Source organism: Staurois parvus, unplaced genomic scaffold (genome assembly GCF_062004578.1).
Source record: "Staurois parvus isolate SC_StPar_1 unplaced genomic scaffold, SC_StPar_1.0 ptg000486l, whole genome shotgun sequence".
In the NCBI taxonomy this organism is placed as follows: domain Eukaryota; kingdom Metazoa; phylum Chordata; class Amphibia; order Anura; family Ranidae; genus Staurois; species Staurois parvus.
The window spans coordinates 1,493,769-1,782,126 of NW_028318282.1; the positions used below are offsets into that span (position 1 = coordinate 1,493,769).

General features: G+C 43.5%; 2 protein-coding genes across 5 annotated transcripts; both read left to right on the top strand.

Moving 5' to 3' along the window:
* Positions 1–77,237: 77,237 nt before the first annotated feature.
* On the top strand, positions 77,238–201,034 carry LOC149452257 (NACHT, LRR and PYD domains-containing protein 3-like). Of its 3 annotated transcripts, XM_089689579.1 has the most exons (15): positions 77,238–77,325; positions 90,885–91,047; positions 96,102–96,262; positions 98,136–98,307; positions 108,630–108,695; positions 117,048–118,743; positions 121,011–121,175; positions 132,375–132,539; positions 149,094–149,258; positions 152,775–152,939; positions 163,451–163,615; positions 165,829–165,993; positions 169,317–169,481; positions 179,322–179,486; positions 198,767–201,034. In XM_089689579.1, the coding sequence occupies exons 2-15, from the start codon at positions 91,014–91,016 to the stop codon at positions 198,897–198,899; spliced, it is 3,582 nt and encodes a 1,193-aa protein (XP_089545705.1). In that variant the 5' UTR covers positions 77,238–77,325; positions 90,885–91,013; the 3' UTR covers positions 198,900–201,034. The 3 variants fall into 3 exon arrangements, with proteins under 3 accessions (XP_089545705.1, XP_089545706.1, XP_089545707.1); XM_089689580.1 differs by lacking the exon at positions 198,767–201,034 and having other exon boundaries at positions 179,322–179,490; XM_089689581.1 differs by lacking the exons at positions 169,317–169,481; positions 179,322–179,486.
* A 17,718-nt stretch (positions 201,035–218,752) lies between these two features.
* Positions 218,753–276,871, top strand: LOC149452258 (NACHT, LRR and PYD domains-containing protein 3-like). Of its 2 annotated transcripts, XM_089689582.1 has the most exons (13): positions 218,753–218,915; positions 220,451–220,516; positions 222,198–223,908; positions 226,250–226,414; positions 230,621–230,785; positions 231,751–231,915; positions 239,890–240,054; positions 241,020–241,184; positions 241,784–241,948; positions 254,457–254,621; positions 259,727–259,891; positions 262,955–263,119; positions 275,195–276,871. In XM_089689582.1, the coding sequence occupies exons 1-13, from the start codon at positions 218,759–218,761 to the stop codon at positions 275,283–275,285; spliced, it is 3,510 nt and encodes a 1,169-aa protein (XP_089545708.1). In that variant the 5' UTR covers positions 218,753–218,758; the 3' UTR covers positions 275,286–276,871. The 2 variants fall into 2 exon arrangements, with proteins under 2 accessions (XP_089545708.1, XP_089545709.1); XM_089689583.1 differs by lacking the exon at positions 254,457–254,621.
* The last annotated feature ends 11,487 nt before the right edge of the window (positions 276,872–288,358 follow it).

Below are 288,358 nucleotides of genomic sequence, written 5' to 3' on the forward strand. Positions count from 1 at the left end.
TTTTGTTTTTTTTTGGGCTTTGTTTTTTTTTTTAACCAATTCAATACCGGGCACTTTTACACCTTCCTGCCCAGGCCAGTTTTCAGGTTTCAGCGCTTTCACACTTTGAATGACAATTGCGCGCTCATACAACATTGTATCCAAACTAAAATTTTATCATATTCTTCACACAACTAGAGCTTTCTTTTGGTGGTATTTAATCACCGCTGGGGTTTTTATTTTTTGAAAAATAAACAAAAAAAGACTAACAATTTTGAAAAAAACACGTTTTTCTTTGTTTCTGTTATAAAAGTTTGCAAATAAATAATTGTTCTTCATAAATTTAGGCCAAGATGTATTCTGCTACATGTCATTGGTGAAAATAACCCAAATTAGTATTTATTATTTAGTCTGTAGGAAAGTTATAGAGTTCACAAACTGTGGTATAGATCTGAATATTGATCAATCCTGAAGTACTGACAGCCAATCTAATTTCTTGAGGTCCAAGAATGTCAGAACAGTACAGATATCTCCCAAATTACCCCTTTTTGTAAAGTAGACAGTCCGACGTACTTCATAAGAGGCATGGCGAGTTTTCTGAAGTGGTATTTTTTTTGTTATAATTTTTCGGAAAATGAAAAAATTAGTTTCACTATTTATTTATTTTTTACATACTGTCACCAGTGCAGTACAGCGTCATCATATAACTGGCATGGCGGTGATCAGGGACACTGATTGGTGACAGAATGAGAAAAAAAAAATATATTTTTTTTTTATTTTTTATTACTTTTTTTTTAAGATTTTTTTTTTCATAATGACAATGATTCATTCAGGGTTTTTTTTTTTTTTTTGTGCTTAGCTGTGATTTGGCCACAGCTAATCACATGACGTGCATGTGATTAGCTGTGACCATTCACAGCTAGACACTAGTATACAATGGATGGCATGAATGAAGCCATCCATTGTATACAACTGTCATGTGACCTGCTGTGATTGGTCACAGCAGGTCATATGGTACCAGCAACGGGGTCGATACTCAGATCTGTCATCGGCTGTGTCTGTTTTATCATTTTTTTTGTGACAGACAGAGCTTTGTTTTGGTGGTATTTAATCACCTCTGGGCTTTTTATTTTTTCCTAAACAAAGAAAAAACCACTGAAAATTTAGAAAAAAAAAGTTTTTTTTTACTATGGTAACATTATACTACTTTGGTCATAGTGAAATATGAAAAAAAATCTTACAAAAAAGAGAAAACCATTTAATAAAAAATTAAAAAAAATTAAAAAAAAATTATCAATTTTTTTTTCGTACTGTCACCAGTCAGTGTCCCTGATCACCGCCATGCCAGTTATACGATGACGCTGTACTGCACTGGTGACAGTATGTAAAAAAAAAAAAATAGTAAAAATCATTTTTTTAATTTCTTCATTTTCCGAAAAATTATGACAAAAAAATTACAACTTCATAAAACTCGCCATGCCTGTTATGAAATACATCGGACGGTCTACTTTGTATTAAGGGGTCATTTGGGGGATATCTGTACTGTCCTGACATTCTTGGACCTCAAAAAATGAGATTGGCTGTCAGTATTTCAGGATTGATTAATTTTCAGATCTATACCACAGTTTGTGAACTCTATAACTTTCCTACAGACTAAATAATAAATACTAATTTGGGTTATTTTCACCAAAGAAATGTAGCAGAATACATCTTGGCCTAAATTTATGAAGAACAAATATTTATTTGCAGACTTTTATAAAAAGAAACAAAGAAAAACATGTTTTTTTTCAACATTTTCAGTCTTTTTTTGTTAATTTAGCAAAAAATAAAAACCCCAGCAGTGACTAAATACCACTAAATGAAAGCTCTAGTTGTGTGAAGAAAATGACAAAATTTTAGTTTGGGTACAGTGTTGCATGACCGTGCAATTGTCATTCAAAGTGTGAGAGCGCTGAAACCTGAAAATTGGCCTGGGCAGGAAGGTGTAAAAGTGCCCGTTATTGAAGTGGTTAAGCAAGTATTTTACTGAATGAAATTGAGTTTGGTTGTGATTAGCTCTGATTGATCCTGTGTGTACCATGTGATCACTGTGACCAATCACAGTTCACAACACAATTGTACACAGTGAATGGGCCGCTATGGCTGTTTTTACTCCAAAAGGAGAGTCGCGTGGTTATTTCAGGTGGGAGAAGGTTGAGGGGGTGGTTGTTTTATTGGTTAGGTGGAAAGTATTAGCCTCAATATTCTGCATGTCCCCCAGTCATGTACTTTCTGCCTCTGAGTCTCTCCCTGTGGACTACAGAACATCCCGCTCATGCCCATCCTAAGCTGACAACGCTGCTCCTCCATGGATACAGTCCAAACGATTTTAGTACTTACCGTATTTTTCGTTCCATAAGACGCACTTTTTTCCCCCCAAAAAAGGGGGGGAAATGTCAGTGCGTCTTATGGAGCGAATGTAAAGCGGCCAGTCTGAAATTTCTGCCGCCACCATGTCAGAATATCGGGCCGGCCGCTCAGCTTTTCTCTCCTGCAGGACCTTACCTGTTCCGCGCTCCAGCGCTGCAGATTTCCCACTGCGGCTTCTGTGACAGCCGGGTGCCCACAGCGCATGTGCGAGAAGCGTTGCGCTTTGTGAATGGTCTGGTGTCTTCTGGGACACATGACAGGTCCCAGAAGGCTCCGGGCCATTCACAAAGCATAAAGCTTCTCGCGCATGCGCAGTGGGCACCCGGCTGTCACAGAAGCCGCCGCGGGAAGAAGGAAGGACAACTCCGCTAAAGTGGGAGCGGGTACCTGTCAAATTCAGGTACCCGTTCCCCCTCCCTTCCCAAAGGTCCGCAGTCTCTGGTAATCTCCTTTACTGTCTGCAGTCTCTCGTCATCCCCTTCACTGTCTGCAGTCTCTGGTCATCTGTACTATGTCTGCAGTCTCTGGTCATCTGTACTATGTCTGCAGTCTTTGGTCATCTCCTGTACTATATCTGCAGTCTTTGGTCATCTCCTGTACTATGTCTGCAGTCTCTGGTCATTCCCTGTACTATGTTTGCAGTCTCTGGTCATCTGTACTATGTCCGCAGTCTCTGGTCATTCCCTGTACTATGTCAGCAGTCTCTGGTCATCTCCTGTACTGTGTCCGCAGTCTCTGGTCATCTCCTGTACTGTGTCCGCAGTCTAGTCTCTGGTCATCTCCTGTACTGTGTCCGCAGTCTCTGGTCATCTCCTGTACTGTGTCCGCAGTCTCTGGTCATCTCCTGTACTGTGTCCGCAGTCTCTGGTCATCTCCTGTACTGTGTCCGCAGTCTCTGGTCATCTCCTGTACTATGTCCGCAGTCTCTGGTCATCTCCTGTACTATGTCCGCAGTCTCTGGTCATTCCCTGTACTGTGTCCGCAGTCTCTGGTCATCTCCTGTACTGTGTCCGCAGTCTCTGGTCATCTCCTGTACTGTGTCCGCAGTCTCTGGTCATCTCCTGTACTGTGTCCGCAGTCTCTGGTCATCCCTGTACTGTGTCCGCAGTCTCTGGTCATCTCCTGTACTGTGTCCGCAGTCTCTGGTCATTCCCTGTACTGTGTCTGCAGTCTCTGGTCATCTCCTGTACTGTGTCCGCAGTCTCTGGTCATTCCCTGTACTGTGTCCGCAGTCTCTGGTCATCTCCTGTACTATGTCCGCAGTCTCTGGTCATCTCCTGTACTGTGTCCGCAGTCTCTGGTCATCTCCTGTACTGTGTCCGCAGTCTTTGGTCATCTCCTGTACTGTGTCAGCAGTCTCTGGTCATTCCCTGTACTGTGTCCGCAGTCTCTGGTCATTTCCTGTACTGTGTCCGCAGTCTCTGACCATCTCCTGTACTGTGTCCGCAGTCTCTGGTAATCTCCTGTACTGTGTCCACAGTCTCTGGTCATCTCATGTACTGTGTCCGCAGTGTCTGGTCATCTCCTGTACTGTGTCCGCAGTCTCTGGTCATCTCCTGTACTGTGTCCGCAGTCTCTGGTCATCTCCTGTACTGTGTCCGCAGTCTCTGGTCATCTCCTGTACGGTGTCCGCAGTCTCTGGTCATCCCCTGTACTGTGTCTGCAGTCCATTGGTTCAGAATATTTTTTTTCTCCTCTAAAACCTAGGCGAGTCTTATGGAGCGAAAAATACTGTAATTACTTCCCACCCAGGACAATTCTGGCATTTCTCTTCTACATGTAAAAATCATAATTTATTTGCTAGAAAATTACTGAGAACCCCCAAACATTCAGGGAGCGCGCACAAGCAGGGAGCGGGGAGGACATTTATAAACGACCACCCGTTCCCGCACTGCTCCCGTCCGGACGTTTATATACATGGGCCGGATGGGAAGTGGTTGAGCTATAAGCAATCAGAATGTGCAAAAAAAAAATCCTGACTTCTCTAGAGTAGTATAATGTTACTATGGTAACATATTGCTCTGGTCACAGTGTGGTAAACAAAATGATAAAAAAAAACCCCAAAAATTGTGAATATTTGTTTTTTAATTTCTTAATTAAAAAAAAAAAAGAAGTCACTATGCCTCTTACTAAATACCTTGGACTGTCTCCTTTCCAAAAAGCGGTCATTTGGGGGATATTTATACTTTCTTGGCATTTTTGGGCCTCAAGAAATGAGACTGGCTGTCAGTATATCAAGACTGATCGATTTTCATATATGTGCGCTGTGCCGATTAACCTCCCTACCCACATCCTATTCACCCAGCTGCCTGGGCCCCCCTGCTGGCCTGGGCCCCATACAGGAGGACTGGTGGTACCCCCTTATCCACAGCCCTGGGTACAGTGTAGCATGACCGCGAAATTGCCAGTTAAAGTAAGGCATTGGCAAACAGCACAAAATGGCCTGGTCTTGAAGGGGGTAGAATCTTCCGGTGGGCAAGTGGTTAATATGGATGGCGACTTAGGCTTGGTTCACACTAGTGCGGCCCGCGTCTCCGCAGACACGGCGGCCCATTTATTTGAATGGGTTGCTGTGCCAGCGTTTCATGCAAGAAAAAGGTGCATGCAAAAACGCATCTGCAGGGAAACTGCACGGTCTTTTTGATCTTGTGGTTTCCCTGCGGTTCCCACACCTGCGATCGTGTTGTGGGCTGAGATGCACGGGGGTGCCATTCGGAAAGAATGGCATCCCTGTGTGTCTTGTAAGAGCAGAGAGATTCGGCTGTGGGTGGTTGTGGGTACAGGAGCTGATGCGATTACCGAACCCACAACCAGAACACACAGGGCGGGCTAGTGTGAACCTAGCCTTACAGGGGAGGGGGACATAGCAAGGAGGGTGGAGGGGGGAGGTAACAATAGTGTACACTTAGAGGAGTGATTATGGGGGGGCAGGGGTAAGAGGATATGCGTTGGGGGGGTGCTTTGAGAGGGGATAGGACTTGTGCTAGAAGGTGGGGTGGGGGGATTTCAAATTCCAACCCCCCTCATTCTAGCACAAGTCCTCTCCCTTCATTTCTTCTTGATCCACGCACTGAGCACAAGTGTTTGTGATTGCTCTGCAAAGTGATTGCAGTTAGAAGAGATTTCTTTGATTAATTTGCGTTTATCACCAGTTAAATCAGCGAGACGAATATCAAATCGATTTCTTTGATTTCTGTTTGTCAACTATAATATCTGCGAGACAAAGATGGGAATGCTGCTGAGAGCAGAAGCGGACTGACCATTTGGAAACTCGGGCACTGCCCGAGGGCCAGGGGTCAGTAGGGGGCCCCATGAGATGCCCCTGGTACCTTTTTCATAGGCTTTTTTGAGTTTGGCCAAGGACACAGGGGCCCCATGATCCCCTATTGCCCGGGGGCCCCATGAGTTGTCAGTCCACCCCTGGCTGAGAGCATTGATCTTTGTTATTGTTCTGCATCTGGCAACAGGTACGTATTTATCTTACATTTTTACATATATATATATAATTTTTTTTTTTAAATGCACACAGACAGTGAGCTGCACCGGGATGGCAGTAAGACCCTGACAAGAGTTCTATTCCTATTCCCTTCTATTTCCAAAACTAAAAGGTTATTGGCTTACTTTAACCACTTCTCTCCTGGCCAACAGCCGAATGGCGGCTGGGAAAACGCTCTAGATCGCAGCAGCGCGATCTGCCGATGACAGATCTGAGTACCGACCCCCATTGCGGGTACCATGTAACCTGCTGTGACCAATCACAGCAGGTCACATGACAGTTGTATACAATGGATGGCTTCATTCATGCCATCCATTGTATACTAGTGTCTAGGTGTGAATGGTCACAGCGATCACATGCACATGTCATGTGATTAGCTGTGGCCAAATCACAGCTAAGCACAAATAAAAAAAAACCCTGAATGAATCGATGTCATTCAGGTAAATGCTTGCTTATAGCAAAGTAATTCTTTGCTATAAGCAAATTGTGTAAAAAAAAAAAAAAAAAAATAAAAAATACCGATCACTTCCCCAAAGTAGTACAATGTTACTATGGTAGCATTGTAGTATTTTGGACATAGTGAAATATGAAAAAAAAAATCTTAAAAAAAAGTAATAAAAAATTAAAAATAATAAAAAAAATTAAAAAAACATTTAAGAAATATATATATATTTTTTTTTTCATACTGTCACCAGTCAGTGTCCCTGATCGCCGCCATGCCAGTAATATGATGACGCTGTACTGCACTGGTGACAGTATGTAAAAACAAAATTGAGAAAATGATTTTTTGCATTTTTTCATTTTCCGAAAAATTAAGGCAAAAAAAATACATCTTCAAATAACTCTCCATGCCTCTTATGAAATACGTCCGACTGTTTACTCTGCAAAATGGGGTCATTTGGGGGATATCTGTACTGTTCTGACATTCTGGGACCTCAAGAAATTAGATTGGCTGTCAGTACTTCAGGATTGATCAATTTTCAGATCTATCCCATAGTTTGCGAACTCTATAACTTTCCTACAAACTAAAAAATACATCCTAATTTGGGTTATTTTAACCAAAGACATGTAGCAGAATACATCTTGGCCTAAATTTATGAAAAACAATTATTTATTTGCAAACTTTTATAACAGAAACAAAGAAAAACATGGGTTTTTTTTCCAAATTTTTGGTCTTTTTTTAATTAATTTAGCAAACAATAAAAACCCCAGCGGTGATTAAATACCACCAAAAGAAAGCTCTAGTTGTGTGAAAAAAATGATAAAATTTTAGTTTGGTTACAATGTTGTATGAGCGCGCAATTGTCATTCAAAGTGCACTATAGCTACTTGACATTGGGCAGGTGACAGTTGGCAGTTTTTGAAAACAAGGGTCAGTTTGACCGGGCCTATACCAGGTAACAACCGCAGCACAGTGGTTAGCGTGCCAGTCTAAGGAGTGCATGGTCATAGGTTCGAGGCTGACCTCTGCCCTGGACATGAGATAAACGGTTGTTACTTTTGGTTTTTTTTGGGCTTTGTTTTTTTTTTTAACCAATTCAATAACGGGCACTTTTACACCTTCCTGCCCAGGCCAGTTTTCAGGTTTCAGCGCTTTCACACCTTGAATGACAATTGCGCGCTCATACAACATTGTACCCAAACTAAAATTTTATCATTTTCTTCACACAACTAGAGCTTTCTTTTGGTGGTATTTAATCACCGCTGGGGTTTTTATTTTTTGAAAAATAAACAAAAAAAGACCAACAATTTTGAAAAAAACACGTTTTTCTTTGTTTCTGTTATAAAAGTTTGCAAATAAATAATTGTTCTTCATAAATTTTGGCCGAGATGTATTCTGCTACATGTCTTTGGTGAAAATAACCCAAATTAGGATGTATTATTTAGTTTGTAGGAAAGTTATAGAGTTCACAAACTATGGGATATATCTGATTATTGATCAATCCTGAAGTACTGACAGCCAATCTAATTTCTTGAGGTCCCAGAATGTCAGAACAGTACAGATATCCCCCAAATTACCCCTTTTTGTAAAGTAGACAGTCCGACGTACTTCATAAGAGGCATGGCGAGTTTTTTGAAGTTGTATTTTTTTTGTCATAATTTTTCGGAAAATTAAAAAATTAAAAAAATTAGTTTCACTATTTATTTATTTTTTTACATACTGTCACCATTGCAGTACAGCATCATCATATAACTGGCATGGCGGTGATCAGGGACACTGATTGGTGACAGTATGAAAAAAAATATATATATTTTTTTTATTTTTTATTACTTTTTTTTCATATTTCACTATGACTAAAGTAGTACAATGCTACCATAATGACATCGATTCATTCAGGGTTTTTTTTTTTTTGTGCTTAGCTGTGATTTGGCCACAGCTAATCACATGACGTGCATGTGATTAGCTGTGACCATTCACAGCTAGACACTAGTATACAATGGATGGCATGAATGAAGCCATCCATTGTATACAACTGTCATGTGACCTGCTGTGATTGGTCACAGCAGGTCATATGGTACCAGCAACGGGGCCGATACTCAGATCTGTCATCGGCCGTGTCTGAGGAACACGGCCGGTGACAGATCGCGCCACTGCGTGGCTCTGCAGAAGCGCAATCTGCACATGTGCGGGAGGATGCCATATGGCATCCACCCGGACACTGATGACGTTTGCCGGCCGCCATTCGGCCATAGGGCGGGCGGCAAATGGTTAACATCCATTTTCTCTCATTTTATCTATTTGGAAAGACTTTCATGGTCCCAGTACATTGTTCTGGGAATATGGTGACAAGCCTTATCTTCCCTTACACAGTGAGGGTGTTTTCTTATTAACACTTTACTCTTTAAATAAAAAAAAAAGTGATTTTTTTTTTTTAAATTTATTAATTTTCGAAAAATAAAACCTTCAAAGAACTCTTACTAAATACCTTGGACTGTTTGCTTTCCAAAAAGGCGGTCATCTGGGGGGTATTCGCACTGTCCTGGTGTTTTGGGGCCTCAAGAAACGAGATAGGCCAACAAGTACATTGAGAATGATCGATTTTTATATATATATATACAGTATGTGAATCAGCACTCAACCCTAAAGGTGAATTTTTCTCATTTGCTCTTGTTTGGTCTGATAAACATAAATCATTGCAAAAGTTTTGTTTTTACTGTTTAACCGTCTCCTGCTCGCCATATAGTCCACGAGGTGGTTCTCTCATTCTGAGAGGACGTCACGTTGACAGCTCGTGAGGAGAGGAGAGCCGGTAATCGGCTTTCCGCGGAGGGGACATGTACACTGATCATCAGGGCACTGATGATCAGTGTGCCTTGATGATCAGTGTAGCCCCAGCAGTACCACCTGTCAGTGTCCATCAGTGCTCATCCATGTCACCTGCCATTGCCCATCAGTGCCACATCAGTGCCACATATCAGTGCCCATCTGAGCTGCCTTTCAGTGTCACCCATCGGTGCCAGTCAGTGCCGCCTATCAGTGCCCGTTAGTGCTGCCTAACAGTGCCAGTCAGTGCCGCCTATCATTTCTGCCTTTCAGTGCCCATCAGTGAAGCCTGTCAATGCCCATCAGTGCCACCTACCAGTGCCTCCTCATCAGTGCCCATTAGTGCCACCTATCAGTGTCCATCACTGCCGCTTCATTAGCGTACATCAGTGAAGGAGAAAAATCACTTATTTACAAAATTTTATAACAAAAACTAAGAAAAAACTTTTTTTTTCTAAATTTTCAGTGGTTTTTTGTTTGTTTAGGAAAAAATAAAAAGCCCAGAGGTGATTAAATACCACCAAAACAAAGCTCTGTCTGTCACAAAAAAATGATAAAAATTTAATATGCGTACAGTATTGCATGACCGCGCAATTGTCATTCAAAGTGTGACAGCGCCGGAAGCTGGAAATTGGCCTGAGCAGGAAGGGGGTATAAGTGTCCAGTAGGCTAGTGGTTAATAAAAGCAAAAAAAAAACCCCCATTGATCCTGCCAGAAATCTTATCAGCTCATAAGTCATGTCCTGGACTGAGCGGAGCTAAGGGGAGGGCCAGCATGACTGGGGCTTGACGACGAGGTGGAGATTAGATTTGGTGGGAGGATATTCAGTAGGTAGGGGCGGTTACCTGATTGGAGTATTCGAGTTTGAGGGTGGTCTTTCCAGGATGAGGAGAGGGGTTGGGACTTGCTGGGTGTCAGTCGGAGCTTGTGCCAGCACGGGTGAGGTTTCTCCCGCCCTCCCTCCCTTCCTGGACCTATTTTGTTGTTTTGTTTTGCTGTTTTGTTTTTGTTACTGGTCTTGTCCTTTGTGTTTGTCATGTTGTTTGGTTTTTTTTGGGTTCCTTGATTTTATTTTCTTTCCTTGATCGTCATTTTGTGTGCTGGGGTGTTTGTCTGTTTGTTTTGTCGTGGCAGCCGGCAGGGGTCGCTGGGTCTTTGAAGGCGGTGCTGGAGTGACCATTTGGTGGATTATGCGTTGGGCCCATCGTAGGTATGGGTGTTCCTTCCCAATTATAAGGTCATGTTGGTAAGGTTGGAGTTCATTGGCTGTATCTGGGACTACGTAGCTGTTGTGTTGTCCCTGAGGCGGTGTAGTAGCGGCTGGGGGCCTTTTCATTGGGTGTCGGATACAGCCGAGTTATGGATGTGAGTAACTGTGCCTTCGAAGACCTTGGACCCGGTTGGGATCATTACTGTCAGTTATTATTTGTACTGTATGAAGTGTTATGTAAGAGTTATGTTAATCCATTGCTCGGCCCTCCGGGTGGACGCCATATGGCGTCCTTTCCAGAGCACGCATTGCACACACCTACAGGGCTGCGCTGCGGCATGATCTGTCACTGGCCGTGTACGTCGGACACGGCCGATGACAGATCTGTGTACCGGCCCCGTTGCCAGTACCATGTGACCTGTTGCGAGCAATCACAGCAGGTCACATGACAGTTGTATACAATGGATGGCTTCCTTTCATGCCATCCATTGTATACAAGTGTGTCTAGCTGTGAATGGTCACAGCGATCGCATGCACAAACTGGGCCAATCACAGCAAAGCTGTGTCATGTGATTAGCCGTGGCCAAATCACAAAAAAAAAACCCAGAATGAATCGATTTCATTCAGGTAAATGCTTGCTTATAGCAAAGTAATTCTTTGCTATAAGCAAACTGTGTAAAAAAAAAAAATACTGATCACTCCCCCAAAGTAGTACAATGTCACTATGGTAACATTATACTACTTTGGTCATAGTGAAATATGAAAAAAAATCTTACAAAAAAGAGAAAACAATTTAATAAAAAATTAAAAATAATAAAAAAAAAATTATCAATTTGTTTTTCGTACTGTCACCAGTCAGTGTCCCTGATCACCGCCATGCCAGTTATATGATGACGCTGTACTGCACTGGTGACAGTATGTAAAAAAAAAAAAAAATAGTGAAAATCATTTTTTTAATTTCTTCATTTCCGAAAAATTATGACAAAAAAATTACAACTTCATAAAACTCGCCATGCCTGTTATGAAATACATTGGATGGTCTACTTTGCAATAAGGGGTCATTTGGGGGATATCTTTACTGTCCTGACATTCTTGGACCTCAAATGAGATTGGCTGTCAGTACTTTAAGGATCGATCAATTTTCAGATCTATACCACAGTTTGTGAACTCTATAACTTTCCTACAGACTAAATAATAAATACTAATTTGGGTTATTTTCACCAAAGAAATGTAGCAGAATACATCTTGGACTAAATTTATGAAGAACAAATATTTATTTGCAGACTTTTATAAAAAGAAACAAAGAAAAACATGTTTTTTTTCAACATTTTCAGTCTTTTTTTGTTAATTTAGCAAAAAATAAAAACCCCAGAAGTGACTAAATACTCACTTAGATGGCTGCAGCACTGATCCCAGCTGCAGTAGTGCCCAACCAGCTCCACCCTGAGAACTGAGTGATCACTGCTGATCGCTCAATTTTCCCTCTCTACTCTGAGCAGAGAGCGGTGATATCAGTTTCTGGATCTCTGCTCTGCCCTTCCAGCGCTCACTGGAGTGCTGGGCTGTGAAGGAGGCAGGAAGGGCTGGTTCAGGCTCTCAGTGGCAAGCTGAGAGGCTGAGACAGCTGCCAGACCAGGCATCTAGGTGGATCTTGAATGTAAAGTCAGGATCAGGGGCGGACTGATAACTCATGAGGACCCCGGGCAATAGGGGATCATGGGGCCCGTGTCCTCGCCCACACTCAAACCACACCCAAAAAAGCCTATGAAAGATACCAGGGGCATCTCATCGGGCCCCCTACTGACCCAGGGCCCTCAGGCAGTGCCCGAGTACCCAAATGGTCAGTCCGACCCTGGTCGGGATCTTTCCCAAGCCTGGACAGGCTGAGTGATGTCAGTTGACAGTGGTCTTTACCCCACTGTCAGCTGAAAACTGGTCAAAGGTTTGCAGAATGAACTGCATCCCTGTGATTCACAGAAGTATGTCCAAAATAAATTTGACTATAGTTCTTCTTTAATTCATTTATATACCTGAGACCAAAACTGAGCCCTCTTCATTATTGAATATCCTAAAAATGATATTAAATTGATATACAAATCACCAGTTTGGTTCCTCCAGCACTTCTCCACGTAACACCAAGAAATAATACTTGTAACATTAATTAGAGCATGTATCTACCTATTTTCTCTTACACCTCTGCAAGGTGGGAGAAAAACTATTATACCTTTATATATATTTTTTAGCAAGCTAGTTACATGTCATTTATTCAATTAAAGTATCTCACAGAAGTGAGTCCAAGAGTTAAGATCAAACCGCGCAAATCCCCAATCGGCTGAAGTCACTGAGCTGCAAGTATATAAGAGGGTAACATCTCTTAAAAGGTTAATGCAAATGGATACTGCACTAGGTGAACCCTTAAAACTTTGTGAGCACTATAGAGACTTTCACACCTCTGAAAAGCGATCACAAATTGAAAATAAAGCACTGTAATAGTTAAACCAAATAAGTGTATACATATGCCCTATGAAGGACCCTCACACCTCTGAAGGGCGATCAAAATAAAAAAAAATTTAATAAATTGAGTGAGTACAATAATCATAAATACATATAAGAAACCGTGATATGTGGTCAAATTAACCTAAAATTTCATGCATTATATCTATGAGCCCTATGAAGACCCTTACACTTCTGAAAAGTGATCAAGCTTGAGGATAGGTCAAATCTCAATGTGCAAAATTCACCTCAAATATACATAAAAGTTAGTAGAAAATTTTCAACAAAAAAAAACAATATTAAAACATCCATATAGACATAAACCATAGTCCATAAATCTGAGAAGAAAAGTCCACAAGCGATGGTATTATTATAGACAATGCTGTAAATACAAATACATTTGCTTCAACTGGTCACCAGAGTGCACACCACCACCAAAGTAATGAATGGAGGCTTACCAGAAATGGAGACCCCTTAATCACAGGGGGTCCCAACCAGCTTTATAATGTAGAGCACTGGCAGGCTTCCTGTATCACGCCCCAAAACATGGAACTTCCTGGACCCCAACTCCAATGTCAACTCAAAGTGAAGTGCCAGACAAGGTCAGGAAAGAAAAAAACATGCCCCTCATAGTGCAGTACTTATCAAAAACATATTTATTTACGCAAATGGGATCCTACTTACAAAACAAATAAAAGCATTCACATGAACCGTATCCAAGATGGCCAACAGCATGATAACGTCAAAAGGGAGGCTCCGCCCTCTAAGATTCCTTAGAGTAACAGTATTCCTTACAAATGGAAATTTCCTATAGTTATTGTGAAGAATCTTAGTGATTGTGTTTAGATTTTTGGGGGCTGAAAAAGTCGCCTGGGATAGGTCTGCGTACAGGGAGATGCCCGCATAAAGCTCAGGTAGTGAGTTGCGTTGGCGAGCAAAATACATAAGCTGGTCTTTAACGTGGAAAAAGTGAATTTTTGCAATGACATCCCTAGGAACTCTTTCAGGGAGATATGCAGGTTTGGGGAGCCTGTGATCTCTATAAATTACTTATTTGTGGGGTTTATTTGATGGGAGTAATTCTGCTATCATTCTGTAAGTATGGACAGAGATCTACAGCGAGAATGGATTCTGCTATACCCCTCAACTTATTATTCCTGTGGGATCGACCTTCTAAGTCCGCCATTTTAATGTTTTGTATTTCATCTGCCAGATCGTCATGAGCATCCACAATTTCATTGTGTACCTGGGCACAGTAGTGTATTTAGGTTTTGTGCTGCCCTAGGCAACACAAAAATTGCACCCCCCCTCCCCTCGCAGAAAGAGCCTGACATTGACCAAGAACATCCCTGCCCTCCACCCGATTCTTCAACTACCACTTCCCCTCATACACCAGTGAGAGAGAAAAGCACTCAATTGTACAGCTCCAGACATCCACAGGAATGAGAATCAGGCTGTGCATACACTTTCATGAAACCCACAGCATCTCTCGGAACCCACCAGGTCCCCATGCTGCGTGTGTCCCTTCTTCCAAGGGACAGTGCTTCCCCCCCATGAAAAATGCCGCCCTAGGCAAATGTCTTGTTTGCCTTGTGGTAAATACACCCTTGCCTGGGCATAGTCCTCCACCCTATGCTCTATGTGATCTCTTTTGTCCTCAAGAGCTGTTTATTCCAGTTTAGTTTGTTTCATATAAGTAGCTATATCATGTTGCAAAGCTTCCCTGAGGGTAATCAACATTTCTTTTATGTTTGTGCCCATAACTGGTTGACCAGCGGTAGGAAAAGAGTCAAGCTGTTCTCCAAACCCATTAATATCAGACACAGAGTCAGAATCAGCGTGAGCAGCATTTTCATTGTCATCTTCTTCCAATCTCCTCCATTGTTTTACTGGACTGGTTGTTGCTGAGGCACTGTTAGTTGTGCCAAGACTGTTGGAGCCATTAGTTTGTTTGTGAGAGCCTCCTACAGAGACAGCTTCTGCTGCTGATGGTCTGTGTGATGAGGTGCTGGTGACATCTTAGCTCCCTCCAGACTGAAATAATCAGTCTATTTGTGGGGTCCATTATGTTATTTCCTCTTCCCCATCACTCTATTGCAAGTCTTTGGGTTGGAGTGAAAAGAGTAGGATAGATGATTCAGCTCACAGTCGCCGAGTGCCGCTTCGAGGATCCCATTGGTCCGGAGGTCAGTTAGTGAGCGTCCATCTTCTCTGGCTGCCGGCCATGCCCCCCATAAAATAAACAAATATATATATATATATATTTTCAGTCTCCACCTGTATCGCCCACCTACTGAATGACATATCAGACTGGATGTCGCTCCATTTCCTCAAATTGAACCTTTACAAAACCGAGCTCCTAATTTTCCCCCCACCCTCTCCATCACGACCAACAACGCCACCATCAGTCCCACCCCGCAAGCCAAAGTCCTAGGTGTCACTCTAGACTCAAACCTGTCCTTCCATCCCCATGTCCAATCGTTGGCAAACTCATGCAGGCTCCACCTCCGCAACATCTCCAAAATACGTTCGTTCCTAACCCCAGACACTACAAAACAACTTGTTCACTCCCTTATTATCTCACATCTGGACTACTGCAACTCCCTCCTCACCGGTCTACCTCATCCAAGACTATCCCCGCTTCAGTCTATCCTGAACTCAGCAGCCAGACTCATCCACCTTACCAACCGCTCCGCTTCTGCCACCCCTCTCTGCCAATCACTCCACTGGCTCCCGATTGCCCAACGCATTAAATTCAAACTACTAACACTGACATGCAAAGCCATTCATAATGCTGCCCCAAACTACCCCACCGGCCTGATACCCAAATAACACCCTACCCGTAATCTTTGCTCCTCACAAGACCACCTACTTTCTAGCTCCCTGGTCTCCACCTCCCACGCCCGACTACAGGACTTCTCCAGGATTTCCCCCATCCTCTGGAACTCACTAATCCAATCCATCAGACTGTCACCTACCCTCCTCACCTTTAGGCACACCCTGAAAACCCATCTCTTCAGGGAAGACTACCCCACCCTCACCTAACAGCCGATCTCCTCCACTCCTCCTACCACTCCATCCCCCACAGCCACTTCCTCCTGTACCACTATCTCCTCCTTCCTAGATTGTAAGCTTGAAAGAGTAGGGCCCTTGAACCCCTTGTGTTTTGTTTTGTTACTGTATTGTCTCATGTACTGTCCCCCACTATAATGTACAGCGCTGAGCAAACATTTTAGTGCTATATAAATACTGTATAATATATATATATATATATATATATATATATAAATACTAACAATGAATAGGGTCACACTAACAAAAGTAAGCATATCAAACATAAGTATCTGGCTTTTGGTGGCCATGATACCCAGTGGGAGGTAAATGGGGGCCACACTTAGCAAGCTCCCTTTCTCTTCTTTTTCAGCAGCCCAGGCACAGAGCAACTGGGGCTTCTGCTCTATCTCAATGCAATGCAAACCTTGATAAGTTAGGAAACAGTGTATGTTTGGATGTCTTAGTTTAAATTATATCTAATATGTCATCATTTCAGACAGACCTTGGACTCTTATTTTGATTAATCTTGATGAAGTGGGCAATGTTTTGTGAAATATGTAGAATGAATATACAGTATCTCACAGAAGTGAGTACACCCCTCACATTTTTGTAATCTTTTCATGTGACAACATTGACAAAATGACACCTTGCTACAATGTGACGTAGTGAGTGTACAGCTTGTATAACAGGGTACATTTGCTGTCCCCTCAAAATAACTCAACACACAGCCATTAATGTCTAAACAGCTGGCAACAAAAGTGAGTCCACCCCTAAATGAAAATATCCAAATTGGGCCCAAAGTGTCAATATTTTATGTGGACACCATTATTTTCCAGCACTGCCTTAACCCTCTTGGGCACGGAGTTCACCATAGCTTCATAGGTTGCCACTGGAGTCCTCTTCCACTTTTCCATGCCGACATCAGGGAGCTGGTGGACGTTAGAGACCTTGTGCTCCTCCACCTTCCATTTGAGAATGTCCCGCAGATACTCAATAGGGTTTAGGTCTGGAGACATGCTTGGCCAGTCAATCACCTTTACCCTCAGTTTCTTTAGCAAGGCAGTGGTCGTCTTGGAAGTGTAATAACAGAGATCCCCCTGCGCTAATAGGAAACCTGAATAGATAATACTAAGCAGCTGACACCCTATCCTATACTTATATGTGGACAAGAATGTTGGCAACACTCATACGTCTATTTCCCAAAAACAACCTCTGAATATGACGCTGAGCACGTGCACTCAACTTCTTTGGTCGACCATGGTGAGCCCTGTTCTGAGTGGAACCTGTCCTGTTACACCGCTGTATGGTCTAGGCCACTGTGCTGCAGCTCAGTTTCAGGGTCTTGGCAATCTTCTTATAGCCTAGGCCATCTTTATGTAGCGCAACAATTCTTTTTTTCAGATCCTCAGAGAGTTCTTTGCCATGAGGTGCCAAGTTGAACCTCCAGTGACCAGTATGAGAAAGTGAGAGCAATAACACCAAATTTAACACACCTGCTCCCCATTCACACCCGGGAGCTTGTAACACTAACGAGTCACATGACATCAGGGAGGGAAAATTGTTCAGTATTGTCACATGAAAAGATATAATAACATATTTACAAAAATGTGAGTGGTGTACTCACTTCTGGGAGATATTGTATATGTATATACTGGTAATTATTTAGTTAAGATTGTTCTACTCAGATCTTATCAGTTGTTTGACTAACCTGACTGGTTGACTAGCCCTCAACCTGTCACAGCTTTCTCCCATTTGGGGTGATAGGTTGATTCTGGGCATAGATCACCAGCCAGATATTCTTGATAGAGTTCTAGTGTAGTATCCATAATTATATTAGACTATGTTTCATTGTAACATGTACAATATGTTTTTAATTTTTTTTCTTCCTTTTCATGACAAATATCAATAAAATATGTTTTAATAAAAAAATGTTTTTTAAAATTTTTTATTTACTTCCAATATTCGCTAATGTTTCTTTGTCTAACCCTCAGCATAGAGAAAATGTCCGAGTCTCTCCTGTTCATTGGAAGTCATTTTGAAACAAAAAATGTGTTTCCTTTTTTCTTCCATTAAACATTTACAGCCCAAATATTGGCAGCTGTGTGACAGAGTATTTTATTTCCTTGCACAGGTGCAGCAAAAACAGTAAAAATTCATATTCACTAATAATACCCATTTAAAACATACAAAAGTAATCTGTACTGCTCTCATGGTTTCCATAAAAACAAAGATTCTTTGAATTAACTAGCCACGTCTTGGCTGTATTTTTTAAATAATTGGTGATAAGTACAGCCAGAAAAAAAATCTACGAGTTCCTTGATGATGTGTCTACTAAGCCAAGGAAAACTCTTATAAAATATTGTATTGGCCATACAAACAAAATGCCATGTACTTTTTTGTGTATCAAAAACATGAAAATGGTGAATGGCAGAAACAATTGCAAAAAGATATTGAGGACTTTGAGATGAGCAACAATCACATATGAAAAATTCGCAGAGGAACTTTGTTGTAATAAATCCATTACAGTTTCCATTTAAATCAAATTTTATTTTTTTTGTTTATGCATTTAAAACTGTAGATAAATAATTTTTTCTGTTCCAATTTGCAGCACATCCAAAGGAATAAGAACATACTCTAAGGAGGGAAAATTGGGGGGGGGGGAGACTCCTGTAGAATAAAAAAATACCAGATACATATGTATCATTAAGCAACCAAAAAACAAATATTGTAATATTGTTATTGTGTCATTATAATGATAATAGTTATCATAATGATAGGATGTGGTAAATTATGTTTATTATTATAAATTTAGGATTTCTTGCAGGATTTCATCAGTTTTGTCCTTACAAATAATGAACACAAGATTCATCTTAAAGTGGAGCTTTATCCATAGTAACTTGATAAAAAAATAATGTCCTTTAGCAATTAACTTACATTCCAGATTAATAGTTATGCTTCCAAAATTAGTTTATGCTGTAAATTGCCTCCGTCATTGCTCCTGTTTCTTCTAGCTGGAGGCTGCCATTTTGCTGAAGTCCAGGGTCCTAAGCAGCAGCAAACCTTTAGGCTGTCAGCTGATCGACCTCTACAAATTCGGCACAATGCCTAATAGAGAGCAACTGAGCATTTGCAGAGCAGGGTGAGACAGTGTATTACTGGATTATAAACAGTATAGGCACTTATTTATACTGTTTTACATAGCTATACCTGCAAAATGGGCAAGCCTGAAGTGATCTAGCAGGACTCAATTTAAAAAAATTCTGACTAAAGTTCTACTTTAAAAAGGGACAAGAAATAATAACCCATTGCAAAAATGATTAGTATGTATGTTGACAAAATTAAAATAATATATGGTGTAATATAAACTCTAAATGTGTTTATTGCCAATATGTTCCCCAAACAAAATGGCCATTGCTCACATCTATCAGCAAACTCACTGCTAGTTATTTGATAAATCATAGTCACACAAATTCACGGATGTCAGAAGTTCATTACAGTAAAATAGCTTTCATCTAGGACATATGAAAGAACACAACCTAGTGTGTCAATTTCTTACAATAAAGTTCAGAAGAAAAATCCATTTTATGACATTCACATGCTTTCATGAATTTAATTTAAGAACAGGGGTTATTCCAAAAACATATAGTATTGCATCCTTAGAAGCTCAAATTCTCCCACGGGCTCACATATCTACAGACAAAAAAAAGCTACTAAAAAGACTACTAAAAAGTGTGCAGGCTGTTCATGTGAAGTGCTGGGTCCTTCTCTTCAGTGTTCTCCTGGTGGTGGGTGGTCCTCAAGATGCAGAGAACAGTGCTGACATGATGACATGAGAGCTACTATACTGTGAATGAAAGGTGCTGTGGTGACATAGCTTCAGGAAGTAGGCCCATGATGCCCTGCATTCACAGTATTTACATAGGAGTTAAATATTTACATAGTTAGTTGGGCTGAAAAAAGACACAAGTCCATCTAATTCAACCATAAAAGTGTAAAAAAAACATTTTATATCCTATACCCACAGATAATCCCGAAGAAAGCAAACAACTCCAGCAAAGCATGATCCAATTTGATCCTGCAGGGGAAAAAAATCCTTCCTGATCCCTCAAGAGGCAATTGGATATTCCCTGGATTAACTTTACCTATAAATATTAGTAATCAGTTATATTATGTGTATCTAGGAAAGAATCCAGGCCTTTCTTAACCTACTGAGCTGGCCAAAACCAACTCTTGAGGGAGTGTATTCCACATTTTCAGCTCTTACTGTGAAGAAACCTTTCTGTACTTAGAGATGAAATCTCTTTTCTTCCAGACGTAAAGAGCTCCCCCTTGTGCTCTGCGATGACCTCAGGGTGAATAACTCTACACCGAGTTTACTATATGGACCACTGATGTATTTATACATGTTGGTCTTATCCCCCTTAATCTCCTCTTCTCAACACAGAATAAATTCAGTTCCTCTAATATTTCCTCATAGCTGAGCTCCTCCATGCCTCTTATCAGTATGGTTGCCCTCTTCATTCTCCAGTTTCCTGATATCCTTTTTGTGAATTGGTGCCCAAAACTGAACTGCATATTCCAGATGAGGTATTACTAATGATTTGTTCCCCCACTCACCAACTGGGGTTGATCCTTGAGTACTAAGAGTCAAAACGCACTTGAGTAACTTTAGATGTGGGTTCTTCTCTCCATTATTCCTCCAATTCACAGCGGGATTCACAGATAATGATATGCAAAGAGGATCACAGAAATATACATAGCGTAATTCCGTTATTTTATTGAAATTGTTAAAAATCAGGTTATGTTTACAGTAAAAACAATCAGAAAGGCATGTACTGCGAGCTGGGAAGTGCCATTCCGGCATGTGTTTCACCAGCTGGATGTGATATCTAGAGCCTTCTTTGAGCTGGAAGCCTGTAAGATAAACGGGTGACACTCCATGTTCCCCTCCTTGTTGGGTGCCAGGTATGGGTAACATAGGAGGCCTACTCTGAGGTGGGTTCTTCTGGGCTACGCTAGGCTCCTTGAGCAGGGTTCACTGCCTTACACATGGGGCATCTTTGCTTTGAGTTGTATGTTGTGTACACTTGAACTACTAAACTGTTCTCCAGTTAACTCTCTTGTTCCCGTGTCAGTGTACACCTTCACTGTAGCTATTGCATTTAGGAGGGACACACTGAGCTTATGCCCACTCAGCCTGTCTAGTGTATCTCCACTACCTCACTCCCAAAAGCAGAATGGAACCCCGCCTTGCGCGTACTGCGAGCTCCATACATGCACTTAACTCTTACAGTCCAGTATCTCTGTACAGGCTGGGGACCTCTGTTGTGTCAATTAGAGATGAGCGAATCGAACTTGGCGAAGTGGAATTAGTTTCGAATATTAGGAAATCCGAAAATTAGCATACTTCGAATGCGCGAATCGAAATTTTTCCTAAAATGGCGGCGACATGTGTGGCGACCGAGCGGGGATCTCTGGGGAGGCGCGCAGACAAGGCGCACTGACCCATAATGCATTCATTCGTGACATGTGATCACATTAGCCAATCAGCAGCCAGCCAGCCAGCACTATGTAATGGTCGAGCTATAAATTGCGACCATTTTAGAATTCTCCATTAGCCTCCAGTCATTCAAGAGAGGCAGACCTGTCTGTATTGAGGGACAGAGTTAGGGACAGAGAAACGTTACTTAGGGACACAGAACCGTTACTTAGGGACACACAATCGTTACTTAGGGACACAGAACCGTTACTTAGGGACACAGAACCGTTACTTAGGGACACAGAATTGTTACTCAGGGACAGACACAGAATTGTTACTCAGGGACACAGAATTGTTACTGAGGGACACAGAATTGTTACTGAGGGACACAGAATTGTTACTCAGGGACAGACACAGAATTGTTACTCAGGGACAGACACAGAATTGATACTCAGGGACAGACACAGAATTGTTACTCAGGGACAGACACAGAATTGTTACTGAGGGACAGACACAGAATTGTTACTGAGGGACACAGAATTGTTACTGAGGGACACAGAATTGTTACTCAGGGACACAGAATTGTTACTCAGGGACACAGAATTGTTACTCCGGGACAGACACAGAATTGTTACTGAGGGACACAGAATTGTTACTCAGGGACAGACACAGAATTGTTACTGAGGGACACAGAATTGTTACTCAGGGACACAATTGTTACTCAGGGACACAATTGTTACTCAGGGACACAGAATTGTTACTCAGGGACACAGAATTGTTACTCAGGGACACAGAATTGTTAATCAGGGACAGACACAGAATTGTTACTGAGGGACACAGAATTGTTACTCAGGGACACAGAATTGTTACTCAGGGACACAGAATTGTTACTCAGGGACAGACACATAATTGTTACTGAGGGACACAGAATTGTTACTGAGGGACACAGAATTGTTACTCAGGGACACAGAATTGTTACTCAGGGACAGACACAGAATTGTTACTGAGGGACACAGAATTGTTACTGAGGGACACAGAATTGTTACTGAGGGACACAGAATTGTTACTCAGGGACACAGAATTGTTACTGAGGGACAGACACAGAATTGTTACTGAGGGACACAGAATTGTTACTGAGGGACACAGAATTGTTACTCAGGGACACAAAATTGTTACTCAGGGACACAGAACTGTTACTCAGGGACACAGAACTGTTACTCAGGGACACAGAATCGTTACTCAGGGACACAGAATCGTTGAATTAAAGAGTATGTCAGACAACACGCAGAGGAGTGGCAGAGGAGGCAATGTTTCAGGAGCGAGCAGACGTGGCAGCAGAGGAAGGGGTCGAGACAGCACTAGTCGCAGCCAGAGGCCAGTGCTCCCGGTGTCATCCAGCGGTCGTGTCTCCACCAACAACCCTGCCGTCATCGATTGGTTGGCTCGGTCGTCTTCCTCTTCCCAGGTCACCTCTGACACCTACAGCCAACGGCCGGTGTGTACGTCGGACACAACCGTTAGTTGGCATGGCCCGGGAGCAAGCCCACTGAAATCACGTGTCCTCTACCTGCCCCTGTCCTTTGGTGTTCCCTCACCAAGCGAAGTATCGCATGCTGTGGGCTCAGCCCCACTGTACAGTGAGGAAGAGCTAACAGAGGGCGGTCAGGAACGGGGGGAGACATCCGCCTCTTCAGCAGCCAGGCGAAGAAGTACTGGCGAGGAGAGTGGCTAGGTAGCCGGTCTAGAGACAGGTCTGTCTCCTGACCCACACGCAGCCGAGGGGGCTAGTAGTGAGGCGGAGACCCTAATTGATGATGAGGAGGCTGATCGCACTTGGCAGCCTCGTCGTCATCAGGCTATTGCTTCCGCATCATCAGGAGAAGAGGGTGCCAGCTTGGCAGCGAGCAAAACAGTCGGTGGGTTGCCCAGGAGGCAGCAGGGTCGCAGCAGTGTCAGTGGAGGCAAACGGCCATGGAGTAGAGCACCAGCTCCACTGCTGGTGGGTTCCATTTTGTCATAGGGTGCTGGCAGATTACGGGCCTCCCATTGCTGCTGCCAGGCCCCTAATCTGCCATGGGCCCCTGTACCGCCTCCTCATGCTGCTGCCAGGTCCACAGTGTGTCATGGGTCCCTGTACGGCTTCCCATTGCTGCTGTCTCCATCGCCACACTCTGCCATGTGCCACTTTCAGGTCTCCTCACACTGCTGCTGGGTTCCATTTTGTCATAGGGTGCTGGCAGATTACGGGCCTCCCATTGCTGCTGCCAGGCCCCTAATCTGCCATGGGCCCCTTTGCCGCCTCCTCATGCTGCTGCCAGGTCCACAGTGTGTCATGGGTCCCTGTACGGCCTCCCATTGCTGCTGTCTCCATCGCCACACTCTGCCATGTGCCACTTTCAGGTCTCCTCACACTGCTGGTGGGTTCCATTTTGTCATAGGGTGCTGTATGGCCTCCCATTGCTGCTGCCAGGCCCGTAATCTGCCATGGGCCCCCGTACCGACTCCTCATGCTGCTGCCAGGTCCAGAGTGTGTCATGGGTCCCTGTACCGCCTCCCATTGCTGCTGTCTCCATCGCCACACTCTGCCATGTGCCACTTTCAGGTCTCCTCACACTGCTGCTGGGTTCCATTTTGTCATAGGGTGCTGGCAGATTACGGGCCTCCCATTGCTGCTGCCAGGCCCCTAATCTGCCATGGGCCCCCGTACCGCCTCCTCATGCTGCTGCCAGGTCCAGAGTGTCTCATGGGTCCCTGTACGGCCTCCCATTGCTGCTGTCTCCATCGCCACACTCTGCCATGTGCCACTTTCAGGTCTCCTCACACTGCTGCTGGGTTCCATTTTGTCATAGGGTGCTGGCAGATTACGGGCCTCCCATTGCTGCTGCCAGGCCCCTAATCTGCCATGGGCCCCTGTACCGCCTCCTCATGCTGCTGCCAGGTCCAGCGTGTGTCATGGGTCCCTGTACCGCCTCCCATTGCTGCTGTCTCCATCGCCACACTCTGCCATGTGCCACTTTCAGGTCTCCTCACACTGCTGCTGGGTTCCATTTTGTCATAGGGTGCTGGCAGATTACGGGCCTCCCATTGCTGCTGCCAGGCCCCTAATCTGCCATGGGCCCCTGTACCGCCTCCTCATGCTGCTGCCAGGTCCAGAGTGTGTCATGGGTCCCTGTACCGCCTCCCATTGCTGCTGTCTCCATCGCCACACTCTGCCATGTGCCACTTTCAGGTCTCCTCACACTGCTGCTGGGTTCCATTTTGTCATAGGGTGCTGGCAGATTACGGGCCTCCCATTGCTGCTGCCAGGCCCCTAATCTGCCATGGGCCTCTGTACCGCCTCCTCATGCTGCTGCCAGGTCCACAGTGTGTCATGGGTCCCTGTACGGCCTCCCATTGCTGCTTTCTCCATCGCCACACTCTGCCATGTGCCACTTTCAGGTCTCCTCACACTGCTGCTGGGTTCCATTTTGTCATAGGGTGCTGGCAGATTACGGGCCTCCCATTGCTGCTGCCAGGCCCCTAATCTGCCATGGGCCCCTGTACCGCCTCCTCATGCTGCTGCCAGGTCCAGAGTGTGTCATGGGTCCCTGTACGGCCTCCCATTGCTGCTGCCAGGCCCGTAATCTGCCATGGGCCCCCGTACCGACTCCTCATGCTGCTGCCAGGCCCGTAATCTGTCATGGGCCCCTGTACCGCCTCCTCATGCTGCTGCCAGGTCCACAGTGTGTCATGGGTCCCTGTACGGCCTCCCATTGCTGCTGTCTCTATCGCCACACTCTGCCATGTGCCACTTTCAGGTCTCCTCACACTGCTGGTGGGTTCCATTTTGTCATAGGGTGCTGTATGGCCTCCCATTGCTGCTGCCAGGCCCGTAATCTGCCATGGGCCCCCGTACCGACTCTTCATGCTGCTGCCAGGCCTGTAATCTGTCATGGGCCCCTGTACCGCCTCCTCATGCTGCTGCCAGGTCCAGAGTGTGTCATGGGTCCCTGTACGGCCTCCCATTGCTGCTGCCAGGCCCGTAATCTGCCATGGGCCCCCGTACCGACTCCTCACGCTGCTGTCAGGTCCAGAGTGTGTCATGGGTCCCTGTACGGCCTCCCATTGCTGCTGTCTCCATCGCCACACTCTGCCATGTGCCACTTTCAGGTCTCCTCACAATGCTGGTGGGTTCCATTTTGTCATAGGGTGCTGTATGGCCTCCCATTGCTGCTGCCAGGCCCGTAATCTGCCATGGGCCCCCGTACCGACTCCTCATGCTGCTGCCAGGCCCGTAATCTGTCATGGGCCCCTGTACCGCCTCCTCATGCTGCTGCCAGGTCCAGAGTGTGTCATGGGTCCCTGTACGGCCTCCCATTGCTGCTGCCAGGCCCGTAATCTGCCATGGGCCCCCGTACCGACTCCTCATGCTGCTGCCAGGCCCGTAATCTGTCATGGGCCCCTGTACCGCCTCCTCATGCTGCTGCCAGGTCCAGAGTGTGTCATGGGTCCCTGTACGGCCTCCCATTGTTGCTGTCTCCATCGCCACACTCTGCCATGTGCCACTTTCAGGTCTCCTCACACTGCTGCTGGGTTCCATTTTGTCATAGGGTGCTGGCAGATTACGGGCCTCCCATTGCTGCTGCCAGGCCCGTAATCTGCCATGGGCCCCTGTACCGCCTCCTCACGCTGCTGCCAGGTCCAGTGTGTGTCAATGGTCCCTGTACGGCCTCCCATTGCTGCTGTCTCCATCGCCAGACTCTGCCATGTGCCACTTTCAGGTCTCCTCACACTGCTGGTGGGTTCCATTTTGTCATAGGGTGCTGGCAGATTACGGGCCTCCCATTGCTGCTGCCAGGCCCGTAATCTGCCATGGGCCCCTTTACCGCCTCCTCACGCTGCTGCCAGGTCCAGAGTGTGTCATGGGTCCCTGTACGGCCTCCCATTGCTGCTGTCTCCATCGCCACACTCTGCCATGTGCCACTTTCAGGTCTCCTCACACTGCTGGTGGGTTCCATTTTGTCATAGGGTGCTGTATGGCCTCCCATTGCTGCTGCCAGGCCCGTAATCTGCCATGGGCCCCCGTACCGACTCCTCATGCTGCTGCCAGGCCCGTAATCTGTCATGGGCCCCTGTACCGCCTCCTCATGCTGCTGCCAGGTCCAGAGTGTGTCATGGGTCCCTGTACGGCTTCCCATTGCTGCTGCCAGGCCCGTAATCTGCCATGGGCCCCCGTACCGACTTCTCATGCTGCTGCCAGGCCCGTAATCTGTCATGGGCCCCTGTACCGCCTCCTCATGCTGCTGCCAGGTCCAGAGTGTGTCATGGGTCCCTGTACGGCCTCCCATTGTTGCTGTCTCCATCGCCACACTATGCCATGTGCCACTTTCAGGTCTCCTCACACTGCTGCTGGGTTCCATTTTGTCATAGGGTGCTGGCAGATTACGGGCCTCCCATTGCTGCTGCCAGGCCCGTAATCTGCCATGGGCCCCTGTACCGCCTCCTCACGCTGCTGCCAGGTCCAGTGTGTGTCAATGGTCCCTGTACGGCCTCCCATTGCTGCTGTCTCCATCGCCAGACTCTGCCATGTGCCACTTTCAGGTCTCCTCACACTGCTGGTGGGTTCCATTTTGTCATAGGGTGCTGGCAGATTACGGGCCTCCCATTGCTGCTGCCAGGCCCGTAATCTGCCATGGGCCCCTGTACCGCCTCCTCACGCTGCTGCCAGGTCCAGAGTGTGTCATGGGTCCCTGTACGGCCTCCCATTGCTGCTGTCTCCATCGCCACACTCTGCCATGTGCCACTTTCAGGTCTCCTCACACTGCTGGTGGGTTCCATTTTGTCATAGGGTGCTGTATGGCCTCCCATTGCTGCTGCCAGGCCCGTAATCTGCCATGGGCCCCCGTACCGACTCCTCATGCTGCTGCCAGGCCTGTAATCTGTCATGGGCCCCTGTACCGCCTCCTCATGCTGCTGCCAGGTCCAAAGTGTGTCATGGGTCCCTGTACGGCTTCCCATTGCTGCTGCCAGGCCCGTAATCTGCCATGGGCCCCCATATCGACTCCTCATGCTGCTGCCAGGCCCGTAATCTGTCATGGGCCCCTGTACCGCCTCCTCATGCTGCTGCCAGGTCCAGAGTGTGTCATGGGTCCCTGTACGGCCTCCCATTGCTGCTGTCTCCATCGCCACACTCTGCCATGTGCCACTTTCAGGTCTCCTAACACTGCTGCTGGGTTCCATTTTGTCATAGGGTGCTGGCAGATTACGGGCCTCCCATTGCTGCTGCCAGGCCCCTAATCTGCCATGGGCCCCTGTACCGCCTCCTCACACTGCTGCCAGGTCCAGAGTGTGTCATGGGTCCCTGTACGGCCTCCCATTGCTGCTGTCTCCATCGCCACACTCTGCCATGTGCCACTTTCAGGTCTCCTCACACTGCTGGTGGGTTCCATTTTGTCATAGGGTGCTGGCAGATAACGGGCCTCCCATTGCTGCTGCCAGGCCCGTAATCTGCCATGGGCCCCTGTACCGCCTCCTCACGCTGCTGCCAGGTCCAGAGTGTGTCATGGGTCCCTGTACGGCCTCCCATTGCTGCTGTCTCCATCGCCACACTCTGCCATGTGCCACTTTCAGGTCTCCTCACACTGCTGGTGGGTTCCATTTTGTCATAGGGTGCTGTATGGCCTCCCATTGCTGCTGCCCCCACTGCCACACTGTGGCTCCACACTCTGGTTTTGGCCCCGTGACTGCCCAAATGAGTGAAGTGTGCGGTGATTCTAAGATCGACGGCACTCATCTGCATGTCATACTGACTGACAGTATTATTTCTCTTCCCCAGCAGACTCCAAGGGCATTTAAATTAAAGGTACAGTGTTCTGCACTAATATAAAGGCTCTCTGAAGCCTAGAAACACCCTTTTATAAGTTAAATTCGCAGCGAATATATTCGACTCGAATCAAATTTTTTCCACGAATTCGCCGAATCAGTCGAATCGAATTTTTGAATAATTCGCTCATCTCTAGTGTTTTTCTGCTCCCATTTCCATAGGAGAATGACAACTCGAAGAGAGAGTGCCAACAACAACTCCCTCGTTGCAAGAGGTTGTCCCACCTATCACAGGTCCCTTCTTAACGGCAGGCTGCTTGACTTACTGATGGCTTCTGTTACCCTTGGTAACCCCTTTCTGTCTTCATACCCCATAGTGCCTAGTGACCCACCACTGGAGACTATTTGTGATGGTTACTTGGATAAACTCCTTTAGTAACCTCAGGTCAGGCAAAAGGCAATGTTTGAAAGCTTTACTGAAAAGGTTTTGAACATTACAAAGTTCAAAGTACAACACAGTTCTTTCCCTAAGTTTTTAGTCCCTATCTTAGTCTTGCCTGCTGCCCTAGTACCTGGATACGTAGACTCCATTTGTGGCATAGTCAATGGTTGGCAGAATCCAGCAGTTGGTATCTTCAAGACGGGACTACAAATTCCAGCACCCCCCCTACATAGTGGAAGGCTTCAGATGGTAAGCACCTCAGACTGTGGCATTGATGGTGGCTTAAAATATATATATATATATATATATATATATATATATATATATATATATATACACACACACATATACATACACACTCTATATACACATACACCTGCGCTTGAGGAAATTGTTATAGATGATAAAAAAGTGTAAACATATAGCAGCTGAACACTAAAACCCCGATACCAGGCAGTGAACAATAATATACTGTATATAAAGTGCAGTGCTTAATAAAGTGACAAATAATTAAGTGAAAAAAACTGTGAAAAATGTATCATACAGAAAATTGTCCATCAAAAATTATTCAGATAAAAAAAAAGTCCCCAGAGTCCGTGATGAAATAAAGGAAATCCAAGGACAGCTGTTGCGTCACGAATCATTCATATGAAAGACTTACCAGAAAAGCATGACCCCTGTTAATAGTGGTCAGTCATGCGTTTTTGGAAACAACCAAGAAAGCTGAACAGCTGGATCCTCCTCCAGATCACCAAAACAGAAAAATAAAGATCCTCCAAGCAATGGGCCCTAATTTGGATATCTACACCACTCCAGATGGGATTCACACTCGTGGTAAGAAACATGCAAAAAAAAAAAAAGAGTGCTCCACATATTGTAAAATCATTAAGACAACATTTATTTGAAGTATGGTTGCACTCACATTAAAACGGACATCATTGAGCATAAATAGGAAAAATTTTAAACTTTTCCAAACTCCAAAATGGCCGCTGGCTGGCCATGTATGCGCGGTAGCAGAGCCACGCACACACGCTACCACGTGTGTGCGAACGGCTGGAAGCCATTTTCCTGCAGTTTTATGGGGAGCCTTTCTGTTCAGTAAAGCACATTACTACACTACAGAGTTGTACTTGCCTACCGCAAGAACCTACTGGACACAAAGCAAAACATCTCGGGGAGAGCGCCTGTTAAATTTCCCTGGAATGCGCCCTTAATGAGCATGTGACCCCACCTACACTGCCTGGTGTAGCCCAAGAACCCCGTGGGCTTAAGTCATGTATGCAGCAAGCAAGGACCACTTGCTGCCCAGCCTATATATACACAATGATACTTGCACAGTTCAGGCACACTGGTCTGTCCTGGTGGGGACTATATACAGTATGTTCCTTCAAATCTCCAACTCTCATTTGTCAGTCTGGGCCTATGTAGCCTACATATATAGGCCACTGAGCCAGACACCCACACCCCATGTGTCAGGCTTGTATATCCTCCAACAGGAGATCAAAGACTGACTTGAGAATACTCCACCTGTCTCCAGTCAGTTTTATGCCTCCTCAGGGACCTTTTCCTGCTGATTATCCATCCATTCCAATCCACATAATGTTAAAATGTACACACATATCCAGGGGCTGTGGTTCTCAGCAATTAAATAAAAGTTCCCTGTGTTTCATCACTTAAGCAGCAGGGGCTGGGGACAAAGAGGGGACTATTTAGTTATTTTCGGGAGCAGGTGTAGGAATCCTTCTGGCTGTGACCTCTTCTTCTATATCAATCCACCAGAACTTTAATTCAATTGTTGGGAGCCACAGCACATTGTATTTAATTGCCATGAGCCACTACTGGCAGGAATGTGCATGCCCAATAAGGTATTTAAAGGCCCTTCTCTGTATGGGGTGGATTAGCCAGCAGGGCTGACAGAGCAGCAGATTTCCAATGTTGGTCCTGCACATATATACAGGTTTTATTTTCTGAATAAATATTTTGAGGATTCTCATATTACTATGAGCTAGCTAAATACACAGCACAGCAGCAGTTATCACCTGCTAGCATGGCCTTATTTGACCAGGCTGTCTAGTAAAGGATAGGATGCTTCTGTAATACTATAAAATTTCACTTGCGCCACAGGAGAAAAGACTCTCTAATCTAAAACACATGGAGCTGCTGCTATACTAATGCCCACAAAAGGCTAACCAGATTCACAATAGTAGATAATACCAGAACTCCTCCAGTGTGGATAATCAACAGGGGGCTCCCATCACACAAAACTGTTTGCTTCCTCCTGTTTTAAAGAGGTTTTAAATAAACTGAAGATGCTGTGATTGGACGAAACGCGTTGAGGCAGAGTCTCTGTGATATCACTTCTAGATCCAAGCTGGAACACACGCCGACTCTGTAGTGAGCAAGAGGAGTAGCGGCACTCCCTCTAGATGCCTAATGTTACATATTTGGGTATCGAGTGACAGGCACTGTTTATTGTGAGTGTTTTTACTTTGTTTAATGCGGTTTTAAATAAACAGTTTTACATGATAGGAGTCCCCCTATTGGTCTGGTTTTTTTGGGCACTGATGCTGTGGAGGTTTATAATCAAATATCTAGGAAGTGCAAAATGTAAATAAGAGAGGAGTGGAGAGCTGGAGAACTTGGAGGAAGAGAGAAAGCTGTGGGGGACCTGATGTCAGCTGGCACATCCTGTTTTGGACTTTTTTAACTAAAAGGTCCATATCTGAGTGAGTTAATATTATAGTGAGGTGGTGGTCACTGGATCACCAATTTGGTCAACGTTTGCACCCTTATCTGCACTGCAAGCAATAGATGTCCTTTGAAAGGCTGTACTATTGTGCTGATTCTCTTCCATTTTCCCTGATTATCTATTATGGGTGTCTGTTCATGAGATATCATTTTTGTATATGAAACTTTGATTATATATTGTTGCACTTAATTTTTGCATGATTTGCAAATTTGCGGCAATGTGCATGAATATATGCATTTTTTGGCCATTATTTGATAATTTTGCAATTTTGCACATTTGTATCTGCATCTATGCATGTGGTTTTGCACACTATTTGCATAATTTGTGATCTTGCACAATTTTTGCACAGTTATATTTTAATTAATTAGTGGCTATTTTACGTTATTTAAGGGAACACCATTTAGTTGGAAAGAAAAATAGAGACATCAGTGTTAGGTTGTAGTAATATACACTTTATTGAATTTGAATTGCTTCTCTAATGAGCCTTTCAACCCAACTGACTCATTTAGTTTCAGCTATTGATCTCTGTAAACAAACAGGTGTTTTACAACTATGTTCCGTAGAAAAGAAAACATTATTAATTTGCAATATTTCATATTAATAAGATTGACACAAGAAATAAAAATAAATTTCTTTACATTTGTATTTTTAGTCCTATTTATAGTAAATAAGGAATATATGTACAAACTACTACCCATTACCTTTAATATGCATGATTTCATACTGATCTCTAAAAATTAAAAAATACATTTAAAAATGTAATTTATTTTAAGTTTTTAAAAATATTTTTCATATATAATTTTAATAAAAACATATTTCAACATGCAGTACATAATATATACATATATATATACACACATACATATATATATATATATATATATATATAAATATAAAAAATAAAAATAAAATATAATATATATATATATATATATATATAGAGGAGAGAGAGAGAGAGAGAGAGAGAGAGAGAGAGAGAGAGAGAGAGAGAGAGAGATATTGAATAATGGCCAAAATTGTAGTATTTCAAATATATGGCAATATATTTGGGAAGAATATTTTTTAAATATATTTTTCTTCCATGTGGGCAGGTAGGGTGGGAGCACGTTACATTACATGCGCGTACTCAGTGAATCGAATATTATCGATGAATGAAACCTTCCCGAAGATCGGGATTTAGCATCTGTCCATGTACTATCCAAGGGGATGGTAAAGAAGGGATGTGGAAAGGGAGGGAAAGGAAGAGCAAGAAAAGAATAAGAGGGAAGAGAGAGAGAGAAGAAAAAAAATAAAATAAAAATGGAGGGGGGAAAGGGAGGGGGGGAAAGGGAGGGGGAAAATGAATTAACAGAAAATTAAAAGGCGCAACAGCTCTAAGTGAAGTTGTCTTTAGTGTCTTGAACAGCTTTTTCACTTAATAAAATCATAATTTAAAAACTGCGTGTTGCATTTACTTGGGTTATCTTTGTGTAATATTAACATTAATTTGATGATCTGAATGAATTAAGTGCGAAAAAATGAAATAAATATATTAATAAAATCAGGAAGGGGCAAATACTTTTTCATAGCGCTGTGTCAATTTATTCATATGTTTCTAAATCTCATTTTGATCACTCTTCGTAGAGCAAGTTTTACTTCCTTATTTCTCAGGCTGTAAATAATTGGATTAAGTAAAGGGGTGAACATGGCATACACAAGTGCGAACATCTTGTCATAGTCCACAGAGTGTGTACCTTGTGGACTGGCATAGACGGTGAAAGCGGTACTATAAAATAGCATCACCACAGTAATGTGAGAGGAACAGGTGGAGAAGGCCTTGCTTTGTCCAGAGTTTGTCTTCATTTGCACAACTGAATAAATAATATTAATGTACATTACTACAATAAATGCAAAGTTAAACATAGTGGCAAAACCAATAACACAACCATTTACTGTTTGATTCATGGAAGTACTGATACAGGCCAAACTTAGCAAAGGAGCCAAATCACAGAAGTAATGATCTATGTGTAATGGACCACAGAAAGGCACTCTTATGGTAAAGGTGAGTGGTATTGTTGCAGATAAGAACCCATAGGACCAACATAAGAGTGCTAGATACCTACACATTCTCTCATTTATAATGGTGGTGTACCGAAGAGGGTTGCATATAGCCATAAATCGATCAAAGGACATAACCGCCAACAAGGCACACTCTGTCATACCAAGACCATGGAACATGTATAGCTGAGCAAAGTACCATTGGAAGGAGACCCTTTTGTCTTTTGTCAACAGGATGGAGAGCAGTTTGGGTACTGTAGTTGATATGTACCACATCTCCAAAAGAGAAAGGTTAGTTATAAAATAGTACATTGGTGTCTGAAGGTATACGTGAGTTTGCACTACCAAAATGATCAACATGTTACCAAATAAAGTGAGTACATAAATTAGGAGGACAGTAAAGAAGAGGCATATACTGTACTTCTCAATGTTTGCAAACCCCAGCAGTAAAAATCCACTGTAATATGTTCCATTCATTTCAATTATTTGGTTTATATTTTCCAAAGAATAGATTATTACATAGAAATAAAAGCATGCTGGGACTTCAGATAGAAGAAGATCCTTGAATGACCTGTAAAATGAGGAACACCAACAACATAATGCTCATCATATACAAGGATTAGATATCACTATACAATTAAAAATAACTGGAAGGTCTTACAAACTCCCTTTTTTATTTATTATTCTGGTGACTCTAAACTATCATGACCAAAAACAAAAACCATCAAACCACTGTTAATTGGACTGCTACAGGGGATACAATAATTTGCTGTCTGTGGTGAATCCTCCGTGGCAGTTAATTTAGTGGTGGTTTGACATTCTTTGTTTTTGATCTATTGAGATATCACCATATAGAAACAATATTTTTCCATTATTATTTGCACAAAATATATATTAAAAATGGAGAAACATGGGTTATTAAACCACTTACCAAACTATTTTGCATGGAGTGAGTATTAATCGTTCATATTTTTACAGCCACAAGCCATATAATAGCCAAAGCCTAGGAAACCCCAATTCTAAGCTTTTAAGCAGTTATAACATGTTAAATGACATAATGATCAATTAAAAACTCACAACTCTCTTTACTGACACCATGTCAAGTTTCTTCCTATATGGCAACCTGGATCCAATATTCCCAGCCTAGGTGGTGGTCTCTGTGGTGGAATGTTCATGATTATAGACACGTGGAGATTGATGAGTGTCTCTCATTCATATTTTATCTTCAATGAGCAGTCATTTTTTTATTTTTTTATTTTTTTGAGCACCCTGTATGTCTGTAGACAACGTGGAGCAGCGGGTCTGGAGTGGAGCTGTTGGTTTGAGAATATGCCGTATATCACTGACAGATAACCTTTAGGATAGATGTACGTTGGTGCATTTGGTCATGCAGCATAAAGACACTGCCTATTTCTGGTATCTGGTGACCCTTTATAGGAAGCTGTACACAGCTCTTGGACATCCCAGACACCAGAAATATGTAATGTCTTTAAATGACCAAATGTGCCCATGTGAATGTAACCTTACATAGATAACTGAAATTGAGTGTTTTCAAAAGTGTATTACACATTCTCACTGTGGGTTATAAAAAGAAGGCTTCAGCCTTTCAGTCGAGGTTAGGATGAACGCATAGAAGAAAGCACTTCTCATCCACAGATGATATCTTTCCTGTTTAATATAAACCTATTGGAGAATATGCCCTTTATAATAATAAAAGAGGCTTAGTTTCATCATACCAGCAACCAATTTTGCAGTTGTCTCCAATAATGGAAACCTAAAAATACATATACAGTGAAGGAAATAAGTGTTTGATCCCCTATCATTCAGCAGGATTTCTGGCTACCAGGCGTCTTTTATACAGGTAACAAAATGAGATTAGCAGCATTCCCTTTAAGAGACGGCTTCTAATCTCAGCTTGTTCCCTGTATGAAAGACACCTGCTAGCCAGAAATCCTGCTCAGTGATAGGGGATCAAATACTTATTTCCCTCATGAACATGCAAATCAGTGCATCATTTGTTAGACATGCATTTCTTTTGAATTTTTTGTTGCTATTCTGTCTCTCAGTGTTACAATACACCTACCATTCGATTTTAGACTGGTAATTTCTTTGTGAGTGGGCAAACATTCAAAATCAGCAGGGGATCAAATACTTATTTCCTTTACTGTATTAGAAAGAGGTGAAAAATGAAAATTGCCATCAGTCAGCAAGGACAGGAGGCCCACCAACAAACTTATACTAAATTAAAGTGTGACTATGGCCAAAATTAAAAATGACATATATGATAAATTCTGTCATTAGTTTTAACACAGTAGTCTTTGTTTTTCTGAGTCCACCCTGTAACATAATGTATTATCCACTTGACCTCTGGAAGATTTACACTGCATTATTTTAGCTGACAATTGCGCAGCCATATAGCGCTGTACATAAATAAAATGTATGTAATTTTTTTCAGTCACAAATAGAGCTTTCTTTTGGGGGTATTTGATCACCACTGGTTTTTTTGCACTATATAAAAAAAAAAAAACACAGGAAAATTTTGAAAAAAAAAAACCTCTAATATTTTTGATTTTCTGCTATAGGGCAGCACAGTGGCTAAATGGTTAGCACTCCCACCTGGCAGTACTAGGGTTATTGGTTCGAATCCCAACCATGTCACCATCTGCCTGGAGTTTGCATGTTCTCCCTGTGCCTGCATGGGTTTCCTCCCACACTCCAAAGACATGCTGGTAGGTTATCTGGATCCTGTCTAAATTGTCCCTAGTATGTGTATGTATGAATGTGAGTTAGGGACCTTAGATTGTACAACCCTTGAGGGTTAGGGACTGATGTGAATGTACAATATATATGTAAAGTGCTGCGTAAATTGATGGTGCTATATAAGTACCTGAAATAAATAATAGTAAATAAAATATATCCAATAAAAAATTTAAAAAAGCTAATTTCTTCATAAATTTAGGCCAATGTGCATTCTGCTACATATTTTTGGTGAAAAAAATCCCTAAAAGCGTATATTCATTGGATTGCGCAAAAAGTTATAGTGTCGACAAACTAGGGTAAATACTGGAATTTTTATTTTATTTTTATACTAGTAATGGTGGCAATCAGCGGCTTATAATGGGACTGCAATATTGTTGCAGACAGACAATCTGACACTGACACTTTGTGGGAACCAGTGACACTAATACAGTGATATGTGCTAAACATATACATTGTCACCCTAATAATGACACTGACTGGGAATGGGGTTAAACATCTAGGGTGATCAAGGGGTCAACTGTGTGCCTAGCTATGTGTAAAAGGGCAGTACAGTGGCTAAGTGGTTAGCACTTCTGCCTGGCAGTACTAGAGTCATCTGTCTGAATCCCAACTATAGCACTACCTGCCTGGAGCTTGCATGCTCTCCCTGTGCCTGTATGGGTTTCCTCTGGTTACTCCGGTTTCCTTCCACAGTCCAAAGACATACTGGTAGGTTAATTGGATCCTGTCAAAATTGGCCCTAGTATATGTATGTAAGGTAGGGACTTTAGATTGTATGCTTTGAGGGTTAGGGACTGATGTGAATGTACAATATATATGTTAAGCGCTGCGTAAATTGACGGCGCTATATAAGTACCTGTAATAATAAGTAAATGTGTAATGGATACTGTATGTGATGCTTTCACTAGGTAATTGCTGGATTTTCTTTCCCTCCAAAAGCAGGGAGTAGAATCCAGCACTATTGCCACTGATAGGCATAGTTGTGTTCTCTGTCTGTCTGCCAGACGATCGGTGGGTGCCGGCGGTGATCTAATGGCCGACACCCACTGATCAGCTTCTGCTGTGATTTGTCACAGCGGGTAGCAGTGCGCCGGCTACCAGGAAGTTCAGCATTACATGTATACAGTACTTGATTTTGTACAGTGCGGCCGCCCTGTAGCAGTACATCTGCTATGGGGCAGTTGGCAAGTGGTTATCTGGTGATCCTGCCAGTGTGCATGTTGTCTTTCAACTTCCTTTAACAGCCAAAGCTGTCCAGCAAAGATGGCAGATAAAGGGTTGAGATAAACCATTTAACACGGACAAGGTGCTTACATGGTCAACTCCTATTTACTTTGTAAAATATTTATCCCAAAAGAAAAAAAAAAACTATTGCTGTAACTGTTTTAAAAGTGTTAGCTGAAGGTGGCCTTTACTTTGTAAGCCACTAATGTAAAGTCCATCTAAATCTGCATATTCTCTATTTTTATACTAAAAAGAATATTTTAATTGCATGGAAATCTCTTCCACCAACCCCTTTTAGAATGGAAACAACTGATTAATGCTGCCCTTCTATTGTATCAACTCACTTGTACAATGTACTGTAAGGATACACCAAAGGGTATTGAATAAATATGGGGCCTTTGGACCAACTCTGCTTTTCTTACTTGACCCAGCTGAGTTTACTGTAGACCACAATCTCCATTCGTCCACTATATTCCAATAGCTCCGACTGTGTACTTTGTAACTAAGTATATCATGTAATGATTGTATGACATGTACAGTATCTTGCATGCAGAACTCGGACAATTTTTAATGGTTAAAAAGGTGTTTATTATAAGTTTATTTTTGACAACAATAAGTATTAAAAAAAAAAGAAAGGTCATTCAAATCTACTAGCCCATCCAACACTGAGCATGCCTAGGTTGATCCTCCATAAATGAAGTGGAAGAGTGGATGTAGCCACTCTAACCCTAGGTTCACACCTATGCGGCCGTGCGGGCCGCGTTTTGCACAAGCACGAGAGCCCATTCATTTGAATGGATTCCCGTGCCCGTGACATGCAGGAAAAGAAGTCCCTGCAGTACTTTGGAAAACGCAGCCCGCATGGGAACCTTGGTTCCCAGTACAGTTGCGTTTCCCAGTGCGGGAACTAATGGCACCCACCGTTGGTCCGCAATTCTCTGTGCGGGTGGTGCGGCTGTACGGATTTTCATGTGGATCCACAGCGGCACCATCTGCATAGATGTGAACCGGGGGTTAGACAGAATTGGCTGATCACTAGACAAAAATAAAAGGAATGAAAACCTGAAAAAAATTAAAAAGGAGAAGTACAGCCAAAGCTTTTTTGGCTGTATTTCTGTGGATCACAGGAATATAGTTTGTTCTGCACTCCTGTGACCCATTTTCAGCTGACAATGGACTGAAGTCTGATGTCACCATGCCGGTCCAAGCGGGGAAAGATCCTGACTTCAAAGTCGAGATCCACCCCAGAGTCTTGAGCGACACCTGGCTCAGCCTCTCAACAAAGCATTGAGAGCCTGAGCCGGCGGCTCCCTCCCCCTCCACAGCCCAGAGCTCCAGTGAGTGCTGGGTGGGCAGAGCAGACAGGGGTGAGTGAGAATCCCGCTCTGTGCTCAAAGCGGAGAGGAGAATTCAGATATCTGCGGTCATATGATCACCAAGTTGTCACCCTTGGGGCTGGTTCGCGCTATAGAAACGCAGTCCAGATGCGTTCTGGATGCATCTTTTCTTGCACGTTTGACACATTTTGGTGCGTTCCGGTGCATTTTTGATCCGTTCCAGTCCATTTTTCCCCCTCTCTTTTTCTCCAAACAAGGACATGTGCGTTCCAGTACACTTTTGGTGCATTTTGGTGCGTTCCAGTGTGTCTTTGATGCGTTTTACTGCGTTCCAGTACAGTTCTGTGCAGAAAAAAATTCAGCCTCATCTACTTTTTTTCTGCAACCAGAACACACTAGAACTGCAAGCACTGATGTGAACTATGACATTGACAACCATATAGCTTACCTTCTGTGAGTTTTGGATGCATAAAAAACGGAACTGAAATGCATGTAGTGTGAACTGGCCCTTAGAGTCGGCGGGGGACAGATGCAGCATCAGTCTGACCTAGGTTAATATAAATAGGAAAAAAAAGCCCTACTTCTCTTTTAAAGCCAATACAGCTAACATAAATTGTAGCTTACCAAATCTTAAATAATAATTTTATGCTTTTGAGTCTAGTTACGCTTTAAACCTTATACCAAAAATGTTTAAAACAGTTCTTATATACACCCTTTGTGGGCTTATTTAATAAGAACCACCAATTTGAAATTAATCTGACATCTTTTACCGGTGTAGGATGACTGCAAGATGGATCAGTTGTTTGCTGTGTGTCACTCAATGCTTATTTTTTAATAAGTTTGTGTTACTATTATGGGAACTTTTTTTTTCCTTTTTAAAGATGCTAGTCTACTTTTAAAATTTAAAAATGTATTAAAATGACAATTGAAACAAAAGTAACACAACTAAGAACCTAGCTGAGATATAGGAATTCCAAACCTCTTTGAAGCATGTGCATTATTTTTATTTAGATCAGCGATAGTTTTACATCACTGCCAGAATAAATTAATTCTAAAACTTTTAGTTCCCGGAAACAATGTTAGTTGTATTTTAAGTGAAAAATAAATGTCCTACAGAGCATATTTAGAAGAAATTGATGGTTTATGGTTATGGTTGATGGTTTACCTTGGACTCCAGACAATGTTGCATTTAGTAGGCCCCAATTTTGGTTTGAACATTGTTCCTATATGTTAAATTGGCAAATAACTTTTGCAAAGAAATATAGCTTGGAAAAAAAACTTATTTTAATGATAGGATCTGATAAGATTTGTTAAAATGTAATGTTTTAGTGTCTTGGTTTTATTTAAATTCATTATTTAAATGAGACAGTCATGTCCATACATACAAAAAGAGAAGCAGATCGAAGTACTAACAACTAGAGTGTAAATACAAACATATTTGAAATTATGAAGGAATCCAACATGGTTGAAACCAAAACCAACCATTGTGAACTAGGGCAGCTTTACCCTTAGAGAGAAATACACTATATGGGCATAAAATGTCCAAATAATTGTTAGTGTAGCACAAAAGCAAGTAAAAAATTAGATAAATAAGAAAAGGTTAAATAAATGGAAAAAAAAAAAAAGTGTCTTCATGTGTCAAAGCAGCTCCAAACCTAGCTGCCAATATTAAAGGGCTGTGAACATTTTATAGTAAATATTAGTAAATAAGACACACCTATTTTCACATTGAATACCCACTATTATGCAAGGAAAAAGTATGAACCCCCCCCCCCCCCCCCCAAATTCTTGTTCGCACATGACTTCTTGGCTGAAGTGAACATAGCTTCACCTTATTTACTAAGCTTAGGGAAATTTTACTTAAAGTGGACATTCACTCTCCTTGATTAAGTTTCTGCTTCAAATGAACTCCATTTTATTTAAAAGCTAAAAACAGGAGAAAGACAAAATATAACATGTTATTCCAGGTTCTAATACAAATAATGGGGAAAATTTAATTAAAAAGAAAAAAATATTTGCCGACTTGCCAAAATATTAATTACACTTGCATGCCCAAATAAACTGGTCATAATATTTAAAATTGTAACCGGTTTAATTCTTCTGTATCATTACCAGTAACATCCTCTTCTTCAACAGGTGTACAGTATAAATGTTTGAAACCATTACAAAGCTTCTAAAACCTTTTGCTCACCTTCAGTAATTTCTCCTTTTTTGGAATGCAATTTATAATATATTTCCCTTGTATATTTATACAGTTGATAATAATTACCAACATGCAAGTCCTAATAATATAATTGCTCAGACCTTCATTAGATACTCCAACTCTCTTGGGATACTAATATTATTAATAATTCCCTTTAGTAATTAACTTGTTTTGAACATAATTAATTCTTTGAGTCTAGTTAGTAATTGCAGTATGATAATTCAGAAGAAAACAGTAATGTACCTGTTAGTAGTATTATTATAATACAGAATTTATTTAGGGCCAACAGTTTGTGTAGTGATTTACAGAATAAAGGCATAACAGTTCAAATACAATTCAATACAAGAGGATTGAGAGAGCCCTACTTGTGCAGCTACATTGTAAAAGGGAGGGGCAAGTGTTATAAACCATAATGAGGGAAGAGCTGATGGAGAAGGTTGAAGTACAGTTTTTATATGAAGGTGGGGAAGGAGTCCCTGAAGATATACGTTTTCCAGGATCACCTAAGGCTAGTCAAAGTTGGAGATAATCAGACAGATTGGGCTAAGGAGTTCCAGAGAATGGGAGAGGCTCTAGAAAAGTCCTGTAGGCGAGCATAGGATTAGGTAACGAGGGTGATAGATAACAGGAAGTCTTGGGACAAGTAGAGTAGATGATTTGGATGATATAGCCTGAGGGAAAGTTGTGCATGGCTTTGCATGTTGTTGTTAGTATTTTGAGTTCTATACATTGGGCTAGTGGAAGCCAATGGAGGAATTGGCAGAGGGGGCGAAAGTTGCAGATCCACAGATAAGTTAATAAGGTGGATGATTCTAGCAACAGCATACATCATGAGAGATTAAAAGATTATAGCCTGTGTAGAGATGAGAAGGGAATCACAATAGCCAGAACAGGAGATAACCAGAAAGTAGATCAGTTGCTTTGTGGTGTCATTATTGAAGATGAGAGAACTAATAAATGAGGACTGCAGAAATAGTAAGGCGTGACACTACAGCCTGCCATCATTTCAAATGTGCCTTAAATAGAACTGTGGCCAGGCTATAGACATTAAAAAATTTACATAATGTATTCTTAATATGAATTACTTATGTTTTGAAACAAGCTCTCACTGAGCTTTGTAGCTGCAGACGTTGCGGAGTACATACAGTAATCATCAAAATTCAAAAGACATATAGTCCTTCAAGTTTTTTCCCAATAATCAGCTCTATATTCTCTTTCTATGCACCTGCATCATGTTTAATTCAGAGATCAGAAGACTGGAAGGCTCCCAAGCCAGAATAGATAAGGGGGGCAGAATGAACTGCTCTTTTAAAGTCATCTTAGAAGGTAAATTACTTCACAGACACATAAGAAAAAATGCTATATGTACTGTTTATATTGGAACTTACAGTGCTTGGCAGATTTTCAGTAGGTATTGAATGTTGCTGTATTAAATCTCACCCTACGTCTTTTAGTCATTGCCATCCTAATCTTAGTTGTCTTTTCATGCAAAAATTATCCCAGTTGCTCATTTCCGACAGACAAAACATGAAGAGGTGAGTGACTGTTGTATTTGAGACCATAGACATGGCAGGGTAGTTGGACATGCAGGATTGGGCACGTGCCCTATCATGTCTATGCATACAGTGTTTGAGATCATACACAGCTTAATCTTTGCAAATAGTTCAAAAGCTAGATAAAGGATTTGACCAGGCTGGGACTTCATAGAGGGTAGCAGATTGACCCATGTTGAAGTTTTCAAGAGGGTAGAAGAGTAGACTGTGTTTAAATTTCCTAGCGCATACCAGATTAAACCAAGTTGGGGTTTATTAGAAGGCAGTAGAATAGACTCCATTAAAGCCTCCAAGTGAGTAGCAGATAAGACCATGTTAGGGCCTCCTAGAGGGTAGCAGATTAGACCATCTTGGGGCTTCTAGAGGGCAGAAGACTAGACCACGTTGTGGTTTCCTAGAGGGTAGTACCAACAAAACAGAAATGCCCAGCACACTCACCAGTTGTACTGCAAAAAATGGCCCAGTATAACAATTTACAATAAAAACAGAATTTTTATTTGCATACATTTGTAACTATATGTGGAACATAAACTCTCCCGCCAAGGCTCCTCTGTAAAGTGCAATCCTAATTCTATATTTGAGATGTCTTCTTAAAGGTACAGGGACACGTTAGAAGCCCAGCAAGAGCACAATGGCAGCTGAAGGTGTCCAATCTGTCCGCATGTTAAATCCAGTGAGCAAGCTATACAAGAATGGCAACCACCCAGGGCTGGAAGATGACGTAAGAAGGTAAAAGAAGGGAAAGAAGTCCCTTTAGTAGAGAGATATACCTTGCCATTGGTATGCATAGCACAAATGACACAAATCTTACATTTCAATAAAACCACTTTTATTACATACAGAGTTAAAAACAATTTAAAAAGGATCCCAGCATACAAAATATTATGAAACACAAATTCAATAAAAACAAATCAGCTCTATCAGTCTACAAATTTTGTGGAACTACTGCTTCATCAGGACATTAGTTATAGCTGTTCTAATATCACTGAATTAGAGAAGTGATAATCCATCTGGAAAAAATATTAAATATTAACAAATACAATGAAAACGTCTGTGCAATTTTATGTCCATAATGATTGGGGTATTTTGAGAAAAAATGCTCCTATGGCCATTAGATTGATCAGACGATCATAGATAATAAACATATTATACACATTACTGCAATTATTATTTTTTTTATAAAGAAGTACTCCGGTACATAAATAATCGTTGATGCAGAGTAAATTGCTAGGTACAGTATATGTATTTTTAGGTGGGTACATGCTCCACTGTAAACAGACAATCAGCAGTTAAGTGTAGTTTATTGCATACCATGCAATATCAGCTACAACTATGCCTGCTCTTACTTTATGAATAAAAAATATAAAATTGCGGCGCTAATCAAAAGCATATAATCATAAAGTCCAATGAATATTTGCAGATAATGGAACTGGCAATCCTCACCAAGATACATTTCAATCTTCTTCTCAAAAGATCTTTACAGGTCATGAAAGAAGACTCCCATCCAGTATTTAGATAAGGAATAGAAGAAGAAGACCACTCATAGTGTAGTAATTATATAATAAAATCACTGTTTGTATGAGTAACTTGTAATATTGTATTGAATGGTTACCAGCATTTGAACTAAGTTTCCAACCAGGAAACTGGCTGTCCCTCCAAAATATGATGATGTCACACATTTTGGGTGGAGCATCGGTGTGACGTCATCACGTTTTAGGAGGGACGGTGGCCATTTTCCTGGTTGGAAACTTAGTTCAAATGCTGGTAACCATCCAATACAATGTATGAGCAACTTGTAATAGTGTGATTTTATTATATAATTACTACACTATAAGTGGTCTTCTTCTTTTATTCCTTATCTAAAAACTGGATGGGAGTCTTTTTTCAGGACCTGTAAAATCATTTTAGAGGAAGATTGAAATTTATCTTGGTGAGGATTGCCAGTTCCATTATCTGCAAATATTCATCCCCCGTTTGAGTTGCATATATTGACCGGTGTGTTTCAGTCAGAATTTCTAGTAAGAAGCTGAACCATTCGGGTGTTGATGGTGGATCGTTGGAACTTCGCTTGGGACATTTTAATTGAAATTATTTTTTTTTTTTTTATTAATTGTACTGTATAATTATATGCTTTTGATTAGCGCCACAATTTTATATTTTTTTTATGATTTATATTGCCTAATATGCGAGCTGCTTTTCTTTGATTTTTATTTTATGTTCTGTAGTTATATGACCAGTTTATTTACCCAAGTGCAGGTTGTTTTTTTTTTTTCTTACTTTATGAATGAATGGTTGAAGCCAGTAGGGAGCTGGCTATATAACAATAGGAAGCATGTGAACAAACCAGCTCTGATAAAGAGGGTTCACCCTTAGGCAACATGCACACAGGACACTGTGCTAACACTAGTAGCTGTAGAACGCCACATTTTTGCATTAATGTTTTGCTGCGTTAACGTTTGTTAGCAATAAATTATAATATTGATTAAAAAAGCTAGATGCTCAAAAACACGCCTAAATTCTGAATAGCTGCAATTTGCTGCATTCTGACACGTTTAACCATGTTAGAGGGTTTTTAATGCTGAAAAACAACTCTTCAAAAGCGGGGATCGGGGGGAAGTGGGGGCCGGTCTGATCGTAACATGTTACATGTTTCACCCTGTTTATGTTACGAAAGGTGAACTTATCCTTTAAACTGTCAGCACACGTTAACAGTAACTTGACATAATCTAAAAGCTCTGCCAAGACTATCTGCTTACCCATCTTAGAAGTGTACAGGATGATTGATACATATACATTCAAGATCATCACATCCTTAGTGCTTATACCAACAACTGAATGTTTGCCTTTTGATATCAGTTCCCCATTGCTGAAGTCACCAAAAATGGCCAAGATAAGGTGACTTGGGATAACTGGGTCCTAAATTTGGAAAAAAACAAAAAGATGGCAATACAGAGAGGAGATTAAAAAGAACCTGCAGTAAAACTGGACACCAAGAATCAGAGTTGCATGCCTCCAACCCATCAATACATGCCAAATAGGGAACTCTTTTGTTGCACCCCAACAACCAAAGAGCTTAAATGAAAAATAGGGCAGACAGTGCTGTGCTTACTGTCAAACCCAATATGTCTGTCTTTCTCAAGCAAATACATAAAAGTATGAAAACAGGGCCAAGCGTCTGTCCTGCTGTGAGCAATGAGAAAGTTCACCATGTGATGAGGTCACTCATTTGTCCCAAATGTGACAATATGATACATATGAGTTTAGTGAGAAAGAAGCCATGAGAGGATACAAAAGGGGTCACAAACAGTGGCTAAATGGTTAGCACTTCTGCCACTAGGGTCGTTGGTTTGAATCCCAACCACGGCACCACCTGCACCTGCCTGGAAAATGCATGTTCTCCCTGTGCCTGCGTGGGCTTCCTCTGGGTACTCCGGTTTCCTCCCATACTCCAAAGACATGCTGGTAGGTTAATTGGGTCCTGTCTGAATTGGCCCTTGTATGTATGAACTTGAGTTAGGGACTTCAGATTGTATGCCCCTTGAGGGTTAGGGACTGATGTGAATGTACAATATATATGTAAAGCGCTGCGTAAATTAATGTCGCTATATAAGCACCTGTAATAAATAATAATAAATAAATGGAAACAAGGTTCCAAAAACATTTTGGTCAAGGAAGGCCCTCAAGTGAAACTGATGAAATCAGGGAGCATGAACTAATAAGCTGAATTGAGACTTGCAAATGTCAATAGATGCCCCTGGGACATGCTTTGTCTTAAACTATATAGTTAACTGTGTAAATCTAAGTATTGAGAAATGCAATAAAGATACCATTGAGGGAAGCTCGTTGAGAGACATTTTTCATCTGAACAACATTTCTGTTACTTGTCCAGAAGACCACCTATCTATTTTGCAATTTCTCACTCCAGAGCTCAACTGCCACAATAATAGGGACAAATTCCACTGAAGTTAAGATTCAACTGAGCCCCATGAGGCTTGCCAAGTCTCTGCAGACTATTCTCCTTAGAAGAACACTCCAAAGTCACATACGTCTTCCACATTTCTGTGCAACTCAAGTTGTGAGTTCACCACTTCTTCCAGTTACCAATAAGAATGCCCATGTAAAGTCTGCAGAAGGGATACCCAGACCCTGCTCATCAAAATTACTTGGCAATCAAATTCTAGATGACCCAGCAAAGAATGAAGTTGTTTCAGCTGAATTTTTGCCTTTAGGCAATGTCACCAGAGATAATAGCCTAGCCAACTTTTCACTAGGCTACCTGAAGGCCATATCGATGTGATATTTACCAACAATGCCAAGTTACCCGTGGCTCTAATCAAATCAAAAGCTTTGCTAAAAGAGGCGTATTGGACCGTGGATTCCTCTCTATTGATTCCATTGTTAACCAATGAGCCGAATGGATATGAAAGGTGGTGTATATGATGAAATTTACCCTCTGCTTGGGAATACACCAAGCAGGGAAACCCTCAGGTTGTGGTAGGGGAAAGATCCAATGAACTGACCTTGTGCCCCAATTCTAACTTCCTTCACAGCTTATCAGCAACCACACTGGCTTCAAACAGTGAAGCAGACTTCAAATTTGCCAACATAGTAGGCTCATCCAACTGTTTAAAGAAGAACCAGAATCCACAGTCAAATCCACCCCAAAACATCAAAGCTTCCCAATGGATAGGGTAATGGTCCAGTCAATAGAACATCCTTGGGATGTTCACTGGAGTCCTTCAGTTTAGGAAGTTGAATGCTGACAGCTGTCTAAAAGGTGGTCACTCTGTGCGGGCACATGAGTAGTAGCCAGAGGCTACTGCCTGTCAATTGAACTGTAGCTTTGTGAGCCACCATTGTCTGCTGAAATTGCATGTGGCAATTAAACCAGCATTGGCCCCAGTAAACTTTGTAAGCCCCCCATATTAAGCCTACTAATCTAGAAAAACAAGGAAGGAACCAAATCAGAAAATGTTATAAACAGTACACTTGCATATGCACAGAAACCCAGCATCCAGTTCTGAAAAGTACAAGGAAGCTGCTTTGTTTGAATTGTAAATTGGCAACCAGTGGTTCAGGCTCCGTTCACACCAATGTTTTTTTAGTGCTTTTTGCGGAAATGCACTACAGTCCATTTAACATGGTTGCCTATGGAACATATTCACCTTTTTTGAGCTGCTACATTTTTGGAAAGGGTCAGGGACTTTTTTTTAGAAGCAAAAAGCAGTGTTTTGCTACAATAGAGTTTAATGGAGAATCTGCTGAAATACATGGTAGTGCGTTTTTGCCACGTTTTGCATTTTTATTCCACCCAGCAAAAAAATTCTACTTAAAAAAAAAAAAAAGCGCTGAGCAAAAACGTAAATTGTGGCAAAAAACACATGTAGAAAAACGCAAAACGAACTGCGGAAAGCACTGCAAAACGAACAACAAGCAAACTGCATAGTTGTGAACGGAGCCATGTCATGTAATTTCAGCTACTGCTATGCCTGCTGGTAATTTATGAATGAATATTTCAAAACCAAGCACTTTCACCCCCTTCCTGCCCAGACCAATGTTCAACTTTCAACGTTGTCGCAATTTGAATGACAATTGCTCGGTTATGCAACACTGTACCCATATTAAATGTTTTTTTCTTTTTTTGACATAAATAGAGCTTTCTTTTGGTGGTATTTAATCACCACTGAGTTTTTTATTTCTTGCTAAATAAAAAAAAAAAGGACAGAACATTCTGAAAAAAAAAAAACTTTTGGTTTTTGTTAAAATTTTGCAAAAAAATAATCTTCATAAAAAACGTACGCCGAACTATATTCTGCTATATTTATTAGGTAAAAAAAAAAACCCAAATCAGTGTTTATTATTATTATCATTATCATCATCATCATCATTATTTAGTCTGTAGGAAAGTTAGAGGATTCACAAACTATGGTATCAAATCTGATATACTGATGGCTAATCTCATTTCTTGAGGCCCAAAAATTCCAGGACAGTACAAATATCCCCCAAATGACACCTTTCTGGAAAGTAGACAGTCTGAAGTAAGCAGCATGGCAAGTTTTACAAGCTGTCATTATGGGGTTTATTTACTAAAGCTGGAGAGTCCAAAATCAGACTCCCTTCTGCATAGAAACCAATCAGCTTCTAACCTCAGCTTGTTCAATGAAGCTTTGGCAATGAAACCTGGAAGCTGATTGGTTTCTATGCAGAAGGGAGTCTGATTTTGCACTCTCCAGCTTTAGTAAATAAACCCCTATTTGTCACGATTATTTGGAAAATGAAGAAATAGGTTTTTTTCACAATTTTCTTTTCTTTTACATACTGTCACAAGTGCACTACCGCATCATCATATCACTGGTGTGGTACACTGCTGGCAGTATATAACAAACAAAAAAAATAATTTTTTTAAACATTTTTTTCTTTTTTTAACACACTGGCCCTGATTCACTATTGGGCGTGGGCGCATATTTATGGGCTTAAGCCCAATTTTCATGGGCGTCCGTCATTTTTTACCCTGCAACCTAATTCACTATTGAGCAGAGCCCATAAGCAGATGCCCAATCTAATTCACAAAAAGACACACGCCCGAAATCAGACTCACAAAACAGACTTGCTAAGAAGCAAGTCTAAAACCATGAAAAATCACTGCAGAGACATGTTCACTTAGAAATTTGCTTTGCCAAATATCAGGACTTCACTTTAAACAATATCTGCTATTTCCAAAAAAATTAAAAATGTGTTAAAAATCGTTTTTTTCAAGGAAATCGACACAGTAAAAATCTAGAAGCCCGTGCAGTGTCTTTGGCAGATACAACTGAGCATGTGCAGAACACATTTTAGACTTCTGCCATGGGCGTTTGCTTTTTAGCCACTGACTAATAGTGAATCTGATTGTGGATTCCTCTGAGAGCCGGCACTCGGTCGCGACTATTGTGTTTAATAAACAGCACTCGGCATATCTTCATGTAATCTAACTATATTTCCTTAGTTCTAGTGATTCTATTTTTGTTTCTTATCCTTTGAAATAAGTAAAATCATAACAGAAATAATTATAAAGGTCTAGCTAATATTTACTTTGACAGCTGAATGTAAAAATAAAGGTCCACAATAAAAAAAAAAAAAAAAAACAGCGTGGGTCCCCCCTCTCATCCATACCAAGCCCTTCAGGTCTGGTATGGATATTAAGGGGGAACTCCACGCTGAAATTTAAAAAAAAAAACAGCGTGGGTCCCCCTCAATATCCATACCAGACCCTTATCCGAGCATGCAGCCCGGCAGGTCAGGAAAGGGGGGTTACGAGCGAGCGCCCCCCCCCCTCCTGAACCATACCAGGCCACATGCCCTCAACATGGGGGGGTGCTTTGAGGCAGGGGGGCTCCCCCCCCCCAAAGCACCTTGTCCCCATGTTGATGAGGACAAGGGCCTCTTCCCCACAACCCTGGCCGGTGGTTGTGGGGGTCTGCGGGCGGGGGGCTTATCAGAATCTGGAAGCCCCCTTTAACAAGGGGGCCCCCAGATCCCGGCCCCCCCCCTACGTGAACGAGTCTGCGGTAGATGCTCCCGCAGACTCCTTCACAAAAAAAAAAAGTGTGGTGTAAAAAAAACACAGTACAGGGTCTTTGACAAGTCCTTTATTAAAACAATGTCCCCCGAAGTAGATCCAACGTCAATCACGGCGGCGGCGGCAGGGACCCGAAAAAAGAAAAAAAAAAAAAGGTTCCGCTCCCGTCGGAGGCTTCCAGCCTTGTAAAGAAGAGGCTAGCTGACAGATCTTATATAGGTATGGGGCGGGGCCAGCCGGGCACATCATCCCCGCCCCTTACCTATTTGAGAAATGTCACCCTGTCTCTCCGCTGAGGCTAACTAGCTGAATGCAGGAGACAGTCTGACATTTCTTATATAGCTATGGGGCGGGGCCAGCCGGGAACAGCAAGCATGTGACATGGGGCGGGTCACTCGGATGATGTCCCCGGCTGGCCCCACCCCATAGCTATATAAGAAATGTCAGACTGTCTCCTGCATTCAGCTAGTTAGCCTCAGCGGAGAGACAGGGTGACATTTCTCAAATAGGTAAGGGGCGGGGATGATGTGCCCGGCTGGCCCCGCCCCATACCTATATAAGAACTGTCAGCTAGCCTCTTCTTCACAAGGCTGGAAGCCTCCGACGGGAGTGGAACCTTTTTTTTTTTTTCTTTTTTCGGGTCCCTGCCGCCGCCGCCGCGATTGACGTTGGATCTACTTCGGGGGACATTGTTTTAATAAAGGACTTGTCAAAGACCCTGTACTGTGTTTTTTTTACACCACACTTAGTTTTTTTGTGAAGGAGTCTGCGGGACCATGTACCGCAGACTCGTTCACGTAGGGGGGGGGGGGCCGGGATCTGGGGGCCCCCTTGTTAAAGGGGGCTTCCAGATTCTGATAAGCCCCCCGCCCGCAGACCCCCACAACCACCGGCCAGGGTTGTGGGGAAGAGGCCCTTGTCCTCATCAACATGGGGACAAGGTGCTTTGGGGGGGGGAGCCCCCCCTGCCTCAAAGCACCCCCCCATGTTGAGGGCATGTGGCCTGGTATGGTTCAGGAGGGGGGGGGCGCTCGCTCGTCCCCCCCTTTCCTGACCTGCCGGGCTGCATGCTCGGATAAGGGTCTGGTATGGATATTGAGGGGGACCCACGCTGTTTTTTTTTTAAATTTCAGCGTGGAGTTCCCCCTTAATACCCATACCAGACCTGAAGGGCTTGGTATGGATGAGAGGGGGGGACCCACGCTGTTTTTTTTATTATTTATTTAATTCACGGAAATAATTTAAAATTCAGCTGTCAGTGGGAAACCCCGATGACAGCTGAAACATTCCTTCTGTCCCTGCAGAGAGCTCCGCTATTATATTTGACATTAAAAAGTATAGAGACTGCAACATTGTATCCATTTGTATCCATTCCGGATATAGATGTTTTTATTCGGATACAAATAGATACAATGTTGCAACCTTTATACTTTTTAATGTCAAATATAATAGCGCAGCTCTCTGCAGGGACAGAAGTAATTACTTTGCTATTATATTTGCAGGCCGTAGATGGGGCGAAAATCGAACAATTTTTTTACCATTGGTGGTAACGTCGGCCCATTGAACAACCGATTTTTTTTTTTTAAAACGGTCAGTTTTCGCCCCATCTAAGGCCTGCATTTTTCTTTTTCTTATTCTTTTTTTTTATTCTTTTTCTTGCAGGTCATGGCTCATGTGCAGATTATTTATCTGTTAAAAGATCAGCCAATTTGCCGATCATTGCAGCTAAAATCGGCCGATCTGCAAAATCGGCCAATTTTTATCCAAATTTACCAATTAAAAAAAGTTGCAAAATCCCCAAAAATGGCTGACCAATTAACCCACTAACGGGCTGAAAATCAGCCGATTTTTTTTGCGGACGATTTTAGACCCATGTAAAGCAGGCCATAGATGGGTCTAAAATCGGGCGATTTTTCTGCCGAAAAGAAAATCGAACGATTTTCGGGCCGTTAGTGGGTTAATTGGTCAGCTGTTTTTCGGGATTTTGGCACATTTTTTTTATCAGTAAATTTGGAACAAAAAATTTTCAACTTTACTGGTAAACAGAATATGCTAAAATCCCAAAAAATGGCTGACCAATTATCCCAATAACGGAAGAGGCCCTTGTCCCCATTAACATGGGGACAAGGTGCTTTGGGGGGAGCCCCCCTTCCCCAAAGCACCCCCCCATGTTGAGGGCAGGTGGCCTGGTATAGTTCAGGAGGGGGGGCGCTCGCTCGTCCCCCCCCCCTTTCCTGACCTGCCGGGCTGCATGCTCGGATAAGGGTCTGGTATGGATTTTGGGGGGATCCCCAAGCTGTTTTTTTTTATTTCAGCGTGGAGTTCCCCCTTAATATCCATACCAGATCCGAAGGGCTTGGTATGGATGGGAGGGGGGACCCCACGCTTTTTTTTTTTTTTTTACATTCAGCTGTCAGTGGGGAACCCCGCTGACAGCTGAAACATTAACACATGGCTGTCGCTCCTACAATCCCGCATGAGTTATGTTATCAACTCATGCAGCATTTTAGTAGCGAAAACCAATGCAGCGCTCATGTTTCAGCTGTCGGCGGAGTTCCCCACTGACAGTTGATGTAAAAGTATTGCAGGGAATTATAAACAATTTGTAAAAAACCCGGCGTGGGGTCCCCCCTCCCATCCATACTAAGCCCTTTGGGTCTCGTATGGATGTTAAGGGGTAACTCCACGCTGAAATTAAATAAAAAACAGCATGGGGTACCCCCCAAAATCCATAACAGATACTTATCTGAGCATGCAGCCCAGCAGGTCAGGAAAAGGGGGGGGACAAGCGAGCGCCTCCCCCCCCTCCTGAACCATACCAGGCCACATGCCCATACCAAATTATTCAAACATTTGTAAACAGACCAATTAACTGAAATGGTTTGGCATTTGTACCCCAAATATGACGTTCCCTGAGGCATTGGTAAACCGAGGTACGCCTGTATTAGTATTGCAATCCTTTGTATTGGGATACATAGAACCAACATACATGTGAATTGGCAACATAGCACAACATTTGTGTCACATTGGAGATATCTGGTAGTTATACTGACCTTGCCCAGGGACCTAAGATTGATTCACAGCACAGAAATACAGGCTGGATTAGCAATGTAGCTCCGTGGATTAGTGGTTAGCACTACTGCCTCACAACTCTAGGGTTGTCGGTTTGAATCCCAACCACGGCAAGGAAGTAGTATGATCTCCGTGTGTGGCTGTCTTCAAATAGATGTTCTGGCAACATCTTTGCTTTCTGTCTAAGTGATCCCTAAAATGTGAATTAGAATGAGGCCTTGTCTGTTGAAACACCTTCAAAGCTGCACCTTATGTGAATGTCATACAATGGGGTAAGATAAGGGCCTGGAGCACTAATAGATTTGATAATGATGGTTTACACTCAACCCACTTTTGTGAAGGATTTGGCAAGCAAAGAGCTGACAGAGAGAGAGAAGAGCGAGCCAGTGAGATGAAGAAGAGTGAGCGAGAAAAACATACTGAAGAGTGATAAAGAGAGACATACAGAAGAGTGAGCGAGAGAGAAGAGCGAGCCAGTGAGACAAAGAAGAGTGAGCGAGAGAGAAAAGACTTGGTTGGTGAATCCACACATCAAACTTGTCACAAATACTGGTATGGATTTTTCCACCAAATGCAAAGCAGACCGCACGCCTTCAAAGATTTATTTCCTTTGTTGATTTTCCTGCTTCGTTCACACTATATGCAATTGAAAATTACTGTTTAAGTTGCCAATTTTACTGTGTTTTCTAGAGAATTACTAACTAGTTGTGTTTTCAATTGTGTGTAGCATTGCGATTTCTATTTGAGTCTAGATGTTAAATTGCTAATAAATGGCCAAAATCTTCAAATACATTTGAACTCTCACTGCAACAAATGGCGTACGTTAATACACTCACATTCACATTCATTATATCCAATATCAGGTACCATGTCAATTCACAAATTGCACCTGAAATTGCACACCCTGGATGCGACTTGTCATGCGATTGGCATGGCCAGCAACTTGCCCTTTGCATGGCAAATTGCACCCAATGTTACTGGGGGCTAACACCACTGTCACATCTAATCCGATGCGGCAATTGCCCAACTTACAGTGAAGTTGCACGAGTTCACAATCCAATTGGATGTGAACAGAGCCTACAGTGGCCAATAGGGTGCGACTTGGTCTACGATTTGCAAGTCGCCTGTAATGCCAATTCCATGGCAATCGCAAACAATGTTACTGGGGGCTACCCGGTCACATTAAAGCAGATTTCTAAGTGGTGTTATTGACACCACAGTCACATCATGTGACTTGCATAGAAGTTGCATGATTTCAAAGTTAGGGTACATGGTGATTTCAAGTGCAATTTGCAAGACAATCGACACCGATCTCTCAGCAAATTGCATGAAAAGTAGTGTATTCATTACTCTATTATTACTTGCGGCTCCAACCAAGTTTGAACCACAACAATATGAACGCTCCAATAGCGTGCACATTGAGTGGGACTTGGCATGTGATTTGCACAACATGCAAGTTGTAAATCGTCTGCAAAGTCGCACCCTATTGTATGCTATTAGAGTGACCACATGGGTGCGTTTCAAACACTGATTTCTATAGTAGTACATGTACTACTTTAGTGGCAATTTGCATAGAGATCTGTGTCAGATGTCTTGAAAATTGCATTAAAATGGTCAACTTTACTGTAAGTCGCAGGATTTGTAAATCAGCTTTGCCCAGAGTGTAATGTTTGGTGATGTTTGATTTCTGGAGTGTTTTGCCAATTGATGGGAAATTCACCATACTAGTCAAATCGATTTGTCATTTTCAGTATTGCATACAAGATGTGGTCATGTGACTGTCTTAACTCATGCGAGAATCTGGAGGGAATTGTGACCATAGTAGCAATAAAGGTTCCAATTGGGGTTCCCTTTCACATCCCTGCTCAATGTTCTGTTGTATGCTGCACACGTACATTTCACTGTATATATCTTTCTGATTTGTGGGGCCTGTATACCAAGGGTTAATGCAGGTAGGAAGCGGATTCATCAGGTGAAAACACTTTCACTGACCAAATTAAGGTCAGTGGTGTGTGTGGCTTCATTGGGTGTGGGGCCTTGTTTGGTGCTCCAAATACAACCTAGCTTATATAAAGATGTGCAGTAGGGAGTGATTTGGCCTGTTACTAGGCCGGGTGGTTTGTGACTAAGTCCTTGCTTGTAGTGGTTTGGGGGAAGAAGAGATTTTGTGCTGAATTGCCCCAGACACCACTCAGGCTGTGTTTGGAAGTGGGCTGGAAATGTTTGCATATTTTTGGCCTTGTAAAGTGTTTGTGTGTTATTGCACAATGATTGTGTTTTTTCTCTTTGCATTGAAAGCCTCACACGTCAATCGTTTTGTTTAAAATCTGCTCTTGTTTTAATTTTGCTTGCTTATTTAGACTCCAATGCATTTTTCTGACAAACCTGCTGACAAATGTATGTGTAGGGGATTTGTAGAGGTGGGAGGGGATTTGTAGAGGTGAGAGGGGATTTGTAGAGGTGGGAGGGGTTTTTCACATGCTTTGTTTTCTTGATATTTTGATCTGAAGACTTTTTTTTGTGAATGGATCTTCATACTAAGTGATTGTGTAAGTAAATCCTATGTGCATGAAAATGTTACTTGATTCATCTTCCCCTTTGTTTGCTGCTATAACCTGAGCACACACAGTTCATTAGAAGTATCTTTAGATTGTAAGCTCTTATGAGCAGGAGTGTTTTATTTTTGCCACATCAATCCTATTTTTGTGACTCACCAAGATATTGACTGTACCTACTTGTTCCTGCTGACCAAATGAATGACGATATATTTGATCAATAAATGTTTGACCGATGTTTTTGTGTTTATTTTATGTTCAATATATGAACAACCTTAATAGTTACTTTGTATACTTATATAATCTGCTCAAATGTAGCTTGTAAGAGCGTGAATATGCAAGTGGGTGCAAACTGGCTTTTTCAAAACCAAAAGAAAAAACCCACTTGCACCACAATATTATGTACTAATGAATGTCACATTCACTGTGCAGCCAGCTACAGGTTTTCTACAATTCAATTTACAGTAATAAAATAGTCCACACTTTGTTGATTTTTGGCCTTTGGCAACAAATATTAGCCAAGGTTAAAAAAAACAAATCAATAAGAAACACATTTGCGAAAGCTATCATAGCCGCACATAAAAATGCGCGATTGCAAACAAATAAGCACCAAACAGGTGTCCGCATGGAGCATGAACGGCTATCCTGGAAGTCCGTCATCACGTGCGCACGCACCCGGAACTGGTTGTGGGGAGTGTAAGTGGATGAGAAGTGGTTGGAGGTTTTGTGTTGGTTGAAAATTTTGATAACCTTATTGGCATTTGGACATGGCGAGAGCACAGCTCTCAACTGAGGAGATGATCCTTATATGTACAGTAAGTGTGGCCATTGCAAACATGTTTATAACATGTGAGGGACAGGTAATTGCAATTTTGTGGGTGGGGCCTAGCAGAATCTCACTTGGTGCACATGCTACTTATCTGTACATTAGCTCCTGGGTATTGATGGGTCAATGATATTAACCACTTGCCTACTGGGTACTCCTACCCCCTTCCTGTCCTGGCCAATTTTCATCTTTCTGCACTGTTACCCTTTGAATGACAATTGTGCGGTCATGCCACATTGTACCCATCTTAAATTTATATCAGTTTTTTCAGACAAATAGAGCTTTCTTTGGGTGGTATTGACTTGCTGCTGTGTGTTTTACTTTTTGCTCGATAAACCACAAAATAGCTCATAATGAATAAAAGTCTGTTTATATTATAACATTTGGTAAACTGGTAATTTAGCAACACTGATGTGCGTTGATGAGGCAGCACTGGTGGGTGGCACTGCTGGCCACAGGTGGGCGTAACTGTTGGGTGGCACTGGTGGGCACTGATCATCGGGGCCAACCCCTGCTTTGATAACTGCTGGTTCTCGGCAGTACTTTCCACACATTCTGATAGCGTGATGAAAGTGCAGCCAAGACCCGGCAAATGCATTTCCCGGTGATCAGCGTGTCATTGGACATGGCTGATCACATGGTAAAAAGCCGCTGTGATTGGCCTTTACCACATCACGTGATCAGCTGTGTCCTTAGGACACAGCAATCACGGAGAGCGCGTTCTGCCAGGATGTCATATGACACCCTCCCAGAGCTGCCTGGATGCAGTGTAGCGTTATTCGGCTATCTGCGGTCGCCCAATAGGTAACCAGCTAGGCCTTCATGGCTAATCTTTGAATATCTGGACATGTATACTGCGTATAATGCATTACAGTCTACAATGTGTTGGTGTACATGGTATTACAGTGTGCAATGCGTTGCTGGATTCTGAATGACAGTGGACAGTGTATCACAGTGTGCAATGCGTAGCTCCATCCTGCATGACAGTGTACAGTGCATTACAGTCTACAATGTGTGGGTGTACACGGTATCACAGTGTGCAATGCGTTGCTCCATCCTGCATGACAGTGTACAGTGCATTACAGTCTACAATGTGTGGGTGTACACGGTATTACATTGTACAGTGTATTACAGTGTGCACTAAAGCATTTTACACTCATGCACTGTACACACTAAAGCATTTTACACTCATGCACTGTACACACTAACGCATTTGACATTTTTAGTGTGCAATGCGTTAGTGTGCAATGCCTTGGACAGTACAATACATGTGCATACCCTGAAAAAGGGTCCTGCACATTTTTGGCCCAGATGCGGTGCAATTTGAGGTGTGCAAAATGTTTGTCTCTAATTGCAACGCACACAAATTGCATGTGATTTGCCCAGGAGTGCGGTGTTAGACCACAATGCATGTATGTGAAGCCAGAATAAAAGGATGTGGATTTTGTCTACTTTTACTTGCGTATGTTAACATTATGGAAGTGCATTTTTTTTCTGTTTAACATGCTATAGAAATGCAACATGCATTTGGATGGAGTGTTTTTGTATGTGCATTTTGGAAGTATTCTAAACACACATTGACCCTAGGGCCACACCATATCTTATGCAGGCCATAGATGGGTCGAAAATTGGCCGATTTTTCGGCCGAAAATAAAATCGGCCGATTTTCGGATCGTTAGTGGGCTATTTGTTCGGCTGTTTTTTGGTATTTTGGCAGATTTTTTTTTTCGGTAAAGTTGGAAAAAAAAACGGCCGAATTTGCCGATCGGCCGATTTTCGCGGCAATGATGGGCAAATTGGCCGATTTTTTTTTACTGATAAAAAAATCTGCACATGAGCAGTGACCTGCAAGAGGAAGACAAAAAGAAGAAAAAGAAGAAGAGGATGAAGAAGAGGATGATGATGAAGAAGAAGAGGATGATGATGAAGAAGAAGAGGATGATGATGAAGAAGAAGAAGAAGAGGATGATGATGATCAAGATGATGAAGAAGAAGAGGATGAAGATGATGAAGAAGAAGAGGATGAAGAGGATGATGAAGAAGAAGAAGAAGAGGATGATGATGAAGAAGAAGAAGAAGGATGAAAAATGAGAGGAATTCCAGTATGGCAAAAAGTGTCCCTGCAGAGAGCTCCGCTATTTCTTTGACAGTTCCTTGACATTTACAGCGGTTGCAACATTGTATCTATTTGTTTCCGAATAAAAACATCTGTATCCTAAATGGATACAAATAGATACATTGTTGCAACCGCTGTAAATGTCAAGGAACTGTCAAAGAAATAGCGGAGCTCTCTGCAGGGACACTTTTTGCCGGCTGTAGATGGGATGAAAATCGGCCGATTTTTTTTTTTACCATTGCTGGTAACGTCGGCCGCTTGAACAACCAATTTTTCATTTTTTAAAAGAAAAATCGGCCGTTTTTCTCCCCGTCTATGGCCTGCATAAGCATTAGTGTGCCTGGGGGAGGGGGGGGACCTTTGGCCTTTCCAAACACAGTAGATGCTCCAAGAATGTTTCCTTGAACTCTTGAAATGGTTAAAAAGGAAAGACACTCTAGATAGCCTGCACTGAGAATTGACTGTCATGATGACGTGTCAATGATTATTTGCTCTCATTTTTCAGGAGTGGTACTGCTTGCGGTTGAAGCTGGTAGAAATCCACCTTCACGTCCTCCACTCACCTTCACTCGTGGCCAGTGGATATTTTGTGGCCGCAGGCAAGAACTGGCATTGAGGACCTGCATAATGACCCTGGCATGCCAGAGGTGGTTTGGAAGCAGCACAGCAATTTGACCATCCCTTTCCTCTATGTTGGTTTTAGGGTGCAGAACTGCTTCTCGTTTGTGAACGGACTGTCGCCGGATATCAGAGTCCCCATATTTTCAAGATATGTTTTAGCCATGTTGGCTTATTTTTATGTTATTTTCCAAGTGTGTCGCACCTAACCGCACAGTAGTGTGGTGCCATGCGTATTTGTGGCTGTGAATGGGGCTGTTTTTAATAGACGTGTGTAGGTGCAACAACGTTTTCATCATGGTACCTGCGCACATCTACATAGGGCATTGCATTTCTTTGCTGTGCTGGAAAATGTGTGTTCTTGCATGCGTTTCTGCACCACCAATGGTGTGAACAAGTCCTAAGGGCTGGTTCACACTATAGAAACAGTCTAGATGTGTTCCTGATGGGTTTTTTTCATGCCCTTTTGGCATGCATGTTTAGTGTGTTCCAGTACATTTTGAATGCGTTTTGGACATGTTTACATTGCATTTTTATATCCCTTCCACTTATTTTTTTCTATTTTCTTTGTATTCAATGTAGTTAGGGACATGTGCGTTTTAGTACATTCAAGGACGTTTCAATGTGTTCCAGTACAGTTCTGTGCAGAAACAATGCAGCGTGGTCAACTTTGTTTACAGCACCTGCAATGCACTGAAAATGCAAGCGCTGATGTGAACTATGACATTGACAACCATATAACCTTCTTTCTGTGCGTTTGTGATGCCAAAAAAGCAACTGAAACACATGTAGTGTGAACTGGCCCTAAAGTTTATTAGAGGTCAGGGAACGGGACTGACCAGGAATTGTGAATTCAATCAGACTAGTGGTGAGATACAATCAGCAATTGTATAATAATGTGAGATCTGAGCTGTAGCTGATAGAAAATGAGACACATTCACTTGATCAGTAAATAGATAGTTAAAGAGTGGGGCGGTGATCCATAGATTTGCATATGGGACAGGTGATGACGGGGTGGGGGAGGGGGTCAAGTTGTATAAGGAGACAGATTTAAAAGAGAAAAATGTTACAATGAAATATACACGGCATGAAACTTGCACATTTCCTAATTGGCAGAAGAGTACATTCATCCACTTTCTAGTCATTAGGCAAAATCATAATTGTTTGATCAATATTCCTGGCACTGACACAACCCAGAAAATTGATCTCCATTTTTTAGGATGTAGCCATGACTGGGATTAGAACCCATGACCCAAGTGCTGTAAGTTCTGAGCTCTAACCACTAAACCACTGTGGGAGACACAGTGTGAGTTATAATGTAGAATAGTTCCATTGTTTGAAAATGATAGAGCGAGCGCTGGTCAAATGATATAGACTAGTAAAATGGTATTACACAAGATAAATATAACCACGAACAGTAGTGCATGAACTCGTGAAAGGTCATCCACCCCTGTGACAGTGTACTACACTATTGAGCACCTTTCTGGCTCCTGTGGCTGAGCTAATTCCTCCCCAGGACCATTTGGGCACCCACCCTGATGGATGGATGGATGGATGGAGCTGGATGACTAACCCATAACTGCCAGCATACCGCTGCACCCCCAGATGTGTGATGTGTATAACCCATGCACATTAATACTTTTGTTCTGGTGAGTGTAGACCAGTCCCAAGGGTGGTTTACCTTTCACAAGTTCATGCACTACTGTCCGTCACGGAGAGACCACACGTGCCATTCATAGGCACTCTCTGAGTTGGTACTCTCACACGAAGGACATTCCATTATTCAGGAATGATTCTATGAACTTATTTTAGCACCATTTACAATATTACATCATTGTTGCAATTCTTTGCACTTTTTGGTTTTTACATGCGTTCATTATTGATCACATGCATTTATAGCGCTGCACTTGTCTTTACCATAGAATAGTTACGTGATTAAAGAGAATGAAGATATATAATTATATTGGGAAATTAGACGTATATAAATTATTTGAGATATAAGTGTGTAAATGTTTAACATTTGAGTACAGAATGTATGACATTCATTAGTAAATGCATTAGTTTCCTGATCATTTTGGAGACACAGCAAGAAAATAAATAGAAGAAAATAGAAAATTCTAATACAGGTGTACAGGTGTATTTATTACATTCTAAGAATTCTTTTGCCATCATGAAAACGCCAATGTAATAAAGCCCGCGCTTGTGCGCCATCTAGCGAACATATCCGGTATTGCACCTAAAAATGTGCCAGTGATAGCAAAGTAGTCAATAGACGCTCGTCAATGAGCTTGCTAGACGCTGGTCAGACGACTGATTGATTGACCGGAGTCTGCCTGAATGGTCAGTCTCTGCTATTACACTCACATCTTAGTGAATCAGGGCCACTGTGACCAGAAGAATCCAGATTTTTAGGCAACCATTTTCCTGAATAAAATTGATTCATTCTGTATTTAATATTGTGGTTAGCTGTGATTGGCCACAACTAATCACATGATATAAATGGATTGTGATTGGCCCTGTCTGTATCATTGGATCACTGTGACTAGTCACAAAGATCAACACAATAGCACAGAATGGATGGCATGAATGAAAGCCATCCATTGTGTACAATTGTCATGTGATCTGCTGTGATTGGTCACAGCAATCACATGGTATCGGCAGCGGCCGGTACACTGATCAGTCATCTGCTGTGTTTGGTGGACGCAAAGTGCGTTACAGACCATGCTGCAGCATGCCCTGTGGGGTGCGCATTAGGTGCATTCCAGGAGTACATCATATGACATTCAGCGGGAACTGTGAGCCTGGGTTCATATATATATATATATATGCGGTGCGGTATATCGCATGTGATTGGTGTCAAGAAAACTTGTCAGAAGTGATTCATACTGATATAAGAACAAAGCAGTGGACAGAAATAACACTTAGTGTTCTGGATTGAGACAAGTACATACTATGGAGGGATATGCTTTGTTTCTATTTCATGTCCGAGGTTTGCAACCACTTTAACCACTTGCCTACCGGGCACTTATACCCCCTTCCTTACCAGGCCAATTTTCAGCTTTCAGCGCTGCCGCACTTTGATTGACAATTGCGCGGTCATGCAACATTGTACCCATATGAAATTTTGATCATTTTTTTCTCACAAATAGAGCTTTCTTTTGGTGGTATTTAATTGCCACTGGGCGCTTTACTTTTTGCGCTATAAATTAAAAAAGTGCAAAAAATTTGAAAAAAAAAAAAAAGTTTATTTGTTTCTTTTATAAAATTTTTCAAACAGGTATTTTTTCTCCTTCACTGATTTGCATTGATGAGGCGGCACTGATGGGCACTGATAGGCAGCACTAAAGGGCACGGATAGGCGGCACTGATAGACAGCACTAATTAGGGGTCACGGATAGGCGGCACTGATATGCAGCACTGATAGGCGGCACTGATAGGTGACACTGATGATGGGTACTGATAGACGGCACTGACTGGCATCACTTCTGGGCACTGACTGGCGGCACTGACTGGCACAACCCCTGGGCACTGACTGGTGGCACTGACTGGCAGCACTGCTGGGCTGCACTGGTGGGTGGCACTGGTGGGCAGCACTGGTGGGTGGGCACAGGTGGGTGGCACTGGTGGGCACAGGTGGGTGGCACTGGTGGGCACAGGTGGGTGGGCACTGGTGGGCACAGGTGGGTGGGCACAGGTGGGTGGCACTGCTGGGCACATGTAGGTGGCACTTCTGGGCACAGGTAGGTGGCACTGCAGAGTGGCACAGGTGGGGGCACTGCTGGGCACAGGTGGGGGCACTGCTGGGCACGGGTGGGCGGGGCTAGTGGGCGCACTGCTGGGCGGAACTTGCGGGTGTCACTGCTGGGCACCGATCATCAGGGCACTGATCATCAGTGCCCTGATGATCGGTGCCGATCCCCGCTCTGACAACTGCCGGTTCTCGGCAGTACTTTCCTCACGATCTGACAGCGTGAGGAAAGTGCAGCCGAGAACCGGCACTCGCATTTCCCTGTGATCAGCGTGTCATTGGACACCGCTGATCACGTGGTAAAAGGCCGGTGGGATCGGCCTTTCACCACATCACGTGATCAGCTGTGTCCGTAGGACACAGCGATCACGGAGATCGCCGGGTGCGCGCCCCCTGGGGCGCGCAGGAGAGCGCGTTCTGGGAGGACGTCATATGACGTCCACTCAGAACTGGCCGGCCGCGGTGAAGCCGTCATTCGGCTATGCGCGGTCGGCAAGAGGTTAAATAGAGAAATGCCTAGACCAAACCATCTATTTTTGAAAACAAAACTTTTTTTTTTTACATGTTTTAATCAGCTACAAATAAATGTAGTATATTACTTAGAAAAGCATATCAGAGGACTTTAAGTGTACTGACACCTTAACAGTGTTAAAATGTGCATATAAAATGTAATGCATGCATTAAAAAACAACAAAAACATACATAATCCTTATTGTGCATAGAAATGTGTTTATTACATATATTTTTTGAATATGGTAGATAAAAATCCTCCCATCCTTGTCATCTTAAAGTGTTACTAAACCCACAACTGTAAAATCAGTCTGTATATGCAGTCAAGAAGGCTTGTTATACTCACTGTGAAACCTAAGGGGTTAATCCTCTGCATTGTATAAAAAGGCTGTTTGATCCTGACTTCTCTGATCCTCCCGTTCTTTCAGTGTTCCCAATCCATTTGCTGATAGTAGAGAGCTTTAGGGGCCACTCTGCACATGCTCAGTTTAGTGTGTATTGCTAGAGAGTTCTTTTTTCCTTTGGGAGAAGACATGTGATCAGCACAGGGCCAATCATCACTGTCCAGAAAGAGGGTCAGGGGTTATGCAGCCTCATAGGACAATCATAGGAGATTGAAAACGCCTCATACAAGCTTTAACCAGTGCTCAGCTGGACATTGATAGAAGTCACTAGACTGCTATATACTGCTGATGAGAAAAGGTATCTAGCAGTTTATATTTACTAAATTAATTAAATTTCCATGTTGTGTGTACTGTGGGAGACCAGATATAGTGAATGCAGGGTCCGGGGTTTAGTAACACTTTAATGATCCCACAGTACGGGCTGTACAGCAGGTACAGACTGCAGACAGTGTTTGTACTGTATAGTACACTATTACAACTCCTGACCTCCTTAAGGCCCTTTTCACATTGCCCCACTGCATTTTTCCTGCAGTGCGGGTGCAGTAAACTGCAGCCATGATTTTTGTGCGAGTTACCTGCACTTTACCATAGACTTCCATTAGAACAGATGATTTTGGTGCCTTTTCTGAAAGCGCACCAGAGATGTAGCATGCAGGACTTTCAGATTTTGCACCAAACATGTCATATCTAATGGAAGTGTATGGGAAAATGCAGGTAACCAACATGAAAACTGTAGATTTATTTGAAACCTCTGACTCCATTATTATGGTCAATACCTTTCTGCTCTATTATGCTTCTTTTACACACACTATAAGCTCTCTGTCAACAAGAATCTGTGCAGAGTAGATCCTTAACTTATCAATCAGCTGCTGCACCTGCAAGGCTCCAATGAGGAAAGTGGCAGGGTTTGCATCTCTTAAGGCTAGGTTCACACCTATGCAGTTTGTGTTTGATTCATTTCTGCATTGCGTTTTGATGCATTTGTTTTGCGTTTGTTTTTTTTTATTGTTGCAAGGTAGATTTAAAACACAGCAAAAATGCACTACATGCTTTTCTGCCGCATTTCCATTGAAGTCTATAGAACTAGAAACCAGGTGAAAACGTGGAGATGTGAACATGTCCCATATGAAATCATGTTAAATGGACTGTACTTTGTTTCTGCAAAAAGCTTCAGAAAATGCTTCGGTGTGAAGCTAGGGTTAAGAATGATTTCCCTTTGGGAGTATACCACTAAAGATGACATTTGTGTTGCACGGGATGCCCAAAATCTGACTTGTAGGTTAGTCCAGACAACTGGGAAAATCAGAGAGCCAATCACACAAGCTGGAAATTACATTTCTGTGGGGGGTTTCGTACATTGTGTGCAGAACAGCTTCAGGCTGCCATGTTGTATTTTACAGAAAATTACAACACTGCAAATGGATAAGAATAATATTCAATTATAAAAATTCCTTGTTACAATTATATGACCTATTTTTTTTATTTGCCATTTTTACTCCCACAAAAGTGGAGTTACCCTTAAACACCATAGATCTGACAGTAGATACATCATTTTATTACTTGTAAAGTCAAATTGTAGAATTACATTTGCACTTGTGAGTTATAAGCTACCATGTTCCCAGATAGAAGAAATTTTGGTTGTCAGCACAAGTGAAACACCCTCCTCATTCTGCTAATTTTTCAATGGTGGTTATATCTTGGGATTGTCATTTTTGTCCACTCTGCCAACCCCGCCGCTCTATGCATTCATGAACCAGTATGTGGCTGAACCCCCCCCCATGCTCGCTGGAGTGGTGGGCTATGGAGGGTGAGGAGTGGCTGGCTCAGGCTCTCAGTAGCTGAGAGGTTGAGCCAGGTGCAGCTCCAGACTCTGGGGTGGACCCTGACTTTAATGTTGGGATGTTTACCCAGCCTGGACTGGCTGAATGACCATGGCTTCAGCCATCTGTAAGCTGAAAGTGGGTCACAGGAGTGCAGAACAAACTGTACTCCTGTGATCCACAGGAGAAGCACACCAAAAGAGCTTTGGCTGTACTTCTTCTTTAAGAAGAACTTAGTATAGTCTGAAAGGCCGATCCCCATGAGTGCAAGACAGGCATTGGACTGACCCAACTTCCACCGGAAGATGTAGCCCATAGACATTGAAACTGCAATATTTGCTACCAAATGGTCAAGAAGTAAAAAAAAAAAAAAAGTCTGAGCTTCTAGGCAAAAATTGAGGACTTACTATGTGGCAAATCTTGCAAAATACCAAAAGTGCATTTTCATACACACCAATAAAGCCACTGGGATTAAAACCAAACTTGTATTGAGGTTAGAAGTAAACAGAGGCTATTCCCAACAGTATATGAAATGAGTAAACTTCTACTTGGAGATTGTTAATGAACTCATGCTGATAGAATATACCAATGTAACGACGCCCTTCCACACCATATGGCTCTAATAATTGGTCACTATATTTCACTGGTCATCTCCTTGTCCCATCTAGTGGCTTTTAAAGCACAGAGGGAAATCACATACACCATCTAGGTATGGGACTTTGGCTCTTATCTGCGGAGCGCATAGAGTATCTGCAAGGCTTAGCTGCTCCCCAAAGCCAAGCGCTCTACTGACCCAACCATTTGCCCAATATGCACTAGCATTTGCAGTAATTCCCTATGTGACCAAGTAGAGACTCACAGGTTAGGGGAAATGAGTTTGTCCAAATCTCTATTTTAAAAACAATCTTGTGCCCACCAACACCAGAAAATACATGCCAAAGTGTTCAGAAATAAAACAAAAAAAAGCAGGTTTCTCTCCTTAAAACAAAGAGCCTCGTCTGGGGTGCATTAAATGTTTAAAAAAAAAAATAAAAAGTGACATCAAATTCCTGTAATGGTGTCCATTGCCATGCAGCTACTGTCGGCATAACCAACAAAATAGCAAGCCTTCCCCTTTGACTCCTATATATAGCAAAGATGGCCCTGCCCCTTCCTGTGTGGCCGCACATGCTCAGTAGATGCCAGTCATTTCTTTGAAGTGCCATCTTGTGGGGGAAAATAAAAATGCAACATCGATAGTGGTTTACACAGGAATATAATATGGACTACGGGTCCATATCCGATTGCCTCTTGGGGGATCAGTGAAAGGATCTAGATAACCTCCATTTTTGTAGATATACCCCATTTTAAGTATTAAGTTAGCTTTTTGCAGATATATTAGAAGTTTAATGAAACTGTTTTAGTTGTTCAAGGATGTATCAACAGAAGCTAACATGACCCTGACAATGTCTTTGTCTGGTTGTTTCTCAGAAAGCTAGCCAAAACAATTTGTACCAAGAAATGTATATGTCATGTTTCATGTAGTTAGCTCATGATGGAAATTTACAAGTTACAGTTTTTGAAACTCGCTCCTTTATTTTTCTGTATCCTATATAATCTTAGTAATGTCTAATAAACTTTGAACATCTCTGAACATAAGCTGTCGTTATTTCCGTGTTCAAGGGGTGTTCCCAGAATTCTGCTGATAAACCAGGAATCTCTCCACAGACCGGGGGTCTCTGAGGGGATAAAGAAAATCATCCTTTCAGCCAGGAAGGAATTTTTTCCCCTACAGGAGCAAATTGGATCATGCTTTGCTGTTTTTTTTGCCTTCCTCTAGATCAGCGGTTCTCAACCTGGGGGTCGAACGACCATTTCCCAGGGGTTGCCTAAGACCATCGGAAAACACATATTTCCGATGGCCTTAGGAACCGAGACACCGCTCCTCCGTCTCAGGCGATGTGTGGGCGGGATGATACGCTGCTCCTGTCACCTGGCCACACCTCCGGGATCGCTCAGCAGCTCCGCCTCCTCGCCGCTGATTGGCCACCGGAACTGTAGCTCAGGAGAGGCACACAGGCGGCCAATCACCGGCGAGGAGGTGGAGCTTGGAGAGGAGGAGCCGAGCGGCAGCGCGCGTACATCAAAGAAGATCGAGGGAGCTGCCGGAGCGAGTGAAGAGGAGAGCGGCCAGAGAAGGAAGACAGCTGACAGGTAAGTGAGAGAGCGAGCCCAGGCTGGAGCAGGGGTCAGCAAAGTAAGTATCATTGGTGTCAGTGGGAGGAATAGTGCCCCATCATTTGTGTCACTAATACCAACAATGGGGCACTATTCCTCCCCCCACTGACACCAACGATGGGGCACTATTCCTCCCCCCCACTGACACCAACGATGGGGCACTATTCCTCCCCCCACTGACACTAACGATGGGGCACTATTCCTCCCCCCACTGACACCAACGATGGGGCACTATTCCTCCCCCCACTGACACCAACGATGGGGCACTATTCCTCCCCCCACTGACACCAACGATGTGGCACTATTCCTCCCCCCACTGACACCAACGATGGGGCACTATTCCTCCCCCCACAAACACCAACGATGGGGCACTATTTCCCCCCCCCTGACCCCAATGATGGGGCACTATTCTCCCCTCCACCACACTGACATCAATGATGGGGCACTATTCCTCCCACTGACACCAATGATGGGGCACTATTCCTCCCGCTGACACCAATGATGTGGCACTATTCCTCCCACTGACACCAGTGATGGGGCACTACTCCCACTGACACCAGTGATGGGGCACTACTCCCACTGACACCAGTGATGGGGCACTACTCCCACTGACACCAGTGATGGGGCACTACTCCCACTGACACCAGTGATGGGGCACTACTCCCACTGACACCAGTGATGGGGCACTACTCCCACTGACACCAGTGATGGGGCACTATTCCTCCCACTGACACCAATGATGGGGCACTACTCCCCCCACTGACACCAATGATGGGGCACTACTCCCCCCACTGACACCAATGATGGGGCACTACTCCCCCCACTGACACCAATGATGGGGCACTATTCCTCCCACTGACACCAATGATGAGGCACTATTCCTCCCACTGACACCAGTGATGGAGCACTACTCCTCCCACTGACACCAGTGATGGGGCACTACTCCCCCCACTGACACCAGTGATGGAGCACTACTCCTCCCACTGACACCAATGATGGGGCACTACTCCCCCCACTGACACCAACGATGGGGCACTATTCCTCCCCCCACAAACACCAACGATGGGGCACTATTTCCCCCCCCCCTGACCCCAATGATGGGGCACTATTCTCCCCTCCACCACACTGACATCAATGATGGGACACTATTCTCCCCTCCACCACACTGACACCAATGATGGGGCACTATTCCTCCCACTGACACCAATGATGGGGCACTATTCCTCCCACTGACACCAATGATGTGGCACTATTCCTCCCACTGACACCAGTGATGGGGCACTACTCCCACTGACACCAGTGATGGGGCACTACACCCACTGACACCAGTGATGGGGCACTACTCCCACTGACACCAGTGATGGGGCACTACTCCCACTGACACCAGTGATGGGGCACTACTCCCACTGACACCAGTGATGGGGCACTACTCCCACTGACACCAGTGATGGGGCACTACTCCCACTGACACCAGTGATGGGGCACTACTCCCACTGACACCAGTGATGGGGCACTACTCCCCCCACTGACACCAGTGATGGGGCACTATTCCTCCCACTGACACCAATGATGGGGCACTACTCCCCCCACTGACACCAATGATGGGGCACTATTCCTCCCACTGACACCAATGATGTGGCACTATTCCTCCCGCTGACACCAGTGATGGGGCACTACTCCCCCCACTGACACCAGTGATGGGGCACTACTCCCCCCACTGACACCAGTGATGGAGCACTACTCCTCCCACTGACACCAATGATGGGGCACTACTCCCCCCACTGACACCAATGATGGGGCACTACTCCCCCCACTGACACCAACGATGGGGCACTATTCCTCCCACTGACACCATTGATGGGGCACTATTCCTCCCACTGACACCAACGATGGGGCACTATTCCTCCCACTGACACCAACGACGGGGCACTATTCCTCCCACTGACACCAACGACGGGGCACTATTCCTCCCACTGACACCAACGACGGGGCACTATTCCTCCCCCCACTGACACCAACGACGGGGCACTATTCCTCCCCCCACTGACACCAACGACGGGGCACTATTCCTCCCCCTACTGACACCAACGACGGGGCACTATTCCTTCCCCCACTGACACCAACGACGGGGCACTATTCCTCCCCCCACTGACACCAACGACGGGGCACTATTCCTCCCTCCACTGACACCAACGACGGGGCACTATTCCTCCCCCCACTGACACCAACGACGGGGCACTATTCCTCCCCCCACTGACACCAACGACGGGGCACTATTCCTCCCCCCACTGACACCAACGACGGGGCACTATTCCTCCCCCCACTGACACCAACGACGGGGCACTATTCCTCCCCCCACTGACACCAACGACGGGGCACTATTCCTCCCCCCACTGACACCAACGACGGGGCACTATTCCTCCCCCCACTGACACCAACGACGGGGCACTATTCCTCCCCCCACTGACACCAACGACGGGGCACTATTCCTCCCCCCACTGACACCAACGACGGGGCACTATTCCTCCCCCCACTGACACCAACGACGGGGCACTATTCCTCCCCCCACTGACACCAACGACGGGGCACTATTCCTCCCCCCACTGACACCAACGACGGGGCACTATTCCTCCCCCCACTGACACCAACGACGGGGCACTATTCCTCCCCCCACTGACACCAACGACGGGGCACTATTCCTCCCCCCACTGACACCAACGATGGGGCACTATTCCTCCCCCCACTGACACCAACGATGGGGCACTATTTCCCCCCCCCCTGACCCCAACGATGGGGCACTATTCTCCCCTCCACCACACTGACATCAACGATGGGGCACTATTCCTCCCACTGACACCAATGATGGGGCACTATTCCTCCCACTGACACCAACGATGGGACACTATTTCCCCCCCCTGACCCCAATGATAGGGCACTATTCTCCCCTCCACCACACTGACACCAATGATGGGGCACTATTCCTCCCACTGACACCAATGATGGGGCACTATTCCTCCCACTGACACCAATGATGTGGCACTATTCCTCCCACTGACACCAGTGATGGGGCACTACTCCCACTGACACCAGTGATGGGGCACTACTCCCACTGACACCAGTGATGGGGCACTACTCCCACTGACACCAGTGATGGGGCACTACTCCCACTGACACCAGTGATGGGGCACTACTCCCACTGACGCCAGTGATGGGGCACTACTCCCACTGACGCCAGTGATGGGGCACTACTCCCACTGACACCAGTGATGGGGCACTACTCCCCCCACTGACACCAGTGATGGGGCACTATTCCCCCCACTGACACCAATGATGGGGCACTACTCCCCCCACTGACACCAATGATGGGGCACTATTCCCCCCACTGACACCAATGATGTGGCACTATTCCTCCCACTGACACCAATGATGGGGCACTACTCCCCCCACTGACACCAATGATGGGGCACTATTCCCCCCACTGACACCAGTGATGGAGCACTACTCCTCCCACTGACACCAGTGATGGGGCACTACTCCCCCCACTGACACCAGTGATGGAGCACTATTCCTCCCACTGACACCAATGATGGGGCACTACTCCCCCCACTGACACCAATGATGGGGCACTACTCCTCCCACTGACACCAATGATGGGGCACTATTCCTCCCACTGACACCAACGATGGGGCACTATTCCTCCCACTGACTCCAACGATGGGGCACTATTCCTCCCACTGACACCAACGATGGGGCACTATTCCTCCCACTGACACCAACGATGGGGCACTATTCCTCCCACTGACACCAACGATGGGGCACTATTCCTCCCACTGACACCAACGATGGGGCACTATTCATCCCACTGACACCAACGATGGGGCACTATTCCTCCCACTGATACCAATGATGGGGCACTATTCCTCCCACTGACACCAACGATGGGGCACTATTCCCCCCACTGACACCAATGATGGGGCACTATTCATTCCACTGACACCAATGATGGGGCACTATTCCTCCCACTGATACCAATGATGGGGCACTATTCCTCCCACTGACACCAACGATGGGGCACTATTCCTCCCACTGACACCAATGACATGGCACTACTCCTCCCACTGCAAAATTACAGTTATGAAGTAGCAACGAAAATAATTTTATGATTGGGGGTCACCACAACATGAGGAACTGTATTAAGGGGTCGCAGCATTAGAAAGGTTGAGAACCACTGCTCTAGATGAATTGTAGTTATAGGATTATAACTTTTTTTTTTTTGGTTGAACTGGATGGACTTTTGTCTCTTTTCAGCCAGACTAACTGTAACTATGTATCTCCTCAGTAAGATTACAAAGGAAGAAAGTACTAATGCATACTGGGCAAGTGGCTGGGTTTAGGGAGCAGTTAAGCCTTGCAGCCACTCACTGTACCCTGCAGATATGAGCCAAAAGTCTCCTATCTAGATGTTATATGTGATTTCCCTGTCTTCTGTGCTTCATAACCTGCTGGATGGGACACTGAGATGGCAAGTGAAATATAGTAACCAATTGTTTAAGCCACATGGTTTGGAAGGGTGTTATTACATTGGAGTATCCCAACAGGATTAGTTCATTAACAGTCTCCATTTATAAGTTCACACATTTCATATTCTGTTGAGAATAGCCTCTTTTTAATGCAAACCTCAATAAAAGTTAGGTTTTAAACCCAGTGGCTTTTTAGGTGCATGTGGAAAAGTGCTTTTTGGTATTTTGCAAAACGGCCAAAAAAGCTGTGAAAACAGGTCGGGTAGGCAGGTAACTCTTCTTAAACTGAAGTTCCATAAGTCAGTCATATACAGTTCACGTTTCAAACCATGCATGGGCTGGCTAAATGTACCCAAGTTGATCAACTTGGGTACAACCAGGCTGTCGGATTTTACATTTGATCATTACTAGTGGCTATTATAGCTGGTAGCAGTAATCACTGCGTTCTGCTGACAGTAGAACCGTCCATAAACCACTCAAATTTTGGCCGGTTCAGTAGGGACCATCTGAGATTTGAACCATGTATGCGCAGGCTGTATGTAACCAAGTTTATCAATTGATCAAATTGGGTTCCGCTAGTCTGTCAGATTTGACATGCGATTATTGCTATTGGCTATTATAGCCGATAGCAGTAATTACTGTGTTCTCCTGGCAGGGTACAACCAGCCTGTAGGAGCTGACGTGATTATTGCTAGGGACTATTATAGCCGATAGCAGTAATCACTGTGTTCTCCCGGCGGGGAGAACCCAGTTTATGGCAAAATGGCCAATAAAGCTGTGACAACTCTCCTTCAAACAGGTCTGGTAGGCGGGTAACTCTTCTGGAGCTGAAGTTCCTTAAACTGACCATAGACAGTTCAAATCTTGGCTGATTCAGCAGGGACTGGCCAAGATTCAAACCATGTATGTGCAGGCTGAATGTAACCAAGTTGATTGATCAGTCAACTTGGGTACAACTAGCCTGTCGGATTTTACATGTGCTTATTGCTAAAGGGTAATAAGCTGCTAGCAGTACTGAATGTCTTGATGGGGGAATTTAGCAATTTTCCATGGTTGCAGGAAAGAAAATTGCTCCGTTCATGGTCAGCTTTAGGCTGGTCATAATTTGCTCAATGTAAACTTTTAACAGAGTTCAGCCTCCACTCCACCCCATGGCTTGGAGCTACTTTACATTGCTGCCTATGTCCACACACACACTTACTAAGCTATGCTCCCAACAGCCAAGGCTCCCCTTCCTTATGGACTCAAGCGGCCTTCACTCTGTTTGTTCTATAGTGTATCATAGGCTGACCCTACTTAGAGTATCACACTTTACACTCCTCCCCCCTCCCATTCCTAGTCATTTTACCTTTCCAGACCCTGATAGTTCATCATACCTCAACACTGATAAGACACTGACATGCTTTGTATTCTGATGGCGTGTCAATATGCTGGCTATGATGGATTGTCTGCACTCCAACCCAAGGCCATAACCACTGATGCTCTGGATAAACAGCACTGAGCCACATGTCCTCACCAACCACCCACCAACTGGACAATTGAGATGTGATGAAAAATTAGGGAATGGGATGGTCGATAAGAGGCCTGGAATGACTTGGAATGGATGGAGTACAGTGTGACCCTTCAAAATGGTCACAGCCTATCTTCCCTGCTTGTCATAATGTTTGGTAAAAGGCAATTAATTATATCTTTGTATATAGTTGCATAGTTAGTCTGGCTGAAAAAAAGACAAAAGTCCATCCAGTTCAACCATAGAAAAAAATAAGTCCTATACCCACAGTTGATCCAGAAAAAGGCAAAAAAAAAAATTCCTTCCTGATCCCCAGAGAGACAATCATATATTCCCTGGATCAACTTTACCTATAAATGTTAGTATCCAGTTATATGCTGTGTATCTAAGAAAGAATCCAGGCCTTTTTTTAAAGCAATCCACTGAGCTTGCCAGAACCAACTCTTGAGGAAGTCTATTCCACATTTTCACAGCTTTCACTATGAAGAAACCTTTCCATTTGGAGATTAAATTTCTTTTCCTCCAGACGTAAAGAGTGCCCCCTTGTCCTCTGTGATGACCTCAAGGTGAATAGCTTTACGTATTATACATGGAGATCATATCCCCCCTTATGTATTATACATGTTGATCATATCCCCCTTAATCTCCTCTTCTCAAGAGAGAATAAATTCAGTTCCTCTAATCTTTCCTCATAGCTGAGCTCCTCCATGCCTCTTATCAGTTTGGTTGCCCTTCCCTGTACTTTCTCCAGTTCCCCAATGTTCTTTTTGTGAATTGGTGCCCAAAACTGAACTGCATATTCCAGATGAGGTCTTACTAATGATTTCTACCGGGGTAATATGATATCTCTCTCTCTCTGGAGTCTATACCTCTTTTTATACAAGAAAGGGTTTTGCTCGCTCTAGAAACCGCAGCTTGGCATTGCATACCATTATTAACCACTTGCCTACTGGGCACTTATACCCCCTTCTTTACCGGGCCAATTTTCAGCTTTCAGCGCTGTTGCACTTTGAATGACAATTGCACAGTCATGCAAGATTGTACCCATATGAAATTTTTATCATTTTTCTCTCACAAATAGAGCTTTCTTTTGGTGGTATTTAATCACCGCTGGGTGCTTTATTTTTTGTGCTATAAACAAAAAAACTGCAAACAATTTGAAAAAAAAGTTTCTTTTGTTTCTATTATAAAATGTTTCAAATAGGTAATTTTCTCCTTCACTGATGTGCGTTGATGAGGCATCACTGATGGGCACTGATAGGCAGCACTGAAGGGCACTGATAGGTGGCACTGATAGACAGCACTAATGAGGTGGCACGGATAGGTGGCACTGATAGGCAGCACTAATGAGGTGTCACGGATAGGCGGCACTGATGATGGGTACTGATAGACAGCACTGATAGGTTGCACTGACTGGCATCACTGCTAGGCAGTGACTGACACAAGTGCTAGGCACTGACTGGCACAACCGCTGGACACTGACTGTCAGCACTGCTGGGCATTGGTGGGCACAGGTGGGTGGCACTGGTGGGCACAGGTGGGTGGCACTGCTGGGCACAGGCATGTGGCACTGCTGGGCACAGGTGGGCACGCTGCTGGGCACAGGTGGGCGGCACTGCTGGGCACCGATTATCAGTGCCCTGATGATCAATGCTGATCCCTGCTCTGACAACTGCCAGTTCTCTGCAGTACTTTCCTCACGATCTGACAGTGTGAGGAAAGTGCAGCCGAGAACCGGCAATTGCATTTCCCGGTGATCAGCGTGTCATTGGACACAGCTGATCATGTGGTAAAAGGCCGCTGTGATTGGTCTTTTACCACATCACGTGATCAGCTTTGTCCGTAGGACACAGCGATCACGGAGATCGCCGGGTGCGCACCCCCAGGGGCGCACGGGAGAGCACGTTCTGGGAGGACGTCATATGACGCCCACCCAGAACTGGCCAGCCACAGTGTAGCCGTCATTAGGCTATCTGCGGTTGGCAAGTAGTTAAGCTTGTGATCTACCAGAACTCCCAGATCCTTCTCCATCATTGATTCCCCCAGTTGTACCCCCCCCCCAGTATGTATGATGCATGCATATTCTTAGCCCCCAAGTGCAGAACCTTACATTTATCAACATTAAACATCATTTGCCACATGGTTGCCCAATTAAACAGTGCATTGAGGTCGGCTTGTAAGTTGGAGACATCCTGTAAGGACGTTTTTCCACTGCACAGTTTGGTGTCATCTGCAAAGACTGAAATGGGATTTTCAGTCTCAGACCCTATATCATTTATAAATATATTAAAAAGTAACGGTCCCAACATGGTACCAGTGAGAGCACCTTTACTTACATTCTCTCCTGCTGGTTTCTTCCATGTGACCCATCCCCTGAAGCTGTTTCTCTTTGGCAGTCACAGCTCTGAGGTCATCACGTACAATGCCCAACCAGAAGTTATGAATTGTAAGTGAAGAAGCTGAAGACCCATCTACAACCTTCATTGTTGAAACAGAAAGGAAAGAATCAGCTGACAAGATATTTTATACATATGGACTCTACTCAGGTAATTTATTGGTGGGAAATTAAGCCACAACCCCCCACTCTACAAGGCAGGAGTGCCAGCTATGGGATCTATCCCCAGGGAAAGAAATAAGAAGTGTAAGATTGAGAAGATGATTTTGGTGGAGGCAGCATAATTTCTCTGGTGTCTAAAACTGTGATTCATTTGTAAGGAGTTTCACTAAAAGATCTTTAGGACATAGCAACTCCCGATACAGTGCAAAGAACTCAGTAATAGTGTTGGGCTTGATGTTCGACTCAAACGTAAGTTTGACTTGAACATCGACTGTTTGTGTGTTCAGCGAGGCACCACAGGTCAGGTGCAATGCTTTGGCCAATACACAGCACAATGCACATTGTTTTCTCTTTCACCGATTTATGTTCCTCAGGGCAGTACCCGAGTCCCCATACCCCTTGTATGGCCAATACCTTGCATACTGTATAAGCCTTCAAAATGGGCACTTTTGAATGTACAAGTTCAAGTCCCATAGACTTGCAGACTTGAGCTCGAATTTGCTAGTCGAGCGTTTGACCGCCAGCCAAACACGAGAGTGTTTGGCCCATCACTAGTGTACACCATGGCTTCTATGGAGAAGGACTTGTGAACAAGACAGTATAAGCATACAGGTTATGGTGAAAAGGGACTAAAGAAATCAAAAAGCCCTCCAACGGAATCAATACGTAGCACAGTCCAGCTGTCTTCCTGTGGAACTTGACACTTTACCAGCCCTATCTCTCCCCCTCCCAAGATTCTCCATGTTGTGCTCGTGTTCAGAGCTTCCAGATCATCTCTGCACAAACAAGTCTGACCAGAAGGGTAAGACTAAATAGAACTTGACCTAATATACCGTGTGTTATGATAAAGAATGGATCATCCAGATGTGTAATGAAGGATTTGTATGGTGGAAGATCCTTTATCATGCTGTGTTCATGTCTTCTGCCTTTGCTAAATTTAAGCTGGCCAGAGGGATCAAAATGTGGCAAGTTCAGCAGCTGCTGATCAATGTATTCTGACAGTGGAGAGCCCATGCTGTCAGAATACAACCTCCTGGTGGGGGATCCCTCCCTCCAACTTGTTTGCGTGGAGGGAGGAATCTGTTTTTTTTTTTTGCTCAGAAAGTAGACTGAACAAAAAAAAGAACTAACAATCCATGCTGAGCCTAAGGTCAGATATGTTTCTTATTCAATGCTGACTTCTGCTCTACTTCCCCATTAAGGAGACATTGTGAACTTTGATTTCTGACACCCCCCCTCCAGCGCAGATCCTTAAATGTTGTTACTTTACCCCAGAGTTTCTCAATCTAAGGTTCCATCAAACCCGAGAGTTCTGTGGCCGGTTCTAGCATCAGTGCAGAGGATTCATATTAGAAGCATCTACAGTTCATAAACATTTTGTAGAACCTTAACCACTTGCCCTCCAGAGGATATACCCCCCTTCCTGACCAGGCCATTTTTTGCAATACGACTCTGCGTTACTTTAAGTGCGTGGTCATGCAATGCTGCACCCAAATGAAACGTATGTCCTTTTTCCCCACGAATAGAGCTTTCTTTCAGTGGTATTTGATCGCCTGTGTGTTTTTTTATTTTTTGTGCTATAAACAAAAAAAACAATTTTGAGAAAAAAACTATATTTTTGACTTTTTGCTATTAAACATGTCCAGTAAAAAAATTTAAAAAAATCTAATTTCATCATAAATTTAGACCAAAATGTATTCTGCGATATGACTTTGCTAAAAAAAAAATTCCAATACGTGTAAATCAATTGGTTTACATGAAAATTATAGCGTTTTCAAATGGTATATATACTGGGATTTTTTTTTTATACTAGTAATGATAGAAATCAGTGACTTATAGCAGGACTGCGGTGGGCATTCTGACACTGGGGGGGGGGGGACTCACTGTCACTGACATCTCCAGTGACACCAATACATTGAAAAGTACTGACACTGTAATAATGGCACTGGGTAGGAAGGGGTTGTGTGCTGTTTTACTGTGTCAGCGCATGGATTTGTGTCCAAACCACAGACCACCTGCCTGGAGTTTGCATGTTTTGCCTGTGTCAGCGTGGGTTTCCTCCGGGTACTCCGATTTCCTCCAAAGACATGCTGGTAGGTTAATTGGTCCTAAGGTGGATATGTATGAATGTGAGGTAGGGACCTTAGATTGTACACCCCTTGAGGGTTAGGGACTAATGTGAATATACAATATATATGTAAAGTGCTGCATAAATTGACGGCGCTATAAGTACCTGTAATAAATAAAAACAAAAAAAAAAATGCAAAGCAATGTGCAGGAGCTGACAGGGGAGAAATCTGTATTTACATACAGGTCTCTCCCCCATCAGTGATACTCGGTAATCGCTGGGTGCAGGCAAGGAATCACTGGCCAGGACTCGGTCATTGACAGCTGAGGCCGCCAATGGCAGCGTGGGTAGGGAGTGCGCCCCCTACCTGAAAATGTGAAAACATGATTTTGCGCAACCCTGCTGCCCTGTAGCAGTATTTCTGCTATAGGGCGGCGGGAAAGCGGTTAAAGTAGAATTCCAGCTTTCTTGTGACTTTATTTTCAAATATTTTATTGAAAAGGTTTTTAACTTCAATACAAAAATATAACCAGTAAAATTGTCAGGTACACATATACATATTGACAACATGAAAGGGATAGAAAGGTGTGGCAAGTCCCCACCAAACGGCCGGGGAACTTAATACCGTATTCAAATGTACATGAGAGGTATGCTCATTTTCATGTGGACCATGTTGGAGTATATGGATCTTAAAGGTGGATATAAGGTTAAGTAGGGAGTAGAAAGAGAGAGGAAGAGAGGGAAGGAGGGGTGGTTAGGCACCATTATCCTTATCTTTGAGGTATGCGTTCTATTAAGATTAAAGTCAGCAATCAGGTATTTGAACCGGTGGGAAGGTGTAGCCATCGAGATTCGAGACCAGTGTAATGTAAATTTATGGTACGTGGAGTTTCGAATGGCCGTTCTTCTTTCCATCTCATACTGCAGATTAAGATCAATCACCAGGCGTGATAGCAGGGGAGAGGACGTGGATCGCCAGAATTTGGTGATGTTGATCTTAGCCGCCGCTAGTATGTGTACGACAATAATGCGTGAACTTATGGGGAATTTGTCTATATTTATATGAAGGAGGGCTAGGGCAGGATTTGGGGCCACAGGCGCGTCTGTGATTGAAGAGATCAATTGGAAAACTTTATTCCAGTAAGATTTAAGAGATTTGCATGACCAGAGCAGATGGAAGAGTGAGCCAGTTTCCCCACAATGTCTCCAGCACGCCTGTGACTGCTGGGGGTAATAGAGAGATAATTTAGTTGGGGTTAGATACCATTGGTGGAGGATTTTCAGATATGATTCCCAATGGGCACTACATTTTGACGCTTTAAAAGTAATATTGAAAATCCTTTCCCAGGGGTGTGGGCTTGTCGAGAGTGACAAGGTCTTTTCCCAATTCATCAGAGATGAAGTAGATGTTGTAAATTGCGCTACTGTTAGAAGTGTATAAAAAGTAGATATTCCTTTCTTCGGATAGATGTTCCGATTCAGGAATTGATGTGCAGTGGCCGGAATTTCTATTTTGAGTGGTATGTTTGTTTTATGGAGAGAATGGATTATGCGCATATAAGTGAATTAGTCTTTATCAAGGAGATGAAATTTCTTCTGAAGAGTTTTAAATGAATCTGGGTTTTGGGTGCTGAAGAGGTCTTGTATATAATGTATACCAAGCTTTGTCCATGAGGCCAGGTTCAAGTGTGGGGATATGAAATAAAAGGATGAGAGCGGAGTAAGGATTTGAAGATTATCTTTGTGGGAACAAGTGTAGGTCAAAAAGTTGTGCCAAGCTAACAAAGAAGCTTGCACGCATGGGTGTGTATGTAAATGTTTATTCCACGTCGCACGGGGCACAAATAAGGCGTCTGTCAATGAGCTTGGGGTGTGCATGGAAGCCTCCATGACAGTCCAACTTTTATCCGGAGACGGGTGCCACCAGAAGAAGAGCTGGTCTAACAACACGGCTTGATAATACGATTTTATATGCGGGAGACCTGCTCCACCTCTGGCAGGCGGGCGTATTAAGAGGTTTGTCGTACATCTAGGGCGTTTGGAATTCCATAAGAAATTATTCAGGATTTTTTGGAGTTTGGAGAAGAAGGTGGAGGGGGCCGGGATAGGCAGAGTGCGGAAAATATAGAGTATTTTGGGCAGTATGCACATTTTTATAGTTGCTATTCTGCCTAGTATTGAAAGAGTATTTGTGCGAAAGTTTTTGAGCTCTTGTGGGATTGTGTCAAGTAATGGCTTGAAGTTGGTTGTATATAGTTGGCCGATTTTAGCAGTTAGCTTTATCCCCAAATAAGATATGTTATCTTTTTCCCATTTAAAAGGGAACCGTTTAGTAAGTAGTTTCTGGGTTGCGGCGGGTGTATACAGGTTTAAGATAGAAGACTTGGGTTCATTGAGTTTATAGTATGAGACTGCTGCGTAGGCATGGATATGTGTTCGAATTGTTGTAAGCGATTTGTTGGGGTTTGTAATCATTAGAATAATGTCATCCGCAAATAGGCTAATTTTATGTTCGTGTTTAAAAAAATTGACTCCTGTGAAATTTGGATCTTTTCTAAGGTTGGATAAGTAACGCGAAAATTATGGGCGAAAGAGGGCATCCTTGTCTGGTGCCATTAGATATTGGAAAGGGTTGTGAGAGCGTGCCGTTCGTAAGTACTCTAGCCGAAGGTTTGGAGTATAGGGAGAGAATCGCAGACAGTATCCAGTCTGTTATTCCGTATTTCTGTAGAGTATGTGTCATAAATTGCCAATGGATTCGGTCAAATGCTTTTTCCGCGTCAAGCGAAAGTAGGAGTGATGGTTGTTTGTGAGATTCAAGGTGGTGTAGTAGTGATATAATTCGTCGTGTCGCGTCGGGAGCTTGTCTCCCAGGGATGAATCCCACTTGGTCAGGGTGGATTAATGTAGGAAGGTATGGGAGCAGTCGTTGAGCTATTATCTTGGCGTATATTTTTAGATCTGTATTAAGTAAAGAGATCGGCCTGTAATTCTGGACCAACTGGGGGTCTTTACCTGGTTTTGGGATAGTGGTAATTATGGATTGTAGCATATCAGGGGGAAATTCTCCATTAGAAGCCACATGATTATAAAGGGCGGAAAGATGCAACTTAAGGTTGGGTGCAAAAGATTTTTAATATTCATTAGTGAAACCGTCGTTTCCTGGTGACTTGTTCATGGGTAAACTGTTTATAATTTTCTCAATCTCTGCGGGAGAAATCGGTACCGAGAGGGAGTCTAGTTGGGAAGAGGTGAGTTGAGGAAGAGTTGTGCGACTTAGAAAATTCTCGATGGAGGGAGTCGTTGGTTGTACCGTATCTAGGTCATCTTTTATGTTATATAAAGTTTGGTAGTAGCATGCAAATGCGTTAGCTATGTCTTGTGGGTTCGACATTGGGGTTAGCGATTCTGGATGTTGGACTATGGAGATTTTATTTTTAAGTCTTTTTTGTTTGATGGTTTTGGCGAGAAGGGAGTTAGTTTTATTGCTAAGTGCATAGAATTGTGTTTTTGTTTTTAGAAGGTTCGAGTCATAGGAGTGTAGTAAAATAGCACGTAATTTATTTCTATCTCTATTTAGGGCCGTGGATGTAGAAGGAGTCGGATTCCATTTATTAATTTCTTCGTTTGCATGTATAGAGGCCAATATTTGGTCTATTTGTTGGGATCTCTGTTTTTTAATACGGGAGTTTAGTTGTATAAGGATACCTCTCATGTAGGCTTTGTATGTGAGCCAGAGTGTGGTGATAGAGATATCTGGTGTGGAGTTAGTTTCAAAAAAGAGATTATGGGCATCCATTATAAACTTCTGATTTTCTGGAAGTTTCAAGAGTGCGGAATTAAGTCTCCATATGGGTGGGATTGCTGATCGTTGGCTGTCATCAAGGGATATGTTGATCGGGGCGTGATCAGACCAGGTTATAATACCAATATTAGAAGATGACACATGTTGTAGTGTCTATTTATCAGTGAGGAACAGGTCAATTCTTGAGTACGAAAGATGTGGCGGTGAAAAATATGTGTAGTCTCTTTCAGAGCCATGTTGGCATCTCCAGATGTCATATAGGTCGTGGTCATGTAAAACGTGGTTGAGGTCGAGGTTGGTAGATTTTTTGTTGGAGGATGAGTCCATCTGAGAGTTATTGAGAACATTAAGGTCCCAGCCAATAATGAGTCTACCTTGTTTGTGCTTAGAGATGAGGTTGAAGAGTTTGCGAAAGAATCTTAGTTGCTTGCTGTTTGGACCATATACATTCACCAGGGTATAGGTAATGTCGTTGATTTGGCATATCAATATAATATATCTCCCTTGTGGGTCGACTATGGAAGAGGTGTAAGTAAATAATAGAGAGTCATTAACGGCAATAATTACTCCGTTTTTCTTTTTAGTATTATTTGCCATATATTTTTGAGAAAAGCTGTGGAGATATAGTTTAGGGGTCTTTTCCGTAGCGAAGTGGGATTCCTGTATAAAGAGTAAGTCAGTTCAAGATTTCCGGATTTCTCTAGATAACATCGATCTCTTGAAGGGGGAGTTGAGGCCCCGAGTGTTAAGTGAAGTAATAGTGATCATTGGACCTTTTTCCCAAGTATAGAACTAGTTGGGTTGTTGTTTGGTAGATTATTTCAAATCGTATGTTATTAATGTATATTCGGTGGTGCCATGAAAGAGGGAAGATGGGAGAGGGAGAAACAACAGTAAAAAAACACTTGCATATAACACAAGTAACCAGTGTAGCAATGAACGCTACGTCAAAAAGGAGGGACATGAACAAGTCCTGACCTCCAGGGGGGTCAAATCTGCTGCAAACTTGAAAAACAAAAAACATGGAATGTAGGCCGATTGCCAGCAGTTGTAAACTCTGTAGATGGCCTCCGGGGGGAGGGGTAGTAGAATATAGGTGCAGCGTGTGCCTTTGCATCCTTCAAGTCGCCTCCATATTTTGAATGGAGCTGGGCGTGTTTTCCCGCGATTCAGAGGGCAAAATACTCCAGGCTTTAAGTAGGTCCAGGCCGGCCTCTAGGTTCCTGACAGTATAGGTCCTACCTTGGTTCCGTACTAGTAATTTAGTGGGGAAGCCCCATTGGTAGGCAATGCCATGATTTCTTAAGGCTTTTGTGATTGATATCATTTTTTTTCCTGTTTGAGAGTGTGGCTTTGGATAGGTCCGAGTATAAGCGTAGATTCGCATGGGACTGTGGGAGCGGTGGTGGGTTTCTAGCCGCTAACATAATTCTCTCCTTGATATGATAGAAGTGTACGCGGATAAGCACGTCTCTAGGTACAGAAGCTGATAGAAAAAGGGTTTAGGAAGTCGATGCGCTCGGTCGATCGTGACCTCTACTTCGGAAAGTGCTGGTATCAGCAGTTTGAGGAAGTGCTGTAGATACGGCAGCAGTGACTCATTGGTAATTGTTTCGGGGATCCCTCTGATTTTTATATTATTACGGCGTGATCTATCTTCCAAGTCGGCTAGTTTTAGTTGAATTTGTTCGATGTCGGACATATGATCCGCGTGGGCATCAATCAAATCGTTATGTGCTGCCACTATGTCTCCCATATTGGCTTCAATATGGCGGGTTCTACGTTCCTGTTGTTGCACTAGGGTGGTAAGCTGATTCAGTGGTGCAGATATGTCATTATGCAGGGTTTGTCGCAAATACGTTAGCATGTTTTTCATGCTTATCTCAGTGAGTGGTTGATCTGACGCAGGGAATGCGTCTATGGTAGGTAGAGCCATATGATGTGACTGCTGTGGGAGGTTTGGGGCCTGTATTATAACGTCAGTGTCACAGTCCAGTCTTGGCCTGGATTTGGCCGGGCTGCTGGTCGTGGGAGATAAAGGAGGTGACAACTCACCAGAGTCCCCTGGATACAGCTGTCGCTGGAGCCTAGGATCTGCACTCTGGGCTCTGTAGTCCTCCTCGGATGCAGTGCTGCCTTCCTGAGTTCCTGCATTGCGGGCGCCATCTTGGTTTCCCGGCATGACGGCCGGGAAGAAATTAGTCAGCTTCCCTGGTCGCCCCGGGCTCTTTTTCCTGCGGGGCATGTCTAGTGGGCTGCGGGCACACTGCGGCTGTCAGAGTGTGCTATTTGTTTCCCCCGGAGTCGGTGTGTGCCGAGTTATCGCTGGCGGGTGGACGGAGCAGACACCACTACACGTCCATCCCCGAGCCGGCCGCGCATGCGCCCCTTTCTTGTGACTTTAAATTGTTTACTTAACCCTAACATTTGCATGCGCTAGGTGCAATAGGACAATTCTGCACTCAATCTTCCGGTACTAGGAGGTACAAATGATATTTAGGATAAAAAAGGTGAGCAAACTCTTATATTACTATACCCACAATTAGGCTGCTTTCATACTGATCCGATTTCTTCCACTTTTGCGTAAAAAAGTAAAATAATAACATGTGACCATGTATTCCTATGGAACTCTTCACACTGAAATATGCACCAGACCTGCAACAGATCATAGTCCCTCTTGCTGCATTTTTGGTTTGTATTGCATTTTTGAGTTACATGTCCTTTAAAAAAAAAAAAAAAAACACACCACAAATGTGGTAAAAACGCGGCAAAAAACCTGGAAGCACTAGGATCATCAGGTCAAATTCTACGGCGATTGTATAGTCATCCACCCACACCTCCACCTGTTTATCCCTTTCTGTGCAAACCTGACAGCGGGGGGGTTTCACAAACAATCCGATGGCTGCAACCACCAGGATTGTGTGTTAAACTGACAAGCGGACTCCTGCCTGTCAGGTGGAAGTATTTAAGAGGCTATGTTGCCACCCGATGGCTTTCACAAACCCCAATAGCAGCACCCCCACGTCCACTCTTCTCACCTTCTTGTTGGTGACCCGGAAAGTGATGTGTATGATGCCACTTCTAGGTCACAACTGTCACTTTCCCTGGTTAGCATAGCCATGAAAGAATGTATTGCAATGCGATCTGCATTGTAATATATTCAGTGAAGCCAAAAGAAGACATGCAAGGTCTTTTAGAGAAAAAATGAGGAAGGGTTGTAACAGCGCAAACACTGCAAAGTCCTGGGAAATGGTAGTATGGGGTGATGGTGGTATTAGTGGCTACTGTATGAAGAGCGTAGGATTCCGTGTGGCGCTGAGGGCAAGGCTTGCAAATAAGCTGTAGCAACTTCTGTAGATGAGAAAAAGGAGAGAAGCGCCTCTAAGTGCAATAAGTCTTTTTATTCAAGTCTAAATGTAGAAACACTCACATGTGTGAAGTAATCATAAGCATAAAACCGTGGTTAACAATAGTTAATGGTGGGGTGGTAACCCGGGTGAAGAGCCGTCATCTCTCTGCGATGTGGGGAGGTCAGCTCTCGGCTGGAACAGCGTGGTGGCTGGAGGGGAACAGCGGTGAGGCCGGCCTTCATGCACGTCCTCCCTCAGAGCCGGATGGAACGCACGCTGGAACGTAGCGGCGGCGTGGCTGTGATGACGTCAGATCCCAGGGTGCACTGCGACGCGTTTCGGAGCATGCACTGGCCGTGGAAGGCGAAAGTGCACTCCTTTTTCAAGCATTACCACCCCACCGTTAACTATTGTTAACCACGGTTTTTATGCTTATGATTACTTCACACATGTGAGTGTTTCTACATTTAGACTTGAATTAAAAGACTTATTGCACTTAGAGGCGCTTCTCTCCTTTTTCTCAAGGTCTTTTAGAGAACCTGTCACCAAAAATTCATCACAAATGGGACTTTGTGTCCCCTATGTGAAGAAAAAAAAAGTTAGGTAAAACATTTTTTTCTTTTAAATTGCAAAAAACTAAAGTTACACCCAAGCACATAAAATCCTCCGCCAAAAAATGCTGAGCCTCCCCCCCCCACCGGCACATATATGCACGTACGACAGTAACCTCATGCATCTGGTGCGCCTACTTTTAAAACATTTAAACATTTTTTGCAATGCCCATGTCACATATCGCCGTGCACGTCGGAGTAAGAACAATAATTCTAGCACAAGACCTCCGTATCGCTAAACTGATGACCTATAAGGGGCTTTTAAAGTGTCGCCTATATATATATAAAATATAGGGTACTGAAGTTTGTCGCCATTTCAGGTTTCACATGAGTATCTGTTTACTCAGTACAACCTCAGTACAATTACCAAATTTGGGTAATTTATTGTTTGCCCTAAAGTTCACTTTAGTTTGTTTTTAACTAAATTATTTGTTTCCCAGACTTTTGTGGTAATATCATGTGACTAAAATAATGGGAATTCCAATTTTTCTATTTCTCTATTGTCTCTATTTATTTATCTATTTAGAATTGTCTCTATTGATTTATTCTCCATTGTCTCTACATTTTTCTCTGTTGTCTGCTTTCTTAAAATACTTAACATTTGGGGATTCTGTGTTATCTTCAGGCCAAAAATGACCTTTTAAATTTTTTGCGTGCAAAAAAGGGAAAAATAGCTCTGGCAGCGAAAGGGCTAAATCAGCTGCTGAGATGAATGAACTCCTTACCCCGCTCCCCTAAAGACAGAAGCATTTTTATTTATGGCTGTGTTGCTGTTGTGGAGTCCCCCCCCCCCCCCCCACTTCCCGTACGTAAAATTTAAATAAGCAGAACAGAAAGTGAGTTGCAATAACTGAGGCTAGGTTCACATTAATGCAATGCTGGGTGATCTGTGTCGCATGTCGCAAACGGACTGGGAAAAAACAACTGGTTGCAAAACTGCTACATCTTTGGGGCGATGCGGTGCAATTTCAGCCCATTCAAAAGGAAATCGCACTGAAACAGGGGCGGACTGACCATTTGGAAACTCGGGCACTGCCCGAGGGCCCGGGGTCAGTAGGGGGCCCCATGAGATGCCCCTGGTACTATTTTCATAGGCTTTTTTGAATTTGGGCAAGGACACGGGGGCCCCATGATCCCCTATTGCCCGGGGTCCCATGAGTTGTCAGTCCGCCCCTGCACTGAAATGCATGTGAACTGAACAGGAGTGCTGTGCGGTTTCTGTGTGATTCACATGCGGTCCATAGTGTGGAGCCCCAGATAACAGTAAAAAGCCCAATAAGAGTTGCAAACCTTCCACATTTTATCCAAAAATAAGAAATAATTGGCCTGGCATACACTTTTAAATGTGAGAGCTGTTAATTAACCCCCCCTTTTAGGAAATAGTATGTCTTTTTTGGGGGGGGGGGTAAAGCAAGTACCTACTCCCAGTTCCGCTCCGATATCTGAGCAGAAATTCTCCTCTCCCCTCCCTCCCTGCAGTCTTCTGGGACAGTTGACAGGTCCCAGAAGACTGCGGGACCATTTACAATGAGCAGCATGGCTCAAACATGCGTAGTGGGCACCCAGGCTACAAAATTGCATACTATCACAGCCCGCAGTTGAGATGCCGGGACAGAAGACCAGTAGAAAGACAGACACTCACCTTTCCCAGGATCCAAAAATGTGCTCAACAGAGTCAATTTATTAACCGCTTCAGGACCACCCACCTCACTTATACTGCAGCAGGGTGGCCCAGCTGTGCCAAATCACGTACATGTATATGATTTGGTATTTCTGGGTAGGGGGCGCATGCGTACCCCCACTGCTCTGGCTGTGCTGTCATTTGCTGATCAGTGGGTCCCGGCCTATGATTTATGGCTGGAACCCGCTGATTGGCTGAGCGAATGACAGAAGAGAGCCCTGTGCTGGTATATAACCCTGGTATTACCAGGAGGATATATAAAGAGATCAGGCGTCCAGGGTGACTAGGAATCACCCCTTCTGATGTCATATTATATGAAACGCATTAAGGAGGAGCCCCACTACCCAGAGACTCCAAGCCGCCGGATCACAGAGGTCCGGCGGCCACTACGACATTGGGACTGGTTAGTAACTTTACCAGCACAGGTTTTCATTGTTCCTATACCTTATTTCCGTGAGATGACCTTTTAATACTCATGTGTGTACCTATTTTACCTATTTACTTTCAAGAAATCTTTTTTGATACTACACTATGAGATTCCCCCCCCCTTCTTTGGCTCCACTGTGAGCACTTAACCCCCAGGATCCAGGTGCCACCTTAATCAGAGTATGAATCATGCTGTATGACCAGACCTTTAGAGGATGAGTTATGCTGTATGACCAGACCTACCTTCTAATTGACATCACCCCCTATACCATTAGAGGTGGACATCATCCAGACCAGACCAGGTTCCATGTGATGGGAGTTCTTTAAGCTGGATAATATTTTCAAACGCGCTTTTAAATAGCGTTTCTGGTGAGTTTGCATTTTTACTATGTCACCACACGCCATTGGATTTACGTACTTTCCTGGGTAATCACCAGCTCCCAGATTAACCCCCCCCCCTGGAACCTCATCTAATTCGAAGTGATTATTATACTTGTATATCCAGATTTCCATTGGTTTAATACGGATTGTTTACATCTATCATTTATGTCTGTTGTTATGCACTACACTACTGCTATTTATTGTTAGGCACACAGTTAACCCTTTGATTGCCCCTACATCCTCATGCACACTGGTTGCTTTGATAACACTGGTAACACGTTAGCTGTGTAAAGTCATGTTAAAAACGTGAGTTTTTTAGCTTTTTTTTAGCATTTTTGCATTGGCGTTGAGCGCCGGTTTGCCGTGTTTAGCGGCATTTTCCCATGTTTTTCCACATTTGCATTTTTTAGCCTTTTTTACCATAAAAAAATATTTATTTTGGTAAAATAATCCAAAGACGTCAGTTTGCGGTGTTTTACCGCGTTTTGCAGTGTTAGAGCATTTTTACATCTAAAAAACTCCTATAGAAGTCCACTAGTCCTGTTTTTTTTTCCAGCCAAAAAACATTGGATTACAGTCTATGTGTGTATGCACACATAGGATAACATGCTGGGGGGTTTACCAGCTGTATTCAAAAAAGGTCAAAAGCCAAAAAAAGCAGCTGTAAAAATGTCCAGTGTGCATGAGGACTAAATGTTAACCCCTTCCCAGTGTAATTAGTATAGTGACAGTGTATATTATTAGCACTGATCACTGTATTAATTTCACTGGAGATGTCAGAGTCAGTGCTGTGGGCAATCTGACAGTAACTGACACTTTGTGGGAACTATCACAGTTCCATTAAAAGTCGCTGATCACTGCCATTACTAGAGTAAAACAGAAAAAAGAAATTCCAGTATATAGTATATACCAAAGTTTCATGTAAAAAAATCAAAATGCACTTTGTGGGGTTTTTTTTTGTAGCAGAATGCATTATGGCCTAAACTTATGAAGAAATTTTATTTTTTTAATTAGATATGATTTATAGTAGAAAGTAAAAAATAGTGTTTGTTTCTGTTTCAGTCTTTTTTAATTTAAAGAATACAAAACCCAGTGGTGATCAAATACCACCGAAAAAAAGCTTTGCTTGTGTGAAAAAATTATATAAATTCTGTTTGGTTCTCATGTTGTACCTATTGACGACTGCCTTATCCTCTTGTATTTTACAAGTTCCTTTGTAATTCTGTAATTCACCAATAAACGTTTATGGAATAAAAAATAAATTATGTTTGGGTGCAGTGTTGCATGACTGAGCAATTGCCCGTTAAAGTAGCGCAGTGTGGTATAGCAAAAAATAGTCTGGTCATGAAGGGGGTAAAATCTCATGGAGCTCAAGTGGTTAAAAGTCAGCAGCTACAGTTTTTGTAGCTGCTGACTTTTCATAAACACAAAAAAACGCTTTAAAAGCAATGCTATTCAATGAGGTCATTCAGATCTCTGAGGTGTAAAAAATGAGGGATGTCTGTTTGTCTGTATATTTTCATGCACTGGGATGCTCAACACAATAACAAAAATGCATGAAAATGTGCTACAATGCACATTTTTAAAAAAAATGCACAAAAAAACATGCATGGCTAGATGTGAACATGGCCTAAAAAATAAAATAATAAAACCAGATTTTCCTGCAATATTCACCTTCAATCCAGAGATTTCCCATGGATTGATTTTGTCTGCCTCTAGATGTTTTCAGTGTGATGGCCAGCATCGTTCTGAGCCCTGGACCTGTGACTGGACAGTGAAAGAAGAAGCAGCACAGTACTGAGCTCATCTCTCTGTCACTCTGCTCTCTCCTCCTATCAGGGCATGAACTGATTGGCTCCTTGTGCTGCTTCTTTCTCCCCCAGTCTGAGCTCTGCTCTATACGTGACTGCAAGATACAAGATACCAACTTACACTGCCTGAATGCTGTAGTAATGAATATTGAGCTGCATTCATTTGTCTCTTATGTCTGCATGGAGTTCAGTAAAATCTGTTTATCTGTTTTTGTTTTGTACTTTTAGAAATACTGTTACGAAAACAAAGTTCCATAAAGATTTTTGTCTACAGAAGGAAATGAAACCTCAGATATCTTACTAGGTGTTCCATGTCAGGACTGGGATTGTACTGTAGAAGAACTAAGATCAAGCAAGATGGCGAAGAACATGAGAGGAGCCATTAGTTCCGGTAATCAGAGATCAATCACTGTTTGTCTCATATATATATATATATATATATATATATATATATATATAAATATATACACACACACACACTCACCAGCCACTGTATTAGGTCCACCTTGCTAGTACTGGGTTGGACCCCCTTTTGCCTTCAGGACTGCCTTAATTATTCATGGCATAGATTCAGCAAGGTGTTGGAAGCATTCCTCAGAGATTTTGGTCCATACTGACATGATAGCATCACGCAGTTGCTGTAGATTTGTCGGCTTCACATCCATGAACCATTGGTACAAGGCAGGATGGATCCATGCTTTCATGTTGTTTACACCAAATTCTGACCCTACCATCTGAATGTTGCAGCTCAAATCGAGACTCCTCAGACCAGGCAACATTTTTCCAATCTTCTATTGTCCAGTTTTGGTGAACCTGTATGAGTTTGTAGCCTCCATTTCCTTTTCTTAGCTGACAAGAGTGGCACCCGGTGTGGTCTTCTGCTGTTGTAGCCCATCTGCTTCAAGGTTGGACTTGTGCATTCAGAGATGGTATTCTGCATACCTTGGTTGTAACGGGTGGTTGTTTGAGTTACTGTTGCCTTTCTGTCATCTTGAACCAGTCTGCCCATTCTCTTCTGACCTCAACAAGACCTTTTTGTGCACACAATTGCCGCTTTCCCTTTTTCAGACCATTCTCTGTAAACCCTAGAGATGGTTGTGCATGAAAATCCCAGTAGATCAGCAGTTTTTGAAATACACCAACAACCATGCCACGTTCAAAGTCACTTAAATCCCCTTTCTTCCCCATTCTGATGCTCGGTTTCAAAGTCAGCAAGCCGTCTTCACCACATCTAGATACCTAAATGCATTGAGTTGCTGCTATGTGATTGGCTGATTAGCAATTTGTGTTGTTGAGCAATTGAACAGGGGTACCTAATAAAATGGTCAGTGAGTGTATATACAGGGGTACCTCGGTTTATGAATTTAATGCGTTTTTTATTGCGAAAAATTCATAAACCGAAACGCAGTTTCCCATATGAATGGATTGAAAACCAATTAATCTGTTCTGGAGGTCAGAAAAAAGTATTAAAAAAGTCGCTGTCACTATAGGTCAGTGCCGGTTTGTAAATGTAATTACAGGCTTTTTTTTCTTCACTATAGCTCAGAGAATCAGCTGTCACTTTCCCCCCAGCTAAAAGAAACAAAAAGTTTCCTTTTACTTTATTTCCCCGAGTTAAAAGAAACAATGTTTCCTTTTAGTTTGTTTCCTGAGATAAAGGAAACAAAGTATCCTTTAGCTCCGGGGAAAGTGACAGCTAATTCTGTGAGCTATAGTAAAAAAAAAAAAAAAAAGCTGGCAATTGCATTAAAAAAATCGACACCAACATACACTTCGTATTGTGTAAAATATTTGTAAACCGAGGCATTATTTTCCATGGATTTTCATTCGTAAACCAAAAATTACGTTAACTGAGGCGTTCGTAAGCCGAGGTACACCGGTGTGTGTGTGTGTGTGTGTGTGTATATATATATACACATACAGTGGGGATCGAAAGTTTGGGCACCCCAGCTAAAAATTTGTATTAATGTGCATAAAAAAGCCAAGGAAAGATGGAAACATCTCCAAAAGGCATCAAATTACAGATTAGACATTCTTATATGTCAACAAAAGTTAGATTTTATTTCCATCATTTACACTTTCAAAATAGCAGAAAACTAAAAAATGTTGTCTGCAAAAGTTTGGGCACCCTGCAGAATTTATAGCATGCACTGCCCCCTTTGCCAAGCTGAGACCTGCCAGTGTCATGGATTGTTCTCAATCATCGTCTGGGAAGACCAGGTGATGTCAATCTCAAAGGTTTTAAATGCCCAGACTCATCTGACCTTGCCCCAACAATCAGCACCGAGGGTTCTTCTAAGCAGTTGTCTAGAAAACTGAAACTGAAAATAGTTGACTCTCACAAAGCTGGAGAAGGCTATAAGAAGATAGCAAAGCGTTTTCAGATGTCAATATCCTCTGTTCGGAATGTAATTAAGAAATGGCAGTTATCAAGAACAGTGGAAGTTAAAGCAAGATCTGGAAGACCAAGAAAAATATCAGACAGAACAGCTCGCAGGATTGTGAGAAAAACAATTCAAAACCCACGTTTGACTGCACGATCCCTCCAGAAAGATCTGGCAGACACTGGAGTTGTGGTACACTATTCCACTATAAAGAGATACTTGTACAAATATGGTCTTCATGGAAGAGTCATCAGAAGAAAACCTCTTCTACGTCCTCACCACATAAATCATCGTTTGAACTTTGCAAATGAACATATAGACAAGCCTGATGCATTTTGGAAACAAGTTCTGTGGACCGATGAGGTTAAAATTGAACTTTTTGGCCGGAATGAGCAAAGGTACGTTTGGAGAAGAAGGGGCACAGAATTTAATGAAAAGAACCTCTGTCCAACTGTTAAGCATGGGGTTGGATCAATCATGTTTTGGGGTTGTGTTGCAGCCAGTGGCACAGGGAACATCTCACGAGTACAAGGAAAAATGGATTCAATAAAATTTCAGCAAATTTTGGATGGTAACTTGATGCCATCTGTGAAAAAGCTGAAGTTAAAGAGAGGATGGCTTCTACAAATGGATAATGATCCTAAACACACCTCGAAATCCACGGGTTATTACATCAAGAGGCGTAAACTGAAGGTTTTGCCATGGCCTTCACAATCTCCTGACCTCAACATAATTGAAAATCTATGGATAGACCTTAAAAGAGCAGTGCGTGACAGACAGCCCAGAAATCTCAAAGAACTGGAAGACTTTTGTAAGGAAGAATGGGCAAAGATACCTCAAACAAGAATTGAAAGACTCTTGGCTGGCTACAAAAAGCGTTTACAAGCTGTGATACTTGCCAAAGGGGGCAGTACAAGATAGTAACTCTGCAGGGTGCCCAAACTTTTGCAGACGCCATTTTTTTGTTTTCTGTTATTTTGAAAGTGTAAATGATGGAAATAAAATCTAACTTTTGTTGACATAAGAATGTCTAATCTGTAATTTGATGCCTTTTGGAGATTTTTCCATCTTTCCTTGGCTTCTTTATGCACATTAATACAAATTTTTAGCTGGGGTGCCCAAACTTTCGATCCCCACTGTATATATATATATATATATATATATATATACGCCATATAATGATTTGTAGCTGAAGTCAGTACATGTAGACAGGAAGTGGATGAAGGAGGCTGCAGGAGATCAGCAGCAAACAGGAAACAGGATTTTATTAAAGAAATGTGAATGGTTTAAGATATGCAGTGCTTTAAAATGTTACCAAGTAAAATCAGTCTTTCTATGCAGTAAAACATGCTGGTTATACTCATTGTGGAACTTAAAGTGTTAATCCTCTGCATTGTGTAAAAAGGCTGCTTGATCCTGTCTTCTCTGATCCCCCCTTCTTCTACTGTCCCCAATCCATCTGCTGAAAGTACAGAACTCTAAGAGTCACTCTGTGAATGCTCAGTTTGCTATGTATTGATAGAATTTTTGGGGGGTGGTTCGGAAGGGGGGGTGCATGTGATCAACACTGTCCAGACAGAGGGTCATGGGTCATGCAATCTCACAGGACAGTCAGAGCAGAATGAAAACTCCTCTTACCAGCTTAACCAGTGCTCGGCCGGACACTAATAGAAGTCACAAGACTGTTCTATACTGCTGATGAAAAGGTATTTCTCAGTTTATATTTACTAAGATAATTGCATTTCCATGTTGTGTGTACTGTGGGAGACCAGATATAGTGAATGCAGGGTCCGGGGAGACCAGATATAGTGAATGCAGGGTCCAGGGAGACCAGATATAGTGATTGCAGGGCCCGGGAAAACCAGATATAGTGAATGCAGGGTCCGGGGAGACCAGATATAGTGAATGCAGGGTCCGGGGAGACCAGATATAGTGAATGCAGGGTCCGGGGAGACCAGATATAGTGAATGCAGGGTCCGGGGAGACCAGATATAGTGAATGCAGGGTCCGGGGAGACCAGATATAGTGAATGCAGGGTCCGGGGAGACCAGATATAGTGAATGCAGAGTCCGGGGAGACCAAATATAGTGAATGCAGGGTACGGGGAGACCAGATATAGTGAATGCAGGGTACGGGGAGACCAGATATAGTGAATGCAGGGTCCCGGGAGACCAGATATAGTGAATGCAGGGTCCGGGGAGACCAGATATAGTGAATGCAGAGTCCGGGGAGACCAAATATAGTGAATGCAGGGTCCGGGGAGACCAGATATAGTGAATGCAGGGTCCGGGGAGACCAGATATAGTGAATGCAGGGACCGGGGTGACCAGATACAGTGAATGCAGGGTCCGGGGTGACCAGATACAGTGAATGCAGGGTCCGGGGAGACCAGATATAGTGAATGCAGGGTCCGGGGAGGCCAGATATAGTGAATGCAGGGTCCGGGGAGACCAGATATAGTGAATGCAGGGTCCGGGGAGACCAGATATAGTGAATGCAGGGTCCTGGGTTTAGTGACACTTAAAGTAGATCTAAACAACCTGGGAAAGCAGCACCATCTAAGTAGAAAAAAATAAAATAAAAGGGGGCTATCACTAGAGATATGTTGATTATAGTAGCAGGAACTTTCTAAATTTTACCTGTATGTATTGTTGTATATACTGGGTGTAAATGGTTAAAAAAAGCCCCCAGTCTCAGGCAAACTTGATGGTCAATAGTTCTCACTAAGGATTCATCAATAAATAGTTTGGATGCACAAATAAAAATCCCCAATCATAGGGCATTACATATGAGGGTTCTTCAAAAGGTTTCTGCACTTTTTTTAAACTCTATTTTATATATATAAATAAAATAAAAGTGCATAAACTTTTTGAAGAACCCTCGTATAATGCTCCTTATATAGATAATGATTTGTATAGTTCTCCTTATAGAAATGTCAGTTGTTACATAACCCCAATTTCAAAGTATTGATCCACTGAGAAAAATGTCTTTGCTGAAAGTGAATTCAAAGCATTTGGGTTTTAGAAAATCTAAAAAACATTTTTCTGTGTATTTTTTCTAGAGGACATTGAGAGGTTCCACAATCATCTGTCTGGATATGACGATCCATCACTGAGGATGATATATGAGTATTCAAAAGATGATCTGACCTATATCCTGGAGAACTGGAACCCTCGTGCCATCCTGGGAGAATTAAAATCTCAAAATGTCTTAAACACAGATGTAAGAAAAATATTTTTCTAAATTACATACAGCCAATTAACCACTTCCTGTCTGGCTCATGTATATAAATGGCCGGACGGGGGCATTGCAGGAGCGGGTGGCTGTTTATAAACATCTTCCCCGCTTCCCTGCCTGTGTGCTGCACCAATCGCTGTACAGGACCTCTGTGTGAGGTCCCAATCATGTGATCACTGATTGGCCAATCAGTGATCACATGAATAGTAGTAAGCAAGATGTCACTTCTGACATCATTGCTTACTACTAGTGAAATCTGTGAATCAACACATGAGAGGTCACATGGTACAAGGCTATTCACAACAGCCTTGTACCATTGGACAAGCTGTGACCAATCACAGCTCTCACAGTATTTCTCAATGGCTGTAAGAATGCAGCCAGAGGGAAGGAGAAATTATTGCTTTTGGAGCCTTTATGGGTATAAAAGCAATCAGTGAAAAAAAAAAAACATCTTTATCACCCCCCATAAGTAGTAGTGACACTATGGTAACACTGAACTGCCAGGGTGACAGTATGTTAAAACAAAAAACATAAATAATAACATAAAAAAAATAAAATAATAATGTAAATTTTTTTAAATTATAATTTTTGGTTTTAAACTAATTTGGGTTATTTTTTTTACTTAAAAATAGATGAATACATTTTGGCTATAATGTATGAGGAAAGATTATTTATTTACAAAATTTGTTAAGAAACACTTTTTTTCCAAAATGTTTGAACATTTTCATTTACATAGCAAAAAAAAAAAAATCAGAGTGATAAATAAATATCACCAAAATAAAGTTTTATCTGTCTAAAAAAAATGCTAAAAAATTCATATGAGTACAGTGTTGCATGACCGCGCAATTGTCATTCAAAGTGTGATAGCACTGAAAGCTGTAAATTGGCCTGAACAGGAAGGGGGTAAAAGTGTCCAGACAGGAAGTGGCTAAAGTGTTACTAAACCCACAACAGTAAAATCAGTCTGTATATGCAGTAAAGCATGCTTGTTATACTCACTGTGCAACCTATGGGGTTAATCCTCTACATTGTGTAAAAATGCTGTTTGAGCCTGATTTCTCTGATCCTCCCCTTCTTCCATTGTTCCCCTCTTATCTCCTGATAAGACATACTGTGTGGAGTCACTGATCACATGCTCAGTTTGGTGTGTATTGCTAGAGAGTATTTTTTTTTTTCTGGCAGAATGCATGCGATCAGCACAGGGCCAATCAAAACTGTCCAGATCGAGGTCAGGGGTTTTGCATCCTCCTAGATCAGAAGAAAACGTCTCCTACAATCTTTAACATGTGCTATGCTGAACACTGATAGAAGTCTCAAGACTGCTCTAACTGCTGATGAGAAAAAGTATTTTTGCAGTTTATATTTACTAAAATAATTGCATTTCCATGTTCTGTGTACTGTGGGAGACCAGATATAGTGAATGCATGTTCAGAAGGTGAATTTATCCATTAAAATGTGTTATGTACGGTTAGGTCCATATATTTGGACACAGTACAATCCTGCATAAATCTCCATTATAAATTCCTTTCCTGACACACTCACTGATATTTCTAATCAGGCTGACTGTAGGAGTGTTTTCTCTGGATGCTAAAAAGAATCAAGCCATGATGAATGGTATAAATCAGACCTGTTGTCCACAGCTACATCAGCTGGTGTTGAGAAGGGTCACTGCAAAAGCACACAAAGGTCAGGCATAGTGAGGCATGTATCGGCCATATCCAATATACATTTTTTCATTACAGGATTTTATTTTTGAATGGATTGTTCAGAGAAACCAACTTGTTTATGTTTTAACCTAAAAAAAGATGAAGTTCAATTTTTTTAACTGCAGAAATGGAACAATAATAATCTTTTCCAGAAATACCTGTCAATGGAAAAAGACCCATCTTCTATCTCCAGTACATTGTTACAAGACATTCAGGATCTGGGAAGGAAAGCTGTGATTGGACTCTGGGAATGTCTCTATGTCCTACAGAAGAGTCATCCTCATCCTAATTTATTGGCTGTTCTGGATGAAATCGGGAAGAATGGTAACAATACTGTGTTTTCAGTTAACTTTGTGATAAATTAATGATTGACACCAATCATCTAAAGCAGGGGTGGGCAACTGTGGCCCTCCAGCTGCTGGTGAACTACAAGTCCCATCATGCCTCTGCCTTTGGGAGTCATGCTTTTAACTGTCAGTTTTGCAATGCCTCATGGGACTTGTAGTTCTACAACAGCTGGAGGGCCACAGTTGCCCACCCCTGATCTAAAGTGTAACTCACCTTTGAGTCACCTTGTTGGGGCTTGTGCACACAGCTGACTGCATACAGATGTAAAACCCCAAACATAGAATGTAATGCCAGTGTTTATGCAAGTACCAATGTAAACCAGTGTAGAACTATTGGGGTCTAAGGCCCCTTTCACATGGGACAGAATCAGTTTTGCTCAGCAGTGGACCTGTCCATTGATCACCTACAGAGCAGAACAGGTGGATTACAGTCAGTTTATGGAGAGCGGGTGTCAGGGCTCCCAGGTATGACCAGAGGTGTGTGACTGAAGCAGGGAAACGCAGACCTCAGATATGTTATAAACAATATAATTTATTAACACTAACAGTACAAACATAAATGCAGTGCAATACTAAAACATAATACGGTGCAAACAAACCAAACCAACCACCCACAGATAACAGTACATACAAGCAAGCGTCGTCAGGCAGGCCGGGTCAATATCAATTGGGCAGGTAGGTACAGGGGGAGCAAGCGGAGAATGGTCGGGGTCACAGGCCAGGTTCAGCAGGTAGCAAGCAGCATAGTACAGAGGGTCAGGCAGAGGGATGGTCCGGGTCACAAGCCAGGATCAGAGCAGGAGAAGTCAGCAAAGGAACAGAAACAGGATGCAGGACAGATACAGGGCCCAGGACAAACACAACACCAAGGCAGAGTCTGCAAGTCTGGCCATCCCTTAAATACACCAGTATCATCAGTTCCAGGTGTTAGCTGGCTGAAAGGTTGAGTCTCTGATTGCTGGGAGCACCCGCTGGCCAGCCCTGGTACTGCAGATCAAAAGGCAGGTGAGTCCCACCATTGCTGGCCAGTCCATTCCTAACAGTACCCCCCCCCTCAAGGAGCGGCCTCAGGACGCTCCAAACAGTCCTAGCTGGGCAAAATGTTCCACCGCCCGGGTCTGGCAACTGGCGGAATATCAAAGACTGGCACACCGGGCAGGACTCCGGGCAGCGGCACACCGGGCTGGACTCCGGGCAGAGGCACATCGAGCAGAGGCACACCGGGCAGAGGCACACCGGGCAGAGGCACATCGGGCAGAGGCACATCGGGCAGAGGCACATCGGGCAGGATTCCGGGCAGAGGCACATCGGGCAGGACTCCGGGCAGAGGCACATCGGATTACCAGGCGAAGCAGCAGGCAGCGGGCCACCAGGCGGAGCAGCAGGCACCGGGCCCCCGGGCGGGGCGACAGGCACCGGGCCCCCGGGCGGGGCAGCAGGCACCGGGCCCCCGGGCGGGGCAGCAGGCACCGGGCCCCCGGGCGGAGCAGCAGGCACCGGGCCCCCGGGCGGAGCAGCAGGCACCGGGCCCCCGGGCGGAGCAGCAGGCACCGGGCCCCCAGGCGGAGCGCGGCCCCCGGGCGGGGCAGCAGGCACCGCGGCCCCCGGGCGGGGCAGCAGGCACCGGGCCCCCGGGCGGAGCGGCAGGCACCGGGCCCCCAGGCGGAGCGGCGGGCACCGGGCCCCCAGGCGGAGCGGCGGGCACCGGGCCCCCAGGCGGGGCGACGGGCACCGGGCCCCCAGGAGGGGCGACGGGCACCGGGCCCCCAGGAGGGGCGACGGGCACCGGGCCCCCAGGAGGGGCGACGGGCACCGGGCCCCCAGGAGGGGCGACGGGCATCGTGCCCCCAGGCGGGGCGACGGGCATCGTGCCCCCAGGCGGGGCGACGGGCATCGTGCCCCCAGGCGGAGCGGCGGGCGCCGGACCCCCAGGCGGAGCAACAGGTCTCGGGCCCTCAGGCGGAGCGGCGGGCGCCGGACCTCCAGATGGAGCGACAGGTCTCGGGCCCTCAGGCGGAGCGGCGGGCGCCGGACCCCCAGGTGGAGCGACAGGTCTCGGGCCCTCAGGCGGAGCGGCAGGCGCCGGACCCCCAGGCGGAGTGACAGGTCTCGGACCCCCAGGAGGAGCGACAGGTCTCGGGCCCTCAGGCGGAGCGGCGGGCGCCGGACCCCCAGGCGGAGCGACAGGTCTCGGGCCCTCAGGCGGAGCGGCGGGCGCCGGACCCCCAGGTGGAGCGACAGGTCTCGGGCCCTCAGGCGGAGCGGCGGGCGCCGGACCCCCAGGCGGAGCGACAGGTCTCGGGCCCTCAGGCGGAGCGGCGGGCGCCGGACCCCCAGGAGGAGCGACAGATCTCGGGCCCTCAGGCGGAGCGGCGGGCGCCGGACCCCCAGGTGGAGCGACAGGTCTCGGGCCCTCAGGCGGAGCGGCGGGCGCCGGACCCCCAGATGGAGCGACAGGTCTCGGGCCCTCAGGCGGAGCGGCGGGCGCTGGACCCCCAAGCGGAGCAACAGGTCCCGGGCCCCCAGGCGGAGCGGCGGGCACCGAGACACCAGGCACGACAGTGGGCTCCGAGTCAACTGGTATGACCGCAGGCACTGGGTCAGACATTGGATGGTCTGGCTGGACAGCGGGCATCGGGTCACCAGGCATCAAGTCATTTGGCTCGACAGCGAGCACCGCGTCATCTGGCAAGGCAGTGGGCTCCGAGTCAACTGGTATGACCGCGGGCACTGGGTCAGACATTGGATCGTCTGACTGGACAGCGGGCATCGGGTCACCAGGCATCAGGTCATTTGGCTCGACAGCGGGCACCGCGTCATCTGGCAAGGCAGTGGTCTCCGAGTCAACAGGCACGACAGTGGGCACCGGGTCATCAGGTACCGGATTGTCTGGCTCGACAGCGGGCATCGGGTCATCAGGTATGACAGCGGACACTAGGTCACCAGGCATCAGGTCATTTGGCTTGCCAGCGGGCACCGCGTCATCTGGCAAGGCAGTGGGCACCGAGTCACCAGGTACGACAGCGGGCTCTGAGTCAATTGGCACGACAGCGGGCACCGGATCAGGTACCGGATCATCTGGATCAACAGCGGGCATCGAGTCAACTGGCCTAATAGGATCGTCAGGCTGGATCAGTTCATCATGCTGGGTAGAGGCATTAGGCCGAGTAGAGGCATCAGGCCGAGTAGAGGCATCAGGCCGAGTAGAGGCATCAGGCCGAGTAGAGGCATCAGGCCGAGTAGAGGCTTCAGGCTGAAGAGAGGCATCAGGCCGAGTACAGGCATCAGGCCGAGTACAGGCATCAGGCTGAGGAGAGACTTCAGGCCGCGTAGAGGCTTCAGGCCGCGTAGAGGCTTCAGGCCGAGTAGAGGCTTCAGGCCGAGTAGAGGCATCAGTCTGAACCACGGAAGGCAGGCTCACCGGTTTGGATACTGGCAGGATGGTATTGGTTGGAAAGAATTTTCGCTTTTTTCTGGTTTTAACTACTGGAGCACTGCAAGTAAACGCAGGTCTGCAAACGAATGGAGCAGCTGGAGACAGAGAAGAACTGGAGGATGGAACAGGAGAGGGAGCAGTTGCTACAGAGGGCTTTTTTACAGGGTTAAAGGCAGGATAGGTGCAGCGAGTGGGAACAGGGTACTGACATGCGGTAGATAGCCAAGTATACTGGGCTGTAACTGGAGGAGCTGGTGGGAATACAGGAGTAGAGTTAGAAGCAGGACTGGGTCTTTGTAAGCTGACTGAGGCTGGGTGCAACAAATCTGTCCATGTCTGCAGTAGGGGTTGAACAAAGCTGAGCTTACACAAAGTCTGTCTGGTCAATGACTGCACTGCGTTTATACAATCTCTCAGTGTCTGTGGTGAACATGTGGAATAACGCTCCAGAAAGTAACCCACATCATCCTCTAATAACCACACCAGGGACTCTACCTGGTCTGCACTAAATGGTGGCAAAAATTCATCCCTGCATTCGGGGGAACCAGATGAAACCAACTCTGCACAAACCTCAATCAATGGCTGCACCTCAGAGAACACTGTGCCCTGATCTACTAGAACATGAGCGAGCCGTATACATTCTAGCAATTCATCCCGGGTATACTCCTTCAGAGTTTGATAAGCATACTCCCTGTCATCAAACACTAGCAGATATAAATACTCAACCTCCTCAAGATCCATCCTTCCCATCAACAAGCCAAGATGGCTTCCCTGTGCAGCCACTTCTGGTCAGGATTGGCCTTGGTGTAATGTCAGGGCTCCCAGGTATGACCAGAGGTGTGTGACTGAAGCAGGGAAACGCAGACCTCAGATATGTTATAAACAATATAATTTATTAACACTAACAGTACAAACATAAATGCAGTGCAATACTAAAACATAATACGGTGCAAACAAACCAAACCAACCACCCACAGATAACAGTACATACAAGCAAGCGTCGTCAGGCAGGCCGGGTCAATATCAATTGGGCAGGTAGGTACAGGGGGAGCAAGCGGAGAATGGTCGGGGTCACAGGCCAGGTTCAGCAGGTAGCAAGCAGCATAGTACAGAGGGTCAGGCAGAGGGATGGTCCGGGTCACAAGCCAGGGATCAGAACAGGTAGCAAGCAGCGTAGTACAGAGGGTCAGACAGAGGGATGGTCAGGGTCACAAGCCAGGATCAGAGCAGGAGAAGTCAGCAAAGAAACAGGATGCAGGACAGATACAGGGCCCAGGACAAACACAACACCAAGTCAGAGTCTGCAAGTCTGGCCATCCCTTAAATACACCAGTATCATCAGTTCCAGGTGTTAGCTGGCTGAAAGGTTGAGTCTCTGATTGCTGGGAGCACCCGCTGGCCAGCCCTGGTACTGCAGATCAAAAGGCAGGTGAGTCCCACCATTGCTGGCCAGTCCATTCCTAACAGCGGGCATGGACCGAGCACACTTTGCTCTATGGGCGGTCAGGTGTAAAGGAACCGGATGTCCGTTTACACTTGAGTTCCCTTCGATCTGCCTAGATAGAGAGAAACGGATCCAATTCCATTTTTTTTTGTTTCAATAACGCATTATTGAGAACAACACAGAAACAGCAATATGTAATTTACAGCAGTTTCGTGATAACAGTAAGTCAAAAGGCAAATAATTGCCATACAAGGAGACACAACTCAGAATGGTGGACTATTTCAAGTGGTTAATAGGAAAATTATGTAAACAGTAACAATAATCAAACCTGTGTCAGGGCAGGAGCCGAGGAACGGACAGGCAGGCCTAACAATGTAACGCACTGGCTGACGACAACCACCACCCACAGACCGAAGTCCCTCAGGGCGCGGAGTCTAAGTCCCAGGCTGCCCTTCACCAGGGCCCCTGATGGTGGGGATGGACTTGACGCAGCCAGGAACCAGGTCGCGGCCCCCGAGACACCTCAGCTGCGGTAATGGCCGCCGCCAATGGCGTGTAGCTGGTGGAAGAGACAAAAGAGTAGTCAGACAAGCCAGGGTCAACAACAGCAGGACAAAACAGTACAGGACAGCAGACGAGAATCACAGGTCATGAGCCGGGTTCAGCAAAAGAGGGTCAGATCAAAGAAGAATACAAAGAATAGTCAAGTCACAAGCCAAATCAGATACCAGGAGAGTCACAAGAGTCAGAACAGAGTAATAGCGACACAAGTGCAAAGAGCATGTGCGGGCCACAGGCTTATATGTCATCAGCCACGCCCCTCTGGGGGATGGACCTCAGAGACCTGAAGGCATAAAAGGATTCCCACCATGCACAGCAGAATCCAAGATGGTCGCCAGCACATGGAGTAACATAACCTCAGGGAAAAGGTAGGACCTTGACAACCTGTGAGAGAGTCAGCTTAATAGTGGTAGAGACAGTAAGATTTCTGGAGCCTCGTGTTTACAAAAACAAAAAAAAAAAAGGGGGGGGGGAGATGACTGGGCGCAAGAGAGTCTCCAGGAAGACATGGTTATCCAGTAGGTGAAGGCCAATTGTTCTGTCTCTCCAATCTAAGCATTGATGTGTGATTTCTGTATCTTACAGTTGTGATGAGATAGCGATAACTCCAATCTTAGTTGAATATCACAGCCAGTGACTCAATACAAGGAATGCAGCGCTACATGCAATATTGAACCAAATAAACCTTTGTCACAAGGATATAAGCAATAGAAATGAGTCCACTATGGTATCATAATCTGAATTCCTCAGTCCACAATGAGATTTCTGACACTGTAGGTATAATCAGGTTTTCTGTTGTGGCGATATGAATAGATTGCCTACTCACCAGAAACACAATGTTACTGCGCATATCTGGATCACATGCATCCTGGGGTCCCGGATGAAGACAGCCCGGTGTTAGGATCCTCTGGTGGTCCCTCAATGGTGTGTGAGAAGGATACCGATCTGGTCTCAAAGTGCTTATTTCTCAGGTCTGCAGCAATGCCTGAAATACTGGGGCTGAGGTGTGGAGGCTCAGTGCCAGGTATGGAGAATGAAGGTGCTCATAGTGTAGTATTATAAACAATGGATTTATTGTGTTAAAATAAGAGCAATGCAATACATACATAAATGACTGCATATGATAAAAGGCTGCTGTGAGCAATAGTAAAAGCACCCAAAAAGCACTGAGCAGTACACATCAAATGTGTGGCGCCGGACCTCCTGATCCGGCGGCGTGACGTCAAGGTGTGCAAGGGCTCCTCCTAGGACCGGGCTGTCTTCATCCGGGACCCCAGGATGCATGTGATCCAGATATGTGCACTAAAAAAGGTTTATTTGGTTCGATATTTCATGTAGCGCTGCACTCCTTGTTTTATGATTCTATTTGAAAGGTTTTGTGGTTCCTTTTAGTGCATTGGTCGCTTTTCAGTTTGCCCCTCACTAACTTACATATAGTGACTCAATACAGAAGACATCTTGTAGATCTTGTGAAATTTATTCCATAAACTGCGAGAATCTTACAACAATGAACATCTGATAGATCAAAAGATCATAATGTGACCTGCTTGATGACATGAGGCTAGAAGCTGCAATGCCTTACTGGGAAAAGGGGAGGGCTATCTATACAGCATTAACTAAACCAGAGGAAGAGGAAAGGGAGGAGCAGAAACAAAATACAGAGAACACTTAAAGGCATTTGACAGTCAATATGACAGTCATGTGAAACATAACACCAACCCTTCCTATCTGGGGTATGTAGTGAGGGTACAGTTGGTTGTGGTTAATTTGGCCTCAGGTTAGGAGGAGCAAATTGTTAACTAGGGTAAAGGAGAGATGCAAGAGATAAAAAAAAAGAGGGGGAGGGGGTGGAGAGAGGACTCACCTAACTCCTTAGTTAATCTCTTCGGTGTGAGCCTTCCCCCATCCATCCTCTCCTGGGGAGAGAAAACTCAGAGAGGATACTAGGCTCATGGTAGCCCTACAAGGAGAGACTCGGACATACAAATTGTGATCATGAGCGGGCATACAGTTAAGAGGTAGAGTCCATCAGATCTTGGAATTGGTCAGTCGTTCGTTAGTGGCATTAACCATAATCATTGCAAAATAATTATGATATATCTTAGCATGCAAAGATAAATTCTGTAAAAGAAATTGTGCTGGGTTGTAGTCTAGGGTGTAGGTGGACACCTGGGAGATAATACGAAGAACCTCGGAGCAGTGGGCATGACCTCCAGATGTAAAAAAGCTTGTCAGACTCCTTAGCACATCTCCAGCAAAGATTGGGCGTCTCCACATGAAATTTGTGTATCTGAGCTTGGGTTTAATACCAGCATGACAAGAATCTGTAGCCATTTTCTTGAGTTGTGACGTTCACTGAGCCTTTGTGCGCATTAGTAAAACAAGTTCCCTGGTATCTGCGTTCATTTGCAAATATTTTCCCAGGCCTGGGAGGCCTTATTGGAATGTGTCGGTAAAGAGCATACTGTGGACATGCAAAATCACATGTCGTTAAGGCAAGGATCGACAGCATAAAAATTCAATAGGGGTGAAAGATCAAGAGACAGAGAACGATCTGTGTCTCATAGAAAATAGTGGACTTGGACATATGTCCAAAAGGGAAAAGGCAGTACATTGATTTGAGATGATAGAGTATCACGATCCCCTTACATTTTCTTGATCATTGATGTCACATGGGGTGGGGTCCCTGGGTGGCCCCGCCCCTTACATATTTAAGAACTGTCAAACCACCGAAGCAGGCAGACGGCCGGGGACCATCGTCAGGAGCTGAGCTTTTTTTTTTATTCTTTTTTCGGGTCGGCAGTGGACATGGTGATTGACGTTGGATCTACTGCAGGGGACATTCTTTAGTTTTTTATTTTAATAAAGGACTTGTCAAGGACCGTGTCCTGTCTTTTATCATACTACACTTTTTGTTTTTTTGTGAATGAGTAGTGGGCCCATGTACCCCATACTCATTCACATGGGGGGGCGGGATCTGGGGGCCCGCTTGTTAAAGGGGGCTTCCACATTCCGATAAGCCCCCTGTCCACAGACCCCCACAACCACTGGTTAGGGTTGTGGGGAAGAAGCCCTTGTCTCCATCAACATGGGGGCAAGGTGCTTTAGGTGGGAGCCCCCTGCCCCAAAGCACCCCCCCATGTTTAGGGCATGTGGCCTGGTATGGTTCAGGAGGGGGGGCGCTCGCTCGCACCCCCCTTTCCTGACCCACTGGGCTGCATGCTCAGATAAGGGTCTGGTATGGACTTTGGGGGGGACCCCCATGCCATTTTTTTTTAAATTTTGGCATGAGAGTTCCCATCAAAATCCATACCAGACCCAAAGGGCTTGGTATGGATGGGAAGAGAGTCCCCACATTGTTTTTTTATTTATTATGGTGCCGGTTTTTAAAAGTAATTACTGCTTTTGTTTTCTTCACTATAGCTCAGAAATTCAACTGTCACTTTCCCCCCAGCTAAAAGAAACAGTTTCCTTTCAGTTTATTTCCCTGAGTTAAAAGAAACAATGTTTCCTTTTAGTTTCTTAACTCCAGGGAAAGTGACAGCTAATTCTGTGAGCTATAGTGAAGGGAAAAAAAAGCCGAGAATTGCATTTAAAAATTGGCACTGACATACACTTCGTATTGTGCAAAAAAATCGTAAAAAATTTGTAAACCGAGGCATTATTTTTAATGGATTTTCATTTACTAACCGAAAATTACGTTAACCGAGGAGTTTGTAAATCGAGGTACACCTGTATATAACATTTTTGTTCTTGGGTATTAATACACTTTAAAGTGTTACTAAACCCACAACAGTAAAATCAGTCTGTATATGCAGTAAAGCATTCTTGTTATACTCATTGTGGAACCTAAGGGGTTAATCCACTGCATTGTGTAAAAAGGCTGTTTGATCCTTTCTTCTCATGCTCAGTTTGGTGTGTAATACTAGAGAGTTTTTTTTGTTTCTTGGGAGAGTGCATGTGTTCAGCACAGGGCCAATCAGCATTGTCCAGACAGAGGTCAGGGGTTTTGCATCCTCCTAATGCAGAAAGAAAACTCCTCCTACAAGCTTTAACCAGTGGTGGGCTGGACACTGATAGAAGTCACAAGACTGCTCTAACTGCTGATGAGAAAAGGTATTTAGCAGTTTATATTTACTAAAATAATTGCATTTCCATGTTCTGTGCAGGGGCTGACTGGCCATTTAGAAACTCGGGCACTGCCCGAGGGCCCGGGGTCAGTGGGGGGCCCCATGAGATGCCCCTGGTACCTTTTTCATAGGCTTTTTGAGTTTGGGCAAGGACACAGGGGCCCCATGATCCCCTATTGCCTGGGGGGGGCCCATGAGTTGTCAGTCCGCCCCTGGTTCTGTGTACTGTGGGAGACCAGATATAGTGAATGCAGGGTCCTGGGTTTAGTGACACCTTAAATGACAAAATATTATAGCAATGAAATACTATATGTTTAATACACTTATTCAGAACACAATCTTAATCAACTGACATTGTTCACACCATGGTGCATCGGCACAGCAAAATCAATTGTTTTTTATGTGACCTGTTCTCACCACAACACTAGTATCACATGCAATTATTTTCTGTGCAGGAATCTTCAATGCATATAAAACACATTGAAGCGTGCATGAAAACTGATGGAAACTGACATGCAGATTTCACTTACAGAGACATCAGTTTTTCTGCATGTATGATGTGAACAAAGCCTCAATATTTATATACAGTCAAAATATGGAGAACTTTGACATTGTAAATGTAACAGGGGTATTCAGTTATATTCTACAGTTCAGACATAACATGATTCTAATGTGTAGTTTTGTGTATGTGAAAGGTCAGACCTGTCATCTTATATTCCACTCCTTAGGTGATTGTCTGGTGGAGCAGATTCTGCTGGACGAATATGGACACTCACTGACCCCGGAGTTGGCAGGTAAGGAGGGCTGCAATTTACACATTCGTGTCACTCTAAGAACCTAATATTTCTGCATCTAAAACTAGGGTGGCATCGATACCAATACTGGTGATACTAAGCATTTGCATGAGTATCGGTATTCGTGCAAATGCTCCAAAACCTAAAACAGATACCTTTAGGCTTGGTTCTTTCAGCTGTCAGCAGGATTCAGTCAGCTGAATTGCAGATAAAAAAAAAAAAAAAGCGACAACAAAAAAAAATGCCGGCAATTACTGGTTATTAACTACTCACCCTCCAGTGATTTACTCCCCATTCCTGGCAAGGCCATTTTTTGCGATACGACGCTGCATTACTTTAACTGACAATTTCAAGATCATGCAACACTGCACCCAAATTAAATTTATCTCCTTTTTTCCCCACTCAAGTGAAGATTTCTTTCGGTGCCTCTGTGTTTTTTATTTTTTGTACTATAAACATATCCAGCAAAAATATTTAAAAATCTAATTTCACCATAAATTTAGACTAAAATGTATTCTGCTCCATGTCATTGCCAAAAAATCCCAATACATGTAAATTAATTGGTTTACGTGAAAGTTGTAGCATCTACAAATGGCAGTATAGATACTGATATTTTTTTTTTATATACTAGTAATGGAGGCGATCAGCGAGTTATAGTGGGACTGCTGCGGGTATTCTAACTGCCACCCCCAGTGACACTAATACAGTGATCAGTGCTAATAAAAAGCACTGACACTGTACTAATGACACTGGGCAGGAAGGGGTTAACTTCTGGGGTGATCAAAGGGTTAGCTGTGTGTGTTTTACTTTGTAAGCAAGCTGCTTTGCATTGCTCTGCTATGCAGAGCAATACACAGCAGTATGCTGGTGCTGACAAGGAAAAGATCTGTATTGTTTACATGCAGACATCTCTCCTGTCAGTGTTCCTCGGTGATCACCTGGTGCCGGCGGGGAATCTCCAGCCGGGACCCGGTGATCGACAACTGTAGCCACCAATGGAGGCACGGACGTGTGTGTGTGTGTGTTTTTTTGCTGAGCCTTGCTGCTCTCTAGCAGTAGTTCTGCTATAAGGCGGTAGGGAAGCAGTTAAGGAGCAGGCGAAACATCCTGGCAATTGGAGCTGGCAAAAAGGAGAAAAAAAACAGCCTGACAATGTTTATCAACTACATTGCTCAGCTAAAACAAAAAGGTAAAAAGAAACCTTGATCTTTAGATGAATTTACAGAAAGATACAAAATGAAACAAAGGGATGAATTTCAATCTGCAGATGAAGTCAGTTAAAAACAACCTGTCAGGCAAAAAAAAAAGTTTTTGGTTTTCTTTTTAATTAAATGTTACTCTGTTTAACCCCTTATTAACCATTGACTCTAATCAGTGTTAATTAACCTTTTATTCTCCTTCTCTATTTATAAAATAGAAGTGAACAAAAAAAAAATCAGCAGAAAAATAATAAAAACCTATTAATGATTAAAACTTTCTTTTTGTTTGCGTTAATATTTTTACACCTTTTAACATATATTTACATGTTTCAAATTGAAAAAGTGCAAATTTGAAAAAAAGCAATTTAATTTGTAAATAACTTTGCAATGCTTTGTACCAGAATCATAAATGTAGTGTAATTTTAAACAGGACAAATTACAGAATAAAATGTACATCTTTTATGTGCAGTAACACTATTTATTTTTAAATGAACACTGCTCACAAAAAGAAAAAAAAAGTGTGTTTTTTTTTTTTAGTTTAGCTTTGTTATATTTGATTTTCTAAGGATTGCAAAAAAAAAATATAACTGTTGCAAGACAATATTAATGAAAAGAAAGCCTTATTTGTCTTTACAAAACAATATATGTATTATGTTTTTATCTTAAAGTGTTACTAAACCCACAACAGTAAAATCAGTCTGTATATGCAGTAAAGCATGCTTGTTATACTCACTGTGGAACCAAAGGGGTTAATCCTCTGCATTGTGTAAAAAAGGCTGATCTTTCCTTCTCTGACTCTGTTCAAATGCGTACGCTGATAAGACAGACTGAACCGTGCCCTTCTGCACATGCTCAGTTTAGTGTGTATTGCGAAAGAGGTTTTTTTTCTTGGGAGAGTGCATGTGATCAGCACAGGGCCAATCAGCACAGTCCAGACAGAGGTCAGGGGTTTTGCATCCTCCTAGAGAAAACTCCTGCTACAAGCTTTAACCAGTGCTCAGCTGAAGTCACAAGACTGTTCTAACTGCTGATGAGAAAAGGTATTTAGCAATTTACATTTACTAGAATAATTGCATCTCCATGTTCTGTGGAAGACCAGATATAGTGAATATAGGGTCCTGGGTTTAGTAACACTTTAAGTAATGACAGTTATTGATGAAAAAACAGGCCCATAGCAGATATATAAACATTGCTCTGATCCATAGGGGGTGAACACGTGTGAGAACCAAAGTGGTTAGGAAGTGGGGCCGCCATGTCCATATCAACCAATCACTCATTCAGTTGTCAGTGGGGTGTAAACAAAATATTTGCCGGCAGGTATTGGTAATTGGTATCTGCTAATACAAAGTAAAAAAAAAAAAAAGTATTGGTACCCCTACTCACTGTAAAAAATGGTATTGGTGCATCTCTATCTAGAACATGGCCATACAGGAAAAGAGTTGCCTCCATCCACGATGGAAACAGACGATTCTGAACAGCTAATTTTGTAGACTGAAAAAGAGATGACTACCATACAAATCCGTAATATCTCAAAGGTTTCTGTAGATAAAAACAAACCATGCAGCTTTGTCTAAAGGTGATATTGCCCTTGCTATAGGTGTAGGCTATTTACATACCTCATAAAGCCTGACCTGAAAACTCCCAGGATGTTGCTGAGGCCTAGTCATTACTGCTCATCCCCACCAGCACATGAGTCAATACTGGAACAAGAGAACCCCCCTTTTTTGGGACATTAACGGAAGACGCTTAATAAGGTGGATCATTAAAAGATAATCATTCTTTATTAGGCATACAAAAACCGTAACACAATAAAATAGACCAGTAGGTCAATAAAAACATCTGGTCTTTACATGAGATGTGATATAGAATTCTACTGACAATACATCATAACTGTACCAAAATGCAGATAAATCTGTACCATACATATACCGCCAATCAATAAGCATAGCTTGGTCAGTTTGAGTATGTTCCTCAATAAGTTTCAAATCCCAACATGTTTTGGAGAAATAACTTCTTCAGGTTGAGAAAACTGGTACATCAATTCTAAAACATAACATACAAAGATCAAAAAGCAGTAGTCATATAGAACAAGCCAAACAGACAAATATATGTGTAATCCTAAACCAAAAACACGCATAATATAAGCTTACATAATCAATGAAGATAGTGTTACACATAGGAATAGCACGGGTTAAATCCCAAAAAGCCGAGATCTGTCAGCGTCCCCAGGGAGCCGCAGGACTTTAGGTCCACCAAACTGCCACAAGAATCCACAATGTTCCCACAGATTGCATAAGCAGGTCTGTAAAGTATAAAACATATGCATGCTACAAAGATAAATACAAGTAGTCTATTAAGGACTCCAAGGTCATAAGAGGAACAGTGGTTCTTACCCACCGTTAGATATAATATAGCCAACTGAAAAGCTCCAAAAATCATAATAGTCATCATAATAGAGCCCATCTTGGACAGGATAAAAGACAAAAAGAAGGAAAACAGCCTGCAACAGACCTAATAAAAAAGGGAAAGCTTACCAGTTTCAAATCAAGTGTGATGCCATCGCCTAAGCAATTGCATGTCAATGGAAAGAAAGTAGATTGGCACGTTGACAAAACTTGATAATAATTGATATTTTCCCCTTCTGCATCACAGATGTTCTTCCTTTTTTTTTTTTTCACATTTTCTTTTATTCTTTACTGCTGTGGCCGAAAAAAAAAAGTTGCCCTATTTTCTATTAAAATAAATAAATAAAACAGTTTATAGTGCACCAAGCACATACATATTGCACCCAAGCACTAAAATCCCATCCCACACTCAAAAATAGTTACACAAATCCCCTAAAAGAATCCCTATCAAGTCTGAAAGGCCAAGAAGGAGAGACAGATGCTCACGGGCAGCTAAGAGAGGGCAAGCAGCCTCTATGTTAACAGTGAAAAGTGGTGGTTGTGGACATGGTGTATGCTCTGCAGGCAGGGCACACTTGTCTTGTTTTCTGGTTCTACCCGTGTTATTGAGCTACAGCATGCAGAAGAGGTGGTGGAGTACATAACTAAGCCAACCTCATCCTCCGTCACCCAGGCTCATACTATTTTACCTTCCACCGCAGCTGCCAAAGCACTCTTCCACAGGCTCCTTCCGTTGCCCCACTATTATGCATGGAGGAGTTACTAGAATTATTTGATCATAGTGTCAATTAAATGCTGCTGGAGAATGCACAGCAATTTGAAAGCTCCGATGTTGGTTCCCAAAAAAAGGAAAGGAGTGACGTGAGCCTAGATAGAGGGGGTGCCAGTGAGGGAAGAGAAATTGGCAGTCATGTTACCCCAGCCAGAGCACATTGCCAGCATCTGCAGACTTGGAGACCTTTCCAACTGAGCATCTGCTGGGTTACCAGGTGTTGAGGATGGATCACTGGCCAGAACATGCTCAATATGCCAACGAGCTACTTGCCTGTCCTGCATTCAGCGTGCTTTCTAAATAGACATTCAGTGCTGCTGGAGGTTTTGTGATGGATAAAAGAATGCATCTGTCCACAGACTCAAAATAAATCAGCCCTGGATCAATAGCAACTACCTTGCCCTTGATGCTGATGTAACTGATTAAATTTGTTAAGGATCTAGAATCCCTTGAAGACTGCCTATGCTGCCTATTCTATTCCTGCATCCTGATTTTGCTAGCTTCCAACAATCTTTTTGGTTTAGGTCACCACCAACACCCAAGGCCCAATTTTTAACTGCAGGGCCCATGCCTATGCCCAGCAAGAGTAACTGTGAGGGGTTACAGTGTTCAGGCACCACCAACACTCAAGGCTTTATTTTTCTACACCTTTTTGACAGGTGCATCTAATTTAAATTTTTCACCATTTTTTCTCTAATTAACAATTTTTAAATGCAGGGCCAATCCTGCACCCAGCAATAGTAACTCTGAGGAGATACAATGTTCAAGCACCACCAAAACCTTAGGCCCAATTTTTCTGCACCTGTATGACAGGTGCATAATAATTAGAATTTTTAGAGCAGGGACCAATCCTGCGCTCGTCAAGCAGGTTTACGGTGTGAAGGCACCACCAACTGTTCAGACTTCATGGAGGTACATAAATTGTCTATACCAAGGGCATTATTCAACTTTAGTCTAAGCTGCACAGTTTGTTTTTATCTAGAGATGCACTTTATCTACAAAGCCAGTTTTTGGTAAAGATGAACTAACCCTTTGAATGAAAAGTTTGATGAGAAAGAGTGTCTTTGTGACATCTTTGAGAAGTCTTGTGAGAAATATAGTAATCCATTATCACCTCCCTAAGAAAGATGTGAGAGAACATTAATGATAAAGAGAATAAATTCATCACTCAATAATACAATACCTATCAGCAAACTGAGAAAATACATGCAAAAAAATTACATATCATATTACAGTATCCCAAATTTGCCCCACTATTACCTACTAAAAAATAACTTAGAATACTCATTATATAATGTAACAGTTTTATATCCAGGGCTTTTGTCCGGGCCACCTTTGGCAGTAGCCCTGTGCGCACTGCTATTGTGCACAAAATAGCAAAGGGCAGCTGCTGAGAGGTGAGCAAATGGGGACAGTGGAGGGGTGGGAAGGATTGTGTGCAAAGGTGAGAACTGTTCTAGTGCAGAGATGAGAGCTGGAGAAGATGGCTGCAGAGCTTAACTGCTGAGGAGAAGGGGTTGGGGGTTTACAGAGAAAAGGGTGCAGAGGAGAGCTTTGGATGGGGGTTCAGAATCGCACTCCCTGCATAGCACATATTTGAACCATGCACTTTTTGCATAAGACACTCCTAAACCCTGCATTCTTAGCGTAACACGCTCCTGAACCCTGCATTCTGAGCGTAACATGCTCCTGAACCCTGCATTCTGAGCGTAACACACTCCAGAACCCTGCATTCTGAGTGTAGCACACTCCCAAACCCTGCATTCTGAGTGTAACGTACTCGCAAACCCTGCATTTTGAGTGTAACGTACTCCCAAACCCTGCATTCTGAGTGTAACGCACTCCTGAATTCTGGATACAATTCATTTTGCAACATCTTATGAAAGATTCAGTCCAAACAATTAGCCAGTAATTGTAGATTTTGGGACACGCTAAGAAATCATTCTACAAGTACAAATTCCCTGTTCTAAAGTGAAAAATAAAACAAAATATAAAAATATTCAAAGTAAAATTCATACAAAGTCCCAAAATAGTCCACCACTTTGTGTAAAATGTGTTAAAATAGTGCTTCGGGAAGCCAATATTCTCCAAATTAGCCCAGCTGGTGATGTGTTGTGAATCCCAACCCACTCACCAGACCCGTATGCCTCACATATATTATGTTCGGCATAAATGTCAGGAATGGACTTGCCAATAATGGTGGGACTCGTCTGCCTTGTGGGCTGCAGTACCAGGGCTGGCCAGCGGGTGCTCTCGGCAATCAGAGACTCACCCCTGCAGTCAGCCAAACACCTGAAGCTGATTGCAGGGGTTGTATTTAAGGAATGGCCAGGCTCACAGTCAGGGCCTTGGTGTGTGTTTTTTCATGGGCCCCTGTATCTTGTATCCTGTGTTCCTGTTTCTGCCTGACTTGTTGCCGACCCTGCCTGATCCTGACCTCTGCTGACTTTTCCTGTTTGATCCCTGGCTTGTGACCCTGACCATTCTCTGCCTGACCCTCTGCACCGCGCTGCCCGTGAGTTACTGAACCCAGCTTGTGACCCCGACCACTCTCCAGCCTGTTCCTGGTACTCCGTTTGCTACTGACCCGGCCTGCCTGATGACTCTTGCATTGTATGTATTGTTATCTGTAGGTGGTTTGGTTTGGTTTGTTTGCACTGTGTTTATGTTTAGTTTTGCACTGCGTTTTGTATTGTTAGTCTTAATAAATCATATTGTTTATACCATATCTGAAGCCTGCGTTTCCCTGTGTCAGTCCACACACCTCTGGTCATACCCGGAGCCCTGACAATAAAGCACTTTGGATTAATATCTTTTCCCCAATACAGTAATGCCTGCTGTTCCACTCTATTATTTACGTTTTGAATGTTCCAAGAAATGTGGTAAGCGGTACACAAGAAACCAGAGGGTGAGGCTGCAATTTGAATATATTTTAAGTGCACACATATAATGAGTGCACTTGTCTTCACTTAACTCTTACTCTTCCATACCTGTATACAGAACGAAGGGCCCTGGAGGGGCAGATCTGCTCCAGTTTCTATGGGAGACTGATCATGGCTGAAGACATGCAGACAACATTTCCCTCTCTGCAAGAGGCTATCTCACCTGCCTCATGTACACACTTAATGATAGGCTGCTAAAGAAACCTTTGTTACCCTTAGTAACCACTTGTGTCTTCACACTGTACTAACTCTTCCCTATTGCTTACATTACACCCCTTTAGGTAGGGTTCACACTAGTGTGGGTGGAATGCACTGCGGGACCTGCACTTCGCCCCACAGTTGCAACCAGCCACACAAAATGTGGAACCCTCGATCAGGTGCCTTTAACTTTAATGGCACGCTGCCCACACTGGAAAATGTAGTTTATTGCAGTTTCCAGTGCAAGCTGTAATTTTTGGAAGGTGCAGGGACAGTCTTCCTACATTTTGTGAGGCTCGGTAGCCTATTCAAATGAATAGGCTGCCATTCCATGGCCTGCAAAACGGCACTGAGTAACTGCAGACCAAGCAAAGGCAAAATTTCAGGTAACAGTTCAGAATAAAGTGCAAATATTCCCTAACATCCCTAGTCCCTAACTAAGGCTTGTGGCTGCCCCAGCATACTTGCAAGGGAAAGAGTCCATCTTTGGCAAAGTCCATCTTTAGCAGAATCCAGGAAATTGCATCTTCAGGTAGGACTGCAAGTTCCAGTCTCCTGAATCTTGCTTCCTCTTATACAGACTGTGTGTGATTTCTCCCCCACTCCACTCTCCTCTGGATCCAGGCCCCTCTGTCCCAGTACAGGAGATTCAGATCCAAGAAAAATCCACCAAGATGGAAAACCCGGGATTGCAGTTAACCCCTAACTTCCCACCGAGGCAGCAGTAAGCTCTACTTGCCTACAAATGTATTTGTTCCAATGTGCTGCTGATAAAAAAAAGAAATATTTAGCACTGTTTTAATCTGAGTTATAAAATATTTAAATTATTTAAACAGATATTCATAAAGACCACAAACAACATCTGATGGAGAAGACTGAGACTCTAGCGGAGCATAGACCTCCGGGAACTACCCTGGAACCACAAAGATTCCTCATCAATGAGCGTTATGTGAACCTGATTGTAATCTCCACTGATCAGTTTAGACAACGTCCTCAGCATGAGCTAATACAGACTGGGGAAAAACATGAGGAATGCTTGAACAAAATACAAACTGGACTGGAACGCATTTCCTCCAAAAAGCTGTTCCGATGGAGTCACCAGTCACAATGTGTACCACATGCAGTAATGGTGAGTGGAGTTCCAGGAATAGGGAAGACCACACTGATGCAGAAGTTTGTCTATGACTGGGTGACCGGAAAACACTACCAGAGATTTGCTTTTGTCTTCTTCTTCAGATTCCGAGACCTTAATAGACTGGGATTGGTCAACTTGGAGGAGATGATTCTCCATCAATATCCACATCTGGAGGGTCAGATTGGAGATATTTTACAACATCCAGAGAGGCTTCTGTTTATTTTTGATGGATTAGATGAAAGTATTTACCAAATGGATTTCATATCAAGTAAACTGTCCAATCCAAAATACAGAACACATTTTGGTGAGATTCTGAACAATTTGGTGAGGCAGAGTCTTCTCAATGGTTGTTCTGTACTGATAACAAGCCGTCCAACCAGACTAGCATCAGTTGATACTGGTGTATTCCAGAGAATAGCGGAGATCATGGGATTTCTCCATGAAGACCGACTAATCTACTTTAATAATTTCTTTGGAAATAAGGAATTGTCAAAAAGGGCTTTTCATTATGTGCAGGAGAATGACACGCTGTACACTTTCTGTTATATCCCATCATACTGCTGGATCATCTGTACAGTGTTATCAATGTGCTTTAGAGCCCAACCAACAAATTCTGATCAGTTGATGACATTATTGCCCAAAACAGTGACACAACTCTTTGTAACTTTTGTCTCCAATATTCTGGCCAATCACAGCCAGAATAAAGATGGCGGTCACACTGCCCAGAAACTTCTGACATCTGTTGGGTGGATGGCAGAACATGGAGTCATGAATCACATGATTGTATTTGATGAGCGTCATCTGGAGTCATTCAATCTAAGAAATGATAAACATCTCTTTTCTTCTTTTATGATGGAATCTGGTCAGCCTCCCGATGTGGATTACACCTTCTTACATCTCACTCTTCAGGAGTTTTTTGCTGCTTTAGTTCATTTTATTAACTATAGTCCTGACAAGTTACAGGAAACACTTGACAAGGCTGAATCTTACAAAGATGGCCGTGCTGAAATACTCCTCCGTTTCCTCTGCGGTCTCTCAGATTCTTCTACTAGATCCATGTTAAAGCCTCATGTGGGAGAGTTGTCTACCAAGGCTGCCAGAGATGTCATCACCTGGATCCACAGAAAAGATGGCAAACCAAAAGAACACAAGAGAGCACTCCTGAATGTATTCTACTACCTCCATGAGAGCAGGAATAAGGCTCTGGTGTCACGATGTATTACATCAAAAGCAGTTGACATCATTGATGTCCCCCTCACCCCTCTGGACTGCTCTGTGCTGTCTTATATCCTTCAATCCTGCAGAGAGACAGAAGAAGTCCATCTAAATTCGTGTAAAATTCAGAGTGAAGGATTGAGAAAACTTATACCAGCTTTACACACCATCAAGAATCTGATGTAATATGAAAAATGGATAATCACATTTCTGTGTTAAATTGAAATTATCAGATGTTTATTTAATGTGGTATTAAAACAAAAAATGTAATATCATTTTTTACCAATCATTAGATTAGATATTGGTGGTTGCATTAGTTTTCTTTTTCTAGGCTTTTTTCCTCTGTTTTTACCTGTTGATCCAGCCAGTAACACACCTCCTGTCTTGGGCCCCTTTCACACAGACGGACTGATCCGGTCCGCCTGTCAGTTTAGGCAGGCCCAATCAGTACCCCTCTTGGCAGTTATGGAGCAGCAGATTTCAACAAACACATGTCCATTGACACCATGCCACATCCAATCCGATCCTGTGCGCTAAAAACAGATGGATGGGGGTCTGTTCCCCATCTGTCTGGTGGAATGGATGGCAGCCGGATGGAAACAGACAAGCGTTCCGTTTCCATCCAACCGCCCAATAGAGAACAGCAGGCTGTGTCTGCTCTGCATAAGTGGAATGGACACGGACCTGTCATTCACCTGCTCAGTGGGGATCAGCAGACAGATTCCCCACTGAGCAGGCGGATATGTTGCTGGAGTCTGCTCCATGTGAAATTTGCCTTAGGGTATAAACTCTGGATGATGGAGCAACAAAGACACCTTTGGACAGCAGCATTGTTAGTCATGGGGAAGGGGAGTGTTACAGTGTCTAAATCTGCTAGTCCATCTAACAGACTGAAGCCAAACCCCAACTAACACTCTTTAAACAGTTACAGAGACAGTTTTTTTCTTTTAAGATAATGGTTTTACATAAATAAATAATGTGCTAAACGGTTTGACCCAACCCTCTGCTACAATTTTAGGACAGCATGTTCTTTCATAAAACAGACTTACTGGTCAGATTACCATGCCAAAAAAGAAAACTAATTAAGCCACCACATCTAAGAATTGGTAGGTTGCAATATAATACATTTGTAATCAATATGTAAATATGCACATCAATCCACATATACTGTGAAATATCACTCAATATTAATCCCAATATAATACATAATATGTCCATAAACTTCCATAAAAATCCAAATAATAGTATCCATTTTCAATCCATGCGTGCACATGTAATATAAATGATTCCACTTGCCCAGTGCTGTAAATGACACTCTTTCACACTCAGTGTGAAATTTACTCCACCTCTAAGTAAATTTTAGGTGTGCCCCCTCATCTTCATGGATTGACCTAAAATATAGGTCATAGTGAGCCTTCCCTTTCCAGGGTAATACTGGTGGACCCTCTGGCTTTGGCAGGTACTCCACTTGCCCTGGTAGTTCCGCCACTATATCTATCTCTATAATTACCTATCCAGTGACAGCATTATCTAGTCCACACACCTTATCAGCATCACTCAGTTGCTGCATCTTCACTGGCAATGGAGATTCTTCAGCGGGGGGGGGGGGGAACAACAGCAGAGTCCCTACTATGGCATGTTGTGTCTCTTTTTAAGAATCAACAAGCCTCATCAGTAGTCCCTCTCAAGCTGATCCCAGCAGAGACCAAGTCTAACCAGCCGGCTCCAAAACTGAACATGCACATTTCCGAAGCCAGACGATTAGTAACCTGCTGTGTTCGGCTCGAGAGGGGATGGGGGGCGGTCCGCTGGTCAGGTGCCCCAAGGAGGGGGCATGGCGGAGGGGACAAATGTAGTTTTTAATGTACACTTTTCTGTTTACACACAGCAGAAAAATGCCCTTTCTTTCTGGAAACACTGCTTGGGGCCTCCCACAGTGGTGGAACACCAGGGCCCGGTCACAATTGCAACCTTTGCGACCCTAGTAGCTCTGCCACTGCCTACCACCCCTGTTGCTGCATCTTCCCCATCACCCTTTTTAATGCAACCTCCAGTAACAGTATTCTTGCCACTTCAATGAGACTCCACCTATAACCTTAATGACTTCACTACCCCGGGTGTCACCCAGCACCTCTGTCACCATACCATCAACTGTCAACCAACACCAATATCACAGTACCCCCTGCTCTCCACCACCACTTCTATCACTGTACCCCAATGTCAGCAAGCACCCTCAGAACTGTATGTCCCATTGTCACCCATAACCTTTGCCACTTTATCCCCCACTACTCCCCAGCAACCCTGTCACTGTACCCCCTACTGTATGGCCATGTCAATGCACCTCCCTGTGAACCAGCACACATGGATGACAATATTGGGGTGTCTACTCCATTCATTCCTGGGGGAGAAATTAATTTTCTTCTGGTAATAGTCTTCTCTTCTTCTACAGTTTGTATGATAATCACTTGACAGACAGTTCCTGCCCCCACCTGGCATCTGGAATAAGAAATAACCAGACACTGAGGACACTGAACCTGTCTGAGAACAATCTGGAGGGTCCTCATTTCAGTGATCTGATGGCAGCTCTGACAACAAGCCGGATAGAGGAATTACAGTGAGTATAACAAGACTGACTGAGACAATAATATTCTGGGACAGTTTGACATTTAGCCACATAAAATGAAAAGATATTATAATATAAAATCTCCATTAACCACTTGCCCTCCAGAGGATTTACCCCCCTTCCTGACCAGGCCATTTTTTGCGTTACGGTGCTGCATTACTTTAACTGACAATTGCACTGTCATGCAACGCTGCACTCAAATTAAATTTACATCCTTCCCCACGAATTGAGCTTTTGGTGGTATTTGATCGCCTGTTCTTTTTTTTATTTTTTCTCTCAAAAAAAGATTGACAATTTTGAGAGAAAAACAATATTTTTGACTAAACGTGTCCAGTAAAAAATAAAAAAAACCCAACATTTTGTTATAAATTTAGGCCAAAATGTATTCTGCGACATGTCTGTGCTAAAAAAAATCCCAATACATGTAAATTAATTGGTTTACGTGAAAGTTGTAGCATTTACAAATGGTCCTATATATACTGGGATTTTTTTTTACTAGTAATGGCGGCGATCAGCGACTGCGGGACTGTGGAAAGCATTTTGACACTGGGGGGAACTAACTTGGTGTCACTGACATCTCCATTTACACCAATACAGTGATCAGTGCTAATAAAAAGCACTGACACTGTACTAATGGCACTGGGTAGGAAGGGGAGAGATGCTCAGTAATCACCGGGCACTGGAGACTAATCACCGACTAGGACCAGGTGATTGACAGCCACGGCGATGCTTGCCCTCTACTCAAAATGGCAAAATCATGTAAATGTGTGTGTATATATATATATATATATATATATATATATATATATATATATGTGTGTGTGTGTGTGTGTGTGTGTGTGTGATTTTCCGCACCCATTAACTGTGTGCTGTTTTACTGTGTGCTTTCTACTGTCAGCACACTGCTTTGTATAGCTCTCATACAAAGCAGTGTGCAGGAGCTGGCAGGGGACAAAACTGTATTGTTTGCATACAGGTCTCTCCACCATCCGTAATACTCAGAGATTGCCGGGTGCAGGTGGGGAATCACCGGCCGGGATCTAGTGATTGACAGCCGAGGCTGCGAATGGCGGTACAGGTAGGGCACACGCACCCCCTACCTGGAGATGCAAAATCAAGTATATATATGTGATTTTGCACACCCATACCACCCTGTAGCAGTATATCTGCTATAGGGCGGATGAGAAGTTGTTAAATAGTCAATCCCAAACTGGTTAATTATTGAAACTTATCTGTCACATACCCTGGTTGTAGTCTGAGTTGACGAGAGGGCTTCCCTTGTGACTCTGGTCCAAGCACCCCTGAATGTGGTGATAGAGGTACAAGGCTCAAAGAAACAGGTGCCGATAGCTTGATAGCAGGTGACTGCCACAGTCAGGGATGTAATCAAGGTGAGCCAGGGTCATACACCATGAAACAGTGGTGTGGTCAGGAGGCAGGCTGGGGTTGGTACCAGATTAGAAAGCAATGTGAAGTCCAGTAGCAAGCCGAGGTCTGCACCAGATCAGGCAGAGAAAAGTCATGGGCAAGCCGAGGTCTGAATCCAGAATCCACAGAGCAAGGTTAGGAACAAGCTGGGTTAGCAATGGAAGATCAGTTAGCACAAACAGGAACAAGGACCACAGAAGGCTTAAGAACATCCAGCATTTAGTACACAGCAGAATGTCCTGTAAATAGGCAGCTTGGCGCCAAAGCGGGAAGACATGGGTGGCGATGAGCAATGGCGCAGAGAAATACGCCTATGCGTCAGTGCATGCTGGATTAGCCTGGACTTGTCTGTGTGCTGGTGCACGAGCATTAGCTGCAAGGGAATCAGCAGTAGCTGCACTAGAATTAGCATTAACTGTAGAAGAATTAGCCTTAGCTGCACTAGTTTCCTGAAATTATCACACTTATTGGCTATGAAAATGTGCTGTTTTCTTCTAAAACTGTGTATGCAGTCCTGGGTCCAAAAGGGTGTAGGTCTTCCAATCCTTCATAGTAATCTGGACCAAGCAAGAATGGTCTTTCCTGTTCAGACCTTTTGCACATTTCTATCACACCCCAAAGATTCACAAGAATGCCAATGTCACGGATCTCAAGTTTCTCCGCGGCGCACGGGTCTGCGCATGCGCAGAATCCCGATGCGGACAAGCGTGCAGGTGATAGGACATAGGCGCCCGCGGCAACAGTTACGGCCGCGCACGCGGTTGCGCACCTGGCACCAATGACAGCACAAGGCGCACTATTTAGACCGGCTCTTGCAATGCTCAAATTGCCGTATGGTCTTGTTCCCTGCTTATCCTGTTCCTGTGAGAGTATCTTGTTGTTGCCGAACCCAGCCTGATCCTGATTACTGCTGACCGTCTCCTGCCCTGACCCCTGGCTCGTCTTGACCATTCTTCTGCTTGTTCCTGATTGTCCGACCTCCTGCTGTTGAACTTGGCCTGTGACCCGTTTATCCTATGCCTGCTACTCTGTTCCGTTCTGCCTCCCCTGTTACCGTCCCGACCTGTCTGACTCCGCTACTGCTTCACTGTGTGTTCCGTCCATCCATCCTGCACGGATACATCGATTACTGCCGAGGCCTGCTCTGCCTCTTTACATTGGGCTCTTATCCAGCTACGTGCCACTGGTGGTTCCCTCTACTACAGCTGGGTGTACCCAGGGACCGCGACCTGGTCTCAGCCTGCTCCAAGTCCATCCCCACCATCAGGGGCTCTGGTGAACAAGCAGACTGGGGCTTAGACTCCATGCCCTGGGAAATCCCGGTCTGTGGATCCATAGAGCTATCGTCAGTAGGTACTTGACAGCCACCAACCCTCCCAGTAGACCAATTATTTCAGGGATAGACATTCTTACCAGCAATCTTGGAAACTATATAGACTATTTTTTACAGGATTTGGTAGTACAACTACTCTCCTATGTCAAGGACTCATGCCACATATTAGAAATTCTGTCAAGCTACCAGTGGAAGGAAAGCAATAGGTGGATCTCTTTGGACGTAGCATCATTGTACATTATTGAAAGTTAACTCCCTACACCCTTCCCAAATTTTATTTTTGTTGAAGTGCATAGAGTTTACCCTTCACAGGACATTTCTACAGGTAAACCAAAAGGCACAGCCATGGGGGCTAGGTTCGCCCCCAGCTACGCCAATATTTTTCTTGTTCAAACATTTTATTGAATATCAGAAGCAAAAAGAAACAAACTTAGGACAATTCAAGTGCACAGAAGAGAATAGGTAAAAACGTTGTCCTGCAGAAACGGGGGAATAACATAAAAAAGCACATTACATGGAACCATAAAATAAACATGAAGGGATATAATAGTATAAAGGCAGGTAGGAACAGAATATACTTCAGAGAGGGAGCTGTGCTCCATGTGAAGGTTCCATATGAAACAAGGGGGGTGAGACAGGGAGGAGCAGAAAAGAGGGGGGGAAAGTAGGAAGAACGGCAAAAGAAGTAGGGGAGGGAAGGAAAGGGAGTGTGACTTCCAGACGAGAATAAAGAATATCGAGGCCATATCAGTGAATAGCTTGACATATAAGCTAGCTACAATATGAGATTAGGAAATGTCAAGGAAGGAGCAATGAGTCGTCAGTTTGGTGGGAGGAACCGTTCCACCCATGGGGTCCATATCAACAGAAATCTAGGAAAAGTGTCTAGGATGGTGGCGTCTACTTTGACGTGAATCATAGCCTGCGTAACTTTTGTTCCTAACTACTAGGATACACAGGGATGGAGACTTCTACGATTTGGCCATAATCTGCTTAGCTGCAGTGGTAACTTGCAAGAGGAGTTTAAATTGAGACTTGGAGACCCTGGGAGGGCATAAATTTAGGAGGGCTATAGTCGGGTCTGGTGGAATTGATTTTACAAAGAGCAGGAATAACATATGGAAGACTTCAACTCAAAAGGTTTGGGCTACTGGGCAGGTCCACCAGACATGAAAGTAAGTTCTTACCATCGCACAACCCCAAAAACATTCAGAAGGATAGTTGGGGGTGTATTTAGCAATCCTCGTCAAAACCAAATGCCCTCGGGTCAAGGCTGTATAGTTAGTCTCTATGGCTACTACATTTTGTGAAGAGGACTTAGTAGCAGACCAAATGCGGTCCCATTCTGCAGGGTCCAAATGATGGCCCAGATCCGTCTCCCATCTAGTGACATAGGAAGGGAGAAGTGGGGACTCAGGATCAGACAGGAGGGTGTAGATATCAGAGATAAGGCCCTGTCTATGGGGATCCTTATTACAAGATCGTTAAAAGGAAGACATTGAACAAGCTGTGGGTATGGAGTAGGTTAGCCAAGGTCTGAAGGATCATGGGGAGGACCAGGCTGGAGGGGAAGGCCAGGTTTCGAAGATAAGAAAGCAGGGGATTATGTGGCGACTTAAGGGAGTAGTGGGATTTTAGCTTGTCCCAGAGTGAGATATAATGAGATGTTACAGGATTATGAAGCGGACAGCGATCTGACGGCAGTAGCCATAAGAGGTTAGCAGTTGAGAGGGGGTTACGCCAATCTTTTTATGGGCTTTTGGGAGCAACATCATATATGGAATCACAACCTATTTGGTGCAAACCTAGTGCTGTATGCTCGCTATATTGATGACATCCTCATCATTTGGAATGGCCCTCTGAGTACATTGAAAGAGTTTATAGAATACTGTCAATCAAACCAATTTGGCATCGAATTCACACACTTTGTTGAAGACAATAGTATAGTCTATTTGGACCTGGAATTTAGAGTTGGACCATATTCTCATAATGTTCAAAACTCATTTCAAGCCTACAGCAGGCAACTCCTTCCTGCACGCCATGAGCCATCATCCCCACAGATGGATAAAAAAAATGTCCCTCTGGGACAATTTTGCAGGTTAAGGAGTACTCATATTCTAGTGGAAGACTATGATGCCCAAAGCCTAACTTTGAAAAACAAGTTTCTAGAGAAGGGGTACACAGCCACAAGCTTAAACAAAGTGTACAATAAATATAGAACTGAATATTTCAGTTTCAAGCATATTGAGACTGACCCCTCCATTACACCTAAGACCAGGACACACACAGTTTCCACCAACTCCCATGGCATAGCATTTTGTACTAGGTTTAACCAGAAAGTCTTCAAGAGCATTCTCAACAAGTATTGGGGCATCTTAGCTCAAGATCCCCATCTTTCTGTGCACATTTCCCCACACCCAGAAGTGATCTTCCGATGTTGCAGTGATCTAAGAAGTATCATAGCTCCTAGCAGAGTTAAACATCCAACAAACAGTCAACAACCAAGTGGCGTACTCTGGTTGACCAGAAAGGTAGTTATAGATGTGGGGTGCCCAATTGTGGGGCATGTGAATATATGTGCCACAGAAAAAAGGAATTCCAAGGAGTAGATGGGAAGACCCACCTTATTAAACAGTTCATCAACTGTGGCACTCTTTTTGTCATATATTGGCTGGTGTGCCCCTGTGGGTTCTTATATGTGGGCCGTGTTACAGGTTACCTTAGAACCAGATTCAGTGAACACAGAACGGAACATACTACATAGTTTCGATAGACATACGGTGTCTTGCCACTTTAGCTAGTTACATGCCACTTTAGCGAGATTGGCATTGAGGCCATACAGGGTGACACCGACACGTGTAGGATGTTTTGCAAATTATGTAAAAGGGAATCTTTTTGGATTCACCAGCTGGGTACCTTGGTCTGCAAAGGTCTTAATAACTCTTTAGACTCCCAGTCTCTCCTATAAGTTGTTATCATTTCTCTGAGTGGTTTTACAGGGCATTTCTATATAGGCCCTCATTTAGCCTCGAGAACAGGGCCCAAGCTCTTTTGCACATCGTTCAGTCCATAGAGCTATATCATGTGGGATATAAATCTACACGCCGTCATGGACCCAAGGTGGAAACACAGTTTCACATCAGCCCTGTATACACCAGCATATCTGTGTTTATGTATATATGCCCCTTGCTCCGGTTTTTCTCCGGTCAACAATCTGGTGTTACAGTCTTTCTGCTATATAATTTTTCTACCAGTTTTGAGGTTCACTCATGAGTTACATTTTCCAACCTTCTGGTAAATACTGGATATAGATTTATGCCCATATTTATCTATTTGTGCATTCCTTCAACGGTGCATTTTTTGGAATATATATGCTTATGTGTTTAACATTTTAAATGTATTTTTTTTAAATACCGTATATTTCATATACACATCTCATTGATATATATTTTATTCATTAATTATTTTATTAATATTTTATTATCAATTTCTAGATGTATATTCGCATGTGACAGTGCATCAAAATATGCACAATATGAACTTTGTACCCCCTTGTATGTATGTATGTATGTTCCTTTTTTTTCTCTCCACTTTGTATGGCAGTCGTCATGGTCATAGATGACCGGCGCCATGGTCACATTATTCCTTCCTTCCCATTTGTTTGACCTATCAGTTAGGTGGTCACTTGGAGGGGGAGGAGTCTCTTTGGCTTTTCACATGATCTTCTCAAATGGCCTCACATTTTATCCTGCTCCCATATATAGGCTTCAAACATGTCTAGTTGTTTTTGCTCTGAGGAAAGAAGTTTGTCTCCCAAAACGTGTTAGTTTACCCTGCCGCAAGACCACCATTTGCTGGGATTGTTACATTGGTTCCTTGTTTGTTTACATGACTCTTGGTTTGTGAGTATATACTTTTGTCAATTTTCAATAAATTATTTTTTATCATGGTATGCACGAGGAGTGTGCACCCTTTTTTGCTTTCTTCCAGTCCTGGAACTGAGATGTAGGTTCTTCATCCCCAGACAGCAGGAGGATGAAAGCCCACTTTACGGTAGCCTTCCAAAATCTGTGAAATGCCTGGAGAAGAAGTATGTGCATGGCTATGCTGAAATAAGCATCTCAGAAGAGTAACTGAGAGATCAGTTTGTGGTGGGGATGGAGGCAGGTCCTCTTAGGAGGGCTCAGTTAGGAGAGCACTGTTAGAACAATTAAATGTGCAACCCTCCCTCACTTGCAATGACACTGTAGTGGATGTGGTTGCATGAGAGGAGGAGGATGCTGAAGCCACCGTGGCCACATGAACCATTACACTTAAGGCAGGAAGCCTTGGCACCGCCCCTCCCCATCTGCATTTCAGACCGCCAGACAGAGAACTAACTCAGAACATGGCATCCATGAGGCAAGAAATGTCCACTTTCAAGCAGGAGCTGGCTCACCTACCAAAGGGCGGGAACCTGCTGCAGAGGGACCTGGGTGAAAACTGCAAATGCTGGTGGTGGAGGCACTCTTGGTATCTAACCAGGAACTGTAGCTGATCTGAAAATGAGCACGAGGAGGCCAGAGGCTCCTGGGGCATTGGGACGACCCCCAGGAATGAAAATACAAAGTCCCAAAAGGCCAGAGGCTATGGTTCTGCCAAGTCCAGTTGTTAACATCCTAGTAAATGGCCAAATGGTCCCATGTTTATTTGCCACTGGGTCAGGAGTCACCGTACTATGTTCAGCAGTTCGGGACACGAGACCAGTTTGATGCCTCCTGGCTGTCCCTGAAGGCAGCCAATAATCTACACATCATAGTGGAAGGAGTTGCCTGGGTGCAGATACAGATATATGACCATGTGGTGGAGCGGGTCGGGGTTATGATGACCCGCAGTGCAGTACATTCAGCAGTGCCTATCGTTTTGGACAAGAACATCCTGAAGGACACGGAAATCTTGGTTGTGAGATTCAATAAAATCAACATTCTTTTTTTACAAAATTAGAAAAAATAAATATGAATACATATATAAGCAAATTGATAAAGGCTTCTCTCTGCCTATAACCCAAAAAAGGCTTGCATCAGCAAAAAAATAAAGCTTCCGGCCTATAACAGCAGCCAAACACAATGACTCATATGTAGGTAAGAAATTTTCTTATCTCTCATTACAAATCATAAGGATGCGATTCAAAGTACTTAGCATGACTGAGACATAAATATACCTTAAGCATGAATATACCACAGCATCGGTTCCTTTTTGCTGTTCTTCTGTTGATCTTTTGTGACCCTACTGTATTACTTTGGAGGCAGGAGAAATTTAACAGTTCCATCCCACCCTGAAAGCACCCAATAAATATACTCTTCCTGCCCCCCCCCCCACTGCTCAGATATTCAATAATTTACACCTGGAACATGAGCAATAACAGAAACTTTAAGTGTCCTGCTGCAACCCATGGCAACTCATCATCTCCAACCGTGCCTAAAGTACAGAACCATTTCGTCTCTGTGCGCTATTTTATCCCCACTAGGGTCTCAGATCCAGCTTTTCAGTTGTACCTGTGGGGGGGCCTTTAGATGACAGATATCTCAGGGTCTCAGGATCTCCCAAGAATGGTGCCTTGGTGAGGGGGGGAATCTCCTCTGGTGCCACCTTTTCATCCGCAGAGCCTCACCACTCTCCCAGGCTTCTGGGTACAATCACATGGGTAGGTACCAGCGTCCCCCTCTCCTCGTATACCGCCGCCTCCTGCTCCCAGACGGCTAGAGTCTTTTGCTTTCACCGTCCCCTTCCGGCTCCCTCCAGCCTGCCAATGGCTCAGCTCCAACACCCCGGTGCCTCACCCATCTGGCCTGGGTCTCCGGCCGCCGTGAGGGCTCATGATCCAGGAAGGACCTGTGGATACTCGCCGCTACACAGGGCAGAACTTCAGGTAAGGGTCTCGGCAAATTAGAGTCCGTACAGCACAAGGTCTAGGCAGCACCCATTCAATCCATTGGTGGGTGTCTGGATCTTCTGCTACATGCAGCCTCACAGAGCCATGATCAGGCCCCTCCCCTTGAGGAGATATTTCTTTTGACCTTGATCGATGGAGTGGGTGCAATGGGCTTGACGAAAGTGTGCAGTCTGCTCCATGCACAAGGTCGCCCCCAGAAAAGACCACCCCAATGACTATCGCCACCTCAGAACACTGCAAGCGGGTGACGATGGACTTTGTTTCAGTTTACAGCTCCCATTCTGGGTTTTGCTATGCCCTAGTCTTTGTGGGTCATTTCACAAAGTTCGCTGTGGCAGTGGTGTTGGACTCCTCAGAATGATCCACTTCCCACATGCCCAGCTAGTGGGTACAGGAGCATGGGAACCAGTTGAGAAAAGTTAAGCAAATAATACTACACAGGCATCAGGACTTGAAAGAGGATACTATCGAAGATGAACTGCTACTGCGACTGGGAGACCAAGTGCTGGTAAAGAATCTGAAATGTGAAAATGGCAATGAGCTGGAGTCCAACTGGGAACGGACCCCTTATAGGGTAGTTACAACCATTCCCACTGACCTCTGTTTACGACTTGGTCTCAGAAGGCCCTGAATCAAAACACAGCTCCACCACAATCTGCTGAGACTCTGCGGTCCTGAGCGGGGACTGTTCTGCTAAACCTCGTCACATGCCTGATGAAGGGGCCCTGCGAGCCTCCGAAAAGTTGCCTTGCTGTAACTATGTGATCGTTCATTAAAACCTTTGGACCCATATTGGTGATCCTCTGTGCTGGCGACATTCTCCCTTGCCGTTCTGCTAAACCTGCCACAGACAAAAAGGGACAGCAAACCTGAGGATGTACCACCAATCCAGGAAGTCCCCTCCGAGTGGTATCTGCCTCCCATTGAATCTGGGCCTCTAGCCCCAGCTGATCCTGAGGAGGAGAGAGCCACCAAGACATCTACAAAACAGTCCTGCGGTACTGTTCCTGGAGGCTGCTTCTCTGAACTCTTCCGAGGATGCTGCCTCCAGCTCGGGTGAAGGAGGTGTAGCTGGTCCTGCTGACCCCCAACCACCTGAGACTACGGAGCCCCGAATAGGAAGTGACAGTTCTGAAGACCCCCATAGAGGACAACGAGGGTCGCTGCCCAATGCCAGCCAACCACATGCAATTCCCTGCGAAGTATTCTGATTATGTTGTTTGAAGTGCTACTGTTGTTGTCATAATTATGTTTTTTGCAGTTATGTGTTGTTCTTAACTGTGTTCTGATGTAGACAGCATCTGTCAAAGGGGAGAGAGTGAGTGTAGGCAGATGCAGTCTGTGCTCCCCACTGCAGCTGGCAATGCAGAAGGAGAAAAAAGTTGTGAGGAACTTGGTTCCTCTATGACTTTCTGTGGTCACAGGGGACAGCTGTCAGATTGGATTCTGGAGACCCATGTGACCTCAGCAGCCATCTTGGGTCAGGCAGAGTCTATTTCAGACTCTGGATTCTGAGTTTATGCAAGTGGCTAGTGTAGAGACAGGTTCCCAGTCTGAGAGGGACAGTGCAGGGGTTACATCTAGCTTCTTTCAGGAGGCCTTGCATTTTTGGGTGTGGACCGGTCAGTCCACATTACGCTCCTGGTTGCAAATACTGTCAGCATCTACTAAGTCTACAGACAGCTGTTAAAGCTCGTAAGTTGCTCTGGATGGGCGTGCCAACCCACCGGGCCTAGTTGAGTTGTGTTGGACCTTTCCACAATAGATCGCTTTTGCCTAACTTTCACTCTGTGTTTACTGTCACAAGCATGTGTAGGAGAGGAATACAGAGGGAATGATGGTGGGCAATTCAATGAGGGTATGAAAGCAAGTGGCACGTGTAGGAGAGAAGTGCAGATGACTGACAGCAGGATGACTCTGCCCCTCCCAGGTGCATTAAAGCACCAGAGGATGCACTGTAGTTGAATGCCCCAGTGTACAGGGGCCTTGAGGGGTGGAGAGTGGAGTAGGGTAACATCTGGGGAGACATATGTCAGCAGGAAGGGGGTGAATAAGTGATTTAGTGGCCTCTGAATCCACAGAGGCATAAATTGAAGCATGATGCAGCAATACACAGTATCAGTGCCTACTCCCTCACGCAGACTCAGCCAGCTTCCTTGCACACTCTCACCCCTTCTCTCAACCTTCCTGTAGGTCCAGTCTGATATCCCCAGACACTCACTCCCTGGGATCTCAGGACTTAAACTGAGACAAAGCAGTCACAAGACACCTAAATAAAAGACAGGACTGTCCTGGCAAATTCAGGACAGTTTGCAAGTATGCATAAACAAAAAGATTATAGTACATTATGAGTCATGCTGGTGGTATTTTGTGGTCATCCTGTGTATGGGGACATCACCATCTCTACATACAGATGACAATATTGGAGTGTCTACTCCATTCTTTCCTGGGGGAGAAATTAATTTTCTTCTGGTAACATTCTTCTCTTCTTCTACAGATTGCCCTACAATCACCTTACTGACAGTTCCTGCTCCCATCTGGCAATTGGAATAAGAAAGAACCAGACACTGAGAACACTGAACCTGTCTGAGAACAATCTGGAGGGTCCTCATTTCAGTGATCTGATGGCAGTTCTGACAACAAGCCAGATAGAGGAAATACAGTGAGTATAACAGGACTGACTGAGACAATAATATTCTGGGACCGTTTGACATTTAACAACATAAAATGAAAATATATTATAATATAAACTCTCCATTAAATAGTCAATCCCAAACTGAAATTAAAAACTATAAATAGTCAATCGGAAATTTGGTGTTTCCTGGATCAAAGCGAGTAGCCAAGATCTTAGTAAATATCTTCATGTCAATATTGATGAGAGAGATAGGCCTATAATTTGCCCAGGAAGAGTGATCTCGGTCCGATTTAGGGATCATAACCACATTAGCAGTTAAAGCATCCGGGGAAAAATTTGAACCTCCCTTCACTGCATTAAACATAGCGGCGAGGTGAGGAGCAATAACATCAGCTAACTTCTTATAATATAGTGCCGTGTATCCATCATGTCCTGGGCGCTTACCCGTTTTCAGGTCCGCTATGCATTGCAAAACCTCAGATACTTGAATATTACGGTCCATCAAGTCCCTATGAGCCGACGTTAAGGTTGGCAGGGGCAGACGAGATAAGAATTCAGAAATAGACTGAGGATCAGCCCGGGTGGGATCAGAGTAGAGTTTAGCTAGTCGAAACCGGAATTCTTCCAAAACCGCTACAGGATTGCTCGCCACAGCATTTCAATGAGGTTGAGGTCAGGACTCTGACTGGGCCACTCCAGAAGGCGTATTCTGTGCTGTTGCAGCCATTGTTTTGTTGAATTACTTGTATGCTTTGGGTCATTGTCCTGTTGCATCACCCATCCTCTGCGGAGCTTCAGTTGGCGGACAGATGGTTGTACGTTTTCCTGCAAAATGTCTTGATAAACTCTGGAATTCATTTTCCCATCAATGACAACAATCCGTCCAGGCCCTGAGGCAGCAAAGCAGCCCCAAACCATGATGCTCCCTCCGCCATGTTTTACAGTGGGGATGAGGTTTTGATGTTGGTGTGATGTGCCTTTTTTTCTCCACACATAGTGTTGTGTGTTCTTCCCAAACAACTCAATCTTGGTTTCATCTGTCCACAGTATATTTTGCCAGTAGTGCTGTGGAACATCCAGGTGCTCTTTTGCAAACTTCAAACGTGCTGCAATATTCTTTTTGGACAGCAAAGGCTTCCTCCGTGGTGTCCTCCCATGTACTCCATTCTTGTTTAATGGTTTCCTTATTGTAGATGTGTCAACAAAAATGTTAGCATGTGCCAGAGATTTCTGTAGGTCTTTAGCTGACACTCTGGGATTCTTCTTTACCTCATGCAGCATTCTGCGCTGTGCTCTTGCAGTCATTTTTAATATTTGTAATATTTAATATTACATGTAATATTTTTGCCTTTGTACAACAAACTACAAGGGAAATTGCCGACCTCTCCTCCACCACGCCCGTCAGTTCAAACTTTAAAAAGACTCATCAATTAGCATTAAATAAATTGAAAAGCAGAAAAGAATTAGTCATCAAGCCTTACAATAAAAGGAGTAATGTAGTAATGTCTTGTGACCAATATAGATCCATGTGCTATCATATTCTACAAAATTCCAAATGGCATAAGAAAGTTCTTCTTTGGTAAATAGGGAAAGCAAATACATCCTATTTTTGGATTATCAACAGCGCTTTAGATATTTCTGTCATCCCCCAAAACACCTGGGAATTTCTCAATGCCAAATGGCCAAGCCTTCCCACGTTTTATGACTTGCCTAAGATTCATAAAAACATTCAAAAACCTCCAGGCAGACATATTATTTCAGGCTGGGGAGGACTCATAGAAAATGTCAGTACTCTTGTTGACATTCACCTTAGACCCCATGTTACAAGTCTACCATCTTATACCAAACATACAATCCATCTTTTACAAGTTATTGAAGATCTTGAGGTCCCGGCTAATACTTTTTTTGCTCACCGTTCTTGTGATCATTTTGACCCCACGGGGTGAGATCTTGCGTGGAGCCCCAGATCGAGGGACATTATCAGTGGTCTTGTATGTCTTCCATTTTCTAATTATTGCTCCCACAGTTGATTTGTTCACACCAAGCTGCTTGCCTATTGCAGATTCAGTCTTCCCAGCCTGGTGCAGGTCTACAATTTTGTTTCTGGTGTCCTTCGACAGCTCTTTGGTCTTCACTAGAGATGAGCGAAGTATTCAAAAATTCGATTCGACTGATTCGGCGAATTCGTGGAAAAATTTTGATTCGAGTCGAATATATTCGCTGCGAATTTAACTTATAAAAGGGTGTTTCTAGGCTTCAGAGAGCCTTTATATTAGTGCAGAACACTGTACCTTTAATTTAAATGCCCTTGGAGTCTGCTGGGGAAGAGAAATAATACTGACAGTCAGTATGACATGCAGATGAGTGCCGTCGATCTTAGAATCACCGCACACTTCACTCATTTGGGCAGTCACGGGGCCAAAACCAGAGTGTGGAGCCACAGTGTGGTGGTGGAGGCAGCAGCAATGGGAGGCCATACAGCACCCTATGACAAAAATGGAAACCACCAGCAGTGTGAGGAGACCTGAAAGTGGCACATGGCAGAGTGTGGCGATGGAGACAGCAGCAATGGGAGGCCGTACAGGGACCCATGACACACTCTGGACCTGGCAGCAGCATGAGGAGGCGGTACAGGGGCCCATGACAGATTACGGGCCTGGCAGCAGCATGAGGAGTCGGTACGGGGGCCCATGACACACTCTGGACCTGGCAGCAGCATGAGGAGGCGGTACAGGGGCGCATGACAGATTACGAGCCTGGCAGCAGCAACTTGGACAGGAGGACGTTCAGCTTCTACACCGTCGGGTGCGTGCTCGCAAACTGTTGTCTCTTGGAAACGTATTCCAAGAAAGACTGCTGACGGAATCCGTGAAGAGGAGTAGCAGGAGAAGGAGCATCTGAACGAGCGGAATATGCCAACAAGCAACAACAGGGGCCCATGACAGATTACGGGCCTGGCAGCAGCATGAGGAGTCGGTACGGGGGCCCATGGCAGATTACGGGCCTGGCAGCAGCAATGGGAGGCCCGTAATCTGCCAGCACCCTATGACAAAAAATGGAACACACCAGCAGTGTGTGAGGAGACCTGAAAGTGGCACATGGCAGAGTGTGGCAATGGAGACAGCAGCAATGGGAGGCCGTACAGGGACCCATGAGAGACTGTGGACCTGGCAGCAGCATGAGGAGGCGGTATAGGGGCCCATGGCAGATTAGGGGCCTGGCAGCAGCTATGGGAGGCCCGTAATCTGCCAGCACCCTATGACAAAAAATTGAACACACCAGCAATGTGAGGAGACCTGAAAGTGGCACATGGCATGAGACACTGTGGACCTGGCAGCAGCATGAGGAAGCGGTACAGGGGCCCATGGCAGATTAGGGGCCTGGCAGCAGCTATGGGAGGCCCGTAATCTGCCAGCACCCTATGACAAAAAATTGAACACACCAGCAGTGTGAGGAGACCTGAAAGTGGCACATGGCAGAGTGTGGCGATGGAGACAGCAGCAATGGGAGGCCGTACAGGGACCCATGAGAGACTCTGGACTTGGCAGCAGCATGAGGAGGCGGTATAGGGGCCCATGGCAGATTAGGGGCCTGGCAGCAGCTATGGGAGGCCCGTAATCTGCCAGCACCCTATGACAAAAAATTGAACACACCAGCAGTGTGTGAGGAGACCTGAAAGTGGCACATGGCAGAGTGTGGCGATGGAGACAGCAGCAATGGGAGGCCGTACAGGGACCCATGAGAGACTCTGGACTTGGCAGCAGCATGAGGAGGCGGTATAGGGGCCCATGGCAGATTAGGGGCCTGGCAGCAGCTATGGGAGGCCCGTAATCTGCCAGCATCCTATGACAAAAAATGGAACACACCAGCAGTGTGAGGAGACGTGAAAGTGGCACATGGCAGGGGCATGATTCATGGCGGATTTAGTCAGTTGTGTCAGGAACTGGTGGTTTGAAATCCAGACTAATCCACGCCTGATTCATTTTCACAAACGTGAGTCTCTCCACACTTTGGGTGGACAGTCGTGTCCTCCGCGGAGTTACAATACCTCCTGCCGCACTAAACACGCGCTCCGATGCCACGCTACTGGCCGGGCATGACAGCCTTTCAAGGGCAAATTCAGCTAGTTGGGGCCAAAAGGTCAAGTTTCGTTGCCCAGTAGTCAAGGGGATTGTCTACCTCGGTTGGCAGGGTGCTGTCCAAGTAGGCCCAAGCCTGTTGTTTGAGGTCCTGCTCCAGGTCCACCTGATGCTGCTGCTGCTGCGGCTGGTTAGTAGTTTCCTCACTGCGCTGGTGAAGAAAGCTACTCATCATCGACTGCAGACTGAGGCAGCCGCTGCTGGTGGAGCTACCACTGCTCCTACCACCCCACCCCTCCCCTGCTGCCATGGCAGCGGAACGCGAGCGCACAGGGCCCACAGTGTCTGAGGATGGACGTTGGCGCACAAAGGCAGAGACCAACTGACTACATAGGTGGTTTTTATAGTACGTTATTTTGGCCTCCCTCTCAGCAGGTGTGAAAAAGGCCACCATTTTTGAATGGTAGCGAGGGTCCAACAAGGTGGACAGCCAAAAGTCATCCCTCTGTCTGATGGTTATTATTCGGCTGTCGCTACGCAAGCAACCGAGCATGCTATGGGCCATTTGTGCCAAGCAATGCGAGGGACTCCCTGCCTCCATCTCCACAGCATACTGCCACGGTGCGTCTGGGTCCTCTGTCTCCTCCTCCTCCTCCTCTACCAGATGCTCCTGCTCCTCCACTCCTGTCCGCTGAGTGGAAAAGCCACCCATTTCACTCAATAATTCCTGAGCACAAATGTCCTCCTCTACCTCCTCCTCTTCTTCCTGTCCTGCCCCCACAGGGGTCATGTGGCGTTGAGATCTGTGCGCCACGTCTACCGCACCCTGACCAGCCATTGTTAACAGCATTTGTTCCAGGACGTGCAACAGAGGACTGACGTCGTTCATCCCATAGTCCTGCCGACTCACGAATAGCGTGGCCTCCTCAAAGGGCCTGAGCAAGCGGCAGGTGTCACGCATGAGCTGCCAATGGCTGACATCGAAGTTACACAGGGGAGTACCTTTATCCGCTTGTAACATCCGGAAATCGGTGATGGCCTTTCGCTGTTCGTAAAGGCGGTCTAACATGTGTAGGGTTGAATTCCACCTTGTTGCAACGTCGCAGATCAGCCGATGCTGTGGAATTCCGTTCTGCCGCTGCAGCTCAAGGAGGGTGTGCTTTGCGGTGTAGGAATGGCTGAAATGCATGCAAAGTTTACGTGACATTTTAAGGATGTCTTGCAGTGGGATGGTGGATTTTAGGAACCGCTTGACAACCAGATTGAACACGTGAGCCATGCATGGCGCATGGCACAACCTTCCTTGACGCAGAGCAGACACCATGTTCTTTCCGTTGTCGGTCAACATGGTTCCGATTTTCAGTTTGCGCGGAGACAGCCATCTGTCGATTTCTCTGTTCATTACACTCAGAAGTTCCTCCCCTGTGTGACTACGTTCGCCAAGGCATACCAGGTGCAGCACAGCGTGACACCGTTGCGCCCTGCACATGTGATATGACGGTCGGGTAATGGGACTTGGCACGGGGGTGGCGGCTGAGGACACGGCGGAAGAAGAGGTGGTAGAGGCGGACATCTTTTGTGGACCAAGGACGTGCAAATGTGGAGGCAAAAGCGGCGTGACCTGTCCAAGTTGCTGGTGCGGATGTGACGGCACCACGTTCACCCAGTGGGCCATAAATGACATGTACTGTCCCTGACCGTAGTTACAGCTCCACACGTCGGCGCTGCCGTGCACTTTGGCAGAGACCGACATGCTCAAAGACTGGCCCACCATCTCTTCTACATGTGAATGCAGGGCTGGCACTGCCTTTTTGGCGAAGAAATGACGGCTTGGCACTCTCCACCGCGGCGCGGCACAAGCCATCATTTCTCGGAAAGGTGCTGAGTCCACCACTTGGAAAGGGAGGGACTGCAGCACCAGCAACTTGGACAGGAGGACGTTCAGCTTTTGCACCGTCGGGTGCGTGCTCGCAAACTGTTGTCTCTTGGAAACGGATTCCAAGAAAGACTGCTGACGGAATCCGTGAAGAGGAGTAGCAGGAGAAGGAGCATCTGAACGAGCGGAAGATGCCAACGAGCAACAACTCCCCTCAGCAGAGGTGTTGGAGCCTTGACTGGCTGATAGAGGGCGATTGACGTCGGGTGACGGAGCAAGTAACGGAGCGGGTGATGGAGCGGGGGCTGGGGCAGGCAGAACCGCCGTATCTTTATCACGGTTTTCCCAGGCCACCAAATGGCGACGCTGCATATGCTGCCGCAACGCTGTAGTCCCAACATGGGCCCCCTGGCCACGCTTGACTTTCTGGCCACATAGTCGACATACGGCTACGTTTACTTCCTCGGGCGGCTTGACAAAAAATTGCCACACCGCCGAGTAGGAAACTTTGCCCCCGATACTCCTCACTGGCTGACTGCTGCTTCCTCCGTGCACACCGGCACCACTACTGGCCATGGTGGTAGGCTGCAGTGGAGCTGGTGCTGTACTCCGTGGCCGTTTGCCTCCACTGACACTGCTGCGACCCTGCTGCCTCCTGGGCAACCCACCGACTGATTTGCTCGCTGCCAAGCTGCCACCCTCTTCTCCTGATGATGCGGAAGCAATAGCCTGATGACGACGAGGCTGCCAAGTGCGATCAGCCTCATCATCATCAATTAGGGTCTCCGCCTCACTACTAGCCCCCTCGGCTGCGTGTGGGTCAGGAGACAGACCTGTCTCTAGACCGGCTACCGAGCCACTCTCCTCGCCACTACTTCTTCGCCTGGCTGCTGAAGAGGCGGATGTCTCCCCCCATTCCTGACCGCCCCCTGTTAGCTCTTCCTCACTGTACAGTGGGGCTGAGCCCACAGCATGCGATACTTCGCTTGGTGAGGGAACACCAAAGGACAGGGGCAGGTAGAGGACACGTGATTTCAGTGGGCTTGCTCCCGGGCCATGCCAACTAACGGTTGTGTCTGACGTACCCACCGACCGTTGGCTGTAGGTGTCAGAGGTGACCTGGGAAGAGGAAGACGACCGAGCCAACCAATCGATGACGGCAGGGTTGTCGGTGGAGACACGACCGCTGGATGACACCGGGAGCACTGGCCTCTGGCTGCGAATAGTGCTGCCTCGACCCCTTCCTCTGCTGCCACGTCTGCTTGCTCCTAAAACATTGCCTCCTCTGCCACTCCTCTGCATGTTGTCTGACATACTCTTTAATTAAACGATTCTGTGTCCCTGAGTAACAATTCTGTGTCTGTCCCTGAGTAACAATTCTGTGTCCCTGAGTAACGTTTCTGTGGCCCTAAGTAACAGTTCTGTGGCCCTCAGTAACAATTCTGTGTCTGTCCCTGAGTAACAATTCTGTGTCTGTCCCTGAGTAACAATTCTGTGTCCCTCAGTAACAATTCTGTGTCCCTCAGTAACAATTCTGTGTCCCTCAGTAACAATTCTGTGTCTGTCCCTGAGTAACAATTCTGTGTCCCTGAGTAACGTTTCTGTGGCCCTAAGTAACAGTTCTGTGTCCCTCAGTAACAATTCTTTGTCTGTCCCTGAGTAACAATTCTGTGTCTGTCCCTAAGTAACAGTTCTGTGCCCCTCAGTAACAATTCTGTGTCTGTCCCTGAGTAACAATTCTGTGTCTGTCCCTGAGTAACAATTCTGTGTCTGTCCCTGAGTAACAATCCTGTGTCCCTCAGTAACAATTCTGTGTCCCTCAGTAACAATTCTGTGTCCCTGAGTAACAATTCTGTGTCTGTCCCTGAGTAACAATTCTGTGTCTGTCCCTGAGTAACAATTCTGTGTCCCTCAGTAACAATTCTGTGTCCCTGAGTAACAATTCTGTGTCCCTGAGTAACAATTCTGTGTCCCTCAGTAACAATTCTGTGTCCCTGAGTAACAATTCTGTGTCTGTCCCTGAGTAACAATTCTGTGTCTGTCCCTGAGTAACAATTCTGTGTCCCTAAGTAACGTTTCTGTGGCCCTAAGTAACGGTTCTGTGGCCCTCAGTAACAAATCTGTGTCCCTCAGTAACAATTCTGTGTCTGTCCCTGAGTAACAATTCTGTGTCCCTAAGTAACGATTCTGTGGCCCTAAGAATCGTTTCTGTAGCCCTAAGTAACGTTTCTGTGGCCCTAAGTAACGTTTCTGTGGCCCTAAGTAACAGTTCTGTGGCCCTCAGTAACAGTTCTGTGGCCCTCAGTAACAATTCTGTGTCCCTCAGTAACAATTCTGTGTCTGTCCCTGAGTAACAATTCTGTGTCCCTAAGTAACATTTCTGTGTCCCTGAGTAACGTTTCTGTGTCCCTAAGTAACGTTTCTGTGGCCCTAAGTAACAGTTCTGTGGCCCTCAGTAACAGTTCTGTGGCCCTCAGTAACAATTCTGTGTCCCTCAGTAACAATTCTGTGTCTGTCCCTGAGTAACAATTCTGTGTCCCTAAGTAACGTTTCTGTGTCCCTAAGTAACGTTTCTGTGTCCCTAAGTAACGTTTCTGTGGCCCTAAGTAACAGTTCTGTGGCCCTCAGTAACAGTTCTGTGGCCCTCAGTAACAATTCTGTGGCCCTCAGTAACAATTCTGTGTCTGTCCCTCAGTAACAATTCTGTGTCCCTAAGTAACGTTTCTGTGTCCCTAAGTAACGTTTCTGTGTCCCTAAGTAACGTTTCTGTGGCCCTAAGTAACGTTTCTGTAGCCCTAAGTAACGTTTCTGTGTCCCTAAGTAACGTTTCTGTGTCCCTAAGTAACAATTCTGTATCCCTCAGTAACAATTCTGTATCCCTCAGTAACAATTCTGTGTCTGTCCCTGAGTAACAATTCTGTGTCCCTAAGTAACGTTTCTGTAGCCCTAAGTAACGTTTCTGTGGCCCTAAGTAACGTTTCTGTGGCCCTAAGTAACGGTTCTGTGGCCCTCAGTATCAATTCTGTGTCCCTCAGTAACAATTCTGTGTCTGTCCCTAAGTAACAATTCTGTGGCCCTAAGTAACGTTTCTGTGGCCCTAAGTAACGTTTCTGTGGCCCTAAGTAACGTTTCTGTGGCCCTAAGTAACGATTCTGTGGCCCTAAGTAATGTTTCTGTGGCCCTAAGTAACGTTTCTGTGGCCCTCAGTAACAAATCTGTGTCCCTCAGTAACAATTCTGTGTCTGTCCCTAAGTAACAATTCTGTGGCCCTAAGTAACAATTCTGTGGCCCTAAGTATCGTTTCTGTGGCCCTAAGTAACGGTTCTGTGGCCCTAAGTAACGGTTCTGTGGCCCTCAGTAACAAATCTGTGTCCCTCAGTAACAATTCTGTGTCTGTCCCTAAGTAACAATTCTGTGGCCCTAAGTATCGTTTCTGTGGCCCTAAGTAACGGTTCTGTGGCCCTAAGTAACGGTTCTGTGGCCCTCAGTAACAAATCTGTGTCCCTCAGTAACAATTCTGTGTCTGTCCCTAAGTAACATTTCTGTGGCCCTAAGTAATCTTTCTGTGGCCCTAAGTAACGGTTCTGTGGCCCTCAGTAACAATTCTGTGTCCCTCAATAACAATTCTGTGTCTGTCCCTAAGTAACAATTCTGTGGCCCTAAGTAACGTTTCTGTGGCCCTAAGTAACGTTTCTGTGGCCCTAAGTAACGATTCTGTGGCCCTCAGTAACAAATCTGTGTCCCTCAGTAACAATTCTGTGTCTGTCCCTAAGTAACAATTCTGTGGCCCTAAGTAACGTTTCTGTGGCCCTAAGTAACGATTCTGTGGCCCTCAGTAACAATTCTGTATCCCTCAGTAACAATTCTGTCTGTCCCTGAGTAACAATTCTGTGTCCCTAAGTAACGTTTCTGTGGCCCTAACTAACGTTTCTGTGGCCCTAAGTAACGTTTCTGTGGCCCTAAGTAACGATTCTGTGGCCCTAACTAACGTTTCTGTGTCCCTAAGTAACGTTTCTCTGTCCCTAACTCTCTCCCTGAATACAGCCAGGTCTGCCTCTGTTGAATGACTGGAGGCAAATGGAGAATTCTAAAATGGCCGCCATTTATAGCTCGACCATTACACTGTGCTGGCTGGCTGGCTGCTGATTGGCTAATGCGATCACATGTCATGAATGAATGCATTATGGGTCAGCGCGCCTTCCCAGACATCCCCGCTCCGTCGCCACACATGTCGCCGCCATTTTAGGAAAAATTTCGATTCGCGCATCCGAAGTCTGCTTATTTTCGGATTCGACGCGAATCGAAATTTTCCTAATATTCGAAACGAATTCCACTTCGCCTACTTCGATTCGCTCATCTCTAGTCTTCACCATAGTGGAGTTTGGAGTGTGACTGTTTGAGGTTGTGGACAGGTGTCTTTTATACTGATAACAAGTTCAAACAGGTGCCATTGATACAGGTAATGAGTGCAGGACAGAGGAGCCTCTTAAAGAAGAAGGTACAGGTCTGTGAGAGCCAGAAATCTTGCTTGTTTGTAGGTGACCAAATACTTATTTTTCACCATAATTTGCAAATAAATTCATTCCAAATCAGCCAATGTGATTGTCTGGATTTTTTTTCTCATTTTGTCTCTCATAGTTGAGGTCTACCTATGATGCCAATTACAAGCCTCTCTCATCTTTTTAAGTGGGAGAACTTGCACAATTGGTGGCTGACTAAATACTTTTTTGCCCCACTGTACATAAGTGCAGCTATCCAACCTTAATTATTCTCCCAGTTTTAAGCCTTTTTTGCCTGTTTGAACTCCTTTCAGCCATCGCACAAGACATTTATTATTATTTTATTATAATATTAAAACAATGTATTTATTTTTTTAAATTATTATTATTGTTGAAGTTAGGTGATTCTTTTTTAAATAAAAGGATAAGAAATGATAGCTTTTTGTTTAAATTTAGTTATTTTATATATTGTTTTGTGGAAGATTTATGTAATATCAGCAGATGATGTTTTTCCCTCCAGATGTCCAATAGTCATCCATTCTGCATGTTAGATCCAATTACTACCAATTTCCTAATATTTTGTTTTACTGGCCAAAGTATTGGCCATTTTTGGCCAGTCTTTATGCTATATTTTTTTTAAATGGTGGTTTTGTGGTCTATATCCTGCTTTAGCCTTAGTTGAGGTTTTGGCTCCCTCCTGTGGCCTTTTTTGGGATTACAGGGCCATTTTTGGGTCTGGCTCTATTGTTTAATTTGGAGGTTTTTTGATGTCCGATATCACTGACTTATGACGTAATGACGCCGAAGTCATGACATCATCACCATGCGTCATTCCATGTGCTCACAATATTTCCTGTTTGAAGTTTTGGCGCCAATCCACCACTATTTAAGGTTTATTGAGTTTTCAGGCACCAAGGACTACACTGGGGCTCTTGTTTGGGCAAACCTTGCCCCTTTTTTGTCCACCAATGAGACTTCTGCCTTTTTACCATCTAGGTGCAACCAAGCTTGGGTTTCATCATTAAAAAATGTTATGGTTGGTTACCACATCCTTACACAATTGGAATGGTATGTTTTCTTGGATTTATATAATACTTTATCTATTTGTTTATTTACTTTAGCCAAACAACGGGTCTTTTTTGTATTTTGGTTAAATATATTATACATTTATTTTTTTGGCCCTTCTCTGTAATGTATGCATTTTTTTGACTAACTTTGGGGAGGAGGGGTGTATTTGGCTTTCAGAGAAGTAAGAGGCCTATATATTTTTGTTTTTCTTTTTTTTTCTTCTATTTTAAAAAGTTTTTTAGTTTTTAATCATTAATTATCTCATGGACTCTTAGAACATTGGTTTGGCTTTCTGCTATCTATCTGCCAGAGGTACTCCTGGATTGATGGTTCCCTAATAGGACCAGAGGTACTCATGGACTGGTGATTTTCTCCCGGAGTCCACTAAATAAAGATTTCTCCTTATATTTTCTACCAATATTGATCTTCATCTACATCAGGTGTTACTATTGAACAGAGCACCATTATCGGTTGGTAATTTCTGCCTTTACTGTATTTATCTATTTTTGCTTTACATTTTCATTGAGTTTATTATTAAGTTTCATCTGTATTTTCATTGTTAATTGGTTTTGTATCTTTTGATTCCACTGTAGGCACTGTTTGGTTTTTCCTAAATTCCCTGAAGAAGTGGGTCATATCCCACGAAACGCGTTTGATCTCTTGATTGAGTATCCAGTTTTCTAATTCAATACTAAGGAAAACATTTTGTTATTTCACCTGTTGAATGACGATCAGATTCTCTAGTGGTGTCGGTGGACTCATGCCCGTGATGCTTTTGCGTCCTGGGCCAGAGTATTTTGCCTACTGTTGCCATTGGATTTCTTGAATGATTTTTTACAGTTCCATATTCAGTCTAATGGAAAAACCTTTTTGTATCTTACTTGTTTAATAACGATCTATTTCTCTAGTGTTATTGGTGAGGCTTCTGGACTCTTTTGCTTTTTTACTGATGAAATAGAGGTGTGGACAGGTGGTGACAGGTGAGACTGAATGTCTCTCCAGGTCCCATCCAATTTTCCTATCTAACAATGATCTCTTTAAAGAGGCATCAGGGGTCTAAAAGATGCTTGATGTCTCACCTGTCTTCCAATACTGTCTGGAAAACTGACAGTAGGATTCACACTTTTTGTACAATGTCAACCTGTGCAACCTTTTGACCTTCCTGAGCCACGATGGAAGAAGAGGAATTGTCTTGGGCCACACATAAAATACAATAAAAGTAAGGATAGCTAATGAGTAGAAAAGGTCAGGCAGATCACAAGTTAACCAATCACTGATATAAATAATGTACCTATCTAAGTAATGAAACGTCCGGGGAGAAATTCAGCTACAATTCGCACTGGCCCTAATCATCGGTGTGAAAGAAGCCTATGTATGTGCTGTGTGGGGAGGTGGGGGGGGGGGGGGGGGCTGTGGGTGCAGGGCACATCTGAGATCTGGGGAGGGGCACAGCTCACCCCAGCACCCCCTAGATCCTGCTATGCAGAATTTACTCACCTGACACCCATATATTCCTCGTAGCTGGTGCTATTGCGAACATTGCAGCCCCGGCATCCCTCCAGATATGCATTTGCCTGGCTTGTGAAGGCTGCCACAATGGCTATGCTTGCATGGCATCCCCGGCTTCTCTACAGATGTGAATTTGCCAAGCTTGTCTGTATTGGCCTCTGTGGCTGCTGTGCTTGTGCAGCATCTCCCACATCCCTACATATGTGAATTTCCCTAGCTTGTCTGTGTCGGCTGCTGTGCTTGCATGGCATCCTTGGTGTCCCTCGAGATGTTCTTGGGCCACATGCCAAACTCTGTGGGGTTGCAGGTGGCAGGGGTCTTTGGATGGTGTCCCCCATGTTTTCTTCCTTGTTGGATGCTAAGCAAGGGTCAAATGAGAGGCCTACCCCGGGGTGGGTACTTCTAGGATACGCTAGGCCCTTTGGTTAGTTTTACTGTCTTGCACAGGGTTACCCTTACTTTGAACAGACAGATGAACCCCATTAAACTCCTTTGATATACTTTACACCTCTACGGTTACTTGTGCAATTAGGAGGGACACCCAGAGTCCTTGTCTTCTCCATCTGTCCAGCATATCACTGCTACTTCACTCCCAGTAACGGTATGATATCCTGCCATGTACCTAGTGGACTTCATGCATGCACTTCACTTAACTCTCTTCTATATCTGGGTAAAAGATGAGGGCCCCGGCAGGGCAGATCTGCTCCCAGTGCTATGGGAGACAGATTGCTGCTGAAGGAGTGCAGACATCTCCCATGCTGCAAGAGGCTATCTCACCTACCTCATGTACACGGTTAACGGCAGGCTGCTAGATACATCTTTGTCATCCTTTGTAATAACAAAGGGGTGTTGGAGCAAAGGTGGGTCACTCATATGGCGCAATTCAAGTACAAGATCCACTACAGACCTTGAAAACTCAATGGGCACGCCGATACTCTGTCCCGATATCTGGTGGAACTCCCAGGAGAAGATGTGGGCTCCTGCCAAGAAGACATCGATGTAACCCACATTCTACCCACACGAACACCTCATGTTTGCTAAAAGAACTGGGAGCGGCTCCCCAGGTGGAGAAATCTTCAGCCGAGAGGAAAGGGCGCTGATTCAAGAGAGGAATTCAGACCTTATGCAGGTGCAGCACTTCTTCTCTTGAATGCCAGAGAGTGTCTAACACAGCTCAAGCAATCCTGAGGAAATGGGATTGACTCGAGATGTGGGACAATGTGCTGTATCGCTAGGTGCGCATTCCTACTGAGCAGTGGGACATCCTACAAATTGTGCTCCCCCCAGTCAAAACATTCTCCAATTCTGCAGAGTACTACACAACATGAGTGGATACTTCAGGGCAGATAAAGAAGTCTTTGGTAAGGAGATACCTCTTCTGGCCCTGGCTGTAAGAATGAGTCCACAAGGTCTGCAGAGAGTGCATGACTTGTTCTGTACATAAGTCCCCGCACAAAAGAACCATGGACTTTTTTAACAATCTCCAGCTCACCCTCTGGGTCCCGTTAAGCCCTAGTTTTTGTTGACCACTTTACCAAGTTTGCAAGGATAGTCCCCACCTAGGATATGATGGCCCCAACCACAGCTAAACTGTTTTGGGAGCATGTGGCCCAGGCCTACGGTTGCCCCAAATAGATACTCTCAGAGCAAGGCCCAAATATTCAAGTCAGTGATTACGTCCAAGCTGTGCCGCCTCAGTGGGATCAGGAAGTCACACACCACACCACTAGGATCATGGAGCTTGGGAGCGGTTCAACCGCACCCTGCTGGAGATGCTACAGACTCTCAAACAATGGCACCAAGAAAGATAGCACTAATATGTGGGGGCAGTGGGTGCAACAATACCATGCTCCGGGCTACTGGTCACATGCCCTTCTTTCTGATGTTTGGGTGCTATGGCTGGCTTCCAGTGGATCTCCTACTGAGGTCCCCTGAAGATGTGACATCCTGAACACCTAGCACCTGGGTGTAGGAGCACTGGGATAGGATACAGAAAGCCAAACTAAATAGGCACAAGGACATTGCTGAGGACTTTGTCCTAGAGAATCTGCTATTGCGACCGGAGGTTGGGTGACCAAGTGTTAGTGAAAAATATCAAGAACCAGCGAGGCACTAATCTGGAGACCAAGTAGGAAATTACTCCATATCGTGTTGAACAAAAAACCCTTCCCTCCAAATCCAATGTATGATGTAATCTCGGAAGGACCTAACCCTGTCAAAAGACATCTCCATTGCGACCTGCTAAGTCCCTGTGTGCTAAATGGTGACTGTTCCACCAAACCAGCAGAAGTTCAGGATTGAGTGATCCTGTAGATGTCCCACTGGTGCAGGAAGTCATTGTTGAATGGTACCCGACTCCTATCCTGCTTGAGCCTCTGACCTGGAAGCAGGAAACCTCAGTACAGCGACTATGGATAGTTCACCAACCCCTGAATGTTCCACAGACTGCTCCGAATCAACTGAGGATCCAGATATGAGCCTAGGTGACAGGGATATGAAGGGCCCAATTGACCCCCATCCACCTGCTGCCTCAGAGTCCCAGCCAGGACAGGATTACCTGCATACTAACTCCCTAGAGGGTTCATCGGTCTTTGCGGTTTAACTGTGACCAGTTTCCTGCAAGATACTCTGATTATGTTGTTTGAACCTGTTGTGCTTTAATTATGTTCAGTGCACTTTTCTTGTTGCTACTTACTGTACTGCGATGCTGAGGGCAGCATCTGCCAAACAGGGGAGGAGTGTAAGCAGGTGCAGTCTACTATCCCCACTGAAGGTGGCGCTCTTCTGCAGTGGCATTGCAGGAGGAGAGGAAGTCAGGAGTAACAAAGCTTCTCCAGTTACCCAGGAAATCATAGAGGAGCTATCTGATTGGATGCTGTGACTCTAGCTGCCATTTTGGGTCAGACATAGCATATTTAAGGCCCTGGCTCTCAGGCTTGGTGTGCATTTCGTGTGTGGATAGTGTAGGGTCAGGTCACAAGTCTGGCAGGGATGGTGATTAGCATCAGGGATAGGTTTCAGTCGAGCAGGGAAAGTACAGAGGCACACCATTATTCTAGAGACCTCCTCATTTGGGCTTGGACCGGCCAGGCTGCATTATGCCCCTCAAAAATGACACTGTTGGCACATCTGAGACCTGCTCTGCTACACATTGCTGATATTGCCTTCAGTGTTCCTGGGCAGGTGCCCTATCAATGGGTTTGTTGTGAAATACTGGATTCTGCAGTAATAAAAGTTCTGTTCCCTGCAATCGGTGTTTACTGCCTCAGCACCAGACTGCACCTCCTCACAAGTGGTATTCTGTGGTTATCCTGTGTATGGAGATATCAACGTCTCTACACATGGATGACCATATTGGGGTGTCTACTCCATTATGTAATTTTTCTTATAAAATTCTATTTACTGGAGTTTTATAAAGTGATCTAATATAAATGATTCCAATAAAGTGAAAAGAGTTCCATTCATTTAGAGAATAGATAATATTCATTCAGGAGGGGATGGGGGTACGGAATTCATTTTATTCTGGTAACATTCTTCTCTTCTTCTACAGATTGAATAGAAATAAGCTGACAGACAATTCCTGCCCCCACCTGGCTTCTGGAATAAGAAACAACCAGACACTGAGGATACTGTACCTGTCTTTGAACATCCTGGAGGGTCCTCATTTCAGTGATCTGATGGCAGCTCTGACAACAAGCCGGATAGAGGAATTACAGTGAGTGTAACTGGACTGACTGAGACAATAATATTCTGGGACAGTATGACGTTTAACCTTTTTGTTGCCAGAGAACAGTGGTGATCAAATATCACCAAAGGAAAGCTCTATTTGTGTAAAATAAAAATGATAAAAATTTAATTTGGGTACAATGTTGCATGATTGCGAAATTGTCATTTAAAGTGCAACAGTGCTGAAAGTTGAAAATTTACCTCCTTGGGGGGGACTTGAAGTGATTAAAGCTGACTCTGAGACAGCACTATCATTATTAATGCTTTCTGTGTTACTCCTATATCATCTGCCAGTTATATCGGTTCATCATCTGGACGTGCATCTAGTGCTGTGAAAAGCACTTCATGACTTTTTGGTGTACCACTATGTAATAGTCCTGTGACATGAAAGTTTTTTATTTCTTCTCCTATACCTTTCAGGCATTCAACCATTTCCAGGGTGTGCCTTATGTAATCCTGCATATCCTGACCTTTCATCAGCTTGGTTTGGTATAGTTTTCTAATCAAATACAGTTTATTGCTAAGATTAGTGCTTTCATGCACTTTTTGTAATTCTTTTCACATTTCTTTAGCAATTTCACACTTACATATATGTATGATTTGATCATCTTCTATGCTTAGTGAGATTTTGCTATGTGCTTTCTAAAGTTCCTCTATCCACTCATCTGAAGGGGGTTTTGGTCTGACTTCATTTATACATTTCCACATACCTTCTCTTATTAGCACCATTTTCATCTTGAATTTCCAAGCTTGGTAGTTCTGGTTTGTCAGGTTTGCAAATGAAAGCTTTGTTGCACCTTTGTTTCAGTCCATTTTCTGTTATTCTTTTGCAGTCTCCTTTCTGTTGATGTATCTTCACTTCTTTTGCTGTAACTGACTATGACTGGGGGTGACTGGGTGGGTGTCTGGGCCCATAACCTTTTACAAATTCTGTATATAGCCCTACAGAACAGACAGCGCACAGTCCACATATGTGTTTATCGGCTGCTTCTCTGCTAACAGGAAACAGGAATTTTTTATTCAAGAAGAAAACAAAGTATAGTCATTGATGCAGCTAAAATCTTATAAGCACTGTCATCTACTGGTTGATATAGTTATTGCGCAAAGTACATGAACAATGTATTCCAACAAAAACCGCCAAAACATTCTAAATTTTCTGAAAGCAGACACCCTATAAAATATAATAGTGGTAGTTCTGAAAGCATACATTATATTAGAAAATATAATAGTGGTAGTTCAGATTGTCTATGTCACATGCCATTAGCGGAATAGTTTATGAAACACAAAATTTCAGTTAACCTCCTTAGCAGTCTGATTATTTCAGATTTTTGGTGCTGAAAGAGGTACCATTATTTTGCATGGAAATATGTAGTTTTTTTATTGTAGGCTGTCATTTTTAGGAATAACTCACTGAAATCTGTCCGAACAAGAGTCTATTAAACATCCCGGGTATGATAAAATTTGAAACAAAATCATAAATTATAATTTAATAAATAATCATAAAAAATAATAACATAATAATACATTTAATTCAATAATATAATCAAACCAAAAACACTGAAATTTGAAATAGAGCGCCAAGTTCGCACATTGCTGAGCAAAGTCGCAAAATCGTTTTCAGTGTCTGATGACGAATTTCCCCACGAATCATTATCACTCAATTCTGCAAGTGGTTCTGATTTACTATCGCTGTTCTCTAGCTGGTCTAAAACCGCTTTTGACCTAAAGGGACGCTTTTTGGACGCCATGGACTTTTCTCAGTTTCCAGGCAGAAAAAACAGACAAAATGCAGGCAGGGCACAGGACAAAGCACTAGGGAAAAAATGTATGTGAAATGGGTTGAAACAGCAATGATTTACTATGTAAAAGTTGTTTGGAAAAAAATGATATTTTTAAAAATTTTAAAATTTCCCGCCACCAGCGGCGGCGCCCGTACGTCCCGACGTCACAGGGACCGGAACACAGAAGCCGGATGCCGGCATCGGCCGGAGGAGATGGCCGGGGATGCTGCAGGGGACACATCGCGGGAGCGAAGGAGAAGGTAAGTGCTGCAGGGACTCCCTATGCAGCGCCGCATGGTAAGCCCGAGTGTAGCTCGGGGTTACCGCTTTTGGCACTGACATTTTACCCCGAGCTACACTCGGGAATACCACTAGGGAGGTTAAAAATACACTAATTAATTTTAGGGAGAACCGTAGGTATACTTCTGGCGCCGCTCGAGGCTGACAGCAGACAAAGATCATCCCGCCAGCAGAGAAAGGAAGATGGGAGCAGCATCCCAAGTAACTTCACAAACTTGACAATGTAGATGAGGATGAACGCCACTCAAACCGATCCCCAGGAGTCAGAGAGGAACAGAATGTAGTGAAGCTTCTGTGACCAAGTGCCCTGTGGGCAGGGTGAAATGCATCAGAGGACATGGCCAGAGAGACGGCTGAGGCCATCTCACTACATCCTGTTCCTCTCTGACTCCTGGGGACTGGTTTGAGTGGCGTTCATCCTCACCTACATTGGCAAGTTAATTTTAGGGCACACAAATGCAACATTACCCCTTTTTTTAGTACAATTTAAAAAATAATAAAATTGTGCACGCCAATGAAATGTCTACAAAGTGCAGTAGCCTATATTTTCCATAGGCAATGATTCAAAAGCCCCTACTAGTCACCAGTTCAGATTAATCAGTGAATAAAGGCCTAGAATTAATGTTCTCACTCCAGCATGCACAGCAATATGTAATTTGTGCAGCGCAAGGGACATTTGTGCATATGTGCCTCAACACATGCATTTACATTTGTACACATGTATGTGGGGGTGAGGGGTCATACTTTTTTTTTGTCAATTTCAAGCGCTTGGATGTTACTTTATTTTTTTCTACTTTTTTCCTCTTTAAAGAGAACCTATCACCAAAAAAAAAGTTAAAAGACTCATTAGATATTAGATTGTAGGCTCTTATGGAGCAGAGCCCTCATTAACACCCTGTATTTTATTGTATTGAAACTGTACTGTCTCCCTTTTTATATCGTAAAGCGATGTGCAAACCGTTGACGATATAAATCCTGTATAATAGTATAATAATGATGTGTCATCTATCTTCTAATAAAGCTAATAGAGTGTAGATTGCACGCCATAAATAAAATAGCAGATAATGTATAAATAATCCCATCCAATTACTAGCAAAGCTGATTCCGGCCTCACTCTGTCTGCTGATACAATTCAATCTCCATACACAAGAAGAATATAGCACAATACAAGTCATGTCAGTGGTATTCAGTGGTCATCCTGTGTATGGAAATATCACCGTCTGTTATAATGGAATAGACAGACTAATATTGTCACCTATACATATATTTCTTATAAAATTCTAATTACTGGAGTTTTATAAAGTGACTTAATATAAATTATTCCAATAAAGAGAAAGAAGCTCCATTCATGTAGAGAACAGTTACCTTCATTCCTGGGGTAGAAATTCATTTTCTTCTGGTAACATTCTTCTTTTCTTCTACAGTTTGGATAATAATCACCTGACAGACAGTTCCTGCCCCCACCTGGCATCTGGAGTAAGAAATAACCAGACACTGAGGACACTGAACCTATCATACAACGATCTGGAGGGTCCTAATTTCAGTGATCTGATGGCAGCTCTGACAACAAGCCAGATAGAGGATTTACAGTGAGTATAACAGGAGCAGGGGCGGACTGACCATTTGGAAACTCGGGCACTGCCCGAGGGCCCAGGGTCAGAAGGGGGCCCCATGAGATGCCCCTGGTACCTTTTCCATAGGCTTTTTTGAGTTTGAGCAAGGACACAGGGGCCCCATGATCCACTATTGCCCGGGGGCCCCATGAATTGTCAGTCCGCCCCTGAACAGGACTGACTAAGACAATAATATTCTGGGACAGGTTGACATTTACCTACATAAAATAAAAAGATGATAATATAATATAATATAAAAAAAAACACTCCTTTAACCACCTTCTGACCGTGCTATAGCCGAAAGATGGTTATAGCATGGTCGCCTAGTTCTGAGAGGGCTCCTATAGACGCAATCCCAGACCCCCCGTCCCCCTGCGCACCCTTGGGGCATGCATCGGGCGTGCTTTGTAATCTCTGTGTCCACAGATCAAGGTAAAAGGGCCAATCATAGCAGCCCTTTACCATGTAATCAGCTGTGTCCAATCACAGCTGATCCCATGTAAACAAAGGCTGGTCATCGGCATTTCCTTTGCTCACGCGCTTTCACTGTGTGAGGAAAGGAAAGCTGATAACTGGCAGTCCTGTGATAGCACACATTCACACTATCAGTGCCGCCTCATCAGCGCACATCAGTGAAGAAGAAATATCACTAATTTGCTAAATTTTATAACAGAAACTAAGAAGACTTTTTTTTCCAAAATTTTCAGCCTTTTTGCGTTTGTTTAGCAAACATTTAAAAACCCAGTGGTGATTAAATAGCACCAAAAGAAAGCTCGGTCTCATTTTTTTTTTACAATTTCATATGGGTACAGTGTTGCATGATCGTGCAATTGTCATTCAAAGTACAACAGTGCTAAAAGCTGAAAATTGGCCTGGGCAGGAAGAGGGTGAAACTGCCCAGTACTGAAGTGGATAAATAGTCAATCCCTATATGGCCCATTCCTGGATCTTGTTACATTTTTATCAGCCATGAACTTGTGTTTTCTTAAAACCTTCCTAAAGTATGACTGCCAATTTAGTCCAGTTACTAATAAAAAGGTGAGATTATAGGAGGTCATACATTGAAGAATTTGATCCTTCTATAATGGTCAATTAGAGACTCCTGCAAACTTATTGTCACTCGACATGACCATCAGCTATTGAGTATCATCAGTTCTCCTATTACTATGCATCTGCAATTAAGTATCCAAAATCTCCCCATTATTTACTATGAGTACAGAGCTCTTACCAGCAGATATAGGTAGAATGTCAGATAAAGATCATCCCATCCAATCCCTAGCAATGCTGATTCCAGCCTGTGTGCTGATGCGATTCATGCTTCATACACAAGGAGATCATAGCACAATTTGAGTCATGTCAGTGGTATTCTGTAATAATCCTGTGCATAGAGATATCACCATTGAGATAATTTTTTCCTCAGCCTTTCCCTGCACAGGACAACAATCTAAGCATCAGAAGGCTGAGAGTGATGTGGAGTTTCATAATGTTGTGGGAGGGGGTCTACTGCACCAGTGCATTCTGGGTACCACTTTGCCCAAAGGTATGCTCCCCAATGCCCAGGACCAGGCGGAGGCTGTGGGCATACAGTGAGGAACAGAAGTATTTGAACACCCTGCGATTTTGCAAGTTCTGCCACTTAGAAATCATGGAGGGGTCTGAAATTCACATTGTAGGTGCATTCCCACTCTGAGAGACAGAATTTAAAAAAAAAAAATCAGGAAATTACATTGTATGGTTTTTAAAGAATTTATTTGTCTTGCACTGCTGAACATAAGTATTTGAACACCTGAGAAAATCAGTGTTAATATTTGGTACAGAAGCCTTTGTTTGCAATTTCAGAGGTCAAACGTTTCCTGTAGTTCTTGACCAGGTTTGCACACACTGCAACAGGGATTTTGGCCCACTCCTCTACACAGATCTCCTCTAGATCTGTCAGGTTTCGGGGCTGTCGCTGTGCAACACGAAGTTTCAGCTCCCTCCAAAGATGTTCTATTGGATTTATTCTGGAGACTGGCTAGGCCACTCCAGAACCTTGATATGCTTCTTACTGAGCCACTCCTAGGTTATCCTGGCTGTGTGCTTCGGGTTGTTGTCATGTTGGAAGACCCACCCAGCCACGACCCATCATCAATGCTCTGACTGAGGGAGTTGTTGCTCAAAATCTCACAATAAATGGCCCCATTCATCCTCTCCTTAATACAATGCAGTCATCCTGTCCCCTTCGCAGAAAAGCACCCCCAAAGCATGATGTTACCACCCCCATGCTTCACAGTAGGGATGGTGTTCTTGGTAGCAACTCATCCTTTTTCCTCCAAACATGACGAGTGAAGTTTAGACCAAAAAGTTCTACTTTGGTCTCATCTGACCACATGACTTTCTCCCATGCCTCCTCTGGATCATCCAAATGGTCATTGGCAAACTTCAGATAGGCCTGGACATGTGATGACTTGAGCAGGGAACCTTCCGTGCAATGCATGATTTGAAACCATGACGGCGTAGTGTTCTACCGACAGGGACCTTTGAAACTGTGGTCCCAGCTCTCTTCATATCATTGACCAGCTCCACCCTTGAAGTTCTGGGCTTATTCCTCACCTTTCTTATCAGTGATACCCCACGAGGTGAGATCTTGCATGGAGCCCCAGTCCGAGCGAGACTGACAGTTGTCTTTAGCGTCTTCCATTTTCTAACAATTGCTCCAACAGTTTATTTTCACCAAGCTGCTTGGCAATTGCCCCGTAGCCCTTTCCAGCCTTGTGGAGGTCCGCAATTTTGTCTCTGGTGTCTTTTGACAGCTCTTTGGTCTTGCCCATGGTAGTAGTTGGCGTCTGACTGACTGTGGGGTGGACAGATGTCTTTAAAGAGCTCAGACAGGTGCTACCAAATTAGATTAATGAGTGTAGTAGAGGTGGACTTTTTAAAGGCACAATAACAGGTCTTTGAGAGCCAGAATTCTTGCTGTTTCAAATACTTATGTTCAGCAGTGCAAGACAAATAAATTCTTTAAAAATCATACAATGTGATTTCCTGAATTTTTTTTTTTAATTCTCTCAGAGTGGGAATGCACCTACAATGTGAATTTCAGACCCCTCTATGATTTCTAAGTGGGAGAACTTGCAAAATCGCAGGGTGTTCAAATAATTCTTTTTTTTTTTATAATTTAAATATTTATTAATTTTCCATTTTAAATACATTTCATCAACACAATGTAGATATATATAAAAATATATTCTATAATATTATAATATCCAACATTTCTACTTTATTTACTCTATACAACATTTCCCTCCCAGCTCCGCCCCCCACCCCGTATCCCCTCTGCCTATCCTACCTTTTCTCTGCATCTTCTTATATCAGCAAGTGAAGTTTTTCTGTTTTCTTTATTCTTTCCTATACTTCATATATAATCTAGCTTTTTCCCAGTTCTCCCATTTCCCATAATAAGCCTCCATCCTATCTTCTTGGATATGACACAACCTTTCCATCTTTTTGATCTGCTCAACTCTTTCAATCCAGTCCTCTTCCTTCGGTATCTCTATTCGCCGCCAGAACTTGGGTATCAGAGCTTTTGCAGCATTTATATAGTACCATATCCCTGATTTTTTTATATTTATTTACTGTTATATCCATATTATGCAAAATACATACTTCTGGGTCTAGATCTATATCTATTTCTGTCAATTTTCCTATCAAGTGGATTATTGTTTTCCAGAATATCTGGATTTTTGGGCATCCCCACCATATATGGTATATAGTGCCTACTTCTCCACATCCCCTCCAACACAGTGGTGAACTCTCTCCACATATCTTATTTTCTACATTTGGTGTAATGTGCCATCTTGTCAAACACTTATAGTTCATCTCTACTTCTCTCATAGAAACGTTCTCGTGAATCAATCTATACATTCTCCTCTGCTTTTCCTCATCTATCACAACTCCCATATCCATTTCCCATTTTGTTATATATGTTGGCTTTGTGTTTGTGTCTAATTCAGTGAGTATTTTATAAACTTTAGTAATCCCATGTTTCCCATCACCTTGTGTTCCCAATACCTTTTCGAACAAATTCCAATTATCTTTTGTCCTTAAAGGTTTTGGCAAACTTCCAACAAAACACCTCAATTGAAAATACCGCCATTCATCTAGTTTAGTGAAGATCTCTCCCTCTTTTTTCTTCAATTCACCAAATAATCCTATTTCATCTCCCACCAAAATATCTCTTAATTGCACCTTATCTTTTTTAAACCACCTCCCTCCTATTTCTTCTCTGCCTGGGGGGAAAAACTCTGTGTTTTTTAGTGGAATCAGTGTTGAATTAAAAGTCCATTTCATACTTCTGTGTAAATTATCCCAAACCTTTAGAACATTCAAAGTGTATGTATTTACATTATCATTTAAACCCCTATACTGTGTTGGCACCCATATCGTTCTTCCCAGGTCTATTCCACTGAGTTCATTCTCTATTCTCACCCAGCTTTTTTTATAATTATATATCCAGTCTATGGTTCTTGCCAATATTACCGCTTTGTAATATCTTTTAAAGTCTGGGAGCCCTAAACCACCTCTTTCTTTCCTCCTACTCAACAGTTCGTATGACAGTCTTGGTTTTTTATTCCTCCATATGTATTTTATCAGTTTCTTAATTATTTAAAAAAAAATCTCTGGGAGTTTAATTGGGATCATTTGATATCTATATATAATTTTTGGTACTATTACCATTTTTACCAGATTAATACGGCCCATCCATGTCGGGGTTCCTCCCTCCAATCTTTTTAACTCGTCTCTAATCTCATTAATCAGTGAAATATAGTTTAATTTATATAGATGTTTGTGTGAGGCTGTAAGTTTTACTCCTAGATATTTTATATCTCTGTCTTTCCATTTAAAAGGGAATTCCTTTTGTATTTTTTCTTTTTCACTTTTTAAGATGTTTATATTTAGAATCTCCGTTTTTGTTGGATTTATCTTTAGGTTTGATAGTTCTCCATATTCCTTTAATGACTTCATTAAATTTGGAAGTGTTATCCTGGGATTTCCTACGTAGAACAGCAAGTCGTCTGCAAAAGCAGCAACTTTATGTTCTGTATCTCCTATCAGGATTCCCTTTACATCTCTATTCAGCCTTATTGTTGACAACAATGGTTCTAATGATATAACATACAACAATGGGGACAATGGGCATCCCTGTCTTGTTCCATTTGACATCTCGATGGGTTCTGACCTCTCCCCATTTACCCCAATAACCACAGAAGGGTATCTGTACAACTTCCCTATCCACTCTCTCATCCTAGGCCCAATACCTAAGGCTTCCAGAGTATCCATCATGAATCTCATATTCACTCTGTCAAACGCTTTTTCAGCATCTATAGAGAGTAACACCACCGGTTCTTTTCCCTTTTTGCTCTTTTGGATTAACATCAGTGATCTTAACCCATTGTCTTTACCCTCCCTCCCTGGGACAAAACCCACCTGATCCTCATGTATCCATTCTGGCATTAGCTCTTTCAATCTATTTGATAGGACCTTTGCATATAACTTAATGTCGGTGTTCAACAGTGAAATAGGTCTATAGCTCGAACACTGTGAGGGATCTTTTCCCTCTTTTTGAATGAGCACAACTTGGGCTTGTAATGATTCTCTTCTTATTTCCATTTCTCCACCTAGAGCATTCATGTAATTTCTAAGTTTTGGTACTAAAATTTCACTGAATTTTTTATAATATCTCACTGTATATCCATCTGGTCCTGGACTTTTCCCCGACACTGACCCCTTCAATGCTAGTTTTATTTCGTCCTGTGAGATATCTGCATCTAGGAAGTTCAGTTGATCCTCGCTTAGTTTTAGTAACCCAGCCATTTCCAGATATTTCTTTCTTTTTTGATTCTTCTCACTTTGTATATTTTCTAATCCTTCCAGGGGGCTTATATTATACAGTTTCCTGTAATATTCTGTGAAGGCTTTGATGATATCTTTATTTGAATGCGACATGTTTCCTTTAGCATCTTATATTTTTTCTATATAATTTCTATTTTTCTTTTTCCTCAGGGCTCTCATCAGATATTTTCCAGGTCTTTCTCCCCATCTATATCTCTCACTCAAAACTCTATTATATACTTTTCTCCTCTCCTCTTCTATCACTTCTTTCAATTCTTCTTGCTTTTTTTTTAACTTCAGCTCTATTTCTTTTGTTATTCTGTTCTTATGTATTTGTTCTATTTTACTTATTTCTTCTAAGAGGTCACTCATTTTCTCCCTTCTTTCTTTTTTCTTTCTTGCCCCAATTGCCATTAATATTCCTCTTATGTATGCTTTATGAGATTCCCACACTGTGGCTGTTGATACCTCACCTGTCTCATTCTCCTTAAAAAAGCGTTCGATCTCCTCCCCTATTTTCTGAGCTATTTCCTTTTCCACTAAGAGTGTCTCATTCAATTTCCATCCCAGCCCTCCGATTTTCCTCCTCCCCCATTCCATTTTCATAATAACTGGGGCGTGATCTGATAAAGATATTGTCTCTATTTCTACCTGGATCAGATGGTCAATTAATTGATGTTCTATTAATATATGATCTAGTCTTGAATATCTCTTATGCATGTTTGAAAAGAAAGTATAATCTCTATCTTGCATATGTGTAATTCTCCAGGCATCTACCAGTTGACTTATATGTAATTTTTTTTTCAATAATTTCAGGGCCCTACTTCCCTCTCTTTTTATATGGGAGGTGGCGTCCCTTTGTGGTTCCATACAAAAGTTAAAGTCCCCTGCCAGGATCAAACGTCCTTTTTTAAAGTCCATCAACTTCCTCAACACTTTTTTCAGATACGCCTCCGGTTTTTTATTAGGACAGTAGATATTGGCCAGTGTACACTCGATCTCTTGTAACTTGCCCTTTAAAAACAAGAATCTCCCATCTGGGTCTGTTTTTCTATCTTCCAACTCAAACCTAATATTCTTTGCCAAACCTATTGCTACCCCTTTTGCTCTTTTAACCGGGGAGTCTGCATAGTACCATGTTGGGTGATTTCTAGACCTCAGCCTAACATTTGACTTTATCTCAAGATGTGTCTCCTGTAGAAATATCACTGAGGCTGCCCTATGGTGTAGTTCTTTAAATAATCTATATCTTTTCCCAGGGCAGTTCAACCCATTTACATTATATGTTATAAACTGAATCTCTTCCATCTTCCTTAAATTTCCTCTTTTCTCCTCCATCTATATTTTCCTTTTCTCTCCCCTTTTCTCATTTCCTCTTCTCCTCCCTTCTTCTCCTCTCCTCCTTCTCCCTTCTCACTTGCTTTTATATCTTCTTTTATCTTGCAGAGATAACAACCCCCCTCTCCCATTTCCCACCCTTCCAACCTCCCAACTCCCTCCCTCCCCCCTCCCCTTCCCCCACTTTTTAGGCCTATCATTTGCCTACTAATCATTTATGGAATATAAAATCCACTTTTGATTTAATCCTTGGGCTAAGACTCCGTCCATGGACGACTTCCCCTTGTCTGACCTCCCCATAACCCCCCAGGTCCCACCCAGATTTATCTCAAGCGCAATAAAACGAGGACGGTGGGGTGAGGGCAGAAAAAGATGGAGGAGGAAGGAAAAAAAAAAACAAAAAAACAAAAAAAAACCAAACCCCTATTTCTCCTCCTCCATCCCTCTCCCCCTCCCCCCGCCTCATCCCCCCTACAAATTGCCAGTCCTCTTTTCTCTTTGTTCTATTTTCCCATTGTTCTTCTTCCCAGCCAGGGATTTCCATTCTTTGAATTTTTAAACTGTCAAAAAATTTTTTCAGGTCTTCTGGAAACCTGAGGTATGCTGTAGTCCCATTTTTCCATCCTATTAAGCATTCGGGAGTCCCCCATCTATATTGCACATTTTGTTCTTTCAACCTTTCCAATAGGGGTCTAAAAGATCTCCTTCTCCACAGTCTCTGGGGCCAGATCCGCATATATCTGTATGTCTCCTCCTTCATATTTAATTACTTATTATTTTTCTTTGGTCTTCTTCCAGATTTTTTCTTTATCCCGAAGCTCATAAAATTTAACTAGTATATCTCTCGGCCTTTCTTTCCCCAGAATTCTTTGAATTTTTCCTTTTCTAAAAGTTCCTTCTATTTTAGTCCTATCCATTTCAGAGCTGTCTGTTATAGTATTAAATATTTTACAAACCACCTCTTGCAGACTTTCTCCCTTTGAGTTCTCTGGGACCCCACGTATCAAGATGTTTCTCTTCCTGTCTTTGTTTTCTTGTATCTCAACCTTATAAAGCAGTTTTTCTTGGGCTTTCCCTATGTTTATTATTTCTTTTTCTAGTTCAAAGATAGCCTGGGTCTGACTTTTAACCTTCTCCTCCGTTTCTTCAACTCTCTCCAACAGGTGTCCCAGATCGCTACAGATATTTACCATTTATTGTTTTATTGTTTTCTCCAATTCTTTAAACATTTCTGCCATTTCTTTTTGGTTAGGTATTTGTAGATCTTTTTCCATCTCTATGTTGCCTGATGTTTGCTGGTTACTAGTATCAAGGCCTAATGATACTCTAGGACTACTTTCCATACTAAGGTCTACTTCTCCTTTTTCAGTCCTGCTCTGGGGTCTTTCTGGGGTTACGTTTCCTTGGGAGGTATATTTTTTAATTGTACCAGTCTGGGACCCTTTAAGCCCGCTTCCGTTTACGTTTTTATTTTTAATTTTTCTCTGTGGCTTATATCCTTCTTATACTCTTTTGTAAATTCGTGGGTAAGGAGAGGAAAACAGTTCTTTAACCTTCAAATCTCCTCCCTGACCCCCTGCTGATTTTTAAGCTTTTCTTCCCTCGGGCCTCTTCCACCTTTTATACAGTCTCCGGGGGCCCCCCTTTCCCTTACTCCTTGCTTCTCTTTAGGGGTCCACTCAGGGCTTCATATCAATACAAGATAGAGTACAGTCATGGTCACTCACCCTCCTCATGTATTTTCTTCTTGTGAGTGCTCTCTCGTTCGATTCCCCTAAAATTCCGTTCGTGGGGGGGGGGGGCAACTCCCCAGGCTCTCCTCGATCTCCTTGTCCAGGTCTCAAAGGTTCTCCTCCCATTTACTTTTAGCTCAAGGGGTTTCAGGGGGACAGGGGGAGATTGAATCGGCCACCGGCAAACAGGTCGGCGCAGCTCTCTCACTGCAAAACGCCGGCCGGCCGGCCGGCTTCCCGATCTCCCAGTGGTACCTTGCGGCCGGTCACGTGATCGCGCCGTCCCCCTTCGTCTCCCAGCATCCAGGGACTCTCTCTCTGCCGGTCTCCAGCCGCTCCTCTCTCTCCCCATGCCAGCATCCACCTCTCCTCCACAGGGAACCGTCGGGCCAGGGTAAGTCCCACGCCGCAGGACTCAAAACATGCCTGAGGGGATAGACCTGGAGGCTTGGGGAGGCCAGACAACGGAGCTCCGTCCACGAGCTCCTACATTGAGCTCTCCCCCGCCGCCATGTTCAGGCCCCGCCCCTCGTGTTCAAATAATTCTGTTCCTCACTGTATGAGAAACAAACATGAAGTCAGCCCCCGACTCAGAGATGAGCCACTTGTGTGCATCAATAATGTACAGAGTTCTTCTGCGAGATGTCTTGTCCCATGCCACTGCACAATTGTAACAGAGGCACGTGCTGAGCCTTCACCCATTCCACTAGTCCAGCACCCTCTGTTACCTCACTCCCAGCAACAGAATGAAGTCCCTCCATGCACATAGCATAGAATTCATGCATGCACTTGACTCCTTCCTTCCCATACCTCGTGATCAGGCCTTGTATCTCTGTAATGCTAGTCTGCTCCCGATGACTCCCTTGCTGCCAGAGGACCTGACATCTAACCAAGTACCACGACAAACAACTAGTTGCTGTAGCTTTTGCATTTTGCGGTTGCCCATGGCAACTACTTCCTCTTTACCCTGCCGAGTTAAACCTTTTGTAGAGGTGTTACTCATACTCCATAGTACTTTGGAGACCTAGGTTCTCTGGGATACACCAGAACCCAACATGCACCTCTTGAATAACTTCAGACCAGGCTCAAAGCAGTTAAAATAACTTTACTGAGAGCTTTGCCCATAAGGACTCTACCTGTGCAGGTACAATGGGGCAGCAGCAATCAGTGTTAGGGAAATTATGTTTTTTTTCATTATAAGTGCTATGTAAAGTCCATAATTGGAAGATCCAGCATGGTAGTGTCCATCATTATGGTGCCCAACGAGTCAGCGTCCCTGGAGCGTTCAACAGGTCCCAGAAGCCTTCTTCTTCAATACTTTACGTGGCCCACGGGGACCCTTATCTCTCTCCTTTTATCATACACAAAAGGCCCACAAACTAACCTGGAGAAGGCAGCAAAATATTAGCCCCTTCTCTCTGACTTGGGCAGATGAGTTGGGTAGCTAACGTTCAGTAGGCAACCTGCCTACAATGCAATTAGTTACATGTATTTCTGGGAGAGAAATTAATTTTCTTCTGATAACATTCTTCTCTTCGTCTACAGATTGGATAATAATCGCCTGACAGAGAGTTCCTGCCCCCACTTGGCATCTGGAATAAGAAATAACCAGACACTGAGGACACTAAACCTGTCTGAGAATAATCTGGAGGGTTCTCATTTCAGTGATCTGATGGCAGCTCTGACAACAAGCCGGATAGAGGATTTACTGTGAGTATAACAGGACTGACTGAGACAATAATATTCTGGGACAGTTTTATATCCAAACTAAAGCATATAATCATAATGTGGTCAGATTGTGTTTGTTTTTTGATATCTATAAATACCCAATCCTGGATCTTATCACACTCAGGAACAGACTATTTCAAGTCTGATAACAAATACCTTGTTAAAATCTGGTATTCTGCCTGTTAAAGAATACTTAAAATCCAACATTTTATATTCCTGATATGTGCCTGCTGTACCATTGTACTTGTAAGAAAAGTATCCTGTTTTATTTGTAATGCTTCCTTTGTGTAAAATCATTGGCATTTCTGCCAGTCCCTCTGCTTTCCTAATAAAAACTGATCACACTAAGCATTAGAGCACAGCATGGTTAGTCCTCTAGATGTGCTGGGAACTCAGTGTGCTCTCCTACAATGATCAAACTGCTAATTAGGAAGATCAGTGGAACTGTTTCTCCTCCCCAAGCTCTTGTGCAACAGAGAACAGAGGCTATGTGATCACTTCTAATAAAAGTGTATGTAATGGTTTTTTTAGATCTATACACAAATGTTTTGCCTTTCAATTGTATTTTAAACTGAACTGGGTTGTTTTACAAGGTGAGGGATTACAGTCATTTTAACTAGCGGCGATGAGCTGCTGGTTAATTAAATTAGTGTTCAGCCAAGACAAATCTCTGGCGGCACTGAGAAGTGATTCATTTAGCTTTAGCAGCGGTAGTACTATGTCTGCCAAGTGTGACAGCTAGCTATTCAAACTGGTTTCTGGGAAGCTGGCATCTAAAAAACTATGATCTATTCTTTTCTGGTCCATTTAGCTGTAAGCCAAGGATTCTCAGCTGACAGGTAAATGTGAACAAAGGGGCAGGGATAGGGGACAAAAGCATGGGGACCTCTGCAGTGTTCATATCAGACAAAATAAGGCCTGGTATGAATTTTAAGGGGGACCCGGGTGTCATAATTGACCATGTATGATGCATGACATCAGCCAGGGCAACCAGAGTACTGCCAATTAACTCTTAGTATGGACCTGACAGCAGGGGGTTTTACACACAATCCAGCATCAGCTGCAGCCATCAGGATTGTGTGGAAAACTGACAGGAAGCCTCCTGCCTGTCAAGTGGAAGCATTTGGGTGGCTGTGCTGCTGCCCGATTGCTTCCACACACCCTCATTAACAGTCCCCCCCCCCAGGCATGCATGTGGCCCCGCCATGTATTCTGGACTCCACTTCCCCATCTGCAGTCCCAAGACCGACATGGTGGGTGCCAGCGGGTAGGGGTGAGGGAGGAGAGTGGACACATGTAGAATTTATAGTTATAAGGCCTTTAGTATTAGGATCATGTAAACATAATTTTTCAAAATTTTTAATTTAGAGATATCTGGAGATTTCCTGAGAAAGTGAGTTGTGAACTGTTGACAAACTCCTTAGCAACTATGTACAACTACAAAGAATTCTCTTCTGGGAGAGCTCTCCAGTCCTCAAGCTGTAGTACTCAGACCGCAGATGAAATCTCCTCTTCACCCAGCTGCCTGAGGGAATCCATGGGCAAGGCTAACCAGAAGTGGCCACTTTAGACTTAACAGTCCTGGGTGATGAGCAAGTCAGGTTTCCCACCAGAATGCCCTCTCCCCTTATCTGGCCCTAGGATTACTCACTCCTTCCTCTCCTGTAAGCTTGTGGGTTGGTGGCTGCCTTCAGGCCTTATGCTGGGCTGGCTTCTTCCCTGATTCCCAGGTTGTCCTCTCTCAGGGTCTGGTGAGGCTAAGAGATCCTCCTGTCAAGCAACTATGCCTGTAGGTGAGCCCCTCATGGGCCCACTCCCAGGCACTTGCCTTCTCACTCCATCTTCCCCCGGGACTGACTGCTTCCTGGTTAGGCTTTCTGGACCTCATGCCAAGCCTCCTACTTGGGGATTGGTCAAGATCACTTAAATATGTAGACCCTCACCCCCACCCACTGCCTTCTAGAAACTTCTCAAGTCTTTAGGGGGAGGTATCAGGGAACTGACCTGCAGAGCCCTCAGCCCTGACCTAAAGTTACCTGGCTGACTCATACCCAGGCTGAGTCATCCAGGCTGGTATCCAGCCTCTAACTGAAAACCTAGTCTAGCTCCTTTTGGCTAACTAAAAAAGGGACAGGAACCCCATTTGAATAGTTACATTCATTTTTTTCTAGTAACATTCTTTTCTTCTTCTACAGTTTGGGTGGTAATAACCTGACAGACAATTCCTGCCCCCACCTGGCATCTGGAATAAAAAATAACCAGACACTGAGGAGACTGGACCTGTCTGGGAACAATCTGGAGGGTCCTCATTTCAGTGATCTGATGGCAGCTCTGACAACAAGCCGGATAGAGGAATTACAGTGAGTATAACAAGACTGACTGAGACAATATTGTTCTGGGACAGTTTGACATTTATCCATATAAAATGAATTAATAATATGAGGGGCACTCAATTCAAACCAGGACTCTTGAGTTTATAAAATAAAAGAACAAATTTCAAGGATTGGAAACTGCATTTATTTTTCAACATACTCCCCTTCTACATTTATACACTTATCTCAGCATTTAACTAACGCCTGGAATGCCTGTCAAAATGCTCCTTCAATGCAGTGCCGACATCAACTCTTCTGTGCCGATCAAAGTGGAAAGTTGTCTTGGTATCTAGTGTGCGCTAACTTTTCAAATTGCAACTGTTACTGCTGGGGGCTGGGAACCACCATGGTCGGTATTGTCACTGATGGATGTACTGCTATCTTTGAAATGTTTACAGCATTCAAATGTCTTACTGCGGCTGAGTATCTCAACACTGTGCTTGAAGTCTTCTGTAGAAATGTTATGCCTTTGATCACAAGAAATATCATCACCACATGCTGTTCCATGCACGCACTAACACTGTTGTCTGCCATCTTGATTAACAGTCTCTGGACTGACCTGCGACATATGTGCCACCTATCAGCAATAGAACACACTTGCCACTTACTTGCTTACTTACGTACACTTGCTTACTTACTTACTTACACTTGCCACTTACGTGTAGTACCACAATGCTAGCATCCCTTTTTATACCTGTAAAAGTAAAAGTCCCAGTTTGACTTGAACGCATCTCGTATAATATACAAAATCTCCTTTAACCACAGGTACATCCTCCCAGAACAACTCTGCTCCTGCCGTCTATGCGCAGTGGTCAGGCAAAAAACAGTATTGTTCTGGAAGGATGTATCTGTACATTCTCCTACTTTTGGTGCTCATGTGCAGCATTGGGGTGTGATCTGTGACGGTTAATGTCCCTTGGACACAGTGCATCACTGGTTGGGGTACAGGAATGCTGTGCCCTGTATACTGTGATCACTGTGTCCATTCCCCGTAATCACAAAATGTAAGCAAAAGCCACGTTGTTGTATTGGCTCTCTTTCTTCTTACACAGAGAGCATGTAGGAGGAGAATGAAAGCTGATCTGTACCAATATTGTCAGAAATTTGTGAGTTTACAGTGATCTGTGTGATTTCTGTGTAAAAAGACACGCTGCAGCTATCTACAGAGCCTGACTGCAGCCACACCAGTGTAACAAACTAGTGCAGCAGCAACATCACTGAGTGTCCCCAGTGCTCCACCAACATCTGTTAGTGTCCCAGTCGCCACACCGGTCCCTCAGTCATGGCGGTCCTGCCCCTGTCCCTTTCCCATGGAAGTGTCCCTTTCTGATCTGATCTAAAGCTTGGATGCAGCTGCTCGGCAATGGAAACCCATTCCATAAAGCTCTCTATGCACTGTTGAGCTAATCTGAAGGCCAAATTAAGTTTGGAGGTCTTTAGTTATTGACTCTGCACACAGTTGGCGACTTCTGCTCACTGTGCACGAGAGCAAGGGTGGGAAACTGTGGCCCTCCAGCTGTTGGTGAACTACAAGTCCCATCACGCCTCTGCCTTTGGGAGTCATGATTGTAATTGTCAGTTTTGCAATGCCTCATGGGACTTGTAGCTCTACAACAGCTGGTCCTTTACCATGTCATGTAATCAGCTGTGTCAAAAAGAACACAGCAATCACAAAGCTCAACGGAGGTGCGTGGGAGGATGTCTCCTAGAACTAGACAATCGCACTGTAGCCGTCATTTGGCTATAGCCTGATCATGAAGTGGTAAACACAATGCTAAAAGCACTAGTTACGTGGTTGTAGCTTAAATATTGATATTTGCACTGAAAATGATCATTGGCTATTTTTTTTTAAAGTTTTTTTAAGCTTCAGTAAAACATTTGGCTCTGTCAGTAAATTTTGTGTTTTGTGTCAGTAAAGTTCAGTTCCAGAGGTTGGCAACCCTGGCTTCCTGTCACCTAACATGGCTGTCAGTGGATCTCCATTTTACTACACACCATTTTAGTACACAATCAGGGGCGGACTGACAACTCATGGGGCCCCCGGGCAATAGGGGATCATGGGGCCCCTGTGTCCTTGCCCAAACAAAAAGGCCTATGAAAAAGGTACCAGTGGCATCTCATGGGGCCCCCTACTGACCCAGGGCCCTCAATAGGGGATCATGGGACACCTGTGTCCTTGCCCAAACTCAAAAAAGTCTATGAAAAAGGTACCAGGGGCATCTCATGGGGCCCCCCTACTGACCCCAGGCCCTCGGGCAATGCCTGAGTTTCCAAATGGTCAGTCCGCCCCTGTACACAATCAGTATTAGGGTCTTTACTACACATCCTGTATTCAGCATCACATATCTCCCAATTGTTTCCTATGAGTACAGAGCTCTTATCAGCAGAGATAAATAGAATATCACTGTAGCACTACCCCCTTAGGAGTTACTAGAAGATTTGGGTCCCTCTATAGTCCTGCACAGCCGACATCACACATCTTCACAAAAGCTTGCATCTAGAGTCGGAAATAAGTCCTTGAGCTTTGGTTATTATTGTTTTATTTAGGGGATTAGAACCGGGATATGGTTAGGGGCGTACGGGATGCCCAAGGGTACTGATAAACTCTGGAACTATTTACAAGTTTTCTCCGCAACACAGTCTCAGTTGGAGAGCTAGCTAGTGTCTCCTTAGTGTACCAGACCTTAGATGAACTTCTCTTCACCCAACAATCTGGAGGTATCTCTGAACAGGGGGTCCGGTCCATGTCACTGTAAGAGATGAACAGTCACTGGCAGGTAACTAATCTGATTTTCCACCAGAGTGCTCCTTCCTCTATCTGCCCAGGGGGTGTAGGTGCCTGCCACAATTTGACCCCTCTCTAGCTATTACACCCTGGCTGATATTCAGCCTCTGTCTAACCATTGGAGTCTAGCTCCCCCTAGCTATCTAGGAGGGCACTACATCAGATAAAAATCATCCTGGCCAATCACTAGCAATGCTGATTCTGACCTCACACTGTCTACTTATACAATTCATACTCCATACCCAAGAAGATTACAGCACAATACGAGTCATGTCAGTGGCATTCTGTGGTCATCCTGTGTATAGAAATATCACCATCTCTACACATGGATGACAATATTGGGGTGTCTACTCCATTATAACATTTTTCTTATACAATTCTATTTACTGGGGTTTTATGAAGTGATCTAATATACAGTAAACAATTAAAATAAAGAGAAATGAGTTCCATTCATGTAGAGAATAGTTAGTCATTCCTGGGGGAGAAATTAATTTTCTTCAGGTAACATTCTTCTCTTCTTCTACAGATTGTTGAATATAAATCTGACAGACAGTTCCTGCCTCCTCCTGGCATCTGGAATAAGAAATAACCAGACACTGAAGACACTGGACCTGTCTGAGAACAATCTGGAGGGTCCTCATTTCAGGGATCTGATGGCATCTCTGACAACAAGCCGGATAGAGGAATTACAGTGAGTATAACAGGACTTACTGAGACAATAATATTCTGAGGCAGTTTTATGTTCACACTTAATGAGTTATATAAAAATGTACAGTAATGTGCAGCACCCCTTAGGAGTAGCATAGGAGTTATTAGGAGGAGTTATTTTCAGGCTCCCTGCCATGATTCTTTTGACCAGAGTAAATGACCACTAGAAAATAGACTCACACGCAGATTTTAGTAAACTGATATGAGGTTTATATTAACCATTTCATGTCCAGACACTTTCACCCCCGTCCTGTCCAGGCCAATTTTCAGCTTTCAGTGCTATCACACTTTGAATGACAATTGCGCGGTCATGCAGCACTGTACCCATATGAATTTTTTAGCATTTTTTTGAGACAGATAAAGCTTTATTTTGTGGTATTTATTCACCACTGGGATTTTTATTTTTTTTTGCTATGTAAATGAAAAAGTCCAAAAATTAAAAAAAAAAGTGTTTTTGTCATAAAATTTTGCAAATAAATAATATTTCATCATAATTCTTGGGCAAAATTTATTCTGTTATCTTTTTAGTAAAAAAAAAATAACCTAAATTAGTTTATAGCCAAACATTATAATTTTTAAACTTCTTTTTTACATTTTTATTTTTTATATTTATGGGTTTTTTTTACATACTGTCACCCTAGCAGTACAGTGTCACTGTACTACTTGTGGGGGGGGGGGGGGGGGGGTGATGAAGATTTTTTTTTACACACTGATTGCTTTTACACCCATAAAGGCTGTAAAAGCAATAATTTCTCCTTCTCTCTGGCTGCATTCTTGCAGCCATTGAGAACTACTGTGTGAGCTGTGATTGGTCACAGCTTGTCACATGGTACAAGGCTGTTGTGAATAGCCTTGTACCATGTGACCTCTGTGATCATTTACAGATTTCACACGTAGTAAACAATGATGTCAGAAGTGACATATTGCTTACTACTCTGCACGTGATCACTGATTGGCCAATCAGTGATCACATGATCGGGACCTCACAAAGAGGTCCCGTCCGACGATCGGTGTTCCACTGTGTCCGGAGGACACAGCGGGCACCGGATCGCGGTGCTGCACGCTCCCAGGGAGCGGTCACAAGCAGGGGGCGGGGAGGCTGTTTATAAAAGGCCACCCGACCCTGCACTGCCACTGTTCGGCCGTTTATATACAACGGCTGGACGGGAGGTGGTTAAACGTCAATGTAAGCTTGGTTAAACAGTACAAAATGGTATTAGTACATGTAATGGCAATTATTACTCTTAGCAACTCTAAGAAAAGAAATAAGACATACATCAGAATCTCACTCAGTGTTAGCAGACCTGCTTTTCAGAAGTTACCCTAATACCCCAAACCTGAGGTGCTGTCAATCCCCAGTGAGCAATAAAAACTACAACAGTTGAACTAGCTTACTTTGGGCCCTCAGAATCCAATGGCAGGGTTTAAATCTGAGATAGAAAGAGCTTTTTAACCAGGGTAGTCAGTGTCCCTTTAAACGCACTGAGGATTCTTCTGTGCACTCGTTGGGGCCCAGTTGGCACATAAGTAGAAAGTGATGGCAGTGACAGCTCCTTAAAGAATTAAAACAAGAAGAGGAAGAAAAAAAGTACAAGTACTTTCCCTTTAAGTGGCATTTGACTTGGGTGTTGCCCCTTTTTATGCACTGAGAAAAAAGGGCCGATTTAGGCAAATAAAGTGTCAAAACTGGCAGTAGGGTTTGTTGGCAAAAGGCAACTTCACTCTGGGCTGCAGCAACCAATGGCAACGATGGTAGAAGTTCTTTTAAGAGGGTATGCCAATGGCTAAGGGAGCACTGTGATTCGGTGTACAGAAGACGTGTAATGTGGTCAGCTCTGATGGTTGGATGGTACTGCAAATGTATTCAACAGTAGTGGTTGAGGGAACTAGGTGTTAACTGAATGCAATGTCTGCAACTGTGTGCAGAAAAAAGTAGCAGATATGAGGAGAATGTCAGTGTTCTCTTGTTTTACTGGTTTATGGGACTCTCTCACCCGATTGGTGGCTTCCAGCAAGTCCTGGCTGTCTCTCTCTCTCTCTCTGTCTTGTGGATGGGGGCCCCAAAGGTTTTCTGGTCTCGCTTACAGAGTCCTGTCCGGTCACTGTGCTTCAGGTCACCTGCTGGCAAACTATAAGGCTGGCAGTCAGTGACTCCTCTTTTCCTCTTCTCTCTGGTCCGGTTCTAAGGCAGTCAGTTCAACTCTCTCTCTCACTCTGCTTCCTCTCTCCAGCTCTCTCCCCTCTCATTTCCTGTTCCTGGGCTTCCACATTTATATGCCTTTGCCAGCACACCAGCTCTTCAGAGAAAAATGTAGTCCCCCAATTAGCAGCCTTCCCCCAATTAGCAGCCTTCCAACAAAGACCTGCAGTTGAGCCTATAAGATCCATAAAGCCTTTAGCAAAGTGGGTGTCACTGAGTTGCAGGACACTGCCATCTTGTGTCTGTTTCAACATCCTGCAACTGACATTGCAGCAGAGCATTACAAATGTATTCTAAACAGATAACCTTTTTTTCAAAAAGTCCAGTCTTGGTAAGAACCAAGAATTAAACAAACTATTATTAGCTATTAAAAAGAATATTGGACTATAGCACAGTTTTAGGGAAAATACTATTTATCCAGTGTGCTGTATGATCTATCTGCTATCTCCAGAATCCTGTATATAGAGACAGTGGATAGATCCTACAGTGCACATCAAGAGACAGATGATCAAAACAATGTAGGAACCACACTGAAAGTACATGTTTGCATTTGTATTGTCCTATAAAGTGCAATCTGTTGTGGATCAGTTTTCAAAGGGCATTTGACAACCCTTGGGCAGGCAAAATGTTGCCACCTGATTGCTTGTTTTACCCCCCAAATGACCACACCACCACCTGCAACCTCATTCATTGCATGTGTGAGCAAGTTGTAAGGAGTTGATAGCAGACCTTCCTCCATGTTCACAATTAACTCTTTGGGTGCCAAGTCTGGGTCATATAAGACTACCCCCAGGGTGGGTTCTTCTGGGCTACACTAAGGCTCTGTAACAGGCTCACTCTCCTCACATATGGGGTACCTTTACTTGAGTCACGCTCACGACCCAGAAGATGACAAACAAGAAACTCTCTTGATGTATTAAACATTAACACAATTGCTTGTACCTTTACTCTGCCGTGTCCATCAATGCCCTGAGACAAGGCTGAGGCTGCAGTGGGGGAATACTTGACCTTAAGGTGGACCTCCAGTCTCAGAGATGGATGTACACTATGTACACTTGCACTATAACTGTTCTCATGTTAACTCTCTAATCTCCGTGTAAATGTACACCTCTCACTGTAGCTTGCATTTAGGAGGGACATGCTGAGCTAATGTCCACATCCACCTGTCCCTGGTAGTGGAATGGGGCCCCACTATGCACCTAGTGCAGGCTCCATGCATGCACTCACTTAACTCTTGAATTTCCATACCTCAGTACAGGATGGGGACCTCAGTGGTGACATTCTGCTCCCATTGCCATGGGAGACAGTCCGCTACATAAGAAGAAGTGAAAACATCTTCCCCTCCAAAAAACCACCTGTAACAGGTACACGCTACCGAAAGGCTGCTTTAAGTGGCTACAATCTTCCATTGCTCATGGCAACCACATGTAGTACTACAATAGAATGTCTCTTTAAAATGGAACTTCACCCACAAGGGAAAGTTCCACTTGTTTGCATTCTCCCCCCTTCCACTGTCACATTTGGCATTTTTTGGGGGAGCGGGTACCTGGTTTTGACAGGTACCCGCTCCCACTTCTGGTTAAGATTGCCACAGTGTTCTTTCAGCCCCTCCCCCCCCCTGCAGTATTCTGGGACACACACAAGTAGAAAAGGGGGGGTAACCGGGACACTGCCAGCTAAGGACTATAATGAGAATACCTAAGAAAGAGGGGGGTCAGAAGTTAACTAAATAGTGGCCCCCATATACATAAAGGATATGCCAACTCACATGGAATTGGCCATGTGGTGTCCTCAGGACCCAAATATAGCTGAGGGGAAAAAAAAAAAGAAAACACTGACAGAGGCACAAGATGCCTAAGTCAAGCGGGTCCAAAAGAGGTCAAACTGCGGCTTGTAATAAGAAAATTGTTTATATCTTTAATTGCAGTAAAAACACGAATTAAAACACATGATAAAACAAAAACACTAAATGGAGAGAGCCTCACCACTACCCCTGTATGCTTGTCCTTGCAGTGGTTCCCCTAAACAGTAAGGGAATAATCAATGTTTGCTACAGACACCTACAGTATCTTTCTAATATAGTTAAAACCACCTATACTAATTGCAAACACCAGTCTATAAATACTTTATTATATAAGAATATGCATAGAAAACTTTATTGTTGCCAGCAAGAATTAATGGATATTTATGTAGCGCTACCCCCAAAGGAGCCGCTTGTATGATGTCCCGATTTCCCCTTGCTTCACCCAGCAGCCAGACACAGTGTATTCCTTTTGTAATTAACAATTTTTATTATTTTTTTTCACATGTATTTGCATACATTAAATTTGAAGAAAGAGAAGAGAGAACGAGGCTCATCAATTACAGAAATTTGTAAGAATAAAGAACATACAATGTCAGAGAATAACAGTAGAAGGGCAGTCAAATCGTACATTTTGGGCAGGTTGAGCAGAGATAAAGGCATCCCATGGGTCCCATACCACCTCAAAACACAGTAATCAAGCAGGCATGTAAAGCGGTTAGATATTCCATTTTTAATTTTAAACAAAGTCGGCATTGAAGGAGGTATAGAGGAGAGCCAACACATAGGAATGCTTCTCCTGGCTGCAGTCAGGACATGAGCGGAGAGTTTCCTTGATGGTTTGGAGAGGCCTGGGAAAGGCAGGCACAATAGAATATAAAGGGGCTCGAAAGGGAGGGAGGTATGCAATAGCAATTATAGTAAAGCCAAAACCTCTTCTCAAAAAGGAGTGATGGACCTACATTCCCAGAAAATGATAGAGGATGCAGTGTGGTTTATTAGAAAATTCGTAGAATTTCTGTTTGACCCAAATGAGGGATTGTGCAAATTTACATGAATCGAGGGCTTTGATTTGGTCACAGAGAGAAGTTAGCTTATAGAGCCCAGTAATAGATAGTTTTCCAAGTGATTGACATTCAGCAGAAGATAATTGGTGGATGATGGATGCCTTGGCACTCGCCGAGAATTTTTTCAAGTGAGAACCCATAGAGATACAGAGTCCCCGAAATACGACATTATGGGCTTCCCACAGGGTCGAGGAAGAGGTTACTGAGTAAACATTGTGGCAAACATACAATTCTAATCCTTGGGAAAGCTCCTCTCGGAGATGGGCTGTAGTAAAAAAAAGTCTCATTGAGGCGCTAGTGGCAAGCTTTCGACATGGAGTTAGGAAAAAGGAGTTTCAGGGTCAGGGAAGTGTGGTCGGACCACGTAATAGAATTGATTTCAGATTAAACCAAAAGAGGAAGCAATGGGGAAATTAAGAAATGGTCCAAGCGGGAAAAGCTGCGAAGAGGGATGGAGAAAGTAAACGGTTTGAAGCCTGGTGGATCAGACACCCTCTTCACAAAGAGATGATGCTGCCTTGTTAGTTTGCAAAAAGATTTTGAAGAGGAACATTGCCACGTTGAGGGAGTGGATTCGAAAAGGGCCTTCCTGTCTTTATGGGGGGACATGATTAGATTAAAGCCACCTCCAATGATCACATGTGGTGCAGAAGAGGAACTCAGTTTGGCAAGTGTTTGGGAAAGAAACTGCAGTTGACCCACGTTCGGGGCATACAAATTCAACAAGACAAGGGGGGAGTCACCAAACATACAAAATAATGAAACAACCTTGTGGATCGACTTTGGAGGAAATGACCTGCAGGGAGCAGTGCGTCCGGATCAAAATCGCCACTCCAGCCTTCCCATTTGGGTCGAAAGCGGAGTAGGATTGTGAAAAAAATCTTGAGGCAAAGCGAAAGGAGCCAGTCGATTTAAAATGGGTCTTCTGACCGAAAATGATGTCGGCTCCTGAGGATCGAAATCCCATCAAAGCCATCCACCATTTTTGGATGGAGTTAAGACTTTTGACATTATATGATAATAACAGTAAAGTCATAGTTAGGCAATAATGTAAATAGCATTTGTACAAGCACGAAAAGTAAATAAAGTATCATCGATGAAGCAAAACTAAGAACAAAAAAAAACAAAGATCCAGTACATGGATATAACACATAAAATATAAACCGTAAGGGCTACAGCAAGAAACAAAGATATCTGTGGTGATATAAACTTGGCATAAATGAACAGACCTAAGTCATCTAGGCCTATGGCTAGACGGGTTCGGGGGTAACATGGCAACTGACACATCTTGGCAATCATAAATCCTGGCAAGAAAAAACAAAATAAGTGCACCCAACTAGGGCACAGCCAGATGAACAAAAGTGAAGTAGTAACGGGGGAAGGGGGAGGCTCTGGGCTTGCCTCAAGAGGTCACCCAGGAGGGTCATCAGGTAGGCACATCACTCTATCAAGGAGGTCTTGGGCGTTGTGGAGTGCGAGAGAGTCGCTTCTGGCCACCACAAACTTGTGTCCCGATCTTGTTTGGGGTGATGGAGGGATAGGATGGGGTAGGCGGCAGTGAAGATGTGTCTTCCAGTAGAGGGGGGAGTCCCAGCTCCCTGAGGAAGGAGTTCGCCTCATGGAGGTCACGCAGGGTAACTTGGGCATTGTCCTTAGAGACAACTAGCTTGAAGGGAAATCCCTAATGATAAAGGACATGGTGTTGCTGAAGATGTGTGGTGATCGGTTTCAGCACCCGCCATTTGGCCAGAGTAATCAGAGAAAGATCACTGAAAAGCTGGAGACTGTCCCCTTTAAATTCCAGGGAGGATTTGTTGTGGATTGAGGATAGCAGGGCTTCTTTGCTTTAAAAAAAATGGAAGCGGACAATGAAGTCACGGGGTCTGGTGCCTTTAGTGGGTTTTGGGCCCAGAAAGCGGTAAGCCCTGTCCAACCACCAATCTGATTCCGGAACCATGAGAGCAGTTGCGGTAAAAAAGGACAATAAGTGGCGGTGGAGTTGGGAATCAGCAATTGATTTGGACATACCGCGAATACAAATGTTCTGGTGGCGTTCCCTGTTTTCCAAATCTTCTTGTTGGAGTTGCATTTGGAACATGGAATGCTTAAGGTATGCATTGTCTTCCTTCCAAATCATAAATGTATAGTACCAATTTATCAAACTTATTCTCCAATCGATCTGTGCGGTCCCAAATCTGGGCTATTTCCCCCCTAAGATCCAAGGTCAGCTTCCCAACTTTAGCAGACATGGTAGCAGTGATGTTGCGTAAAAATATTTGCAGTTTGTCATCTGATGAGGATACTGTGAGAGAAGATAAGGCAGGGGCAGAGGATGGTGCTAAAGCGTGCCTGGAAAAGGGTGGTCTGCTGTCCCCCCCTGTCATTGCCAGGTGCCCAAGATCCTCCAGCTGAGGGCTGCCATGTGCTGGGATTGGGAGGAGCTCCATGGGCGGGTGATCGGCAGTTCCCCCTGCCATCGCCGGAGGTCCAGAGCTCTTCTGCGGGCTGGCGGTGGTACTTGAGGTTGGGGGTTGCAGCCTAGTAAGGAAGCAGTGGAGCGGTGAGGGCCATGGGTCTGTCAGCGGGGGCAGGGGGGGTTCCAGCGCCCAAACCTTCCCCATCCTTTGTCGCCAGACCGGGAGCAGAGCTTGTGTGGCTCACCCGGTGGTCGTAGCAGCTGATGGAGCTGAGCGGGAGAGCTGGGAAGGCCGGGGATGAGCAGAGCTCTGTTACTGAGTGTCTGTCATCAGCCAAGGTCACGTATGCGCCCCAACACAGGGTATTCCTTCAGCCAAATACACACACTTCAGCCTGTTGTCTTCAATGTTTGTTTTTGGAGATTTATTGTAGGGGATAGGGATGGAAAATTGTAGTAGGATACTCCAAAATTAGAACTATTCACACTGAGGACATCTAGCTGATCTCTTAATTGAGCACCTTTGAAGTCTTAGCTGAAACAGAACAGTATGGTTGCCTCCTTCCAATCTTCCAAAGGAAACCCTCCAGTGATACCAGACAGAGCTTTGGCAGACAGCTTCCCTTAGTCAGCTTACTGTAGAACCAGGGTCATTTTCTCTAAATTCAGGCCCTCAGGTTGACCCACCTAATGCCACATAGCAGCAAGTGCCAGGTGAGCCAGCCTGATTCCAGCTTAGCTTGGTGCAATCCACTCCCAGGAAAGACACAGAACCCATGTGCTCTCAGAATATAAATACCACTCCCAGCATGCAATGGGACTACCTTCCTCTACAATTGGGCAGGGCTGTATTCATATTCATTTTCCCATGTGCTAGAAGGCTCTCATAGCTTCCTGAAGGCGGGCAGAACACAAGGCAAACTCCAACAGTACCAGAGCAACATGAGCAGACCTGACTAATCCATCACAGCACTCTTTTGAATAGAATACCACACTGAATTTACCTGACAGCCTCTCTGGTAAGTAGAGAAACGCAGCTATGCTTAATCTAACTATACACATCATGGCACTTAACTAGGAGGTTGCTACATTTACGCACTTCCCGCCACAATGAGCGGCCTATACATGTACCTATACATCCCTGCCTGTCTCTGGGTTTAGGGTGCGTGCATGTGCGCCCCCTCCCCCCCTCGGCATCTGCTGTGATTCTATACACTAGGAGACTGTCAGCAAGTCCCATCCAAAAATTCATGGCCAGGACCTGCTGATCAGCGCTGTACAATCACAGCCCAGAGTTCTGTGTTGACAATCAACACAGTATTCTGTACAGGGGGAATGATCTCTGTTTATCATTCCTGCAAAACAGGAATGAGAGACTTAGAGATTGCTTTGTAAAATCAGAACACTTTATACACATTACACATAGTTAAGCATACATTTAACCCCTTGATTGCCCTAGATGTTAACCCCTTCCCAACCAGTGTCATTAGTACAGTGACAGTGTATAGTATTATCACTGATCACTGTATTAATGTTACTAGTGATGTCGTTGGCGTTTAGTCATTTCCAGCCACCGTCAGTTAGTGTCATATTGCTCACCGCACTATCGCAGTCGCATTTTAAGTCACTGATCACCTCCATTAGTAGTATACTATAAAGAAAAATAATTTGTATATATTGGGATTTTTTTTAACAAATACATGTAGCAGAATACATTTTACTTGATATGTTTTGCAGCAGAAAGGGAAAAAAAAGTTTTCTTTTTTGTTTAAATAACAACAAAATTAAAACAAAAACACAGTGGTGTTCAGATACCACCGAAAACTCTATTTTTGTGAAAAAAATTATATACATTTTGTTTGGGTAAAAAATTGCATGACTGAACAAATACCAGTTAATGTAGTACAGTGCTAAATAGCCACTTGATCTCACGAAAATTTTACCCCCTTCATGACCAGGCCATTTTTTGCTAATAGCAACTTAAGCTGGCCATAAATTCATCAGAATTCATCCAGTCCATCAGGGATCAATGTGTGGGCTCCCTCACTCGACAATAATCAATAGTCGATTGTTTGCTTCACCTCCATTGGAAGGAAACGTTTGAAAATGTTTAAACTATCAGCAGCTGTGTAGTGTATTCTGTAGTGGGGAAGGAATATCACCGTCTCTACACATGAACACAATATTGGGGTGTAACATTTTTCTTTCAAAACTCCATTTACTGGAGTTTTATACGTAAAGTGATCTAATATACTACAAATGAAGAGAAATGAGTTCCATTCATGTAGAGAATGGTTACATTCATTTTCTGCTGGTAACATTCTTCTCTTCTTCTACAGTTTGGCTGGTAATCACCTGACAGACAGTTCCTGCCCCCACCTGGCATCTGGAATAAGAAATAACCAGACACTGAGGATACTGTACCTGTTTGGGAACAATCTGGAAGGTCCTCATTTCAGTGATCTGATGACAGCTCTGACAACAAGCCGGATAGAGGAATTACAGTGAGTATAATAGGACTGACCGAGACATTAATATTCTGGGACAGTTTTATATCCAAACCACATAAAAAAATAGACTGTTGACTAATTGTTGGATCTTATCACACTGTTATCAGTCATTAAATATTTTTTCCTAAAACCCTGTTATATACTGATATTCCATGTTTTAAAATGTATGAGATTATAGGAGGTCATACACGGGGGAACCTTTCATGACCATCCACTATCCAGTGTCAGGTGATCTCCCCATTATTTCCTATGAATACAGAAGCTCTTATCAGCAGAGATAAACAGATTATTATATGAAAATTATCCATTCACTAGCAATGCTGATTCCGGCCTCACACTGTCTGCTGAAACAATTCAGGATCTGAGTCCCTGGCGTTAGTGACGGTAGCCTTTGTTACGTTGGTCCCAGCTCTCTGCAGGTCATTCCCTAGGTCCCCCCGTGTGGTCCTGGGATTTTTGCTCACCGTTCTTGTGATCATTTTGACCCCACGGGGTGAGATCTTGCGTGGAGCCCCAGATCGAGGGAGATTATTAGTGATCTTGTATGTCTTCCATTTTCTAATTATTGCTCCCACAGTTGATTTGTTCACACCAAGCTGCTTGCCTATTGCAGATTCAGTCTTCCCAGCCTAGTGCAGGTCTACAATTTTGTTTCTGGTGTCCTTCGACAGCTCTTTGGTCTTCACCATAGTGGAGTTTGGAGTGTGACTGTTTGAGGTTGTGGACAGGTGTCTTTTATACTGATAACAAGTTCAAACAGGTGCCATTGATACAGGTAATGAGTGCAGGACAGAGGAGCCTCTTAACCACTTGCCTACCAGGCACTTATACCCCCTTCCTTACCAGGCCAATTTTCAGCTTTCAGCGCTGCCACACTTTGATTGACAATTGCGCGGTCATGCAACATTGTACCCATATGAAATTTTGATCATTTTTTTCTCACAAATAGAGCTTTCTTTTGGTGGTATTTAATCACCACTGGGCGCTTTACTTTTTGCGCTATAAATTAAAAATGTGCAAAAAATTTGAAAAAAAAAAAAAAGTTTATTTGTTTCTTTTATAAAATTTTTCAAACAGGTATTTTTTCTCCTTCACTGATTTGCATTGATGAGGCGGCACTGATGGGCACTGATAGGCGGCACTGATGGGCACTGATAGGCAGCACTAAAGGGCACTGATAGGCAGTACTAATGAGGTGGCACGGATAGGCGGCACTGATAGACAGCACTAATTAGGGGTCACGGATAGGCGGCACTGATATGCAGCACTGATAGGCGGCACTGATAGGTGACACTGATGATGGGTACTGATAGACGGCACTGACTGGCATCACTTCTGGGCACTGACTGGCGGCACTGACTGGCACAACCCCTGGGCACTGACTGGTGGCACTGACTGGCAGCACTGCTGGGCTGCACTGGTGGGTGGCACTGGTGGGCAGCACTGGTGGGTGGGCACAGGTGGGTGGCACTGGTGGGTGGGCACAGGTGGGTGGCACTGCTGGGCACATGTAGGTGGCACTTCTGGGCACAGGTAGGTGGCACTGCAGAGTGGCACAGGTGGGGGCACTGCTGGGCACAGGTGGGGGCACTGCTGGGCACAGGTGGGGGCACTGCTGGGAACGGGTGGGCGGGGCTAGTGGGCGCACTGATGGGCGGAACTTGCGGGTGTCACTGCTGGGCACCGATCATCAGGGCACTGATCATCAGTGCCCTGATGATCGGTGCCGATCCCCGCTCTGACAACTGCCGGTTCTCGGCAGTACTTTCCTCACGATCTGACAGCGTGAGGAGAGTGCAGCCGAGAACCGGCACTTGCATTTCCCTGTGATCAGCGTGTCATTGGACACCGCTGATCACGTGGTAAAAGGCCGGTGGGATCGGCCTTTCACCACATCACGTGATCAGCTGTGTCCGTAGGACACAGCGATCACGGAGATCGCCGGGTGCGCGCCCCCTGGGGCGCGCAGGAGAGCGCGTTTTGGGAGGACGTCATATGACGTCCACTCAGAACTGGCCGGCCGCGGTGAAGCCGTCATTCGGCTATGCGCGGTCGGCAAGAAGTTAAAGAAGAAGGTACAGGTCTGTGAGAGCCAGAAATCTTGCTTGTTTGTAGGTGACCAAATACTTATTTTCCACCATAATTTGCAAATAAATTCTTTCCAAATCAGCCAATGTGATTGTCTGGATTTTTTTTTCTCATTTTGTCTCTCATAGTTGAGGTCTACCTATGATGCCAATTACAGGCCTCTCTCATCTTTTTAAGTGGGAGAACTTGCACAATTGGTGGCTGACTAAATACTTTTTTGCCCCACTGTAAGTGCATTAAATACCTATTTGGCCTTCTCTGCTTCCATAGAACTTATCTCTGACTGGAACTCTGTCTGTTTCCTCTTCTGTTTGGTGAGCAAGTGGCTCTAGAAAGATCTAGCAGGGGGTTTTACACAGGCACAAATGTGAAACTGGCTGGGATTGGTTAAGGCTCTGTACAGTGTGAGGATGGCTGTGATTGGCTTACCTACAGTCAGGTCCATAAATATTGGGACATCAACACAATTCTAACATTTTTGGCTCTATACACCACCACAATGGATTTGAAATGAAACAAACAAGATTTGCTTTAACTGCAGACTCTCAGCTTTAATTTGAGGGTATTTACATCCAAATCAGGTGAACGGTGTAGGAATTCCAACAGTTTGCATATGTGCCTCCCACTTCTTAAGGGACCAAAAGTAATGGGACAGAATAATAATCATAAATCAAACTTTCACTTTTTAATACTTGGTTGCAAATCCTTTGCCGTCAATTACAGCCTGAAGTCTGGAACGCATAGACATCACCAGACGCCGGGTATCATCCCTGGTGATGCTCTGCCAGGCCTCTACTGCAACTGCCTTCAGTTCCTGCTTGTTCTTGGGGCATTTTCCCTTCAGTTTTGTCTTCAGCAAGTGAAATGCATGCTCAATCAGATTCAGGTCAGGTGATTGACTTGGCCATTGCATAACATTCCACTTCTTTCCCTTAAAAAACTCTTTGGTTGCTTTTGCAATATGCTTTGGGTCATTGTCCATCTGCACTGTGAAGCGGCGTCCAATGGGTTGTGAAGTATTTGGCTGAATATGAGCAGATAATATTGCCCAAAACACTTCAGAATTCATCTGCTTTTGTCAGCAGTCACATCATCAATAAATACAAGAGAACCAGTTCCTTTGGCAGTCATACATGCCCACGGCATGAGACTACCACCACCATGCTTCACTGATGAGGTGGTATGCTCAGGATCATGAGCAGTTCCTTTCCTTCTCTATACTCTTCTCTTCCCATCACTCTGGTACAAGTTGATCTTGGTCTCTTCTGTCCATAGGATGTTGTTCCAGAACTGTGAAGGCTTTTTTAGATGTTGTTTGGCAAACTCTAATCTGGCCTTCCTGTTTTTGAGGCTCACCAATGGTTTACATCTTGTGGTGAACCCTCTGTATTCACTTTGGTGAAGTCTTCTCTTGATTGTTGACTTTGACACACATACACCTACCTCCTGGAGAGTGTTCTTGATCTGCTCAACTGTTGTGAAGGGTGTTTTCTTCACCAGGGAAAGAATTCTTTGGTCATCCACCACAGTTGTTTTCCGTGGTCTCCCAGGTCTTTTGGTGTTGCTGAGCTCACCGGTGTGTTCCTTCTTTTTAAGAATGTTCCAAATAGTTGTTTTGGCCAGGCCTAATATTTATGCTATTTCTCTGATGGGTTTGTTTTGTTTTTTCAGCCTAATGATGGCTTGCTTCACTGATAGTGACAGCTCTTTGGATCTCATCTTGAGAGTTGACAGCAACAGATTCCAAATGCAAATAGCACACTTGAAATGAACTCTGGACCTTTTATCTGCTCATTGTAATTGGGATAATGAGGGAATAACACCCACCTGGCCATGGAACAGCTGAGAAGCCAATTGTCCCATTACTTTTGGTCCCTTATCAAGTGGGAGGCACATATGAAAACTGTTGTAATTCCTACACTGTTCACCTGATTTGGATGTAAATACCCTCAAATTAAAGCTGACAATCTGTAGTTAAAGCGCATCTTGTTTGTTTCATTTCAAATCCATTGTGGTGGTGTATAGAGCAAAAAATGTTAGAATTGTGTTGATGTCCCAATATTTATGGACCTGACTGTATGTGCTGACTCTTAAATGTATATTTTCCTTTTCTGCTTCTGCTAACACAATGAATATATAAAATGTTATATAACATTCAGAGACATAAATTACAGCAATGATTCTGCTTTTGGCCTTAACATATGCACATATACACTGTACTGAGGTTATTGGCAGGTTTGGTATACACATATATGTGAACCATATTAGCAACCTAGGACTGGTCTTAGCTGGTCAGCTACATCCACTACATGATGTAGTTACATCCAGCTACATGACACTGGATTTGCACTGCTCTTCTAAGCACCACTGGCACTCCCATCCTGCCTGTTGGAAGGGGGGGTAGGGTTGTGGGGTGATCATCATATCCTCCATGTTTCCCTCCTCCTTGGGCACCAAGTAAGGGTAATGAGAGGGCTACCCCTGGGTGGGTTCTTCTAGGCACTTTGTACAGGGCCACCGATGTGCACATGAGGTACCTTTATTTGAGGCACGCTGATGATCCAGACAGATGACTAAACAAAACTCTAATAAACTCTACTGATGTATTAAGCATCACCATGGTCACTTGTGCATTTAGGAGGGACACGCAGAGCAAATGCCCTCTACTCCTGTCCAGCATAACACCAATATCTCACTCCTAGTAACGGTATGGTGTCCTGCCATGCACTTAGCGCAGATTCCATGCATGCATTTCATCTAACTCTCTCTCTTTTGTACCTGTGTACCGAATAAGGTTCCCAGTGGTGTGGATCTGCTCCCATTGCTATGGGAGATGGATCACGACCAAAGGAGTGCTAACAACTTTGCCCTTGTTGCAAAAGACTCTCTCACCTGCCACAGGTACTCGCTTAACAACAGGCTGCTGGGGAAACCTTTGTTACTTTTGTAACCACTGTATCTTCACACGGCATTAACTCTTGTACTGATATCTTCATACCCCAGTGTGTCTAGTGACCTGTAGTGAAGCTGTAACTGCATGTGCAAGTTACTTGCATTGCACACCTTTAACTAAAGACCAGGCAAAGTTTCAAAAAGCTTTACTGGAAGAATAAAATTAAGATAATGATGACAGTGGACAGTCTAAGATAAAGTGCAGACATTCCCTAACATTCTTGGTCCCTAACTACAGGTGTATTGCTGCCCCAGCATACCTGTCTCAGCAGTCCAATGTCGGCTGATGAGTCCATGTCTGGATTTTAACTGTGGCTTTGGGGAGATACGGGCCATCCAGAACCAGTAAGAGCATCCCTCTCCAAACTTGTGTGTGTATTCCCCTCCAGGGCTCTCAGGATTCGAGGGTCAAGTCCAAGAAAAATCAGCCAAGAAAAAACAGGGAGTACAGTTAGCCTTTATTTGCCACTGGGGCAGCAGTATCCACCACACACCTATTAGCCACCCCCCTATGCAGATGCTGTCTGATAATGTAAGCAATATAAAAAAGGACAGTCTTACTGCTGTAAACTTGCCTTTGTGCCACTAACAGCATTAAGACCAAGAATGTGGCTTTCATTCAGCAAGAGCTGTCTAAAATCAATTAGGAACTGAGTTTCCACAAAGAGTAAACCCTTTATAGAGAGACCCTGATGAGGATCTGAAGGGACGGGGTATGGGCTCTATAGCCATCTTGCCAGGAATTGCCAAACACAGGGGCACCACTCATAAGCCATTAAAGATCCAGGCAGAGGAAAACTCTCCTGGAATCACAACTAAATGTCTCAGGACTCCTTACTCACTGGTTTCCCCAAGTCTGGTGGTTACAGCACTAATAAAAGGACATCAAATTCATTGTTTATTCAACAAGGGGTCTGAAGTCATGACTATAGAATATTCCTTTTATGTGAGTCAGTTTGAAGCTTGGGACCAGCTGCATCCATCATTGTTGTCCTTGAAGACAGCTAACAATCTACCTATGATGATTGAAGAGGTTACCAAGATGACGGTGCAGGTATTTAACCAAGTGGTGGAGCAGGAAGGAGAAGAGGTGATCCACATCCCTGTTGTTTCTTCTGTGCCCATGGTTCTGGGCATTAACATCCTCAAGGACTTGGACTTGTCCCAGCTTTTAAAAGAAATAGAAAAATCTGGTGGGTCTACAAGGAGCTGTGAACATCATTTAGTTTGGAAAAACCTAAGTCATGCTTGTGAGCATTCCTGAAAGGAGAGCCAGTGATACTCAGAGAAAGTGGCCATAGATTGAGTACCACCAAAGCAATAGCTGCTGTTTGCTCCACTGCAAGAGGTCATCTGGCCACTTCCTATATGGGCCTGAAAGAAAAGAAACAAGTGATCTCTGTTTTAGTAGAACCCTGGAAAAAGGTGGAGGTGTCCAGAGAATGATTGATGGCCCAAACCCCTTCCAAGGTTCATTGGGGAAGGGTACTGACTCATTTAGTAAATGTGGGAACAACCCCATTCTCCTGCCAAGCTAAATACTACTAGCAGACATCTTTGTTGTGTCCAAGAGCTGTATTGCTTCCTCCCAACCTTTGGTCAAGGCTATCTGTGCTTACCTGCAAGCCTCTGCCTACCCTGGAGGTCACTCAGGACCAACTGCTGCTTGTCCAGTTGGCCATCCCCCTCCAGGAGTTCTTGCTGTCCCAACAATGGATGCTGTACCCATTGGCATAACTAGAACCTTTAGGGCCCCAGTGCAAGAAACCTTGAAGGGCCCCCCCCAAACCCCCATTGGTCCCAGGGCCCTTTCCTCTGGTCCTGCAGCCCTCTCCACTGATCCCTGGGCCCTTTACTTCTGTTGTGGAGCCCTTTATTACAATCCTGCAGTAGGACCCTTTCACATGTTGTGGGGAGAGTGCTCGCTGGGCTAGACTGGGTGAGTGTCACAGATACTCGGCTAAACCGGAGCCATTGGTCCCTACATTCATGGACTGATTCTCCTGTCCTATGGACAGGAGAAATCAGTCTGTTTTTTCAAACAGTCACTTATATATTGGGCGATAGGCAACACTGCTTGGGGCCTCTCCACAGTGGCAAAAATCCAGGGCCAAGTCACAAGTGCGACTCTGTGACTCTGGTAGTTCCACCACTGGCTGCATCCATTGCTGGATAAGCATGTACTGTTGTTTGCTGCTTTGTAACAAAGCACTGGACCACCCTGTCCATACAGGAGATGCAGCACCCACCGAGGAGCGAAATTTGATATGCAGTACACCTCTCGCTCTATGCCAGGAAATAAGGACTTAAGTAAAAATATGCTGCAAAGAGGATTGTGAGCAGTGAGTCATAATCACAGCCCCTGGTTTGCACATATTGCTCTGGTCCTAAAGAAAGATAGGATCCTGCATTTATGCGTGCAATCTCACAAGCTTAATGCCTGTACCCATTGGAATGCTTCCCCTTTGCCCTGGGTAGAGGAGTATCTTATGGCCCTGTGCCAAGCCTCTTAATTTCTGCTCCTTAGACCTGGCTAGTGGTTACTGGAAGGTCCCAGTAAGAAAACATGTTTGAGAAAAGACTGCTTTCATAACACCACTAGGACTGTACAAATTTATTTGCATGTCTTTTGGGCTGACTAAAGTCCCCAGCACCTTCCAGAGGTTGATGGAGTGATGCATAGGGGACTACAATTTTTTAATGGTGCTGATCTATCTAGATGATTATATCATAGTTTCAAAATTTTTTGAAGAACACATTCAATATCTAGACCAAGTAGCACCTGATGTGGAAGAGGGTCAAATATCTGTGACATGTAGTTGATGCTATGGCATATCCCCTGACTCAGCTAAGATTGGATCACCTCACATACTGCTGCTTGCAAGGCCAAAATAGGGATATAGGTTCCAAGGTACATTGGCTCACATTTTTTGTCACCATCACAATGGCCTCTGCATCCTGGCCACTGCCTCCACTACATTATCATTAAAAGCAAGGGAGGGTTGGGACCTCACCTGTTCTTGTAGTGCCCAGTGTACTGGGCCTACCTTCACCATTCCAATGAACTGGTTTAATACAATATTCCAAATAAGATGGCTAAAGAGGAGGCAGGACCCACTAGGAACCAATATAGGGGACCAAAAAATCAGAACTAATATAGACCCCGATATGGATATGGTACCCCCAGAGGGAGGGATGGATACTATCAACAACCACATCATTCATACCAGTACACCCCAAGAGGGAGAGGAGGGTATAGACCCCAATATAGATATAGAACCCCCAGAGAAAGGGATGGATACTATCAACGACCGCATCGAACATATCAGCACATCCTAAAATTAGAAAGATACTTAATACCGACAGCATGCACAGTAACGGTCATTTATTGCATGCCGAAAATCCATTAGGATAGATGTAACCCCTGGGTAGACTTATAGTAAACGAAATAGGATCGGTAACAGAGAAGTTGGGTCAATATATTGACTTTTTTTGTAACCTGAAGTACAAGAGACAAAAGCCTATCTGAAAGACACAAAACATATATTACGTCTACTGGAAGAAATAGAAGATACTAAAGAAGTAATCCTAGCAACGGCTGATGTAGGGTCATTATACACAATTATTAATCATAAAGAAGCCATAGAGGCGACAGAATGGGCTTTAAACAGTAGTAATAATATCGGGAGCAAGCAAAAAAAAGCATATTTAGGAATGTTTGAAGTTCTGTTTAGAACATGGGTGCTTTTGGTATGATGGTAATTATTATCAGCAGCAAACAGGAGTATCGGTGGGGCAAAATTTACCCCAAGTGTCGCAAATTTATTTATAGCAAGATGTTTGACAACAAACCCAGAGAACTGATCTTGTATCGTCATTTCATCAATGATATTATAATAATATGGAAAGGAAATAGAAAATCCCTCAAATCATTCATAATGAAGATGATTAACAACCAAAAGAACATTATACTAACATGGGAAATAAGTGAGCAATCTATACATTTCCTAGATCTTATACTGTATAAACAGGGACAAAAAAAATATCACCAAAACATATTTCAAACCTACTGATAGAAACAGTTACATAACCATGGATAGTTGCCATCACAAAATGTGGCTTATGAATCTCTCTAAAGGGCAACTCACCAGGATCAGAAGGAATTGTATGGAAAAAGATGAATACATTAGAAAGGCCACTAAAGATGTTCTTTCAAAAGGGATATGAAAAGGATTTTCTGGAAGAAAAAAAGAAACAGGTAGACAGGATGGATAGAAAGGATTTAATCCAGGATGAGAGAAAGAAAAATGATGAGAAGGATTACTAAGCAGCAATAGTTTTGAATTATAACAGTATAAGAAAACATTGGGGCATTCTGACTCTGGATAAATGGTTGAGTAGTGTATTATCCACAAACCCTAAATGTATTAACAAGAAAGCACAGAATCTAAAAGATAGATTGGTGAGGAATGTTGTGGATCTACCTCAATCTAATAGTATGGTGTCTTTTTTTTATGAGAACGGTTTTTTTGCATGTGGCAGATACTTTGGATGTAAAAGCGTAAAAAAAAAACCTGAAAAGGCCAACTTTTATATCTCACAGTACGGGAGTACAGTGTGCTGTTTGTGACTGTATCACTTGAAACAGAGGTGGTGGTGTATTGTATACAATGTGAATGCGGCTTGCAATACATAGGTAGAACAAAAAAAATGTTGGCTATAAGGATGCAAGACCACATTAGGAACATCAAAAAAGGAAGTAAGATTAAGCACAATCTCAATGAACATTTTTTATCATCATAACAGTGATCCATCTGGATTAAAATTTTGGAGTATCGAAAAATATAAAGCTCTAAAGCACCGCTATGCTCACACCGCTTGTTCCCACGTTTTCACGTCTAATGGTCATGATAAGAAATGTGGGGTTCTCGTTGCTATCCGAAACTCTGTTGCCTTTTCATTACTATATCAAGTGACAGACAGTAAAGGCAGATTTCTAATTATTGTCTGCGAAATTAACACTATTTTATATACCATTGTGAATCTCTATGCTCCCATTGTTCTCCAGGTCCACTTTCTAAACTCTCTAAGGAAAAAAGCGGCAAAAATCCATAAAGGTTTCTTGTGGAGACTCTAATGCTGTCATAAATAATTTGCTAGATATTTCAAACCCCTCCCACAGCTTGAGACACTCCTTAGCTCATGTTTTAGCTGAAGCTAATCTCTAGGATCCCTGGAGATGCCTACATGCTTCTGAAAAAGATTTCACGCATTACTCTGCCCCTCACAAAATTCTTTCTAATGGACATTCAATTACTGCAAAATATATCCAAAGCTAAGATCCATCCGATGACGTGGTCGGACCACGCACTTATCTCCTTGTGCATTGAAGAGAATTTAAAATTATCCCCAGTATTTTTATTGCGTAATGGTATCTCTATGTTTTGTAATCCTGCTTTTTGTTCTATTCTCACTATAGCTTTACAGGAATATTTTGATATTAACTCTTCCCCTGACACAAATGTATTTAGCACGTGGTGCTCACACAAAGCGTATTGTAGAGGTTTACTATTGAAGTTAGCCTCGCAGGCAAAACGTAACAGGAATCGAGCCTTTTCTGACACGGTTGACAAGAACAATCTGTATCTCCCGCCGTATTCCAGGAACGCCAAACCACTAGACTTGAACTTAGGAACCTCTTATGGCGACATAGCCAAAATTTGAAAAAGGCTAAAGCCACATTTTACACGCAGGGGAACAAAGCGGGCAAGATGCTTGTGAAATATCCCGCTGCTAGACAATCCAAATCTAAATTATCCTCAATTCTGGATCCTACATCGAACAAAATCACCTACCAACCTAACAAAATAGTGGAAGTGTTTCGCCCCTACTACTCCAAATTATATAATCTTAAAGATGATCCTCATACTCCACAACCTACTCCAGAGCTGATTAATCAGTTTTTTGAAAAATTACCACTGCCTACATTAGAACATCAAAAATTAGAGGGGCTTAACCAACCTATCCTGGAAAGTGAAATCTCCAAGGGCTGACGGTTTTTCTGCTGAGTACTATAAAGAATTTCAATCTATATTACTACCTTACCTAAAAAATCTTTTGATGAAGCAGTACTTAAGTCCACATTTCCACCCGAGATGTTAAAGGCTATCATTGTTACTTTGCCTAAACCGGGGAAGACTCCATACCACCCTCAACATTTTAGGCCCATTTCACTGCTGAACACGGACCTTAAAATATATGCTAAAATCATAGCAACTGGTCTCCTAAATATAACCCCTCTCCTTATTGAGGCTGATCAAGTGGGCTTCGTTAAGGGCAGAAAAGCAGCAGACGGCACCCGTAGAATACTCAACCTGATGCATTTGATTGAAACTCGTGGGCTACAGGCTGTGTTTTTGCCATTGGATACCAAAAAAGCCTTTGATAGTGTCCATTGGCAGTACTTAGACGCTACTCTAAACAAATTTGATATTAGTAGATTTATAAAGTCGGCTATTATGACACTATATACAGTCCCTACCGCACAAGTGTTTACGTCTAACGCATTATCGGAACCTTTTAGCATCACCAATGGAACAAGGCAGGGTTATCCTCTATCTCCTATTATTTTTTTCACTAGTAATGGAACCTCTAGCAACCGCAATTAGAACTAACCCACGGATCTTGGGTATTCAAGTAGCGACTACATCCCATAAAATTGGACTGTTTGCAGATGTTGTCATACTTACTGTTACTGACCCTGTGAATTCCCATACAGAAATTTCGGCTTCCTTGCAGTCATTTAGTGAAGTTTCTTACTATAAACTTAATATTACGAAATCTGTTCTGCCAATCGCTGTAGCAAAGGGATCATTGAAATACCTCAAAGACAAAATTCCCTATAGCTGGACCCATCAGAAATTAGACTACCTTGGTATATACATATCTGCCCTGTCCTCCAATACATTTAAAGATAACTACGAAAAATTGTACTAGTCAGTCGTAGTGGAGTTGCAGCAGCTTGACAAATTTGAAACCTCATAGATAGGTAGATAGCGGCGTTTAAGATGCTGATATTTCCCAAAATATTATATTATTTTAGAACAATTTCGATTCTTATTTCTCATGCCTACTTCAGTAAGTTGGAGACGGCCCTAAAATGATATATCTGGAGAGGAAAGAAATTGCGGATCACATTCCTGTCCCTCACTGAACATAAATCCAAAGGAGGGTTTGGCCTTCCAGTACTTTCTACTTACTATTGTGCAACTATCTTTGATCAACTTCCGGTGTGGTTTGTCCCGTCAGATAAATTATGGGTACAAATAGAGCAGTGTGGTTCCCAATAGAGACCTTCAGGCATTATTGTTAGCTAGATCTGTTACATCCAAACTCTTAACTACATTTCTTCCATCCACCACCGCAACACTTGAAGCATGGATAATTGGCCAGAATAAATTAACTACCTCCTCTCCTAAGCTTCAAATTGATATACCATTATCAGCGTATGAATACTTTATTCCAAATCTCAATACCAACCCTTTAAGGGATCTAGGCTACAGCACTTTCACTGAAATAGGAAACACTATCCCAAGCAGAGGCCTACACTCTTTTCTGCAAATAAGAGGTTATCATAGTTAGAATCCAAAGAAATGGATTGAAATAGATTCTAAAATATGGCACGTTTTAACTAAGTCTATTAGAATTAAAAAATGTATCTTATGGTTTTACAAATTTTTACATTATGGCAATGATCTTTCTATTCTAAACTGCGTGGGGAGAGGGATCTACAAAGATCATTCACCCGAGATGAGTGGGATGCAGCTTTGAGCAATAACACTGTTCAACAAATTTTTATTTTTTGCCAGTTTTGGAAACAAAAGGATCCATTTCTTAATGAATTTCACATTCTGAGTTCAAATATAACAATGAAATTTGTCAATTGGCTCTAGTTTTTCTGTAAACGGAAAGTTTTCTACTATAGGCGTAATGACTACATAATGCACAATAATTATATAGATAGATGTTTTTCCACAAATATAAAGCAAGTGATATTGACTACATAACAAAGCCTAAATGGCATAATATATTGCATAGGATTACCAAGAAAAATTATAGCCATAAGCTAAGTTGAATCATTTTAATACTTAGGATTCTCACTAGTTTTGTCTTCAGTTTGTGTCGGTTTTGCTTCTCTTGGCTTTTTTCTTGTATTCGAGGAAAGGGCTATCTCTTACAACTGCACGTGACTACACGCTTCAGGTTCTTCCTCACTTGACTCAACCACGAAGGATTCTGGTGCTTTAGGAATTGGTAGCCCCTCTCCATGAGGAACTGGACGTATTGCCAATGGAATATTTGGATAGTGCACAGATAACTTTTTCTTCTTATTTAGCCCTTTTACAATTGGAGGCACCATACAAAAGTAACAATTACTAACATGATCTGTTGGCTCTCTCCAAATCATTGGCACAGCGAAAGGCATAGATGCCTTTCTTCCATTCAACCATTGCTCCAGTGCCGTCCCACAAGAATTGCAGCATATATGTGGTGCCCAGCTCTTGTCCTGGTCTCCTATCTTGCAGCCAAAATACAAGTTGTAGGCTTTCTTAATCATTCCTGTTATCCTCCTTTTTTGTGAGATAAAAGTTATTTCACCGCAGATATAGCAGAAATTATCTGCTTTATTCACACAAGTTCGACGCTGTCGAACTACAATCAGCTACAGATACTGCAGCTTTTATGCAGTGAAGTGATGCAATTAAAGGCTAATATTGCATCATCTCAGTATACATGCAATTTTCTATTGGTCACCAGTATCAATTGCGCAATATGCAGCTGAAGTTGTATCATGATTTTGAATGGCTTACGTCATTAGATGGGTGAATATATCATGGAAACTAGAGCCAATCAACATTTTTTAGGGTCATTTTCGTTTTCAGCACCCCAAAATTATGTAAGATTAGCTAATTTTATGCCCAAAACTTTTTACCTGTTGAACAGTGTAATCTGAGTATTACTAAATGTTCAAATCACTGGGATTGTTCTCTAAAAATATTAGACCGCTGCTACCTTACCCCATAGAAATTAGCTAAAATGTATCCTAATGTGTCATCATTGTGCTGGAGGAACTGTGGTAGGAAAGGTAACCTGTTTCATATTATATGGGAATGCACCTGTTTACACAATTTCTGGCAAGATGTTTTCACACTTATTTCGCAGGTGTCTGGAATGATGACTAGCCCAGCACCGCATCTGGCGCTACTTAATATTACATTAAACCTATTCCCTGGACAATTTAGAACAATATTTGGCTATGTACTTATTGCTGCTGCTTGGAAATCAACTAAAATCCCCTCTATATCAAAAGTAATTCAAAGAGTACACTCATATTACACCTGCGAGAGGGCTGTGGCCATTTCCTATCAGCACATGGGGGAATTTGACCTGAAGTGGTCTTGTTGGAAAGAAATGTTCATGTTATCATGTTACACAATATGAATATATAGAATCTAGTACAAAATTGTTTCCTTGGCTAAATTTGTGCTCTATTCTCTTTTAACCGCATGCCGCCCAGCCACTGTACATATACGGTGGCAGGGCGGCACTCACAGGCAAAACCACGTTTTAAAACGTGTGTTTTGTAAACAAATAGGGGGCGCGCACGAAGCGCGCTGCCGCCCTATTTGTCCTGTGGATCACCGCCGCAGATGCCAGTTGCCGGGTCACAGCCGCTCGTTAGCGGCTATGTCCCGGCGATCGGCGATAAACGGTGACAGAGAGCACAGCTGCAGTAGCTGTGCTGTCTGTCACCTCTCTGTCAGCTCGAGGATGAGCTGATCGAGAAAGAATAGTTTCACTTTCTCGATCAGCCTTGTCCCGCCCAGTACACACCCCCGCCCCCTAGTAAAACACTCCTCTCACTCCTATAACCCTTCCCTGCTAAATAAAGTTAACCCCTTCCTCCCCATTGCCATTAGTACAGTGTCAGTTTTTTTTTTTTTTTGCACTGATCACTGTATTAGTGTTTTTGGGGATGTCAGTGACCCCATGTCAGTACCCCCCAATGTCAGAATGTCCGCCGCAGTCCCGCCATAAGTCGCTGCCATAAGTCCCTGATCGCCGCCATAATTCGCTGATCGCCGCCAATATTAGTATAAAAAAACCCCTAAAAATCCCAGTATCTTTCCTGCCATTTGTAAACGCTATAACTTTCACGTAAACCAATTAATTTACACGTATTGGGGTTTTTTTTTAGCAAAGACATGTCGCAGAATGCATTTTGGCAGAAATTTATGACTAAATTTGATTTTTGCATTTTTTTTTTACTGGACATGTTTTATAGCAAAAAGTCCAAAATATTGTTTTTTTTTTTCCTCAAAATTGTCAGCCTTTTTTTTTATAGCGCAAAAAATAAAAACCGCACAGGCGATCAAATACCACCGAAAGAAAGCTCAATTTGTGGGGAAAAAAAAAGGATTTAAATTTAATTTATGTACCGTATTGCATGACTGCACAATTGTCCGTTAAACTAGCGCAGCGCTCTATAGCAGAAAAATGGCGTAAATTGCAGTATTTATACCATAGTTTGTAGATGCTATAACTTCCACAAAAAGCAATCAATATACACTTATTGGGATTTTTTTTTACCAAAAACATGTAGCAGAATACATTTTGGCCTAAATTTATAACCAACTTTGAGTTTACTATAGATTTTTTATAGCTGGAAATAAAAAATATTGTTTTTCTTCAAAATTTTTGGCGTTTTTTTGTTTATAGCGTGAAAAATAAAAAGCGCACAGGTGATCAAATTACACCGAAAGAAAGCTCTATTTGTGTGAAAAAAAGGACGTAAATTTCGTTTGGGTGCAGCATTGCATGACCGCGCAATTATCAGTTGAATTAGTGCAGCGCCAAGTAGCAAAAAGAGGCCTGGTCATTAAGGGGGGTAAATCCTCAGGAGGGCAAGTGGTTAACGCTTTATTTTTCTTCCTTTCCTTTTTCATCGTTTCCCCCTTTTTCTCTTTTTTCCTAAGACTATAATACCTGGAAGTCCGGCCATATATTGGTCTGCTCTTCTGGGATAACTGTGATGGCAATTAGTGCTCTATGCAGGTACTATAAGCCTTAATTGTAACCAATTTTTTTGGTAACTAAAATTGCAATTATTGACTTGGTTTGTTCATGTATACCTTTGATGGCCAATAGGCCAGTATACGATTGTTTTCTCAGATTTAAGAGTGTGCTAGCTCCATGCTGCTAAGATAAGTTTGTACTTATTTTCTATTCTGAATCTTTCAATATTGCTGTTGTAATTGTTAACATTTCAATAAAAAAGATTTGAAAAGAAAAATATAAAGCTCACTGGAGGGGTAGTAATAAAATCAGATCCCTGAGTCAAAAAGAATCCAAGTGTATTTTTCAGCTGCAAACTTTGATTCCGCAAGGGTTAAATGTCGATTTCAACATTGTTTCATAGAAAATTTTTAATTTACAGTTAGTTCAGTGTGTATTCTATAATGCTTAAGTGCTGATATGTTTTATATTACATTAATAGATCAATAAACTATATAGAGTGAGGCTACTGTGAGCCTAATAGATCAAATATTGTTATATAATAAATGCATTATGGGGTACCATTTATATATAGGGGCACATGTGCTATGAACAGTATTGATAATAAGATGTATTGTTATCCAGATGTATGGCTGGTAAACACTGAGATATTCACATAAGTGGGATAAAACTATCTAAATATGGCCGCTGTATCCAGGAGGGCTGTCCTAATGACTTCTGTTTAAGTACATTATAACCAGGAAATTGGGCTGTCATTTAAGTGTGGCCAGACCAAAGGAAAAATAGACACCGGAGGAGGGACAGACAGGCTACAACAAAATGGTGCCCGCTAGGAGATGTCTATCAATTAAGGAATAACATGGTATATATAGGCGGCTAACTCCTGAGGAAGTCACGTAACGTGACGTAACGTGTAGGGTGGGCCGATGACGTCAAGCCGCTAAACCGGACGTTTACAAGCTGCCATCTTGGAAATTCCTGAAAGCATTGGAATTATATTGCGATACGCGTTTTAACTGTGGCGTCCCAGCAGGACACTTTTAAATGTGAGTGCACTTAGTTTTTTTAAATAAATTATACAACATTTAAGTACTACACTATGACAAGCGTTTCTGTTTACATATGCGGAGGATATATGGGATAGAGAGGAGACAAGACCGTCTGCAGCAGAAAGAGGAGGAGAATGGAGCTGACCATTCAGTACACCTAACTGGGTTAATAGGGAAAGGCTTCATTTGACCTATGCAATTTGGGTCATATAAGGAGGGGAGAGTATGCATGTATGTCTCTGTTGGAGGAGCACCTCTAAGAATATAAGTGGACACAAGGAATAAGGAGAACCTGTTTGGCACAAAGTTATATATGTATGGATAAAATCACATATGAAGGACTATAAGTTGTGGTCATTGCATTTACAAGTGTTTAAAATCACAGGTGTTTTGATGTACGTTTTAAAAAATGGCACACATCTGTGCAAACAGTCAATTTTATTATCCGTAAGCAATTGTTTGAAAGCCTTTATAGGTTACCACTTTAGAATTACAGAGGAGATCTAATGCTAGAATTACTGCCCATGATCTGATGTTCACCATGAAACCTCACATGTGTGGAATGATTGCTGTTTGTTTGCGTGCGTGCAGGACCAACGTGTGCAAGCATGGGGAAACGGGGAGTTTTTTTTTTTACACTTTCGCTTTAATTTTTTTTTTTATCAATTTTATTGCTGTCGCAAGGAATGTAAACACCCCTTTTAACAGCAATAGGCATATGACATGTAATCTTTATGAAGGGATCTTGAGTCAATAAATCACAAACTGGCAGATCCCATTAAAGCAGCAGAAGGAACGTTCCCCCTCTGCTTGTAATAGCAATTGAGTGGAGCTGACCATCGGTAAAGCAGCTTAAACATGGCTGAAGTGGGTTAGAAAACTATGAGTCTGAACAAAAGTAACTCTATTATCGCTCATAGCTCGGATTTTGCCAGATTGTATACTTTCTACTAATAACTGGATATATGTAAGGATTTACAACCACTTTAATTTAAGTGACTGGCCTCAGGTGATACACAGAGATGAAACAAATCCTCTTACACAAGTTGTACCTGTACATTTACCGCCACTTTTCCCCTACATCCATGGAAAGTGCAGAATCTACACAGGATCTCTCGGCTCTAAAAATAAAGTGGTGGAGAGCTGACGTTACATCAATGAGGAGAGTTCTGAGAGCTGATTGGAGGACAGGGACACACACCCCTTCAAACAGCACACAGGAACAGAGCTGAGGCTGTCAATCTGAAAGAGGTCCCTCCCCTGTCACCATTTTTCTCTTGGTGTCAGGAAAATTATAAGCAGTGACTCATGCTTATAGCAAAGGAATGAGACAGTGGACATAAATTACACTTAGTGCTGTGGATTGAGACAAGTACACACTATAGAGGGATATGCATTGTTCAAATTTCATGTCTGAGGTCTACAACCACTTTAAGTGCCTTTTCTATGACATCTCTGGTATATCCCCAGTCCATATGTTTGTGTTACATTCCATCAGTTTGTAATACACAATATTTTTCTTCAGAGCAAATGTGAAATTTCTGCATGAAATGGGATACTGACAAGTTACCCACTAGATGTCTCAGATGTGCACTTGAATAATGAAGGAATGTGTTACCTGTGAGTTTGTAAGTAAACTTGTGAATTTTCCATTTTCCTGGAAGAACACCTCCATATCCAAAAATGTGATGTTAGAAAGAGAAACTTCTGAGAAAAAAATGTTATGGTAGGGAAAACACAAATTGAGAAAGCAAGGTCTTTAAACTCCTCTACATTGGGTCTCCACACCACAGAACTATTACCAATATACCTTAGGTATGCTTGTCTATGGCTGAGGTATAACGGGGAAAAATAAATGTACTTTTCTTCAAGAAACACAAATGAACGAATGAAGGGATTTGTAAAAGAAGGGAGAAGCCAAACTGGCCAAGACAGGACCACTGATTTGTCTAAATATAGTTTCAAATTTGGAGATGTTTTCATGAGTGAGAAATACCATCTCATTTGTCAAAGTCCTACAAGACAGTGACAAGTTGATATAACAGATGTGCTGGGGGATGCTGGGAAATAGTGTGAGAGTATTCTGCCCATTTATGTTCTCTCTTCTAGAATGTTAAACAACCCTTTGTCAAAGGAAGCAATAAGAGAACTAAAAAATCTGAGTGACCTCTGGCCAGGACTGGAAGTTTCCTATGATGACCCAGAAGAAGACACTCTGCTGGATGACGAGAATGAGATTTAAAAACCCCAATCTGACCCAAAAGGAAAATTAATCATTACAGATGAACCAGGACAGAATGGGGCGGAATTTTGATTTCTATTGAGGGGTTTAAAGGGATATTCCACTCCAAGTGAACCAGGGAACATAGCCATCCTGGTGATTGGTTCTAATTGTCAACCTAGCCCTAATCTAACACAGCTGTCACTAAACCCATATGGCTGTTAGCATTCTGAATGGAATCTTGTCTAAATGTTTTGCTAGCAACCCCAGCTTTCTCAAGGGATGAGCAACCAATGTTACAAGGGCAAAGTTCACTTCTGGCTGTGGACCTAATGATGGCACCTTCATGATTCTAAGTATACTGTGGACTAACCAGCCTTCCCACACCAACTCAACGTTGGGCACTTGAATGAATCCCTGCAGAAGAGCTCAGAACTATGTTTGTATGAAGCTGTGTGCTGGAGGAATACAATACAGGAGGGACTCTTCAGAAGTTGTTTGAGCCCCAAAGCTGCACAATCGGCAGACCCCTTGAAGAGTGTCAGGTGGTCCTCCAACATGGGATTGCACAGAAACTTGTGATCACACAGTCTCTTGGGTTCATTTACTTACAGCATATGGGATGTTCACTTTGCAAGGGAATTTTCCAAATGGTTTCATCAATACGGTAAAATTTCACTTTGCAAAGAATACCCAAGCATGGAAACCAAAAAAAAAATCAGCATTTTTCTTGCACATGATTAGATGATGGAAGTCAGCAGAGCTTCACATCATTCACTAAGCTTTGGTGAATGATTTCCATTGAAAGTGCAAAGTGAACGGTCTATTTGCCTTTAGCAAATCAACCCCTAAGTATTCAACCCTACATCAGGAGCAGGAGTCACAAGTTTAGTTGCTGCAAGGCTGTGAGATGTTGTATATTTTAAAGGCCACGTTCGCCTTTAAGAAAAAATGGAAATATTTTTACACAAACAAAATGTTCATTTATTATTTCTCTCGCGGGAGTATGCAAAGATCAGGCTCCTGTAAACTCTTCCCCAGCTCTCTGCTTCTACCTCCATAATGGTTTTTCAGTTGGAGAGCTGGAAGAAGTGTTAATGGACTGCCACAGTGGCATATGACAATTGTTTATTCATTCACAGATCTCTGTGAATGAAAGACATGGCTCTGTGAGTGGAACCCTGCACAGAGGTGCCAATTTTAAAAGTGAGAACATCTGCAAGGTAGAGAAAGATAAGCCCAAAGCAAAAAAAACAGGTGAAGGGCTACATGACAAGGGGGACAGGGTTAAGCTATAGTTGATCAGAAAAGATGGTCACTTACCAGATTGGGAGTTTCAGAGAGTAGGTGGAGCTGCTGGGGGGAGAGGGGGGTACACAAGGAGAAGGCTAAATGGTTAGCACTTCCGCCTGGCAGTACTCGGGTCGTTGGTTCGAATCCCAACCACGGCACCACCTGCCTGGAGTTTGCATGTTCTCCCTGTGCCTGCGTGGGTTTCCTCCAGGTATTCCGGTTTCCTCGCACACTCCAAAGACATGCTGGTAGGTGAATTGGATCCTGTCTAAATTGGCCCTAGTATGTGTATGTATGAACGTCTGTTAGGGACCTTTGATTGTACGCCCCTTGAGGGTTAGGGACTGATGTGAATGTACAATATATATATATGTAAAAGCGCTGCGTAAATTGACGGCGCTATATAAGTACCTGAAATAAATAAATATATAAGATCCCAAGCGGCAAAATCCTTGGGAGCAGTGGACATGTAGGAATCTTCCCGCTCTCCCGCCGTTTGTTTGGGCTCTAGGGCCTTTGGTGGTTGGGGTCTCTGGAGGCGTTAACATTTTTGGAACAGTTCATAGCAGTGACCCATCTAAAGTATGGCGTCCTCTGTTAAATCCCAGTTAATGGGGTATTATCTGGGAAGTGGTAACAAGTTGGCATCAGCAAAAAAGTGGGTTTGACCCCGGGTCTGTGTTTTGCAGCTGTGGATCCTGAAGAAGCAATGCAGATACACAACCTGATGTTGGTTCTCAAGTGCCTCCCAAGACCGGCAACCTGTGTGTAATGGCAATTGGTTTATGTATATGTTTTCTGTTTTAAGGAATGTTATTTTGGTTTATTTGTTAATAAATGACTAAGTTGGCCAATTTTCTCCAGATCGGGTCTTTGGTCATTTCTTAATTAGTATAAGTTGGGAAGGGTAGCTATGGTGAGATGTAGAAGGACTTGGAGACATATGGGTTACCCTAGTCATGCCCCACATGCAGTTACAGAGGCGCTCAGGAGTTGAAGTGCTTATGAACATGGTACACCTAAATAAGGGTGTAACACATTGCCACAGATGGATTTAACCTTCAAACACCTCAATACTGGACTCTTTCACCCCCTTCCTTTTTAGGCCAAATTTTCAGATATCAGTGTTCTCACACTTTGAATGACATTTATTCAGTCATGAAACACTGTACACAAAATATAGTTTTATAATTTTTATGAGCCAGATAGAGCTTTCTTTTGATGGTATTTAACCACCACTGGACAAATAATTTTTTCATACAATTAGGCTAAAATATATTCTGCTATATGTCTTTTGTAAAAATAAACAAAATCAATGTATTTTAGTCTGTGTGAAAGTTATAGAGTCTACAAACTATGGGACATATAGTTGTGCACAAAAGTTTGCATACCCTTTGAAAATTGGTAATATACAACATGTTTAAAGAAAACATAAGTGAGCAGGCAAAACACATTTCTTTCACTTCTTGAGGGATTCATATTCAACTGTAGGTCATAACAGAATGTTACAATCATAAAACAAAACATAGAAAAAAGTAAACAAATGAAATGACTCCTGTTCAAAAGTCTGCATACCCCTAGTTCTTAATACTGTGCATTACCCCCTTTACAAAAGACTGCACACTGTCATTGATGCGAATCGTTGTCTATGAGGCCCAAAATTCTTGCAGGTGGTATAGCCCATTCATCTTGGCAAAATGCTTTCAGGTCATGCAAAGTCTTTTGGTCTGCGTGTATGAACTGCACGTTTGAGATCTCCCCAGTGGCTTGATGATATTAAGGTCAGGAGACTGTGATGGCCACTCCAGAACCTTCACCTTTTTCTGCCCTAAACACTTAAGGGTCAACTTGGCCTTGTGCTTAGGGTCATTGTCATGCTGGAAAGTCCAAGAATATTCCATGTGCAGCTTTCGTGCAGAAGAATGCAAATTGTCTGCCAGTATATTCTGACAACATGCTGCATTCATCTTACCATCAATTTTCACAAGATTCCCTATTTCTTTTAAGCTCACAACCCCAAAACTTAAGTGAGCCACACCATGCTTCAAAGTGAAGATGGTGCTGTTGTCACTGTTGACTCCTTTATAATTGTGACCATTAAGCTCTATTTTGGTCTGGTCACTCCAGATTACAGTGTTCCAGAAGCTGTGAGGCATCTCAATGTGTTGTTGGACATATTGTACCAGGCTTTTTTGTGACATTGGCACAGTAAAGGCTTCTTTATAGCAACTCGACCATGCAGCTTGTTTTTGTTAAAGTATCACTGTATTGTGCTCCTTGAAATAACCACATCATCTTTTTTCCCAGAGCAACCTGCATTTCTCCTGAGGTTACCTGTGGGTTTTTCTTTTTATCTCAAACAATTCTTCTTGTAGTTGTGGCTGCAATCTTTCTTGGTCTATCTGACCTTGGCTTGGTATCAAGAGATTCCTGAATTTTTCACTTCTCAGCAAGTGATTGAGCAGTACCGACTGGCATATTCAAGGCTTTGTATATCTTTTTATATTATTATTATTATATAGTGTTTATTTAGCACCAATAGGTTTGCTCAGCGCTGTACAATAAAGTGGGGGGACAGTACATGAGACAATACAGTAACAATACAATACACGAGGGGTTTGAGGGCCCTGCTCTTTTGAGCTTACAATCTAGGAGGGAGGGGGTAGAGGTACAGGAGGAAGTGGCTGGGGGTATGGAGTGGTAGGAGGAGTGGAGGAGAATGGCTGTTAGGTGAGGGTGGGGTAGACTTCCCTTAAGAGGTGGGTTTTCAGGGGGTGCCTGAAGGTGAGGAGGGTAGGTGACAGTCTTTTTATATCCTTTCCCATCTTTATAAAGTTCCATTACCTTGTTATGAAGGTATTTTGACAGTTATTTTCTGTTCCCCATGAATTAGTATCTAGCCTGCTCAGTGAATCCAGGTGAGAGCAAACTCATTGACTATTTATACACAGACACTAATTGAAATTTAAAAAGCTACAGATGTGGGAAATTAACCTTTAATCGCCATTTTAACCTGTGTGTGTCTGTACCAAGGCCAAAACATTCCAGGTTAAGCAAACTTTTGATCAGGGCCATTTTGGTGATTTCTTTAATCATTATGATTTAAAAAGGAGCCAAACAACTATGTGATAATAAATGGCTTCACATGATCACTATACTTAAATAAAATACAAGGTTTTGACATGATCAATCATATTTTCAATATCAATGCCAACATTTCTTGATTTCTGCCAGGGTATGCAAACATTCAGTCCTACAGATTAAAACAGTTCAATAATGTACAAGACAGACCACTTATATGCAAGACACACATCAGCACATATTACAACAGATGGTGCAATACAGTAACCAAAGGTATCAATATGAGGAGATGATATAGGGCAGGGGTGGCGAACAAGTTAGACACAAAGAGCCAAAATTTTAAACTGTGAAAGTCAGAGAGCCACACCACGCAGTGACCTGCCAAAACAGACAAACACTCACACAAAAACACATAATTAAAACCAATATTATTCACCATAACACTTTCTTCCCCTTACAAAACACAGGGATGACCAGAGACTGCGGACAGCACAGGGATGACCAGAGACTGCGGACAGCACAGGGATGACCAGAGACTGCGGACAGCACAGGGATGACCAGAGACTGCGGACAGTACAGATGACTGCTGACCTATGGGGAGGTGGGGAGCGGGTACCTGAATTTGACAGGTACCCGCTCTTACTTCCGCAGAGTTTTTGTTTGATCTTACCTGTTCCTCGATCCAGCCGCGCGCTGTCTTCTCGGCTTCTGTAATGGCGCTCGGCATGACAGCCGGGTGCCCAGTGCGCATGAGCGAGAAGCACTTGCGCTTTGTGATTGGTCCGGCGGCTTCCGGGATCTGTCATGTGTCCCGGGTACCGCCTTACCATTCACAAAAAGCACCGCTTCTTGCTCATGCGCACTTGGCACCCAGCTGTCATGCCCAGTGCCCACACTACAGAAGCCGGAAGACAGCGCGCCGCTGGATAGAGGAACAGGTAAGATCAAAGAAGTAAGAGCAAAGAGCCGCATTCATTTTGGCCGGGAGCCACGTGTTCGCCACCCCTGATATAGAGTATAGAGAGTATAGAATCTGACAGTTCTGGTTCCCTAAAAATGACTTCTACAGCAGTGTCTGTAAACTGATGTGGAATAGAAAATGCAGTTCCTCTGCTTATGGTGTGACTTTATGGAGAGCCACGCAGAAGAGAAAAGGAAGACAGATTTATCTTTCAAAACTGATACTAAGGTTTCAAGCAGTGCCCTCAGCAATGAGACAAGGCTCCACCACACATAGTACCTTATCAATCACACCTTACGTTATCTTGAGTCCAAAGACTTGATCCCTGACCTGCCCGATAACAGGAACTGCACTGCAGGTACCTAGCCACACATTGCACCTGAAAAAGGGCAAATCATTCAGCAGGACACATTTACTCAAAAGGACAGTAATAAGTAACAGATAGTATGGAAAGAATACCAAAATAAAAAAAAAAAAATTGACAGTCAAGGTTCTTGGAAAGGGTACTTTTCCACTACATCGTCTTTACAGAGATCAACAACACAAGAGGAAATCATAGTAAGCAGAAAATTGGCTTACTGTCAAGGTCCTACCTTTCCTCAGGGCTGTGCTGCTCCATGTGCTGGCATCCATCTTAGGTGTCTGGAAAGCATTGTGGGATCCTTTATGCTTTCAGTCCTCTGCGGCTCCTCCCCCAGGAGGTGGCGGCTTGTCACATAGAAGTCTGCTGTTTGTAGCTGTCCATTGTATTCGTGTCCTGTCTCTTGCACAGCAGCAAGCTCCTGTTTAGCTATTCTTTGCTTTCCTGGATACGGACTCGGCTTTTTGTAAGACTCCTCCTGGCTTCTGACCCCGGCTTTGGCAGCCATTCTTCCTGGCTCCTGATCCCGGCTCTGGTGACGATTCTTCCTGGCTCCTGATCCCGGCTCTGGTGACGATTCTTCCTGGCTCCTGATCCTGGCTTTGGCTACGATTTCCACTGTTGGACTTGCATAGACTCTTGTCTTATTTTTATATTAATAAACCTACCTTTAATTGCACCTCCTTGGGTGTCTGGCTCCTCGTTCCCTGACACTACACGAATGCCATGAATCCTGACAGTGCAGGTTCTCCCTCGCTCCCTATGTTGGTTGCCAGACTTGATCAGCAGGATCTCTTGTTGGATCAGTTTGCTCAGGTGTTGCAGACGCTGCTTGCACGCACAGCGCACCTTACTCCTGGTGCTATTAGGCCGGTTGTCGCTCCCGCTGTTGCTCCGGTTGTTGCGCCTACCTCTGCATCTGCTGCCGCACCTGCGGTGCCCAGAGGTATGACTGGTTCAGCCCCCTTCCACAGCGCTTTGGGGGTGAGCCGAGTCAGTGTTTCCTTAACCAAGTGGGCATATATTTTGAATTGATACCCCACGCTTTTCCTATGGAGAGGTCAAAGGTGGGCTTCCTAATTGCTGCTCTCGGACAAGGCCTTGACCTGGGCAAATCCCTTATGGGAGAACGATAACCCTGTGATTCACGAGTTTGCCGGTTTTGTTGCCTCCTTCCGTACGGTATTTTATGTACCTGGTCTGTCCGGGAAACGCTCGCACCTGAGATCCTGTCGGGGGGCAGATCTTGGGTGGAGTTTCCTCATCCCCGGTTTCCCGCAAAGATAAACTGCTAATCACTGTTACTCTCTTTGGCAGGAGGCTCGGTGACGGCCCAGGCGTTGGTAGACTCTGGGGCTGGCAGGTTGTTTATGGACAGTTCGTTTGCTGCCCAGTACTCCATTCCCCTGCAGGCTCGAGTTACTCCATTGGTCCTTGAGGCGATAGATGGCAGGCCCTTGCAACCGTCGCAGGTTACCCACAAGACACTGCCGGTATAAGTAGCTATTGGGGCTGTTCACAGGGAGTTGGCCTGTTTCCAGGTAATTGCTTCTCCGCACTACTCCGTGGTTTTGGGCTATCCCTGGCTTCAGAAGCACAATCCGACCTTTGATTGGCGAGCGGCCGAGATTCTCTCATGGTCACCACACTGTGGGGCCGGTTGCATCGGTGGTCCGGTTAAGGTGTTGTGCACCTCCTCGGACTCTGTGTTGCCCACTGAATATGGGGAGTAGCTGGACGTGTTTGACAAGGTGCGCACCGGTGCTCTGCCTCCTCATCGTCCATACGATTGCACCATAACCTTACAACCTGGTGCCACTCCTCCACGTGGCAGGGTGTATCCTCTTTCGGTGGCAGAGAATCAGGCCATGGAGGAGTACGTTGCGGATGCGGTTTCCCAGGGGCACATTCACAAGTCTACTTCTCCAGCAGGAGCTGTTTTTTTTTTTCGTGAAAAAGAAGGGCGGTGAGTTGAGACCTTGCATTGATTTTAGGGGTCTCAATCGAATCACGATTAAAAATGCTTATCCTATTCCGTTGATTACCGAGTTGTTTGACCGCCTCAAGGGAACAACGGTCTTTACTAAACTCGACCTTAGGGCTGCCTACAACCTCAAGGAGGGCAACGAGTGAAGACCACGTTCAACACCAGAACCGGCCTCTATGAATACCTGGTTATGCCCTTCGGGTTGTGTAACGCACCCACGGTCTTTCAGGAGTTTATTAATGATGTCTTTCGTGACTTGTTGCAGCAGTGCGTGGTGGTTTACTTGGACGACATCCTGGTTTACTCTGCGCTTATAGAGTCCCATATCCAGGATGTCAAGCGGGTGCGGCCACGGTTGCGTAAGAACGAGCTCTTCTGTAAGCTCAAGAAGTGTGAATTTCACTGATCCCAGGTTGCCTTTTTGGGCTACATCATTTCCGTGGTGGGTTTTTCCATGGACCCTGAGAAAGTTTCGGCAGTTCTGTAGTGGCCTCGTCCCAGTGGTCTTCGGTCCATTCAGCACTTTTTGGGATTCACCAACTATTATCAGAAGTTTATCAGGAACTTCTCCACGCTGGCCAAGCCTCTCTCAGATCTGACCAAGAAGGGCAGTAATCCTCATGAGTGGCCACCCGAGGCCATCTTAGCTTTCGAGGCTCTGAAATCCGCCTTTGCTTCGGCTCCGATTCTGTCTCATCTCAATCCTGGGTTGCCTTTTGTCCTCGAGGTTGATGCATCTGAGACGGGAGTAGGCGCCCTCCTGTCTCAGCGTCAGTCACCCGAGGGATCCCTACTTCCTTGTGGGTTCTACTCCAGGAAGCTTTCCTCCGCAGAGTGCAACTACCAGATTGGAGACAGGGAGTTGTTGGCCATTATTCTGGCTCTCAAGGAATGGAGGCACCTGCTTGAGGGTTCTGTGGTTCCAGTTCTAATTCTCACTGACCACAAGAACCTGACGTATCTCTCGGAGGCTAAGAGATTGACGCCCCGTCAGGCCAGATGGGCTCTGTTCTTGTCACGTTTTAACTATGTGGTCTCTTATTTGCCTGGCTCCAAGAATGTCAGGGCTGATGCCTTGTCACGGCAATACTCTGAGCTGTCCAGGGAGGACACTGAGCCGACCTCGGTCATTCCTCCAAACCAGATCCTGGCTGCCATTTGTACCAACCTGACTTCTCCCCTGGGGGAGCAGATTTTGGCGGCTCAAACTAACGCTCCCCCTGAGAGACCGTCTGAAAGATGTTTCGTACCTGAGGGATTGCGTACCTGCTTGCTGCGTACCTACCATAATTCCAAGACTGCCGGTCATCCAGGTAGGAATCAGTTGTCCTGGGTCGTTTCTCTGTTATTCTGGTGGCCATCTCTCCGTTCTGACATCGCCTCATATGTAGCGGCATTTTCGGTCTGTGCCCAGAATAAATCTCCTCGGCATCTTCCATTGGGCCTTCTGCAACTCATTCCCAATGGGGAGCGTCCCTGGTCACACCTGGGCATGGATTTTATTGTGGACCTTCCTGTGTCTCAAGGCCATACGGTCATTCTTATGGTCATTGATCGTTTTTCTAAGATGTGCCATTGTGTCCCGTTCAAGAAATTGCCGACTGCACAAGAACTGGCTACGGTTTTTGCCAGGGAGATCTTTCGCTTGCTTGGGTTGATTGTCTCGGACCATGGAAGCCAGTTTGTGTCCAGGTTCTGGTGCGCCTTCTGCTCCCAGTTGGGTATCGAGCTTTCCTTCTCTTCGGCCTACCACCCACAGTCCAATGGGGCTGCGGAGCATTCCAACCAGGCCCTGGAACAATTCCTTTGTTGCTATATATCGGATCATCAAGACAATTGGGTCGATCTCCTGCCATGGGCAGAGTTTGAGAGGAACTCGGCTGTCAACTCATCCTCCGGGATGTCTCCCTTCATGGCCAACTATGGGTTCCAACCCGCTGTATTGCCTGAGTTGTTCTCGCCACAGGACATTCCGGCTGTGGATAACCATCTTGCTGCCCTGCGTTCCTCGTGGGGGCAGATCCAGAGGTCCTTGAGGGACTCAGCTCAGCGCCAGAAGCTCCAGGTTGATCGTAGACGGTTGCCCGCTCCTTCATACCAGGTCGGAGATCGGGTGTGGTTATCCACTCGTAACCTCAATCTTCGGGTGCCCGCACCGAAACTGGCTCCCCGTTTTGTTGGTCCTTTCCGCATCCTCCACAGGGTGAACCCGGTTGCCTATGCCCTTGCTCTTCCTCCTGGAATGCGTATCTCCAATGTCTTCCACGTATCCCTGTTGAAGCCTCTGGTCTGTAATCGCTTTACTGCCTCTCTGCCTCGGCCTATCTGGGTTGAAGGTCATGAGGAGTATGAGGTGAGCTGCATCTTGGATTCTCGGTTGGTCCGCGGTCGGGTGCAGTTCCTGGTCCATTGGCGTGGTTATGGTCCCGAGGAGCGTTCCTGGGTTCCTTCCGCGGATGTTCATGCTTCTGCCCTCCTCCGCGCTTTTCACGCCCGCTTTCCCCAAAAGCCTTATGTTGAGCCGGGGAGGGGTCCTTGAGGAGGAGGTACTGTCAAGGTCCTACCTTTCCTTACGGCTGTGCTGCTCCATGTGCTGGCATCCATCTTAGGTGTCTGCAAAGCATTGTGGGATCCTTTATGCTTTCAGTCCTCTGCGGCTCCTCCCCCAGGAGGTGGCGGCTTATTACATACTGTATAAGTCTGTTTGTAGCTGTCCATTGCATTCGTGTCCTGTCTCTTGCATAGCAGCAAGCTCCTGTTTAGCTACTCTTTGCTTTCCTGGATACGGACTCAGCTTTGGCTAAGACTCCTCATGGCTTCTGACCCCGGCTCTGGCGACCATTCTTCCTGGCTCCTGATCCCGGCTCTGGCAACGATTCTTCCTGGCTCTTGATCCTGGCTTTGGCTACGATTTCCACTGTTGGACTTATATAGACTCTTGTCTTATTTTTATATTAATAAACCTTCCTTTAATTGCACCTCCTTGTGTGTCTGGCTCCTTGCTCCCTGACACTTACCAATGCCGGCAGAGATGACTTCCCAGGTTGTGCCGTCCTGTTCTGTGTCTAAGCGATGTCCGTAGAGTTTCTATTTCAGGCTCGAAGGACCAAATTGTTGGGAAAACCCCACAACATAAGAGGTTTCAGTAACTTTGACTGCTGAAGCCAAATTAAAAAAAAATTAAGATATTTATTATACAAGCATGCAGGGAGAGCAGCAAGCAATACAGAATACTGTTTAAAACATGTCTGCTCTGTGTAACTAGGGCCTTCTAATACAATTTATATGTTCTACAGTGGCTGGTACCTAGCTATCTGATCTTTCTTTGAAGAGCCATATGTGTCTTTGGTGAAACTCATTGAGATGCGAATAGTTGTCCACATATGCTTGTTAATTCCAGTGCTCTTTGGGTTAACAGGCCTTGAAAGGCTGTTACAACAATCAAATGAAGGGGAGGGCAACTGGTGTGAGATTGATGTGAAACTGGTTTTCTCATACAGAAAGAGGAAATACAGGATGTTAGGCCATCTGCTTCATTACCAATGTATTTCATATTAACAATGTATTTTATTTATACCTAAAATGGCTGTTCCATTTTCCCCTTCAGGTATACTTATAATTACACCCAAAACACATTCTGCTACTTCCCTTGAGTATAGGGATACCGCTTGTGAGACCTTTTCAAAGTTTTAACTGATTATGTACCCAATGTTGCATTTTGTGTATCGTAAAAAAACAAACAAATGTATTCCAATACTTGCCTCTGTATGCCTCTTGTGTGGCCAGAGAATATGGTTTAATTTAGCTTCACCTAGAGCAGTTTCTAATTCTAAACCCTACAACTTGGGAAGTGCCCACATATTAAATTTTTGGTCACCTATTGACTTTATTAGCTCTAGTAATATACAAGGGGCATTCAGGTCAAACGGGGACTTTTAAGTTTATATAATAAAAGAACAAATTTGAAGGAGTGCATTTATTTTTCGACATACTCCCCTGCTACATTTATCCCAGTGTTTAACTAATGCCTGGAAAGCTTTGGTATTATAAGATTTGTCAGTATGCCTGAACCATCCGAGGACAGCCTGCTTCACTTCATCATCGTGTTCACCGTTCGCACAGAAAGTTTTGTCTCTTGTGCAATTTTACGACAGGTTATATGTTGCCTATCCAGGATCAGACATTACAAGTGCTGAATGTTCACAGGAATGACTGCTGTGGGCTGGGAACCACCATGGTGGGGATCGGCACTGATGGACAAACGACCATCTTTGAAACATTTACACCATTTAAATGAAGGCCCCTTGACCCCAACCTCCCTCCTTCCTATTGAAAGGGAGCCTTGACTGCTGGAAGCTTTGAAGCTATGTGGGCATAAACCTAAAAACAGGCAGGTTAAGTATCTCAATTAGGATTGGCCACCAAGACATGAGGTGACTGGGTGGAGCCTGATCTATAGGAAAAAGGCTATGCAGGGGCACGTCCCACCACTCTGAGGAGATTCAGACGTCACAAGAGTAGACCACCCACCCGCTCGTTAGAGTTTCGCCACAGCTTTATTAGCGGTTTTACATTGCCAGAGATTGATATTGCTTTATGGGCCATGCCCTCAAGTTTAATTCTGGGGTCAGTTTAATGCCTGTCTGGCACTGATTGTAAAGATGGGCCTCTTAGACTATCTGTGTTTTTGTAATGGATGCTCACGGTATAACCGTGACCGGCATTGTTATAGGATTTCTTTGAATATTGTTACATTTTGGAAAGATCAATAAAGCTGTGGCCTTGCCCTAGTTCCAACTTAATCATTCTCTGTGTCTTTTGGGGGGGGGGGGCAAGGTTTTTGTTACATTATTGGTCAAAACACACCTATGCTTCTCAGCAGTCATGCCTTACCCTAGGTTCACACCTAAGCGGTTTCTGCCACATTTTGCAGAAACGCAGTACAGTCCATTTAACATGATTTCCTATGCGACGGGTTCACATCTCCGTGTTTTCACCTGATGCATTTTTTTGGGAAGGGTCAGGGACTTTTTTGAACGCAAAACGTTGCATTTCTTGGTTCTATAGACTTCAATAGGAATGCTGCAGAAAAGCATGTATTGCATTTTTAGCATGTTTTTGATGCATTTTGCATTTAAAATCTGCCTAGCTACAAGAAAAATTAAAAAAAAAAGAGAAAAAACGTAGAAAGCATCAAAAACGCAAGTGCAAAAATGCAAAACGCAAATCAGAAATGTATCAAACGCAACCTGCATAGCTGTGCATCTAGATTTACTGCAGCTGAGTGTCTAATCACCGTACTTGTGCCTTCGTTCACAAGAAACTTCATCACCACACGCTGTTCCATGCACGCACTAATACTGTTGTCATCTTGATTAACGGTTTCTGGACTGGCCCAGGACATGTATGCCATCTATCAGTAATAGGACACACTTGCCACTTACTACTGCGTGGAGTACCGCCCTGCTAGCATCCCTTTTTATACCTGGATAAATAAAAGTCCCAGTTAGACTTGAACGTCTCTCGTATTATCCTGCAAAGCTATTCATTTTGGTTTCTTTAGCACTTGTGTCTGCAGTGTCCTTTATCAACCAGGTGTGTCAGAGGGACTAAGGTTGTTCTTGGAGTTGAGGCACAGAAAAGGGAACCCAAAATTACCAAGCGGCTCCTTCGTGGGTTACGCTACACTTCTTGAAAATATGACTACATTTGGAAAGTTATGCTATTAGGAAAGTTCATGGTGTAAAAAAAGAAGAAGTTGGCAGATACAAGGCGGAGAACCTCTGCCTGATCTACAGGGAAGTGATATATTTTCTTTCCTGTTTTCAAAGTGAATGCATTGGAGACACTTTTAACCATTCTGACTCGCCCAAAGGTCTCCATATTTTCAGTGTTCTGCAACTTGAATGTTTCATAACAAACCGATGAGACTTGGAAGGTAAGGCTAAATGTTACCATACATAACTGATGCAGTATTATATGGCATAGGGGGATCATCCAGATGTGTAATAGGAGGAATCTATATGTTATGGGATTCTTCAATCTCTCTGTATATATCTATGTCAGGGATTACTAAACTACAATCTGGTATAAAGTAGTTTCCATGCCCCAGTATCTCTTGTATGGAATGAGAGTATTTTTGTGACATGATTTGTAGTTTTGTATTCACTTATTAAAATGTGTAGAAATACCCCCCTTAGGAGTTGCTGAGTTTGGGTCCCCCTAAACTCTGCACAGCCAGCCAACACACATTTTTCACTTGCATCCACAAACAAGAAACTGTCCATGGGCTTGTTTTTTTTTCTCAGTAAAGGGTTTAACTTGGATAGGGTAAAGGGGTTATGGGATGCCCAATTTTATTGCAGTATACCAGTTTGAGGATAACTTCCTTCTCTAAAAAATGCTACAAAAATGGCTGATGAATAACTGAGGTCCAGCCAGAACCCTGACAGTCTCTTTAAACAGTTGCCTATCGGGCACTTTTTCCCCCTTTGTGCCCAGGCCAATTTTCAGCTTTCAGCGCTGTTCCACTTTGAATGACAATTGCGTGGTCATTCAACACTGTACCCACATTAAATTATTATTTTCATACACATAGAGCTTTCTTTTGGTGGTATTTAATTGCCACTAGGTGTTTTATTTTTTGCACTATAAACAAAGAAAAATAGTTTTTTTTTTTTGCTCTTTTTTTATTATAACATTTTGCAAACAGGTAATTTTTCTCCTTCACCGATTTGCGTTGATGAGGCTGCACTGATAGGTAGCACTGATGAGGTGGCGCGGATAGGCAGCGCTGATGGGCACTGATAGGCTGCACTGGTGGGCATTGATGAGGAGGCACTGCTGGGCAACATTGATGGGCGGTGCTGACTGACGGAACTGCTGGGCACTGGGGGGTGGTACTGCTGGGCACTGATGATTAGTGCCCTGATGATCAGTGCAGATTAACTCTGTGTCATTTGCCGGTTATCGGCAGTAATTTCCTCACACTGTGACAGCGTGAGGAAAGTGCTACCAATAACTGGCAACTGTATTTACATTGTGATCTGCTGTGTCATTGGACACAGCTGATCACATGGTAAAAGGCAGCTGTGATTGGCCTTTTACCTCATCATGTGATCAACTGTGTATGTAGGGCGGGGGTGTGCGGGAGGGCGCATTCTGGGAGAACGTCACATGACACCCTCCAAGAACTGGACAACCATGCTGTAGCCATCATTCAGCTATAGCATAGTTGGCAAGTGGTTAACAATGTACAGACATTTTCAGAAGCTCTGAGTCACCTTGAATAGATTTCTAGCAACATGAAAATGTGTAGGGACTCTTGGTCCCCTTGGTGCATAGAATACCAGCCCACCTGTCTACAGTATCTGATCCCAGGACAAGAGATTGGGTGAGCTAAGAACTGTCTCCTGAAGACTTGCCAGAACTTGCATCCAGCAGACCTCTCCCTTCTAGGCCCTGGTGTTGTAGAGGTACTCACACTTTCATTGTCCTGCAGCTGTGGATAGAACTGCTTTCAGGCCTTTGAGCTGAGCTGGTTCTTTTTCAGGCTATATTGGCTGTTACCTTCCCCGGTAGTTTGCAGAGCAGTGGAGCTCTCTCTTTCAGCTTCTCCTCAGCCTCCAGCCTGGAAACAGAACTCTCCCTCCTTTGGGGCCTTTTCCCAAGCTGCACAGCAAACACCTCTCAGCAATCCATCTTCCACCTGACTCCCCTGCTAGCATGGCTCGCTCATATTTATGGGCTAGTCTACCACACTATTAGGGCCTCTTAGCCTAGGATTGGTCAGACTCTCATGAATATGCAGATTGAAGATTCTACTCTTCCGCCTATTGGCTTGTGGAAGCTTCCATGGACCTATAGAGCTAGGTGGAGGCGAAAGAGTCCCAACCTGCTTAACCAGCAATCCTGACCTCACACTGAACCCACAGTAATTCAGGCTCACTCATTATCATGAGCCAAAAATAAATTTGCCTACTGGGCACTACAAATGTGAGGACTAAAAAGAAGGAAAAGGCTGACTTTTTTCAGATGTAATGAGTCTTGCACAAAGGACAGGAGGGTCTGAACAATGGGTTGCAAAAAGGAATCCACGTATTGGGACAGACCACTGGTCAGGCAGTCCATGGCCGCTAAGATGGGTCTGTCTGGGGTGCAAGACAAATTTTTGTGTACCTTAGGCAGGTGGTAAAAATAGGGCTGTTTCTAAAATTCCATGTATAGGAAATGGTACTTCCCCAAATCAATGATCTTGTTATGGTAAGCAGTGTCAATAAGGGTTTTGAGCTCAGCCTTGAAGGTGACTAAAAGGATCTCCCAGAAGTATTAGAGAGACATTCTAGATTTTCACTCTCAACACATTGTCACCAAAAGGGCTTAACGAAGAGATGAAAATTAATACCATCATCTAATTATATTAATAATTCAAAAAAATCCAGTGGCCCTTACGAGTGTAGTGCTACACTAGACAATCAGCAAGTCACAAAATGCATAATACCAAAGTTTAAGTTATTAGACATGGTAATCATGGGCAAATTTTTATTTTTGAGTGGAATTACACTAAGTCATATAAAAACTGAAAAGTCATCCAAGCCAGTGCTTCTGCCTATGGCTAGGACACATATTTAAAGTGTCACAGCCAATGTTACAGTATACCTTAAGGATTATAGTGAAGCACACTGGGCCCAGGGAAGGACTAGAATCCCAGACTCACTGAAGCAGTCCAGACTTCATCCAGTAGTGGGATGTTAAGGAGAAGACCCATCCTGGCCTTTTCCTCTTAGGATGGACATCCCTTGTGTGGGTTTTCTTGGACTGGGTCATACCTGTGTGGATTGTCACTGCCTTGGACTTGCACCCTCTGGCATATTTGCACCATGTGCTGGTGAAGATCATTGAATGCAAGGTCCAGTGCCCCAAATGACATTACAGACTGGTCCTGTATTTTCCATCAGGAAGGGTCCAGATAAAGTTACAGTGGTATGCCAAGGATACTGATTTATAAATTGTGCCATTGGTCTGTGTGGCTGGCACACAGCTGATATTGGTAGAATGAAACCACTCAGGAAACATCCAGAAGAAACCACTAATATCCCTTACAATAGAGAAGGACACTAGCAAACGTAAGCATTGCTTGAGTGGTTATATAGGGGGCCTTACAGGTCTGATTTGCCAGTGTCCAATTACCTAGAGTCTTATAACCAGGTAATTTATGACTAGGTCTGTGTAGCACTACCCCCTTAGGACTGTGCTGGGTGAATCTCTGAGCAGGGGATCCAGTGTCATTCACTTTAAGTAATCAAACAGTCCTGGCAGTAGCTAATCCAGTTTCCCACCAGAGTGCTCCTTCCCTTATCTGGCCCAGGGGGTGCAGATTTACTCACGCAGTCCTTCTCCTATGAGCGGATAGGTTTGGTGGATTCTACCAGGACTTCTAGCCAGGCCAATCCTTTCCATGCTACATAGGTGGTCCTCTCTCTAGGGGCCGGTGAAGTTCCAAGTTGTCTTCCTTCCAAGCTCCCTTGCCTGAAGGTGAGTGTCTTCACATCTGACCCCCTCCCAGGCTCTTGAACTCCAGCCTCACTTCCTCATCTTCCACCAGAATCCTCCTGCAGTTGAGCAGGCTTGGTTACTTTTAAAGGCTGTACTGGCCCCCTGCCAAGTCTCCTGATGGGGATTGGCCAGGATCCACTAAGAGTACAGACTAGCCACTCCTTATCTCTGCCGACTGCTTCTAGATCTTTATCCAAAGTTCTAGTGCAGAGGGAAGTCTCAGAAAGCTATTCTGCAGAGCCTCTCAGCTCTGACCTAAATTTGACCCACCTGGCTATCACACCCAGGCTGCTACTCAGGTCTCCTGATTGACAATTAGGATCTAGCTCTCCCTAGCTGCCTAGGAGGGTGCTACATCTGTATCCTGTACTTGGGGAAATACATTTTTTTTTACTGCTTGTGTCCCTTTTGACCTCAGTTCCTGTCAGTGGGATAAAATAAGAGAGCAAATCTCCCCAAAATAGATATACACTTTTTTTTAACACAACAAAATTTAATTTAAAAAAGCAATGTCAGAGTGGTTCTGGAGTTGATTTACAAAGTTAATATTAGTAGTTACTTTTGAAAGTTTTATTTTGGCTTTAAACTAGACTGCTCACAATGACTGCCCACAATGGCCTCCAAAATGGGTTGAAATGTAGGGGCACCAAACACAAAAAGCCAGCATTTTGAAAATCTTTATTAAAATTCTTTTTATTTGCTCTACTTTTAAGAAAAACATGCCAACATGCATTATCCTAAAATGCTGCCTTTGTAGTAAGTATAATGTAAAATTTAAATAATAAAATATATATTTAAACAGAGCGCTAACCACTTGAGAGTCGCTGGTTTTGGGCCCCCTTATTTAACCCTGAAGAAGGGGCATTTTAAAACCCCTGAAATGTGCTGGTTTAGTTTTCCTGAAAGAAAGAGGAAATCAAAGGATAGAATTTAAATATTTTGACTATGATTGTGATTTTAATTATGATTTCCTGTGTTTGGCCCTTCTAATGTCAACTTACACTGATTGCTAGAAAATGATTATGGAACAAAGAAAACATACATTATTTGTAGCCAATATATTTGTGGGTCATTCAAGCTCTAAATTCAGTTCTCAGACCTGTAAACATATTTTGTTTTGTTTTTTTTCTAGATGAAATCATGAGCTTCTCCAAGCTACTGTCAGTGTATAATGATCCATCACTGAGGAGGATACACGAATATTACAGGGATGATCTAATCTATGCCCTGGAGAATGTGAACCCTCATTCTGTCCTTGTGGAACTAAAATCTTGCAATGTGTTAAACACAAATGTAAGAAAAATTACCTACAGCAACATATGTATAAGTAAAGGGAAACTCTACCTGAAACTAGTTAAGAGTTGAGGCAATCACACTGATCTTCATGATTCATTAAAACTGAAAGTTCTAGCCTATGTGATCACTGGAGCCAGTGACATAGATTACATTTATGTACAGATAAGAAGCAATGGTTTTCTGCATTGGATGGCGTAGCTCAATCCCCAAATTTTCCAAGTATTAGAAACAGTGTCCTTGGGACTTTTAAGATGTATGCCAAACAAAGATCCAATTATTAACACAAATTTTATTGTAAAAAATACAGAAGATCTTAAAAACATTTGATATGATACATAAACGGTAGGATCATAAAACATTATAGGAGTACATCCATCAGAAATGCATCAACAAAGTAATTGTAGTTACAAGCAATGAGATAAAGTAGAAAGATGGCTGGTAACATCATAGTTCTCGCAACGCATTTTGTGAATATTAGTTCACTTCATCAGGAGATAATATAGCTGATAGTGAAAAAAGGGGCAAGGACTATCTGTCAGCCACTGAATGCATGGGGGCCCTAGTCAGGAATCTAGCCGGTGAGCTGTGGGGAGGGCAGAGGATCATACACCAGGGCCACAAAGCAGGGACAGCAGAAGAAGACTGGCAAACATCCCAGTAATCAACCGCAAATCAATTGTGTCCATATGCACACATACATGGCCTCAAAGGAAGCACCTCTTAAAAATCCCAAGGGCATTATTTATGTCAGGAGTCTGTGGCAGAGATGACCAGATATGTGTAGCTACACAAGAAAATTAGGACCAAACAATATATAATGAAGTAAATTTAGTAATAGCAAAGCAAAAGATATGCACACACCAGTAAACATAAAAAACAAGTGACCCACAACCAAAAATGCCTAACTAAATACTATATGTACAGAATATATACAAGATGGGAAGCTTGAGTAACAGGGAAATACCAACAATACAAGGAAAATGGGGGAATCAGGGCTGGCTATATGTAGGCTACAATTTAAAAATTGGTGCAGGGACCTTTTCCCTGCATTTTCATTTGAATGGGCTGCCATTCCCATGCAAAACGTGGCTAGCAGAGCCATAATCATGTAAACCAGGCAATATATTTTAGAGCAACTTGTGCAGGGTGAGGATGGTGTATAGATGCACACAAGGTAAAGAAGAATCCAGGAATAACTGGCTTAGAACAGATTATATTTTTTTGACTAGAACCAGAACCATGGTATTTTTTTTTTACATGATATGTAGAAACATGAATATAACAAATAAAACAAATTCTGCTAAAATGGAACCATGATAAAATATATTTTCCAGAAATACCTGGCAATGGAAAAAGACTCGATTTCCTTCTCTCGGACCTTGTTACACGATATTGAGGATCTGGGAAGGGAAGCTGTGATTGGACTGTGGGAATGTCTCTATACGCTACAGAAAGTTCCTCATCCTAATTTATTGGCGGTTCTGGAGGAGATCAGACGGATAGGTAACATGACTTTGACATCAATAAATATTTTAGCATAATTTTGGTGGAAAAACAATTATTCCAACTTTCATAATTAAGCTTGGTCTTTGAGGTATAAATGTACTACTATGGCTTTCGCCCTTCTTCTCCATTAAGGCAGCCAGAGCATTCATTTGACTACTTAATGAAATATAAAAGGTGCAGCGCTAAAGTAATGAATGAATCAAATGAAATACTTCTAAAATATGTGCATATACATAAATAAATAAATAAAAAGGGGAATAGAAGCAGCAATAGAACGAATAGCAGCAATAATAAAAGGCAGACACAGCGAGGCGATCTGATCAGCGCTAGCAGTCTAAAGTGGGAGAGTTCATGAGTTATTCATATAGCAATAATCAATATACTGATAAGTGTGGTGATGGTATCCGTGACACTGAGTGGTCAGTGTTGGGTGATATAAAATGAATACTGACCGATAGTGAACATATATCAAATGACACAATTGCAATAAACAATAGTTATAAAAAAGTCCAGAAAAAAAATCTGTGAACAGGTGATATCCAGTGCTGGTGAATTCATGAAAAGTATTCCTTTATATGCACTCACCTGAAGCACATGAACAGCTGCTTGGTGTCATCATCCCTATCTGAGATCATCCTGGCCTTCATGGTCCTATGACTGATGGGTGTGCTCCTTGACTTAACTGGGGAAGAAACCAACTGTTCATGTGCATTTTATATGTGCTTCTGTGCTTTCAATGTGTCCCAGCCTTGTGTCCCTCTCTGTTGCTCTTCAGTTTATTACTATTTTCTCTTTATTAAGCCGGGCATACATGGGTCAAATTACAAACAAATTTTCTTTTGGAAATCGTAGCTATGATTTTCATTCAAATTCACACCATTAGTGGGCAGCAGCAACGGCTAATTTGTGTGCGGCCATCAAATTTGAGCAATCAGGAATGTTGGAAATTAAACAAAAAAAAAACTAATTTCTAATCAGTGATGGGAGAATTGTGTGAGAAATATAGCTGAAAAAGGAGTAACCATGAACTGTGATGTGAAAAGAAAAACTTCCAGCCATGAAAATGTAGGAACATGAGATGAAATTGAAGACTTGGTTGAATTTTTAATAAATGGTGGGTGGCACCATTGGATTCTGTGGCCTGCTCTGGTGAGTCACAGGTTTGCAATCTGAATACCATCTGCAGTGCACCAATAGGAGCTCTGGTGAAGACCAGGCAGTATTTTAGAGTCTGTGCCCCCCCCCCTACCTTCTCAAGGTGTTCACTTCCGCTAAGTGAGTGGTCAGCCAAGTCTTTTGTGCCCACTCTACAGCTTTCTCCATCACCCTCCCAGCTGCTATCCTAAACTCTGGTCTGCCAGTCCATACCTGGTAGGAGTAAATTCCCAAGTTGTGACAGACCTTTACTCTGACATGTTGTATGACAGGATTAGTTGTATTTTGCTGTTTAGACATAATTCTAATGTAGAGTTTGATGTATTTGACAGATCAGCTTCAGTCATACATGATACAGATCTTTTATTTCTCTATAGGTGAGGGTCTGGTGGATCAGATTCTACTGGATGAACTTGGACATTCACTGACTCCAGAGCTGAGAGGTAAATAAACATGTTTTAATATCAGATAAAACACATGAATCGGTTTGTATGCGGAGATAATGTTTAAATATTTGCACTTCATTTGTTCCATCCATTTCACTGGGTGCTTCTGGATTCTTATCAGGCAATTTATAAATGATGATATAAAGTCATGATCAAAATTATTGGCACCCCTACATTTCTGTCAAATAATGCACCACTTCACCCAGAAAATTGTTGCAATTACAAATGTTAAAGCATTCACATGTTTATTTCTTTTGTTTGTATTGGTATGACACAAAAAAGTGGAGAAACAAAAAAAAAAAATGTGACACATTCCACACAATCCCAAAAATGGACTGGACAAAATTATTGGCACCCTCAATTTAACATTGAGTTAAATTTTGAGTTACATTTTTTAAATAACTGAAATCAATTGCTTCCTGTAACCATCAGTGAGTTTCTTACACCTCTCTTGGAATTTTGGACTACTCTTCTTTTACCAAACTGTTCCAGGTCTCTCAGATTGGAACGGTTCCTTTTCCCAACTGCTGTTTTGAGATTTATCCACAGGTGCTCTGTGGGACTGAGATCTGGACTCATTGCTGGACAGTTCAGGACTCTCTAGTGCTCTGTCTGAAACCATTTCTGGGTGCTTATTGACATGTACTTTGGATCATTGTCCTGCTGTAAGACCCATAACTTCTGACGAAGACCCGGCTTTCTGACACTGGGCCTTACACTGCACGTCAGAATTCTTTGGTTGTCTTCAGATCTCATAATTCCATGGAAACGGTCAAGATATCCAGTACCTAAAGCAGCAAAGCAACTCCAAAACATCAGTGAACCTCCACCATGTTTGACTGTAGGGACTATATTCTTTTCTTTAAAGGCCTCATTTCTTTTTCTGAAAACAGTAGAATGAGGGGCTTTACCAAAAATCTGTAATTTTGTTTAGCCTGTTCACAGCACATTCTCCCAAAAGGATTTTGGATTTCTCAGGTAAATTTAGTCAATCTGGCTTTTTTATGTTTCTGTGTCAGCATTGGGGTCCTCCTTTGTCTCCTACCATAGGGTCCCTTTTCATTCAGATGGTGATGTATAATGAGAGCTGACACCGTTGTACCCTATGCCTGAAGGTAAGCTTGAATTTGTCTGGAAGTTGATCGAGGTTCTTTAGCCACCAAACAATACTTTGTTGTAATCTTTGATCAAGTTTTTCTCTTTCGTCCGCATCCAGGAAGATTAGCTACAGTGCCATGGGCTGTAAACTTCTTGACAACATGTTGTGTTCAGATGACACAGGAACATTAAGATCTGTTAATTGATACAGAGTATAATAACCAATAATTTTGCCCAGTCCTCTTTTGGGTTTTTGCGTGGAATGTGTTAGATTCAACCCTCTGGTTGAGCAAAAAAACTGTACATGTATACCTATTTTTAGCCTCAGGAACCATGATAATACTACAGTTTGGTAGATGTGGGCACAGTGTCCTTTGTCTTGTTTAAACCAAGCTCTGGCTAATCACCCCTGCGGTGAAGAAATCCTTATCAGGCATTTGGTCCTGTATGGGAATTTGTGATGTATAATTCAGACTTAACTCATTCATGGCTGGACAATGGCACATATTAATATCAATTATCTCCTTTTCAGTTTTTTTTTTAATCTGAGTCATACAAATATTTTACATTATATTTTTAGATATACAAAAAAAGCACAAACAACATCTGATGGAGAAGACTGAGACTCTATTGGAACATAGACCCCCAGGAACTACCCTGGATCCACAAAGATTCCTCATCAATGAGCGTTATGTGAATCTTATTGTAGTATCCACTGATCAGTTCAGGCAGCGTCTTCAGAATGAGCTAATACAGACTGGGGTAAAACATGAGGAATGCTTGAAGAAAACACAAACTGGACTGGAACACATTTCCCCCAACAGGCTGTTGAGATGGAGCCGTCAGTCACAATGTGTACCACATACAGTAATGGTGAGTGGAGTACCAGGAATAGGGAAGACCACACTGATGCAGAAGTTTGTCTATGACTGGGTAAACGGAAAACACTACCAGAGATTTGTATTTGTCTTCTTATTCAGATTCCGGAGCCTTATTAGACTGGGAGAGGTCAATTTAGAGGAGATGATTCTTCAACAATATCCACATCTGGAGAGTCATATTGGAAATATTTTACAAGATCCTGAGAAACTTCTGTTTATATTTGATGGCTTAGATGAGAGTATTCAGCAAATAGATTTCAGATCAAGTAAACTGTTTAATCCAAAACAAAGAACAGAGACTGGTGAGATTGTGGTCAGTTTGGTGAGGCAGAGTCTTCTTAAGGGTTGCTCTGTACTGATAACCAGCCGTCCAACCAGACTGGCATCAGTTGATACTGGTGTTTTCCAGAGAATAGCTGAGATCATGGGATTTCTCCATGAAGACAGATTGACCTTCTACAATAATTTTTTTGGAAATGAAGAATTGTCAAAAAAGGCTTTTCATTATGTGCAGGAGAATGACACACTGTACACTTTCTGTTATATCCCATCATACTGCTGGATCATTTGTACAGTGTTATCGATGTGCTTCAGAGCCCAACCAACAAACACTGATCAGCTGATGGCATCATTGCCCAAAACAGTGACACAACTCTTTGTGACTTTTGTCTCCAACATTCTGGCCAATCATAGCCAGAAAAAAGACCGTGGTCACACTGCCCGGGAACTGCTGACGTCTATTGGGTGGATGGCAGAACATGGAGTCATGAATCACATGATTGTATTTGATGAGCATCACCTGGACTCATTCAGTGTGAGCAATGATAAACATCTCTTTTCATGTTTCCTGATGGAATCTGGTCAGCCTCCTGATGTGGATTACACCTTCTTACATCTCACTCTTCAGGAGTTTTGCGCTGCTTTGGTTCATTTTATTACCTATAATCCTGACAGATTACAAGAAACACTTGATAAGGCTGAATCTTACAAAGATGGCCGTGCTGAAATATTTCTCCGTTTCCTCTGCGGTCTCTCAGACTCTACTACTAGATCCATATTAAAGTCTTATGTGGGAGAATTGTCTACTCAGGCTTCCAGACATGTCATCACCTGGATCCAGGAGAAAATCACAGAACAAAGATCTAATAGATCCACAAGAGACAACAGAGATCTTCTTAATGTATTCTACTATCTCCACGAGACCAGGAATAAGGATCTGGTGTCACAATGTATTGAGTCAAACAAAGTTGACTTTTCTGGCATCCCTCTCAGCCCTCTGGACTGCTCTGTGCTGTCTTTTATTCTTCATTCCTCCAGAGAGACTGAAAAAGTAATTCTTCGTTCATGTAATATACAGAATGAAGGATTGAGGAAGCTCATACCGGCTCTACATAACATCAAGAGTTTGATGTAAATATTGCATATAGATAATTATATTTCTGTGTTAAATTGGAAGTGTATAAAGTTTTTTTAAGGAAACACTTTAGATAATATTTCAGTTTTCAGAAAGAAATGCATTTCTTTGTTACAAAACTAACATTACCGGCACCTAGCATGCTAGCCAGGGTGCTTTAGCAACATATAATCACCGTACAAAGAATATCCAAAATAAAAAAGGCTTTATAGTCAAAATGTAATATACACCAAAAAAAAAAAAAAAAAAATTTCTGCAAAAGCATACAAATTAGCAATAGCAACCCACTCCACTCTCTCTCCACTGTAAGGGCTCATTTACACTAGCAGTTGGAGCGTGGTAGGAACACATGGTTGAATGGTTAGTGCTTCCACCTGGCAGTATTAGGGTCATTGGTTCAAATCCCAGCCATAGCACCACCTCCCTGCAGCTTGCATGTTCTCCCTGTGCCTGTGTGGGTTTCCTCCAGATACTCTGGTTTCCTCCCACACTCCAAAGACATGCTGGTAGGTTAATTGGATCCTGTCTAAATTGGCCCTAGTATGTGTATGTATGAATGTGAGTTAGGAACCTTAGATTGTATGCCCCTTAAGGGGTAGGGACTGAGTTGAATGTACAATATATATTTAAAGTACTGCATAAATTGACGGTATTATATAAGTACCTGAAATAAATAAGAAAATAAAATAAACTTTGCAACTTCAGGGGGAGATAAAAAACAAAGAAGGTCACATTCATTGGACAGTACTACTACAGGACACATCCCATTCAAATAAAGGTTCCACATCCCAACTGCCCCATAACTGTGTGCAATATGCATTATTGTGGAGTAGCATGTACAGTTAAAACAGACAGCAAGGATCCAACATGTTGCTTCCCCATTGCCTGCCAAATGCCTCTGAAAAGCTATCTGACCAAAGCCTAATAAATCCTGGATTCCAGTGATGAAAGGATTACCTACATAGCTACTGTTTAAATATTGTCAATAAATTATTAGAAAAATCAATCCTACTGGAGCTATATTTAAATCATTGTTGTAAAGTAGGACAGTATTCCACTGCATTTGGCGTCATGCGCTCTGTGGCAGAGCCACATTTTCAGGATCAACTTTGTTACTGTGCTACCATTGCACTGCTACCCTATGCAGCACCCCTGTCAATATACCCACAACTCTTTTTATTGCTGCTGTGACCTAGCACCCCTGTTGTTGCCCCTCCATAATCTTACACCTCTGTCACTGCATCCTCCCCATCACCCCTTTCAACACAACCCCCAGTCACCCACCTGTCATCCAGTTCCCTTGCCACTGCACTGACCTTTCAGCTAGCACCTCTGTCACTGCACTTCCCCTTGTTGTCACCTTCCATATGCTCCACTCTCACACTATATAGCTGCTCCCACTATCACCTCCTCACCACCCAAAACCTCTTTCACTTCACCCGCCATCACCTCTGTCACTGCCCACCTTGCCCTTCAACCAGTACTTCTCTTTATTCATATTTAGAGGACATGCTGGGCGTAAGTATAGTAACCTATACTTCAAGTTCTCAGGAACTCAGAACTCTCCTGGGACCATGGGATATTTGGATCAACCACCAGGAGACCCAGGGCAGAAATCTCAAGTTTCCCAGGTGAGTTGACGTGTATACTGACAGACAGTTCCTGCTCCCACCTGCCATCTGGAATATCCACCTCAAAGGACAGCAATGTAAGTATCAAAAGACTGAGAGTGATTTGGAGTTTATAAAGTGATCTAAAATAATTCTAATAAAGAGAAATGAGTTCCATTCATGTTGACCAGTGGTCTCCAAACTGCAGCCGTGTTCTTGCCTTTATCTGGCCCTTGGAGTACTATTCCTCCCACTTACACCAACAATAGGGTAATAATTCCTGCATTGATGTCAACAATGGGGCACACGTCTTCCCACTGACACCAATGATGGGACACTATTCCTTTCACTGACACCAATGATGGGACACTATTCCTCACACTGACTCCAACAATAGGGCACTAATCATCTAACACCAATAGTGAGGCACTATTCCTCCCGCTGACACCAATGATGATGTACTATTCCTTCCACGGATACCAATGGTGGGGAACTGTTTATCTTACTGACACCAATGATGGGGCATTATTCATTTCCCTAATACCAAAAATGGAACATTATCTACTCCCGATGGCCACGGTCCACCCCCACCCTCCCAAAGTCTGAAGCATGATAAATTGGCCCTTTGTTTGGAATGTTTGGAGATCCCTAAAGTAGAGAATAGTTACATTCATTCCTAGGGGAGAAATTCATCTTTTTCTGGTAACATTCTTCTCTTCTTCTACAGATTGATTGACAATAACCGGACAGACAGTTCCTGCCCCCACCTGGCATCTGGAATAAGAAATAACCAGACACTGAGGACATTAAACCTGTCTGGCAACAATCTGGAGGGTCCTCATTTTGGTGATCTGATGGCAGCTCTGACAACAAGCCGGATAGAGGAATTAATGTGAGTATAACAGGACTGACTGAGGTAATAATATTTTTAGACAGTTTGACATTTAAATCCTGACATTAAAAGATGATAATATAATATGGAAAAAAACAACCCTCCTTAAATTGCAAAAACTGATTTTATTGTAATGAGCTATCAGAGCTTTCTGTCATCTGACATGACCATTCACTGTTGAGTGTCAGTGGAACTCCTTTTTGCTACACATCAAGAAATCAGGGATTTCTCTAATACTGCACATTTTCTGTTCAGTGTCAGAAATCTCCCCATAATAGAATGTTAGAATCATCCCATCCAATCATTAGCAATGCTGATTTCTGTCTGCTGATATGATTAATGCTTCATATATCATCATTCAGTGTTAAAGTAATCTTCATATTACTTATCAGGAGGATTTTACAGCATAATATGAGTCATGTCAGTGGTATTTTGTAGTCATCCTATGTATGGAGGTATCACCCTCACCCTGCAGACAGATTTTCAAGCTCATAGGACAACTATCTAAGTGCCAAAAAATTGAGGGGGATATTTACTAAACCAGGTGCACTTGGCTACCAGGCACAGCTGTACTAGATTCTAATCGGCTTATAAACTTCAACTTGTTCAATTAAGCTTTGACAATAAAACCTGGAAGCCGATTGGTTTCTATGCAAAGCTGCACCAGATTTTGCACTCTCCAGTTTTAGTAAATAGCCCCCTCTGAGTGACATGTTACATAGTTATTCAGGCTGAAAAAAGACAAAAGTCCATCCAGTTCAAGCATAAAAAAAAAAAAGTTTTAATCCTATACCCACTGTTGATCTAAAGGAAGGAAAAAAACCCCAGCAGAGCATGATCCAATTTGTTCCTGCAGGGGGAAAAAAATCCTTCCTGATCCCCCAAGAGTCAATCGGATATTCCCTGGATCAACCTTACCTATAAATGTTAGTAACCAGTTATATTCTGTATATCCAAGAAAGAATCCAGGTGTTTTTAAAAAGCAATCCACTGAGCTGGCCAGAACCAACTCTTGAGGGGGTCTATGCCACATTTTCTCAGCTCTCACAGTGAAGAAACCTTTCCATGTTTGGAGATTAAATTTCTTTTCCTCCAGACGTAAAGAGTGCCCCCTTGTCCACTGTGATGACCTCAGGATGAATAGCTCTACACTGGAGTTCACTATATGAACCACCGATGTATTTATACATGGAGATCATATCCCCCCTTATGTATTATACATGGAGATCATATCCCCCCTTATGTATTATACATGGAGATCATATCCCCCTTATGTATTATACATGGAGATCATATCCCCCCTTATGTATTATACATGGAGATCATATCCCCCTTATGTATTATACATAGAGATCATATCCCCCCTTATGTATTATACATGGAGATCATATCCCCCCTTATGTATTATACATGGAGATCATATCCCCCCTTATGTATTATACATGGAGATCATATCCCCCCTTATGTATTATACATGGAGATCATATCCCCCCTTATGTATTATACATGGTGATCATATCCCCCCTTTATTCTCTCGAGAAAAGGAGATTAATTCAGTTCCTCTAATCTTCCCTCATAGCTGAGCTCCTCCATGCATCTTATCAGTTTGGTTTCTCTTCTCTGTACTTTCTCCAGTTTCCCAATGTTCTTTTTGTGAATTGGTGCCCAAAACTGAGCTGCATATTCCAGATGAGGTGTTACTAATGATTTGTACAGAGGGAAAATGATGTCTCTCTCTGGAGTCTATACCTCTTAATACAAGAGAGGATTTTGCTCGCTTTAGAAACCACAGCTTGGCATTGCATGTCATTATTAAGCTTCTGATCTACAAGAACCCCCAGATCCTTCTCCACCATTGATTCCCCTAGTTGTACCCCCCCTAGTATGTACAGTATGATGCATGGATATTCTTAGTCCCCAAGTGCATCAGCTTACATTTATCAACATTAAACCTCATTTGCCACATAGTTGCCCAATTAAACAGTGCATTGAGGTTGGCTTGTAAGTTGAAGACATCCTGTAAGGACGTTATTCCACTGCACAGCTTGGTGTCATCTGCAAAGACTGAAATGAGATTGGTAATCCCAGACCTTATATCGTTTATAAATATATTAAAAAGAAAGGGTCCCAACACTGAACCTTGGGGTACACCACTGACAACCCTAGACCATTCAGAGTATGAATCATTAACCACTGCTCTTTGAATACGATCTTTAAGCCAGTTTTCTACCCATTTGCATACAGATTTTTTTCCAAGCTCGTAGACTTTACCTTGTATATTAGCCGTGTGTGGGGAACTGTGTTTTACATGAAGTTTTACAACGTGATCTTATATAAATTATTCCAATGAAGAGAAATTAATTCCATTCATGTAGAATATTATTCATGGGACTGTGATTGAGGCACAACATTACATAAAAAGATTTATTAAACAATAGGTGAAAATCTTGTACATGTAGCACTACCCCCTTAGAAGTCGTTGAGTTTTGGGTCCTCCTAAAGTTCTGCACAGTCAGGCAACATGCATTTGTCCACACTTTGCATTCAGAGTCAGTAAACAGTCATTGAGCTTGGTTTTCTGAGTTTATTAAGGGGTTAACAACTTGAATGGTGTCTAGGGATATACAGTATGCCCAAGGGAAGTGTAAACTTGTGGGTAACTTTTCTGCCAACTATGTACAAAATGTGGATAGAAACAGTCTCTCCTTGAAGAGCGCAAAAAAAAAAAACCTCTTTGGTGTACACACCAGATGAATCCTCCTCTTTATCCTGCTGCCTGAAGGTATCCCTGGGCAAATTGGCCAAAGAACTGTAGATTTAGAACAGTCCCAGATGAAGATTAGTTGGGTATTGTACCTGACCACCCTCTACCCTTATCTGGCTCCGGGGGTGTAGGAGTACTCACTCTGTCTTTCCCTGTTTGCTTGGTGGTTGACTTGAGGTCTTATGCTGGGCTGGCTCCTCCTCTGCTTCACAGGGCATCCTCCCATGGAGACAATGGGACAGAGGAGATCTTCTCTTCTAGAATCTTTCCTGCAGGTGGGCTCCCCTCCCAGACTCCTCACTTCAGCCCATCTTCCACCCGACACTTCACACTTTCCCCCAGGCTCTGCCACATTTAAGGGTTGCCCTGGTCACCATGCCCAGCCTCCTGCCAGGGGATTTGCCAGGGTCCCTCAAATATGCAGATCTGGGCCTCCTCCCAGAAGCTCTCAGGTTCCTGGAAAGGTGGGAGGGCTCTAGAAGCCCCGATAGAGCCTCCCAGCCTGTCCTTAGTTAACCTCACTCCCCGGACTGACTCAGCCTCTGTCTAAAACCTAACTAACCTGGAGGGTGTTACATCCACAAATAGTAAAAATGTGTATAAAAGGCAAGCTGATTTGTTATCACTACCATGTATTGGCATACAATCAACATCATATTCATGTGATAATACATGTATACTGCAAATTACACTCTTCCAAATTTTTGATGAAACATAATGATGGACACATTCTTTAGCTGAGTTGGGCAAAATGGGCACCCATTTGAGCTAAAGGATGTACCCATTATTTTGTCAAAAATTTGGAAGAGTGTAATTTACAGTATACATGTACTATCCCATGAATATGATGTAGATTGTACGTTGATACACATTAGTGATAACAGATTAGCTTGCCTTTTTACAAATTTTTACTATTTATATACAAGATTTTCTTCTATTTGCCTAATAAATCATTTTACGTAATGTTATGCGTCAGTCCCATGAATAATATTTGTGTTTTTTGTGTATAAAAATAGGAATGGAAGCACAGCACCACTAGGTACTAGATCACAATTTTATTGTAATTTTGTTATTTGTCAATTTTAATATCAGATAAAAATCATCCCATCTACTAGCAATGGTGATTTCAGCCACACACGGTCAGCTGAAATGATTAATGCTGAATATCTAAGGAGATTATAGCACAATATGAGTCGTCATTTGTATTCTGTGGTCATCCTGTGTATGGAGATAGCACCGTCTCTACACATGGATGACAAAATTGGGGTGTCTACTCCATTATAACATTTTTATTATAAAATTCTATTCACTGGAGTTTTAAAAAGTGATCTAATACAAAGGATTCCAATAAAGAGAAAAGAGTTCCATTCATGTAGAGAATAGTTGCATTCATACCTGGATAGAAATGTATTTTCTTCTGGTAACATTCTTTTCTTCTACAGATTGTATAGCAATCACCTGACAGACAGTTCCTGCCCCCACCTGGCATCTGGAATAAGAAATAACCAGACACTGAGGACACTGAACCTGTCTAAGAACAATCTGGAGGGTCCTCATTTCACGGATCTGATGGCAGCTCTGACTACAAGCCGGATAGAGGAATTACAGTGAGTATATCAGGACTGACTGAAAAAAAATATTCTTGGACAGTTTGCCATCTAAAGCATGCAATGAAAAATAAAATACTATGTAAGAAAACAATTTCCCATAAATAGCCAATCGAAAAATATATTCATTCCTGACTCTTATAATACTATTTTCAGCTTTGAAATTGTTTTTTTAAACCTTTCTAAAATAGGATTGTCAATTTAGTCTATGTAGACTATTATAAAGGTGAGACTATAGGCGGTTATACAAGGGGGGATGTGATCTTACTGCAATGAGCAATGAGTTTCCTAACACACATGACCATCTGCTATTGTCAGTGGATCTCTTTGTCACTACAAATCAACCAATCGGTTTGATTTACTGATGTGCAATTACTGTACTTCTGCAATCCATCGTCAGCAATTACTCCATTACTTCCTATGAGTGTAGAGATCTTATCAGCAGAGATAAATAGAATATGAGATGAAAATCATCCAGTCCAATCACTAGCAATGTTGATTCCAGCCTCACACTGTCTGCTGACACATTTCATGCTCCATACAGTCATATGAGTCATGTCAGTGGTATTCTGTGGTCATCCTTTGTAGGGAGACATCATCATCATTATTATTACAGGTACTTATACTGTACATTCACATCAATCCCTAACCCTCAAGGGGTGTACAATCTAAAGTCCCTAACTTACATTCATTCATTTACATACTAGGGCCAATTTAGACAGGAGCCAATGGTTAAGTGTACCAGCATGTCTTTGGAGTGTAGGAGGAAACCGGAGTACCCAGAGGAAACCCGCACAGGGAGAACATGCGAACTCCAGACAGGAGGTGCCGTGGTTGGGATTTGAACCAACGACCTTAGTACTGCCAGGCGGAAGTGCTAGCCATTTAGCCACTGTGCTACCCACATCATTGTAATGACTGTCATCAGAAGAAAATTAATGAGAGATCATTCTTCTCTTCTACAGATTGAATAATAATTTCCTGACAGACAGTTCCTGCCCCCACCTGGGATTTGGAATAAGACATTCCCAGACACTGAGGACATTGGACCTTTCATACAACAACCTGGAGGGTCCTTATTTCAGTGATCTGATGGCATCTCTGACAGCAAGCCAGATAGAGGAATTACAGTGAGTATAACAGGTCTGACTAAGACAATAACATTTTATGTCCAAAATACAACACACACACACACACTTTTTTTGTCTCTATATATAGCCAGCCCATTATCAAATTCTTCAGCCTTGAATTTGTAATTTTCTAGACGTTGGTTAAAATGTGATATTTTGCTTAATCTAGCAACTAGTAGGAATGAGCTGCTGTTAACTAAGTTGGTGTAGCACATGTTACAAGAGATTAAAAACAAATTGCTTAGAGTCCCCCCAAAATGCATACCAGATCCCCTAAATCTGGTACATATTTTAAGAGGGACTACACAAAAAAATGCTTGGAGTCCACAAAAAATATTTACCAGACATTTGATCAGATTATGCAATCCTAGCTAGCCAAAAAAGTGAAGTTGAGCATGCAGCCCTCTTCCTTAACCATACCAGGCTACGTGCCATCAAAATGGGGGGCACCTTGTCAGGGGGCTTTATGTTTTTTAATAAAGAATAAACAATTCCCAAAAAAATAGCCTTCATTGTAAGTTAATCATCAAGCATGATGCCTGCTTCCCACCAACTCACATGAAAAAACCTAGATGACAAAGAGCACACAACTAATCCAGACAGAACCCTGAGCCAAACGGCAGCTCCTCTGTTTGTCATCAGCTATGTAAGGGAAGAGACAGGCATAGTGGTGACATCATTCACTTTTTCTGTGAGGCTTCTATGGAACAGGGTAAAAGTTTGGACACAAAGGTTAGCCCAAGTCAGGATTATTTGCATGCTGTGCCACTTGGGTGAATGGGAGCAAGCACCCTCTGTGAGCTCAGTGCTTTCCCCACTTTGCTTCTGTCACTGCTGATCTTACAATCCTCTTTCAGCAGTTGATGTAAGCATTACCTTACTGTAATGATCCCCACTGCCTGGATCTCTGGTGGTCTTACAGTCCCACCCTCCATCCTTAAGCATCTAATACCATTATTCTTTCCATTCTGTGCCACTGATGTTCAAGGGTTGTGGATATTCACTGTATATGCTGGACGAGCAACTGCAGAAAATTAGGTGTTCTTCCTGCAAGCTAGCTCAGCAGAGTGGAGGTCTTCTCAGTGCTGTTTATTTTATATGGTGTTAGGAATGTACCTGTAGGGAGGAGACCAGTGGCAAAAAATCTTCAAGCTAAGTACAGTTCTTAATGAAAGAGAAAACTAGTAGTCCAAATCGCAATGCACAGAATCAGCGGTGGGTTCACAAACCAGGGTCTGTTCAGGTGGCAGAGAATTGGCACTGAGGTCACAAGCTGGAGTTGGGGCAAGAAGCAGAGAATAAGCATTGGGTCCACAAGCCAAGGTTATATATAAGTAGCAATATAGGTTTCGTAATACAACCGGCAGGATTATGTGTGTAACACAATGATTAGACAAATGACATAAATAGTTGGCCAATTACACTGATTGGTCACATGACCAGAGGCAGCTGAGACTCATTGCTTATCAAGAAACCTTTTATGGAAATTGTTGATTAAATTGGGACAATGCAAATTTTCCTCTGGTTCCCACAAATCCTCTTCTGGACAAAAAAAATGAAATATTAGTACAAGGGACATAACTTATAGCTAGTAGGATGTGCCTCTTGTGCTGATAGTATAGCTTCTATGAATGAAAACAGGTTCCAAGAATGGAGAACATGTGCATAACTGATAGCCACACCCACTCCATTCATATTATGAATTGAGCCACTGGATGAAAGAAGCAGATATAGTCACACTCTCTTGATGAGAGCCTGTGAAAACCCATTGACTCTATTTAGGGACAGGCTTGATGTTCGAGTCGAGCATACGTTTGACTCGAACATTGGCTGTTTGTGTGTTCGGCAAACACGTGAATGGTATGGGCTTTCAGTGAGCTATTCTCCTGCCGCACCCCACAATGCGCTGAGCTCTTACAGTGCATTGTGATTGGCCAAAGCAAAGCACCTGACCGTAGGTCAGGTACAATGCTTTGGCCAATCACAGCACAATTGGGTGGAGCGTGTGGTGATGTCTCTGCTAGCTCCGCCCAATTGTTTACATCTGACCAGCAAACTTCAGATTGCGGTGATTGCTTTGGTGAGTCAGTGGCATTGTGACAATGCTGGATACCGTGCTTGACGATGGATTACATTTTTTTTTTTTAATCAAAAAAACTGTTGTTTTGTTTTTTGTTCAATAAAGGAATTTTGCTAAAGTCTGGTGTCTTTATTTTTTACTGAGTTTAACACTTTAGTGAATGGGTAGGGGTACAAGTACCCCCTACTCATTCACAAAAGAGGGGGGCAGCATCATGGTGCCCCCTTATTTAAAGAGGTACCCTGATGCTAATGATCTCCCCTGCCCACAGACCCCCACAACCACTGTGCAGGGTTGTGGGGAAGAGGCCCTTGTTTTCATCGGCATGGGGTCACCATCCCCATGCAGAGGGCACATTTCCTGTTAAGCCGCCAGAAGGGGGGGGGCTCGTTCATCCCCCCTTTCCTGCCCTGCCAGGCCTCTGCTCGTATCAAGGGTCTAGTAAGAATTTTTTTTTTTTTTAGTTTAAGCATTGAAAAATGACTGCCCCTTTACAAAATTGTATCTTTTGAATTTTTTTTCACTGATTCATGTCCCTCATAATCCTTTTATGTCCAATAACTTGTATATAAGCCTTCAAAATAGTCCGTTTTGAATGTACAAGCTCGAGTCCTATAGACTTGCATTGAGTTCGTAGTTCATGGTCAAACATTCATTAGCTTTGAATGTTCGACCACGAACTGAACACGGGAGTGTTCAGCCCATCTGTCAGGAATCCAACCGCGGTAGCCTCTAGCACTCCACAGACCGGAATCCCCCAAGGTGCAGAATCTAAGCTCCGACCTGCTTGTTCACCAGAGCCCCTTATGGTGGGGATGGACTTGGAGCAGGCCGAGACCAGGTCGCGGCCCCTGGGTTCACCCAGCTGTGGTAGAGGCACCGTTGAAGGTGTATAGTGGTTTAGAGTCTGATGTGAGGAGGTAACTGAAGCAGCGTCGGGCAGGCTGGGTCGGTAACAGTGGTGGCAGTATAGTACAGAATCAGCAGGCAGAGGGATAAACAGGTCACAAGCCGGGTTCGTCAACAGGAGGTCAGAACGTATGGGGTTAAGCAGGAGAATGGTCAGACAAAGCCAGGGATCAGAGCAGGAGACGGACAGCAAATCAGGATCAGGCAGGGTCGGCAACAAACAAACAATCTACTCACAGGAACACAGATAAGACCATACGGCACTTGAGCATTGCAAGAGCCAGGTTTAAATAGCCCGCCTTACTCCTGACAGGCGCTCCTGGGTCCTAGTGCTTGCCCGGCGCCGTCATTGGTGACAGGCCTGCCTGTACGTTTTGTCAGGATTCTACGCATGTGCAGATTCGATCGCCGCGGCGATCTTCCCATTCCCTGACACCATCATTAGTTCTATTAATCTCCACTGCATTGGAAGATTACAGTGGGAAGGGTAGGACCATGGATGCAGTAAGGGGATTTCAACTAACTAGAAGAGGAAACAGCACAAGGGAAAATTCCTACTGACTGTAAGTTGTGTCCCTTGTGCTGATTTTTATTTTACCTATGCTCACATTTTAAGGATTTTCTCCACAATGAGATCTTCCTTAGTTTGTACTTGGTTTGGTGGGGAGAGTGTATATCCTGGAAAAGTATTATTTCTAAAAGGTTTTAAAAAGGCCACATGTAAAACAGGATTAATTTTCACTGAAGGTGAAATTTAAGTTTTACACCACAGGATTAATTTGGGAAAATTACCTCAGAAGAGCTTATGAACTTAGGGCCACATTTTGGAGAAGGTAGATTAGGATGTAAATGTTTGTAGATAACCAGACATTATCATCTACCTAATAAGAAGGAATGGTTTATCTGTGCCTGTCTATAGTCTTACAGAATTCCTGAGCTGTTAAGGTCTTTTAGTAATTCTTGGTTCTTTTGTAAAGCAGACAATCTTGCATTTAAAGGTAGCAGAGATTGAGCTACTGGAAGGTCAGGAATAAACAATGTATGAAACTCATAAAATTAATAAAATGGGCTCTAAGAAATAGAACTATGACAGGAATTATTGTATGCAAATTCTGATAGTAGGTATTCAGCCCAGTCATCCCGGAGATATTGCTTTAATATTTGGTTTGTCCTTTCTCTTTGTTCATTAGATTGTGGATGAAAAGTAGCTGACAGTTTGACTTTAATCCCCAGCATAGAACAGAAAGTGAATATCATATTTGTGAAGTGATCTGAGCTCCTTGATCAGATATCTCAAATTGAAGATCATTCAGTCTACAAATTTCTCAAATTAGCAATTCTACTGTGTCGTTAGCTATAGACATTCCAATAATAGGCAAACAAATGAACCATATTTCTTAGACAATCTACTACTACCAGCAGTTGTAAACTCTTTTGATGGTGGTAGGTCAACAATAAAATCCATAGAAAGGGACCCTGATGGGTGGGTTTGTACAGGGAGAGGTTGTAGTAGACCAACAAGAAGGGATCTTTTTACTTTATTGCTTGCACAATTCTCCCATGAAAAGGACATAATCTTGTTCATCTTTAGATAAGTAAGCCACCAAAAGAAATGGGTAAGGTGTTTTATTATCTTTCCAATTCCTAGGCAGCTAGCAGATTTCGTATCATGCACCAATTGTAGAATCTTAAGGTGTGCTTCTTCAGGAAAATACAGTCTATTCCCAAAAGTCAAGTAGCCATCATTAGAGTACATATGGATTTTGTTGGTGGTTTTTTTCAGATTGTATTCCCATCATAAATTTCTTCGATTTTAGTGTCCCCGAAAGTTTTTTCTCAAAACATAGTGCCAAGTAGTTCCACGTTTGTATAAAGAGTCATTTGCAATTCTTGACAAGGAATTATACATTTAAACCTGTAAGAAAAGCGTACATCTAGCCTGTCTTGCAGAAAGCCTTTTTGTTGATAGTATGAAATTCTTGAATTTATCACAAGTGAGGGCAGTTACTGGGTGTGAGGCGACCCCTGGGAGGTATCACCATGCAATAAATTTTATTGCTAAAAGTTCTTTGTTTCTGATGTCATAGTTCTGCTCTTCCTATGTCATCTGGTGTGAGTAGTATGCACATGAATTTAATAACATTTTCTCACCATTTCTGTGATAGAGCTGCTCCAATGGCTACTATTCTACTACAAAAGGCAAGAATGAACCAGCACAGCTGCAGTGGTGAATAAGGGTTTCAAGTGCAAGAAAATGTGTTCATTTCCTAGTTAGCTTAGTGATAGAGGCTACAATTTTTGAAATCTGGTTAATGCCTCTCCAATAAAAATGATCAAATCTATGGAATATTTGCACATCTTTTGAATTTCTGGGGGTAGGCCAATCTAAAATAGCCTGAATCATACTGGGATCCATGTTCAAACCTTGGGGTGAGATGATACAATACAACAGCTGTATGCATGTCTATTCAAATATTGTTTTTCTCAAATTTAATGTACAGTTTGTTTTGCCATAATTGCTTTAGAACCATGCAAAAATGGTTGATTAGTTGAAAAGATGAATATAACTTCGACCAATTTCTAGTGACTTATCTCTAAGTCTCAGAAAACATAATTTATGAAATGTTGGAAGGTCCATTACAAATTCCAAAAGGCATTATTAAATATTATATTCATAATGTGCATACCATGTCCTGAATGCAAACGACTCATCTCCAGGTTGAATACAAACAAGGTTATATGCACCTTGAAAACCAAGCTTAGTGACTGTTTTAGCTGTTCTCAATCTTTAAAATAATTTGGGGATCAACAGTAATGGGTTAGGATTTTATACTGTAATTTTGTTTAGGCCCCTATGGTCAATGAATGAAAGGTCCCATTCATGTGCACACCGGAAATGTTCTTTTTGTTTCATTTTGTATTAATTCATTATTTATTTAATTTTGGTTTTGTCATATTCTTTCTGTTGAACTGGTTTGTTTTCAGAATTTGTTTAGTATCTTCAGCATTAATTTTGTATATTCATTTGTCCAGGTGGATTTGAACAAATTTGTAGTTTTCTCATAAGATTGCTAGATCTATTATATTTTTGGACGCAGTGGAGTAAATATAATAATATAATTTAGCAACCTCAAATTTTTCAAATCTAAGAATTGCATTAGCCTGTGGAACTGAACAAAATGACTATAATAATTACAAATATAATTTAAACCACAAATTTACTTGAATCCAAATTAATTCAGTTTTCAAATTAATTTGCTAATTTACCGATAAACCCAAACTGCTGTCGCATCATGTGATGTCAGGATGAAACAAATTAAATAAATGCATTTCTTAATTTTGTAATAACTTGTTTCAGATACGTTGACATTTGTTACTACACTACTCAATTTGGAAAATTCAGATACATCTGAATCTTTGAAAATCAAATTTTCATTTGAAAATTAATTCATAACGACATGACACTCGCATGTCTAGTCACATTTTACTGTTTGAGGAAGAATAAAGAAGAATAAAGGGACACCAGCGGGAGATGAAGGGTAGATAAAACCTTTTAACAGATTTTGTTGTAGAGATTACCTTAAAACTCTGAAAATAAAATTTTCATCTGAAAATTACTTTGTAACAAACAAAACTCACATGGCTAGTCTCATTTTACTGTTTGAGGAAGCATAAAGAAGAAGAATAAAAGGGACACCAGCAGGGGGATGAATGGTAGATAAAACCTTTCAACGGATTTCCTTGTAGAGATTACCTTAAAATTTTCAGCTCTGGTTCTGAAAGAGTATATATGGCCAAATGGGACTGGAGCCCCTGACAAAATGTTCTTTTGGGAAATAAATTCAATGTGGTGGTAAATGGTATTCTTATTGCATGCATCTTTAAAAGCTTTGTAATTAAGAGGCAATTTTTCAAGATTAGTGGTTGTAACTCCAATAGCAGCATGTGATACAGTATGTCCTTCTTTAGACAATGTTCTATGACAGTGACTTGAATAAAAGGTAAAATACTGTGAATGGGATCATCAAAAATCAAGTCTATATTTGCCACAAAATTGTCCGCCTTCTCCAAGCAAGAGGAAACCAATCCTTGAAAGCCTTGAAGCAAACCGGAAAGGTTGCAGCTGAAAATGTTGACATTGCTCCAGGAGCAGGGGCAGACTGACCATTCGGAAACTCGGACACTGCCCGAGGGCCCAGGGTCAGTAAGGGGCCCCATGAGATGCCCCTGGTAGCTTTCATAGGCTTTTTTGGGTGTGTTTTGAGTGTGGGCGAGGACACAGGGGCCCAATGATCCCCTATTGCCCAGGGGCTCCATGAGTTGTCAGTCGGCCCCTGTTCAGGAGACATCTGTAATGTTTAGGTTTCCCATTTAATTTAACAGATAGTGGAATATGGGCCTCTGTTGAATAGTTGACAGTAGCTGCTTGTTGCTGTAAAAGTTGTGATTGGAAAGTGATTATTTTTGTAATTCTTGCACTTGTGCCTTTAACTCATTATTTACTTGGCTATGGTTTTAAACAGCTTCTTTTAGGAAAAACAACATGGTCACTCAGAGATCCTATCGTTGTGGCAGTCTTCATTTGGGCCAGATTATTCTGTTAGAAATTTACCATAGAGAGCAGAGACCAGCAGTCAGAAACTTTGGGCTAGGCACAGTTCTTAGTGAAACAGAAATCAAGTAACCTATATCACAAGGCACAGAATCAGAATTGAGGTTACAAGCCAGGGTCAATGCAGGTGGCAGAGTTAGCATAGGAGTGATAAGTCAACGTCAGTGGAGCACAATAATCTAGCAAAGAAACAGGGATGTCAAGTCAAGCTTCAGTCCTTGGCAGACTGAAGTTGCAGACTCCGCTCCTGACACTTGACCTGGATGCGAGTGTGGACTGGAATAGAAGTTCCCACTGATGCAGTATAGAATAGTTACATTTATTTCTGTGGGAGAAATTCATTTTCTGCTGTTAACATTCTTCACTTCAACAGATTGCCCTATAATCGCCTGACAGACAGTTCCTGCCCCCAACTGGCTTCTGGAATAAGAAATAACCAGACACTGAGGACACTGAACATGTGTGGGAATAATCTGGAGGGTCCTCATTTCAGGGATCTGATGGCAGCTCTGACAACAAGCCGGATAGAGGAATTACAGTGAGTGAAACAGGACTAAGACAATAATATTCTAGGACAGTTTGATATCTAAACCACATAAATAATATAGAAATATGATATCATCAAAATATATTTTTAGACTCCATAAATATCCAATCCCTGCCTGTTGCCTAATTCTTTGCTCTGACCACACTCTGTTACTATCCATGAAAATTTTTTTTCCTAAAACCTTGTTATAATTTAATATTCCATTTTGTCTGGTAACTAGTAAAATAGATGAAATTATACCCGGATGAGGTCAAACCCGGGGAATCAGATATTACTGCAGTGAGCAATCAGACTTATACAAACTTTCTATCACCTGACATCCACTATTCATTGAAGGATATCCACATTATTTCATATGAGTACAGAGCTCTTACTGGCAGAAATGGATAGAAAAAAAAATTAAAATCATTCTGTTCAGTCACTAGCAATGCTGACTTTGGCCTCACACTGTCTCCTGTAGGGTTAGTAGCATATCCCTGTATTTCATTTTGAAAATTTCATAACCTTATCCTATGAGCTTCCTGTCTTATTAGCAGAGAAAAATAGAATATCAGACAAAAATCATCCCATCCAATCACTAGCAATGGTGATTCAGGCCTCACACTGTCTGCTGCTACGATTCATGCTCCATACAGCGCTGAGCAAACCCTTTGGCGCTCTATAAATACTGTATGATAATATAATAATAATAATACACAAGGAAATGATAGCACAATACGAGTCTTGTCAGTGGTATTCTGTGGTCATCTTGTGTATGGAGATATCACTGTCTGTACACATGGATGACAATATTGGGGTGTCTACTCCATTATGTCATTTTTCCTATAAAACTTTATTTACTGGAGTTTTATAAAGTGATCTAATATAAATAATTCCAATAAAGAGAAAATGAGTTGCATTCATTTCTGGGGGAGACATTCATTATCGTCTGGTAACATTCTTCTCTTCTTCTACAGATTGGATAATACTCACCTGACAGACAGTTCCTGCCCCCACCTGGCATCTGGAATAAGAAATAACCAGACACTGAGGATACTGGACCTGTCTTGGAATAATCTAAAGGGTCCTCATTTCAGTGATCTGATGGCAGCTCTGACAACAAGCCGGATAGAGAAATTACAGTGAGTATAACAGGACTGACTGAGACAATAATATTCTGGGACAGTTTTATGTCTAAAGCACATAAATAATATGTAAATATAATATGATCAAAATACATTATTAGACCCCATAACTATCCATACCCAGTCTGTTTTCTGACCCTTGAAAATGATCACACTCTGTTTTAAGCCATGAAATAGTATCTCCTAAAACCTTGTTAAACTATGATATTCCATATAGTCTGCTTACTAGTAAAGTAGATGAGATTATGGGAGGTCACATGCAGGGGCAATCTTATTTTACTGCATTGAGTCCCTCACATGAGCTTCTGGACACCTGACATAACCATCCACTATTTATTAGAGTAGTCAGTGGTATTTTTGTGGTCAACCTGTATATGGAGATATCACCGTCTCTACACATGGATGACAATATTGGGGTGTCTACTCCATTATAACATTTTTATTATAAAATTATACTTACTGGGGTTTTATAAAGTGATCTAATATACATGATTCCAATAAAGAGAAATTAGATCAATTCATGTAGAGAACAGTTACATTCATTCCTGGGGGAAAATTACATTTTCTTCTGGTAACTTTCTTCTCTTCTTCTACAGATTGTATAGTAATTACCTGGCAGACAGTTCCTGCTTCCACCTGGCATCTGGAATAAGAAATAACCAGACACTGAGGATACTGAACCTGTCTAATAACAGTCTGGAGGGACCTCATTTCAGGGATCTGATGGCAGCTCTGACAACAAGCCGGATAGAGGAATTACAGTGAGTATATCAGGACTGACTGAGACAATAATATTCTGGGACAGTTTTATACCGCATAAATAATATATGAATATCATACTGTAATAAAAATGCATCTTTAGGGCTTGTTTACACTTGCTTTGATTTCAACATGCTTTTCAGTGTGTACTAAAGCTGTAGGTGCTTTAATGTGTTATTGATGCTTCTTTGAAGTTTTAATGAAGCTTCACAAATGTCCTTTGTGTTAATTTTCAATTGTTTTAAAGGGGCCCAGTAGAACCCCAGCTCACTAGTACGCATGTTCAGCAGATCTCCAGCTCATTAGTACCCTCATTCAGCAGATCCGCAGTTTATTAGAACCTTTCTTCAGCAGATTCCCCTGCTCAGCAATACTCCGGCTCTGCCGAAGATCCACTCAGTAGTAACCCTCAGCTTTGCCGATCCTCCACTCATTAGTAACCCCAGCTCTGCTGATCCCCTGCTCATTAGTAACTCCCACCTCTGCTGATCTCCCACTTAGTGGTAGCCCCCAGCTCTACTAATCACCTTGCTTGCTGATCCTCCTCTATCTCTGGTCCCCGCTCACCTGCTATATTGCTCCCATTCTGCTGGGGGGGAAGGGTGAGGAAAGAAAGGGGAGGAACAAGGACTGGTAAGTCAAAGACTGACCTTCAAACAACAATAATGTAGCTAAAAAGAAACAGCTCAAAAAGTTTACACCAAGTCCATCTTGCCAACAGGAACTTCCATCAACCCCTAGAGCAGGGTGCTAGTATGGTAGATGCTGGCTGACATTTAACTTCAAAAAGGGGGTTCATAAATATGTCCAAAGTAATAATGGACTGCAGGCCAATAGGAAGGCTCGAGATGTGGTGGCTGCTGAACTTGATCTTCTCTCCACTACACGAGCTGAGAAGGCCTTATGTTGGGCCGGACATAGGTTTTGTACATGCGCCAATAAACCGGGGCCAATGTTGGCCAAGAAACTTAATTTGCTTGGTCGCACGCATAAACCTGTTCAACTCCGAATGAGGGGTGGTGGCCTTACCTCGGACCTTGTGAAGATTACTCATAGATTTGCAGATTTTTTTGTCCTCTCTTTACCAAAAACCGAACACCTTTGACGCTGAACATGCTGATAGTTTTTTCGCTGAGCTGCACCTACCCTCTTTATCCGTTGCAGACTGATATGCCCTGAATGCAGATATCTCTGAATCTGAACTCTACCAAGCCATCAAATCTTTGAAGGCCTCCAAGGCTCCAGGCCCAGATGGGTTTTCTGGGCTTTACTATAAAAAATTTGCCACCGTTCTGGTTCCTCATTTGACTGCCTTTTTCATTTCTTTGAAGCAGGGTTCCCAGCTTTCTTTGGAGTCTCTTCAGGCGCATATTACTATGATCCCTAAGAAAACTGAAGATGCTTTTGAACCGCAAGCTTTCAGACCAATCTCGCTGCTAAATTTGGACTTCTGAGCACCCAAATTAATAAGTATCTACTCTCACTTATTCATCAAGATCAGGTTGGCTTTGTTCCAGGGCGACAAGCTGCTGATAACATCCGTAAATCATCCATCTTATTCACATTTTACATCGCCGCAGAATACCAGGGTTCCTTTTATCCCTGGACATTTATAAAGCCTTCAATTCACTTTCTTAGGAATATTTGACATATACGCTGTCTACAGGGGTGTATTAACCACAAGGCAAACAAGGCATTTGCCTAGGGTGGCATTTTTCAGGGGGGCAGCACCTCCACCAGGAAGAAGGGACATGCACGCAATGGGAACCAGGTGGGGTCTAAGAGAGACTGCGGGCTGCTTGATGGTGTATGCAGAGCCTGACTCTCGTTCCCGTGGATGTCCGGAGCTGTGAAGGTGAGCGTCTCTTTGTTGCCAGGGGGATGGTAGTGGAAGGGTCTCTCGGGTGGGGGGGGGGGGTAGGGGTGTTGTTGGTCAATGTCTCTCAACGGGAGGAGGAAGGGGGGTGGTGATGGTCAGTGTGCCATGGTGGCAGATGATTTTTGTGTTGCCTAGGGCAGCACAAAACCTAAATACACAACTGGCTGTCTAGATGGGATTTTGGTGACACATTTCTGGCTTGGATCTCAGCTTTATATTCGTCTCCCTCGGCCTCTGTTAAATATGCGGGGGTTTTTTCCTCATCTTTCCCTATTTTCAGGGGCACAAGACAGGGTTGCCCATTATCACGTGCTCTTTTTGTTCTCGCTCTTGAACCTTTAGTTGCAGCAATTCAAAATCACCCACATATTTCTGGTTTTCCCTATGCCGGCACTCAGTACAAGGCCAACTTTTATGCGGATGATGCCCTTTTGGTTTTAACCGATCCTCTCATCACTCTCCCCAATCTCCAGGTCATATTGGACCATTTTTCGACTATATCTGGCCTTCGCATCAATTTGTCTAAAACCACGGCATTGATTGTTACGCTCCTTTCCGACCTGGTTGAACGGTTGCAGACACAATTTACCTACCGTTGGGCATCCCATTCTCTGGCTTATCTTGGCGTTACACTTAATTCCTCCTACTCTGCCTTATTTTCGGCTAATTATTACCCCTCTGTTACTCTGTTACTTCCCTGCTTCATTCTTGGCAGTTTCCTTCTTTATCATGGATTGGCCGGATACATGCTGTCAAGATGACTATCTTGCCGAAGATCTTGTACTTTTTCTGCACTCTCCCTATTCATGTCCCTGCATCTTTTCTTCGTGTACTGCAAAGCCGGATTCTCAGTTTTATTTGGGCTCATAATTGTCTCAGAGTGCCTAGAGCCACTCTGTATTCTCATAGATTACAGGAAGGTTTGGAAGTTCCACATATTTCTAGATACTACTTAGCGGCTCAGATTTCCCAGTTCTTTATACTTCATGCCACAACAGATATCCTGTTATGGGTGCTCTTGGAATTACCCAACTGTGCTCCGCTTTCCTTAACTACATTGCTTTGGCTCCAGCCTAAGTTGTGCTCTCCGGATTTGAGCCCTATCATGCTTCACAGTTTACGAACCTGGGATTCTGTAATATATTCGGTTAATTTGATTTAATAATTTCTACCTCTTTTGCCGATTACGCATATTCCTGTATTTCCGCCAGGCCTAGAACATCCCCCTTCTTTCTCTTGGTGGACCTCCTATAGCTTTGTTATTGTACATGGTTTTCTGAGTGCTCGTACGTTTCTATCATGGGAGTCTCTTCGAGAATCAAGGGGGGTCCTGTTACGGGAATATTATTGGGATTTGCAATTGCGCCACTGGGTCCTATCCCTCCGTGGTACCTCTACATACCTTTACCGCAAAGCGCCCTTTGAGCACGTTTTGTCAGCATTCCCCAGGTCTAATTTCTGTAATTTATGCCTCCCTTAATAGTATGTCCTCCTCACCACCCCTGTCCTATGTTTCTCAATGGGAGTGAGATCTGGGTGTCTTGATTGCAGCTGAGGATTGGCGTAGGGCCTGGGGGATGGTGGCGAAATGTTCATTCAATACAGTTACTCCTGAGGCAGCCTACAAAGTACTCCTGCGGTGGTACTGGGTCCCGGCTCGGACTGCTCACTTTAATCCGACTGGCGGAGATAGGCGTTTCCGGAACTGTGGTCTACGCGGGGATGTCTTGCATATCTGGTGGTTGTGCCCACGATTGATAGGCTTCTGGTCTAGGGTTTTTGGTTTGCTGCAAATGCTATTTCATATTATGGTCTGTAGGGATGCAAGGGTGGCCCTCCTGGTATTGCCCAATTTTGGGACTGTCTAGGTGTAAGCAGAAATTGGCATCCTACCTATTTATTTCAGCCAAATGTGGTATAGCTCAAGCTTGGAGAACCCCTTTGGTTGTTTTCCAGGGGGTGAAGACCCGAATGAATGCTATGTTGATCAATGAACAGATGTATAGCATTCTTCATGATTCTCATCTGAGATTCCTTAAGGTTTGGGAACCTTGGATACATTATTCCTTGCCATCCCTGCCTCCTACTAGTTATGGCCTCTTATAGTCACTGCCTGTGCTAGCCCTGGATCTGTGATTCTTCTAGTTTCTCTTCCCTCCATGTTTTTTTTCTGGTTCCTTTTTTTTTTTTTTTCCTTTCTTCTAACTCTCTTTCCTCTTCTATTTCCGGTAATATGTTAATATGTCGGATTACTGCTGCTAATATTTGGTTCGGCTTTTTGCTGTCCCTCCTTCGTTATTTGACTAATACAAGTCAGCTGGATGTATCTGTTTATGTGTTATTGTTCTGCTCTGCCCCTGCGTGGGAGTATCTTGAGCTTGTTGTATTCTTAAAACAAAACTTTCTTAATAAAAATATTGAAACAGAACAACATAATTCAAATTTCATGGGTTATATTACAAACAAAAATTTTAAAATATAGGACAACTTTTAAAATACAATATACATTATATTGCCAAAAGTATTGGGACACCCCCCAAATCATTGGATTCAGGTATTCCAATCACCTCCAAGACCACAAGTGTATAAAATCAAGCAACTAGGCATGCAGACTGCTTCTACAAACATTTGTGATAGAGTGGGTCACTCTCAGGAGCTCAGTGAATATAAAGCGTAGTACCGTAATATGTTGCCACCTGTGCAATAAATCCATCCATGTAATCTCTTTGCTGTGAAATATTCCACGGTCAACTATTAGTGGTATCATAACAATGTGGAAGCAACTGGGAATAACAGCAACTCAGCCACGAAGTGGCAGGCCACGTTAAATGACTGAGTGGGGTCAGACCATGCTGAAGCACACAGTTCACAGAAGTCACCAACTGTCTGCAATAGTCAATAGTTTAAGACCTCAAAACTTCATGTGGCCTTCAGATTAGCAGGCTGCAGTCCTTATAAAGGATACTGGGCACCAGCAACTATTGCACCCTGCATGTGCCGATGCGCTGTCGAGCACCTATGCTCATACGCACATTTTTGTGCACAATAACACGGCCATATTGAGCATTGGCGCATTTGCCATGACTTCCTTGTTTCTTGTTTTCTTCCTGACAGTGCCCCCCCCCCCCCGAGGGGCAGCCTATGGATGCCCAGGCGTGCTTGCTTTTCGGGGAACCTGTTGAAAAATTCCTGAAGCAGTTTAGATGAGTGCACATTACTTGCTGGTTCCCAGGAACTATTCTCCAGTGGATACCCTTTCCATTTGATAAGGGACTGGACTTGTCTCCCCCTCTTTCGTCCATCCAACATGGCTTCTACCTCAAAATCAGTGTCTTCTCCTACTGTGACTGGTGGTGGAGGTGGTTCTTCTCTTTCAGGAATAGAGCTCAATATGGCTGGTTTGAGAAAAGTCGTGGAAGGCTGGATGAATCTTATAAGACTCGGGCAAGTTCAGCTCAAAGGCCACAGGATTAATTTATTTCTTAATTCCAAAGGGCCCAATGAACCTGGGTCCTAATTTCCATGAGGGATAGGCAAGTTTGAGATTTGCAGTAGAAAGCCAGACCTTGTCTCCTACCTTCGACATAGGATTACCTCTCCTCCTTTTATCAAAATGTCTTATAGTCCTCCTGAGCTTTTTGCATGGTCTTCTGGAGTATCTGATAATTAGATTGGATGAAAGTCAATCTATCCTGGACTGCAGGCACTGATGCTTCCAGGGTAACATTTTGAATAAAGGAAGGGCGAAACCCATAGTTTGCCCAGAAAGCAGACTGGTTAGTAGAGGTATGGACAGAGTTGTTGTAAGCAAACTCTGAGCAAGGAAGAAGAGATGCTTAGTTATCTTGAGTAAAGGTAGAGAAGCATCTCAGGTATTGCTCCAAGGTTTGGTTCGTTCGGTTTGCCCATTACTTTGTGGATGATATGCAGATGATAGACTGACTTCGATGTTCAGGGCTTTACACAGAGATCTCCAAAATTTAGACGTAAATTGTACTCCCCTATCAGAAACTATATTGTTAGGCATCCCATGCAGTCTTACAATTTTCTTGATGAATGAGTGCGCCATGTCTGCAGCTGAAGAGGTGCCCACCCTGACTTGGAAATGGGCAAGTTTGGACAGCCTGTCCACCACCACCAGGATAGTGGTGAATCCATCAGAGGGAACTAAGTCCACTGTAAAATCCATGGATAGCATCTTCCAAGGTTGCTCTGGAACCAGAAGAGGTCTTAGTAAACCCCAGGCTCTGGTGTTGCTGCCTTTATTGCAAAGACAATTTGCACATGAGTTGAAATAGTCTTTACAGTCTTGTCTCAGATTGGGTCACCAAAAACACCTCTGAACAAGTTCAGTAGTTTTTCAGATCCCAAAATGACCTGCTAGTAGATCATCATGACACATTTTAAAGACTTCAGGTCTTACCTCTTGGGGAATGGAAATCTTGTCATTATGCCATAAGAATTCCTCATGCTTCCTCAATGAAGAAATTTCAGACCCGGCATATGAAAGGGAAGCTTGCTTGATTGCCGTCTTTAGATCAGGTTCGATCAGTAAGAAGTTGTGTAAGACAGGATAGTGCTGGGGGCAGCTGTTACAGGAGTTTCTGGAAACATGCGAGACAGGGCATCTGCTTTCCCATTATTGGACCCTGGACAATAAGTAAGGTAGAAATGAAATCTCGAGAAAAACAAGGCCCATCGAGCCTGTCGTGGTTTTAACTGTTTTGCGGTTCTAAGATATTCTAAGTTCTTATGATCAGTAAATATCATGATGGGATGAGCAGCATCTTCCAATAAGCAACGCCACTCTTTCAAAGCTGATTTAAGGGCTAGTAATTTGCGGTCCCCCACATCACAATTCTTCTTTGGTTTATTCATTTTCCGGGAAAAGAAAGCCACTGGGTGCAGGAGAACCTTGGGCCTCTGGCACTGTGAAAAGATTGCTCCTGTAGCGATTTCCAAGGTGTCAACCTCAAGGACAAAGGGTAAAGCTGGATCTGGATGCTGTATTACTTATGCAGAAGTGAATAGAGTTTTTAATTTGTGGAATGCCACTTGAGTTTCCTGAGACCACTAGAATCAAGTATGCAAATGAGTTAACTGGGTGATTGGAGCAATGATTGTAGGAAAGCCCTTAATGAACCTCTTGTAGAAATTGGAAAAGCCCACAAACCTCTTGATATCCTTCTTGTCAGTAGGGGCAGGCCAATTAATGATGGCTGCTACCTTTTGGGGATCCATGGAAATCCCATCTATGGATATGATCAGACCCAGGATTTGAATTGATAATTTCTTGAACTCACATTTTTCTGCCTTTGCATATAGTCCATGCTGTATCAGGGTAGATATGTCTTTCTTGACATGCACTCAGTGGAGCTCCAAGGTGGCAGAAAAGAGAAGGATATCATCCAAATAAACTATCAAAAAGTGATCCAGGAATTCCAGGAAAATGTCATTTACGAGGTGTTGAAAGGATGCAGAAGCGTAGCATAACCCGAAAAGCATAAAAAGGTATTCGAAATGCTCGAATCGGGTACGAAAAGCTGTTTTCCATTTGTCTCCTTTGCAAATTCGGACTAGATTATAGGCAACCCGAAGATTCAGTTTTGTGAGGATTTGGGAGGCGCAGAATATTTGGAAGAGTTCAGGAGCAAGAGGGAGTGGGTATTGGTGCTTAATGGTAACTTTATTGAGTCCCTGATAGTCTACACAAGGCCTGAGTGAGAGGCAGTAGCAGATCTGAGGAACAAACCGAGGTAAGGATCCAGGAGAGAAGTCAAAGCAGGTCAGGGTCAAGCTGGGTCAGTAACGGATAATCAGCAGGGTAATTCGCACAGGAACACAGTAACAGGAGGCTGATGATAATCCAGCAACTATTGTGAGGGGCTGCAGTTCTTATAAAGGCCACTGGGCTCCAGCAACTATCGCACCTTGTGTGTGCCAATGCGCCATCGCACACATGGATGTGCAACAGCATGCCTTGCGCCTATGCGCATATTTGTGCGCAGATTAGAGCATCCATATTGGGCATTGGCGCATTTGCCATGACTTTCTCATTTTCTTCCCTGACAAGTGGTCATCCAAGTTTTTTCTATCATGCAAGTGAATGGTTAATCGATGATATGGTTCTCCAATTGTGAGTAAATATTACCAACTACACCCTGTGGGACGACTCCTAGGTTAGATGGTGACTAAATAAAAAAGGAGCTTCAGACATCACTGATCACGCAATACCATTGGTCACCATTGAGGGTCTTCATATTGAAGTTCAGTTCCATCTTATATCTACGCCATCTGAAAAGACAGACACCATCTTCCTTTATCCTGCTTAACCCTCATTTTGAGAGCTTAATAGGCAGCCATCTTAAGGCCCTATCCTTTTATCCCAAGCGGTCCACTTCATCTACTTGTAGGGTAACTAACAGTGTGCTATAATCTGGTGATTTTTGCCTGTGTAATTAATATTCCAGTTGCAATAGTTTGTGCTGGTTGATTTAATATTTTGCTCAATTAATATTCCAATTGCAATAGTTTGTGCTGGTTGATTTAATATTTTGGTCACGATACCCTAAAACCTAGGGATTAGATTATTTTTTTTTTTAACTGTAGTGGTAGAATTCTCAGACGGACAACGCCCTTTAATCCGGCTGCAGTGTAATAATGGGTACAGTCAGTCAAACACAGATAATTGTCTACCAGGTTTAGTTATAATTAGTTAGGTATATACTACAATAATTCATTTCCTCTCTTAGATACCCTATATTTTAGAGCGATAAATTAAGAAATTCATTGTGAACATAATCTGTGTCACACTATTTATTCTACTGTTGCGTGTGTTGGGTGACTCAGTTGTAAAAAATATCCTAATTTATTTTTTGGGTTTCATGGTCCATGCTTTCACATAATATTATTGTGCTTAATGGATAAGTTCACCTTTCGTAACATGTTACATTTTACACCCATAGACTGGCCCCGACTCCCCCCTGATCCCTGCTGTGACAGCTACAGTTGCAAGAAAAGTATGTGAACCCCTTGGGATTACGTGGAGTTTTGCATGAATTGGGCATAAAATGTGCTCTGAACGTCATCTAAGTCACAACAATAGAAGAACACAGTCTGCTGAACATAATACTACACAAACATTAGATGTTGCCATGGTTTCATTGCACATAACATGTAAACATTCACAGTGCAGGGAGGAAAAAGTATGTGAGGCCCTAGCTTAATGACTTCTCCCAGAGCTAATTGGAGCCAGGGGTGAGCCAACCTTGACTCCAATCAGTGTGATGATATTGGATGTGTTGCTGACAGCTGTCCTGCCCTTAAAAAACACACACCTGTTTTGGGTTTACTGATTTCAAGAAGCACTGTCTGATGTGAACCATGCCTCTCAGAAAAGAGCTCTCAGAAGACCTACGATCAAGAATTGTTGACTTGCATTAAGCTGGAAAGGGTTACAAAAGTATCTCCAAAGGCCTTGATGTTCATGTGTCCATGGTAAGACAGACTGTCTACAAATGGAGAAAGTTTAGCACTGTTGCTACTCTCCCTAGGTGTGGTCATCCTGTAAAAATGACTGCAAGAGCACAGCGCAGAATGCTGCTTGAGGTAAAGAAGAATCCCAGAGTGTCAGCTAAAGACCTACAGAAATCTCTGGCACATGCTAACATTTTTGTTGACACATCTACAATAAGGAAAACATTAAACAAGAATGCAGTACATGGGAAGACACCACGGAGGAAGCCATTGCTGTCCAAAAAGAATATTGCAGCACGTTTGAAGTTTGCAAAAGAGCACCTGGATGTTCCACAGCACTACTGGCAAAATATACTGTGGACAGATGAAACCAAGATTGAGTTGTTTGGGAAGAACACACAACACTATGTGTGGAGAAAAAAAGGCACAGCACACCAACATCAAAACCTCATCCCCACTGTAAAACATGGCGGAGGGAGCATCATGGTTTGGGGCTGCTTTGGTGCCTCAGGGCCTGGACGGATTGTTGTCATTGATGGGAAAATGAATTCCAGAGTTTATCAAGACATTTTGCAGGAAAACGTACGACCATCTGTCCGCCAACTGAAGCTTCGCAGAGGATGGGTGATGCAACAGGACAATGACCCAAAGCATACAAGTAATTCAACAAAACAATGGCTGCAACAGCACAGAATACGACTTCTGGAGTGGCCTAGTAAGAGTCCTGACCTCAACCTGATTGAAATGCTGTGGCATGACCTTAAGAGAGCGATTCACACCAGACATCCCAAGAATATTGCTACACTGAAACAGTTTTGTGAAGAGGAGTGGTCCAAAATTACTCCAGATCGTTCTACAGGTCTGATCTGCAACTACAGGAAACGTTTGGCTGAGGTTATTGCTGCCAAAGGAGGGTCAACCAGTTATTAAGTCCAAAGGTTCACATACTTTTTCCTCCCTGCACTGTGAATGTTTACATGTTATGTGCAATTAAACCATGGCAACATCTAATGTTTGTGTAGTATTATGTTCAGCAGACTGTGTTCTTCTATTGTGACTTAGATGACGTTCAGAGCACATTTTATGCCCAATTCATGCAAAACTCCACGTAATCCCAAGGGGTTCACATACATTTTCTTGCAACTGTAGCAGGGTATCTTCTCCTCCCTGCTAGTTGTCACAATTCCTAAAAGACATGGCCAGTGAGGCTCCGCCCTCCCTGTCGCATCATTCATGCACAGCATTCTGTGAATGGGAAAACTGCAAATCCTGGCAATCTTTGTGGCTGCTGAATTGTAGTTTTCAATTAACTACCACGGCACTCCACAGCACCGTGGTAGTTCATTGAGCCTTGCTGTTAGTAGTATCTGCTTGCTCGTATGGGATCTACTGATCGCTGGTGCAATACTTTACAGGATCCACAAACAAAAAATAATAAATGCATATTTTTTTACCAGAATAAAATTGTGCGTTTATTATTTTCTGTTAAAAGGTGAACTTATCCTTTAACCACTTGCCTACCAGGCACTTATACCCCCTTATTTACCAGGCCAATTTTCAGCTTTCAGCGCTGCCGCACTTTGATTGACAATTGCGCGGTCATGCAACATTGTACCCATATGAAATTTTGATCATTTTTTTCTCACAAATAGAGCTTTCTTTTGGTGGTATTTAATCGCCACTGGACGCTTTACTTTTTGCGCTATAAATAAAAAAATTGCAAAAAATTTGAAAAAAAAAAAGTTTCTTTTATAAGATTTTTCAAACAGGTATTTTTTCTCCTTCACTGATGTGCGTTGATGAGGCAGCACTGATGGGCACTGATAGGCGGCACTGATGGGCACTGATAGGCAGCACTAAAGGGCACTGATAGGCAGTACTAATGAGGTGGCACGGATAGGCGGCACTGATAGACAGCACTAATGAGGTGTCACGGATAGGCGGCACTAATATGCATCACTGATAGGCGGCACTGATAGGTGACACTGATTATTGGCACTGATAGACGGCACTGACTGGCATCACTGATGGGCACTGACTGGCGGCACTGACTGGCACAACCCCCGGGCACTGACTGGCGGCACTGACTGGCAGCACTGCTGGGCTGCACTGGTGGGTGGCACTGGTGGGCAGCACTGGTGGGTGGGCACAGGTGGGTGGCACTGCTGGGCACAGGTAGGTGGCACTTCTGGGCACAGGTAGGTGGCACTGCAGAGTGGCACAGGTGGGGGCACTGCTGGGCACAGGTGGGGGCACTGCTGGGCACAGGTGGGGGCACTGCTGGGCACGGGTGGGCGGAGCTAGTGGGCGCACTGCTGGGCACAGGTGGGCGGAACTTGCGGGTGTCACTGCTGGGCACCGATCATCAGGGCACTGATCATCAGTGCCCTGATGATCGGTGCCGATCCCCGCTCTGACAACTGCCGGTTCTCGGCAGTACTTTCCTCACGATCTGACAGCGTGAGGAAAGTGCAGCCGAGAACCGGCACTTGCATTTCCCTGTGATCAGCGTGTCATTGGACACCGCTGATCACGTGGTAAAAGGCCGCTGTGATTGGCCTTTTACCACATCATGTGATCAGCTGTGTCAGTAAGACACAGCGATCACGGAGATTGCCGGGTGCGCGCCCCCTGGGGCACGCAGGAGAGCGCGTTCTGGGAGGACGTCATATGACGTCCACCCAGAACTGGCCGGCCGCAGTGCAGCCGTAATTCGGCTATCTGCGGTCGGCTACTAGTTAAAGGATATCTGCATAGGACAGTGGATTTCAGGATTAATTGGTTAGCTTAATTATTTTTAATTTATTTTTATATTGGAAGAACTGTTATCAATTGTTTAATCAAGTACTGTATATCGCAGACTTCATCATTCAAACATCCTGCAAAGGAGAATAAATAACAGTGTTAGAGTATATGACAACCAGGGCAGATAAATGAAGTGTAGCAATTACCTCACATTGGCAGCCAGTGGAACATTTCTCCCTTGCATTGCTGGCCAGTGTAGGTGTGAGATCAATTAACTGCTTTCTGCTCAATGAACCCTAACAACCTCAGGAGGAACCCTGGCTGAGAAAGGCTCATGTACAGAATAGTTAAATTTATTCCTGGGGGAGACATTCATTTTTTTCTGATAACATGCTGTACTTCTTCTATAGTTTGAATAATAATCACCTGACAGACAGTTCCTGTCCCCACCTGGCATCTGGAATAAGAAATAACCAGACACTGAGGATACTAAACCTGTCTGAGAACAATCTGGAGGGTCCTCATTTCAGTGATCTGATGACAGCTCTGACAACAAGCCGGATAGAGGAATTACAGTGAGTATAACAGGACTGACTGAGACAATAATATTTTGGAATACTGTGACATTCAAGCCACATAAAAATAGTTTAATCATACTGATCTCCTTTGGATAGCCAATCCCAGAAAGTTGTCTAACCCGTGGATCTTAGACTCAGTTTGTCTTCCATTTAGACTTGTAAATAATAATATACTGTAGATATTATAGGAGGTCATACATAGGTAAACTGATCTTACTCCATTGAGCTATCAGATCCTCATACAATAAAGTTACTATTTGTCCCAATTTCCCAGGGACATTCCCCATTCTGAGGAGTCTATCCCTGAGAAGCAATGTGTCCCAAATTCATCTCTGGAAACCTTACAGTGGGCAGGCACCAATTCAGCAGTCTCACTGCACACAAGCATCATTTGAAAATAATGCAGCTGGACAATGTGAATTGACACACGTGCAGACACCTCCAGCCCATCAGTGCTATTTTGGATTGGCACAAAGGTTTATTTACTAAACCTGGAGAGTGCAAAATCAATTTTACATGCTCCAGTTTTATGTGTTACTTACTGACATTTGCTCTGTTTACATCTCTTATTCCCAATCTCTACTTTCTGTATGTTACTTACTCCTGATCTCTTCTCTTTACACTTTTCTTACTTCTGACCAGGGGTGGACTGACAACTCATGGGGCCCCCAGGCAATAGCAGATCATGGGGCCCTGTGTCCTCGCCCACACCCAAAAAAGCCTATGAAAAAGCCAATGAAAAGTACCAGGGGAATCTCATGGGGCCCCCTACTGACCCTGGGCCGCCGGGCACTGCCCAAGTGCTTGAATGGTCAGTCCGCCCCTGCTTCTGACCTCTTCTTTCTGTGAGTTACGTACAATTGACCACTGCAATCTGTACACTGCTTGCTCCTGACCACTTCTCGCCATGCATTGATTACTCCTGACCTCATCTTTCTGTGCATGCTGCTCTCCATGCATTATTGTAGCACTACCCCCACAGGTTTTCCCCTTACTTCGCCCCGCAGCCATGCAAAGTGTATTTCTTCAATCAAATACACACACATACTTCTGCTCATTGTCTCCAATGACCAGTCTGGGGGATGTTTGTTTTTTGGAGTTTTATTGTAGAACTGGGGATAGAGGATGTAGTAGGATATGTCAAAATTAGAATTAGTCACATTGAAGACATCTAGCTGATCTCTTAGTTGAGCACTACTAAAGTCCTAGCTGAAAGCAGACAACAAACCTCCCTTAGAATTGTAGCAGCAAGTAGTTTAGGAGTGAGCAAAGTCCCCTTTTGCAGTAGTAGTAGTTACAGGGCTAAACTCCTCAGGTACAAGCCTGTTATGACAGACTGCGACAGCCCATAGGTAACATAGCTAAGCAAAGTCATTTGTAGTAGCAACAGTTGGACAAGCTCTTCAGAACACTAGCCAGTGTTCCCTTTACTCAGACCCATGCTGACTATCAAGCACCAGAGGGGTAGCAAGAACACAGAGTCCCCAAATTCCTCAATGTCCATACTCACAAGGCCCAAAGACAGAATGGTAGCCTCCTCCCAATCTTCCAAGTGAAACCCTCCAGTAATACCAGACAGAGCTTTTGGTAGACGGCTCTGCCTAGTCAGCGTACTGTAGAACAAGGGTTACTGTCTTAAAATTTTAGGCCCTCAGATCAATCGACCTGAGGCCACATAGCAGCAAGTGCCAGGTGAGGCAAGCAGGCCTCTAGCCTGGCTGGTGCAGCCCACTCCCAGGAACGACACTGACCCCATGTGCTCACAGAACATAAATACCACTCCCAGCATGCAATGGGGTCACCATCCACTGGAATTGGCTGGGATAGTATCCATATTTGTGTTGTTCATTGGCCCAGTCCCTTTCCATGTTCTGGAAGGCTTTCATGTCTTCCTAAAGACAGGCAGAACTCAGACAAACTCAACCAACACCAGAGCATCATAAGCAAACCTATCTAATCAATCATAGCACTCTGTTAAGCAGAGAGCACAATACATTTTCCTAACAGTCTCTCTGTTAAGCAGAGAAACAGAGCCATGCTTAAAAAAAACAAAAAGTGATGTAGCGCTAGAACAAGAAAATTATATAAATACTCTGTTAATAAGTCATATTAAGCACATAGTCAATATAGTGACAAACTCATTAACATGTAAAAGGAAGAATAGTGCGTGATGGAACTAGATAAGTAAAATTAAACACATGTGAGACCCCTGCACACAGTGCACATATCAAAAAAAGTCCAGTGATCCGTATCACATTCCTTCCACTCATGCAGAATCAATGGACTGTGTGTGGACCCGCACACCCTGAAGTGCAATCCAAAACCGGCTGGAATGGCCTCTCACCTCCTATCTGCGACCCTGCAGGGCCACAGAGCATGTAAGATCACCACTGGATCAGGATAACCTTCCTCTTGGGTAAATGGCTATTTTCATGCAGTCTTCTAGTCAGTCTTTCAACGTCACAGGTAGCTTCCCTTCTCCAGTGGTGGTGGTAGGGTCCTTCAATATTTGTTTTAGGACAGAGTATCTACTTTTGCATTTTCATAAATTCAAAAGCTGCAAGCTTCTTCTTATGCAAAGTAAATGTGATAACCTGGACTCCAGTGGTGATCTTACATGCTCTGTGGCCCTGCAGAGACCAGAGACCCTGAGAGGCCATTCCAGCCGGTTTTGGATTGCACTTCAGGGTGTGCGGGTCCACACACAGTCCATTGATTCTGCATGAGTGGAAGGAATGTGATACGGATCACTGGACTTTTTTTGATATGTGCACTGTGTGCAGGGGTCTCACATGTGTTTAATTTTACTTATCTAGTTCCATCACGCACTATTCTTCCTTTTACATGTTAATGAGTGTGTCACTATATTGACTATGTGCTTAGTATGACTTATTAACAGAGTATTTATATAATTTTCTTGTTCTAGCGCTACATCACTTTTTGTTTTTTACACTTCATCAGATCTATAGGTATAGGATCAGATGTTAGCAGCTTTATACGTTTATTTATTGATCATTTAAACATAAGAGCGCAAGCAGACTTTGTATATCATCAGAGCCATGCTTAACCTAACTATACAAATCCTAGCACCTGACTAGGCTACTTATTTCTGACCTCTGCTCTCTGGGCATTACTTCCTACTGACCAGTGCAATCTGTATGTCGCTTATTCCTAACCTCTGTTTTTTTCCTGCTTTATATTTGATTGGGCCCCTTGCACACAGGATATTTTGCAAACTCTCCTAAAATCCTTTCCCCCTGGCAGCAGTGTTTTGGCTAGAGATGTAACATTTTGGGAAATTTTAAAGCCATGAGAAAAAAAACTTTCAGAAAAAGTGAAAACAAAATTTCAGTGCAGTATTTTACAAATTGAAAGTGGTTTTGTTACACTGGGAATGTGAAATTCAGTGTCTATAAAAGTATTTTGCTGGAAATAAAATTATTGCTTATTGATTAAATAAACTAAACTTGCTTGTTATTTTTTTTATTGCAAATGGAATAACAAGGACTGTATACAGTATGTTAAGAACATTTCAGCTATACATAAGAACAGGTAACCCACCTCCCTTTCCCTTATAATAATTTAAAAGCTGCCAATATGCATTTCCAATTATTGACTATGCTGATCCAGAAGCATATATATTGGTCTTGCAAGAGCTTGGTCAATGTTCTTCTGATTTTCAGGTGTAATATTCTCTATAAATGAAGGGATTGCATATTTTGGGAGAAAATGGGCAACATTTCCTTACTTGAAGGCGATGCTGGTGGAAAAACATTTTGTGATGATCCAGAAGCAACAGGAATAGTGTTTGTGAAATGAGAACTCTGGAGAGAAAGGCTACTCACATTTTTATTACGTTCCTCATCCTTTAATTCCATAAAGTATTTGGTAATGTCTTTAGGGCACCTCTGGCATGCAAGGATGTGTGTTGTCATCCTTGCAGCATTTGGAAAACAATATTTATTCTCACAATATTTGCAAATTGAAGCTTTTCTCTCAGCAGAAATGGCACTGTGGAAATGTTTCCAAACTCTGGATGTTGGTCTCACCATTTTACTGAAGGAAAAGCATATTTTTCTTGTTTGAAAACTGCATTGCAAAGCAGTGTTACTTGAACTGTATTCCAGGATTTGCTTGTCTTCAGAGAGAACTTGCAATAATTTAAGATTTTATAACATGAAGACCTTATTGAAAGATTTCTGAGACTTTAGGTATAATTTGAATGCCATGTCATAGATATATTACTTATAGCAAAATAACATATCGCACACTTGTTTTTTTTCCAGAAAAATTGGAAAAAAAATAGAAAAAAAGGAAAGAAACATTGTTTTTTTTCCCGATTTTTTTTTTCCAGGCCTTCCTATCTCTAGTTTTGGCAATAAAAATGCCTGATACTTATAAAGTGTCTAACGTGCTTGAGCACTTTTACAGATGTCAAGTGCTTGGACATTCATTTAATTGGCCAGAATAATAATTTATTCTGCCCATTAAAATGAATGCTCAAGTGCCAAACATGCCTAGCATTAATGCGCTTTTACAGGCATCAAAGGTTTTTTCTGCCAAAACTTTGCTGCTCCTAGACACACTGAAGTGTTTTTTTTTTTCTTGCCTCTAAAACGCCTCTACCATGAAACTCCTCTTAAAACCTATATGGGAATGGACACATAGGATAAAAATGCCACATGTCCTTAGGGGCAGCTGAAGAAAGTCCAGTGTACATGAGGCCTTATGCAGGCCATAGACGGTTCGTATATTGGTGGATTTTTCATCCGAAAGAATAATCTGCCGATTTTCGCACTGTTAGTGGGGCAACGGCATCGGCTGATTTTCACGGCTCCTCCTCATTTCATTTATCGGTCATGCTGGAAATTTCGTGAAAAACGGCCGATTGGTGGCAACCATTGGTGGCAACATAGGTTTACAGAACGATTGATGTTTTGTTTTTCGGACGAAAAAATTGGCCGATAAATGAACCGTCTATGGCCTGCATTACTCTTTGCTGCTCTCTGTGCATTATTTGCAACTACCTCAATCTGTGCAATGCTCATTCATTCCTGTAGTAAAAATTAATTTTCTACTGGTAACATTCTTCTCTTCTACAGTTTAGTTAGAAATAATCTGACAGACAGTTCCTGCTATCAACTGGCATCTGGAATAAGAAATAACCAGACACTAAGGACACTGCACCTGTCTGGGAACAATCTGGAGGGTCCTCATTTCAGTGATCTGATGGCAGTTCTGACAACAAGCCAGATAGAAGAATTACAGTGAGTATAACAGGACTGACGAAGACATATAATGTGAACACAAATTTGTTCCACGATATTATTAAAATTATATAAAAATGTTCAATAATGTATTCTAAACAGATAACCTTTTGGCTCTACAAAAAGTCCAGTGTTAGAGCTTGGTAAAAACCAAGAATTAAACAACAAACTAGTGTCAGACATTAAATAGTCTTTTTCCTAAAACCGTGTTATAGTCCAATATTCTATTTAGTCTGATAACTAGTGTGCTGTGTGATCTATTTGCTATCGCCACAATCCTGTATATAAAGACAGTGGATAGATCCTAGAGAGCACACCATGAGACAGATGATCAAAACAATGTAGGAACCACACTGAAAGTATACGTTTGCATTTGTGTTGCCCCCAAAAAGTATGATCTGTGGTGGATCAGTTTTCAGAGGTCATTTGACAACCATATGTTGCCACCTCACTGCCGGTTTTACCCCACAAAAAGCCACACCACCACATCCAACCCCATGTATTGCAGGTGTGTGAGCAGGGGGTAAATTAAATGTACAATAGTGTTTTTGAAAAGCAAAATGATTGTCTGTTCAGAAAAGGCCATTGTCATTCTGTTGTCTAATTCTTTGATCTTATCAACCATGAAATACTGTACATCTCAGGCAAAAGTTTTTCGTCTAGAAAAGAAAGTTCCTTCTCTAAAAGCTCATGCCTAAGAACAAGTCGGGGAGGAGTATTCCAATCCTTGATTGTTCAAAGAACATGGTCAAGGGAGGGGGTCAGACTCCACATCAACATTTTGTAGCTCAAAGCTTACCGTGTCCCTCCAGCACTGGACCTCCTTAAAAAAGGACATACAAATTAGGTGCAGTCAGACAATGCCACTGCAGTGGCATACATCAACCATCAAGGGGTCATGAGGAGCCTGGCTCCCTTGAAGAAAGGAGACCAGATTATCTCATGGACAGAAACTCAATATGCAGCAATTACTGCAAACTACATTCCAGGAGTGGACAGTTGGCAGGCATCTAAACCAAGGGGAATGATCACTTAATCCAGATGTATTCAATTTGATATGCCAAAAATGGGGGATTTAGGATCTGGACATCATAGTCTCCAGATACAACAGGTTACTTCTGTTTGTATCCAGAAGCATGGATCCTCTAGCCCTTGCCTCAGATGCTTGTTATCCCTTAGTCTCAGTTAACACTAGTTTATGCCTCCCCCAACTAAGTATTCTATATTTCCTGCTCCGCAAAATAGAGTGAGATAGGAAAGCAATGATTCTTTTGGCACCAAACTGGCCCCAAAGAACTTGATACACATATATACTCATGCTTTTTCTAAAAGATCCCTGACCTCTTCCCCAACAAATTAGATCTTATATGTTAAGGCCCTCTCTTCCACCCTGTTTTGCAGTCCCTGGCATGGCTGTGGAAACCTTGTTCCTAAAGGATAGGGGGTCTCTGGAGTTTGTCATTGCTAGCTTGCTAAAGGCAAGAAAAGCCACATCCAGAAAGATTTATTATCACAGCTGGAAACTCTACTTTGCCTGGTGTGAGCACAGTCAATTCAATTAAAGAGATTATTCTATGCATCACATTCTGGCCTTCCCACAAGCAGGTATGGACCAGAATATAGCTCTTATCCATCCATTTCAAAAGGCTTCTAGCTTCACTTTCCCTAAAAAACTTATATGCAAGGTATTTTCCATTATACAGTAGGTCCCCCTGCAGTTCCCTATTCTCTCCTAGGACCTCAACCAGGTTCTTTCTGCCTTGCAAAAACCACCATTTAGGCTCATCAGGGATATTACCTTGGAGTCTCTTACCAGCAAACTAGCCTTTCAGGTGACCATCGTGTCTGTTAGATGTATGTCAGAAAGAGCTTTCCTGCAAAAAGCCCTTCCTTATACTTCACAAGGTTGTATTATGCCTTAGACCATCCTTCCTTCCAAAAGGTGGTTTCAATGATCCATCTCAATAAGGACATTATTCTGCCATCCTTGGGATCTGCTTCTAAGCATCCAAAATATGTATCTGTATTGCCTGGATGTTGTCAGAAACATTAGAGTGTACCTAACATCGACAGCTTCTATTAGACAAAGAAATTCAATTTGTCTTCTCCTGGGGTCCTAACAATGGGCACCCCAGAATCCAAAATTTACCATTGGTAGGTGGATAAGGCTCTAAAAGAAACCCCTCTTGCTATTGTATTGCACACAGACTTAATCAGATCTGTTGTAGAATACAGGGCTTTTGGCACCAAATCTTTGTCACCCAACTTTGTAAGGCCACCACCTGTCTCGAGTTTATACTTTTTCAAAGTTTTACCTGATGCAGTGAAACTCTGAACTTGGGGTCTTTAACCCTGTTGGTTTTGGACCTGTTGGCATAGTTATGTTGCTTAGTTTTTCTCCACCCTTGTATTTTTACTTTGGGATGTCCCTTGGTGTATGAATAAGTTGCCTGTAACCTGTATTGTATGATTAGGGGAAGAGGAACTTTGAGTTACCTGTAAATTCTATATTTTGGAGTACAGTACAAGACAGGCTATCCTCCTTAACTTTCTTTAGTTACTCTGCTTAGCTTTCTACAAAACTGGGGACTCATGGAGTGGGATTGGATTATAGGGGAGGCACCCCAAGGGTTGTGTTCTCAAAAGATTGCCAGCTTCCAATCACCTGAAGGTATGAACCTATGGTGTATGAATAATTTGCCTGTGTCCTTTACTGTACCAACAAGATTTGGAATTTACAGGTAAAACCGAATTCCTAATTTTTCTTTTTTTCTCTTATTCTTTTATTATTGGATAAATAAGCTATAAATGGAAAGTTCATCAAGGGACTGATTTATACTCTTAATTAGCACTGACTAAAATGTTCTGGGATTTATGGAGATATTACCCACTGTACACATGGATGACAATATTTGGGTGTCTGCTCTATTATAACATTTATATATGATCTAATATAAATTATTCCAATCAAGTGAAAGGAGTTCCATTCATGTAGAGAATGGTTTACCTTCATTCCTGGGGAAGAAATATTTTTTCAGGTAACATTCTTCTCTTCTTCTACAGATTGGATAAGAATTGCCTGACAGACAGTTCCTGCCCCCACCTGACATCTGGGATAAGGAATAACCAGACACTGAAGAGACTGAACCTGTCCTGGAACAAGCTGGAGGGTCCTCATTTCAGTGATCTGATGGAAGCTCTGATGATAAGCCGGATAGAGGAATTACAGTGAGTATAACAGGACTATTCTAGGACAGTTTACTTCTAAACCATAATAATATAATTAAAATTCATTTTTATATTTCAATATTTTTATTGAGAAACCAGCATATTATAACAGAGAACAAGATGGCAAACACAAAGAAAAAGAGGGGGGCCCACCCGCATGGTGGGACAAGATGTAGAATCAGAATCATAACACTTATCAGTATATTAAAAAAAAAAAGAAATTATCAGACAATAGCATTACAATTCACACAAAAAGTGTCATAGCCATCAGGACATACTAGTTTCATAAATCAATAAACAATAATTGAACCAAAATGAACCAGAAGTGACCGAGAGAAAAAAGAAACAAAAATTTTTTCAACGAATAGAGTAGAAAAAAAGAGGAAGAGAGAGACGAGAAACAAGAGGGGGGGGGGGGGGGGGGTCAGCTGCCAGACACTCACGATACAGTGATCTAATCAATCCAAGGCTCCCAAGTCCTCTCAAATATGGACACATAGTCAGTGACAATACTTGTCAGTTTATCATTAACCATTATCCAGTTTAGTTTTTGTTTCACTCTTTCCAGCGGGATCAAGGATTGTTTCCAACTTCTAGCTATGGTGATGCGAGCCGCCAGTATTATATATAAAATTAATTGAATCGATTTTTTGGGAATATCAGAGGGTAGTATATTGAACAAGGCCACTTCCGGCGATCTACGGATATTAATTCCTGTCACTGAGAAAAGAAAATTAAACATGCGAATCCAGAATCTACTTACAACTGGACATTTCCACCAGACGTGGAACATGATACCCTGTTGACCACAGCGTCGGAAACAGCCAGATGAAACGGAAGGATACATTATGGCTAGGCGAGCAGGAACCAAATACCAGCGAAGTAGCGTTTTGTAGTTAGATTCAACAAGATCAGTGTTAATTGAAATCTTCGACAGGGCATGGGCCGCAGCCCGCCAGGTATCTAAATCTAATGAGCTATTTAGATCCCGTTCCCAGAGAGTTATGTAAGATAATTTAGTGAGGGGATCAACCAACAAAGCATAAACAATGGACAATCGACCTCGCATCATCCCACTTGCCCCACAGGAGACCTCAAGAGGAGTAAGCGCACAAGGTTCTGTGAGTAGTCTAAGCTTGCTATCAATAAAAGAGCGAAGTTGATTATAACGGAATATTTCCCCGTGAGGCATTTTATAAGTCACAAAATACTGAGGAGACTGAGGGCGAACCCCATCCAAATAATCCCCAATACGTAACAACCCCTTATTAATCCACCATTGGAACCTCGCGAAAGAGAGACCCGGGGCAAACTCAGGATTGCCAAACACCGGGGCCAACGGGGTATGCGGAGAGAAGAAAGGTTTACGAGCTCGCCATCTATCCCATACTGACAATGAATAGGATAGAGTATTGCACAAAATAGGAGGGCGCAATCTGCTGGGAAGCCACATGAGAGTACCAATAGCATATGGACGGCACGAAAGAGCCTCAATCCCAACCCATTGTTGAACATATCCCCTGGCCGTAGTACAAAATAGCTGTGCTATTTGGGCCACCTGAAAGTATGCAAAAAGATTAGGGAGTCCCAAACCACCATGCCTCTTCAAAGAAATTAAGGTAGATTTGTTCAGCCTAGGGCACTTTCCCCTCCACACAAATCTGGACACTGCTGCCTGTAGTAAGACCAGTTCGCGTTTGGGGATCATAATTGGTAACGTCCTGAAATAGTACAATAATCTTGGTAGGAAGGTCATTTTAATAGAATTAATTCTACCAAACCAGGAAAGTGAAAGATCCTGCCAGCCTAGTAAGTCATTTTTAAGTCGTTTTAAAAGCGGGAGATAGTTGGCCTTGTATAACGTCGATAAAGATTTCCTGAGAAGAATCCCTAAATAGGGGAGAGAACCAGAGGCCCACTTAATATAAAAATTTTCCCGGCAGTAGCGAACCTCTGAATCAGGTAATGAGATATTTAAAGCAACGGTTTTAGATGAGTTAAGCGTAAGACCGGAGGCCTCCGAAAACCGATGAAACAGATGGAAGAGACCAGGTAGAGACGCTCGAGGATTAGATATGTACATAAGAACATCATCGGCAAATAGGGCGCATTTATGAACCCGTTGACCACAGGTAACACCCGAGATAGTGGAATCAGCGCGAATAGCAATCGCAAGAGGTTCCATTGCCAGCGCAAAAAGCAACGGAGAAAGAGGAGATCCCTGTCTAGTTCCTCGTTCTATCGAAAAAGGGACTGATTTATGTCCACGAATGGAAACTTGAGCTGACGGAGTAGAATAGAGGACCCGCAGCAGCGTCGTAAAATAAGGGCCAAACCCATACCTGTCCAATGTTCCAAACAAATAGTCCCAGGATAGACTGTCGAATGGGAATGTCTAGGTGTCAGCTTACGTGCTAACAGGGTGCCAGGCCTGTCCATCCAAGTAAAAAATTTATGATTAGACCAACGAAATTGTTTATCCGCAGTGGTAGTAAGACACAAGTTAAGTTCCAGTCGGGCCTGGTCAAGTTTAAGTAACAAATCAGAACTGGGATTTTGCTTATGTTGAGCAGCCAGGTCAGTGTACGACAGTTTTAGTAGCAAGTAAGTCATTTCGGGCTTTTTTTAAACGAGAAGAAAGTTGAATAATATATCCCCTGACTGAGGCCTTATGAGCAGCCCAATTAATCACCAGGTTCGTGTCCTCTGTTTTATTAAAGTCAAAAAATAATTGTAGGTGTGAGGAGATTTCCCGACAATGAGAGGGATTACCCAGAACAGAGTCATTAAGATGCTAATGAAAAGCCGTTTTACCAGGAGTCCCAGACGACAAGGTGATAGAAATCGGGTCGTGGTCAAACCAGGGCATAGAAAAGATTTTAGCAGTAACCAGTTCGGGGAGTGAATATGTATGAAGAAAAATATGATCGATGCGAGAATAACTATTATGAGCCCTGGAGTAGTGGGAGTAGTCTCGAAAAGTAGGATTAGCCTCTCTCCATGCATCAATGAAGTCATAGCGATAGAAAAGTTGAGCCAATTTACGGCTCCTTCTAGAAGGAGGCTGAAGCGTGGCGGTTTGGGAACGATCCAAAGTCTGGTCCAACGCTAGGTTAGAGTCACCAGCTAGAATAACGTCAACCTCAAATTCTCCGACCAGAGTACTTAGCAGAGATTGGAAAAATTCCACCTGATTGATATTGGGGGAATAATAAATTAGAAAAGTGATCAGGTTTCCTCCCAAGTGGCCTTTCACCAAAATATATCGTCCCTCCTTATCCCGGATAATTTTAGATTTGGTAAAGGACAAATCGCCGAGAAAAACATAGGGCCACCCCCCGCTTTTTCTCTCTAGCATTAGCAAAAAAGCAGAGAGGGTAATTTTTATGGATATAACGTGGAGAGAAGGAGGGGGGAAAACGAGTCTCCTGCAAGGCAACTATATCCGCCCCAAGGGAGTGGTATGAGCTAAAGGCCTGTATGCGTTTGGATGGGGAATTAAGCCCCTGAACATTGTGAGAAATTAAACGAACCTCTCCGCTAGACGACCGCAGGGAAGACATAGTAAATAAATATGAAGCTAAGTATGATAAAGACCCCCCGGTCCTTAAGATTAGGAAGATCCCTAGAAGTCCTTAAATGTCGCCAGCTGACCCCTAAAAAAAATCAGAAAAAAACAGAGGAAAAAAATCGGAGAAATAAAGAAAAAAGCAATTATAACCCATCAACAATAAATCAAAAGCACAGTGTATTGAACATAAAAACAAAACAATTAAGACCACTGGAAATGGTATTCAGCACACATATATAAGCAACACCCTAAGCCCCACCCCCAGCCCACCCCCCCCCCGCCAACACAGCAGTAACGGCCAACGCTCCTAAGAGCCACAGAGAGGCCGCCATAAACTAACAAATCCCAGTGAAAAGTCCCCAAAAGGACACGGAAGTTCAAGAAATCCTCCCAGGTGGATTCCAGGACCCCCTCTTCTGAGATGATGGAGTAGTCCACAATGGCTGGAGCAGCGGAGGCCGAGGAGCCAATGCCGTAGGGGAATGGGACGTCGGACTGCGAGATATAATACCCAGCTGAAGCAGCAACTCCTCGCCATCCTGGAATGTAGCAAACCCATAGGACTTTCCATTAAGAGTGAACTGTAGACGAAAAGGGTAGGCCCAACGATACCTAATGCCCTTTTGAACCAAATGAGAGAGAAGTGGCTTGAGGGATCGCCGCCTCTGGATAGTGGCTGACGAGACATCAGCAAAGATTTGTACCTTGTGCCCTGCGAGCTCTATATCCGGATTCTCCCTGCCATACCGCATAACCGCTTCCTTAAGCTGGAAAAAAGGCTTGACGATATCTCTAGGAGGCCCCCCTTGCCGGGTGGGGATCAGTGCCCGGTGAATGTGATCAATCTCAAGATGAAGGTCATCAATAGCAGGCATAGCGGACCGCATGAGGGTGTGTGCGCAACTAGTAAGCTCCTTAACCGATTCAGGAAGACCTCGAATGCGAAAATTGTATCGCCGAGCCCGATTCTCCAGATCATCAATTTTAGAATATGCCTCCTCCAGGCGATCTTGCAAGTCGGTGATCATGGTAGAATTTTGGGAGATACTTTGGACTGTCGCATCAACTTTAGCCTCAATACTGTCCAGCCGGTGGCCCAAGGCCTGAAAATCCTGCTTAAGATCAGCCGCCAGTTTTGAGGTAGCTCTGTCTAATTCACGTTGCAGCAAATCTGCGAACCGAGCTATCAAAGTCGCATCACCAGAGTATAGAGGCGGGTCAGGAGGAATCGTCGGTGAGGAAGCCGGGCTATCATCCGCGGGTTCCAGACCGCTATGCTGGCCTGAAAAAATGGCAGCTATTTCACTGCTCAAGGGCGAGGATGCAGGGCAGTCATGGCTCAAAGAACAGGCCGAAGCCTGGGACTCCAGTAGCACAGGGCTGGAGGATGACTGGGGGGGCTGCGGTGAGTCACTCACCCCAGTTGATGATGTTGCTGCAGTCTTCTCTGGACCAGCGTGGGAGGAGGAGCCCATCTTCTCCCTCCGAGGGAGAGGTGCTGCCGTGAGAGAGGCAGAGGAGGCACCAGGAGCCGCAGGCGCCGATCCGGCCGCCATCTTAGGTCCTGCAGTCCCTGCAGGGAGCTGCCTCTGGGAGCCACCGCGGCTCTTCACCGCTGTTTTTCTGGGCATGGTGACAGGCGCCCGAGGTCCGGATCGAGGTAGGGGGGGACCCGGGGGTGAAACAGCACTATGCCCTTATATGGGCTGCTGTCAGTGCCGGGGATGTGCGGAGCTAGTGTCGGGACATCCGATCCCGGCGGCCGCGCATGCGCACTCCTAAAATTCATTTTTAGATTCCATAAATAGCCAATCTACTGTTGGTTTTTTTTTTATGGTTGAACTGAATGGACTTTTAATTTTTTTCAGCCAGACTAACTATGTAACTATTTCTTGGATCTTATCACACCCTGTTATTAGCCATTAAATGGTGTTTACTAAAACCTGGTAACTAATAAAATAGACAAGATTCTAGTGTCTGATATTTATGTTTTATTTATTTACAGCAAATCCCCCCCCCCTCCTGATAATGGGGGTGCATGCAAAGCTTGGGAGGCAGATCTGGATTGCCATCTAGTGGTGGAAACTTGGGAATGTTAGATAATGATCAACTGCACTTAGGACACACCAATCAATAGTGCACATTCAATATTAAACAAAACAGGGCTGCTGCTCCTATAAGCCCTCATGCACACTGGACTTTTGATAACACTGGTAACGTTAGCTGTGTAAAGTCACGTTAAAAACGTGAGTTGTTTAGTGGTGTTTTGCCGTGATTAGCGGTATTTTCCCTCGTTTTCCCGCGTTCGCATTTTTTATAGGGTTTTTGGTAAAAAAAAGTCGAAAACCGCCGGTTTGCAGCGTTTTACAGCATTAGAGCGTTTTTACAACTAAAAAACTCCTCTAGAAACCCACCAGTTCTGTGTTTTTGTCCCAGCCAAAAAATGTTGATTACAGTCTGTGTGTGCATGAGGGCATTAGGATAACGTGCTGGGGGGGTTTACTGGCTGTAGAAAAAAACGCAAAAGCCAAAAACAGCAGCTGTAAAAACGTCAAGTGTGCATGAGGGCAAAAAGGTACACCCTTATCAACATAAAACACATAATAACACGAGCTCTGCCTCAATGTATGTTATATACATGAAAAACATGCTTAAATAATGAACACATAACAATTAATTGTGAAATAAAGTCCCAAAAATTTGAAATTCACAAGTGAACAAAGTTCCTTTCACATCCAAAAGGTGATAAGTGCTCTGTGCTCCTCGCCTGTGTGCCCCCTCACTCACCAACTTTAATGGACTCATGGTGAAATAAGAGTCAGCACAGTGGCTAAATGGCTAAGTGGCTAAACAGTTAGCACTTCTGCCTGGCAGTACTAGGGTAGCTGGTTCGAATCCCAACCACGGCACCACCTGCCTGGAGTTTGCATGATCTCCCTGTGACTGCGTGGGTTTACTCCGGGTATTCTGGTTTCCTCCCACTCTCCAAAGACATGCTGGTAGGTGAATTGGCTCCTGTCTAAATTGGCCCTAGTATGTGTATGTATGAATGTGAGTTAGAGACCTTAGCTTGTACGCCCCTTGAGGGTTAGGGACTGATGTGAATGTACAATATATAAGTAAAGTGCTGCGGAAATTGGCGCTATAGAAGTACCTGAAATAAATAATAAATAAGAGTCTCACGCTTTTAGTGGGGCATTGGAAGTCATGCTGGAGCTTGTAGTCCTCCTGATTAAGTATTGCTTGTCATCCCCAATGATTCAAATATGGAACCGATAGGTATGTACATGTAAGGAATGGAGAGAGGCATCCAGAATAGTGTAATTCCATTTATTAGTAAAAGCAGGCACACTGGTATTGCACTCTCATGTTTCCAGATACAATGGGCACGAGTCTCCAAATGAACAATAGTAGGTCGCTATTCAACAAACTCCTTAGCTAGTATCACCACGTCCTCTGATGACACCCAGTGGGAGGGGCAAAACGCGTCACAACGGATATGAAGATACTAGCTAAGGAGTTTATGGAATAGCGACCTACTATTGTTCATTTGGAGACTCGTGCCCATTGTATCTGGAAACATGAGAGTGCAATACCAGTGTGCCTGCTTTTACTAATAAATGGAATTACACTATTTTGGATGCCTCTCTCCATTCCTTACATGTACATACCTATCGGTTCCATATTTAACCGCTAGCCTACAGGGCACTTATACCCCCTTCCTGCCCAGGCCAATTTCCAGCTTTCAGCGCTGTCGCACTTTGAATGACAATTGCGTGGTCAAACAACATTGTACCCATATGAAATTTTTATCATTTTTTTGTGACAGACAGAGCTTTATTTTGGTGGTATTTAATCACCTCTGGGTTTTTTATTTTTTCTTAAACCAAAAACTGAAAATTTTGAAAAATTTTTTTTTTTCTTAGTTTTTGTTATAAAATTTTGTAAAAAAGTGATTTTTCTCCTTCACTGATGTGCGCTAATGAGGGTGCACTGATAGGTGGCACTGATGAACACTGATGAGGAGGCATTGGTAGGTGGCACTGATGGGCACTGAAAGGCATCACTGGTGGGCACTGAAAGGCAACACTGATGGGCACTGAAAGGCAACACTGATACATGGCACTGATAGGCGACACTGACTGGCACTAATAGGTGGCACTGACTGACACTGTTAGGCGGCACTGATTGGCAACACTGATAGGTGGCACTGACTGGCACTGATGGGTGACACTGAAAGGTAGCTCAGATGGGCACTGATGTGGCATTGATGTGCACTGGTAGGCACTGATATGTGGCACTGATGGGTAATGGCACGAGGCACTGACGTAAGGCACTGATGGACACTGACAGGTGTCACTGCTGGGGCTACACTGATCATCAGGGCACACTGATCATCAGTGCCCTGATGATCAGTATACATGTCCCCTCCGCGGAAAGCCAATTACCGGCTCTCCTTTCCTCTCGAGCTGTCAGCATGACAGCTTGAAGGACAGAAATGCCGATAACTGGCATTTCCCTGTTTACATGTGATCAGCTGTGATTGGACACAGCTGATCACATGACCGAGCCGACATCTTTGGCTCTTTCCGTGATTGGTGATCCGCGGGACACAGCGCACCGGCGATCGCCACAGTGCGCGCCCCCTGAGCCGCGCGTGCTTAGTGAGAATGGGAGGACGTCATATGACGTCCTCTCAGAACCAGAGAACCACCTTGCACCCATCATATTACTATATGGCAGGCTGGAGGTGGGTAAATATTACTTGTCATCCCCAATGATTCAATCAGGAGGACTTCAAGCTTCAGCATGACTTCCTATGCCCCACGTTTTGTGGACTTTATTTCACAATTAATTGTTATGTGTTCATTATTTAGGCATGTTTTTCATGTATATAACATACATTGAGGCAGCTCTCCTGTTATTTTGTGTTTTAAACTTGGGAATGTATTAACACAGTGGTACACAAGGGCTCACTTAATGTTCATGCCCAGGAAACAGCTTATTAAATTAGAACTCGCTGGTACAAGGTGCCGCATCTGCTACACAAAATATTCCCAACGTCTTCAGACCGTTGTTGGTGTTGTCTGACAGACAAGTGCACATTCCTCCCCATTTGGTGAACCTGTCCCGGCTTTGGTCCCCTTCTGGACATTGCATTATGACTCAGTTGACAGGGGTGATGGTAGACTTTATGCTGGGCCAATATTCGCTCCATCATTTGTCCCTTTCAACACAAACTTATAAGAAATCCCTACTGATCCACTTGGTCAATGCTTTGAGGTTGTGTGTTTCGGTACAATGTATGGACACATCACTTCCTAGTGTAAAAGAATGTTTCATTCAGGTGAACAGGCTGGAGGAGCTGATCCTGACAGGACAGAATTGCGTCTTTTGCCTCAAATTTGGCATGCTGGATACATTACATAACCACAGATGAATATAAAATGATTTCTCCGAGTTAGGTGGTTTTGGAGCCAGGGTTACGACTGGGGTTGGCCCACGGTCTTATGACTACATCTTACGACTAGGCCTATTTGTTACACCTGCCATTCTGGTCCTGCTGAGCAGCACTATGGGTGTGGGGGTATGCTGCAGATGATGGAGCGAAGTGGATGGGGTGGTTTTCATTTGCACCCCAGCTGAGTACGGCAGCAACTGTTACCTCCTTTTAATCCCATCCTCCTTTTTTTTCTTTTTTGTTTTGGGATAACAGGACCTTCCTTGGGCTTATATGCATATGTGCTACTCTTGCTGTCCTCAGGTTTTTCGGTGTATCCGCTTGGGATTGTGCTGTACCGCTCTCCTGGGAGTACCCTGGGTGCTAGCAATTGACTTCTTAAGCATCTTCTGATCCTGAGGGGGTGTATGTTTATATCTTTGCATGTTTCCTCCTTCCTTTTTACTGCCGTATTATTTTGGCTCAATATTGCATTTTCACACATCTTGTATATTACAGTCTAGACATTTGAATTATACCAGGACCGTCTGGAGAACTCAAACTTATGTGATAGCACTCTGAGGGGGATCTTGTTTTGGTTTTATTTTTGTGTAATGTAGGTACTTCTTATTGGATATTTGCACATTTTTATTTTCCACTAAAAATAATATGGAACAAAAAATATAGATGAAATTATGGGTTAAACATTGGTGGATCCAATCTTACTGCGTTGGGCAATCAGAGCCTCATAAAAGCGATTTGTCATCTGACATGACCATCGGCTGTTCAGTGCCAGACTCTTTCCAACAGAGAGAATATCAGATAAAAATCATTTTGTTCAATCATTAGTAATGCTGAATCTGTTCTCACACTGTCTGCTGATACGATTCATGCTCCATACACAAGGAGATTATTGCACAATACAAGTCATGTCAGTGGTATTCTTTGGTCATCTTGTGTATGGAGATATCACCGTCTATTACACTACTAATACTGATTATTATGTGCCACAATTTCTGCCACTAATCAGGTGTAGTACAGGAGTTGGTCAGGGACTGCACGTGTAGCACAGGAGTTGGTCAGAGACTGCCGCCGGCATAGTACAGGAGTGAGTCAGAGACTGCCGCCGGCATAGTACAGGAGAGGGTCGGAGACTGCCGCTGGCATAGTATAGGAGAGGGTCGAAGACTGCCAGCATAGTACAGAAGAGGGTCAGAGACTGGCGGCGTAGTACAGAAGAGGGTCGAAGACTGCCAGCATAGTACAGAAGAGGGTCAGAGACTGGTGGCGTAGTACAGAAGAGGGTCAGAGACTTACTCCTCCATCACAGTCAAATGAGACAACCCCCCCACCTGCTGTTCCCTCCAACCCACAAAAAAATGTACCCCTCCCAGGCCATGATTACGGTAATCATGGCATGAGAGTAGTGTTTTTTTCTTTTGGACTCGGGGGGGGGGGTGGATTAGTGGGTGGGGGTTGTTTCATTTGGCTGTAAGAGTGAGTGTCTGTTTTTTTTTTTGGGGGGGGGATTATGACCTGAGGAGAGCAAGGTTTCTTTTTTTGGGGGGGGGGGGGTAGCGGGTCAGGGTTTTCTCATTTGGCTGTGAGGGAGGAGCCAGTGTTTTTTTTTCTTTTTTTTGGGGGGGGGGGATTATTACACCTCACCCAAACCACCCCCAAAAAAACCCAGACTCACACCTCCATCACAGCCAAATGAGGCAACCCCCACCTGCTGCTCATCCCCCCCAAAAAACAAACAGTTTTTCACAGCCCCCCCCAAAAAAAACAAAACCACCACTCCCAAAAAGTCAGCGACTTACCTGAGTAGTCAAATAATTGTCCACTCTCAGTCTGGCTGGCGCTGCACCTCTGTTCAGTTAGTCAGATCTGTCTCCTTTGTCCACCTGTCCCTGCAGCTCCTGAGTCCTCTCTGCTTGGTCCTGATCAGTGTACATCCGGGGCTTGGTCCACTCTGTAGCAGCTTCCTCTCCCTTGCATTTGCTCCTGCTGAGACTGAGGAGGCTAAGGAGGGCTGACACAATCACCCCTCGGCTGACCATGCCCCTTCACAGTAACAGCCAATCAGGATGGGAGAAGTGGCCACATGACTTCCTGTCTCACAGCTGATTGGCAGTGCCAGGCAGAGGGAGGGCAGGTCGCAAGGGGGACAACAATAATTAACACACTGCAATAGACCGGTAGCGGCGGTCCATGACAAAGTAGACCTATCCGTGATTCAGCTTGGTACAAGGACTGTCCATGGCAAATGTCAAAAACCCGTGAGCATCCTGGGCATTTTGGGACTGTTGGCAACTATGGAGAAGGCCAGCAAAAACAAACAGGTTTGGTAGAAAGTTGTAACAGTAAAGCAGCAGTTGACTGGTGGACTAAAGGTGCCGACAGCATTTGTCTCAAAGGAGCAGAATGCGGCTAAACTGGTCTGCACCCAAATGGGAAGTTTTGCAGGAAGGATGGAGTGTTCCTGCACTTTCCTTGACAGATGGGTGACCTGTCCCTACTCGAACCACATTCAGGCCAAATAGACTTTGCCTGCCCAAAGATGGCTGCGAGAGTCACCTGAGGTGCTGGCATCCAATTCCATAGCTGTCTACCTGAGATCGGAGGAAACCATAGAGAAATTAGGTTCCTCTGGACTTCCTCCTCCACCTGCATTGCCACTGTGGACAAGTACCACCTGCAGTGGAGAGAATAGATTGCACCTGCCTACAGGTCTATTCAGCCTCTTGAATGCCTTGGCCGTGATGACAGCACTCTCGCACATGCACACAGGAGTCACTTTATCATGGTAGTGGTGCCATAAAATATACTCTGAGTTGGTCATGCACAGTTAAGAGTATATTACTGCTGACAGGCAGGGAGAAGCAATGACAGAAGAAGCCATTAGGATCTCTTCTGTGATAAACTAAAAAATGTAAATACCACGGAGGTTGGTTTTTTTTTTCTTTAATTCCATTTTTTCCACAACATGTTGGTGTAATAAAAGTCCTGGAGGATGCTGGAAAATAATGAGAGATCTGATGACCATTTATGTTCTCTCTTCTAGGATCATTGATACTTCCATTTCAGAAGAAAGAAGAAATAAACTAAAACAAGTAGAAGAGCTTCGGCCTGGAATGAGGGTTGTTTGTAATTGACATTAACTACAGAAGAAGAGGCTTTGATGTGAATGGACCCGGGGCATGAGATTTATTTATGAACGTAAAAATGAATAAACCAGTCACTCTGGTGCCACATCCATATAAACAGTAGAAATTATGCAAAAAATGGACTTTAGAGGCACCACAGGACAACACAATTATAAAATCAATATTTTTATTTATGAATAGACAATAAAAAGCATGTTGAGTCATGCATAAATAAAATCAGTTATGGTAAGTAAGACAAAGCAGTATACAACATAGCATAATGCACCTTTTTAGTGGTAATGGCTAGTGTACAGCTTAATCTTCATTTGTCAAGGTGTTTCGCTTGTCTGCTTCTTCAGGACACGCAAAGAAATATGCAAAGTTCACTTGCCTGCCTGAATGAGCAGATTACTGATATCTTTTCATAAATAAAAGATATTGATTTTGTAATTGTGTTGTCCTGTGGTGCAACCATTTTTTTGCACAATTTCTTATATATAAGCAAATCTGACCCAAGAAGAGAATGAATGATCACAGAGGAATTATAAACCATGCTGGAAGGCAACATGTTTCTATATCTGACATTTATGGATTCTTACTGCCTGATTATCAAAGAACCATTTGGTCTGTTGAATGTCATCTTGGAAAGTATATACAACAGGGCATGTGTAACAAAAGGCTGCATACCAAAATCCTTGTCCTGGGAGTTCACACAGATCTCCTAGCAGTGGGGCATGGATATAAGAGAGCCTCCGCACAGATTCTCCGGTGACACGAAGATTAAAAAGGACAGATTACATGGCTTCTAGGCAGAAGGAAGAAACCAGATGGGGACTGGAATATTGACCTGGGTCATAGTATTGTTGGCAATATAGCAGTGTCCCCCTGGTGGAGACGACATACTTCCGGAAGGATGGCTGAGTAGGGAGGACAGCCCCTTAGGAGTTATGGATGTTTGCTCATTGGACAGAGGATTACACCAGGCAGGTCAAGGGTGTTTATGTGGGTGGTGCCGGAGAGGGCTTTTAAACACAGTTCTGGCCATGCTGCCTTCTTTTTGTTCACTTTTTCTACTTGGGACCCAGCTAAAAGCCTTCTTTAATGTGGTCAATGCTAATAAATAGTTGTGCCCCACGGTGGTTGGTTTGCATTTTGAAAGTGGCTAGAGCAGAGAAAGGAACCACACCTGTTAGGGACAGTGACTCAGCCTTGGAGAAAGGTTCCTGATTGTGGAGTGACAAATTAGGGTCACCGCTGTCTTCTGTGATACCCTCTAATCTCCAGGGCTGTGAGATAAGTCCTATGACTTGCTGCACTCAAGTCTTATGATTACACCACTCTTCTAAGTGCCACTTGCACTGTCATTCTGCCTATCAACCACCCCCTATGCCATATCCCCTGTGCCATTAGCATTGTTAAGAATCTCTACACCTGTGTTACTGTGTCACTGATACCATATTGTGTAGAATTGGTATGCTAAGTACATTGCCACAGTTAGTATAAGCACATTGTTAGTGCTGATGATTGCAAACGTTCCTCCACTTGTTACCTCTTGACCTTCAACTCAACTTAATAATAATAATTGTGCAAACTTCCTTTGGACTCTGTGTACCATTCTTTCAATTTAGGTACCAGCCATCTGGCCCCGCCCACAGGTGGACATAAAAAATGCATCTTATTGAGGTTTCATTTTAAAATGCATAATTGTAAAGTGCAAATAAAAAGCGCAAAATGTTGCCAGATAGAGACATTCACTAACATTTTGGGGACTTCAGTGTACCCCTTTTTCAAGGTGAAAATTTAAGTATGTAAAACAATTCTCATTTATACTGCCATTAATGGACAGATATGCTACACCTAAATTTGCTAACATACAAATCTTATATAAGTTAATGTATAACTATTGTCCACAGGAAAGAAATACATGTAACAATTTTAGCCTTGACACCTCCAGCAGCTGGGATTTTGGATATAAAGCATCACGCACTTCCTACTTCCCTGAATGGGAATTCTCTGACTTGGATTTCGCTGAATGGTCCAACAAATGGAAAATCCTCCCTCTGTACAGCCCCTATTGTAATGGAGATGGGGATGTTAAAATATAAAACGCACATATATTTACAGGAAAAAACTAATTTTTTTCAATAGGAGCCTGCAAAGTATTGCATCCACAATCAGCGGTTTGGAGGTGGGGGTCCCACTTGCATCATGGCACATGTTACACCGTACATACAGGTGTAACACGTACCATAGTGCAAAAGGTGGAATTGATCTTTAAATATGTGCAAATGGTAAACTGCAAGAATTAAGAAATTGGGTGTTGTAATCCTAGATGCAATTAATATAGCCAAATCCAATTATTGCGTAAGAACGACAAATACTTGTACAAAATAAAAAAACATGAATATGTAGTAAAAGCTGGATAATGAAAGGAAAAAAATGCAAGAAAAAAAAAAATCTTATCAGAGATTAAACTAAATTCTGATAACTTATCAATCAAGTAAAAATAAATAAATCATACCATGGTATTTAAACTCCTAGGAACCACTGCGTGCATAATAATATGATTATCTGTGTAGCAATAGTCATATCCCCTCCATAATTAAGGGGTGGAATCCAATCTATAAGTATTCCTCTAAATTCATATCCTTGTTGCTTAATCCAATTTAATAGCCCTCTGTTAATGGTGGTTCGTAAGTATAATCCTGATATAATGCCCTCCATTGAGGATAGGGTTTTTTTGTGTATAGTTAGAGACTTGCTAAAAGCCTGGGTGTGAGTGGGCAAAGTTACTTTAAATTGGAGCTGGAGGGCTCTACAAGTCAGACCTCTGGTACCTCCCCCTGCTCTAAAGACTTAGAGAAGCTTTTAGAAGCCAGTGGGCAGGAGTGGGGAAGGGCTGATTTGCATATTTATGGTAGTCTGGCCAATTCCTGGTCATGTGGCTGGATCAGCCCATATATATATATATATATATATATATATATATATATATATATATATATATGAGAGAGTATGACCAGCAGGGGAGTTGGGTGGAAGATGGAGTGAGGGAGGGGTTGCTGGTGTGGAGCCTGGGGAGGGAGGGTCTACCTACAGGCTGGGGGCTGGAAAGAGGGACCTCCACTATTCTACAGGAAAGTTCAGACTGACAGCAGGAGAAGAAGCCAGCCCAATGCAATGCCTGAAAGCAGCTTCACCTTTTGAAGGTACAGGACAATGTGAGTACTTCTATACCCCATGGGCCTACAAGGGAATAGTCATTCAGGTGCCAGACCCAAATAGCTCTCCCTGGGACATCATTCCCATGTGTCTCGGAATCTCTTAGCCTAAGATATTCTTCACAACAGTCAGGTGGATGAGGAGATTTTTATTTGAGGTCAGAAGAAGGTCCATTTAAGGGGACTAAGTGCTGCTAGAAAAGACTGATCAAATTTTTCCACTTTTTGTAAATAAAAAGTTTGTCCTCCAAGTTGTTTCAGTTCCATTGGGCATTCCATATACCCCTAGACCCCATCTAAGTTTTTAATCTCTAATAAAACAACAAAAACCAAGCTCATGGACTGTGAACTGACTTTGGGTGCAAGAGTGGAAAATGCATGTTGCCTGGCTGTGCAGAGTTTAGGGGGGACCTAAAACTCAGCAGCTCCTGCCGGGGTAGCGCTATACTGATGTCACATCTATGCTTTTACCAGAAAATAATTACGTGGATCTGTGGTTTTCTCAATGTAAATACTGGAACAAGGGCATTTCAACATATAAACGCAGACTATATTACAACTGAAATATTCTTTAATTCTGAACTTCTGCGCTGAATGAGGATGGATGAAGGTGGGGGCCACTAAAGATATTACACCTTAAACTTTCTTTCTATTCTGAGATGTTAAAGGGAGTTTGCTTACACTTATTCAAACGGTCCGCTCCAATCAAGAAATCTGTTAGACATTTACTGGATTTGTAGGTATGTCGTGGAGGTTTTTAAGATCTCTACATAGGTCACTATCACATTCAGAGATATGGGAGTATCTATTCACAATCTTCCTAAGTTGCACGTGTAACCACTTGAAGACCAAGCCTTTTCTGGCACATTTTGTTACAATCAGTATGTTTTGCTAGAAAATGTCTTAGAACCCCCCAATCATTATATATTTGTTTTAAAACAGAGGCCCTAGAGAATAAATTGGTGGGTTTTGCATTTTTTTTATGTCGCACGCAGAGGTTTTTCAATGCAATTTTTGGGTGCACTTGCGCATGCCCGCTCAGATCCAGAAGACTGTGCTGTCATTTGCTACAGCACAACCCTAGTAGCGCGTCCTGGCCAATGATTTATGGCCTGGGATCCACTGATCGGCTCAGTGAATGACAGTGAATTGGTAAACAACACATGGTCTCTTCATACAGCAGTTTTGAGCCATTAGCCATCTAGATTTCTTACTTCCATTGATATACCCTTATTAAGTAAGTCATTTGGGGAAGAAAATAAGGCAGTGGGGATGGCTTGGAAGATGTATAAAAATTTAGGAAGTATATTCATTTTTATTATGTTAATCCATAATAACTACAAAATATTGGGTTTATTGTAGAACTGTAAACATGTACGGATACATTGAAACACAGGTTTGTAATTTATCATTGCCAAATCACTTAGATTGTTGAAAATAAACAATATGCAGCACATTTTTGACAGCACAGTTTTGCCAGTGGAAATAAAAGTTTGACTGGAGCAATAAACCTTCTCAGGTGGGGGTCATAGAAATGTTTGGATGCTTGTGGATTAGTAAGCGTTCTGATACGATCCCATTGGTGCTAATCCTAATTGATAGGATGTAATAGAGGGCCATAATTTTTTGGAATATATTGGGCCCAAGTCCAATCAATTAAAGAAATGCCCGTAGCGAAAAAGAAAAGGAAAAGAAATAGCGCAAGCAGACATGACTAGGCCTAGAGTAGTTAAGGAAAGACAGGATAGGATTAAGATAGCAATAGACGGGGTTGTAAGGGATGGATATGACCTGATTGGTAGCTGGGGGTGTAGGTGGGGTCTTCTACACCTTGGAGTGGGGGGTTTGAAGAGGGTCCTCAGTCTGGAGGTTGGGACGTGAGAGGAGAGAGCTTCCCCCAGGACACCGTATTTGGAGCTGCAGCATGACCTGTGCCTGCCTTCCCCTGGGCATTGTGAGTCGGACAGGGGCTGCTGGGATGGAGGGATTGCTGGCACAGCTGCAGGAGGCTGCTGCTTCCTGGGGGGTTGATTGGCAGCAGAGCTGGGTCTCTGCGGTGCTGCGGGACCCGGGCTCATTACCTGCAGCAGGGAGATGGGAGTTCCCACGCGCCGGAGGTCTTGGCCTCTGGAGCGCATTAGCCTGGGCTCCTCCCCCAGAGCTCGGCGCAACCTCGGGAGCCCCGATCAGGACCCTCTGGCCCCGCTGGCGATGTGCGGCTGATGGGACCTCTCCTGGGCAGCCTGGTGAGTTTCATGTTTCTGGTTCTTCTGTCTTTTTCTTTTGCTCTCTGGGATCTATTGGGGGCCACCCCTTTAGCGGCGTCTTTGGTTGGTGGCGCAGCCTCTGCGGTGGCGGACGTTGGCATTCCCCCGTTGGGTTTTGATGCGGGTCTGGGCGATTTGCTTTCCGGCCTGAGGGACTTGCTGCGGCGACTTGAGCGGGGCGGTAGTGTGGGCTCTGGACCTGCTTCTGCATGGCTCCTGCCTGATGGTGGGGATGTGCTCGGGGTCCAGGGGCGGGACCTTGTGAGGTTTATGTTTGCTTCGAGGGCCCGTTAGGTGCACACTTGCAGCCGGATGTCCGGGAAAAGATTTGGAAAGGTGAGTATGTTGAGATCTTCACGCTCTTGCCTTTCGGAGCGTTTTCCTTTTGATGGGTCCCGGGTTGAAGAGGGCAAGCAGGAGGAGGCGGAGAAGTGGCGTTTTTGGTTTATCCCGTGTACCTTCGCTAACTGGTTGCAGGCGTTTGCGATGCGGCTTATGACTCCGGCACGGGCCCCTGGTCAGTTTTTTCAGGGCGGGGCCGGTGGTTTGTTCTCCCTGGGGCAATCGGCCGCAAAGTGTAGGGGTTTCTGCTGGCAGTTCCAAGAGGGCGCCTTTCGTTTTGGAGGGTCCTACCATTTTAAAACACGAATGTTCCGGTTGCGGTGGATCCCATTCCTTGTCGCGCTATTTCAAGCGGGGTAGAGGCCTTTCCGGAGAGCATGCGGTTAAGAGGGACGACGCCGGTGAGGGTGGAAAGGATGCGGCCTTTCCTAAATAGATACCTTGATCGGGCAGCAACCTCGCTGCTGGCGCCGGGGTTTTCTGAGGGTTTTCGCATCCCTTGTAACTTGGCTTCGATTCCTCCCTTAGCGTGGAACTTAAGGTCTGCCTTGCAGCATGCAGAGGTGGTTTCGGCTAAGTTGAGCAAGGAAGTGGGGTTGGGATGCATGGGCGGCCCATTTTCTTGTGCTGCATTTTCGGACCTGGTTGTTTCTCCCTTGGTAGTTGTGCCCAAGAAGAAGTCCAACGCGTTTCGGTTGATTCATCACCTTTCCTTCCCGAAGGGGGGGGGTCGGCTAACGACGCAATTGATCCGGAGTCATGTACTGTGTCTTATACGTCTTTTGATGCAGCGATTTTCTGGGTTCGCCGGTATGAGCGCGGGGCTCTCATGACCAAATAGAATATCGAATCAGCGTTTCGGCTGTTGCCGGTGCATCCTGACAGCTTTCGTTTCTTGGGTTGTCATTGGCGGGGCTCGTTTTATGTTGATCAGTGCCTTCCCATGGGGTGTTCTATCTCCTACGCGTTGTTCGAGACGTTTAGTTTTTTAGTTGAGTGGGCGGTGCAGGATGTCTCAGGGGTGAAATCCGTCATCCATTATTTGGATGATTTTCTCTGTGTGGGTCCGCCAGCTTCCAACGTGTGTGCGGTTCTGCTGGCCACTTTGCAACACATTGCAGAGCATTTCGGGATTCCTTTGGCTTTGGAGAAGACGGAGGGCCTGGCTTTGGTGATGACTTTCCAGGGCATTATTTTGGATACTGGTGCAATGGAGTGCCGTCTGCCGGAAGATAAGCTGTTGGCCCTCCAGGTTGAAATTCGTGGGGTCTTGGGTAAGCTTTAAAATTCATCTGCGGGCCCTGCAGTCGTTGTTGGGCAAGCTTAAACTTCGCTTGCCGTATCCTGCCGATGGGTCGGGTGTTCCGCCGCCGATTGTCGTCGGCGATGTCAGGGGTTACCTCCCCTTTATGTTTTATTCACTTGACTCGGGAGCATCAGGAGGACTTGCGGATTTGGCACGGTTTTTTGAATTCCTTTAATGGGCGGTCTCTGTGGATGTCTGGCCTGGAGAGCAATTTTGATCTGGAGTTCACGGATGCGGCGGGTTCCACGGGATATGGGGCCTTTTTCTCTGGGGTCGGTGGAGTGCGGCTCCTTGGCCTGCTTCCTGGCGTGAGGTGGGTTTTCTTCACAATCTGGTGCTGTCGGAACTCTTTCTGGTAGTGTTGGCGGTGGAAGTTTGGTGGAGTTGGTGGCGGAGCAACGCGGGGTTCCTTGTCCCAACTGGCTGTGGGAGATTGCCTTGGGGTCGTCGCGGGCTGGATCCGGCATTCGGTGAGTGAGGCGACGTGGTCTGCGTACTCCAAGGTATGGCGGGAGTGGCTGAAACTGCTGCAACGGGTCTGCATTGATCCGTGGGGGCCTGAGGTGGGCCTGGCGATGTTGTATTTTTTGGAGAGGAGCTTTGAGCGGGGGGGGTGTCGACGGCTGCGGTGGATCGCCGATTGGCCGGTTTGGCCTTTTTCTTTAAGTTACAAGGGTGTCGGGATTTCATGAAGGATTTCTGGGTTCGAAAGGCCCTTCAGGGTTATTGTAGGGGTCATCGGCGCAGGTATTCGTGACGGCCAGTGGTCTTTGTTGGGAAATTTGTTTTGTGCAACTGCGGTCCTTGTGTTCTTCAGACTATGAGGTGTGCTTGTTTCAGACGGCCTTTACGGTGGCCTTTTTTGGGGCGTTGCGGATCGATGAGCTTGTTAGTCTGTCAAAATCGGTTCTTGGGGGATTATTTGTGGATGAGGTCGAGTGCTCTGTAGAGTGGGTGGAGGTGCTCGTCCGATCTAAGACGGACCAGTTGGGTCGTGGTGCGAGGGTGCGGTTCTTTTCTCTTCCAGGTTCGCCTGTGTGCCCGGTGCGTGTGGTTCGAAAATTTTTTTGCCCACCGACCGACAGGGAAGGGGTCCTTTTTCGTACATGCTGATGGATCCCCCTTGTCTCGTTTTCAATTTATGTCAGTTTTTAGAAGGTGTTTACACCGTGTTCCAAATTATTATGCAAATGATATTTTTCTCATTTACCTCAATAATTGAAGTAAATAACAGTCAGCATAATTCTCATGTTATCAACTATTAAGAGTACAATTCAAATTTTATTGAACAAACCTCCTAATGATAACAGGATTTTTTTTAAACATAAAAAACTTATAATGCACTGTTCCAAATTATTACGCACAGTAAGTTTCAAACCACTTTATAGGTTGTAAAGAACTGAAAATTGTCATTTGTTGTGTTTGCAGCATATTTACTGAAATCAAAAGCTATTTCAATAAAACTTTTAACAACATTTTAACTTTTTAAACATTTTAACAGGTCATGTTACACTTTAAAATAGGACCACTTATTTGATAGCAGCTTCACAAGTCTTGCATCCATTGAACTTGTGAGCTTTTGGACAGTTTCTGCTTGAATTTGTTTGCAAGATGTCAGAATAGCCTCCCAGAGCTGCTGTTTGGATGTAAACTTCCTCCCACCCTCCTAGATCTTTTGCTTGAGGATGCTCCAAAGTTTCTCAATAGGATTGAGGTCAGGGGAGGATGGAGGCCACACCATGACTTTATCTCCTTTTATCCCCATAACAGCCATAGATGCAGAGGTATTCTTTGCAGCATGAGATGGTGCATTGTCATGCATGATGATGATTTTATTACGAAAAGCACAGTTCTTCCTTCTGTACCAGGGAAGAAAGTGGTCAATCATAAACTCCACATACTTAGCAGAGGTCATCTTTACACCTTCGGGGGCTCTAAAGGGGCTGACCCGCTCTGTTCCCATGATTCCGGCCCAAAACATGACTCCACCACTGTCTTGCTGACGTCGCAGCCTTGTTGGAACAGGGTGGCCGTCCACCAACCATCCACTACACTATCCATCTGGACCATCCAGGATTGCACGGCACTCATCAGTGAACAAGACAGTGAAGGTTTATGCACAGTTGCAAGACTCTGGAGGACTCTACACCTTGATGTCCATGGGACTCCAGAGGCACCAGCAGCTTCAAATATCTGTTTGCTATTATGTAATGGTATTTTAGCAGCTGCTCTCTTGATCCGATGCATGGATCTGGCAGAAATCTTCCTCAATGTGCACAAACCCGTCTGTGCTCTGAATCAGCCACAAATCTCTTAATAGTGCAATGATCACGCTTAACTTTTTGCGAAATATCTAATGTTTTCATACCTCATCCAAGGCATTGAACTATTTCACTCTTTTCGGCAGCAGAGAGATCCTTTTTCTTCCCCATTTTGCTTGAAAATGGTGCTCTGCTTAATAATGTGGAACGCTGTCCTTTAGTAGTTTTTCCTTAAATTGGGCTCACCGGCCAATCTAATTATCACAGGTGTCCAAGATTGTTTTCAGTGATCAAAAGAGCCCTGACACACAATGCCATCCATGAGTTAAACTAAAAAACAAAATATTTAATCTTTGTTACACTTAAATATAATTTGCATAATAATTTGGAACGCGGTGTAGTGGCGGCTGGCTTGGATGCGTCATTGTATGCCTCGCATTCGTTTCATATCGGGTCTGCTACAGAGGCTGCCCGGTGGGGTTTGTCGGATGACATGGTGAAACATATTGGTAGGTGGGATTCACATAGATTTCGCCTGTACATTCGTCCGCATTTGTTGAGGGACTAGGTGGTGGGTCCCGTGTTTTCTTTTTTTCTTGGGCTGGGTTGTAGTTTTTTATTTTTCACTCTGGTGTGTTATTCTGGTTGTATTGGTTGTCCTTTTTCTTTCAGGTAGAGCGGTGTGCCTGGTATGGATCCTGGGTCATACCTATGTGTTTTGGGGGGCCAGGCGGGCTGATGTACGGCCTAATGGCAGACAGCTGGGGTTGTCTAGGCAGTCGGCCTGTGTCCACTGGATTGGCATGCCGGGTATGTTGTGGGGTCGTGTGCTCCCTGAAGTGCAGCATTTTTCTCGCTTGGACAGGCCACCGGAAGTTTTTTTTGCTCCATGTAAGCGGCAACGATTTGGGGGTTAGGTCCATGTGGGAGCTGGTGCGGGATGTCAAGTTGGACTTTCTTCGGTTGCACAGGGAATTTCTAGATATTGTGGTTGTGTGGTCTGACATGGTCACCCGCACTTCTTGGCGTTTGGCGAGATCGGTGGAGCAGCTTAACAAGGCCCGTATAAAAGTCAACAAGGAGGTGGGGCGATTCTTTATCCACAATGGGGGGCTGGTGGTCCAGCATTTGGAGTTGGAGGTTGATACCTGGCAGTATCTTAGGAGCGCTGGGATACACTTGAACGCTGTAGGGACTGATTTATGGTCCCTGGGTCTACAGGATGGAGTACAGCAGGCCATTTGGGTGCGGCGTGGCACGCATGGGTAAGGGCTTACCCAGAGTGCTGTGCCGGTTGTTGGTCTTTGGAGGCGGTACTTATTTTGAAAGGTAGAAAGGATGGTGTGGGGCCCATCAGTGGTATGGTGTGCCCGTGGGCATTCCAGTTAACCGAGGTTTAACTGGAAGATGGTGGTTCTGCACTGCGGATGGTATGGTTGTCTCTGAGCCGGTGTGTTGCGGCTGGAGGCCTAGTGTAACATGGCTTCCGCAGGTGGATTTCAGTTCGGCTTTGGTGCCTTCGAAGACCAAACAACTCTGACTAGGTGTTTCTGTTTTAAGAAATGTTTTGTGTATTTGAAGTCGAAGTGTTAATAAAATGCCTTGTTGCCCATTTTACTCCAATTTGGTGTTATGTTTTTATTTAAGGTAATTCATAAAGGGGTTGGTATGGAAGAGTGAAATGGTGGTGCCGTGGGTCTTGAGTAGCCTATCTCTGGTGCACTAGTCAAATGTCTTTCAGAAATCCCCATCCTACCTTATCAAATGCCTTCTCAGCATCTACTGAGACAAGTCAGGCTGCAATATGGTTTCTTTGGACATATTCAATTAAAGAGATGGTTTTAATAGTGTTGTCACAGGTCAGGCCAGGACTGGTTGGGAGGTAAGGATGGGCATTGAGGTCCATTTCAGGGGATTCTCTGAAGAAGTCATGTGATGCTGTGACAACATGCGTTGGGTGTAACCAGGTGACATCGGACCAGGAAGTGTCCTGCATGCCTTGTATTCCACTGCTGAGAGCTGTGTTTGTATTTGTGGTTACCAAGCCTTTTTCTGTGGTGTTCCTGCGCATGTGAGTTGCTTACTTTTAGTAAATAGATTTATCTTTTATGTGAAGAAGTTATTTCTTTGTTGCATCAGAATGGGGAAGAAAGGAGATTTAAGTGACTTTGAACATGGCATGGTTGTTGGTGCTAGACAGGCTGGTGTGAGTATTCAAAAACTGCTGATTTACTGGGATTTTCAACCATCTCTAGGGTTTACAGAGAACGGTCTAAAAAAGACAAAATACCCTGTGAGCGGCAGTTGTGTGGACGAATATGCCTTGTTGAGGTCAGAGGAGGATGGGCAGATGTTTCAAGATGATAGAAAGGCAACAGTAACTCAAATAACTACTTGTTACAACCAAGGTATGCAGAATACCATCTCTGAATGCACAACACGTTGAATTTTGATGTAGATGGGCCACAGCAGCAGAAGACCAGACCGGGTGCCACTCTTGTCAGCTAAGAAAAGGAAATGGAGACTATAATTCGCACAGGCTCACCAAAATTGGATAATAGATTAGAAAAATGTTGCTGGTCTGATGAGTCTCAATTTCAGCTGCAACATACCGATGGTAGGGTCAGAATTTGGCATAAACAACATGAAAGCATGGATCCATCCTGCCTTGTATCAACAGTTCATAGATGTGCGACTGACAAATTTGCAGAAACTGCGTGATGCTGTCATGTCAATATGGACCAAAATCTCTGAGGAATGTTTCCAACACCTTGCTGAATCTATACAACGAAGAATTAACACAGTTCTGAAGGCAAAAGGGTGTCCAACCCGATACTAGCAAGGTGGACCTAATAAACTGGCTGGTGAGTGCATATATACAGTGTATTTGTTTTTGCTTGTGTTTGATGATGAGGATTATTTTGTATGCATATAAGTAGTGCAGCACTTTCATTACATAATTTTTATTGCTATTGTGGGAACACAATTGGTGCTTGCAGCAGCTTATAATTTTGATTTTTTTTTTTGCGTATTTCACATAAAAGGAGGTGGTGTAGGAATATCTTAATTTCTTAAAACCACTTTAACATGTCTGTCCTGGACATTGGTGGGAAATGTCCTGGGGCACGCCTGGAAACCCTTCAGTGGAAACGTTATGTCACACATTGTAAGACATTTGTCAACCAACTCGCCAACAAAATTAGATGCACACTTATTGTAAATAAGGCTGAATCTTAATAAGCAAAGAATTTGTGGGGATTTCTTCTCCATTTGTAACCCTGGAAAGTAAATGGAGAGTTTTGGACAGATTACCCACTATAGATGAAACAAAATTTCACTGAACGCATGTATTGGCACAGTGCTAATATAGGGCAGCAGAGGGAGGAATGTGATATGTGGAAGGGAAAGGGGGTGCTGGGAACTTCAGCTGCTCTGTACTCCGGCACCTTGGGGGCTAAGAATATGCATGCATCATACATACTAGGGGGAGTACAACTGGGGGAATCAATGGTGGAGAAGGATCTGGGGGTTCTGGTAGATCACAAGCTTAATAATGGCATGCAATGCCAAGCTGCGGTTTCCAAAGAGAGCAAAATCCTCTCTTGTATTAAACGAGGTATAGACTCCAGAGAGAGAGATATCATATTACCCCTGTACAAATCATTAGTAACACCTTATCTGGAAT

What these genes read in the sequence shown, in the direction of transcription:
- LOC149452257 (XM_089689579.1), top strand. Translation starts at nt 91,014, where the DNA reads ATGGCGAAGAACATGAGAGGAGCCATTAGTTCCG. An exon ending in GAGAGGAGCCATTAGTTCCG is followed by an intron (nt 91,048 to 96,101) that starts GTAATCAGAGAT and finishes TATTTTTTCTAG; the next exon opens with AGGACATTGAGAGGTTCCAC. An exon ending in ACTGACCCCGGAGTTGGCAG is followed by an intron (nt 108,696 to 117,047) that starts GTAAGGAGGGCT and finishes TTATTTAAACAG; the next exon opens with ATATTCATAAAGACCACAAA.
- LOC149452258 (XM_089689582.1), top strand. Translation starts at nt 218,759, where the DNA reads ATGGAAAAAGACTCGATTTCCTTCTCTCGGACCTTGTTACACGATATT. An exon ending in ACTGACTCCAGAGCTGAGAG is followed by an intron (nt 220,517 to 222,197) that starts GTAAATAAACAT and finishes TTATATTTTTAG; the next exon opens with ATATACAAAAAAAGCACAAA. An exon ending in AGCCGGATAGAGGAATTACA is followed by an intron (nt 263,120 to 275,194) that starts GTGAGTATAACA and finishes TCTCTCTTCTAG; the next exon opens with GATCATTGATACTTCCATTT.